The 232,291-nt window shown below is 44.5% G+C and overlaps 9 protein-coding genes, 3 non-coding genes and 2 pseudogenes across 27 annotated transcripts; 6 read left to right on the forward strand and 8 right to left on the reverse strand.

Annotated features, from left to right (window-relative positions):
* Positions 1-1,255: 1,255 nt before the first annotated feature.
* On the forward strand, positions 1,256-2,901 carry MUSTN1 (musculoskeletal, embryonic nuclear protein 1). The gene is made up of 3 exons (XM_028124302.2): positions 1,256-1,310; positions 2,470-2,619; positions 2,795-2,901. The coding sequence occupies exons 1-3, from the start codon at positions 1,256-1,258 to the stop codon at positions 2,899-2,901; spliced, it is 312 nt and encodes a 103-aa protein (XP_027980103.2).
* A 2,505-nt stretch (positions 2,902-5,406) lies between these two features.
* On the forward strand, positions 5,407-19,927 carry ITIH4 (inter-alpha-trypsin inhibitor heavy chain 4). Its single transcript, XM_088023324.1, has 22 exons — positions 5,407-5,496; positions 6,582-6,742; positions 9,119-9,223; positions 9,369-9,531; positions 9,680-9,790; positions 10,249-10,374; positions 11,026-11,142; positions 11,399-11,567; positions 11,671-11,796; positions 11,987-12,168; positions 12,253-12,438; positions 13,426-13,565; positions 13,823-13,977; positions 14,275-14,301; positions 14,699-14,752; positions 15,005-15,124; positions 15,659-15,805; positions 15,927-16,163; positions 17,229-17,403; positions 19,037-19,191; positions 19,307-19,403; positions 19,858-19,927. Exons 1-22 carry the CDS (start codon positions 5,407-5,409, stop codon positions 19,925-19,927), a joined length of 2,913 nt encoding a protein of 970 aa, XP_087879450.1.
* Positions 19,928-23,807: 3,880 nt separating this feature from the next.
* On the reverse strand, positions 23,808-37,089 carry ITIH3 (inter-alpha-trypsin inhibitor heavy chain 3). Of its 10 annotated transcripts, XM_088022030.1 has the most exons (23): positions 36,997-37,089; positions 36,356-36,376; positions 34,869-35,035; positions 34,675-34,779; positions 34,262-34,424; positions 33,724-33,837; positions 32,866-32,991; positions 32,461-32,577; positions 32,042-32,210; positions 31,103-31,228; positions 30,646-30,827; positions 29,643-29,828; positions 29,339-29,478; positions 28,422-28,589; positions 27,362-27,366; positions 26,656-26,679; positions 26,332-26,367; positions 26,073-26,186; positions 25,441-25,645; positions 24,881-24,895; positions 24,599-24,780; positions 24,278-24,389; positions 23,808-23,937 (listed from the first exon to the last, which is right to left on the reverse strand). In XM_088022030.1, exons 1-23 carry the CDS (start codon positions 37,087-37,089, stop codon positions 23,808-23,810), a joined length of 2,700 nt encoding a protein of 899 aa, XP_087878156.1. The 10 variants fall into 10 exon arrangements, with proteins under 10 accessions (XP_087878156.1, XP_027980259.1, XP_027980260.1 ...); XM_028124458.2 differs by lacking the exons at positions 24,881-24,895; positions 27,362-27,366 and adding an exon at positions 27,740-27,757 and having other exon boundaries at positions 24,599-24,771; positions 28,435-28,589; XM_028124459.2 differs by lacking the exon at positions 24,881-24,895 and having other exon boundaries at positions 24,599-24,771.
* Positions 37,090-40,251: 3,162 nt separating this feature from the next.
* Positions 40,252-53,587, reverse strand: ITIH1 (inter-alpha-trypsin inhibitor heavy chain 1). Of its 2 annotated transcripts, XM_028124442.2 has the most exons (22): positions 53,474-53,587; positions 53,191-53,211; positions 52,709-52,875; positions 52,139-52,243; positions 51,583-51,745; positions 50,931-51,044; positions 49,433-49,558; positions 49,230-49,346; positions 48,437-48,605; positions 48,223-48,348; positions 47,092-47,273; positions 46,625-46,810; positions 45,423-45,562; positions 44,678-44,832; positions 44,564-44,578; positions 44,202-44,222; positions 43,736-43,816; positions 43,518-43,631; positions 42,309-42,510; positions 41,252-41,424; positions 40,534-40,645; positions 40,252-40,381 (listed from the first exon to the last, which is right to left on the reverse strand). In XM_028124442.2, exons 1-22 carry the CDS (start codon positions 53,585-53,587, stop codon positions 40,252-40,254), a joined length of 2,733 nt encoding a protein of 910 aa, XP_027980243.1. The 2 variants fall into 2 exon arrangements, with proteins under 2 accessions (XP_027980243.1, XP_027980244.1); XM_028124443.2 differs by lacking the exon at positions 53,191-53,211 and having other exon boundaries at positions 45,423-45,559.
* A 4,956-nt stretch (positions 53,588-58,543) lies between these two features.
* NEK4 (NIMA related kinase 4) lies at positions 58,544-96,144 on the forward strand. Of its 3 annotated transcripts, XM_028124400.2 has the most exons (16): positions 58,544-58,810; positions 60,675-60,941; positions 61,884-62,081; positions 62,515-62,622; positions 64,435-64,589; positions 66,464-66,605; positions 68,847-69,251; positions 73,871-74,020; positions 74,563-74,715; positions 75,333-75,399; positions 76,140-76,249; positions 77,357-77,445; positions 78,665-78,870; positions 79,334-79,467; positions 93,788-93,861; positions 94,526-96,143. In XM_028124400.2, exons 1-16 carry the CDS (start codon positions 58,718-58,720, stop codon positions 94,572-94,574), a joined length of 2,400 nt encoding a protein of 799 aa, XP_027980201.1. In that variant the 5' UTR covers positions 58,544-58,717; the 3' UTR covers positions 94,575-96,143. The 3 variants fall into 3 exon arrangements, with proteins under 3 accessions (XP_027980201.1, XP_087884250.1, XP_027980202.1); XM_088028124.1 differs by lacking the exon at positions 68,847-69,251 and having other exon boundaries at positions 94,526-96,144; XM_028124401.2 differs by lacking the exon at positions 93,788-93,861 and having other exon boundaries at positions 94,526-96,142.
* On the reverse strand, positions 82,184-82,477 carry LOC148165119 (ATP synthase F(0) complex subunit g, mitochondrial pseudogene; annotated as a pseudogene).
* A 2,333-nt stretch (positions 96,145-98,477) lies between the features above and the next one.
* Positions 98,478-100,411, reverse strand: SPCS1 (signal peptidase complex subunit 1). The gene is made up of 4 exons (XM_028124409.2): positions 100,048-100,411; positions 99,647-99,706; positions 99,468-99,554; positions 98,478-98,978 (listed from the first exon to the last, which is right to left on the reverse strand). Exons 1-4 carry the CDS (start codon positions 100,261-100,263, stop codon positions 98,853-98,855), a joined length of 489 nt encoding a protein of 162 aa, XP_027980210.1. The 5' UTR covers positions 100,264-100,411; the 3' UTR covers positions 98,478-98,852.
* A 218-nt stretch (positions 100,412-100,629) lies between these two features.
* Positions 100,630-110,912, forward strand: GLT8D1 (glycosyltransferase 8 domain containing 1). Its single transcript, XM_028124407.2, has 10 exons — positions 100,630-100,746; positions 104,599-104,652; positions 104,736-104,834; positions 106,843-107,056; positions 108,409-108,526; positions 109,058-109,142; positions 109,314-109,426; positions 109,805-109,971; positions 110,088-110,200; positions 110,371-110,912. The coding sequence occupies exons 2-10, from the start codon at positions 104,637-104,639 to the stop codon at positions 110,553-110,555; spliced, it is 1,110 nt and encodes a 369-aa protein (XP_027980208.1). The 5' UTR covers positions 100,630-100,746; positions 104,599-104,636; the 3' UTR covers positions 110,556-110,912.
* On the reverse strand, positions 103,167-118,482 carry GNL3 (G protein nucleolar 3). 2 transcript variants are annotated; one of them, XR_015769301.1, is made up of 17 exons: positions 118,131-118,482; positions 117,068-117,126; positions 116,567-116,704; positions 116,337-116,450; positions 116,033-116,116; positions 115,099-115,231; positions 114,211-114,320; positions 113,844-113,967; positions 113,353-113,440; positions 112,456-112,630; positions 112,173-112,315; positions 111,955-112,091; positions 111,683-111,864; positions 111,338-111,404; positions 111,140-111,239; positions 106,766-106,899; positions 103,167-103,372 (listed from the first exon to the last, which is right to left on the reverse strand). XR_015769301.1 is itself a non-coding variant. In XM_028124405.2 (16 exons), the coding sequence occupies exons 1-15, from the start codon at positions 118,141-118,143 to the stop codon at positions 111,157-111,159; spliced, it is 1,650 nt and encodes a 549-aa protein (XP_027980206.1). In that variant the 5' UTR covers positions 118,144-118,482; the 3' UTR covers positions 103,743-106,899; positions 111,140-111,156. The 2 variants fall into 2 exon arrangements, 1 of the variants encoding a protein (XP_027980206.1); XM_028124405.2 differs by lacking the exon at positions 103,167-103,372 and having other exon boundaries at positions 103,743-106,899.
* LOC114225132 (small nucleolar RNA SNORD69) lies at positions 112,689-112,765 on the reverse strand. The gene has a single exon (XR_003612506.1). It is a non-coding gene; the product is annotated as a small nucleolar RNA SNORD69 (small nucleolar RNA).
* Positions 114,083-114,164, reverse strand: LOC114225133 (small nucleolar RNA SNORD19B). The gene has a single exon (XR_003612507.1). It is a non-coding gene; the product is annotated as a small nucleolar RNA SNORD19B (small nucleolar RNA).
* On the reverse strand, positions 114,982-115,058 carry LOC114225138 (small nucleolar RNA SNORD19). The gene has a single exon (XR_003612511.1). It is a non-coding gene; the product is annotated as a small nucleolar RNA SNORD19 (small nucleolar RNA).
* On the forward strand, positions 118,325-231,563 carry PBRM1 (polybromo 1). Of its 3 annotated transcripts, none has more exons than XM_028124395.2 (32): positions 118,325-118,508; positions 123,065-123,217; positions 126,115-126,212; positions 136,390-136,537; positions 142,220-142,363; positions 145,739-145,855; positions 150,512-150,580; positions 153,602-153,700; positions 156,007-156,092; positions 157,454-157,549; positions 158,161-158,252; positions 163,663-163,876; positions 168,113-168,254; positions 169,386-169,483; positions 171,598-171,642; positions 177,360-177,636; positions 179,432-179,537; positions 183,167-183,809; positions 188,163-188,374; positions 194,110-194,295; positions 195,212-195,369; positions 196,003-196,266; positions 199,554-199,699; positions 202,529-202,686; positions 213,997-214,180; positions 214,965-215,175; positions 215,800-216,001; positions 219,403-219,567; positions 222,932-223,087; positions 226,285-226,355; positions 226,469-226,685; positions 228,701-231,563. In XM_028124395.2, the coding sequence occupies exons 2-32, from the start codon at positions 123,080-123,082 to the stop codon at positions 228,871-228,873; spliced, it is 5,115 nt and encodes a 1,704-aa protein (XP_027980196.1). In that variant the 5' UTR covers positions 118,325-118,508; positions 123,065-123,079; the 3' UTR covers positions 228,874-231,563. The 3 variants fall into 3 exon arrangements, with proteins under 3 accessions (XP_027980196.1, XP_027980197.1, XP_027980198.1); XM_028124396.2 differs by having other exon boundaries at positions 123,068-123,217; XM_028124397.2 differs by lacking the exon at positions 118,325-118,508 and adding an exon at positions 118,773-118,861.
* Positions 188,721-189,741, forward strand: LOC114225039 (protein CREG1 pseudogene; annotated as a pseudogene).
* Positions 231,564-232,291: the final 728 nt, after the last annotated feature.

A 232,291-nucleotide genomic window follows, 5' to 3' on the forward strand; every position in this document is an offset into this window, starting at 1 on the left:
AAGGAAAAAACCAAGCATACTCTTGCCTTTTCCACTTCCCTGCCTACGCCAGTGAGAGGTGCTCCACCTCCCCCTGAGGAGCAAGTGGTGCTGGGGGGAGGAGGTGTGAGCAGTGAGCAGCCCACATCCTTGTCCCTGAGGCCACGGGGCTGGAAGGCAGGTGCCTCCGGGGCAGAGCCAGCTGTGGGGACAGTGCCGAAGCGCCCCTCCCAGCCGGGCTTGCGCTCCATGCCCCGTGGCCCTGGCCGGTGGAAGGCATTCCTCATGTCAGCGCTTGTTCCAGATGGAGCCTGGCAGCCCTCACATCGGCCTGCTGGGGCTTGGGGTGGGATTGGAGATATGACATCAGTGGAGTGGCATTCGGGATAACCAAATGTCAGTGCCTGGTGGGGTTCCGTCTGCTTGGAGCCTCCAAAGATAAAAATAATCTCCATCACAAACTGACAAGGAGCTCGGGGGTGGCTGACACCCCCGGCCCCATCCACTACACACTCACCCCAAGTGGAGAGTCCTGCCATGCGCCGCGAGGGTCTCCCCTGAGCCCCACAGCTCAGTGCCTGAAACGGGCTCGGATGTCACCCACCCACTTTCAGCAGCCTAAATGCCCTCAGGCCAGGCACCTTTGGGTGACCTCATCCAGTCAGAGGCTCTGTGCCCTTCCCTGCCTGCACTCACCAGTGCCCTTACCAGAAAACGGGTTTCTTCCTGGTCCTTCCTGGGCACTTTTACCCCCTGCCTCTTTGTCCCTTTGCTGAACTTGCCCCGGGAGCCAGACAGAGGACAGGGGTAACAGCAAAGAGACGGAGTGGCTCCCCGGGCTTCCCTCGGCCACAGCTGCTCCCCTGTGAACCGTGGGGGGCTGCGCCACGAGCACATGCTCCCTAGTGTCAGACACGGGAAGCTTCTGCCCTGCTGGGCAGGGATGGAAAGTCTCTTGCCTCTGGAATCCAGGGAGGGGTGGAAGAGAAGGAAAAACAAACTCAGAAGGGCCCGGCCTGGCGCCCCCCCCCCAGCCGCCGGGGACCCACTGCGTGGGGATGGACCGTCCCGGGGGGCGGCTCAGGCTGCCACACACATGCATCCACACTCCGTTGCTCGCCGCCAGGCCCAGCCCCCCCTGCTGGCCTAGAGCAGCTGTTGCTGGGGGCACCGGGCCTCCCCCGTCACCGGCTTTCACCAGGCCACAGCCCCCCAGGCAGCAGTGCTCAGCCAGCCCCTCTCATCTCTAAGAATAAACTCTGAAGCCAGAGACCGAATGGACCTGAATCATCCGGTCGCCCGACGAGGAGGGGAGTGGCTTGCCGGGACAGGCAAGGGGACTATATAAGCCCCAGAGGGCTGGCGCAGCCCTGATCTCTTCCACCGGTTCGTACGTCTGCCAGAAGAGCGGGGAACCCACCATGTCCCAGGTAGGAGGACCCGGTGCCGGCTGTGTGGGGGCGGGGGCGGGAACCTGGACACTGTCCTCTCTGACGGTCCTGTCTTGAGCTGAACTCCAGGTGTAAACAGGAGTCTCTGCAGCCCCTGAACGGCCAGGGCCCAGGGAGGGCATCCCCCGGCCCGAGCTTGCCGACAAACCCCTATTTATCTTGGGTTCGGTGGTATTCCCTGGTTTGCCCGGAGGGTAGAGATGACATGTAGGATACTTCGAGTCTCTGCGTATGCTTTTGTGCGCAAGGAAGCTGACTGTATGACTGTGTGTGTGTGTGTGTGTGTGTGTGTGTGTGTGTGTGTGTGTACTTACATACTCCTGAGGCTGGACCTGTAGGTACACGGTTCTGCCTGGGCATCGCCCCAGCAGGACAGATCTCTGTGCAAGGGCTGCAGCCTGTTGCCCCAGGAACCCAGCCCAGGCTCGGGGACCAGGGAGTCCCTGCACCTGTCCCCAGGGCTTAGGAAGGAGTGAGGCCTCAGACTCGTGGGCGCTTGGGGCTGCCAGGATAAGCAGGGAGTCTGAATATCCCTAGTACTGGAGGAACAGACAGAGGAGCAGGCTAAGTGGAGACCTCTCCTTGCTGCCTGCTCTGTGGGTGGGTGCTCAACCTCAGACTGACTTCATGGGTATCTGCTTCTACTACCCTATTCCCACCCCCAAAACACACAAGGTAAATGCAGGCAGTTGGGGAGAGAGAAAGGCAGGCTCTAAGGGACCTGTTGCCACCCAGTGAGCAGGTCGTGGAATTCACCCCTTGAAATCCACCTCAAAACCAGTCCCTTTCCCCTTTGCCCTTTGTGCCCAGGCCTGACCTGGCCAGGCAGACAGTATGAGGCCAGTCCCCGAGCTCCCAGGCTGTGGGAGAAGGACAGAGAGACTTGGGGGTGGGTGGTGGAGTACAGCTGTGAAGGCTTCCTGGAGGAGGAGTGGCGCCTTCAATTGGCTTGAGCTCAGTGACCAGTGAAGAGGGATCTCAGGGCCGAGGCACAGAGGTGGGAAGGGGCTTTCGGCCTCAAGGCCTGGGGTTTTAAGAGGCTCTGGGCTCTTCAAGGCTGGTGCTCAGGAGGCGCCCATCAAGAAGAAGCGCCCCCCAGTGAAGGAGGAAGATCTGAAGGGGGCCCGTGGAAACCTAGCCAAGAACCAGGAGATCAAGTCCAAGACCTATCAGGTCATGCGGGAGTGTGGTGAGTATCTTCCCGGGCAGTGGGGGTGGAGGGCGTGGATGGCTGTCAATGTGGGGGGGTGGGGGTGGGACGGGGTGAGGGGTCCCAGGGTCATTTCCTGAGAGTCCAGAGCTCTTGAGCTCAGGGGGACTCCCCCCATGAATGCCCCTCCGCCACCTCCCCATCTTCCCCACAGAACGAGCCGGCTCCACCGCCCCGTCCGTGTTCAGCGGCAACCGGACCGGCACTGAGACCGTCTTCGAGAAGCCCAAAGCCGGACCTGCCAAGAGCATCTTTGGCTGAGACGTGCACCCCATTCCCCTTGCCGCTGCCAACTCCCAGACGCAGGAGCCTTCCCCCAAAACTTTTTTATGCCAGAATGCACCCTCTCACCTGCTGCCCGTGGGACAGCCACCCGCCCCTCACAGCCCTGGCCCCTCGGCTCAGGGACTCTGCACCAGCACCCGGGGAACACCAATAAAGAGCATGCCCGCGCGGCCCCAGCATGTGGAGCCTGTTAGTTGGTCACCGGCCATGGCCACTAAGTGTAGGGGAGGGGCAGGCAGGTTAGGGTGTGAGGCATGTTCCTCACCCTTCGTGGGCTTTTGGGAGGTCCCAGAGGGTAAGGCAGGTGCTATTATGGCTACTGCCACGTGCGAGAAAGAGCCTTGGACGTGGAGACGTGGTGCTGAGCTCCTGTGTGACTTCAAACCAGTCTCTCCCTTTCTGAGCCTCGGTTTCCCCTCCTGTCTGACAAGGGCCACAGGAACACGGCTCAGGGTGAAGCAGGTGGGGACCCGAGGCTCACCCCTCTGCCTGCCTTCGGCAGAAGCCATCAAGATGCTTCCAAGGACTCCAAGGCCCTGCCAGACCAGGGACCTCCAAGCCCCTTCCCCCCGCACCCCTGTTTGCACTACCTCCTTGCCAGCTCATACCCCTCAAAGACAAAGCCAGATCGAGGCCCCTCTCTGGCCAGTGGTAGGCCGCCTCCTGAGCTGTTGTCCCACAGCCAGGGTGAGCCTCCCCCTTGCCACTCCCACAGCTCTGCCTGCATCATGGGAACTCCAGGCCCTTGGCTCACAAGGCCTCAGTGTCCCCTGTGTGCATGGAGCTGTCAGATCTGGGCCTGCGGAGGCCCATCCCCCTCTGACGGCAAAACCACGGGCAGAGTCCCAGGCTGGACCAGCAGGGCTGGGCCTTGCGGCACCCGACTCAGGGCTGCCGTTGGCAGGGAAGCTGGCCGGTCCCCTGGGCAGGTGGGGCTGGCTGCTTCGAGCCTTTCCCACGTTCTCAGCCAGCCCGACCTCCTTATATAGCTGCTTCTAGGCTGGGCCTGTGCTCTGTGCCCCCAAGGAGCAGACCTCCGGTGGGACGGGGCCTGGGCCTGCCCACTGTGCTCCCCGAGGAGGCTCTTTGCAGATTGCCGAAGGGGTGTGAAGCCCCATGTGATCCCAACCTTATTCAGAGCCAAAGGGCAAGCAGTATAGACGTGCATAGAGATGCTCCCGGCTGCAGGTGTGCTAAGGCAGGGGAACATTTACTCGCAGCCAGAGACACAGCACCCGAGTCTCTGCTGCCCTTTCCCCCGGGCTGGATGCTGCTGGCCTTGATGGAGGAGACCCCCGGCGGCCAGTCACTGCCTCAGATCCTTGTGTGGGCCCCCAACATGGCTGCTCCCCACCCCAACCAGTGTCACCAAGCCATCCTCCTTCCTCGACCAAGGGTTTGGCACCTGGCCACACTGCTGAAGCAACTCGACCTTATCCGTGGCCAGACCCAGGAGCTGGGCTTTCCCAGAACCGCCAGGGACACAAGCACCAGTTTCATCCAGATCCCTCAGTATTTATTCACTTCGTTGCTGTTTGTTACAAAGGCATTTCAAGTTTATTAAAGGATAATTGAGAACTCAAGTTACCGGTAATCCTAGCCCAGGCCGTCCGGTGCACTCCCCCTGGTCTGGCTCCGGACAGTGGCACTGCCTTGGCATGCTGCTGCCTCCACATTCTCACGCTGGCCGTGACTCACGGGCTCCCTCGGCATGACTGACCCCTGTGGGCCGCCGAGTGCACACACCACCACACCGTTCGTTCCATGCTTTCCTCTCAATAAATTCCCTGGAGGGAGACCTCTGGGCCTCAAGGTGTGGGCATCTTTATGGCTCTCGGTTGGAATTGCCAAAGTGCGGGTCTCGTTCTGGGGGACTTGCTGGAGCTGAACCAAGAGCCCTAGCTAGATTGATGGGGCCCGACAGCAGCCTGGGACCCAAAGGCAGAGGACTCCTGGGCCCAGTCCCTGTCACCCCAGAAACAAGGGTTCTCCATCCTGCCCCGACCCCAGCAGATCTTGCCCCAGTCAGACACCCCAGTGGCTGCTCAGTTCAGGCTCCCACTGCCCCCTCCCGGAAGCCACTCCCTAGCCCCCTTGGTCTGGGCTATCCCTGTTTCTCCCAGGCTGGGCTTAACGGAGAGCAGGCTGGTTCACTGTTGTGTCTCCCAGACCTAGGGAGCCCGCCAGTGGAAGGGCTGGTGCGAGGGGTTGGTAGCGGCCTGGGATGATTCTGGACTTTTCAGAGGGAGTGCCATACTCACTTCCCACCTGAGCCCGCCTCTCCTCACTACGTGTTCCTATCCCCAGCCAAGGTCCACGGGACAGTCACGGTTTGCTTAGCTGAGGCTACTGCAGTTTTTGGCTTGGAGATCCCAACTTCCCAGAAGCCGCCCCCAGAGGGGCGGGACCGCAAGCATGTTACTAATTCATTCCGCACATCCTCCCAAGTTCAGAAGCAACCTGCCAGGCACTGGAGCCCAAATGAAGGCTTCGGCCCCTGGCTGCCCCTGTGGCCTCGCGCCGGTGCTCTTCTTGCTGCTGGCTGCGCCCCCGACAGCGGCCACCCAGAAGGTAAGGGGTGTCCGCAGGTGCCCGAGCGGGGGTGGCGCGAGCCGATTGACAAGGAGAGCGTGTGTGTGTGCGAGCACGTGCGGCCGGACGAGCGTGGCCCAGTGCGTGCGCGAAGACGGGGTGCCAACTGGCAGCCAGGCACTAGCCTGGGCGCTGTCTGGATGCTCTCCCATTTAACAGAAGGGAGACCCCGCTCCCGCTTTACGGGGAGGCGATGCGGCCCGGCGAGCTGCCGCTAGGGGCCAGCAGGGGGTGGGCTGGGCAAGAATGGGCTTCAGGAGCCCGCCTCTCCCTCTCCCTGGCTGAGTGGCTGCGCAAGAGTTATTTACGCTTTTCGTGTCTGTTTCCTCATCTGTAAAACGGCAAAAAGAAATGCTATTCAGAGCTTTGTCGTGAAGATCAAACCTGTAAAGATCTAGAAAGAACTTCGTCCAATGTCTGCCACCGAGCAGACACTCCATGAGCCACCCGGCCTCAGTGCTAAGCCGCGCGTGCACCTGAACATGCCATGTGCCGAGAGCAGGTGTGCAAGGCTGCAGGCGTGCACACGTCCTTCCTGGGGAACCGCAGACCTGGAGGAGAAGAGCATTTACCTGGGGAGGGTCCAGGGCTGCAGGGTCAAGGGGGGCAAAGAGGAAGGCTCCCAGTAATTAGAGACTGGGCCCCCCATCTCCTCCACGTTCTCCCAGCTCCCGTAAGCACCTGGTGGGAGAGAGGCAAGAGCTGCTTTTCCCAGTCTCCATGGAGGCTGAGGGCACCAGAAATCGCAGAACTTGTTCACTACCCTTTCACCAGGCAGAGCTAGGATCAAATGTGAAGCGGCCTGACCCCGCTAGGGCCCCCCGCCAGAGGAGAAAGTGACAGTCACCTCCCGGAACACACTGAAGGGTGGGGGACGAAGCACGCAGCTCCCTCTGCTGTGAGACCAGTGTTCACATGTGAAATGCCTCATGGGGTTCGGCCGGGGGCTTGGTCAGTGGTTCGGTCGGTGTCGGGGACCAAGGGCAGGGCCCCCTCTTAAAGAGTGCTGTCTCAAGCTGGGGTGGCATTCAAACAGTCCCACCCCTCCCCCTTCACTGGTCCAGAATGGCATCAACATCTACAGCCTCACCGTGGACTCCAAGGTCTCGTCCAGATTTGCCCACACAGTCGTCACCAGCAGGGTGGTCAACAGGGCCAATATTATGCAGGAGGCTACCTTCCAGGTGGAGCTGCCCAAGAGAGCCTTCATCACCAACTTCTCCATGTAGGTGCCTTCCTGCCCTCTTCCCCGACCTTCCTCAACCCGGCACCATGACACCATCTGCCCTGGTGACACCCTGTCGGGAAGAGCGACCCTCTTCCTGATGTGAGGTGAGCCAGGATGGATGCCTTAGGCGTGTGTGCTCTGCCTGTAGGCAATATAAGGAACCAGAGGCTTTACCCATGAACTTCATGCGTTCTCAGAGACGTTCCATCCCTCCAGCCTCCACCCATCCATCCCTCCTGCCGGCCATCCCTACCTCCCTTCCTCTCTCCCTTCATCCTTACCTCCATCTCTCCCTCCCTCCCTCCCTCCACCCACCCTTCCATTCATCCCTCCCGCCATCCACCATCCACCAACCCGCCCCGTTCACAGATGGAGAACCACAGCATCTTGGTGTCTGTTCCTCCGAAGAGTAGAGTTGGGGCATCCTGAGGCCAGGCCCAGGCAGGAGGGAGTCACAAAAGGCAGAGTCCAGCTCGGAATACAGATGACTTCCTAACTCCTGGGCTGCCCCACAGTGGAGCAATGCCTGGAGGAGGGCGATCTCTGTCACAGGAAGTTCTAAGCCAGCTCGTCCCCTCCCTCCCACTTGGGACACAGCAGAGGGCCTTTCTGCTCTGGGCCCGAGGCCGCACGGGGAGGCCCCTGGGATTTCTGTGGACTCTGTGGCTCCAGGCTGCTCCTCACCTTGTCCTCTGCTGTCCTCCCCCACCCTTCCCAACTCTTTTGCAATGTTTGCTAAATGCCTGAGAACCCTCCCCGTCTGCACCTGGCCCCACGAGAGAGGCAGTGATTCAGGGCAGGCCAGAGAGACGCTGATCCCAGCAACTGAGGGAGGGCAATGGATGGGGCCCAGAGCAAGCTTCTCTCGGCCGGGGTCCCCAAACTACCCTGAGACCTCTGAAATAACTGCGGTGGGGCCTGGGTCCCCGTGGTCGGCTTCTTCCTCGCTCCCTGCCACCCCCGTCAGCAGCCCCCTGCTTCTCCTAATCCTGGAGCCAGGCCTGTGCTGCCCAACTTGCAGTCTGAGCGCTGCAGGGTACCCCCAGCCTCCGACAGGGGGCCAAGCCCAGAAGGCGGCCAGCTTCTGGACACATGGCATGTGCTGAGAGCACAGGGCCTGCACTCCTCTCTGGGTCCAGATGGTGTTGCTGCAGGAGATGGGGAAGCAGGGGGCAGGGTGCCCTGCTCTCTGGCCTGACGGGGAGCCTCAGCTGGGCATCTGGGAGGACGAGCCCTATGGCCCACTCAGCAGCTGCATCCCTCGCCCAGAGTTAAATGGTGACCGGGAAGGTCAGGAAGGTGGGACACTGGGTCCTAATGCCCTAGCTACACCCTCCCCGCCCACCCCTGCCCACTCTCACCCTTTCAGGCCCCCCAGGTGGACCAAGCGTAGGTTCGCTGACACGTCCCTGCTCACCTCACAAGGAGGGTCTGGAGCAGGTCTTCTCCTTCCAGAGGAAAAGCCCTGGCAGTTCCTTCTAGTCCCAAAGAATAGCCATTAGGATTGTGGCCACACCCCTGGGGCTCCCGTGCACCAGTTGTCCAAAACCTACTTCCCCAGAGGCCCCCCTCTGTGCAGAGGGCCCTGCCGTGTGCTGGCAGGAAGAGGGGACAGCTGCAGGGAGAGGGGTCAGAGCCTCTCAGACCTGCGTTTCCCACTGGCCTGGGAGCCCAGCGCCCCGCTCCTCCTCCGGCTGCCCACACACCTGCACACAAGGGTGGGCACACGTGCGCCCCGGAAAGTGCTTGCTGGTGACTGACCAGTTCCTCTGGGAGCAGGCTGTGAGGTAGACCGGGCAAGCCGGGATGCGGGGCCAGACTGCAAGGGTGGAGGCCAGGCTTTACCTCAGGCCTGCCTCCCCCGCGACCTTCCTCCCCGGGCTGTTCAGTAAATGCATGTTTACCAACACTGTGCGTGCCGCAGGGTAGACAGAAGCCTAGCATAGCTCGCAGAGGCCCACCACCCTCATCCGGGGCCCTGCCCAGAGCCTTGTACACAGTAAGTACATAATAAGTGAGTAGGCTGGGCGCCTGGGTGGCTCAGTCGGTTAAGTGTCTGCCTTCGGCTCAGGTCATGATCCCAGGGTCCTGGAATCGAGCCCCGCGTCGGGCTCCCTGCTCAGCAGGGCGTTTGCTTCTACCTCCGCCTGCCGTTCCCCCTGCTTCTGCTCTCTTTCTCTCTCTGACAATTAAATAAATAAAATCTTTAAAAAATAATAAGAAGAAAGAAAGAAAGAAATGGGCGGGCTCAGGCAAAGACAGGAGTCGATCTGTGAAGAGGCACACCAAGTTCAGGGAGGCTCCCTGGAGGAGGTGGGACTGGAGTGGGCAGCTCCTCTCAGGCCCTCCACAACACCTGCCGTCCTGCCCCAGGGTCATCGGAGGTGTGACCTACCCAGGGAACATCAAGGAGAAGGCTGCAGCCCAGGAACAGTACAGCGCAGCTGTGGCCAGGGGCGAGAGCGCTGGCCTCGTCAAGTGAGCCAAAGAGGGTGGTGGGAGGGACCCCGGGGGGTGGGGGGGTGGAGGCTGCCCCTGCCTTCAGCCCTGCAGACCCCTCCAGCCTCCAGTGGCCATACCCTGCCTGGCCTGGAGGGGCAGACCTGCTGCTCTCCTCCCCCAGGGCCAGCGGAAGAAAGACGGAGCAGTTCCAGGTGTCGGTCAGTGTGGCTCCCGCTGCCAAGGTCACCTTCGAGCTGGTGTATGAGGAGCTGCTCAAGCGGCATCTGGGAGCATATGAGCTGCTCCTTAAAGTCCAGCCCCAGCAGCTGGTCAAGCACCTGCAGGTACCGGCACTGCCTGCTCCCCGGTGTGGGTGGGGGGTGCTCCAGGGAGACCCCTGCTCTGCTGAGGGCAGCCCCTCCTTCCCGCTCTGCCTCTTGTGAGGCCCAGCCCCAACTCTGGGCGACCGAGTGACCCACTCCTTGCCTCCAGATGGACATTCACATCTTCGAGCCTCAGGGCATCAACTTTCTGGAGACAGAGAGCACCTTCATGACCAACGAACTGGCAGACGCCCTCACCGTCTCGCAGAACAAGACCAAGGTGGGCCTGCCTCGGTCGGCGGGCAAGCGTCCCCAGGGGCCTGTTGTCAGGCCAGCCGTATGAGTCTATCCAGAGAGTGGGACAAATGGGCAGACTCTCTGAGCTGGAGGGACTTCGGAGGTCTGTGTTCATGCTGCCGCTTGGCTGAGGTGGAGGGCAAGGCCTAGAGAAGTCTGCTGGGTGCTGGTGTGAAGCCTGAGATGGGGAGAAGGCCATGGGGAGGAGCTGGGGTGAGGGACCCACAGCGGGGAGGGGTCACCAGCTGGATCCTGCGCAAACTGAGCCCAGCCTCTGCTCACACAGCTCCCACTCCCCTGTATGGAGGCAGTCTCTCCAACAGCTTGGCCTCAGAGAATGTTCCCTGGACTGTGGCCCAAGGCTGCATCCTGGAATTCTTGCTTCAGAGGGGGTGGGGGTGGCCACGGGGCTCCTCCCAACTCCAGCCTGTCCTTCCCCAGGCTCACATCCAATTCAAGCCCACGCTCTCCCAGCAAAAGTCACCAGGGCAGGAGGACACAGTCCTGGATGGCAACTTCATCGTCCGCTACGATGTGCACCGGACCGTCCCCGGGGGCTCCATTCAGGTGTGTGGGCTCTCAGGCGAGAGTAGGGCAACCAGAAAAGGGCCCGAGCTTGTATGTTCTAGAAGGAAATGCAAAATAACTGCCCCTACTTATCAGGGTGAACCAGTGGCAGCACAGACCGAAAACAAATAATTTTGTTATGTTGTCCCTGAAACAATTTTCTCTTGGAGGCACAGAAGTTTCACCTCTGCTAAAGAGATGCCCTGTAGGATTTCCTTTATTGCCTTGGCTGCCAGGAGGCTCACAGTTCAGTTTTATGCTCAATGGCAGTAGCTTCTTTCACACAAGTTCCTGGCATCATTGTGCTTTCCCTTTTGACCTCTGATGGACCTTGTTTTTAAAGTCTTTAGTCTTTTGATGGATTTCAGGCTTAGAATGTCTGAACTTTTTGTGATAAGTTGCCTCAAATACTAAAACAAATAGGAGATAAAGTGGGGGTAGAGTTCTAGTGGACCATGTGTGAGCAGGGAAGGCAAGAGAGGGGCTGGACTGAGCCGTCAAAGACGGTGAAGATTTGGGAGGTCAGCAGTGGAACAGAGACAGAGGGGGCTGTGTGAAGAGAGGAACCCAAGGATTAGGGTGAGAAGGCTGGTCGGGGGCAGGGCAGGGCTGCAGCTCTTATTACCTGGGTTTGTTTCACTCTGATCACAGATCGAGAGTGGCTACTTTGTGCACTACTTTGCCCCTGAAGGCCTGCCCGCTATACCCAAGAATGTGATCTTTGTCATTGACAAAAGCGGCTCCATGAGAGGCAGGAAGATCCAGCAGGTGGGTCCCTCTGGCTAAGGGCACAGCCCTGGAATCTCACACATGCCTAACGCCATTGGCCCTGGTCTAGGAGGCATTCTCCCCCCTCCATCTTCCTGGGTAAGGGGTACCCAGGTGTTGAGATTGGCCAGAGTGTGGGCAGTGCCTGCCCCGAGAGCATTGACCATGGGAGCCTGCAGATGCCAGCCCAAGTACACATGAGCCCCAGGGAGGCCCCACTCAGACACCCGCCTGAGTCTCCCACCCTCCTGCCCAGACCCGGGAAGCCTTAATCAAGATCCTGGATGACCTCAGCCCCAACGACCAGTTCAATCTTGTCAGCTTCAGCGGGGAGGCGGCCCAGTGGAAGCCCTTGCTGGTGCCGGCCTCAGCCGAGAACGTGAACCAGGCCAGGAGCTATGCTGCCAGCATCCAGACCCAAGGAGGTGAGCGCCTCTGGGGCCCTGCAGCGTGGGGGCTTCTGGTGCAGCGAGCCCAGCCTGGGCAGCCGGGCTGGAAGCCACAGCCCTGAGAGTACGTGCCCCCCAGGGACCAACATCAACGACGCGATGCTGATGGCCGTGCAGCTGCTGGACAGTGCCAACCAGAAGGAGCTGCTTCCAGAGGGGAGCGTCTCCCTCATTATCCTGCTCACCGACGGCGACCCCACCATGGGTGAGGGCACCGCCAGCCACTCCGGGACATGCTGCCCTGGAGGGGGCGCAGCTGGGGTTCTCCCTGGCTTGCCGTGGGACCCGAGGCTGGGGTGGGGGGCGTATCTGAGGCCCCTCTGGCTCTGAGATTCCAGAGGTATCTTTGAACAAATCACTTTCTCCACTCCCCCTTCCCACACCGCTGGGTCCAGGGGAGACCAACCCTGCAAGGATCCAGAAGAACGTGAAGGAAGCTATAGATGGCCAGTACAGCCTCTTCTGCCTGGGCTTTGGCTTCGACGTCAGCTTTGCCTTCCTAGAGAAGCTAGCGCTAGACAACGGCGGCCTGACTCGGCGCATCTATGAGGACTCGGACTCCACCCTGCAGCTGCAGGTGCCAGAGGGTCCCGGGTGGGTCTCCTGGATGAGGTGGGCGGGGCCCGGCCCGGCCCTTGTAACACCCCCCCCCACCTTGCAGGACTTCTACCAGGAAGTGGCCAACCCACTGCTGACAGCAGTGACCTTTGAGTACCCCAGCAACGCGGTGGAGAAGGTCTCACGGGACAACTTCCGGCTGCTCTTCAAAGGCTCTGAGATCGTCGTGGCTGGGAAGCTCCGGGACCAGAGCCCCGATGTGCTCTCAGCCAAAGTCAGGGGGCAGCTGGTGAGTGTGGCCAGCCCCTCTGCAGGGGAGGGGCAGCCGGGGCGGGCAGTCAGGAGGGGCTGGGTTCAAATGCCAACCTGGCAGGGCTCCAGCGACTGACCTTGTGCAAGTCACACCGTGCCCTCTGCCACTTAGAGATGACACTTAGCAGTCCGTCTGTGCTGCTGCTGGTCCTGAGAGCACCAGGTACTTGGCATGCCCTCCTGGCCTCACACCGGCCCTCGGAGGCAGTGGTCGGCCAGGGGGACTGCTCCCCTTTCGCAGATGGGCAGGCTGAGGTCCAGGCAGGGCAGGCAACTTGGCTCGGGCCCCAAAGCAGCCAGGTCAAGAGCCCGGCTCCCCTCGTGGCGCCCTGTCGCTGCCTCTGTGCCACGGGAGGCCCTCTCACTCCACAGACAGAAACAGCACTTGCTCTGCTGTAGATCCTTCTCTAGGCCCTGGGGATACTGTCCTCTCGGGAGAGACAATGCGGGTAAATCATCACACAACCAGGGAGCTGCAGGCTGTGTTCGAACCAAAGTCCTACCTTGGCCTCTCCCCAGAAGGCCTGGAGAAGGAAGCAGCAGTCCACCCAGAGCTTAGTACCCACCTTACTGCCACCATCCCACTGCACCCAGCCCCAGCAGAGGGCATCAGCTTGGGCAGGGGACTGCTGGTTGGGGCAGATGGGGCCCCAAGCCCTATCAGGGCCATGACACCTGAGTTCTCTTCTCAGCTCTGCCACTGACTTCTGGAGAAGGCTCTTCCCTCTTTGTTCCCAGAGTCTCCATCTTTGGGATGAGTGTGGAATGCCTCTGGGGCCCCTTTCTGCCCCTACACTGCACTTGCCCTTCCTTCCCGCTGCTGTTTCTACCCTGGCCAGGGGTTCGGATCCCATTCCCTTTCTCTGGAAGGGTCGGTCTGACCTGAGTTCCCGGCTCTGTGCCTGCCATGTTGGCCTTGGAGGGGCCCTCACTGCCCCTGCCCGGGCTGGGCCCCTCTTTCCAGCACATGCAGAGCATCACCTTCCAAACGGAGTCCAGCGTGGCGGAGCAGGAGAAGGAGTTCCAGAGCCCCAAGTACATCTTCCACAGCTTCATGGAGAGACTCTGGGCATACTTAACCATCCAGCAACTGCTGGAGCAAATGTGGGTGGCCCACACCCTCGAGGGCCCACTGGGGCAGCCACACACAGCCCAAGCACCTTCCCAAGCTTTCCCCGGGGCGGGGGGCAGGTGCAGCTGGCCCGGGGTATCTCCCGGGCATAGAGAGAGAGGCTAGTGCAATCGTGGGTGAGCTCCAGACTCTCCCTGTGGGAACCTCCCAGAAGCGTCTGGAAGGGAGGGAGAATCTGACTAAGCATCTGGGGAGGACCCGCTGGGCCTCTGATATCCCCCACCTGCAGGGTTTCGGCATCCGATGCTGAGAAGCAGGCCCTCGAGACCCGAGCTCTGAACTTGTCGCTCCAGTATTGCTTTGTCACTCCCCTCACGTCCATGGTGGTCACCAAACCTGAAGGCAAAGAATGGTCTGAAGTTGCTGAGAAGCCTGTGGAAACCAGTAGGTGTGAGAGTAGGACCCCAGCCTCCTTGGCAGCACGGTTTTGACCTAGCGTCCTCCAGAGCCTTTCCCGTGTCCCCACCAAGTCCCCGACCCAGCCATCCCTAGTTTCCCAGGATCCCCCGGACACTCATCCCATCTCATTGATGAGGAAGCTGAGGCCAGGTCTCCTGACCCCAGAGTTCACCGCACTTAGTCAGTGCTGGGGTTGGGAAGCAAGGTTAAACAGAAGCCCTTTGAACTTGTGGAAACCACTCTAACAGTGTATTTCCTTTTCTCTCTTTTTGTTTTATCCAGAAAACAAACACAGGAACTTCTACTTAGGTAAGGGCCTAACTCCTTCAAAGGCTGGGCCAGGGGACGGTTGGCTGACACAGGGCTTAAGGCCCCAGCCCTGCGAGGTTGCTGCTACTCAGACCCCGTCCTGGGCACTTAGGGACACAATCCCTGGTCAGCTGGGGACCCCAAAAAAGTATATCCCAGAAGCTAATCCAGGTCCCTCTGATTTCCAGGTGGTCCACTGTCTAGATTTCGTACCGCTGGAGACAGAAGGTCCAGAATAACAGGTGGCAAAGGAGGGAGGGGGAGGGGTGGGGGAGAGTGACAGGACCTTCACCCCAGACACAGACTAGGCTCTGCCCTGGTTGTTGCGGGAATGACTTGCCCGGCTCACCTGGCTGGTTGGCAGGGCGGGGACTCAGGTCCAGTTATATCTGATTAGGAGGCATCTATACAGACTCTGTCCTCACCCAAAGACGAGGCTGTAGAGGACAAGGTAGTCTGAGTCAGGGGCAGGGGCGGGGGGGCTCATATCCCAGGGACGGGGCTGAGGGGCTCAAGAAGGGTCCATCGCTCCCACGCTGAACTTCTCCTGGCCATGGAGGGACAGGCTCCCAGAGTGATGCGCGTAGGGAGGGGAGCCATCTGCCCTCTCCACATCCCTCTCCTGACCTGGGTCCCAGAGCCTTGGCCATGGGGCGCCATGACGCTGCTTGAGAGAAGGCTGCATGTGTCAACTTTTCCAAAGCTGGACCTTCTGGGAAGACACCTAGTGACTTATGGAGAGCCGGACCACAAGGACCTCTTAATTCTCCTCATCCTTACCCACTTATGGCTGGAAAATCACTGCTACCGGACATGTTGTTAGGTAAGCCACTTTCTGACCCTCTGAGGGTCTAATTTTCTCAAGATGATCATTAAACATGGCCCTAGAGTTAGTGAGGTAAAGCACAAAGCACAGGGCTGGGCACAAACCAGGGAGAGTTGCTGTGGGGCATGACATGATGTAATGTGTCCTTTATTTTCACTGAATTGGATTCATTACACTCTGGAGGCTGGCTCAGGATGGAACCTTCTAGAAAGGGATGTCTTCCTCCATTTCCAAAGCTAGCAGTGCACCCTTGAGCTGTTTCTGATCTCCAGGTCTGGACTCAGAAACAGCACAGAGCCAGGCTAGACCCTGTGTCCTCTCCATTTTCCCTACTAGCACGCTCTCCTGTTTGGAAATCTCATGACAAAGGCTCTCCTAAGTTGGGTGTGGGTGTGGCCGGGGTTTCGGGGCTGGGTGGGGGGACGGGGGGCGCTGATGATAGCTGGAGGGCGTGCTGATTGCTCTCAGTCCTGACTGCCCTCTTCCTTTCTGTTTCTGGCCCTGCACCAATGCCTGCTTCGGCACCATCAGCCCCCTCCATTCCTGACGAAGTGTTTCGTGGTGTGGATTTAAGAGCCAAAGATGCCCCCCAGGCCAGAGTCCCTGCAGTAGCTTCAGACCCTATAACAGGGAGAATCTGGGAGAGGAAAGCCTCGGGGAGCTCTACAGACTTGTCACGTGGGTTTCCCATTGAGGTCTAGAGGGAGCCCTAACCACACATCCATGTCTCTGTCTCTCACCGGCCCCCACCCCGCTCCTTGGGAAGGGGCTCCTAAACCCGGACTTTTTCTTCTTTCAGAATCAGCCAAGACAGCCTTACCCCCAGGTCTGTTGCCAGCCTCCCTTAGGCCTGGTCCCCGCCTTGTCCTTGTCTCCCAGCCTGCTCTACCTACCCTAGGAACCACAGCTGCTGTCCCAGCCCCCATCCAGGCACCTGCCGTCATCCTGATGCTGCCCGGACAGAGCGTGGACCGCCTCTGTGTGGACATCAAGCACTCTCAGGGGCCGATGAACCTGCTCTCAGACCCTGACCAAGGTGAGAGGTGCACATCCAGTCATCCACCCAGAGAGACCCAGACACCACTGACTCCCGACTTACTACCCCAGAGACAATGATGAGACACCTGCCCATGGAGACACACCTTGCCCCACGCAGGCGCATCCCAGATCCCGGCATGGCCATGTCCCTGAGCACCACATACGCAGGTTGGGGTGGCCTGGGCACTCCAGGGTGACCAGACATGGACTTGCTCCCAGGCACTGCCATACTCCCGGGGTGGGGAGACAGACTTGGGCACAGACAAGCTCAGTGGCCTATAGTCAGTGCCCAGAGTGACATGGAAGCAAACCCAGAGGAGGAGACAAGAGCTGTCCGGGGAGCAGGGGTGGCTGCGCAGGGTCATAGAGGAGTGACGAGGCCTTGGCAGACAAGTAGGGGTCCACTGGGCGGAGGAAGGGGCAGGCAGAAGCAGAGCCCTGGAAGGTGCTGGTGGGACTGTGGAGGGTGTGGAGGCGGTGAATGGTGGGAGGAGGTAGGTGTGTGCTGGCCAGGCCTGCACCCCCAACCCCCAGAACGGTCTTACTGGTTGAACTGAGTGTCGGGTCAGATGCAAGGAGGCGCAGCACTCAGGGATGCTCACGCTCGCCTGCAGAGCTGGCCAGAGTCAATGAGAATGTACAGCTCCCTCGTTCCTCCCAGGTCCACGCAGTCTGCCACTCATCCCGCCAGGCCTGTGGTCTGTTTGCTCACAGAGGAGGGGGGGCACCACCCCTCTTCCATCTTGCCCTTGGCCATGGGACCTCATCGGGCCAGGCACGCCACAGGAGCTTTATGAACGTTTGTCGATTTCCAACACGATCTCCCTTCTCAGGGGGCTCGTCTGAAGGTGGCCATCACTGAGGATTCGGGGGTCATTCCACAGACATCTGAAACCAGGGGATGAGGGGAGAGACCGTAGGAACCAGCCCCCAGTGTGAGGGAGTGTTTGGTAAAGGGAGCCGGGGAGGTCAGCTGGTGAGAAGGGGTCTGGGTGGACCTCCCGTTCAGGCCAGCGCCCAGCTGGGGCCATGGTCTTGACCCCTCTGCCCCCGACCCTCTCAGGGGTTGAGGTGACTGCCCAGTACGAGACAGAGAAGGCCCAGTTCTCGTGGATCGAGGTGACCTTCAAGAACCCCCAGCTGCAGGTCCGTGCCATCCCTGAGCACGTGGTAGTGACGCGGAACCGAAGAAACTCTGGCTACAAGTGGAAGGAGACGCTGTTCTCGGTGATACCTGGGTATGCCCCGGCCTGGGTCCCGTTGGGTTCCCCCCCCCACAGTCTGGGTACCTCTCTGGCCCCATCACTTAGCTGGGGACAAGTGCCAACAGGTGACCTGAGCCCACGGGCCTGCGGACGGGGTGGCTGGGCATGAGTCTTCTGCAGTGGGCTGCTCCCGCAGGAGGAGCAGAGACGCAGAGAGCCCTGCACCACCCCCCTGCTCTGGAGGGCACCGAACAGTTAGGCTGGGGCTGGCTGCCCTCATTCCTAACCCGGGTCACTGTCCCAGGTGGGGCACGGTGTGGTTTGGAGCTAGCTCTGCTGCTACTCCTGTGTGACCCTAAGCAGGCTGCTCACCCCCTCTGAGCCTGTTTCCTCACTCATCACCAGAGATAATCCCCCGGCCCTGAGTCTCAGAGGGCAGGGCGGAAGATCCAGTAAGAGGATGTGGTCCGGGAGCACTTTGCCCATTAGAGAGTGCGGTGCCCACGGGGTGCCGTGGGGGGCAACGCTGTCAGTGTGGCCAGGTGATGACAGCAATGAGCTGGAGAGCACTGTCCCCCAGGGCACTTTAGGCATGTCATCCTTAGCATGCTCCCGAAGCTCTGACGGGGGTCGACAAGTCCACCCGGCATCAAACACTGGGCAGCTGGTGGGTGATGCAAGTGGACAGCATCCTCTTCTGGGTGAGGCTGCCCCACCACAGAGCCTTCCAGAGGCAGCTCTCCAGCTCTGGAGGTCACGGGGGCCTGGGAGTGGGGCCGAGGACCCTGACCCTCTTTGAGCCGTGCCCTGCAACCCCCCAGCCTGTACCGGGTACAGAGAGCCTTGCCCTCTGCCCTCTCCCTGCCCCCACAGCAGAGACTGGTTTCCACTTGACAAATGAGTGCATGCCTAGAAAATCCAAGGGCTTCACCTGAAAACTGCCTGATTTCATAAGAGAGCTTAAAGTTTCCGATTATCTGATAAATGCACAGAGAATGACAGGATTTCTATGCCTTGGACTTGCATGCTAGAGGGTAGAATAAAGAATTCTTATCGCCTGCAGTAAGAAAAAGTCCGAATACTTTCATGAGCTACGGAAGATACACATAAGGGAAAACAGACTGTGTCTTGTACAATGACTGGAACAGTGTCAGTTTAGGGCATTTCCATTTAAATGACCTCAGAGTAACAGCAGGGTTCTATTCAACATGCTTAAAAGAGCCTAACATTCCTAAGAAAACAAAAAAGGTAAGAATTTCAAAGATTATCTTAAGTAAAAAAAAAACCAAAAGGACCGGACAGAAGGGAAAGGGACTTGCTCTTCTTAGACCTAAATAACGCTAATCCTCAGAAGGAAGCGCCACTGGCTGTAACAATGAAAGGGACAGAGGAAATGTACCAAGACTGGCCGAAATCGGATCCAACTGATTCACGAGAAGCCAAATCCAAAAGAACCAGGGAGGGAAAAGAGCCGTTGTTTTATTTGAGAAAGAAAACAACGGCTGTATCTAAGTTACCGTCGGTCCCAGTTTACCATGAGGAGACGGAAGCCCAGAAGGGACTGAAGGGACTCAGCACCCGAGGCCACAGTAGGAATTCCCGGGGACAAGCGGGCAGCCCCGCCGGCTCCCAGCCCGACTGCTCAGGACCCTGGCTCTCCCTGCAGCGTCAAGCTGACCATGGACAAGGCGGGGCTCCTGCTGTTAAGCAGCCCGGACAGGGTGACCATCGGCCTGCTACCCTGGGACGGCCCCGGGGAGGGGCTCCGGCTCCTTCTGCGGGACACCGACCGCTTCTCCAGCCGCGTCGGCGGGACCCTCGGTAGGCGTCCTCCCAAGCCACCGCTACCGTGAACAGGCAGCGGGCTTCCCCTCTGTGCGTCTCCCAGCCTCCCTCTCTGTCTTTATGCCTTGCTGACCCGCCCTTTGTGTCCCAGGCCAGTTTTACCAGGACGTGCTCTGGGGGCCTCCGGCAGCGGCAGATGACAGCAAGCGAATGCTGAGGGTTCAGGACCTTGAGTACTCTGCCACCAGGTGACTCTGTGCAAGCAGGCCACTGAGCCCGGCCAAGGGCGGGGGCCGGGAGGCTGGGAGCTGGGCCCCTACCCCTCTGTCCTTGCCCGGCAAATAGAGAGAGTCAGGGCAAAGGCTGATGCTTTAGATATGTCTGACCCAGGTCTTAGCGACCCCACAAAGTACAGTCAGCTCAGACCCACAGAAACCACCCCAGCCCAGAGATCACTCGGGTGGGGGTGGGGGGCAGGGGGAAACTCCTCCTGAAGTCTCAGAGCCCCGGACCCTGAGGACCGCACACAGCTGGGTGTCCACTTGGGTGACGGGGCCTTGTTAGCCGGTGCCGGAGGAAGTTCTCAGGGCCCCGAGACTCTCTGCCCTCCCCGTTCCTAACCCCAGCCATCTCCGTCTCTTCGCACCACACCTGAGATTTGCGGACCACCTATCTTTCTGTCTGTCCACCTTTCCATCCCAGGTTGCTCAAGCTGGATTACCAAGAGGGGTCTCCAGGAACAGAGATTTCCTGCTGGTCCGTGGAGCTGTAGTTATGAGGGAGTGGTGAAGCCCCCCCCCCCCGCACATGCCGCACAAAGGTGTGCAGAGGACTGCCACCCTGTGACCGGAGGGCCACCCATGGGGCCTGGGCTGCGATGGGGAGGATATTTTGACTCATTACAATAAAAACAGTTGCTGTAAGCCCAGGCAATGGGCATCTCTGCTGGCATCTGGCTAAATCCCACATTAGAATCAGAATCTTCGAATCTTCTACCGTGAGCCCTTCAAAGGCCTGTGGCCAGTAAGCCCCATGGCGAAATTTCAGTCCAGTCTCTTCATTTTACAAGCGGAGAAACTACGATTTGGAGAGATTAAACCACCTATTTAAAATGTTGTTCCACACTGGGTGTTATACCCAACCAATGAATCATTGAACACGACATCAAAAACTAATGAGGTACCATATGTTGGCTAGTTGAATTTAAATAAGTATAAATAAGAGAAAATTAAATTAAATTAAATTAAACATTGCTCCAGCCTGCAGCTGGGGGTCTAGGACTGGAGAACATACTCTGGCAGCAAACGTTTAGTCTGCTTTATGGTCACTCAGTCAGTGGAAACCAGTTTTGACTAAAAAAAGACCCATGAACTGGGTTAGAAACAAATGTCCCCGGGTGGGCACAAACTGGGCAGAAGTTCTTTATAGGCCAAGTCCCTGAGGTTCTCAGCAAGCTCTGGGACCCCTTGGTGATGGGGTTTGCATGACACAGTCCGATTTCCACACCTGTTCTCAGGCTCAGGCCTGTCTGCTCACTGCCTTGTCGAGAGGCTAGTCCTGGCAGAGAGGATACAGAGGTGAGGCTCCGGTCCCAGGAAGGAAGCCCGGGTCTGTCCCCAGGAGCCTCCAGTCTCACGGGGGTGCTCCCGGATCCTGGGCTGCCAGGGCCCTGCTCTGCCGTCCATGCTCTGGGGTTAGGCACCCCAGAGAAGGCACCCAATCCCTGCATAGGCAAAGCATACTTAAGAAACCATTTACAATTACTCTACCTACTTCTTTAAAAATGACACACGTCTTTGGCTTACAAATAAAAAGCATCAAGAGAACAAAACAAAAACCAGGAGGATGAGATCAAAGAGAAGAGGCAAGCAGGGGAGAGAGCTGGATCAGAGGCGCCAGGGCCGGGCAGGGAACCACGGCACCGAGGGTGTGCTCCGGCCATCCTGGCGGCCAGGATAAAGCAGGAAATGAGCTCGTCGGCTTGCTGGGAGGGAGCAAACTAGATCACCGGGGAAACATTCTTTTCTTAGCTCTAGGGCTTTACAGAATGTTTGCAGAGTAACTCTTTCTAGAAGGGTCAGAGGAGAGGCCAGTGGGAAGGGTCTCCAGCAGCAGGGGACACTCCGTCGCCCTGATGCCTCCCCATCCAGCGTGGTCGGCGGGCGGGGGTCACGGGCTGAGTCGCCTTGTGGGGGCCGCTCAGAAGGGCTCAGACCAGAGCTCCTTGAGACAAGGGAGCAGCCTCAGGGGCTCTGCCGGACTTGCTGGGGGGCTAGTGCTACCAACCGGCGACAAGATGCTGCCCACCCCAAACCACCCCCCCGGGACCCCACCACCTGGGCTGGGCTGTGGAACTGGCACCCCAGCAGAGGGGTCATGGGTGACTTTCTGGCCCAGAGCACTTACAGAGCAAGTGTTCTCTGAGAACAGTTGAAAGGAGCTCCGTGCCCTTCACTGTTTTGTTCCCTGAGTGCTTTCCAGCTACTCACTTAGGCCAGGCTCTGGGCCGGGTGCTGGGTACACTGGGTACCACGGGAGACATGGTGCCTACTGTGACCGCTGCCACCCAGAGAACAAAGAGCAGGGGGAGACATTTTGTCCAACCTGGGGAATATCAGGGAAGGCTTCCTGGAAGTGGCATGGTTGGGGCTGCATTTTGAAGAATAAAGAGAAGTTAGGCCAGTGGAAATGGAGGGCAAGGACACCAGGCCTAGAGCCAGAACGCTGTGCACTGAATTCAGGGAAAGTGGAGGAAGGCGGTGCCACGGGGTGAGGCGGAAGTGGACGCTGGAGAGGTGGAAAAGCCGGCCGAGGCCAGCCCCGGCTGTGTGCACCTTGCCAGGGAGTGTGGCTTCTCTCCGGAAAGCTGGGGGAGGCTTCAGAGGCCGGAAGCAGGGGCAGGCATAGTCAAGATGACACCGGGACTGGGGAGAGGACGCAGTCCGCCAGGTTTTTGCCAGTGTGGAGGGCCTCCCTGACTGTGTGTTGGGGGGAAGGGGCAGAATCTTGCCTGGGGACCTGCTGCCTTTCTCCCAACTCACTGGGCTCGGGGGCTACCTGGGGGCACAGGACAAAGACAGGCACCTCAGGAGGATCAGAAACCATAATGCTGATGATGTCTTCACACCCTCCGGCAAGATCTTTCTCCCCATTTTACGGATGTGAAAACTGACTGGTTTAAAGTTCCTTGGTTCCTCAGTCAACCCGGGACCGAAAGGGTGGCGGGGCCTTCTGTGTTCTCCTGGACCAGCCTCCCCAGTGCCCTCCTCCAGGCGCCCAGGTCCTGGGGAAACCCTGTTCTGGCTCAGGCAGACGGGCCCCTGGACTGGGAGGTAGGGGAATCTCCTGGTGACCCGTCGCCAGATTCCACCCTCCGCTGGCACTCGCTGCCATTCTCCATCCAACCCCAGCCTCTTCCAGGAGGTTGTGGTCCTGCTCTGTCATCAAACAAAGCTGCCCACAGCTTCCTTCGGCGGGTGCCGTCTGCACAGCCTGCCCAGAGCCCCGCAGGCAGAGGCAACAGCAGAGCCAAAGGATCTGGGGCGGGAGGGGTTAGGTTTGCAGAACTGGGAGCAGTCCGTGTGTCTGGAACCCTAAAGGTGAGGGGAAACACCTGGTGTGTGGGGTTGGTGAAGCAAGAGAGGCCCTAGGTAGGACTTTGGCCTTTAATCCAAGATCAGTGGGTGGGAGGTGTTATTTAGAGGGTTTTTAGGCAGGGACTGACGGTCAGTTCTGCTCTACAGAATCCCTCTGTGGAAGCAGGGAGACCCAGGAAGGGGTGTTGCAGTTGTCCTGATGGGAGAGGGTTGTCCAGGCTGAGAGCCCTCAGAGCCCCTCCTCCGGGAATCTCTGTCTGACCCCCGACCCCATGCAGGATTTACTGTGGGGGTGGAGCTGGTGGTCACCATGAGCTGTGATTGAAGGATCAAAAGCTGCTGGCAAACTTGGGGCACCCACGCAAAGAGGAACCAGGTTACTAAGCTGTGTGCCCCCAGATTCTGGCCCAGAATCAGAATGTTCGGTTTATCTGCGGGATGGCTGGATGGCTAATGGATGGGGGGTGGCTAGTGGGTGGGGGGGGCTGGCTGGCTAGGGGATGGGTGAGGGGGGTGGCTGGCTAGCTAAGGGGAAGATGGAGGGATGAATGACATCCGTAATGAGCTGCAGGCTAGGTCTGCTCCAGAGCACTCTCTGCTTCTGCATCATAGAAAGATCTTCAGGCCTGTGGGGCCTGATAGGAGCACTGAGCCAAGACCCCTGACTTTTCTTACTACCCCCCTGGACTCTGGAATGCATTCAACCCTTCTCGACTTCTCAGAACCCCTTCGCACCAGAGTCAATTCTTGGCTTTTTCCTTCCCAAACCATCATACATTTTGCTCCCCAAAGTGTCACCCCAACCAACCCTGTCTTTCACCGACATCAGTGCGGAAGCCCAGAGAGTTACTTTCCTAGCAGCCAACCCCTCTTTGGAGCTACCTCGGGGCCCAACGGCCCGTCCCCTGGAGCAGGGGCTCATAGAGGCATGCAGAGGCTGGTGGCAGTGTCCCCTTGGGCTTTATTGTCACAGCCCTCCCTCAGGCCCTGCTCTGGGCCCGTTCCAGATGCCAGGCGAGCTGGGCCAGCCATCTCGGCAGGAGTGGGCGTGTCTACTCAGAACAGCTCGGGGATGATGTAGTCACTGTGGACACCATCAATCAACCCTTCCCCGTTGTTGTGGACGAACCAGCAGGCGACCTTGGTGCCGAAGCTGACATCCTTCCTGTAGTCTTTCTGGGAGCCCCTGGGAAAAAGGAAAGAGACACTATGACACACAGCGTGGACCAGACAGCTGCTAGGCTCGTGGACTTAAGGCAGGGAAAGGGTGTGAAGTTGCTAATTCTAAGAGTCCAGAACCTCTTTGGACAAGGAAGAGATCAAATGATTAACTCCTTCGAGGGGGCCGAGTTTGGCCTTTTCCTGATTAGGAGGGGCCTAGAGGGGGCCCAGGACCCCGGAGGGAAACAAGGGTAGGTACCCCACAGGAGACAAGAGCCTGCCGGGCCAATGTGTGTGGACGGAGAGGGCTCTCTCCTCCTGTCTTGTTACTGGGCAGGGGGAGGATGCCAGTGGAGTCCCCTCACCTGGTGACCGTCAGTCGATGGTTCTTCACCACCATGGTGGCATCTGGCTTTGTGGGGTCAGAGCCTTGGCGGATGTCAGACACTTCAAAGTCAAAGGGATGGAAGAATTGTCCTGGGAACAAAAACCATTCATGCTGTCAGCCCCTGCATGCTATGAGCCCCGGCCATCACCAGAGGCCCCACGGCCACTGGCCTTCCGGGGTTGATGCAAAGGCTGACTGGGTGTTGCGCACTGGGTCTGCAGTGACTGGGACAATCTTTCATGTGGCTTCCCCCCTCTGCCATGAGTCCTGCACAATGTGAAGCTCAAACATTCCATACCCAGCAGCCCATGTGTCTGTGCCGACATCCGGTGACTGTCCACCACATAGAAGCCCAGGAAATCCTGGTGGACAGGATGCTTCTTCCACACCTGGTGCAGGACGACCACAAAAGTAACTCCATCTCCGAAGGAGACCACCATGTTCTTCTTCCTATTGATTGTCACAGACAGCCTAGGGGAGAAGAGGACGTCAGCAGGGGGGACCCGGTGGCATTGTGGGAGGGCCTTCTCCGTACATGGCACCTAAGAGCACACGGACTCTGGAAACTATCTCAGAGGTGTTGGAGAGAATATGCCTCATGTGTGTTGACTATGCGCTCTACTGGGTGGATCCTTGTTCCCCCGTAAGCAGAAACAGGGCTGTCCTGGGAGTCTGGAGACCTAGGATCGAGCCTCAGCTCAGCCCCTGGCTTCTTGTGTGACCTGGGGTAGGCTCCGCCCTTCTCAGAGCTTCCTCAGGAGTGACTGCCCCTGTCCTACCACTAGGCTCCAGGCGACTTGAGGACACAGGAGAGCCTGAGCCGTTTGAGAAGTTTCAAGTTAACAGGCTCAGCCAGAGAAGGGGAAAATGGGGATTAGTGTGTTATCAGATTGTAGGTCCAACATAATGCTTATGTCCAGGCACCCCTTCCCCCAAGATCAGTCCTGGGAACCGGCCAGCGGGCAATGCTGGCTGGGGCCACGTGGTCACCCTTCCCTGGGCAGGGGCTGAACTCTGAGGCCTACCGGTCTCTCCCGTGACCCCTGTGGATCTTCTGTCCTGGAATGTGTCCACATCCCTCAAAGGCTCCTCAGGCCTTTGGCCTGAAGTGCTCCTCAGAGACCCGGTAGCAGGCCTTACCCATCCTGCGTGATTGTGACAGTGTCCAGCCAGCTGAGGGTGCTCTGTGCGGCTCCGTTCCCCAGGATGATCTTCTCTGGTGTCACCTCTATCCGGAAGTCCATGTGAGCATTGGCGATGCCCAGTTTGCCAAAGTAAGTCTTTCTGGTCTTGGAGTCAGAGTTGCCTCCCTTCTCACCGATGATCTGCCCGTTAACTGTGAGGCCTGCCAGAGGGATGGGGCAGCGAGGGGCCAGCGAGACCTTCTGAGTCCAGGTTGGTCTTTAAGATGTGCCTTCTCCTCCCGCCAGCCTTGCTGAGCAGGAGCAGCGTGGGGTCCCCAAAGCAAGACCAGGACTTCAGAGCCAACCCTTTCTGCTCCTAGACACTCCTGGGTCACGCTGGTGGCTGAGGGCCCATGCTGCAGGCCTGCCCCTTGTCTGGACCAGGGAGTGGTGTTCAGAGAAAAACTATGTCCCAGACATAGGCTGCACCCGGGCCACCCTCAACCCTAACCATCTCTCCAACACCACTGGGGTCCTTGGTGAGCCTGTGGCTCTAGACAGCCCCCTCAGGGTGTGAGCTACACATGAAGATGATGCATTCTGGGCACAGTGAGGAGCTGGCCCCAGCCCCAGCCCACAGCCCCCAACCTGTGACGGGGTCCTGAATGAGGCGCAGCACCGTGCCTGGTTCTTCATCGATGTTGAAGCAGATGTCATCATCTTTCTGCGGGACTTGGATGATGAAGTGGGGGTCCCCATCCACTGAAGGCACATCAGAGAAAGGGCTGGCCCACCGTTCCAGGGGGAGCCTCCCCCCGCTTCTTGGCCCCAGTGGGAAGACTCCTAACAGGACATGCTGGGCCCTGGGGCCTGGGTCTAACCCCAGGAGGAGTGGCGGGGCACTCACCGTAGTAGTAGGGTTTCTGAGGAGGCTGGTAGCTGGCTGTGGACGCAGAGAGAGAGAGAGCGAGAGAGAGAGAGAGAGAGAGAGAGAGGCTGAGCTAAACAAGCAGGCCAGGGGAGGCACCAGGACCCCCAGCGAGAGTTGGGTTTGTGCCCCTCCCCTTCCTGCTTCCCCAGGCTCTCAAACCACCCCCATCTCCTCAGGACCCCAACCATCTATCTGTTCCAGAGAGAGACTCAGGGAGACTCCAGAAAGGAACTTGGCACAGGACCAGTCTCCGGGCAGTGCCTTCCGGGCGGGGGGCTGTGGCCACGGGCCTGTACTCACTCAGGTAAGCCATGGAGCGCGCGGCTGAGAAAAGAAGCCAAGGGCAGTCGTGAGCGGGGTCAGAGGGTTCTCTCTCCCCCAGCCCCATGCCTTCTGCCTGTCCTGGGGTCCACCAGTCTCTAGTGGAGCCCCAGTCCTGACAGATGGAGGCTTGGGATGGGACTCCTAAGTTAGGCTTTAGAAATGGGAGCACGCCCAGGGAACTCCTTTCGAGAATGGGTGGTAATATGACTGTAATTTCTTTGCCGGGGGCAGGGCATTGTGACTAAAATTGTGGCTAAAATGCAAGCCACGAGACTTGTCTGCTTCTCTGTCATGAATAATGTTCACAGCGACACCATCCCACACCCCTGAACTCCCTCTCCCCAGAAGCTCACAGCTATCTGTTGTCCTTGGTAGTGAACCCCCCACACACACACACTCATTCACACAAGTGTGCACACTGGTGACTGCATCTGACAGCCCTGTGCTGAGGGGAGAGCAGGGGGCCAGGCCAGATGCGCTGCTCGGATTGCACCGTCTGTTGATGGAGGCCGAGGGGGCAGGTGGGGGCTGGGAGGCCCTGCCTGGTGGGGGAGGGGGGCTTCATTGGGGACAAGGACACGATTTGATAACGAGAGAGGGGCAAAGTGCTATGAATCCCAGGGAGGGGCCTGGTCTGAAGTCCCAGCTTGGCCGCCTGCTGACAGTCGTCCAAGAAAGAGACTTGGGCTCTCCGTGCCTCTTTCCTCGCTATAAAATGGGAATCATGAGAGGACTCCTTTAGAGGGTCGCTGTGGAATTAATTAATGGAGTGTCAGTGCCTGACGAGAGAATTTGCTAATTTTTGCAGGTCACAGAAGGCTCTCATACTGATTGTCCCTCCTTATTCAGGGGAAGCCACCTCCAAACAACTGACAAGGACCTGATGAGGCTCAGAGAGGGCAGAGCCCAGACCAAGGTGGCTCATGAGTTGGCAGGGGTGCTGGGACCTGAGGGCAGGTGTCCTAAGGGCCCCTCCCGGGGCTGGGCTCTTGGAAAGGCCTCCTTGGTTCTCTCTTGTCCCCCTCCTGGGACACCCGTCCCACTGCTGGCCGAAGCTCACCTTCTGTATCCACAGGCCCTGCGAGGGAAGAGGAGGAGAAATGTGTTAGGATCCACAGACTCCCGGTGTCGGTACCACTCCTACCAGCTTGCTGCCTGTCCACCCGGCCCCAGGCTGTGGGCCTCCCAGCAGACAACTCCTCCTGACCCCCAATGGTATAACCCCTGGAGCCAGGAGCTCCTAGAGGCCAGGGGTCTGGCCTGGACCAGCTCTTTGCCTCCTGGGCCCTCCCCTGCCAACCCCGCATCCCCACACCCAGGTACAGGGACACTTAGGAGTCCCCTCTTGGAGTCTGGTTGAGCAGGCTTGTCAAGCCTCCAGCACTGGAGGCCTTTTCTCTCACAGTCCCCAGGCACATGCTCTGAGCCTAACTTTCAAGCTAGAAGTGCCTCTTCCCGTCTAACTAAACATTTCCATGCTGCAGCCAAAGTCCCTTTCCTTGAAATGACCCCGGGCAAGAAGTCCCTTGACTCATATCCCTTGAGCGATCCAGAGGCTCCTATTCACCCCCCACCCCACTGTCCATGCTGATGGCTTCACTCCCTCCACATCCCCCTCCCCAACCCTCGGCCAGATTTCCTTCTGTGCCTCATGGACCTGCCCCACTTCAGCAAGTCTGGGTCTCGCCAGCCTGGCTCGTTCCTCTTCTGGGCCCCCAAGGGGTTCGAGTTCTGGCCTCCACTCTCCATGCTCACCTTCTCCAGGCTTGTCAGCGATTGCTGTCTGGTCCTCATTGTCCTCAGGCTTGGTCACCACCATGGAGGTCAGCGGAGTCACAAAGTGGTACTTGAGGGACAGGTCCAGGGCCTGGGCTGTGAGGTTCTCCTTCTCCTCGCCGTGGGCGTTCTTGCTGTGGGGAGGGGCAGCACTGTCAGCCGGAGAACAGTTCCCTGCCTGACCTCTGCTCTGACTCCCAGAACCAGGCCAAGAGCCCCAGAGGCAGCCCGGGACTGCCTTTTCCCAGGGTAGAACCCACTAGTGCTCAGAAAAGACTGGTTCACCGGCTCCCTGGGACGGATGGACAGGCTGCGTCTGAGGCTGGGTCTCAGTTTCCCCACTATAAGATATAAGAGGCTTGAAATGGTGTCACAGCAATCACTCACGCCGGTGTCCATGTGCTGAGCACTCAGCGTGTGCCAGCCCCCACTCCAGGGGCCTTATTGGCTTGTCCCACTGAAAGGAAGGCTGACACGGGGCTCTCAAATGGGCCCGAGCTCTGCCTTCTGGGGGCTGAGGGCAAGGGTCCCAGCCTGCAGTCGTGTTCAGCCTCACCATCCCTGTGGGCCCATGCTGGGTATGGGCTACAAGGCGCTGAGGCCCGCCCCTGCCCTCACGGCGCTCCCAGGCTCCTGCTTGAGCCCCACGTATATCAGGCTGGGCTCTGCCCCCGGAAAACCATTCCGTGGGGGCCGGGCTGAGAAGAGCGGAAGGCAGCTGGGAGCACATGTGGAGGGGCACAGCCCGGGGTGTGGCTGAGTCTCCTTCCTCTGGGGCTCCCCCCAGAGCATGGTCGGCACAGGGGCAAGCACAGGTAGGTGGTGGGGCGGTGTCAGGGGCGCAGGCGTGGGGCCTGGTTCTGGGAGGGGTGGCCAGCATCACCGTTTCTCCAGCAGCTGCTCAATGGTTAGGTAGGCCCAGAGCCGCTCGATGTAGTTCCCAAAAATGTAGTCCTGCTCCTCCAGAGCCTTTTCCATTTCCTTCACGTCCACCTCCTCTGTGAAGATCAGATCATTGGCGGCCTGAGGTGGGGGCGAGAAGAGGCCAGCGGCTTGGGGGCTGGAGGCCTGGACTAGGTAGGCCCCGTCCGAGGGCCACCACTGCTGGACCGTCAGCCAGGAGGCCGGAGCCCCATTGGTGCCGATTCCCCATCCACAGCACACATCCCAGCCCTGGTCCAGCTCACCCCGTGGCCCTTTACATCCGCCTTAAAGTTGTTCATGTCCTCATGCAGCAGGCGTCCAGCCACCACGATCTCAGAGCCATCGTAGAAGTGCTGGTAAGCGTTCTGAGTGAGGTCCTGGATGGCGTTCTCAGGGTACTCCAGTTCCACGCTTGTCAGCAGCGGTTTGGCCACCTCCTCGTAGAAGCCCTGGAGTCCAGAAGGGGGACCTGGCCATCTCAGGTCACAGGGCAGACATGGAGGGCACGGGGTGGGCAGGTGCCCCCTGCTGCCTCCCCCAGACGTCGAGGCCCCCAGCCTGGGCCAGTCCTGGCTCCTGGGCCCCACTTCCTTGCGGCTCTGACCATGCCCTTCAGTTTGCGGACCCCCAAATGTGACCTCTTGGGGGATTAGGGTGGTTACAGAGGTGATCAAGTTAAAATGAGGCCTTTGGGGTGGGTCCCAATCACTATATCTGCTGTCCTGCTGAAAAGGGAGCAGTCTGGACTCAGAGACAGGTGCACATGCAGGGCAGATGATGCGGAGAGACAGGGAGAAGGTGGCCATCTATGAGCCAGGGAGAGACGCCTGGAACAGACCCTGCTCGCACAGCCCTCGGAGGGGAGCAGCCCTGCCCACACCTGGACCTCGGATTGATGGCTTCCAGAATGGCGAGGCAGTCCGTTTCTGTGTTGGGAGCCCCCCCCGGCCGGTGGTACCTTATTACGGCAGCCGAGCAAACGAACACAGCACCGCCAGGCCACACTGAGGACATGACTTACACTAAAGAATTGTTCCCTGCTTATCAGAAATTCACATTCGACCCTGTATTCGGTCTGGCAATCCTGCAGAGGAAGCAGGTCTGTTCTGTGGAGCCCACGGACAGATCAACCACCGCTGATGGCTAAGAGGTAGCTAGAGGCCCATGTGAGCCCAAGAGGAGGCTCTTTCTAACAGGTGAATGTGTCACTTGGTGGAACAGCTGCCTGAGCTCCCCGTTCCCGGAGGTGTGCAAGATGAGGCATACCTGCAACTGCAGGTTGGCATCGGAGTCCTCATAAATGCGCCGGGCCAGCCCGTGGTTCTCCAGAGCCATGCTCTCCAGGAAGTTATAATTCAGATTGTTGCCAAAGCCCAGGTTATACAAGGGGAACTTGCCCGCAATGGCATTGCGTACATTCTCTTGGATTTTTTCGGGTCTGCTTTCCCCTGCAGGAGAAAGGGTTTGTTCACACTCCAGCCACAGCCCAGCAACGAGCTGGATCAGCTCTGTCTGGAGGTATCAGACTCCTACACACGCAGAGCTGGTGGAGTCATGGCCCTGAGCCCGTGTGGGGGCAGGGGGTAGTCCTTGGCATGGGGAGGCAGGGCCCTGCCCTTGAGTGCCCTTCACAGGCCACTGGAAGAGCCACCCACGATCTCGCAGCACGCCCGCTCTGGGGGCCTGAAAGACAGGAGAGGAGAGCCACCCCGGCCTGCCTCACCAACGTTGGCGTCCCCGTCGGTCAGCATGATGACGATGGAGGTGCTCCTCTCTGGGACTCTGTGTTCCTCCCGGGCCTTGTTCAGCATGCTGATGGCCCTCATCAGCCCATCGTTGATGTTGGTCACTGGCACGCAGACAGACAGCACCGTGAGAGGGTGTCCTCAGGGTACCAGGGTGGAGGACGTCGGGACAGCAGGCCCTGCTCTTGGGCCCAAGGACCCTGTTGGCCGATGCATGGTGGCGCTCAGTAGATACTGACGGAGCGACTCAGTGAGTGATGGACGAGTGACTTTACTCTTTCAATGGGAACAAAAGGATGAGACTCGTGGGGCTGCCAGAAGGTGGCTGTGAAAGCAGTTTGGAAAACTGTCAGACGGACTGGCAGGCCCGCTCCCTGGGAGGAGAGGGGCACCGGAGTGACGTCACTTGTCACCCTCTCTAAGAAACAGCCCAGGATGAGGGCTCTCTGGGGCATTATCCTGCTGGGCCTAGCGGGATGCCAGCATCATGGGTTAGAGAAAGGAACAGTCGGGGCGCCTGGGTGGCTCGGATGGTCAAGCGGCTGCCTTCAGCTCGGGTCGTGATCCCGGGGTCCTGGGATCGAGCCCCGCGTCGGGCTCCCTGCTCGGCGGGGAGCCTGCTTCTCCCTCTGCCTCTCTCTCTCTCTCTCTCTCTCTTTCTCTGTCTCTCATGAATAAATAAATAAAATCTTTAAAAAAAGAGAGAGAGAGAGAGAAAGGAAGAGTGGGTTCCCCAAGCCCACAAGGAAGACACCCCAATATCAAGCCTGAGACCCGCTCCCCCAATCCCGCCACTACCCCCAGCTAGGGTCTGCAGGGCTTAGACCAGCAGCGTCTCTGCCCCAAGGCACGAAGAAGGCACACCGCTCAGGCCAAGGGGAGCGGTAAGCTGTGTCTGCTCTTCCCTCCATTCTTACTTCCTTGATCATGAATATTCTTCACAAATATCCTGGCCTCCTGGATGTTCTCAGGAGTGGCTTGAACTAAGTCGTCTTTCCAGGTGGTCACATCCCCACTGAACAGAATGAAATTCAGGTAGTCCAACTCTTTCATATCATCCAGGATCTTGAGGAGGGCATCCTTCGTCTGGGAAAGAGACAGACCAGCAGACGAGGGGCTGGGAGGGCACAGCAGAGAGCCAGCCGTCTGTCCTCCAGCCTGGCTGGCGCTGGGGCCTGTCCTTTCTGCAACAAAAGGGGGCAGATGCTCTGCACCCTTTTTTAAATCCTGTCTCCTTCTTCCTCTTGCACTGGAAATGTCAGCTTTGTCCACTTACGAATAAATCTGTCTCCCTCCCCCCCCCGCTCCCCCCCCCACCCCGCAGTGAGGAGAGTACCTGCTCCATTTTCCGACCATGCATGGAGCCACTGACGTCGATCACGAAGACCACGCTCTTAGGCACCACTGGAAGGCCTTGGGGTGCAAAGAAGTGCACAAAGTAGCCATTGACTATCTGGGAAGGGGAGAGAGAAGCTGGAGGCAACATGCCTTTGGTGACTCTTGCACGTAGAATCCAGACATTCACCAGCTCCTGAAAACAACTGTTCTTTCCCACCCACCATGGGGTGCCACACGAGGGCTCTGGATGGTCAGTCATCCCCAGGCCGTGCAGGAAACTCGGCCTTGGGCTGAGGACCAAGGGTCTGGACACGCGATGCTAAGGCAGTCCCTTCTGTACCAGCCCCCACCACATCAGGGCGCCAGGAGATCGACCAGACCAGCAGAGCTCCTGGGCAGCTACCTGTACGTTGGCCGGGGACTCCCTGTTCACGTCATAGGTGATGATAAAATCCCCGTTGAGGAGGGAGTCTGTGCAGGTTGGGCACGAGCGCTGTTGGTCCATGCTGGGCTTGAAGGACACGCGGCCCTGGGGGAGATGACGGAGGGCCTCGTTCAGCTTGGCCAAGGTCTGTCGACTGTGCTCTGCCCTGGGGAGGGAGGCAAAGCCCCCACAGGAGGAGCCCGCGGGCGGGCGCCTGAGCAGTGCAGCTGCCACCTGGCAGGCCCTGGCCTTCCTGAGCACCTCAGGGAGAGGACGTGGGGCCCAGCGCAAACACACTGCCCTGCAGAAGCCACCAGCCCTCTGAGCGGGTGCTCCTCGGGCTTTGACCGGGAATTCCTGAACGACTACGGTTTGCTATTCATGTAACGTTTATTCATTCACTGCCCAGGACGAACAAGGCCCCTGGAATGGCTGGAGGCCTTGGGAACCAGAGCCAACCATCAGCACCGAGAGATTCCCTTTCACCGTCACCCCTCAGGGTGGAGTCGGCAGATCTAAAGGACTCCCTCTGGCCTCAGTGTAGTGTCCTTATCTGTAAAATGGACAATAACCTGCCCTGCCCACTTCCCAAGGTAGAATGAGACCAGGCCTTATAAATGGTTCCCCTGTCCTCCCGCCCAGGGCAGCTGGGACCCTAGATCATCGCCAGCACTAGCCCTGGCCTCCACCACCCTCGCTCCCAAGCTGGGTGGCCAGGGAGAAAGGATGGCTGTGGATATTTCCCCCTCCCCTTCTCAACCAAGCCCTGGGGTTCACACTTGTCCCTTTAGTGTCCGGGTTCCTGCCCCTGCCCCCCCCAAGGCCTGAGAACACCACCTTTTTCCCTGAGAAGGACTTGGTGAGGGCGCTGCCCAGGAGGTCATTGGTGATGAATGAGGCCTCGGCGTCCAGCGTGCTGATGCCCTGGGGCTCGTAGATGTCTGCCTCGATCTGGAATGGGCAAGGGTAGGGAGGGGTCACTCGGCAACAATGCAGAGGCCAGCCTCCAGGACAAGGCCAAGGGGATGGAGAGGGGTCAGCGAGAGTGCAGGGACAGCCTCCCGATAACTCCTGATGGCTAAGCCTCCTGTATGCCACCAAGAAAATGACCTCAAAGGCTTGTAGACAGGTCGGTGACCCAGACTCTCCCACCACCTGGCATCCACTGCCTTACGTTCCACCACTAACGCGTTTCCTTTGGCTTTCAAGCTCGGATGCTCCTCAGCCACGGTGGGGCTGGACCTCTGCATTCTTGACCCTGCTTGGGGCTCTGGCCCCGGGCCCTTCCCTGCAACAACTGCCCCCCGCCCCGCACTCGCACCCTTGCACGTTCACCCCTGCACTTTCAGCAGGGGTTGCAGGGGTGGTTGATTACCTCAAAGTGCTTGACCAGTTGCTTGGGCTGGACCTTAAGGTACATCTCGTATTTGCCCTTGTGCCTCTTCAGCAGCTCCTCGTAGGTTAGCTCGAAGGTGACCTTGCTGCCCGCAGCCACGTTGACGGAGACGGTGAATTTCTCCAGCTTCCTCCCGGAGGCCCTGAATGGGGTGCCAGACCATCCTGCAGACTGCACCAGCCCGCCCTCCCTGGGCCCTCAGCTCACGTCCAGCCCCGTGGGAGAGACCCTCCCCTCTATAAAGCCGTAAGCATTACAGGCACATTTTGCTATCATCATGGAATAATAACAGTACTGATAACATTGTCTATTGTCTGCGTCTCTGAGAGCTCTTGCAGCCCACACGTTCTTCCCAAGGCCAGGCAGTGGGGCGGGGGCGGGGGGGCGCTTACTTGACCAAGCCGGCTGTCTTGCCCTGGGACACCGCCTTTTCATACTGCTTCTTGGCAACTTCCTTCTCCTTGACATTCCCGGGGTAGGTAACACCGTCGATGGTCCTGCAAGGAAAGAGGGTTGGGGGCTCATGCTGAGCCAGAACCCCACCGCCACCCCTCGGCCTGGAGCCGGCAGCCATGATGACACCCACAAGGTGAAGTTGGTGATGAAGGCCGTCTTGGGCAGCTCCACGTCAAAGGACACCTCCTTGGCGGTGTCAGCGTGGTTGACAGCTCTGGTGGTGACGACATTGTGAGCAAAGCGGGAGGTCACCTTGCAGCTGATCTTGGTACTGTAGACCTTGATGCCGTTGGCAACCTGTGGGAGGGCACATTGATCGGCCTCTGGGAAACCAACCTTCAGCCTGACTGCTCCTTCCAGGCTCCCCCTGCAGAGCCCAGAGCCCCTGCCTGATAAGTGGCCCCTCCAGTTTCCTAGTCACTGTGTCTGAAGCCTGGGCGGCATCCTCCATCTTCACATTCAGTTGGCCGCCCTGATTCTGGAATGCTCTGGCCTTTCTGAACCCCTCTCTCCCCCTCAGAGACCAAGCGCTCCTTGGCCAGCAGGTCTGACTCCACCTTTGTCGCTCCCTGTTCCCTGGCCCCACAATCTCCTTAGCTCAGCCTGCCTTGGAGCTCAGCACCAGGAAGCCCCTCAGGGAGGGAGGGGTTTTGCACCATGAGAAGGAACCCCACGCTGGGTGGTATTGCATGTACTGGTGCCAAGAACAAGAGGAGAGGGGAGGAGGAGGGGGAGGGGGAAGAGGAGAGGGGGAGGGAGAGTCAAGTCTGACCCTGTCCCTGTCGGTCACCCACTTAAACGGAGGAGGGGGAGGAGGGGGAAGGGGGACAGGGAGAGGGAGGGCACTTGCTCTGCCCCCTTAATTCTGGATCTGTGTACATGGGGCTAGCTGTAGCCGGGAGAAGTCTTATAAAAATCCAAGTCTGACCCTGCCTTTCTCCCACTAAAACCCTCTTGTGCTCCCCATCACCCTCAGGACAGTCATCCCCATGGCTCTGAGATCCTCCAGGCAGGTCCTGCCTCTCTCGTCATCTGTGCTCCAGCCACAATGTGTCTCTGGCCCCAGAGCACCTGCCCGAGCTCTTCCGGCTCACCTCCACTCGGAAAGAAATCACATTCACACACACCCCGGCCTTCCTCCTCTCCTTTGGCAATTGCTTGATTCTGTCCCCAAACAGGCACTTTTTTCCCGTCCCAAGGGGACTGTGTGGGGAGGGCCTTCATGTCCCCAACACCTTCTCTCCAGTGGGGGTGGTGGACTAAGGGAAGGTCTAGGGAGAGAGCTGGGTCGAGCAGGATATAAAGATGCTTCATGAGGATGTGTGTTCCCAGCCCTGCGCACAGGGGCTGGCACCAGCAAGTGCTGGATAAGTGTCTATGGGAAGCAGGGCTGGTGGAAGAGCGGTCCTGTGCTGCTTCCAGAGAGGTCCGAGAGCATGCTTCTGTGGCACTCTTTCCCAGGAGTCTTGAGTCGCATGGTCTCTGCCAGGGCAGGGGGCTGGGAGCTGTTTGCCCACTGGGAGGGACCTTTCATTATGGCCCACCCCTTCTGCTATTGGGCAACCAGCTCCATTCTGCCCTGCCACACCCCACCCCATGCCTGGTGAAAGTTCTCACCCCTTCCGGGAGGCTCCGTTTCTGTAAGAACAAAGACAAACACAGGAATCAGGCCAAGGCCACTATGGCCTGGGAACAGGCTCTGGGCTGAGGCCAGGGTTCAGCAGGCATCCCCCGCACACATACCCCTGGAGGGGCCTCTGGACATAGGACCCTCCCAGAGCCACTTCAGAATAGGAAGGGCTCTGAGTAGATGGGGAAACTGAGGCCCAGGTAGGGCAGGTCTCCAGGTTTCCCAGGGGAGCAGGGTTGGGAGAACCAAACCAGCTCTCTCCCTGCCCCACATACCCTGACTCACCCTGCCTTTTCCTGGACCCCAAGCCCCTGAGGCCTCCCCTGAGAGCACCCACACCACTGCAGCACCCCACAAGGCTCAGCTCAGCCCTTCCTGGAGTCCTCTGCGCTTGTCTCAGGTGTGGACCTGCACAGCCCCTCGGTGAGGTGAGCACTTTCTGGTGCTTGCCCATTTGACAGGTGGGGAAATGGAGACCAAGGGAGATTTAAGAGCCCAGCACCTAGCCCTGTCCCCTACAGCTCACTGCCTAGCCTCCTGCCTCGTCCCCTCCCCACTTAGAGGATGGCCCATCCTGTTGCTTCTGCCCATGTGACAGGCTCAGATGGCAAAGAGGGGACAGACTTACCCCCAGTGGCCGGGAGGGGCTTCTCGGGAAGCCAGAGGCCGCCAAGCTAGAGAGCAGGGCCAAGATGAGGCAGGGCCACCACGCAGATGCCATCGCTGAGCACACAGGCCTGGCCTGCGCTCCTTATATGGTGAGCCTGGTGTTTTCTAAGTGGGGTCATTGACCTGCAGTGTAGGACGGGAAAAGCAGGAGGTGGGGGGCTCCCCGGGAAGCTGGGGTGTGGGTGGAGTAACAGGCCCTGGATCTGCCTGTACCAAGGGGGCCCATGAGGATTGTCAACTGTCAACAGTGTTGGGACGTGGAGGCTCCCAGGGAAAGCAGATGCTGTGTGTTGGCACACGGGCCCGGGGCTCCCTAGGTGTGGGCTCACGGGGTGTATAGTCACACTGAAAGCCAATGGCATCTTGGCACTGTTGCCTGTTACCTGCACCACTGACAAGGCCTCGGGGCTGGCCTCCTGGACAGAAGCCCCCAGGCTCCTCCAGGCAGCCAGGGCGCAAATCCAGCCCGTCACCCTGAGCCTCCGAACTCCATGGCTGCACCCCTTGCTCATTGTTCTCCTTCTTGGGTTCTCACACCCCAGGGACAGGACAAAGCCCAGGTCCTACACTCCAGCCCTCTCTGTGATCTGGCTCCAACTTGCTTTTCCAAACTTACTCTTTTCTCACTGGCATGCCCTCCCCTTCTCGGCATCTCACACCTCTCTTCCTGCCAGCCCTCTGTCCTGCCTCCAGAAGCCTTCCTGTTTTGTCCCCTAGCTGACCCCAGACAGCCCTGCTCCAGGCTCCCAGTCTCCGAGGGCCTGCTCCATCATTACCTTTTGTGGAGGCTTGCACGGTTGGGTCTGATCGTCCGTCTGGACTCTGAGCTCCTGGAGGGCCAGGCCCTGTCACATATTCATCCCTGTGGTCCAAGGGCCTGGCCAGGGACTCAGCTGCCCTCACCTCCTGCAGAGTCATTCCCTTAAGAGTCTCCAGGGAGGCTGGAGCTCTGGCTTCTGGGACAGTGGGAGCTTCGGAGGCAGAGCCAGGCCTCTCCTGGGCCACCCCAGGACGCTGCCAGCCCCCAGACCTTCCAGAGTGGCGGCCTTGTGCCTGCCATGCACATGCGCTTCTGAGCAAAATGACCCTCCCATGGGGCCACCACTGAATGGTGTTGAAGAGGCTGCCTGAGCACATGGCAGCTAATTTATGGTGTCCTATGGCCGTGGCTAAAAGCTCCGCACCTGCCTATGAATTGTACAGAGAGAGTTGACTACTGGGATCAGAGAGGGAGCAATAAGGCTGAAAGAAGCCTCCATGAGGCAGCAGAAACTCTGAGGAAGAAGTAGCTGGAAGTGGCAGGAGCCACAGAAGCAATGACGGAGAGTTGCTAAGTCGAAAAGACGACGTTGGACTGAATGAAGCAACCACCGAGGGGCCACCACCCATGTGGCAGGCCGGCTGGGGTGCCCATGCTCCCCAGGCCTCCGGATTCCTTACCCTTGCTGTCGGCTGGCGCCAAGCTCAAGGCCGACTGGGACCCGCCCCCGGTGTTGACTCCTGGGAGCAGAGAGAAGACCCCTCCCAGAGCGGCGCCAGCCAGCCCTGCAGCCTGGCCACCAGGTTCCTGGCTCCCAGGACATCTCGATCGTGTGGTCCTTTTCAGTGCCCATGGTCGCTGACCACTGGGTGACCGGGGGCTGGGGCAGAAGTGCTGTCCAACCAGTGTTGTCCAGTGGCTCCTCGGGGCCCTGCGGAGCTTCCCCAGCCCTTTCCTCTAGGTGCCTCCTCATGCCCAACTACTTGGAGTTTGGTGGGAGGGACAACTAGACTTGGGACTTCTGAGGCTGCTCAACAGGCACGGGAGGGACAGCTGGGCACTCGGAGGGACCCAGAGTCACACGCAGAGTTGAGAATTGGATGGAATCTAAGAGGTCTTCGGGCTCACCGCTTTTCCACTCTTCAGGAAGGCTTTGCTCAGGGCGGGCGACCAGCTGTCGGTCAGCTTCACCTTGAGAAGCCCAGGAGGCTCCAGATGGCACCTGGTCTCTGAAATGTCCTTGGCCACCCCCTGCCCGCCACCAAGGGCTCTGCGTTCGCTGGGCCTGGGGCAGCCCTGGAGCTCAGCATTTGTGTGATTGATCTGGGTCCTCGTGGGCCTCCACTGCAGTGGGAACTGGATGGAAAGCCAGCAGAGAGAAAGTAGAAAACTCTGGAAAGGAGAGGCCCATCAACCTTCACCCGAGGGCCAGCGGCTCCCCAAGGTACGGACGGGTTCACCTCCCTGCACCCTGGGACACTGCACTTTAACTGGGCCCCAAGGGCAAGCCCAGGGAAGGAGCCCTGAAGGGATCATTCCAGACCTCAGCATGAGGAGCCGGTGGGCCACCGTTGCTAGTTCCCTGAAATCAACGCTTCTGGGGAGTGGCCGTCTCTGCCTTTGGGAAATACCCCGGCTCCCACAGCTGGAATGCCAAACCCACTGCTGGAAAGTGGAGCTGAGGGAGAAGGCCCTGGAACTACCTCCGGAAACCCCGTGCCCAGTGGCTGTAGCCTCCAGCAGGACTTCTCCGGGACCCCAGATCCCTGTCGATTTCATATGCTCCTTTCATATGCTCATTTTAAGGGATGCTTTGGAATATCTAGACCCAAATCCCAAAAGGCTGTGATCTGCTGCCCAGCCTGACAGGAGGATCCACACGGGGAGGTAAGCACACAGACGCTGACACTGCTGACACCAGACAGCATGGGTTCAAATCCCAGCTCTGGCACTTAGGAGTGATTTTGGACAAGTCATCAAACCTCTGTTTCCTCGGCTGTAAATGGACGTGACACAAGTATCCCTTAGGGCTGGTGGGAGCATGCATTTAATTAACTCAATGAAGACACTTAGAACAGGGCCTGTAGAAGCTGCCAGTGTCCCGTGAGGGGAGCTGTGTGCAGGGGGCACTCCAGGCGCTCAGCGAGCAGGGGGTCGGGCAGCTGCAGTGAACGGGGTGGGGTGGGGGCAGAGTTGCCGTAGGCCTCCTCGCGGCCTCCAGGTCTGCCATGACCCCAGAGCCCTCTGAGCGGCAGTATCTTGGGTTGCCTCCCGGCCACCCTCCCTCCCAAAAAGCAGCCAGCCTGGGTTGGATATAGCCTCTCTTTAATGAAAGTCATGGGGACTTTGACACAGTGGATCAGCTTGACCAGGGAAGTGTGACACGGGAAGCAGGTCAGATGCTGTCCTCCGTTGCCATGGTCCCAAGAAAGGACAGGTGTGCTGGCTGGGGGCTCAGAAGATGTCAGGGACGATATAGTCAGTGTAAACACCATCGATCAGCCCTGCCCCATTGTTGTGGACGAACCAACATGTCACCTCAGCCCCGTGCCGGGGGTCCTTGCTGTAGTCTTTTTGCAAGCCCCTGGGGAGATACAAAAAGCTGGGGTTACCTTTTGGACCCAGCAGGGCTGCACCCCCGCCCCCCAGAAGCCCACTCCACCTATGTGACACCTGGAGCCCTGACCAATGACGGGAAGGCCAAGGGCAGAGATACTGGGAGAACAGCCCACCTACCTGGTGACTGTCAGCTGGTGGCTCTTCACGACCATTGTGGCATCTGTCTTTGTGGGGTCAGAGCCTGGGTGGGGGTCAGACACTTTATAATCAAAGGGGTGGAAGAATTGTCCTGGAAAGGCACATTGGAAGCAGCAGTTACCACGGGGGGGCCCTCATACTCAGCAGGTGCTCACCAGAGGGTTAGAGAGCTGCCTGAGTGCTTTTTCTGAAGGGCGTGACCATGTCTATTATGTTTTGGCATCAAAAGCCACCCTGCCTTCAACTGCTATAGAGAAGCAGGTATACTGGCAGGTGGTTGTACCTCCTACCTTTTTGGACCAATTCCAAAAGAATCTGGCTGGGGAGAGAGGTCTGAGGGGTAGGTGCCCACAGACAGCAGAGTCTGTAGGAAGCCACAAGGAGAAGCCGTGTGGCCAATGACTCACCCCTTCCAGGAGGTCTCGGGGACCTGGTCTGTTGGGCCCTTTCTGCTATTCGGATCTCTCTCCCTGTTCGGCCCCCAGGCCCACATAAGCTTTAGTTTCACCTTGTGTTTGATCATAGGCTTTCTGAGGGACAAGACCCTCGCCAGGACAAGCCCTCTTTGGAGCTCTGAGCCTCGATGGCCAAGTTGGAGGAGGGGCCTCCCTGGTGACCAACTGCCAATCTGACCCATGGCGAGCCCACTGGCTGCCACCGCACACTCCCCCAGCTCTGCCTGCCGGGCAGGTCATACCCAGCAGCCCGTGTGTCCGTGCCGACATCCGGTGACTATCCAGCACATAGAAGCCCAGGAAGTCCTGGTGGACGGAACTCCCCTTCCACACCCGGTGCAGGACGACCTCAAAAGTGCCCCCATCCTCCACAGACACCACCAGGTTCCTCCTCCTGTTGATGGTCACTACCACCCTGCAGGGCCGGGTGGCCATGAGGGCGGGTGCAGCTACATGGCACCCTTCTTCATTCAGCTGCCCTCATCCTCCTGAATCCAGTTCTCATGAGCTCCCCTACCCCCTCACTCCCAGATGGAAGGGTATTACCTGCTACAAGTTGCAGGGGGGAGGCCTTACAGTGTGTTAGGCCCTGTGCCAAGCCCTCCATACAAGCGGCATCATTCATTTCTCACTCGTATCCTATGAGGCTCAGAGAGGGTAAGGAACTTGCCCAGGATCACACAACTGGTAAGCAGTAAAGCCAGGACTTGGACTCCAGCCTGTCTAATATCAAAGTCTGTGTTCTTTGACTGCCACTCATCATCTGTGTCCTCCACACTGGACTCTGCCCACTTCTTCCTATAGCTCTGCCGCCGAGCATCAGCTCTGGTACTTGGCAGAGTTTGGTGAATGAATGAGTGGAGGAAGGAGTAAGCACAACACGAGGCATGCTCAGACAGGTGCCAAAAGAGAAGCCCAGAGAACTCTGGAGTTCAGCAGAGAAGAGACGAGGTGGGTTTCAGGGAACAGGTGGTCTTTGTGCTGGGCCCAGGAGGTGAGTTGGCTTTGTTTGGTGGTGATGGGGAATGGACTGTGGGGCAAGAGCACCGTGGAAGCCCAGGCATGCAGGCAGCTGGGCAGCAGCATGGGTCGGGAACAGAGGGAAATGGGTGGGTCCACAGGGCCTCACATGTCTCCCCAGCCCACACGGAGGTCACAGGGATGTCATTCACTGACATGGCTCAGGGGACAAGGGCCCGGCAAGCTCAGGCAGCTCAGCTGGCTCTGGGGCTTCATGCCTCATCCCTCCCCACCCCGGCCCTGGCCTCCGCACCCAGGCCCTGGCCCCATCCTGGTTACTTGTGCTGCCGGAGTGAAGCCTGGTCCCTCCAGGAGAACACAGGTCCACCCGAGCCAGGGTTCAGCGTAATGTTCTGAGGAGTCACTTCCAGCTGAAAGCCCGTTGCAGGGTTCGCGATCCCCAGCCGGCCGAAGTACGTGCCCTCTTGCTGCCCAGGGCTGCTGGCCTTGTTGCCAATGAGCTGCCCATTCACTGAGAAGCCTGCAGTAGGGTGAGAGGCCATCCGGGTCAGGGAGGGCCTAGCTCTTGCTAGATGCCTGCCAGCCTGCCTTTGCTCATGCCGTGCCTCCCTCCTGGGAGACACCCACACTCCACCCATGCCACACTGGCTTTGAGGGTCTCACCTCCCAAGGGGTGGCTTTCAGGATTATCGGAGGCCACACAGCACCTCTCCCTGGCCCTCTCCTCCCACCACACTAACTACCTGCTACTTAGCCCTTGCTTCTGGGCCATTGCCACCCCAAGGATAGGACTTGGGTCTGCTCCTTCTCTGTGGCCCTAATCCCTGACACAGGAGCAGGTAACAGAGGCCTCCTATGACCTGAGCAGTCCCAAAGCCCCCTCCTTGTCCTCACTACCCCAACACAGCCTGTCTCATGCTCTGAAATTGTCATCTGAGAATTTGTTCGCCTGTCTGTCTCCCTTCACTAAACTCCACAAAAACAGGGACTTTGACTCAGTCCCTACTGCACCCGTAGGCCATAGGAGGTGCTTAGCAAACCCTTGCAGATGGCCTGACCAGACTGGGAGGGAGGGAGAGAGAGTGGCCCACAGACGGACAGGGAGTCATTCCCACCGCCTGAGCACTGCTGGGGGATGGACTCAGAGGCTCGCTCCATCAGGGAGGTGGGGCAGGATCACTAGGTAACTTGCAGAACGTCGTACAAAATGAAAGTGAGGGGCCCCTTGTTCAAAAAAATGTTAAGAATTTCAAGACAACTAGAGCAGAGTATTAAACTGAGCATGGGCCCTTCCAAGCATAGGGTCCTGTGTGCTTGCATGGGTCACACGTCCATGAAGCAGGTGCCATCTAAGGCCCAGGCAGGTAGATGGGAGAGAAGGAGGCAGGTTGAGCCCAGCCCGGTGACTGGGGCACACAGGCTGTGGGAAGTGGAGGCCATGGCCACTGTCCTGTCCGCGGCTGCACGCTGAGGGCAGAGGAGTGCAGGTCCCACCCTGTCTGGCAGAGGGCGTGATGTCACCCGTACCTGTGTCCGGGTCCTGCACCAGGCTGAGGACCACGCCGGGCTCCTCATTGATATTGAAGCACAGAGTATCCTCCTTCTGGGGCACGTGGATGAGGAAGTGGGGATCAGTGTCCACTGGGGGCATAGCATGGAGTCCGTTAGATTGGGCATCAGGCAGGCAGGCTGGGGCCGGCCAGGAGCAAGGCAGGGGTGTCCTTCAGACCCTCCCCAGGACTCACCTCCAGTCACTTGGTTTGGCAACTGCTGGATGTTGGAACTGGATCGAGTCGGGGAAGGCTGCAAAGCCGACAGCATGAACACTGGCGGGGAGTGAATGGCATTTAGGAGAACGGTACCCTGCTTCCCTGCGGCGGCTGGCTCCTCTTCCCAGGCCCGTCCACCCAGGCGGCAGGCCTGAAGCCACAGAGCAGGAGTGGCTGCCCCTGAGGCCTCCGGGTGTGCTGACCCCCAGTCTGTCTCCTTCCATGGGGACCTGGTGGAGCTGGTGGCACAAGGGGTCGCCAGGCCCGGTCAGGGGGCTGTTCTGAGGGTCCCAGTGACAGGCAGTGAGGAAGCCTCAGGCTGTCTGTCATTTCCTCCTCAGGCAAGTAGGGGCTTTGCTCAGGACTGAACGCACAGCCTGAGGGACAGCAACGTGGGGAGGAGAGAGGTAGAGATGTATGTCGGCGGGATGTGGCCACTTACTCTTTCTGTTTCCCAGCATCTCTGTAGAGGACAATGACAGAGGACAGCATCACCCTCACCACCCCACCTGAGAGGCACACACCTCATTCCCCAAAGGCACTCCGGGCCCAGAGGCCACTCAGGCCTCTCCTGGGCACTCCGCCTCCCCTCCCACCCCGGCCGCCCGGTAGACACAGGCTCACACAGAGGCCCGGAGGGAGGCTGCACAGGGGCTCCCCAGGCACACAGCGGGCAGCAGCTAGCTTGTGGTGAAGGGACGGAGGATGTGGAGCAGGGAGCCCCGTGCCTGGGGGCTGGAGCACGAGCTGCTTGCCCAGCCACTGGATGCCCCTCCTGAAAACCAACTTGATTTAGAAACTCACCCAAGGGCAGAGAATCTGGAAGGGAGAGAAGGGGAAGAGAGTTAAAGCCCAGGAGGTTTTTGGCCCTCAGAATCTTCCCTAGACCCACAGCCCGCCCCTTTCCAGAGTGCATACCCTCAGGGGGCTTGTCGATGACGGGCTCCAAGCCGTCCTCATCTGCCATGCCCCTGATGGTCATGGAGGTCAGCGGGGTCACGAACTGGTAGGCCAGCGACATCTGCAGGGCCTTGGCCGTCACCTCGGCCTTCTCCTTCCCCTGTAACTTCATCCTGAGAGACACAGCACCTGCTCCAAGCCCCGCAGCCTGGACAACAGCAGACTCGCACTCCCTGGCCATTTTTTGCTCATTTGTTCACTCACTCACTCATTCAGCAAACATGTGTGGGGCACCTGCAGTGCCCCTGTCCCGTGGTTGCCTTCCAGGACCTCATGATCTAAAGCCCTCGAATGGGGAAACCCTGGAGATGTAGCAGGGCTGAGGGATGTGCCTCAGAAAGACACAGAGGATTAAACCGCTGTGAGATTCTGGGCAAGTGGTCTAGCTTCTCTGCGCCTCAGCGTGCTCATCTTTGAAATGGGGATACCGAGGGAACGGCCCTGTGGGTTGTGGGGATGAACCGAGGGTGTCTGGACACAGCGGTCCCACGGAAAGGGCAGCCTCCCCCTGCCCGGCTGCTCGGCAGGGGCAAACCGTGGCCCACCCACACTGTTGACTAACTGGTTGATATTAACCCAGTGAGCAAAGCCGAAGGCCATGAATCTGACCTGCTCCCAACCTCGAAGGCCCAGATGCACCCCTTCTCTGTTCACCTCCTTGGTCCAGAGGCCCCGGTGTCCACCCCCGCTGCACGGGTCCTACCGCTTGGCCAGCAGCTCCTGGATGGTGAGGTAGGCCCAGAGGCGTTCCACGTGGTTCTCCAGCATGTGGCCCCGCTCCTGGAGCAGTTTCTTCATCTCCTCCTCATCCACCAGGCAGGTTGCCTTGAATTCTTGGCCCTCCTGGGGGTCGCGATAGGGAGAGGGGCCGAGCACCATGAGGAGCACAACCACCGGCCAGCACTCCAGGCTCCCAGGGGCCCCACAGTGCCCGGTCTCTGGGTTCTGTCCACCGCACCGCCCTTCCCCGAGCCTGCTCTCTTCACCCTCACTCAGCCCTTCATCCCACAAACGCTTGCTGAGCACTCTCAGTGGGACAAACTGGCCTCGGCTCTGGGGGTCCCAGGGGTGGGAAGAGCAGGCCCTGCCCCGCTGAAGTTACTCTCTCCGGGGGCTGCCATCAAGCAGCCAGCTGTTTCCACCATGTTCCACTCCTCCAAAGGCCCACCACGTCCCTGCACACAAATGCTGCTCTCTCCCAAGCCTCGGGAGCTGGGACTCGCCCGCTGAGGGTGTCCCATGCACCGGGCACTGCGCAACATAGTGCAGAGAGTCTTTCATTCGCTCTGCACAACTCCCCAGTGCAATACTACCCTGTGCTACAGAGAGGGAAACTGAGGCCCGGAGAGCTGGACCTATTAGTTCAAGGTCACCCAGCTGGTCAGGGTGGAGCCAGGGTCCAGCTCAGCTTTCTTTACTCAAAGTCCCGGTTTTGAACCCTTGACCACACAGCGAGGTGTGACTCCACACCCTGTGGTCAGGGTCCGGGTCTCACATGCCTGTGACCCCAGCGGTGTGCACACGCACATACACGCTGCACGGGGCACAAAGCTGGGTGCACATGAAGTGTTCAGGAAAAGGTTGTCAGGTGACAAAGAAGAGGCTGGTCTCTTACTCTCTCATGCCTTGGGGGGGAATGATGTAAGGAGTAGCAGGTGATCCATTTTTGGTCAAGGGACTACAACTAATCAAGGCCACCTTGGTCCCATTCCAGCCCATCGCCGGGATGCCTGCATGCGGGAATGTTCAGGCCTGGGGGGGAGGGGGTGGCACGGTGCACGGGTGGGGGACACTTCCCTGACAAAAGAGAGGCCTGGGGCAAGGGGAACGGGGTGGAGAACAGGTGTGGTTTCGGAGCCTCTGGGTGCTGCCTGAACTTTCCCGCCTCCGCAGCCCACTGTTTACCCCACGGGCCAACACATCAGCCTTGAAACTGCCCAGTTTGTGGTCCGCGATGCGCCCCGCCACCATGATCTCCGAGCCTTCGTAGTACTGTTTATGGCGGTGCTGGGTCAGGGCTGAGACGGTGTCCTGGGGGTAGAGCAGCTCCACGTCCACCAGGAGGGGGCTGGCTACCTGGTCATAGAAACCCTGTAGGCGGAGTCGGAGCACAACCTCAGAGCTGATGGGTCCCCCTGGGCACCCACTGGGGAGACCTGCTCACAAAGTGGGGTGTTGGGATCCCCACTCTGCAGATAGAATTGCAGGCTCATAGGCGTTAAGGAACTGGTTTGAGATCACACAGCTGATTCAAACCGCACTCAAGAGCTTTATCTGCTCCTCTGGGTGGATGGGCAAAAGGCTGCCAAGGCCGGGCTCCCTACAGCCTGCCATTGGCAGTGCGTTGTGGGGCAAAGGGGGTGGGGGGAGACCTGCAGCTGCTGGGTGGCGTCATGGTCCTCATAAATTCTCTGGGCCCGTCCGTTGTTCTCCATGGACATGATCTCCAGGAAGTTCAAGTCCACGTTGTGGCCAAAGCCCAAGTTGTAGAGCGGGAACCTGCCCCGGATGGCGTTGTGGACGTTCTTGAGGATTTGGGCACGGTCTGTCACCCCTGCAGCCACACACCCAGGCAGGGCCAGGATACCGAATCACAGGCATGTAGGACACAAGGGGCCTTTGGGGCACACTCCCTGGGGGCCAGGCCTCCTGTCTCAGACCCCCGCCTATCTCCTGTCCCCACCAGCATCTTGAGGCAACATCTCCTGCTGGCTCAGTGGGCGACTACAAAAGCTCTTAACGGCCCCTCGAAAACTTGCCCATCTATATGGATCCATCATGAGCAGATGGGATTCTGCTCTAAACCCTCCCATAGGTCATTGCCATGGGGCCTGCGAGGTCCTGCCAACCTTCCCACCCTCGTTCTACCTCGTCTGCACAGGCCTGCTGTTTTCAGGCAGGCCCTGCCATTGTACACACCTTTTTTTTTTTTTTTTTTTGCTCAAGCTACTCCTGCTGCCAGACATCACTTCCTGCTTTCCTTTTCCTCCTTCCAGCCTGAGCTCATGGGTCACCCCCTCCAGGAGGCCTCCTGGGACCCTGCCTGGGCCAAATGACCCTGATCCTATAGCCTCCTGGCACCCTGTTCTTTCAGGGCCCTCAACAGAGGGACTGTTCCTGGGTCTGCCGCCCCAGTGGACCCGGTTCTCCTTAAGGACAGAGGCGAATCTTGTTCTCTTGGTATCTCTTCTTGGTCCCTAGTCCTATGCTTGGCACACAGTCGGTGCTGAATACCTAGTTCATTAAACTCAACCTGGGAATCCTGCCTATTGTCCTGGGATCTTTGTAACCCTGTGTCATACAGATACTTCCCCAATTGCCCAGCTCAGCATAGAAGTATGCCTTGTAACTCCTGAATTCTTTAGATCAGACAGGCTTGACTTTGCCCTGAGCCTTTCTGCACCCCCTATAGCATCTCCAGTGGCTGGATTTCCAAGCACAGCTCGAACGCCTTCCGTAACAAAAAGATCACCAGCTCCCAGCCCAGGCCTTGAGGTGCTTACCTTCTGTGGGCTCGCCGTCTGTCAGCATGATGAGAACGGAGGCATGGTTGCTGAGTTCGGGGAGGCTCCCGTGAGCTTGGTTCAAGATCTCGATTCCCCGGAGCAAACCTCCATTCAGGTTTGTGGCTGCAAAGGAAGGAAAGTAGGCCAGTGTATGCCCTCATTCCAAGAGGGCAGAGGCGATGCCAGAGTGACTCGAGACCCCTGCCCTTACCCCCAGCCAGGAAGAAACGCCGCACGAAGTCTTGAGCTGCTCGAAGATTGGCGGGGGTTGCCTTCACCAGCGAGTCCCTCCATGATTGCACTTCAGACCCAAAGAGGACCAGGTCAAAATAGTCCCCTGGCCGCATGTCCCCCAGGATTTTAAGGAGCGCCTCCTTGGTCTGTAATGACAGGGCAGTCGGTGGAGGGACATGGTCCCAGGAGAGTGTCTCCTGTCGGCTCCGGATACGCATTTGAGAGATCCACAGGGCAGAGGCACACAGTGGACAAGCAGGAGGGCATGGACAAGACAGACAGGTGGTGGCAGGAAAGGAGTGTCCTGTGGAGCCCTGGGGGTGGAGGGGGGAACAGAGAAGGCAAGGGGAGCCCGCGGGGGGAGAAGAAATGACCAGGAGCCCAAGCAGGGCAGAATCAAGAAAGACTGTCTAAAACTCTGCTGGTGGAGACGTGGCTCTCAGAGCATCGTGGGCAGTGGGCTGTTCCCGCTGCCAGACGCCCCCCCGGGGACCGCCATGATTGCCCTGGCGCGTTCCATGTACCCCCCCTCCATTGCTAGACCCACAACCCCGTGAGCATCCCACTGTGCTACTGAGGACAAGGGGATCCACCTGCCGCGGTGGTACTGTGAGAACGGGGCTGATGCCAGAGCCCCCGACTGCTGGGATTTCCTGCCTCTGACCGGGAGCAGAAATCCCAAACCCAGACTCTGGCGACAGCACCAGCATGGGGTGGGGCTGGGGATGGAGAAGCTCCTTCTGGGGGACCTGTTTAAAGCAGCAGTTTACCTGTTTCACTTTCTGGCCTTCCATGGAGGTGCTAATGTCAATCACAAACACCACGTTCTTATTCAGGTTCGTCAGGTTTTGGGGAGCAAAGAAGTGGGCAAAGTGGTTATTGGCAACCTGAAACACAAGGGAACAAGTGAGGCCCTTGTCACAAGCACCCCTGCCTGGGCCTCTGAGTCTGGGGCTGGAAGCTTCGGGCTCACCAGGAGTTCACAGAGTTGGTCTCGATTGACATCATAGGTCACCTTGAAGTCCCCATTCAGCAAGGAGGTGGAGCACGTGGGGCAGGATTGCTGCTGACCCACAGTAGGGCGGAAGAGCACGCGACCCTGGAAAGGGGGAGGGTGTGAGGCGTTACTGGCTTGTGTGGCTGCGTTCGGGGTGCTTACAAAGACAACAGAAGGGGTGTGTGTGTGTGTGTGTGTGTGTGTGTGTGTGTGTGTGTGTGTGTGTTGTAAGGGCATGGGAATGAGTCAGGCAGGCCCTTCACCCCGCTGCTGAGAGCACACACCTATAAGGTGGTAGGAGAGAAGACCTGTTTCTTCGCGTATATGCTTCTGAAACATTGGGCTTTTCTACAACAAGTGTTGCCACTTTGGGTACAAAATAATAGTGGTATGAGAACAAGAGACATCGGTCAACTCAAACTGGAGTAAAGAAGCAAGGCTACAACACTGTGCTGGAAAACAGAACCCCCCCCCCTTCGCCCCCCGCCACTGGTAGACAAAGAACAGAGGCTGGGAGGAAGGACCCAGGGTGGAAGCTGGAAGCTAAGTTCTGGTTCGACTTGGCGTTGGTGCTCAGGGAATTAGGGATGGGTTTTACTCAATACTTTTCTAGACTTGTTACTTTCTGCTTTTTCCTTAAATACTTTTTAATTTTTACTTTTCACTTATTTGTTTATTATAAAAGTAAGATATACTCATCAAAACCCCCTCCAAAACTTGGAAAGGATGGTTAGGAAGACACAGACCCACCCCTTGGTCCCCTACTAAAAGCAAGCATGTTTGCTAATACTCTGGGTATCCTACTTTGTTTAAAAAAGAACCCCTCCAAAACTGTAAGAAACATTTCCTTTACGTGAATTATGATGGAGTCACTACCAAAGGGAAGTGGGAACTAAAGCGTTTGTTCCTGGCTCCAGTTGAGAGCAAACTAGGAAGCAGGGCACTGGCTGGGTATTACCCACTCATATGCCACACTCCACCAGGACCAGGGGAAGGGGCAAGCAGGGGACTTCAGGAGTTCCTGCAAGTGGGAGGTGCGTGGCAAGTGGTAAGTGGCGAGGTAGACCAAAGCCTTCCCAAACTGAGGTCTGTTTCCTAGAGCCCCGGAGCTTGTGATCCTAACTGCAACAACATCTGAGATTTCTTCATGTGCCCTTTATTTCCCTGAATGCTTTCCCATGGGTGTGACACAGCGAAGAGGAAACTGAGGCTCACGCAAGTCAGCAGCTCACCCCAAACCCTGCAAACCAGCGTGGGCACTTCCCCAGCCTCGGCATGCCAGCTTTTGCTAAGTTGTTCTGAGAACCAGGGGTACCGAGTTCCCTGGGATACCTACCACAAAATGCCTACATCCCTCACTAGGGCAGCCTGCAGCCCTTGCCTGGTTCCCAGGCCAAACCTGAACACTCCATGAGGGGTTGAGCCAGGCTGAGAAGTCCCAAAGGCCTGCCACCACTCCAGCCATCCCACACACCTGTTTCCCTGAGAAGGACTTCTTGATGAGTTGGCTTTCCAGTTCCTTGGGGAGGAAGGAGGCCTGGGCATCCAGCTTGCTGATCCCCTGAGGCTCAAAGATGTCCACGTCGATCTGCATCATTGAAGCCCCCAGGCTCCCATTGAGGCCACCATCAAGACTCAGCCAAGAGCCAACTTATGTCCTGGCCACCCACTGTGTGCAGTACCCACCCAGCCATCAGCACAGGGCCTGGCATGTTGTAGGCACTCCAAAAACATAGGCCAAATGAAGGTGTGCAAGCCTGGGCCCCTCAATTTGGCCACCATTGGAGTGCCATTGACAATCACAGCCCCTTAGGCTGCCCAGGCTTTCTGGTCTACCAACTACCAGGGCATTCAATATCTCTTGTGATCCTTGTGGCAGCTCTGGGACATGCAAGCAGCCCCATTTAACAGATGAGCAAGCCAAGGCTCAGAGAGGAAGGGGGAGGCTGGTAGCTCCCTGCCCACAAAAAGCCCACTAGAGCCCAAGGAGTCCGTCCCCTTCCCGTGTGCTCAGGCCTGGGACGCCACCTGGTGTGCCCGGAGCCAGGGCTCAGAGCCACAGTGAGAGCGAGGCAGGAGCCCTGCTCCCAAGATGGCTCCCCTGCAAACAGTCACCTGCAATCTACCTCGAAATGATGCACCAGCTGCTTGGGCTTAACTTTGATGACAATGTCGTACTGCTTGAGTTTTCGCTTCAGCACCTCCTCGTAGGTCAGTCGGAACGTGGCCTTGCTCCGGGGCCCGATGGTGAGGTGGATGGTGAATTGCTCCATTGTTCTCCCCGAGGCCCTGGACATACCACCATTGGCCACAACAGAACAGACAAATGGTGAGTGACATGTGGGTCCTTGTCACCTAAAGCATGGCCCTCAGAATCAATTTCTCTTACATTCATGCTACTCCCGGGTTTCCTGGCCCTTCACCCTTGTCTTAATTGGCTGGTCAGGGTCAAGTTCAGGGCCCAAGGACAGGGGACCCTTCTCCCAGAGGCTGGTCTGAGAGGTAGGCAGGTCAGCACCAGCCCTGTCCAGTGCACCTGTACTAGCATTTGGGTTCAGGCAGCTTTCTCACTTCCCATCAGCCTGGGGCTGTTCCCCAGCCAAGGCTACCTTGCCGCCCTCAGGTCTGTCCTGGCTGGGGATGGCAGCACCAGAGACGGGGGCGGCAGGGCCCAGAACTCACCTGACAAGGCCGGCATTCTCTCCAGAGATGGCAGCTTTCCGGTACTGCTTCCACGCGGACACTTTGTCCTTTATGTCCCCGATGAATGCGTTTCCATCTGCTGTGCTACAGGGAGGAAGAAGCCCTCAGTGGAAGTGCCCGGGCCCCTGACCACTAAGGTCCTTCATACCGGAGGTCCTCCCAGCCCAGACCCGGAGAAGGCCTGGTCCTGGTGAATGCTCATGGGTGGCACCTCCTTCCACCTCCCACTGCCCACAGAGTTGTTCAGGGTTCCCACGGCAGTGAGGGGGGCAGCCACGGCCACAGAATCCAACAAGAGATCTCAGGTGCGGGCCTTTGCTCCTTGGGCCCTCTGCTGAAAACATACTGTCAGAGGCCCCACTTCGCTCTCCAAGATGGGAGCCCAGAAGAGACCCAAGCGGCTTGACCATCCCCCCCGAGCTGGTGCTGGCCTATGGCCCTTTTGGAAAGAAGGAGATGGTCTGCACTGTCCAGCCACCCGGAGCCATGGCTTGGGGCTGGGTCTGATGAATGGACAGCTCTGGGTGTGGGAGTCAGGCAGGCACGCACATGGCAAAGTCACTGATGAAGGCCGTCTTGGGGATTTCCACATCGAAGGCCACTTCCTTGGCTTCATTGGCACTGTTGACCACTTGGCTGGTGATGACATAGTGGGCAAAGCGAGAGGTGACTTTGCAGTTGACTTTCAAACTCCGGATGGTCACACCGTCGACGGCCTAGAGTGAGATGTGAGGGGGCTATGGTTGGGAGGGGGGCGGGGGGCCTCTGAACCAGTGAGAGACCCCTGTGTTGTGTTGGGGCTCAGCACCCAGCTCAGAGGCCAGGTGCCCAAAGAACAGACCAGCCCTTCTGGGAAGACCCACTCTAGCCTTTCTGTTGGAGACAGCGCCGTGGGGTGTGCAAACCCCCATTTCTGGGAAACGGAGTCCCTCTGCCTAGGGCACTGATAGAAGGACACCCCCTGAAGCATGGGGGAAAACAGGCTGTAATGTTGCCCCACCACAGACCCCTTTGCAGAGACTCTCACTCACTGTGTCCACAGTCTGTCGCTTCTGTAAAACAAAATAGGGACAAGTGTGAGTGGGAATGTGCAGGGGACCATAGCTTATCTGCTAAGCAGTGGGAGTGGGACACAGTCTGTGTCCTCTACCCCTCAGCCTCACCTCCCCCTCGCTGCTTGGACATCACCTCTCCAGTCAGTGGTGGTCAAGGTGGGTGGGGGTGGCCCCGGGCTCTGGGGTGAGGGTCTTGTGTCCCTCCTGGGCCCATTCTGGCCCAGCTGCCTGTTTCTGGCCTGAGGGTTTACCCACATACCTTGCTGACTTTGGGCCTGCCTGTGGGTGAACCCTGAGTGGGCATGGCCTGCAGGACGAGGAGGGAGGCCAGGTACACGCACAGTAGCGCCCGCAGCCCCATGGTGCCGTCCATGGTCTCAAGGCTCCGGCTGCCTCGTCACTTTGCTCAGACCGTTAATCAATAAAGTGCTAGATAAACATGGATTAAACATTAGACAAGGTGAAGGCAAATATTACAATTGGGGGGATCAAAATTTAGCAGTGAAATCTTTCTCCTTGGGGGGATTCCCAGCTGTGTAAACTCCTGACCAGACTCGGACAGAGCCCCTTTGTGCGGAGCCGCACTCAGCTGACATGAAGGGTGAAGACCGCAATGGCTCATCTAATCCTGGGTCTGGCACAGGCAACACCAGGAATATGGTGTCATGCGTCAAGAAGCCAAGTGGACTTCTGAAGTTCGTTAGATGTTACTTTCAAAATTCTTTAAGTATCAGCAAACTTTTCACAGTTACGGTCTGGCTGGGGTGGCAGATAGAACAGCTTACCCAGTGTCTGCCCATGCCCATGTCTCTAGCCGCGCCAACCCTAGTGGTGGTTCTGCCAGGGGCCGTCTGGCCAGTCCTGGGGATGCATAATGGGCGACCTGTGCTTCAGGACAGTTGCTTCATCCCTCTGGACCTTCGCATCCAGATTTGGAAAGAACAGAAGTAAGCCTTATCGCTCCTCCACCTGGGCAGGGATACTTGGCAGGTAAAGAGGAGGCAAAGATGAATACTCTGTTTTCATAATGGAGGGCTGAGTGCGTACCACGCATCGATCTAAGCCCTTTGGTGTCTCCTATTATCCTCATGGTGTCCCTGGGACATTGGTCCCACAGCAGACAACAGGTCTTCAAACCCAGATCTTTCAGACGCCAAAGCCCAAGCCTATCAGGTACTGAAAGAAATGCCCTTTGCATTGTTAGGAAGAAAGGAGACGCAGAGTTCAAAACCCCAGGGACCACTTTTGGACCTTCAATTTCTTAATTTTTCTGCCCAAACTCTCCCTGTCTCCCACAAGTCACAGCACACAGGGCAGACATGGCCCTGGTCAATCCATGCCGTGGCCCTGGGTGGGATGTGCTGGCTGCTGTGACACTGATGGGGTGAGGGGGCCCAGAGGCCACTTTGATCTCTGTTTGCTTGTCTCGGACTTTGTCTCTCAGAACAGCTTCTTGGAAAAAGTTTATCATATCCAGGCCAGAATGACCTTCTGGTCTGTTTTCTGGCCTTTGTGGAAAATGAGATGGGTCAACATGAAATTGCATTTGAGGTTCTGTTGATTTCCTGCACGAGTATCAACCTAGCCCTTGGTGGATTAGGCATGGTGCCAGGCTCCAGGACACAATGATGACCTCAAGTACCTTGCTGTGTTCAGTGAGCTGATGCATTGGGAAAAAGAGCCAGAGGACTCAAAAGAAGCCCAGTGAGTGTCAGGAGTGTCAGAAGCTAAAGAGGAGCACGAAGGAGCTATAGTAATCTGAGAGAGGCAGAGTTCACTCCCATAGGGCTTAGGGGAAGCCCCCTGGAGGAGGTGCCTGGGAAACAGAGCAGCCCTTGGGCTGGGGGAGGAGGAAGGACAGGGAGAGAAAGTTGGTGGGTAGGTGTGAAGCATGCTTGGGGAAGGTGCAATTGTCTGCGTCATGGAAGCAGGACCTGATGAAGAGGGTGGTGAAGGAGGCTCGGAAGTAGTTTGAGACCAGCCTGGCACAGAGGTCTGAAAGGGTCCCATCTTTTAGGTGGAAAACACTAAAGATCTTTTGAACAGGGATGTGGTAAGATTGAGACTGGAGTATTGGGAGATGGCCAGCACCAAGCTTGGTCCATAGAAGTTTCGAGAACTACATTTGTCTGGCTTGTGGGGAGGCGAGAGGGTATGGGGAGAGCGAATAGTGACTAGTGCCTGGCCGTCTTCTTAACATCTTCTGTGTCCTACCTCATATACTGCTCACAGCTAACCGCCAAGAGATGGGTACTGTTACTGCTCCCATGTTACAGATGAAGAGGAGAGGTGACTCGCCCAGTCACCACTGAGCCCAAGCCACCCTCATCTCTCACCTCACATGGCTGCTCCCCTCACTTCCACTCTACTCCTTCAGTGTACTCTCTGGCAGTAGCCAGAGCCATCATTTAAAAATGTTGATCTGCTTGAGACCTTTCCCTATCTTACACATTTCCAGGTCCTGAGTGGTCTGCCCCTGCTGACCCCTCCATCTCACCCAGCCATGCAACCCCCCCCCGAGTCTCTCAGCTTCAACCATACAGACTTTTTTTCCAATCTGTGTAGGCAGATGCTTTTTCACTCATCCATTCATCAGCCCCACTTCATCCTCCATTCACACCTGCTGTGTGCCACCAGCCCCACGTCAACTCCTGGGGTTGGGGTCTTGAAGTAGACAGGGCTGGCCCAGTGCTGAGTTCACAGACAGAACTGCGGAGGTGAAGTCACAAAATAAGTCCATTGAGCCTTAGCATATGGTGCTCCCTTTGCCTGAAAAAATTTTCCTTCAAACTTCAGTTCAAGGAATGATTGCTTAGGACAACTTCTCCTGGATGCCCAGGCTGGGCCTGGTGACCTTTCAGCATGACACTGACCTTAGGTGGCAATGATAACATATTAGCACGCTTCATTGATTAATGATCACTTCTCTCTTCAACTGTAAGCCCTACAGGGGCAGGACTTTATCTGTCTTATTCACTTTGCTCCTCCAGGGCAGGGCACTAGCCTTGCATCATGCATGCCCATACTAAATGTCTGCAGAGTGAATGATAGTTTTGAAGAAGAGAAAGTTGGAGGGGGTAAAAAGCGGAGAGCAGATTCCCTCAAACCTGAGGGAATCATGAGAAGTCAAAAGAACAGGAGTGCACAGGAGGAGCAGGAGAACCAGAAAAGTTCTGGAAACCAAGAAAGGAGAGGACTCACCAGAGGGGCAGAGGCTACTGAGGGTAAAGGGGATGGATGAAGACTAAGAAAGGCATCTAGGGAATCTGAGTCATTTTCCAGGAAGCTTTCTTGAGGGCATGTGGGGCCAAGTAAATACAGGGGTTTTAGGAGTGAGCGAGCCATAAGCCTTCTAGAATGTTGTTTTGAGTGTTGACCAATGAAAGACAAAATTGCAAGCTGCAAAATAAAATATGTGCGTTTATTTGGGTTCTTAGGGATTGCAATCCGGGAGACACAGATTCCACCAAAATTAAAAAACAAAAAACAAAAAACAACCCAACTCTGGAGAGGCAAATTTCAGAGTTTTTAAAGAAGAAAGAGGGCACTTACACAAGTTGTTTTGAACAAAATGTGGTTGTTCCTGGTATAGCGTTAGTTACACTAATCTATATGTGATTGATTGCCAGGGCTAGTGTTAGGCAGAAAGTCCATTTATGTCTGTTTTACCATGTAGCAGATGCCTTGGCTTTTAACTGAATTCAGCAAAAATTCTGAGAATTTGAGACAGAAGACACACATAAACTCCATTTCCTCAACGTCCTCAATGTCCTCCTGGCTCCATTTTAAAGAACCCTGTTGGCAATGCTGACTCCAATTTACTCTCTCTGTTAGCATGAGTTTTTTAACTTCCCAGAGATTCAATTTCCTTAACTGTAAAATGAGGATGGTAATAGTACCAGCTTCACAGGGTTGATGTAAGTACTAAAGATGCTAATGTACTTGTCTCTAAGAGGGGAATGGGGATTAACCAGAAAAAGCATGAATTAACTTTCTGGGGGCAATAGTATTAAAAAAAGAAACAACAAGCCCTAGATGGAGTCACCAACCCCCAGTAGAAAACCAAGACTTAATTATAGTTTCAACCAAACCCAAGAATGTGACCTTCTAACAGTCAATCTGAAATTTCCTGATCGGCACTAGTGAGACATCTGTACAATTAAAAACGCTGCCATTCTCTTCCCCACAAAAAAGAAGATACGTTGGCCTGAAACTTTCAGTAATAGCTGAAAGTTATTTCCTCTCTTTTTTTTTTCCCAGTAATAATTTCCTTGCCTTGCCTTTCTTCCAGTAAAAACTTTCCATTTTGAACAACTCCTTAGACTATCCCTCTACTTGCTAGACAGGATGCTGCCTGATTCATGAATCACTTAATAAAGTCAATTAGATCTTCAAATTTACTTGGTTGAATTTCTGTTAACATTTCCCATTCTCAACAGGGGTGATATTGCCCCCAACTGGGCAAAAACTGGTTCTTGGATGTAGACAAATCTTACATTTCAAAGGGATGGATTTCAGGTCCTTGAGAAAGGCGCTCCTGGATCTTAGGAGATACACACATATCTAATAGAGACACAGGAAGGATTTACAATTGTGAGGTCTTTTAGGTAAATGCTCTAGGAAAGGGAAAGGAAATGTCGGTGGGATCAAATAATAAACTCTTTGGCAGCTTTGAGCTTTCACACACGGATCTTTTAAGGAGGGGCCTCCTACGGACACTACCTTAAGCTGTTAAAAACCATGCTAGAATTTGGTCAAGTCACAGTGCTAGGGGTTTGGATAGTTATGAGAGTACTTTGCATTTCTTAATGCACAAGCTGAAGCTTCTAGGGGTGAAGTGTACTGATATCTTCCGTTGCTTTTGAAATGCATAAAAAATAAGATGGATTGCTAGATGCATACATTAACCATTGTGTGATTAAGCAAATACAACAAATGTTACTTGTAGAATCTTGTCTGTAATCCCTCGATTAGAATGGGAGCCTCAGGAAGAGAGGAACTCTGTCAGTCTGGCACATGGTAAGCGGTTAATAAAATTATTTGTAAAACGAACGGCGAATATTTTCCCAAAGCGCTTAAATCAAGTACATGCTCAATACGTGGGAGCTTCTATTAGTTTATTGTTCTCGGCAACCCGGAAGTTCTCGGCGGTGGAACTGAAGCCGAAAGCGCGCGCGCCAGGACCAGCGGAGTCCCTCTGGCCGCCCTGAGCCTGGGCTCTATGGCGGGTCCTCCTGGATGGCGGAACCGCTCTGGCCGCCTGGCGCTTCGGCTCTGTGGTGGGTGCTTCCGGGCCGCGGGAGCATGCGCGGGGCTACGTTGGCCGGGATCGCTATGGCAGCGGCGTCGCTGTGGGCCCAGCCTCCGAGCTCGCGTAGGGGCCCGACAGTCTCAGCAGCCGCCAGCACCGCGGCCTCTTGGGCATGAGCGGGGTCTCCTGTCGCGGCCCGCGACCCTGGCCGCCGCTGCCGCCGCATCGCAGCTTTGGGCCGGCGCCGGGAACATGCCCCTGGCCGCCTACTGCTACCTGCGGGTCGTGGGCAGGGGCAGCTACGGGGAGGTGACGCTCGTGAGGCACCGTCGGGACGGCAGGCAGGTCGGCGGGGTTGGGGCCCGGCAGGGGGTGGAGGGCAGGCAGCTGTATGCCGAGGCCGCAGTCCAAAGGCTAGGCTCCGGGTGGTCTGAAGGGGACTCACCTCGGATGTCACTTCTTCAGGGAAACCGTCCCATACCACCAAGAGTAGGCCAGGCCTTACTGTAAGATGCGCCCCACACTCCCTGTAGTTCTCCTTGATAGTATTAATTGTTGTGCTTGATCTACACACCTTCTCCACTCTTGACAATTCCGTGAGATCATTCATTCCCACAGTCTAACACAGCGCCTGGCAGGTATTACTCTTTGAATGAGGGGTCCCATACATCTGACCTGGAGACTGTTGGACTCACTTAAAATTCATCACCTTCCCGCCAAACCTTTCATGGTCCCCATTTCAGTGAGTAGGACCACACACCATCCACTTGCCCCAGCTGGACATATCCAGGTGCATTCTTGATACACACCACTGCCCCCATTCATTTGTCCACTGAGCCAGCAGGCCTCTTCTCTATCTCTACTGGTACCGCCCCAATCCAGGACATCATAATCTTTAGCTGAGCTGTGGCCATGGCTTCCACTGATCCTCGCTCTTCAATCCATCACTTTCATTGCCATCTCAGTGATCCTTCTAAAACTTACAGCTAATGTTGTCACTCCTTTCTTTAGAGCACTTTATCCCATGACCCTCAGGATGATGAGCCAGTTCTCTAAGATGGTTTATAAGTAGGGTGACCATATAACGTATCATACAAACTGGGACAATTTCGAGACTGGAAGGAGGCGCTATTAATAATTACACCAAGACAGTGGCAGTGCCCCAGACAAGCTGAAAAGTCCTTCCCAAGTATAAGGCTCTCTAGCCTATTCTGCTTGGTGTCAAGTGCTGGTAGCTCTGCCTGGAACACAAACTCAGGTATAAGAGATTTATTCAGTAGCAGTAGGGGGAATGGGGTGGGTGTGTCATTGGATTTTTTGAGTGGAGAATGGGGTATTGATGGGAATAATAGCCCCTCACATTTGAGCAGTAGTTTACACTTTACAAAGCACATTTATATATATCGTTTTTGATTAATGAACTGTATGGACTGATAATTGGTTGTGGGCAATGTATCAGGGCAAGGTGTTGGGGGATATTGACTTTCTTTTTAGGGGGGAGTAATTTTTAATGTTGAGAATCAGTGATTTTTAACTTTATTAGGCCATGGATCCCTTTGAGTATCCAATGTGATCTATGAATCCGTTCTGTCTGCAGATGTATTTTCTTTTTTTTTTTTTTTTAAGATTTTATTTATTTATTTGACAGAGAGAGTGAGAGACTGCGAGAGAGGGAACACAAGCAGGGGGAGTGGGAGAGGGAGAAGGAGGGTTCCTGCTGAGCAGGGAGCCCGATGCAGGGCTCGATCCCAGGACCTTGGGATCATGACCTGAGCTTAAGGCAGATGCTTAACGACTGAGCCACCCAGGCGCCCATGCAGATGTATTTTCAAGCCTTATATTATATACCTTTGTAAGGGAAACTTAGAGGTTAAGGAATCTTTACTACAGGCTTTATGGTTGATCCAGTTGTATGTTAACATGGACTCATTTTTTAGCCATTAATGAAATTGTAAAATGCAAATGGAAAGTATAATAAATTTTTTGTGACTCTCCAGCCTGTTATAAGTCTAACCTGTTGAAAATATCAGTAAATTAGAGCAAATCTTTTCCCTAGTTTTGTGCTTTGCGAATAACAAAATTAATAGGTTGTCTGACAGGCTCCTGGAGGTTGGTTTTGAGGACCATTTCAGGAGAACCCTTAAATATTCTGAGCCTATAAAACTGTATGCTTATTTGCACATTGTAAAATCACGTGTTTTCTCCATAGTATGTCATCAAAAAGCTGAACCTCCGAAATGCCTCCAGCCGAGAGCGGCGAGCCGCTGAACAGGAAGCTCAGCTCTTGTCTCAGTTGAAGCACCCTAATATTGTCACCTATAAGGAGTCATGGGAGGGAGGCGATGGTCTGCTGTACATTGTCATGGGCTTCTGCGAAGGAGGTGATCTGTACCGAAAGCTCAAAGAACAGAAGGGGCAGCTTCTGCCTGAGAGTCAGGTGGTGGAATGGTTTGTTCAGATTGCCATGGCTCTGCAGGTACTGTCCAGACACAGCATTCCACTTGCTCCAAGGTGACAGGGGGATAGCAGGTGGATTTTAGGAAAATGCTTCCCCAGATGCTTACATGAAAAAAAAAATGTATTTAAAAAAATCCATTTATGAAATAGACTTAGTCCCTTTCACTATAGCATTAGAGTGTTTCTGAATGAACAATGTCTATATTGAAGTAGACATGGATTTCAGTTTGCAGGGGATGCCAGTTCTCTGTTCATTTAATATTCATAGCAAAGTCAATTTTAAGGGCCCTGAGTTGACAAAGCAAAAAATGACCATGTCTGTTATCAGCTGGTCAGCTATGTCATATTGAAAGGTGGTTGGGCTAATTAATATGCTTAAACTGTGGGGATATGGGCTTTAACCCTGCTGTGGCAGAGTGAGTGGAAATACAAAACATGTCTGTGTTTGAATATACACATATTCAAATGTGAGACTGTCTATGAAATACCACTCTGGATCTGGACAGATATGTCCAGAATGGATTGACCTTGTGTAAATTTTAGACACTCTGTCTAAATAAAAGTGATCTTGTTATATTTGAAAATATTATTAAGCTGAAGATTTCATGAGTCTGAGGGGAATGTGCATCTGACCCTGTACAAGTTGTCTGTCCCTTCAGGGGGAGTTTGTAAGCGTATTTTTAACTGGATCCATTTATTGCTAGATGGTAAAATTGTCAAGGTACCAGGGAATAGTTGTGAAGGATAGATACTGGGCAAATTAATGCATGGAACTTAATTTCTTGCTTTGGAAAGTTAGAAATCAGACTTTTTATTTAGAGATGATTAAAACAGTAGTGTTTTGTTATTTAGGTGACTGAAACTCTTTCACTCATGCAATCGTTGATGGTATGTAAGAAGTCAGGAATATGTAAGTAGGTAAGTGTTTTTATATTTAATGAAGTTTTATTTCTCTCCTCAGTATTTACATGAAAAACACATCCTTCACCGAGATCTGAAAACTCAAAATGTTTTCCTAACAAGAACAAACATCATCAAAGTGGGTGACCTAGGAATTGCTCGAGTGTTAGAGAACCACTGTGACATGGCTAGCACCCTCATTGGCACACCCTACTACATGAGCCCTGAATTGTTTTCAAACAAACCTTACAACTATAAGGTAGGATTGAGCTGTGTATGCCAGCTCACCCTGTCCCTAGGAGAGTATTCATAACTTCAGAACCCATCAAATAGAAAGTCAGAGGAATGTTCTGAGAATTGGCTTGAGGAAAATGTTTTTTGTTTTTTATTTTTTCTTTAGATTTATTTATTTATTTGTTTGAGAGAGAGAGAGCGCGAGAGCACGAGAGCGAGCACCAGCAGAGGGGAGAGGGAGAAGCAGGCTCCTGCTGAGCAGAGAGCTCAGTGTGGGGCTGGATCCCAGGACTCTGGGATCACGACCTGAGCTGAAGGCAGATGTTACCTGCCTGAGCCACCCAGGTGCCCCGAAAACGTTTTTTTTTTGCTTTGTTTTGTTCTGTTTTGTTATTCTCAGAGGAAAAATGTCAGTGAGGCATTCTGACATTTGATTATTTACTATTTTTCTTTTCTAGTCTGATGTTTGGGCTCTGGGATGCTGTGTTTATGAAATGGCCACCCTGAAGCATGCTTTCAATGCAAAAGACATGAATTCTTTAGTTTATCGGATTATTGAAGGAAAGGTAAAGACTATTCTGAAACTAATTGTTTTTAGTATTTGAAGCAAGGTTAATTTAATGCAGCTTTGTAAGTAGCTATTGGCAAAAGTGAGTCATCGTTGATGTCAGGGGAATAGATAAGAAGAGTAGGCCCCTTCTGTGGAGAAGGTTGAACTAGAAAGAGAAGGCATTGATCGTTTTTTAATACTAATTTATAAAGGTGGCTTAATGGTTCTGAAGAGTTGGCTTTTTGAAAACCACTGCCTTGTAACCACAGGATATTCAGGTGCCCTGAGATGATATTGGTAGCTTCTCCTGAGCAGCCGTGGTCAAATGAGCCCCATCTAAAATGAGTCCACTCTGGGCAAAGTACCCGTTCCATTCCCAGCTTGCTCAGTACTTGGTGATTAGAAGACACTTGGCAACAATGTAAAATAATAATGATAATAATAAATAAAAATCAGTCTACTCTTTGAAGGTGTTGCTCCTTTGGTAATCATCACAATTATAAGTAGCCAACTAAGAACTGCAGAAAGCAATGTGTATGATACACCAGAGTGACCACGCTTATATGTTACTTCGCATGAGGCTAGTTGTCCTCTGCAGTGTTAGGCATCCACACACCATTAAGTTTTATTTATTTATTTATTTATTTTTAAAGATTTTATTTATTTATTTGACAGAGAGAGACAGCGAGAGGGGGAACACAAGCGGGGGGAGTGGGAGAGGGAGAGAAGCAGGCTTCCCGCTGAGCAGGGAGCCTGATGCGGGGCTCAATCCCAGGACTCTGGGATCATGACGTGAGCTGAAAGCAGATGCTTAACGACTGAGCCACCCAGGAGCCCCACACACCATTAACTTTTTTCTTGTTTTTTTTTTTTTTTAAGATTTTATTTATTTATTTCGGAGAGAAAGAGAATGAGAGATAGAAAGCACGAGAGGGAAGAGGGTCAGAGGGAGAAGCAGACTCCCTGCTGAGCAGGAAGCCCAATGTGGGACTCGATCCCGGGACTCCAGGATCATGACCTGAGCCGAAGGCAGTCGCTTAACCAACTGAGCCACCCAGGCGCCCACACCATTAAGTTTTGAAGCTGTAAACCACCTACTGATTTTAATATTATGCCAAGACTCACTTTCTTAATTTCAAAATATTGAAAAACACACAGTAAAACATACCTGTAATTGCACTACTTAAGACTCAAAACAAGAAAGGAGTGAAATTCCCCTGTTTTTATTATTTTCTATCCACTGGAGATCACCATTGCTAGGAATTTTGTGCGTAGCCTTCCTAGCGTTTTCCTGTCTGCATATATCTCAGTTGGGGTGTATATATGCACATAAACACACAAACACTTTTAAAGAGTAACTGAGATGGAATCAGCTAGTACATATTGGTATACAACTTGCTTTTTTGTCTTAGTATACGAGGGACATCTTTCCAGTTCGGTACCTGTCATATTTTTTAAGAAGCTGCCTAACATTTTATTAGAAGGATGTACCATAAGCTATGCAGTGGATAGACATTTAAGTTGTTTCCAGTTGTTTACTACTGCAAGAACAATGTTGCAGTGAATTTCCTGGTATGTAAGTCTTTAGGAACTCATGCTTTTATTTCTGAAGGAGAGTCCTCAGATGGGACTGCTTGGTTTGAAAGATAAATTTTATAGTCTCACAACTTGCTGCTATGACCAGGACACTAGTAAACTTCCTGTATGCTGGCTCTTTTCTGCTTCTGTGGATAATGACTTTAAAGAAATATTGGGAAACATCTACTCTTTCCTTATACTTTGCTTCACAAGACCAGAGTCATAATTATGATATCATTTCTCTTTGTAGCTGCCACCAATGCCAAAAGATTATAGCCCAGAGCTGGCAGAACTGATAAGAACAATGCTGAGCAAAAGGCCTGAAGAAAGACCCTCTGTGAGGAGCATCCTGAGGCAGCCTTACATAAAGCGCCAAATCTCTCTGTTTTTGGAGGCCACAAAGGCGTAAGATATTCCCTTGCAAATAGGTGGCTAAATAGATGAATAAAAGAAGGTAGCTTCTATAATTCTCATATGTAGAATTTATGGTGAAGTTTTATTTATTTTGAGAGAGAAGGGAGGAGGGGCAGAGGGAGAGGGAGAGAGAATCTTAAGCAGGCTCCACACCCAGTGCAGAGCCCAACGTGGGCTCGATCTCACAACCCTGAGATCATGACCTGAGCTGAAATCAAGAGTCAAATGCTTAACCGACTGAGCCACCCAGGTGCCCCTGTGGTGAGCTTTTTTAAACATGAAGGAAGGGGTGCCTGGGTGGCTCAGTTGGTTAAATGACTGCCTTAGGCTCAGGTCATGCCGGATCGAGTCCCGCATCGGGCTCCCTGCTCAGCGGGGAGTCTGCTCCTCCCTCTGACCCTACCCCCTCTTGTGCTATCTCTCTCACTCTCTCAAATAAATAAAATAAAATCTTTTAAAAAAAAAGAAGGGAAATTGCATGATTAGGACATGTGTTGAGATTTACTTAATTGCTAAAATCAGAAATCTAGAAAACCATTTAGAGAATCACTTTAACATTCCTCAAAGAGTTCCAAGACATATCAAGTACGATTCTTTCAAAAGGATATATGTTTTAGAAACCATATGAAAATGAAATTATCTAAGAAGCCTGTTATATGTACTATGTGAGTCACATTTAAAAATTAAGCACTCAAATTTCTGAGAGTTTCCATAAATTTCCCTCTTCACTCATAATTTCTCAGGAGAAAAATTTCTTTCTTTGACTTACCAGGGGTTACCTTCACTAAATAGCTGTTCCAAGATCTAAGAGCTGCACGATCTCTGCCTTGTGACATGTTAGATTTAAGAGTAATACTAGAGAGGCCCCAGGAGATAAAGAAAACCCATCTTTTTATTTACACCGTCTATAATTTGCACCAAGCAGACCTTTGGCCTTCCGAAGCACTGTCTCATGGTCCTGTTGAAGTCTCCAGAGGATTAGTTAGCTCAGTTGTAGAAATGTCACACTAAAGGGGATAATCCTGTACACTTTTATTCTGCAAGTCCAGGCTGAGCACACCAATCATTCTTAACTCTCAAACTTGGCAAAGCAGTTGTGGTATAATTACAAACATGCGAAACTTGACGATTATGCTGGTTCTTCTGTACATGAGGTAATTTCTCATTGATTTTTTTTTTTAAAGATTTTATTTATTTATTTGACAGAGAGAGACACAGCGAGAGAGGGAACACAAGCAGGGGGAGTAGGAGAGGGAGAAGCAGGCTTCCCGCTGAGCAGGGAGCCTGATGTGGGGCTCGATCCCAGGACCCCGGGATCATGACCTGAGCCGAAGGCAGACGCTTAACGACTGAGCCACCCAGGCGCCCCATTTCTCATTGATTTTTTATGGTGGAATAATCTTGTATTTACAGACAAGTTGCAGAGATCGTACAGAGAGTTTCTGTACACCCCTCCCCCAGCTTCTCCTATCATAAACCTCTTACATTACCATGGTACATTTGTCAGAACTAAGAAAACAACATCAGTACCTGACTGTTGACTAAATTCCAGACTTTTTTTGGCCCTCACCAGTATTTCTACTAATGTCCTTTTTCTCTTCCAGGATCCAATCCAGGATACCATATTACATTTAGTCCTCCTGTCTCCTTAGTCAACCAAGTTTCTCACTTTCTTGGTTTTTCATGACCTTGATTGATTTTGAGGAGTACTAGTCAGGTGTTTTGCAGAATGCCTCCTGGTTTTTAGAAAACTATTTTCTCTAAATGGAGCAGTTTTTATAATACATGTACACATTTCCCAGATATGTAAAAACCTTTCATTTTCACCATGCTGATAATAATTTTTTCTTTTCTTCCTCATAAAGAAAAACCTCCAGAAGTAATATTAAAAATGGCAACTCTAAATCGAAGCCTGTTGCTGCAGTGGTCTCTGGAAATGCTGAATCGAATCATAAAGTAGTTCCCCTCCAGTCACGCTCTTCTGAGGGCTCCAAGACATATGTAGTGGTATGTATTTTAGAAACTATTAAAACGTGGGGCGCTTGGGTGGCTCAGTCGTTAAGCATCTGCCTTTGGCTCAGGTCATGATCCCAGGGTCCTGGGATCGAGCCCCGCATCGGGCTCCCTGCTCAGTGGGAAGCCTCCTCCCTCTCCCACTCCCCCTGCTTGTGTTCCGTCTCTTGCTGTCTCTCTCTGTCAAGTAAATAAATAAAATCTTAAAAAAAAAGTATTAAAACGATAGGTTATTTAAGCAGGTTATATAACATGATAACCATTTTATAGTGAACCATTAATTGCATTTAGTGCATTCACAGCGTTGTGCAACCACCACCTCTATCTAGTTCCAAAACATTCCACGTCACTGCAAAAGGAAACTGCAAACCCATTAAGTAATCATCCTCATGCTCTCCTCCACCCGGCCCCTCGAACCCACCAATGTGTATTCTGTCTCTGTGGATTTGCCTATTCCGAGTATTTCACATAAATGGAATCATAATATGTGACCTTTTGTGTCTGGCTTCTTTCACTGAGCATGATGTTTTTGAGGTAGCATGTATCAGTACTCCATCTATTTTTATGTCTGAGTAATATTCCACTGTACATACGCACCACAGTTAGCTTATCCATTCATTCGTTGGTGGATATTGAGTTGTTTTCACCTTTTGGCTGTTGGTGTGAAAATTTGGGTACAAGTCTTTGGGTTCCTGTTTTGGGATATATACCTAGGAGTGGAATTGCTGGGTCATGTGGTAGTTCTATATTTACTTTCTGAGGAACCAACACACTGCTTTCCAGAGTGGTTGCATTTTACTTTCCTACCAGCCAGTGCACAAGAGCTCTGGTTTCTCCACAACCTCACTGACTCTTGTGATTTTCTACTTTTCTGATTCTAGCCATCCTAATGGATGTGAAGCGATATCTCAGTGTGGTTTTGACTTGCGTTTCCCTAATGACTAATGACATAGCATCTTCCCACAAGTTTCTTGGCCATTTGTATTCCTTCTCTAGAGAAATGTCTGTTAAGCGCTTTGCCCAATTTTTAGTTGGGTTTTTTGTATTTTTGTTGTTGAGTTCTAAGAGTTCTTTCTATAGTCTGGACAGTAGATCCTTATACATGATTTACGAGTATTTCTTCTCGTGCTATAGGTTGGCTTGTCACTTTCTTGATAATGTCCCTTTATGCACAAAAGCTTTTAATTTTGATGAAGCCCAGTTTATCTGTTTTTTTCTTATGTTGCTTGTGCTTTTGATGTCATATCTAAGAATTCCTTGCCAAATCCAAGTCCATGATGATGTTTGCCTGTGTTTTTTCCTAGAAGTTTTATAATTTCAGCTCTTATATTTAGGTTGTTGATTCATTTTAAAAGTTTTAAATTTTCTGTTTATTGTGGTGAAATGGATACGACATAGAATTTGCCATTCTTAAAAAATATTTATTTATTTTAGAGAGAGCACGAGCAGGAGGGGCAGAGGGAGAGAGAATCTCAAGCCGACTCCACGATGAGTGCAGAGCCCAATGCGGGGCTCGATCCCACAACCCTGAGATCACAACCTGAGCTGAAACCATGAGTCAGATGCTTAACCAACTGTGCCACCCAGGCACCCCAGAACTTGCCATTTTGAGCCACCTCTAAGCCTACAATTTAGTGGCCTTAACTACACTCACAATATTATGCAGCCATCACCATTATCTTCCAAAACGCTTTCATCACTCTAAGTAAACTTTGTACTCGTTAAGCAATAGTTCCCAATTCCTCCTGTTCCCAGGCCCTGGTAACCTCTAATCTACTTTCTGTCTCTATGAGTTTGCCTGTTCTAGATCAGTGGAATCATACATTATGTCCTTTTGTGTCTGGTTTATTCCATTTAGCATGTTTTTAAGGTTCATCCATGTTGTAGCATGTATTAGTACTTCATTCCTTTTTATGGCTGAGTAATATTCCATTGTTATGTGTATATCATATTTTGTTTATCCCTTCATCTGCTAATGGACATTTAGGTTGTTTTCACCTTTTGGCTAGTGTGAATAGTGCTGCTAGGGGTTATTTAACCCCTGTAAACATTGGTGAGTAAGTATCTGTTTGAGTCCTACTTTCAGTTCTTTGGCATATTTACCTAGGAGTGAGATTGCCAGGTCATATGGTGATTTTATGTTTAACTTTCTGAGGAACCTGCTGTACCTTTTTTGAGTTAATTTTAAGTGGTATGAGGAGTGCTGTAATAAGTTGGAAGCATATTTTCACTCAGGCTGAAGACAAATGTTTATCCCAGGAGAAACCCATAGTCATTGGCCCCTTGAAGACACCAGCAAGTTTGAAAGGCTACACCTGCAAACCGGACATGAGCAATACCTCAGAATCGTTAGCAACCATCAGTAAAGTGAATATTGACATCTTACCTGCAGAAAGAAGGAATTCACTGAGCGATGACTTAGTTCGGGAGAATCAGCCAAGACACTTAGATGCCTCTAATGAGCTAGAAAGTAAATGCAGTATTTCTCAAGTGAAGGAGAAGCTGCAGGATGGCACTAAGCCCAGCCCTCAACCCAGAAACCTAATTCCCGCATGGTCCTCTGATGATGTCACTGGGGAAAGGAATGATCCAGTGAGACCTCTGCAGCCCCTCAACAAAGACCAAAAGCTGAAAGACCAGGTGAGTGAGATGCATGAGGTGCTGGTCTCAGAGAGAAAACTGGAAAGTGCGGTTACAAAGATGTGAGTTGTGTTGTTTATTGTGTTCTAGTTGGCATTTTAGGAAAACCAGTTATTCTGTGTGCCAGTTTAAACATTACAGAAACCAAAGGATAGGACCCGCAGGATTCTTAGATGCCTTGTGCCCCACTGTAGGGTATTTGGTAGAAGCATGCTATCTGTATGTTTTCTCCCATTTCTTTGTCACTCTTCCTTAGGCCTCCACATGGATGGGTAGTTCTGCCAAGTAGGTAACATCACATTTTTTCTTGCGCTCGGAAAGTTAGTGATTGGTCTTATTTCTTAAGGAATAAAAAAAAGTATTTTATGTGTTGGAACCAAAGGGGAAGGAAGAGAAGAAGAAAAGGAAAGGAGCAAAAGGATTTTGATACTAAGAGACTCTTCTGAGTAAATTGAAAGGTTAACTTCTACTTGAACTTGGAAAGAAGTGTAAGTTAGATAAAACATGGCTATAGCTGAGGATTGGAGAGAAAGAACATTTGGTTACCTTTTCATTTTTATATGTAAAATAATCTAAAAATATATTTAAGATGTATTTTAACCATTTTTATAATCTGCTAAAATATTTAAATTTGATCTATTAAATATATTTTTATATTTCATATCTTTAAGATATATAAAAACTATTTTATACATTTATATTCAAATGTTTCATTTTTATTTTTTTTTAAGAACTTATTTATTTGAGAGAGAGGGAGAGAGAGCGCGTGTGGGCATGCACAAGCAGGGGGAGAGGCAGGCAGAGAGAGGAGGAGAAGCAGGCTCCCCGCCGAGCAGGGAGCTGGACGTGGGGCTCGATCCCAGGACCCTGGGATCATGATCTGAGCCGAAGGCAGACGCTTAACTGACTGAGCCACCCAGGCACCCCTATATTCAAATGTTTTAAATAAATTTTTGTTTTTGTGGAAAAGTCCAAGTATAATGCTCTTGTCATTTAAAGTCATTAAAGTCTTAAACTTTCTTTGGACACTGGAATTCTTAGTACTTTGTGGATAAAACTCTGTGTCCTGCTCGTTCTGCTTGGCTCTCAAATTATATTCAGGTTCACTTCTTTCATTTTTTTCTGTTTAGTTTTCTAATTCTTAAAGTACCAATTCAATGGTTTTTAGTATATTTGTAGAGTTGTGCAGTCATCACTGTCTAATTCCAGAACATTTCCATAACCTTAAAAAGAAACCCCATACCCACTAATAATAGTTGCAATAATAATTGCTCCTTGGCCCCAGCCCCTGGCAACCATGTCTGTAAGGATTTGCCTATTCTGAGCATTTCACGTACAGGTATATCACCTCATTGCAGGTTCAATTCCAGATCACCACAATAGAGCGGGTATTGCAATAAAGGGGTGTAAATTTTGGTTTCCCAGTGCATATAAAAGTTACATTTACACTACAGTCTAACCATCCTTCTGAATTTTCAGCAAGTTATAATCTGTTTGCTGGTGGAGGGTCTTGCCTTGAGGTTGATGGCAGGTGGTGGTTGCTGAAGGTTGGGGTGAGTGTGGCAGTTTCTTTCTATAAGACGACAGTGAAGTTTGCCACATCTATTGACTCTTCCTTTTACTTAAACACTTAGAAGCCATTGTAGGGTTATTAATTGGCCTAATTTTAGTATTGTTGTGTCTCAGGGAATAAGAAGGCCTGAGGAGAAGTGGAGAAATGGGGAATGGCCAGTCGGTAGAACAGTCGGAACACACATATTTGTCAATTAAGTTCTCCATCTCTTATGGACACAGTTTGTGGTGCCCCCAAACAATTACAATAGTAACATCAGAAATCACTGATTATAGATCACCATAACAAATACAGTACCATTGAAAATGTTTGAAATATTGTGAGAATTACTAAAATGTGACACAGAGACGTAAAGCCAATAGACTTGCTCATTGCAGGGTTGCCACAAACTTTCCATTCGTAAAAAAACCACAGTTATCTGTGAAGCATAATAAAGTGGAGCACAGTAAAATGAGGTATGCCTATAAATAGAATCATACAATTTATGGCCTTTTGTGACAGCTTCTTTTACTTAACATGATGTTTTTAAGGTTTATTCATGTTGTAGCATCTACCAGTATTGCATTCCTTTTTTTTTTTTACTTTTTTTAAGGAATTTTATTTTACTTTTTTAAAGATTTTATTTGTTTATTTGAGAGAGAGAGAGAGGAGAGAGAGAACCATGAGCAGGGGAGAGGGGTAGAGGGAGGTGCAGACTCCCCGCTGAACAGGGAGCCCGATGTGGGACTTGATCCCAGGACCGTGGGATCATGATCTAAGCCGAAGGCAGACATGTAACCAACTGAGCCACCCAGGCATCCTTGCATTCCTTTTTAAAATGCCAAATAAATTCACTGTATGTATACACCATATTTTATTTGTCCATTCATCAGTTCATGAGCATTTGGGTTCTTTTCACTTTTTGGTTACTATGGATAATGCTGTTATGAACATTCTTTTTTTTTTTTGTTAGTGTTATGAACATTCTTTTTATTTATTTATTTATTTATTTATTTATTTATTTGAGAGAGAGAGAGAATGAGAGAGAGAGAGCACATGAGAGGGGGAAGGGTCAGAGGGAGAAGCAGGCTCCCTGGGACTCGATCCTGAGACTCCAGGATCATGACCTGAGCTGAAAGCAGTCGCTTAACCAACTGAGCCACCCAGGCGCCCAGTGTTATGAACATTCTTATACAAGTTTATGTATGGACATATGTTTTCAGTTCTCTTGGGTATATACCTATGATTGGAATTACTGGGTCATATGGTAACTCTATGTTTAACTTTTTGAGGAACTCTAAGACTTTTCCAAAGCAACTACATCATTTTACTTCCCAACAATATATGAGAGTTGCAATTTCTCCACATCCTCACCAATACTTGCTATTTTCTGGTTTTTTATCTAGTTATCCTAGTGAGTGAAATGGTATCTTACTGTAGTTTTGATTTGCATTTCCCTAATGACTAATGATGTTCAGCATCTATTCCTGTGCTTATTGGCCATTTGTATACCTACTTTGGAGAAATATCTATTCAGGTCCTTTTTTCCCCCCTAAGATTTTATGTGTGTATGTATTTGAAAGAGCGTGCAAGCTGGGAGCAGAGGAAGAGGGAGAGAGAATCTCAAGCTGACTCCATGTAGAGCATGGGACTCGATCTCATAACCTTGAGATCATAACCTGAGCCAAAATCAAGAGTCAGCTGCTTGGCCAGCTGAGCTACCCAGGCACCCCAGAAAAGAACGTTTTTTAAAAAAATGTAAATCAGGGGCACCTGGGTGGCTCAGTCGTTAAGCGTCTGCCTTTGGCTCAGGTCATGATCCCAGGGTCGTGGGATCAAGCCCGGCCTCGGGCTCCCTGCTCGGTGGGAAGCCTGCTTCTCCCTCTCCCACTCCCCCTGCTTGTGTTCCCTCTCTCACTGTCTCTCTGTCAAATAAATAAATAAAATCTTTAAAAAAAAAATGTAAATTGGGAGGGTATGTGCTATGGTGAGTGCTGTGAATTGTGTAAGACTGTTGAATCACAGACCTGTACCTCTGAAACAAATAATACATTATATGTTTAAAAAAAAAAAGAAGAAGAAGAAAATAGCAGGAGGGGAAGAATGAAGGGGGGGAAATCGGAGGGGGAGACAAACCATGAGAGACTATGGACTCTGAAAAACAAACTGAGGGTTCTGGGGGGGGATGGGTTAGCCTGGTGATGGGTATTAAAGAGGGCACGTTCTGCATGGACCACTGGGTGTTATGCGCAATGAATCCTGGAACACAACATCAAAAACTAATGATGTAATGTATGGTGATTAACATAATAATAAAAAAATGTAAATCGAAAACATCCGTAGTTTCGGGTTAATAACAATCTGAGTAATTAAAATAATTATTTATTTTGAGGGTGCCTCCTGGGTGGCCGCTCAGATGGTTAGGCATCTGCCTTCAGCTCAGGTCATGATCTCTGGGTCCTGGGGTCAGGCTCCCTGCTCAGTGGGGAGCCTGCTTCTCCCTCTCCCTCTGCCTCTCCCCCTGCTCATGCTGTCTCTGTCTCTCTGTCGCAAATGAATAAAGATCTTTATTTAATCTTTATTAAATATCTTTATTAAATTTTTTAAAACATATATATATAATTATTTATTTTGGGGCACCTGTGTGGGACAGTTGATTAAGTGTCCAACTCTTGGTTTCGGCTCAGGTTGAGATCTTGGTTGTGAGATGGAGCCCCGCCTCAGGCTCTGCACTGAGCATGGAGCCTGCTTGGGATTCTCTGTCCCTCCCATTCATGGTCTCTCTCTCATTCTCTCTCTCTCTCAAATAAATAAATAAATATTTTTTAAAAAGTAAGTACTTATTTTTCTTTGGGAAAAGAGAAAAAAAAGCCAGGATATGTGGGTAACTGATGTCAGCACTTTGTCTTTGCCTCTCAGCACTGCAAATGAGCATGCATCTTGAGAAAGACACTCCTCCTTCTCATTTCCAGTTATAATTTTACAATAGTTTGGCCATTTGGAAGTTCAAAAGACTATTTCATTATTCTGTTTTCTTTTTTGTTTGTTTCATTTTATTATTTTTAAGGATCAAGTTGCTGGTGAATGTGTTATGGAAAAACCAGATAGAACCCACCCAGGTTTACAGTCACAGAGTTCCGGCTCTGAGTCTTTCCTCTCTCGACAGCGACGACAGAAGAAAAGAGAACTGCCTGAGCACAGTGGGGAAGAGAGACAGGTAGGCCAGCAGAGAGCTCTGTGGAGTAAGTCATTATTCTGCTGCTTGGGAAATAGACTTCATTTAGAATGATTAGCAGTTTCCAAAAAGGCACATAAGAAATACAGGGAACATATGGAGAGGGGTGGCAATGGGGAGATGCTAACTATTAGTTTTCAAATCTCAGTGAGTTAGAAATAGAGTAAAGATTTTATCTTCCCCAGCAAAAATGAACAGGTCATCTTGAGAGTTAAGGGAACAAGCTAACAAAGAATAAATCTCTTATCCCTGCCTGTGTTATACTGATGAATAGTTTCTCTCTTCTGCACAAAATCATGTTGACACCTCATTTCTTGAAGTGACTTTCATAAGCACACTCTCTGTAAGCTTCTTAGATGGTCATTCACTTTTGGCAGAGTTTCTTTCCAATAAAGTGCAATGTTTTGAAGTTTTTGAGAGCAAATCATTAACAAATACAAAGGAGACTTACTGGTGGGGGAACTTTGGAGGTGGCTCTATAGGAAATTGATAATTTCCCACCCCTCCCTTTTTAATTATTTAAGTTCCAGGAGGCTGCTCCTCGACTTTTGCCTTCTCTTCCCACTGTTGGAAAAACGGATGTCACATTAACACAAAAAGATGCTGAAAACCAAAATAGAGTGGCCATTGGGTCTGCTGTGAGCTGTTCAAGGAGCAGGGAGGTGTCATCATCAAAGGTTTGTGGGAGTGTATATTGGATTTTTTTCAACCTTCTTATAAAACTTTTTGGTTGTAAAAATCCTGCATATGTTGTGAGGTTTTGTATTAAAACATCTTACCTGGGGCGGGCTGGGTGGCTCATTCGGTTGAGCCCGATGAGGGGCTCGACCCAAGGACCCTGGGATCATGGCCTGAGCCGAAGGCAGATGCTTAACAACTGAGCCACCCAAGCACCCTAAATAAATAAAATCTTAAAAACAAAACATCTTAGCCCTGCCTTTTGCCAAACAGCAGAGGGACAAAAATTGTTATTCTCAGCAGAAGCTTTTATTGAAGTGGATGGAATATAGTTCCAGGGATGGTCACTTCCACTTAATTAAGGACACTAAGTAGATTCTGAATGTAAGAAATGCAAAATTTTTCATTTGCCCTTCCAAAAATGAGTACTTCCCAGAAATGAGGGTTGTGATCATTCCTAGCTAATAGTTGTAACCGTGATGTGGACTGGTTTCAAACAGATACTCCTTTAAAGACCTGTGCAGGGCCTTTCCTATAGTGCTGGATGATACGTCAAACTTTGCAGTTGTTAGAAAAATAGCGAGTAGGGGTGAAAGTAATTAACTCTCTTTAAAAGGATCGACCATTATCAGCAAGAGAGAGGAGGCGACTAAAGCAATCACAGGAAGAAGTGTTCCCCTCAGGTAAAGTTTTCTCTTTCCTTCATCTATTGGAGGTTGTTGGTTTGGCTTATGGATATAGCCTTGGTTCTGATTGTGAGGTGTGAAGAATTTTCAGCATCAGTGATCCATTTAGGAAACAGATTTGGAAGAATTTTTGAAATTTCTTAGGCCTTTAAAAAAAATCAGCATAGGCTGTTGGGTCTGGAACTTGTATTATCAGGGGAAGAGGATATTAAAAAGAGAGCAAGAGGACTTTGAGTGGCATTAACTCCTGGAAGATTTCAGACAGGAAATGGAGTGAACGTTTAATTTGTTTCCATGTTCAGATTCTGCTGGTCAGGAAGCGCTATCTTCTCAGAAACAGAGAGACGAAGCTGGGAGAATGGTGCTGCCCTGGGCTGATCATCCTTATTTCTATAATCTAAAGACAGCACTAGCAGTTTCTATTTATTGAATGATGTCTCAAGCATTATGGGAAGCATTTTAAGAGCGTTATCTCATCTCCTGTTGACGGTAACTGTCAAAGGAAGGCAGCATTATCTGCATTTTGCAGCTGAGGACACAGAAGCTTGGAGAGGTTACATAACTTGACCAGGGTCACAGAGCTGGTGGACCTAGAACTGAGGTTTAAACTGAGGTGTCAGACACCAAGAGTGATGATGAATATGCTGAGTTACTTCTAGGCTGGCACTTGCTGTAAAGCCCTCTTCTGTTGAGGCCAGCCCACCACAAACAGTTGCTGGGGGTGCTCACTTTTTCAGGCCCTTCAGTGAGGAGAGCTTCTCGGAGTGCATCAGGGCCAGGGAAACCACAAGAAGAAGGCCAGCCCGCCCCTGCCCGATGGTTGTCTTCCGACTGCACTGTTGCTCAGGTACATTACACAGTCCTATGGAAGAGGGGGACAGGTCTGTATCAGGCAAGCCTAATACAGTAAACCTCATAAATGCCAGCTCCATTGATTTCTGGGACAGCATTGCCTTAAGTTATATTTTTTCACCTTGATAAGGAAAAGAACTGGTGAATAATAACTAAAAAGATTATTTTTCCTCCATTAAAGGAAGGAGTGTTTTAGGTGCTCTTATAAGCAGTTGGCAGCTTAGTTACTATCTTTTTTAGGTAGTCTTTAAAACAGGACTTCCAAAAGGCTTCCACTAGGCAACATTTTGCTTATTCTGCTGTGTAACCAATATACCTGCCTACCTGGCCAAATTTTAGTCTCATTTGCTTATCTTTGCTCAGGTTTCCTGTTTGTGTCAGAGTTCCTTAGCTTCTCGCCTAGGGACGATGCAGGGGCAGCATCTAGTGGCTAAATGGGAAGTTGCAGGTTTTCCAACCCATGTTCATTTTCTGTGTAATGATACCTGGGGAATAATTACCATTTTTCTGTATTGGACTTTCTGACATTATTTCTAGGAGCATATAATTATTTTAAAAAATAGAAACTTCCTGTTCTTGAAAGTAAGGAAGATTTGTTGCTTTAACAATATTCTATGAATAAGTTGTTTCACTAATCAAGATATTCCTCTCCATTTTCTAAAGTTGTAAGGTTTGCATATAATTAAATCAAGTAATCCTTTAAGGTATTTTAACGAAGAGTCTCAGATATAAGCAAACTGAGGTTGCTTTTATTTAGGTGGCATTTTATCTAGCTTAAAATTCCTTAGGTTACCAGCCCTCTGCTTAGGAGTTGGAGTACCAGAACTATTTGTGTACTTCTGGAAAGGAAATTTCTTCATAGCTGAGACTTTCCAGGGCCTTGTAAAACTTTACCTTAATGTTCTTCAGGGTTCACTTGTGAACTTTATGGGTGAACTGGGATATCATTTGGGTAAAGTAACTTCAACTTTTAGATCATTAGCTTCTCCTGTCAAATTGGACCCAAATGCACACTGTATCTAGACATTGCATCTAAGAGTGTTGCGTGTGTTATGTTCTGGTTGTGTTGTCCTGTGGAATTTTGTTTTTCCAAACATTAAAGGAAAGGAAACTCATCCACTGTCTGTCTGAGGATGAATTAAGTTCTTCTACAAGTTCAACTGATAAATCAGATGGGGATTCCAAGGAACGGTAAGGTTCTTATTTTTCTGTCTCCTTTCATAAACAGTTTCTATTTTGTTTAGTCCTAAATGTTTATTCAGACCTGTAGTGCTGCCATTGGTAACATTATAAATGGGTTTTGGTACATGTTAGAGCTAAAACTATCTCTTCTAATGAACACGTCTGATTTCATTCAGAATTCTTATAGAATGTCTTCTTAGATCTATGGTTTATAGTTTTCATCAGATTTGCAAAAATTTTGACCATTACTTTTTCATAATTTTTTTGGACTCTTGCCTTCTTGAGGATTTTAATTATGTCTATATTAGATTGTTTAAAGTTGTCTGATAGCTCACTGATGGTGTCTGTGTTTTTTATACTTTTTTTCTGTTTCATTTTCATAGATTCTACTGCCATGTATTTGGGTTCACTAATGTTTCCTTCTGCAGCATCTAGTCTGCTCATCCTATCTCATGTTTTCATAACAGTGTATTTTTTAATTTCCAGGAGTTCTATTTGGGTCTTTTTATAACTTCTGTGCCTCTCCTTAATATATTAATGCATTCCTCTACCTTGGACATGTGGAATATATTTATAATAACCACTTTAATGTCCTTATCTACAAATTTTATCACTAGTGTCACTTTGGGGTCTGTTTCTATTAACTGATTTTTTGTCTTCATAAATGTGTGTTATTTTCCTGCTTCTTTGCATGTCTGGTATTTTTGACTGGATGCCAGACATTGTCAGTTTTATCTCATTGGGGGCTGGTATTTTTTGTATTGCTTTAAATATTCTTGAACTTTGTACGTGGATGTAATTTACTTAAAAATAGTTGGGCAGAATTTATACATAGAACCTGGGGCTTCTTTCTGGTCTCTCTTTTCTAAGATTTCACTCTCACTTTCTAGTGGCTGTGGTTGTCTTGAACTCTGTCCTTTGGTTTTGCAGGCCAGAAAGACTGTGGGTTTTCTGTTGTACTTTAGTGGCCTATAGCCTGCCCTTAGGCTAAAAGTTGTTGACGCTCCTCCAGAACCTGCCTCCAGGTTTTGTACATTCTCCATTGTCTTCACATACTGGATTTTTGTATTTTGTTGAGTTTATACTTATTTATGGAAGGGTCTGTCTGTAAGAGCTTACTTAGCTATTTAGAAGCAGAACTTCCTAAATGTTGTTTTGTATCTAATTTTTTAATGAAAAATTCTCATAAAGCCAATGAAATCACAGGGGAATTTTTTTTTTCCCCCAGAAAGTGTCATACAAATGAAATGAGTGACTTGGTGCACTTGATGACTCAGACCCTAAAATTGGAGTCTAAAGAGAGCTATGAAGATCTCCTGGTTCCAGAGCCAGTGTCAGAATTTAAACTTCATCGGAAGTACCAGGATACACTGATACTTCATGGGAAAGTTGCAGAAGAAGCTGAGGACCTCCATTTTAAAGAGCTACCTTCTGGTGATCAGTTTATTTTTTTACAGCAAACTGGAGAGCATGCTTATTGGAGAAATGTGTCACACCAAGAAGATAATGCTGCCAAAATTTTTTTGCTTTTTTATTATTTTGTTTGGATAGCTCCATAAAAGACATATCTTGTTTTATGCGGCAAGTTGTGTTCCTGGAAAGTTGCATGAAAGTTGTTTTCTTTAAATAAATATAAATGCATGTTTGGATTTTTCATGTGGCTTTTCTTGAAATTAGACAGTTGTGGATTTTAGGTTTAGGAGGTGGTAATGAGATATGAAGTGTAAGTTCATATATACATTTGTCGTCACTTTAAAAATATATGAAGTTATTAAACCCAACTCTTGTCAAAGTGAAAAGAATCTTAATATGACAAGATTTTTTTAAAAAAACATGTTCTTCACGTTGCTGTGGTGAAAGTATTTATTTTTCCCTATCTTTGTGAATTGCTTTTTAGCTGTTATGCCAGGTTCTGAAAAGATCAGAAGAATAGTTGAAGTTTTGAGAGCTGATGTAATCCAGGGCCTGGGGATTCAGCTTTTAGAACAGGTGTATGATCTTTTGGAAGAAGAGGATGAATTGGAGAGAGAGGTGAGTGTCCCATCAGCTGTGTCAGCTGCTTATGCTATACAATTCTTTTTAACAGACTTTTGAAATATAATTAACATACTGTACATTTCACCCATTTAAAGTGTACCATTCGGTGGTTTTTAGTATGTTCACAGAGTTATATAGCCATTACCACAACCAATGTTAGAACATTTAATACCCCCAGAAGAGACTCTACTCATCACTCTCCATTGTCCCCCAAGCCCTCCACCCTTAAGCAACCACTGATATTTCTATGTCCATAGATTTGCCTCTTCTGGACATTTCATTTAAATGGACTCATACAAAACATGTGGTCTTTTGTGATTGGCTTCTTTCAGTTAGCATAATGTTTTCAAGATTCATCCATGTTGTAGCATATATCACATTCTTCGTTGTTTTATATGGTCCGATAATTTTCCATTATGGCTATACCACATTTTGTTTATCTGTTCATCAGCTGATGGACACTTAGGTGGTTTCCACTTTTTAACTATTATGAATACTGCTGCTCTGCACATTTGTTTTTGTGTGGACATGTTTTCATTTGTCTTGGGTATGTACCTAGGAGTGGAAATTGCTAAATCATATAGAAAGTCTATGTTTAACATTTTGAAGAACTGCCAGACTGTTTTCCAAAGTAGCTGTACCATTTTCCATTCCCATCAGTAATGTATGACGGTTCTAATTTCTCCACATTCTTGTCAACACTTGTTATTGCCATCATTTTGATTATAGCCATCCTAGTAGGTGGGAAGTGATACCTCATTATCGTTTTGATTTGCTTTTTCCTAATGGGTAATGATGTTTGCATCTTTCATGCACCTATTGGTCATCTGTAGATGTTTTTTAGAGATGCATCTATTCTGACCTTTTACATATCTTAAAATTATTTATTTTTTTATTGTTGAATCGTAAGAGTTGTTTATATATTCTAGATACAAGTCCTTTATCAGATACGTGATTTACAAAAAGTTTTCCTTATTCTCTAGTGGTGTTTTCACTTCCTTCATGGCATTGTTTGTAGCACAAAAGATTTTAATTTTGTTGAGGTCTAACTTATTTTTTGTCATTTGTAGTTTTTGGTGTCATATCTAAGAAGGCTTTGCCTAACCTAGGGTCTTGAAGATTTATTCCTATCATTTCTTCTAATAGTTTTATCATACAAGTTCTTACAAATAGGTCTATAATCCACTTGAGTTAATTGTACAAGGAAGGGCTTCATCTTTATTCTTCTGCATGTGGATATCCAGTTGTCCCGGCAGACTGTTCTTTTCCTACTGAATTGTCTTGACACCCTTGTTGAAAATCAGTTGACCATTATGTAAGGGTTTATTTCTAGACTCTCAATTATGTTCCAATCATTTATGTCTCTATTTATGTCTATGCTACACTGTCTTCATTACTGTAGCATTGTAGTAAGTTTTGAAATCAGGAAGTGTTAGTCTTCTAACTTTACTCTTTTTTTTCAAACTCTTTTGGCCATTATTTGCATTTCCATGTGAGCTTCAGGATCAACTTATTAATTTTTGTAAAAATGTCAGCTCAGATTTTGATTAGGATGCTATAGAATCATTTTCTAAATAAATTTTAGTTTGACTCACCTGACTTTTCTGCTTAAGGTTACTGTTATTATACTTAAATCTTACTTCTTTTTGAGAAATTCATTATATATGCTCACCTATTTGAAAGTGAACAGTAAGGCATACTTATATTTATAGAACACAAACAACTCTATACCGATTTTTAAAAATTACTGCTTTTTCTTGTCTGATAAAAAGGTAGTAATAAATACATGGTTGTTGTAGAACATTTAGAACACACAGATTTAAAAATAAAAATCAGTGTAACTTAGCCCTCTGTGATTCCAGATTTTGTTGTCTATCATTCCATAAATCGTAGTAACATTTACTACTACTAACACGGTTTTCTAAGCACTTTACATATATGAAGTCATTTAAATCTCCAACAGTCCACTGAAGTTGATACAAGTGACCCATTTTACAGAGGAAGACTGAAGCACAGAGAGATTAAATGAGTTGCCTGAAGTCACACTGCTAACAGTTGGCTGAACAATTGGCCTTCAGTGCAGACAATCTGATTCCAGAGCCCGTGTTCTCAACCACTGTTCTATACTGCCTTTTATTCTCTTATACATATGTCTGTGGTTTGCTGTGTGTGTACACATCCATCACATCCATATGTGTATCATAGCCTTTTTTTAAGCCCAAACAGGATTAGCCTGTACACAGTTTATAGTGTGTATTTTTCATATAATGCTACAACTGAGCTTAGAAGCACAGCCAGGTCCTTGTAGTAACAACCACTCTTGATCGTTCCTGTGCTTCTGAGGCCACTGTTCTTTTCCTGTTCTCCCTGGGCGAGTTCCTGAGTTCCAATCAGTTCCTGATTGGGTCATGCAGATTATTCTCCAGTGAGTCAATTGCATTGCATCACACCTGCATTATGGAAACTTTCAGAGTAGTGCCTGAACAAACATTTTTTGACTAGTTATACTTTAAAAATATTTATATTTCTAGTTTTTTGGTGGTAATAATAGCAACAACAGTAAAGCCTTAAATTCCTAGAAATACAGTTGCTTCTCCACCAGCTTATTTTTGTCTTTGATACATTATCTTATTTTATTCAAATACCAGTCTGAACACACATGGTCCAAGAACACTCAAACCAAATATAAACAGATGTTAAAGATTGGTCTTTAAACATCATAGCCAGTGATGTCACACTTGCCTATGAACTCACCAACATAAAACTACATCCACACCTCAGTGGCCACCAAACCATTCAGCAGAGCTTCCTTAACTGTGAGTTGTTGAAAGCTGATAGTTTGAACACTCTTGATAATTTTTTTCGAGCTCTGAATAGCTGTAGGAATCTCAGCAGAGATTGGTTGGAAGAACCAGCTCAGCCTAGCCAAAATGTGGCCAGAGCTTTGAGTAAGTCACAGCAGCGCTGGGGCCTTCTCTGCAAGGTTATGGACAAACTGGGCCATGTTCCAGGATGGAAAGTCTGTTATCCTGGATGGCCACTACTGAATGTCACTTCTCCAGCAATTTAATAATAAATGATATTTAAGTGTTGTTTTAATTTTTTATTTTAAAATAATTTTAGACTAACTGAAAGTTGCAAAAAAGAATATAAAGAATTCCTGAATACTCCTCATCTATATTCCCTAATATTACTATTCTGCCACTTTTGCTTCATTAGTCTCATTCTCCATATGTATAATTATTTTTCTATCCAATTGTGAGAATGTCTTTCCACCTCTAAATTCTTCAGTGTATTTCCTAAAAACAAGAATATGTCCTTATAGGGGTGCCTGGGTGGCTCAGTTGGTTGGGTGTCTTGATTTTGGCTCAGGTCATGATCTCGGGGTTTTGGGATCAAGCCCTGCATCAGGCTCCACACTGAGTGTAGAGCCTGCTTGGGATTCTCTCTCTCTCTCTCTGGAAATAAATAAACAAATACAAAGAATATGTCCTTATATAACCATAGCTCAGTGATCAAATTCAGAAAATTAACATTAATACAATACCATTATCTAATTTACAGACCTTACTTAAATTTCACTAATTGTTATGCTGATACCCTTTATAGCGAAAGAAAAAAATCTTTCTGTTCTAGGATTCAGTAGATTCAACTCAATCAGGTTGAATTAAATTAAGGATTACCTTTTCTAATAGATTTAAGATATAATTCACATACCATGTGATTCACCCATTTTAAGTGTACAGTTCAGTGGTTTTTTAATATATTCACAAATACATATTTGTTGTCACCACAATTTTAAATATTATTGTCTCCTTAAAAAGCAACCTTGTACTTCTAGCTATTGGCCCTCTATCTTCTCCTTTCAGTTCTAAGGAACCAGTAATCTGCCTTTTCTATATAAATTTACCTATTCTGGACATTTCATTTAATAGAATCATATAAAATAGGTAGTCTTTTGTGACTGGCTTCTTTCACTTAGCATGCTGTCTTCAAGGTTCATCCGTATAGGAGCATGTATCAGTACTTCATTCCTTTTTATGGCTGAACAGTATTCTGTTGTGTGGATATGCCACACAATATTTTGTTGAATCTTTTCATCAGTTGATGGACATTTGGGTTGTTTCCACCTTTTGCCTGTTGTGACTAAGTTTGGTATAAACATTGGTGTGCGCGCTCCTGTGTGGATTCAGTTCCCTTGGGTGTATAACTAGGAGTGGAATTGCTGGGTCGTATGGTAATTCTACATTTAAATGTTTGAGGAACTTCCAGATGGCTTTCCAAAGCAACTGCACCATTTTACATTTCTACCAGCAGCATAAGAGGGTTCTGATTTCTCCACATTCTAGTCAACACTTGTTATTATTTGACTTTTTGTTTATAGCCTTCTTAGCAGGTATGAAGTGGTATTCATTGTGTTTCCCAGATGACTGATGATGTTGAGCTTCTTTTCATGTACTACTTTCCATTTGTATATTTTCTTTGGCGGTATGTCTACTCAAGTTCTTTGCTGATTTTTAAATTGAATTATTTATATTTTAATTAATGAGTTGTGGAATTATATATTCTAGATAGAAGTCTTATTATCAAATATATGATTTGTAAATATTTTTACCATTCTGTGGGAGTGGTAGAATGTCTTTTTACTCCCCCCCCCCCCTTTTTTTTAACGGTGTGAAATCCTTACCTTCATTTCAATGGGCGGCAGTGGTCGGGGCAAATCCTATTGGTCTGGGGGCAGCTCCAGGTCCTCCCTGTGGGTGCTGAGGTGCTTGGGGCCAGCCTCTCCTTTGTAGGCCCCCACCTTTGGGGTGCAATGGGTTTGGGCAGGGTCCTGCCCCCTGAATTTCTCCAGCTCCACCTTCAGCCCATCATTCACCTTGGGTGGCAAGTGCAGCTGCTGCTCCACCTCCTCTTCTTTTTACTTCCTTGATAGTGTTCTTTAAAGCACAAAAATTTTCAGTTTTGAGGAAGTCCAATTTATTTTTCTTTTGCTACTTGTGTTTTTGGTGTCATCAAAGAACCCATTGCCAAGTCCAAGATCGTATAGGTTTACCTTTAGGTTTTTCTCTAAAAGGTTTATAGTTTTAGTCTGTACATTTAGGTCTTTGATGTATTTTGAGTTAAGTTTTGTATATGGCTTGGAGTAAAGGTCCATCTTCATTCTTATATATGTGGCTATCCTGTTGTCTGTCATTTGTTGGAAAAACTATTCTGTCATCTGGTAAAAAAAAAAAAAAAGACCATATACACATGGATTTATCTTTAGACTCTCAATACTATTCCTTTAATCTGTGTTTGTCCTTATGCCAGTACTATACTGTCTTGTTAACTGTTGCTTTGTAGTGAATTTTGAAATCAAGATAGATGAGTCCTCCAACTTGGTTATTTTTCAAAATTGTTTTGGCTATTCTGGGTCCCTTACAATTCTATGAATTTTAGAATTTGCTTGTCAATTTCTTCAAAGAAGCCAGCTGGGATTCTTATAGGGACTGAATTGAATCTGCAGATTAATTTGTGGAGTATTACCATCTTAATAAATGACTTTTGATTCATGAACATGAGGTGATTTTCCATTTATTTAGATCTTAAGTTTCCTTAAACAATGTTTTACAGTTTTCAGAGTGTAAGTTTGGTATCTCTCTTGTCAAATTTATTCCTGCGTGTTTTCTTCTTTTTGATGCTTTGGAATTTTATATATTCATTTGGGATTGTTTATTGCAAATGCATAGTAATGAATTTGATTTTGAAAATCTTGACCTTGGGTCCTACAACCTTGCTGAGCTTGTTTACTGGGTTTAATATACTTTTTTTTTTTTTGGTGGTGGTGGACTCCTTGGAATTTTCTATATATAATATCATGTCATCTGTGAATAGAGTTAGTTTTACTTTCTAGTCTTCTTTTCTTGCCTGTTGCCCTGGCTAGAACCTCCAGTACAGTGTTGAGTGGAAGTGGTGCAAGTGGACATCCTTGACTTGCTTCTGATCTAACAGGGAAAGCATCCAGTCTTTCACCATTAGGTGACTGTGGGTTTTTATAGATACCCTTTATCAGGTTGAAGAAGGTTCCTTCTTTTCCTGGTTTGTTGAGTGTTTTTTTGTTTTGTTTATCAAAGAAGGTGTTGGGTTTGTCAGATGCTTTCTATTTTGATGATTATATGGCTTTTGTATTTAATGCTATTGACTATGTTATATTAATTGATTTTGGGATGTTAAACCATCCATGCATTCCTGTGATAAACCTCACTTGGTCATGTTATATACTACTACTTACATGATTTTGGAGTCATGTTTCTTGTATTTTGTTGAAGATTCTTTTGTCTATATTCTTACAAGATATTGGTCTTTCGTTTTCTGTGATGTTTTTGGTTGTGTTATTAGGGTAATAATGGCTTCATAGAATGTGTTGGGGAATGTTCCCTAATCTTCTATTTTTTTGGAAGAGTTAGTGAGTAATTGGTATTCTTTGAATGTTTGATAGAATTCACCAATGAAGGCATCTGGGCCTGGGCTTCTCTTTGTGGATAGTTTCTTGATAATGAATTTAGTGTCTTGTTATACTCAGATTGTCTGTTCTTCTGTTTCTAATTTTGTGTCTTACTAGGAATTTGTCCATTTCATCCAAGTTAACTAATTAGCATGTAATTATTAATAGCAATCCTTTTAAATATTTTTTATTTCTGTAAGGTTGGTTATTTAGGAGTGTGTTGTTTAATTTCCATATATTTTTAAGTTTCCCCAATTTCTTTCTGTTACTTATTTCTAATTGCATTTTATTGTGACTGTAGAACATATTATTTTTATCTTTTTAAATTTATTGAGCTTTGTTTTATGGTCTAGCATATGGTCTAACCTGGAAATTTTCCATGTGCACTGGAGAAGAATATTTATATTAGCTCTCGTGGGGAGTATTTTTTAGATGTCTGTTAGTTGTAGTTTGTTTATAGTGTTGACCGAATAGCTTATTTCCTTGTTGATCTTCTTCTTTTTCTTCTTTTATTTTCCTTGTTGATCTTCTGCCTGGTTGTTTTGCCCATTACTGAAAGTGGAGTGTTATGTCTCCATCGATGTCATTGATGTCTCCAGCTGTTGTTGAATTTCTTCTTACCCTCCTATCAATTTTGCTTCATGTATTTTGGTGCTTTGATTCGGTGCATGTATGTGTATAATTGTTAGATCTTTCTGATGGATGGACTCTTTTATCATAAAATGTTCCTCTTTATCTCTAGTAACATGTCTGTTTCGAAGTCTGTTTTAGCTGGTATTAGTATAGCCACTTGAGCTTTCTTATGGTTGCTGTTCCGTGGTGTGTCTTTTTTCTGTCCTTTTACTTCCAGTCTGTTTGCACCTTTGATCTGTTATGTGCTTCCTGTCGGTACTGGATACGGCTGGGTCTTGTACTCTTCCCACCCTAACATTCTGCCTTTTGATTGGATTGTTTAATCCATTCATGTTAAATGTTAGTACTGATACAGTTGGACTCAGGTCTGCATTTTATTTGTTGTTTTGTATATGTCTCATGTTTTTTTGTTCTGTATTTCTCCTTTACTGCTTTCTTTTGCATTAAGTGAATATTTTCTAATGTAGCATTTTAATTTCCTTAATTTTTTTCCTGTATATTTTCCATTTCTTTCCTTAGTGGGTGCACTAAAGCTTATCATATACATCTTAAATTATCAGAATCAACTTCAGCTTTATACTCACTTAATTCCAGTGAGATGTGGCAATGTTACTCCTGTTCTCTTTTTCCCTTTATGGTGATATCATTTTACATATCATACATGTCATATAAATGTTACAAAACCAATGTTACCTTGTTATAATTCTTTCTTTATATGGCTTTATGTCTCTTGAAGTTGAAAGAGAGGAGAGAAAGTATATGTTTGTAGCTTTTTCTATAGTAACCTTGTTATTTATTTATTTCTGGTTCTCTTCATTTATTCCTGTAGATTCAGGTTACTATCTGGAGTCATTTCCTTAGCCTAATACACCTTTGCTGCTACCACCTCCTTTGTGGTGCTATTGGCAAATAGATTACATTTCTGTATGTTAAAGACTCAACAATATATGATATAATGTTTTTAAAAATTGTTTTAAAAATTAATTTTAAAACACATTAAGTTGTTAAATTTGTGTTATTATACATATGTTGCTTATTTAATTGTAGTAAAATACACATAATTTCAAATTTACCCTTTTAACCATTTTTAAGTGTTTGGTTCAGTGACATTAAGTATGTTCCTGTTGTACCAACATCACCACCATCTGTCTCTAATCTGAATTTATACCAGCTTACATTCAATAACATAAACTCTGCTGCTTTAAAGCTCTGTACCCACCCTTTTCAGTTACTGATGACACAAAATTACATCTTTATATATTGTGAGTCCAAAAATATAAACTAGTAATTGGCATTTTTAATGTATTAGTCTCTTAAATTTTGTAGAAACTAAACAAAGTTACAATAGTACTAACTTTTAGACTAATAATTTTTTGAATGTATCTCTTAATTCATGTAGAAGACAAAAAGTGGAAGTAAACTGTTGTTACATAATACTAGCTTTGATAATTGCCCACATATCCCTTTACTGAGATCTTTGTTTCTTCACACAGCTTTGAGTTACTGTCTGGTGTCCTTTCATTTCAACTTTTTTTGTTTGTTTTAAAAGATTTTATTTATTTGACAGAGAGAGGGCGAGAACAAGCAGGGGGAGCAGCAGACAGAGGGAGAGGGAGAAGCAGGCTCCCTGCTCAGCAGGACCCTGGGATCATGACCTGAGCTGAAGGCAGACACTTAACTGACTGAGCCACCCAGGCGCCCGCTTTCATTTCAACTTAACAGGACTCCCTGTAGTATTTTTGCAGGCTGGGTCTGGTGGTAACAACTTCTTCATCTTTTGTTTATCTGGTAATATCTTAGGTTCTCCCTTACTTTTTCCTCTCAGTTTTATTGAGACATAATTGATATGTAACTTTGCGTTTAGGGTGTACAACATAATGATTTCTGTATATATTGCAAAATGATTACCACAGTAAGTTTGGTTAACATCCATTACCTCTCATAATTATAACAATTTTGTTCTTGTGATGAGAACTTTAAGATCTACTCTTAGCAACTTTCAAATGTATAATACGGTATCATTAACTGTAGTCACCATGCTGTACAGTTACATCCCCAGAATTCATTTACCTTATAAAGTTTGTACCTTTTGACCACCTTCACCCATTTCCCTAACCACCCCCACCCCTACCTCTGGCAACCACCAATCTGTTCTCTATTCAGTTTTTTAAGATTCTGCATAAGTGAGATCATGCAGTATTTATTTGCCTTTCTGTTTGACTTATTTCACTTAGAATAATGCCTTCAAGATACATCAATGTTGTTGCAAATGGCAGTATTTCTTTTTCTTCCTCACTTTTGAAGGACATTTTTGCCAGATAAATTTAGATTCTTGGTTGACAGGTTTTCTTTCTTTTTTTCCTTTTTTCTTTCTTTCTTTGTTTTCTTTTCTTTCTTTCCTTCCTTCCTTTTCTTTCATTTTGAAAATACTGCCCAGTTGCCTTCTGGCCTCCAAAATTTCTGATCAGAAATCTGCTGATAATCATATTGGAGATCCCTTGCATGTGAGGAGTTGCCTCTTTCTTGCTGCTTTCAAGATTCTCCCTTTCTCTTCAGCTTTCAACAGTTTGATTATAATGTGTCTGGGTAGGAACTGTTTGTTTCAGCCTACTTAAGAGTTCATTGAGCTTCTTGGATGTTTATGTCTTTCTTCACACTTGGTACATTTTGGCTATTTCCTCAAATAATCTCTCTTCCTCTTTCTTCCCCTTTGGGACTCCCACTATGCATATATATTGGTCTCTTTAAATCCCCTGTAAGTTGCTTCAGCTGGAGGGGGTTTGTAACAGGGTTAGTGAGGGCTGCAACAATGGTCGCCTGCTTCTGTGTGTACACCTCTGATCAGAAGCAGCAGTCATCTCTCAGTACACAGATCCCCAGTACTTGGAGGACACGGTTCGTATTGCCTTCCCTGGCTCCACAAGCTGTGTGCAGGCTGCTCCAGAACATCTGCACAGCTGGGGGAGGGGGCCAGAGCTAGAAACTGAAATTGACTGAAATTAACCACAGTTTACCCTCCAAGCCTTCCCGGGAAGTTGCAAGCCTTCAATAGACTGCAGAGTCCTGAAATAGTTACATCAGGCATTCAGCAGCACAGTTTTTGTCCATGTGAGGAGATGTAGTTCTGGTCCTTTCTGTCATCTTTCATACATACTGTATTGTGTATTTACTTTTTTTTTTAAGATTTTATTTTTTTTATTTGAGAGAGAGAGAGAGACTGAGAGAGAGAACACAAGCAGGGGGAGTGGGAGAGGGAGAAGCGGGCTCCCGAAGCAGGCTTCCCGCTGAGCAGGGAGCCCGATGTGGGGCTCGATCCCAGGACCCTGGGATCATGACCTGAGCCGAAGGCAGACACTTAATGACTGAGCCACCCAGGCACCCCATTTACTTTTAAAATCAGAGAAGGGGCACCTGGCTGGCTGAGTCAGAAGAGTATGTGACTCTTGATCTCAGTGTCAGGAGTTCGAGCCCCCCGTTGAGTATAGAGATTACTTAAATTTTTTTTTTTTTGAAGGAGAAACTATGCATTTATGTTAGGTTTTATTTGCATGAATTACTCTCAGGTGTAATCTGAAACTGGCGCCTGTAGGAACAGGAGGGCAGGGAGAGAGGGAAGGAAGAGTCAAGCACTCCAGATTGGTAGGTGGTAGTTTTATTTTATTTTATTTATTTATTTTTAAATATATTTTTTTATTTATTTATTCATGAGAGACAGAGGGAGATAGAGAGAGAGAGAGAGGGAGAAGCAGGCTCCCAAGGAGCAGGGAGCCCGATGCGGGACTCGATCCCAGGACCCCGGGACCATGACCTGAGCCGAAGGCAGACGCTCAACCATCTGAGCCACCCAGGCGCCCAGGCAGTAGGTGGTAGTTTTAATAAGCAAGGGAACTTACATATGAGGCCTGTCATAGGCAGCCACAAGATGAGTAGATCTCCACACCCACCTGCCAAATCTCAAAAGTTCATGTTATATATATATATATAGTATGTATTATATTAATTGGGTTCAATCACATGTACTGTCCAGACGGTCTCAACACCACATCATAATCTGAAGGTTTTGTCCTTAGGGCATCCTTTGGGAGTGGGGAAGGCAAATGGAATGCAATTCCAAGGACAGGAGGGGATAGGGAACCTCCAGTTGCTAGGGTCAGGCTCACAGGTGAACCAGAGCTAACGTCCTCTCCATAACCGCGCCCCCCCCCCCAAAGCAGTGCTTTTTGTGTTTCCATGTAAATTTTAATTGTTGCCTGGGGTTTCTTACTTTCAGCTTGATGAACTTCCTTTAGTAGTTCTTATAAAGTGGTCTGCTAGGCACAGATTCTGTTTTTGTTTATCTGGGAATGTCTTTACTTCACCTTTATTTTTGGAAGGTAGTTTTACTAGCAATGGGATTCTTGTTTGACAGTTTTTTTCCTCAAGTACTCTGAATATATTATCCCATGGCCTCCTTTGTTTACGTTAGCTGTTGATGTTATTACTGTTCCCTTGTAAGCGGTGTCATTTTTCTCTTGCTGCTTTCATGACTGTCTCTGCCTTTGGCTTTCAGCACTTACTTTCATGTATCTGTGTGTGCATTTCTTTGAGTTGATCCTGCTTGGAGTTCATTGAGATTCCTGGATGTGTAGATTAATGTTTTTCAATACATTTGGAAGTTGTCAGCTATTATTTCTTTAAATAGTTTTTCTGCTCCTTCTCCTTCTGATGGTCCCTTTACATTTGTAGTTGGTGTGTGTAATGATGTCCCACATTTTTTTTTAAGCTTTTATTTTAGAGAGAGCACATGAGCTGGTGTAGGAGCAGAGGGAGAGGGAGAGAGAGAGAGAGAAGCAGACTCCCCACTGAGCAGGGAGCCTGACATAGGGCTCAGTCTCACAACCCAGAGATCACGACCTGAGTCAAAATCAAGAGTCAGACGCCTAACTGACTGAGCCACCAGGTGCCCTAATGATGTCCCACATTTCTGAGGCTGTGTTCACTTTTCTTCATTTTCTTTTCTGTTTCTTGGATTACATAATCTTTATTGATCTCTCCCCAGCCCACTTACTTTTCTTTCTGCCAGTTCAGGTATACTGCTGAGCCCCTCTGGTGAATTTTTCATTTGTTATTGTACTTTTCCACTCCACAATTTCCATTTAGTTTTTCTTATAATTTCTTTATATCAGTATTCTCAGTTTGATGTGACATTGACATCATACCTTCCTTTACTTCTTAATGATGATTTTCTTTAGTTCTGTGAATGGGTTTATAGTGATGTCTTTGCCTGTTAACTCCAGCATCTCGTTACCCTCACAGGTAGTACCTCTCTTGCCTGCCTTTTTTCCCCAGTGTATGTGTCATACTCTCCTGTTTCTTTGTGTATCTCATAGCTATTGATTGAAAACTGGACATTTCAGAAAGAAAATATATTGTTACAAGTCTGGGTACTGGCCTCCCCAGGGAGGGGGGTTGCTATTGTTATTTGCTTCTTTAGTGATTGGCTGGATTTTTTAGTGATGTCTCTTTTATCCCTTCTTCCTGTCCCCACAATGTAAGTCTGATGTTGCCTCTTAGCTGGCGAGGCCTTGGTTGTGTCCATAGCCACCTTGGAATGACTGGCTTTGGCAGAACTCTTTTGACTCTCCCTTGCCCAAGTAGTTGTTAAGGTTTTTTAGTTGCCAGTTGATGGCTCTCGTTTCCAACAATGTCTTGGGGCATACATTGCTCCACAGACTGATCCAATAAAATTACGGCTCCTTTGAACGGATGGGTCCCAGGGTCAGTGTTTGGAATCTGTTTTGACCCCGGGGGCTCATCCCAACTTCTTAGTTGTCTCCATCAAAGTAGGTGGCCCATAGTTTAGCCTGTATATCCAGTGAATTTATCAGTCTCCTCCTAGTTGCCATTCACCACTACTTCCCGTTTTTGAGAGCACTTGTAGGCTTGAATTTCTCCACTCTGTTCTTTTTTTTAAGATTTTATTTATTGATTTGACAGAGACACAGAGAGAGAGCACAGATAGGCAGAGCAGGAGGCAGAGGGAGAGGGAGAAGCAGGCCTTCTGCTGAGCAGGGAGCCTGATGTGGGGCTTGATCCCAGGACCCTGGGATCATGACCTGAGCCGAAGGCAGACGCTTAATGACTGAGCCACCAGGTGCCCCTCTCCACTCTGTTCTAAACGAGGTCAGTTCATTAAGGAAAAGATTTGGTGCTGTTTTATGTCTTGCTTCTTGCCCAAGGCAAAATCTCTGAGCACAGCTGGGAGTGAAGACAATAGTATACTTGTCTGGGTGATAGCCCTACTTTAGAAGCTCTGTGCAGGTGAAGGGCCTCTCATCTTCTTGGCATACTTCACCCAGCATGGAATCTTCACATTATGGTCTGGGGCAAAGGTGACTGGGGCCCCAGTATTTTCACTGGCCCGGCTCCCAAGGTACAGCCTCCATCTTATAAGTCCAACCTGGTGTAAAAAGGAAGTTCCCACCTCTTGGATGTACTCTCTCAAAACTTATCCTTAACAACAGATATTGGGGGCAGGATGAGATATGCTGATATTCTGCCCTTCCCAGGAAGATTGCCTTTCGACTAGGAGCTGGTGGAAAGGGAGCCCTGTGTTGTCGGCTTCAGTCTGGTATAGACTTTTCGTCTCACTGAGCTGGGTCTAGGGAGGGAGGCAGTTGGTCTTAGTTAAAATACCACCCACTCTCACTGTTCTTAGTGGGTTTTAGATTTTCTTTGGGGGAACAAAGTGTCTTCATTTGATACTGTACGCTCTCGGGACCACTTCCCCAGAGACTTTAAATGGTAAGTTTTAAAAATGATTTTCACCTGGGGTGCCTGGGTAGCTCAGTCAATTGGGCGTCTGACTCTTGGTTTCAGCTCAGGTCATGATCTCAGGGTCATGAGATTGAGCCCCGTGTTAAACTCGCACACAGCGGGGAGTCTGCTTGAGATTCTCTCTCCTTCTCCCCCCACCCCGACTTGCACTCTCTCTCAAAAAATAAATAAATAAATAAAAATTTTCACCAGTTTCACTGAGGAGGGATCTTCAGAGCTCCTCAAGCTATCATTGGTAGATGTAGAACTAATTGGGATTACATATTATGTTTATGTCTCATTTAACCTGGGACAGTTAGGACATTTTTGAAGACTATAGGCATGTGTTTTATAAAATGACCCTCGGTTTGGATTTGTTTGATGTTTCCTCATGAACAGATTCAGATTATGCATTTACAGCAGGAATACCACAAAAGTGATACTGTGTCCTTCTCTGTGCAGTGGATCAGGAGGTGCGTGATATCTGTTTAACACATTATTAGGTGTTATTTTAATTCCAGGCATATATTGAGTATTACATGGTATATTTTTTGATTATTAAATTGAAATTTTTATGTTATTTGCATTTTTGTAAATGCCTTTGCTGAATTATCTATGGGACTGATTTTATCAATTCTAATATTCTAATATTGTTGTGTTTTACTAAGAGCTCTTTGTATTAATGATATTAATTCTTGGGCATGTATGTTGCAAATTTTCCCCAGTGTAGTATTTGTTCTTAATTTCTTAGGACTTTAGTTTTTGGTAACTTGAAACTTAAAATTTTTAAAAAATGATAGTATTTTCCCATATGACTTCTACCTCTGGTGTCATGCTTAGAAAAGCCCATCTTTTTTTTTGAAAAAAAAAAATTTTTTTTTTTTAAGATTTTATTTATTTAACAGAGAGACACAGCGAGAGAGGGAACACAAGCAGGGGGAGTGGGAGAGAAGCAGGCTTCCCGCTGAGCAGAGAGCCCGATGTGGGGCTCGATCCCAGGACCCTGGGGTCATGACCTGAGCCAAAGGCAGACGCTTAACGACTGAGCCACCCAGGCGCCCCAGAAAAGTTCTTCTAAGATTACAGAAATGTTTTCTTCTACTACAAACTGATTTTCTTTTTGTATTTCCCAAATAGGTACGTTTGCAGGAGCACATGGGTGAAAAATACACAACTTACAGTGTGAAAGCTCGCCAGTTGAAATTTTTTGAAGAAAATGTGAATTTTTGAGAATTTAATCTGCCAGTACTAGAGACCTATTTTTAAAGGTTTTTGGCTTAAACAAATAACTCCATAATAATGATTGGAGGCCATCACCATCCTTCTCTTTTTTTTTTTTTTTAACTGGGAGAAAAGTGGGCTCGAACAGAGTAACATGAAGCAATGTCACAAAAGAAAGAAAAAACCTTTGGCTAGCTTACTCTCTTGATGAAGAAAAGCTATTAGAAGATGTCTGGTTACTGTTTACTGAGCCTTAAACCACCAGTTTTATATTTAGAACTTTATTTTTAAGATACTAATTAGCTTGATTACAGGGCCATAAAATTAGATTGGAAGTTTTATATTGTACTATAGTGATAAATGCATAGGAGAAGTAAATAACATGTCATAGTGATACTAGTTGTCATTGTTAATAACTTTAGGTAGTAGTTGATAAATTATTTTTTTAAAAAGTCAATTCATGATTCTGGGAGTAGATTTGAATATGAAGTTGTATCTACTATTTGAGCAACTGAATTCCTTTTTTATATATTGATGGATGTTTAGCCTTTTATTTTCATTTAATATGAACCTCATTTACGGTATATAAGAATTGAAACAGAAATATTTTGCCTTTGTCAATCAACGTTTTTGTATACTGGTCTTTTTTTAAGAGTAATATTTTCATTGGCAAAAACATTTCCTAAAACACTAATTCCCTTTCCAATTAAGCAATTTGTAAGTGAAGTCCAGCTCCTTTTAGTTATGTTGGACATATTTATCTCCTGAATATGTACATCAAATTATTGGTTGTCTTTAAATGTATGACTATGTATCACATATTTTATTAGTTGTTTAGTAAGGGGGTAATTCCCATGTGGGAAATAAATTGTTTTTAAAGAAGTCTTGATAGGTAAATTTTCACTTCTATATTCAAGGGACTTTATTTAAAAATGAATACTGCTCCAGAAATGTTTTCATTTTTCTAATTAAAAATGTTACCTGACCTTCTTTGAAAATTACACATAAAATATTCTAACAAAATGTTCCCTTTCCAGTCACTTAACAGACTTTTAGTTTTTACTGTGTGCCAGGTGCTGTAGGTCAGGAGCTGCAGATATAGTGAGTAAAACACAATACTCCTTGCTCTTACAGTGCTCATAGTCTGGTTTCTGAGACCTCTTAGTTTTACTTTGAAGGGTTTGTTAGAACTCAGCAGGAAAACCACCTAGTCTCAGTCCCATTTGGGGGCAAATCTTTGGCAAACTGGGTTTTCCTCAACTATTCACCATTTCTTGCATGTTTTACGAATCTACATCTTTCTGGAGAGACATCAGTTTTACTTAAGTTTCTTACTAATTGCCATATGTACATATTATTTTCTTAGAATTTAAAAATTCTCCCCCATACGTTATTCCCATTCTGCATATTTTTATTTTGCTTAAACATTCATTCAGTTTTCATCCCAGTATCTTTTGGTCATTCTGTGGTTTTTCTTTCCTGACGGCTTTATCATTTTTAATCTTTCTTATGTAATTATAAAACACCTTTAACAGGATGAATTTTCTTCTCAGTATACCTTTGGCCACATTTCAGATTTTGATATTATTTTGACATTAAATCTTAAATAGTCAATAATTCTGGTTTTGGTTTTCTCTTTAAGCAGTGTTCCTTAGGGACACCTGAGTCGCTCAGTTAACCATCTGCCTTTGGCTCAGGTCATGATCCCAGGGTCCTGGGATTGAGCCCCACATCGGACTCCTTGCTCAGTGGGAGCCTGCTTCTCCCCCTGCCTGCTGCTCCCCATTCTTGTGCGTGCTAACAAATAAATCTTTAAAAAAAAAAAAGGTAGTGTTCCTTAATTTCCATATACAAGGTTCCCTTGCTATCCGAAAGTAGAGCATTCCTATGAAACCTTTGGTAAGCTGAAATGGTGAAAAGCAAAGAGTATCCCCCACTTTCTGAAAGTTCGTGACACGCCACTTCGCTTTTATGAAAGACCTACAGTAGTACCTGTTTTTGCTAACTCAAAAAAATCTAAAGAGGATTTTCGCTTTTATGAAAAAAGCCATTACTGTAGAAATGTAAGCCTTTTGTAAAAGCAAAGTGACATGAAATGAACTTTTGGAAAGCGGGATACCTGTATTTCAAAAGCCAAGAAAATTGTATCTTCTTGCTCCAGCTACATTGCAGTGTTGTTACTGAATATGACCTGCCCAACTTTTATTTCTTGGAATTGTTTTCCCTGTGGCTCAGTAGATGATCCATTATTGAAATGACCCTATGGGCATTTAATAAGATGAATTCTGTTATGCACAGACAGAATCACTTCCCTTTATTTATTATTCAAACCTATGTATAAGACCTGATCAACAGAGTATTGTGATGATGGAAATGTTCAGATACATGCAATGTGTTAAGGCAGCCACTGGTCATATATGGCTTTTGAGCTCTCAAAATGTGCCTAGTTTGAGGAACTCAATCTTTTAGTTTTAATTTTTTATAAAGTTTTTTAAAAGATTTTATTTGACAGAGACATAGAGAGGGAACACAAGCAGGGGGAGTGGGAGAGGCAGAAGCAGGCTTCCCACCCAGCAGGGACCCTGACGTGGGGCTCGATCCCAGGACCCTGGGACCATGACCTGAGCCAAAGGCAGTCACTTAATTGAGCCACCCAGGCGCCCCTAGTTTTAATTTAAATAGACACATGTGACTAATGGCACCATATTGGATAGTGCAGCTCTGAATTATTCACTATTTATTGAGCACCTACAAAGTGTCACAAACTTACAGGTACTACACAAACAGCAAAGAGCTCAACAAGATCCCTGTTCCCAGGAAGCTTACATTCTGGGTGGGGCCAAGGAAAAAAGATATAATGTGGGATATATTAGTGCATATAAAATAATGAGGCATACCACTTTACTTTGATAGGTCAGGAGATGCTTCTTTATAGTCACATCTGAGTAGAGACCTGAGTGAAAGGAAAGAACAAGTCATGTATATCTGAGAGATGTTTCAAGTACAGAGAACAAGTGCCAAAGTCTTCCTTTTGATCACCTGTCCACTTGATCTACCAAAATCTGAAAGGCGGTGTTAGTCTCCTACCAAGAATGTAGCTTTGCCCAACTCTTATGTAACAATCTCTATACATTTCATGTCATATTTAATACATAATTATTAACAGTGACATCTTAGCAGCTATGAAATGTTTTCTCCATTTAATGCTTTCTGATTAAGTATCTGACTTTCTCACTATTACCCCTCCTTTCTGCCTGCATCTGCCTAATACCTTGTTCCTATTTTCACCTTGGGTGTCGTCGTGAAAATATGAGGTAACTTGATGTTTAACACTTTTTGGGAGTTCCTTTTTAATCACATTTATTACTCTTGATATGATCGGTCTTGTTTCTGCTGTCTTAATTTTTTTTTTTAAACCTTTCTGATTTTTGCCATATTAAGGTCTTTGCTCTCATTTTTAAACTTATATTTTATTAAGTCCTATATACTGGTACTGAGAAACAGAATATTATCTATGATAACCCTCCCACTCTCATCCCACACACCAAACCTTTAGAACATTTTTCTCTTCAGCCCTCTGGACAATTTAAAAAGAATAGGTTTCTGCTTTGGTCCACCTCAAGTAAAGCATGGATTGCATTTTTTCTGCTTAACAAAAGCCTTATTTTAGTGGTACCAAAATATTATCTTCCCACAAATTTACATTAGTAAATTTTTTCATAGGTGCTTACTGTTGTCAAGAAAGACATCTTTTAGGAACTCGCAGCTACAGAAAATAGAGATGATGCTTTCAGAACCACAGACTTCTAACTTTGGCTTTTACTCGTAGGTTCGCTTGCAGAACAATGAACAAAAGACTCTTTAGACATAGACTTGCATTGAGTTTTAATCGAAAACATTAAAACAATTTAACCACTGATAGTGAATTATAAAACTTTGACAGTTAAATTGTACTTTCATTTATGAGGCATTTATTCATTATTTTGGTAGACCTGAAAGAAACTTTGCATACTTGTGTTTTCTGTTCTCATTTCAAAGGAAGGTTATGAAGAGACGGTCTAAAATATTTATAAATCAAAATCCAGCTGAATTAGAAGTGAAATATAAAGAACAAAATCTACACGCAGCTGTGCTGAAAGAGCAGCAGTGGGTTTTAGCTCATGTTTTGGGTATGAAAACAATTGAGCTCCTCACACAAAACAAAAGCAGGTGCAACAGTAAAGCTAAATCATGAAAACCCTAATTAGTTATTTTTAGCATGCCTCTTAATTTTTCTTTCCCCTGGTTTCTTGTCTTCTGAGCCTGAGTCTTGAACAGGTAACCACTTGAGGGGGTGCCGGCGATAAATGGGCCATGGAGGAAGGGTCAACTGAGCCAGAACAGAGAAAAGCCATCAATATTAAACATGAGAAGTCTGAAAGAGCATTACATATAATTTCTGGTTCCCAAATACCTCCTATGCTAAGGGTAAAAACAGCAGCAGCAAAACTGACGTTCCAATGAAAACTATATACCTCTACCCAGACAACATAATTTTAAGAATTGGGTACAAGCCTCACCATTTACACATAAGGCTTTAAGAGCTAAAAGGTGAGGAGGAAGCATTATGAAGACCATAGCAAATTCCTGCTAGCTTTGACTTTACTGCTTGGAGCAGCTGCCAAAAGAAATGAGCTGTGTCCCTTTTATGCAGCTTACTTATCTGACACTTGTTTGGCATTCTATTTTTCCAATGATAGCCAGGTGAGACACTAATGGCAAAAGGAGGTTTCGAAAAGTTGGTCTGGTCCTCACAGCTAGGTCCAACCCAATTCAGAAAACTTAACAGCCACTAACATACAAACACCCACAAACTTACCAAACACGAAAAAGCAAATCCGGCCATTACTATATAGACAGTCCACCCGAACTGTTCAGCCACGTACCCGTAGATAAATCCAACTATCTGGAAACAAACGAAGTGTATTAAATAAATACAGTCAAGCTGGTTGGGGGAGGGGGAGAAGAAAGCGAATACTATGCAAAACCAATACTTACTGCAGAAGAAAGAATAATTCCCTGAAACATCTGTTCAGCTAGCTTCTGGCCCTTGTAATCCTAGAGGTGAAGAAGAGCAAAGCAGAAATTGGTTCCACCACGGGAAGAGGCACAGTTCCTTCCCTGGCCTCACAGCTTTGGCACCGGGCAACCCCAACGTCAGGGGCCCAAAACTGTGCGAAAAATGAAATTCTGGGTTTCCTGAGGAAACTGAAGCATCCTAACAGAGCACAGGCAGGGGGATCCTCCCGGAGGAAGAGAGATGGGGACCTGGGAAGCACAATTCAGGAAAGCGACTGACTGCAAGGCAGCCATCCGAGCCAGGAACCGCGCAGCACAGGGTCGGTGCTCCGATAAGGGCGGCGGAGCTGCGTGCGGGGGTCTTGGGGCCGAGCCCTCACCATTTGCGTGGGCAGTGAGCTCAGATGCTGCAACATGACTGGCTGAGAAGGCTGGCAGCCGGGCGAGAGCAGCAGCGACTCGGAGACCGTAGGCGCCGGGGTCCGATACCACGGGTAGCTCGGTGGGCCCGCTGAGCGGGGTAATGCGATGGCCGCGGCCCCGGAAGCGGATGTTTCCCACAGACCCGAACGGCCCGAGGCCCCGCCCCGCGCCATCGCTCTGCGACCTGAGCTTTCGGAGCCGGCTGTAGCCCGGCGCACTACCCGCGAGGGATGAGGTGGTGACGGCCGAGAGGAGGCATCGCGCGCCCGTGAAGGGTTCGCCGTCGGTGTTGTCGGGTGCCGGGAGCCGCGGGGCCCGGCCCAACAAACTGCCCTCCACAGCACCACCGCGGCCTAACCGTTGCCGGCGCGCACCGCGTCTCCATGGCGACAGGCTTTTCTCGGCGAGGACCCCAGCGGCGGGGCTGCCCGGCGGCGCCTGTTCGGCGCCACGCTCCCGCAGTCCGAGCGGTGGGCAGACTTCGGGTTGCCGGAGTGTGCGACGACCGCGGAGCTAGCGGGCGGGTGGGCTCGGTCCCGAGTGCAGGGGAGGCGGACGGCCCGGCGGCGAGCTGGGCCCCCGGGCCTGCGGCGCGGACGCTGAGCTGGCGGGGCGGGCCGGGGCTCGGGCCGTGGCTCCTCCTCCTCCGGCTGCAGGTAAGGGCTGCCGCGGGGAGCGTCCTAGGGGAACGGCTTGGCTGGACCCTAACGAAGGGCGGGTGGGGGTTGTCTCTGGGCCTTGGGGGAGGTTCCGGAGCGTCCCACCGACCCCCGTCGCCCCTAAGCGTAAGGGGGCCCTATTGTCTCCTAGAATTTAGAGGGGACTACTCCAGGCCACATCCTCGAGAGAAAGGGCATCCCCTCGAAAAGGGGACCCGCCCTCGGTCCCCCTGCACCGGTATGGAGAGATACCCCCAGCCGGAGAATCTCCAAGTTGGCCGTGCGGCATGCTCGCCGGCTGCACCGGGCCCTCCCAATAGAGACCCACCAAGGGTTCGCTCTGCCTCTCTCTCAAGGGTGTGTCTACCTCAAAAACTTAGGCCCTCCCTTGTTACTCTGAGCGAGGTGCGGTGCCCATGTGTCGGAGAGAAACCGTCCTGGGGAATCCAGACCTCTAGCCTCTATGCTGTGTTTCGTGTCGGGGTCACAGACGGTGGGATTCTCAGCACTCCCGGGACAGGCGGCCGCCCTCATTCATATATTCACGGTACCTCTTCTATGCCATGCAGTGGGCCTAGGATACTGCTGTGACCAACACCAGGCTCTTTCCTTCCTAGAGCCCAGAGCGTGTCAAGGGAGACAATGGCATAACCCCAGAAATAAATGACAGCCAAATTTATTCTGGGATAGGGAGGCCTGAGAGATGTGGGAGCTAAGGGCAGGTGCAGCTGAATATGGGGTTTGGGAGTCTGCCACGAGTCCTGAGAGCCAAGTAGCTATAGCCAGATGAAGAGGGAGGAGAAAGTGGATGTATATCCTTAGTACCTTTCCACCTTTCAGCCTGGCAGAGACCTAATAGTCTTTCTGTTGTATATAGAAATAGACCTGCCCCTCTTTGTTACTACCCCCCCACCCCCGCGCCGCCTTTTCAAGTTTTATTTATTTAAACAATGTCTACACCCAACATGGGCCTTGAACTCACAACCACGAGATCAAGAATCGCTAGCTTCTGAGACTGAGCCAGCCAGGCACCCCTGTGTTATCCCTTTTTAAATGCACTTCATTGTGTGGCAGTTGCTGTAGAGGCTTTATGGTATCTGAGCTATAAGATATGAGAAAAGGAAATGGCCTGTCTGGTTCCATTTGAGAGAGCTCTTTGTTGGAATCCGTGTCGGCCCTTATGTTGAAATGTATTTCATTATAAATGGTGTTCCCTTTCCGAGCTGAGAACACCCTTGCTCCTGTTTACAAGACCATTCAACAAATAACACATGCCTAATATCAGTCGTGGTTTTTAGATGGTGAGGATGCATCAGTAAACACTTTCAATGGGGTCTCTGTTCTCAGAGAGCTTACATTCTAGTCTGGGAAGACAGAAAACAAATGAGAGAATTTCATAATTAAGGAGGGGGTATGGTGAACTTTCCTGATGGCCTCTAAGGGGAATGGATAAGGGGACAGAAAGATGACCTTGGTCTTTGGTGACCTCAAGAAGATCAGTTTGAATGGAACAGTAGGGACGGAAGTCTGGTTGGAGAGGAGGAGAGGGAGTGGAGCTAGAGATGCAATTTTTTCAAGCTTTTAGAATGAGGGGAGCAGAGAAATGGGTCTGTGGATCAACTTGCGTGTGGGTAATGGTGTCTCTCTCTCTCTCTCTTTTTTAATTAACTGGAAGATAGAAGAGCATGATAATATGCTGATGGGTGTGATCCAGCAGAGAGGGAAAGTGTTTGCTGAAGCTGCACCAAGGAAACAATTAGAGGTTAGGTTACAGAGTGTCAGTGGAATGGCCTTTCATGGGACTACATATTAACAAGAGGGAAGGTGGAAAGGTAGGCACAGCTGCTAAGAATGTGGGGACTAATGCAGGTAGCTAGCAAGTTAAAAAAAGTGATGTTCTTTCTCCCTAAGATTTCTTCACCCATATTTCTGGATATGCCCCCCTTGGTTGTATGCATGTGTGCATGTTTTGTGAGTGATTTGGGAATGTGAAGGTTTTATTTATAATTTCTAAACAAAAAATGAATTTCCATAGTGAAAAACAGTATGGCTGATCACATTGTTCACAGCTGTGTACTCTTAGAAAAATACAGCCACTATTACACATCCCAGGGTCTATGTAAAGTTTTGAGAAATCTTTCTAACCACATCAGTGAATTTCACTACAAGGAATAGCACCAGGAAAGGAAATGCGGAGCAGACCTATTCATAATAATTGGCATTTTGCATATACGTGTAACTGTGGAAGAATTTTAGAGGCAAGTGGTTTCTGCCCTGCTGAAACATCAAGTACCTGCTAGGATTGTGGTTTTTTGTGTCTAGGTAACTGGAATAGCACAAATACATACACCTCTCAACCCACTATCTGTAAGTAACTGTTAGTGGACATTGTCTCTTGTACCATTAAGTAAATGAGATTTATTCGAGGGTGATCGTTCTTTCCAGTCTTGTTAGAAATTGGCTCTAAGCAGCAAATGCTATGGTTTTGTCTAGCAGCTCCTGGTTAGCCGGTTTCTGTAGGTAAGGCTCAGCTCACCATGTGATAGAGGCACACTGCTGAGGCATACTGATGTGTGTTCTTTAGGGAAGTAGCTCACTGGTATGATGTACTTTATATGTACTGCTGTAGAAAGAAATGAGAGGGGGAAACTGTATTTTAGATTATTCTTTAGGAGTCTTAAATTATTTTCTCCCAAATTTGTAGTGTGACTGATAATCCCCCGTTTTTAAAACAATCCTTCAATATCTTTCTCTCTTTTTCAAACATCTTAAGAAATCAGGTGTCTGATAGGGACACACTTCTACGATTAAATTAATTCAGACTTTGATTTTAGAAATATGCTATAATTCAAAGTGCTTTGTGAAGTTAATGGCCTTGTGTAAATGTTAGGTACTCCTATGGGGGAGGACGAAGTAGAAAAGGTAAAGGTCTCAGAGGTAAGATCATAATATCCTGGATGCATAAAATCTTTTAAGGAAACATTATCCAGACATGTTATAGAAATCTGATCGTTTAATTTAGTTACACACACATTCTCATTTGATTGTGATTATTTTAGATTTTTATTTTTTATTTTTTAAGTAATCTCTATACCCACTGTGGGGCTCAAACTCACAACCCCTAGATCAAGAGTTACATGCTCTACTGACTGAGACAGCCAGGTGCCATTATTATTATTATTATCTTAAGATTTTATTTATTTATTTGACAGAGCATAAGCAGGGGGAGCAGCAGAGGGAGAGGGAGAAGCAGGCTCTCTGCCAAGCAGGGAGCCCGATGCAGGACTCCATCCCAGGACCCTGGGATCATGACCTGAGCCAAAGGCAGATGCTTAACTGACTGAGCCACCCAGGCGCCCCTCTCTGCTATAGTTTTGAATGAATTTGATAAATGTTTTTCTCTTTAATTCCAATTAAAGCCGAATGGGATAAAACTCAGAACAGGGATGTTTTGTACCAATGAGGCCGACCTCAGGTTATCTGATCATAGATAACTGAGTCCATGTCTAATTTAACTAGGAATTTTGAGTAGAAATTCATTCAGAAAACATTTCCATAGTGGAAATGTATTCTACCAAGTATTCCTCTTGGTAGAATTTATTTTGCTTTTCATCTGGTGACATTTAATGTACAAAGCTATCTATTTCTCCCACATTATTTGCAAGTATTTTATTATCATGACTACTATATAAAATTCAGATCTCAGTTTGGGTTCTTGGAAACTATTAATTCAAAATGAGTTTCTGGCAGAAAATACTGTTATGTTTCTACCTGAATAAAAGTGTTGAGGCATTTTGATGGTAATTCTCATGTACCTGCTGACTTTGGGGGCTTGTTTTTGTCTTGTAGGGTTAAAAACTAGTATTTATATAAGACAGAAGAGAAAGATGTCATTCCGTAAAGGTATGCTCTTTCTACAAATTACATTGTTTTTATAGCTGCTCAGAAGGTAAAGAGATGTAATGCAGGCTTTTCCTGTGTTTCAGTAAACATCATCGTCCTGGTCCTGGCTGTTGTTCTCTTCTTACTGGTTTTGCACCATAACTTCCTCGGCCTGAGCAGTTTGCTAAGGAATGAGGTTTCAGGTATGGGAGCCCTTACTAATGGCTTGGCACCTGTTGAGGACCCGGAGTTCCCTGTACCCCAACATTCTAAGTTACATTACTAGGCTAAAGGAAAAGGAAGTTTTCTTCTTGTCCTTACAAAAGCTGTTAGACTCTGGGAAAGGGAGTGGTGGTACTCAGGCTCTTGCAGCCCCACCCCCCACCCCTTCTCCTGTTATGTGGAGATTTGTTAAGGGTTTGATCTGACAGCAGATCCCTTTTCACCCCATCAGAGGCCTTAGGGGAGCCTCTGTGGGCTGCTGTCTGCTCACACTGCAGCAGAGCAGGGCTTCAGAAGGTGGGGACAGATGAGTGACGCTTCTCTTTGATGCCTGCCCTATTTACTAGTGTCAGTGTGGTTACTTTCCTTTAACCTGTGGAAGAGTATCACTAGGACTCTAGTAGAAACACAAAACCATCAAGCCTAGCAACTGATTAAAAAAATCACTTTACTGTATAATTCCATTGTCAGTTCTTTTAAATTAGCTGTTCATATTGCTCCTGCTTTGGTATTGAGGGATGTTTGAGGCCTTACGATGTTTGTCAAAAATCATTTTGGGTTTGCCACCTACCATAGTTGACCACAGCAAGAAAAGACTAATAGCCTTCCCCTGACCTTTACTGAGTGCTCTGATAGCATATTTTACAAGTGTGTATTCACATATATACATATTCTATGTACATAAAGGAATGTATGTTCTAGTGGGAACATTTATAAAAATGAAAAGAGCATTTAGGCTCCATGAGAGTAATTTGTTCACTCCTTTATCTCCCATGCATATAAATGATGGCCAGTACACAGGAGGTGCTCAATAAATTTTCATTGAATACATGATTTCATTACTTAGAGATAACTATCATTAAAATTCTGGCATAGTACCTTCCTGGGTTTCTCTTCCTGTGTATAGTTTTTCTATTATGAGATTATGCACTTTATAAACTGCACATGACAGGTTTTCCATGTGATTGTATCTGAAGCAAGTCACCATGATGGTACTCCTCATACATAATTTTAATGCCCCATAGCTTGTTTCCACAGGAAATAGTCTTGGTACAATGACTCAAGACTTTTTTTTTGATGAAGAAACATGTTACATATAGCACACAAGTATACATGTGTACTTGCTTATTGTCTATCCTTCATGATGGCAGAGATTTTCTCCGTTTTATTTATGGCTACAACCCCAGTGCCTAGATACTGCCTTCCACATATTAGGTGCTCAGTGTTCAATGAATGTAAATGAATGAATATATATTTTAAAAGGCAGAAAAGAACCCTTATGAAACAGTACTTAGAGTTGCTGTGTCTGATGCAGTCTGATACTTTTCTAATTCTATTCCAATTCAGGAACCGTTTTCCTACTCAAATTCTGATTGTGACCCACTGAATTGATTTCATGCCTATTATGGGACATAATTCATAGAGTGAAAAACAACTGTTTAGTCTCTTTCTAGGTTTTCACAATTATAAACAAACTTGTGACTTCTGATTAACTTCTCAGATCTGTCCTTAAGAGAGGACAAGGGTAACTTCTCAGATTTGTCCTTAAAAGAGGACAAGGGGAATTACTGGCTCAGAGGCCGATATACCTGTTTAAGGTTCATTTATTTAAGTAATCTCAACCCCTGATGTGGAGCTTGAACTCACAACCCTGAGATCAAGAGTCGCAGTTCCCCTGACTGAGCCAGCCATGTACCCCGCATTTAAGGCTCTTGACACAAATTGCTAAAATACATTCTTGAAAGATTGTTGTATTCCCACCAGTAGTGTATCAGAATTCACTCCACCATTTTTTTTTTTTTAATGCTTCTGCTTTTCCAAAAGCCTTGTTAAATATAGGAGAAGAGTTTCTGAGCTATATGCCTCACATTATAATGAGGGGAGAATGAGGTAAGTATAATCCCCACCTTACCTCTTTTCATGTCTTGGGCTCTCTGTCAAAAGCTCATGAGATTGTATCACAATGCCTTTCTTGTGTGTTCTTTGCAGATTCAGGAATTGTGGGGTTTCAGCCCATAGACTTTGTCCCAAATGTTCCCCAGCAAGCTGTAGACGGGAGACAAGAGGAGATTCCTGTGGTCATTGCTGCATCTGAAGACAGGCTCGGGGGGGCCATTGCAGCTATAAACAGCATTCAGCACAACACTCGCTCCAATGTGGTGTTCTACATTGTTACACTCAATGGTACAGCAGACCATCTCCGGTGAGCTCTGCTTGCCTGATGATTCTGCTTCTGGAGGATGCTCTAGAACAGGCCAGCTGCCAATCCAGGAAATGTTTTTTTCTATATGTCTATATGTCTATACTTTTTCTATACAGTTGGAATTATACCACATAAAAACTGCACATTTGACATATTTTTCCATGTGATTATATCATAAACACGTCCCTATTGTAGAAGAAACAATACAAGGAATTTGTGCCAAGATGTAAATCACTGTGCCATATACACATTGTTAACTCAAGCGGATACTGTTTTGGTAATGAGCTTCTCAGTGAAAGCAGCAGTATGTTGATTTATATCCTGTTACAAGTTCCTTATCTCATGGACATACCCTGATTAGGTCCAGAGTGGGATGGGATGGGGAAGCAATGGCAAGGTGGTGTGGCGAAGTGAGCAGACACTGAATCCAGATCCTGGCCCAGAGTGACTGGGTAACATTACTTAACCCCTTGGAGCCCATTTCCAGATCTCTAAGTATGGGGTGAAAATATCCAACTTAGAGGATTATTGTGTTGCAAATGAGAAAATATATAAAAAACACTAAGAACATAATCATTGAGTAAATGTTCCTTACTACAATTGTTGTAACTAATAATAGAATCCTAAGCTGATGAACAAGAGTTCACCCAGGTCTTAAAAATGCTCTGAATTCAGATTTATGAAATTTAGTCAAACGTCTTGTCTAACAGGTTGACAGTTGTCAAAGTTCTAAAACATTTCTGTCCTTGTGCCTTTCTACATGGTTCATGTTTAGTTTGTGAAAATTGTGACTTATTTTTCCCATTTTATCCAAAACCATCTAAAATAATGTAAAAACAAATACTGCATTAGAATAGCTACAGAAAAAATGTGCAATACTTTAGAGAACATGGAATTTTTCTTAGAATACCTTAGACTCGGGTGGAAGAATTAGTCATTACAGTGAATTAATGAGTCTGTAATAGCGTGATTACCACTTTGTCGATAATTAGCTTTCACTACCATCGAAGTCTGACTTCTTTACCATGTATTTGGGACAAGAGTTGGACCACATGTGGTGATGGAATGTTCTCAACTCCAGAGTTTTTCCACAGCAGTGATCCCAAGTGTGAGCCTGGTGGGAGCACTATCCATCACCACAGAATTGTGGTTCAGGCAGGGACTTGGATGGGCACACCCTCACTGCAGATGAGGAATCCAGGATTTGCAGAGGGGGAGGGGTGAACGGGCTTTAAGACACCTATCTGGTCGCCAGGGTTTCTCTTACATTATGCCCTTGGAAGGCACAAAGAGAAGGCTGCAGTCTTGGGGACATGGTTATATAAAACTGAAATTTGGTATATTTTCATCAGGTCCTGGCTCAGCGGCAGTACCTTGAAAACCATCAGGTACAAAATTGTGAATTTTGACACTAAACTTTTGGAAGGGAAAGTAAAGGAGGATCCTGACCAGGGGGAATCCATAAAACCAGTGAGTTCTGTGCATCCTTGTTTGTACTTGGGAATATAGTTGACTCTAGAACAACACAGGTTTGAACTGCAAGGGTCCACTTATATGCAGATTTTTTCAATAGATTTTTTTTTTGATATAGTACTGTAAATGTTTTTTCCTTGATTTTAACATTCTATTATTGTGATGCAGTATATAATTCATGTTAACACAAAATACGTTGACTGTTTATATTCTAGGTAAGGCTTCTAGTCCACAGTAGGTTATCAAGTTTTGGGGGAGTCAAAAGTTGTATGTTGATTTTTGACTGTCCAGGAGGCTGTTATCCCTAAACCCTGCATTGTCCCAAGGGTCAGCTGTATTAGGAAATGACTGGAATACCTGGGTAACTGGGTGCACTGCAAGTAGCTCCCTGGGGGCCAAGGTGGGGCAGTTCTTAAGAGACCTTCAGTGGTCTTCTGCATGGGTACAAAAAGCATTCTGGGAGTTTCTAATGAAGGCTTAGCCACTGACGAATCCTATGCCAATGCCTCTTTCCTTTTCCTTTCCCAGTTAACCTTTGCACGGTTCTACTTGCCAATTCTGGTTCCCAGTGCAAAGAAGGCCATATATATGGATGATGATGTAATTGTGCAAGGTACCAAAGACTGTTATTACCATTGGTGCTGTTCTCTGTCCAGAGTTTGGGAGGTTGTAGTTGTTTTATTTATGGTATCCTATAAAAGGTCATCCTAATTGGGAGGAATGGGCATCTTGAGGCAACTCAAAGTATAAATCTTTTGTAAATCTTATACTTTGTCTATTTCAGGGGATATTCTTGCCCTTTATAATACACCATTGAAGCCAGGACATGCAGCTGCATTTTCAGAAGATTGTGACTCAGCCTCTACCAAAGTTGTCATCCGTGGAGCAGGGAACCAAGTGAGTTATTTATTCGTTACCTTGTACAGACACTCCACGCTCTGTAATGCAGGGTAATGGAGGGAAGGCAACAAAATCAGGGAGCTCTTTCTTTTTTGCTGCGTTTTACATTCCTCACTTCATCCCAGAACTCAAGGTTGCTTTCCTATGGATTGGTCGGTGAACTTGACAACCTAATTCTCCTTGAACATCTAGCTTAGTGTGTTTATTCTAGGTTTCTACTCTTAACTTCGAATCCGAGATTTCACTTACGTGGAACCCTCTGCTGATAATCCAAGTAGTTTAATAAGCAGGTTTTTTCTTTATTATATTCTTTATTAGTTACAGATCTATTCTGTTTGAGGCAGTGAACATCTCTATTTCCCCTTTGTGTTTTAGTACAATTACATCGGCTATCTTGACTATAAAAAGGAAAGAATTCGCAAACTTTCCATGAAAGCCAGCACCTGCTCATTTAATCCTGGAGTTTTTGTTGCAAACTTGACAGAATGGAAAAAACAAAATATAACTAACCAGCTGGAAAAATGGATGAAACTCAATGTAGAGTAAGTATATAGCTGACCACACTGTGAAGACCCTAATTTCAACCCTGGGGGTCTTATCTTAAGACTAATTTGTCAGGATTTTCCACTAATACCTTACATTTGTCATCTCTCCCAAGAGAGGGGCTGTATAGCAGAACACTGGCTGGCAGCACCACCACACCTCCTCTGCTGATTGTATTTTATCAACAGCACTCTACAATCGACCCCATGTGGAATGTCCGCCACCTTGGTAAGTCAAAAAAATTCACCAAAATGCCTAAGCTAATAAGGAATTAGTTGAAGGACTATCCTCAGGGACGGGCTGTATCTAGTTTCCTTTAAGTTTTCTACAGTTTGATGTAGCATTATTTCTGACTAGTAACTAGTACAATCATTTGGCTCTTTTTCTCTCAATGTAAGGTTCCAGTGCTGGAAAACGATATTCACCCCAGTTTGTAAAGGCTGCCAAGTTACTCCATTGGAATGGTCACTTTAAGCCATGGGGAAGAACTGCTTCCTATTCTGATGTCTGGGAAAAATGGTATATTCCAGACCCAACAGGCAAATTCAGCCTGATCCGAAGACATATGGAGATCTCAATATAAAACAAAACGTAATTTATACTAGAAGCATTTCTCAGGAAATCCTGGAAGACAGTATGTGTGGGAAGTAACAGTTGCAAGGCTTCAAAGAAGCCTATCTGCGGCAGCCCACGGAAAAAGGGACATTTCAGCTGGGTCAGGAGGACAAACTGCCCCAGCTAGCAGTCAGCTAGCTCCCCAGAGAGACTATACGTGTTCCCATCTGCCTTACCAAGTGTTTGCTTACTACCGTGCTGAATGACCGGAGGTAAAAGGACTGACAGGGGTGGTACAGCTAGTTCAACACTGCTGCTTGGTTTTAATTTTGTGACCTTAACCTGTGGTCTGATCTGTTAATAAAGTGAAACCTACATTTTTCAATAGGTATGATTTTTTGCTTCCAGATAATTAACTATACTTCCATTCACTCATTGTGTTGAGAGAGGAGTTGTCTTCTTATAGAACTTAGACACTTTCTACACTGCCTTATTTTTTAAAACGAATGTATGATAGTTACAAAATTTACAGTTTACATCATACTGTAACAAACTGGTACAGCACACACAACAGCTTAGCAGTCTGTTCAAAATGTTAAGAAGCCACCTTACAAAAGGACAAGGTTCTGTTATACATAGTCTGTGCTGAAGTCATAAGCATCATCTTCCTCTTCAGTCATTTTATCTGAGATGTAAGAATGTGCGAACTCATCTATATTGGAGGAAAAAAAAAAAAAGAGGTTTCAAAAAAAAGGGCAATTCCATACCATGCTGCTTTGTTAGTAAATCCCTCCACCCAAGTTGCCCCACCTGCTTGAGACTCCTCAGGCAGTGCCTCCCAGGCCTCTTCTGCCCCAGACATGTCTAAGCTCTTTTCCTGTGGGACGAAGAGAAATAGTACAAGATTAGTAGCCCTTGTCTGTTCATTGATCCAAGGAATTGCGTATCTGGAAAAAGACTCTGAAGTTACACATAAATGGACACACAAAATTAAGACTAATGATTACAACCCTTAAATATTTAAATTTTAAGGGAGTTTTTTTTTGTAATCTGTCATGAACCGTTTAATTTTTCCCTTCAGCCCCTTCCCATTTGTTAGACATTATAATGCTAGAAAACTTACTTCAGCTTAAGCAACTCGTGTAACATACTTACACCAGCTGCTGCTTCAACACTTTCCTGGTCACTGTCAAGGTCACTGTAGTTCTCCCCCTCCTCCTGCTGCTTCTCCTTCTGTTTTGGCAGTTCTTCAGGTACGTCCTTTTCCTCAATTATTCCATTTGTCAGACCCGAAGACTGGAAAAGGATGCTGCTGGCTAAACGAGGGCCCCTGATAGCTAGGGAAGGAACACAGCGCTCATGTAAACAGAGGAGACCTTTTATTTGCCTATCAGCTAATGAAGACCGCAAACACAAGACTTGCTTACTACGTATGCTGTGTGCATTGTTCTTTTCCAGTTCTTCCAGATTAAGGTCCTGTTTCACGTTTGTCAAAATGCCCTCATTAAAATGTGGAGAAGGAGTCCAGGATGTAGGGGGATGGCAATAGTAACCTAAGGAAGCACTGGTATTAAAAACAAGATTTGTCAAAAATCAGTTCCTTCATTCCATGTGATCCTCAAAATGCCAACAGAAAGGGTCTTACCCTGTCCACTCCGACCACATCAGTTTGGCAGCACCTTCTAAATTTGGACTTCCACCTTTTCGGTGCAGTCCTCTTCTCTGAGCAAGCGATGTAAGAAACTCCACAGGATTCTTAAAGTCTGGAACAGTAAATTTCAGTACTACCTTAAAAAAAAGAAAAACCGAAAAGGTCATTCATCTGATCAGTGTAAAAAAAACAAAACAAAAAAAACCTTGAAAATCTTCTACTTAAAATGCTTACGATGAAAGAGAAGACAGAACTCAAGGGAAGGGGGTTCTTCTACCTGTCGAGCATCAGCCTGGGCCAAGATGGCACTAGCAGCCTCCACTGGTTTCACCACCTCAATACTTGCTGGACTTCTCAGAGCAAGTGCGCTGGCAGAGTTAAGTGGAGACACAATGAGACTTGGACTGTCTAGGACTGTGATTTGTTTGTCCAGGGGGACAACGTGCATGCACCTGGAACAAGAGGGATGGTAACTGATGGGAGCACTGGTTTACCTGAAGGACGAGAGACAACACGAAGCTCAGGGTTGGATTGAACAAACTCAGCACAGTCTGTCAGATCCAGTTTATCATCATTTGCTTCATGTTCATCTGAAACTCTTAACAGTGTTCCTCCCCTACTAAAGAGAAACACTACATGTTAGAGCTTATCTGTTGACCTAAACACATGCCATTTCCTCTGCCATGAAAATTTCCCCTCCACCTGGCTGACTTTTTTTTTTTTTAAGATTTATTTATTTATTTATTTGACAGCAAGAGAGGGAACACAAGCTGGGGGAGTGGCAGAGGGAGGGGGAGAAGCAGGCTTCCCACGGAGCGGGGAGCCCGATGCAGGGCTCGATCCCAGGACCCTGGGATCATGACCTGAGCCTAAGGCAGACGCTTAACCATCTGAGCCACCGAGGCGCCCCCACCTGGCTGGCTTCAATTCAGAATTGAGTTCAAGCATCCCTTCTGAGGCAGCTTCCTCTTCTCTCAAATCTATTTGCTTGTCTTTCAAACTAGATGTGAGCTATTCCACTCTAATCAATTCTTCCCTAAGTCTAGCACTGACTTAACCCCGTTCCTTTCACTGACACCTCTAAAATAAAAATAGTAAATGGTCTTCCTTAAGCTATCCAAAACAATTACTCAACTATAATGAAATATCACAATTATGGAAAAACTCACTTTACCTTGTAAGCCCCATGGATATACCAACATTACATATCCGTTCTTGTTTTAAATTATTGATGATGCTGCTTTTCCCCACATTTGGGAAACCTACAAATGGGAAATCCACAGAAAAGGCATTACGTATTGGTAATTACAAAATTTCCACTGCCTTAGGTTTGCCTGATGTTTGCAGCAAGAGTTGGATCTGAGTGTCTGGTCTTTCACTTCAACACTAAGACCAATCCTAGCATCTTCATTTCTTGCACAAGTAATCAAAGAGCAGGAAAAGATGATTAATTCAAATAAACCAGGAGCTTTCAGAAGCCAACTTCCTACAGTGCACAGCACTGAAACAGGCAGCAATTAAAATTTTTGTGATGATGAAGTGGGCAAGAAGCTAATGTTCGAACAAGCCCTTTATTGAGTACCAACCCAAGACACTGTTAACATGAATAAAACCCTGGCACTTAAGAGATAAGACATAAATAAAGTGTGTTGAACTGAAACTCACCAATTACTCCAACCTGAATGGCTTTGCCACAAGCCTCCTGAAAACCTCTGAGAAGCTTCCAAAGGCTGTCTTTCCCAACACAGACTTCGCTTTTGAATGGAGCTCTCTTCCTTACCTTCAAATGCTAAAATTCCATATAATTAGTTTAACTACTTCTGATAACCCACCAGATAAAACCCAAGCAATCTGACTCCAGAGCCCAGCTATTAAAATCACCACACTATTATCTTTCAGATTATCTCTGGATGAAATCAGAGTTGGATCTTTTGAGTTCTCATTTTTTAATCAAGATTTTATACACTCATCATATTTCAGCCATCCAAAATCTGAAAGAACCACACTTCCCACCACTGACTGAAAAGAGTACCTTGATTATCTTGCCCTTGTCTTTATTTGTTGAGGCTCTGAACACCACTGTTGGTAATTCCTTCTTCAAATAATTTAGCCAGTTCTCCAAATTCTCCTTTGGTACCAAATCTAATAGGGATTAGGAATAAGACACATGCTACAATTTGGTCACTTTGTTGACATGAATATGCACTATCTGATAAACTGGATTTTACTCTGGTTTGTTTCTTCAGTTTTTTCAAAAGGATTTAAGTGGAAGATGGGAAGAGGGTAAGCTCCCTACCATGCCGCCCTTATCTTAACAGAGTTCAGCATCTACACCTCAGTATTTCTTCAGTCCCCCTCTGCCCGGCTCACCCTTTCAGAATTAAGTCAACCTGTAGATTATGACCCTACTAGCTTAACTCTACAGCTATGTTTCCAGAATCAGCCATGTTACCTAAGAGTTACCAACAGTAACTGAATGCCATTCTTACTTTCTGCTTCACAAGTCTCTCTCTATTCTGGGTTTTCCTGGCCCTGATGTTCAAACCAATGCTTCCTAAGTGCATTTCATATAAATACTGTCATGTATAGACTTTATGCAGATGTGGGGAATATGGCAAACTACCATCACTTCCTATGTGCAATATATTGCACAGTAAGCTGAGTAGAGAAGCTTACACTCTTAAATAAGACAAGATGATAAATACTGAATGGCAAAAGAACAGTAGAAACCTGTTAATCACTTACAGAAAATACCTCCATCCCATTGCCCAGCACTGTCTTTGGCAACAAGACCATATGCACTGGCTTTACTGAGGTCAGAGTTGGATCTTATCAGTCTTCAGTGAAAATCAGACTGCTCACATATTTTCCTCATACCTCACTAGTGCATATGGAACATAAAAGGCATCCCTTTGCTCACCTGATTTATTTAATACAAGTACCAGCTTCTTCTGTCCATCCTGGATAATGGCCTCTTCTACCTGGGGACACCTGCAACCAAGTGGATCTCTGGCATCGAGCACCTCCAGCACAACATCTGAGGCTTCAATCACCTGTCAAGGCAGAAACTATCAGAGGAGCATCCCTTGCTCTGGCAACACCCTCCATACAAGTATACTGACATTTTCCACTTTGCAGCAGGGTGAGCTCAGAGTTGGATCTTACATCTTCACCTGGGCATGAAGAATGTTCACATGTTCATCATTTCTCACAGGAAAGTAAAATATAGGTTTGCTTGGCAGCCTCTAGTCTCCCATCAAAATGGATTTCAAAAGTGGAAATACCTCCACTGTCCGAATCTATAACCCTCCAATGGTGAATTACATAGTGTGACGCCACCCCCCCTCCCCCCGGCCCTGCAAGAGCTGCTGAGCAGCAGTCATGTTCTATTCAGAGGGGAGTGAGCCTGGGAAAACGGATATTGGGGATGGAGTTCTGGGGAGCAACTATGCCAAGACACTCCCTTGACTTCCTTCACTTACGTTTCAACAGAGTATTGTTTCCACACTACTTGCTCTAATGTATTTTCCTCTATTTTAAAAAACCACTATCAACATGTTACTTTAACACAAAGCAACCATTTTTGTAAATGAAGCTTATAGGGAACTGTTCCTGTGCAAAAATTTTAAATCTTAAGAATATTTCAGTTAAATAGAAAAGGCCCTAAGTAGAATAAACCACAATAAATAAATAAATAAAAATAAAAACTAAAAAACGGGGTAAGTCAACTTGCTAAAGGATTCATCTAGCTCAAGTGAACTCCACTTCCACATTTACAGGGCTGGTGTCAGAAAAAGAACTCTAGCCTTTTCAACCTCATTACCATTTTTAGACACTGACCTAGACTAAAATACCTTTTTAAGTTCCTGACAATACAACTTCTTCGGATTCTGTTTGCCTGACTTGGGTTTGTCCTTAGCTCTGCCATGCCCAAATTCCTGCAAGATAAAGATAAGGGGAAAAGGACACAAAATTAGCACTTTAGGTGCAACCTGATTCTCCATTTTCCATGGCTAACTACGGGCACTGCAGGTGATATTTCTGTTAGTAAAAGAGAGTTGGAACTCTCTCTGTCCAAGAGGCACAGCAGCCCCTGCCCCGGGTATGTGTTTTTACGTCTACGTCAGAACCCTCATTCACAAAGATACTTAATCCTACCTCCTTCACAGGTTCCAAGTTAGATGGCTTAACACCAGGGTTAATTTCAAGTTTTCTTTTCTTTTCCTGTTCCTTCTGCCTGTCAAGTTTCTGCTGCTGTTTTAGTTCTTCAAGCTGTGTCCAAGCCGTAAGAGAAATGGGTGAGCCAAAGCAACCTGGTGTTATTTTACTTTGAAAAGCTACACATACCCACACATCACTTGTTCAAAGTTTGAATTAACATATCTTACCCGCTGTTTCCTTAGCTCAGCTTCCCGAAGAAGAGCTTCTTTAAAGGGAGCACTGTTTGGAACTCCTGGGTCTTTTCTAGGCTTTTTGCGACCCCGTTTTTTAGCCTCCTTCCTCAATTTTCGATGGTGCTCTCGAACCTATTATAATAAAAATTCTTGTGAGTACCTGGCTAAAGTTGGTTATACCTATAAAATAACCTGGAAAAGTTAACTTATAACCGTATAGAAAACATACATATTTATGTATAAAACAGGAAAAAAATGTTATCAGGAGACTCTTTGCAGACATTAACATGTTAATCAGAGTTTACAGACTTATCACCAAATTACTGCCCTTTCCCAGAGCTACACTCCTGATGTCTAAGAACTTGTGCCCACAGTCTATTTAACCCCAGTTTCATGAGGTGAAATCCTATTAATCCAAACCTCCCGGTGGAGGAGAGGTGGGGCAGAAATCAGTTTTGCATTATTTTAATATAGCTCTTCAAACACAGCACTTACCTTTTTTTGGATTTTATAACGCTTATGGCAGGTCATGCGTTTACTTGCTTTCTTTAACTCTACAAAAAAACCCATCGCAAAACAATTAGACACAAGAGATCCATTTGTTTAGTTTTTAGTGACTGCTCGGGGGTTACGTCCCTTTTCCCATTTAGCAATTAGCTCTCAAACCTAATTTAAGAATCATATATGGTGGATAATAAACTTAGGCCATTCTAAAATCTCCGGACAATTTGACACAGTATATCCGGAGCAGAGCCCAGCTTCCTTACGCCCCCTCTTCCCATAGTAGACTGAAATCGCACACAGGAGCATGAGACCCAAAACGGCAGGCACTTCTTGTCACACACGGTGAATCACAAGTTAGGACCTAACAGTGGATTTCGGAGGTGGCACTCAGACCTCTCTAGGGCCAGACTGAACGTGGGCCAAGGGAGGAAAATGCTGGGCCTGCAACCTGGCTCAGACACTGTTTACGCAAGAGGCCCAGGCTTCATCTTCCCTTTTTTTTTTCTTTGAAGATTTTATTTATGTAGGCGCCTGGGTGGCTCAGTTGGTTAAGCGTCTGCCTTTGGCTCAGGTCATGATCCCAGGGTGCTGGGATCGAGTCCCGCATGGGGCTCCTTGCTCAGCGGGAAACCTGCTTCTCCCTCTCCCTGCTTGTACTCTGTCTCTGTCAAAGACTCCCTCCGTCTCTCTCTCTCTTTTTTTTTTAAGATTTTGACACAGAACAAGAGCAAGGAGAAGGGCAGAGGGAGAAGCAGACTCCCCGCTGAGCAAGGAGTCCACGCAGGGCTAAATACCAGGACCCCGGGATCATGACCTGAGCCGAAGGCCGCCGCTTTACCGACTGAACCACCCAAGTGCTCCGGTGAAATTCACTTTTGTCTTCCTTTCGTAAAACAAACCGGCGGTCAGCGTGGGGCCTTCCAACCCTCGCTTCTACTGGGGACCAGCGCGACGGCCTACCCGCAGGCTCCTCCATTCCCACATAAGAGCGCCCCGGTGGTTCGTCAACCATTGGAGAAAGGCCCCTCCACACCCGCTCCCTGACCCCACTCACTCGGTCGCTTCATACTGGTAGTGGCAAGGGCAGTGCCGGCAGCGACTGTAGCGGCAGCAACAACCACGCGCCTCCAACACAGCCACGTGTAAATTGCGGCCAAGCTCGAGCGTCACGCACTGACGCTACCGCCGTAAAGAGCGCCGCTGCCCGCTCGCGTGCGCGCGCACGCAGTGTCGTGCGGGGCCGGGTTCGCTTGGCGGCCGCGGGACTGGTTTTGCGGCGGCACCGGGAGGGGTGAGGGCGGTGAGGGCGGCGGGTGCTGGAGAGACGGCAGCGGCCGCAGCCGGAGAAGCAATAGCAGCAGCCGTGGCGGCCACGGGGCGGGGCGCGGCGGTCGGCGACCGCGGCCGGGGCTGCAGGCGGCGGAGCGGCTGGGTAAGGCCGGGCTCGGGGCGGGCGGGGCCGCTCCTTCTCGGCCGGCTGCCGGGCCTTTGTGTGGGCCCGGGCGGGCGGGAGCAGCGGCGGAGGCCCCGCCCCGGCCGTGGGGACGCGCCGGTCGGGCCGGGCGCGCGGGGCGGGGCACGGCGGCGGGCGTCGGGACGGCCAGGGAGCCTTGCCGCACCTGCCGGCCGGGACAAAGGCGCGCCACGGCCCGGAAACTCCTCGCTCCCTCTTTCCCGCCCCTGCTGCTGGCCGAGCACTCGTCGCGGGCAGCTTCAAAGCTGTCAACGTTTCACTTAGTCCCCGTACGAGTGACAGGTCCGGAAAGTCTTTCATTTCTTCCGCAGGTCAGGGCCTCCTTTTTTTGTTGTTTCTTGACGGTTCGGACGCAAACTCAACTAGTGAAAAAAATTTTTTTAATTTTTTTTTTTTTACATTCTCTAGATGACTGTGTTCAGACCGAATGTTTTTATCAATGGGACTTGTATTTATAGTAAAGGCTAGATTTTTAAGTATCTCATGTTCCTGCAGCACCACGAAAAAAAAATCGAGGTTTTAAAACTCTACGTTTCCTGGTTTTTAATAATTTTCCACCTCTTAAGATTTTTTACTGAAAGAAATGTAGTTTTGTTGTGATAGAGCAGGTATTGGTGATTTAAATAAGATTGGCAAAATGTAGAAGAAATACTGAAAACCAAATGGCAAATACACAGTATAGCAGATATAGAAATTATTACTGTGGTTATAGAACATATGTTGGAATAAAACATTCTTATTAACTTATATTCCAAAAAACTAGGGCTCCTCAAAAGTGGTTTTGAAGTGATGTTTCTCCATTAAGAGTAGTATGATTTTGCTTTAATATTTGTTAACAGATGTCGGTATTTTAAGATTCAAAGGAAGTTAGGAAAGTATCTTTTGAAGAACTATTTCCAACTTAAAACAGTAACAAATGTGTGGATAAATTGAAGGGCCTTGATCGCTTTCTTTGGCTTTGGGTGTACCTCAAATATTAATATTCTATCCAAAACCCCAAGATTAGTAAATTGTGGTATATATATATATGATAGGCTATTATCAAGCCATCAAACATCATGTGGAAGAATGTTGACTTGGAATAATCCTGAGTTAAAATACAAGGTGCAAAATAATACATGTTTTAACACTTTTGTTTAAAAAAATAGGCAACTAAGGCATAGAATAAATACAAAAAGCTGTGAATGCCAATGTTAAGGGTGTTTTTTTCCCTAGGAAGAAAGATTATGGTTTTTTTCTCCTTCAAATCCTGTTTTCCAAGATTCTTGTTCTAACCATGTATTATACAGTATTGAGTATCATGAGAAATAGAGTACGAAAAGTTTATAAACTGTCAACATATACCATGTGGGTATAATGAGTCAGTATTTTCCCAGTTGCACATTTTAAAAGTTATTCGTTAGTGTCCACTGTAATTTATTGGTTATCAGACTTTTGGACATGTGACTGTAATCAGTGCCATTTTAAAAACCTGTATTTTATTAGCTCCAGAATCGATTTTCTCTTCATGGCAAAAGAATTGCTAAAGGGATGCTCACAGTCCTTTTAAACCACACAGACTTTTTTTAACGTCCCACTTATGTGTACTTTTAATGTGTTTATTAAAAAGTTGATCACTCATACTATACCAGAACTATTCTATAAGCTAGAGCTACAAAAATGAATAAAGTGCTATTCCTGTTCCCAGGGAGCATTTAATCCTAGAGTCGAAACTTCCTTGTCCTGTTTTGAAGGTTCAAAGTGATTTCATGAACATTTCACAGTCCCAATAATCTAAGGCAGATATACACACCTGACTGTTCTCATTTTAGAAGTGAAGAAACAGCTCTGAGAGGTTGTGACTCAAGCAACATCAAACATAATTCAAAGTGGAAGACTTGGGACTCACATTCTGGTCGTCTGAGCTCAAGCCCTGTTGCTTTTCCCACCTGTCTGGCCACATTGCCTTTATTGCCAAACTTCCAAAATACATTTAAAAACGTGTCCTTTGGATAAGAAAATAATTGAAAATTACCCTTAAGTTACATCTTTTTCTTGTTTTAGCAGAGAAAGTTAATGATTTAAGGAGTTTTGGTTATTGTGTGGTCTAAACTGGTATATACACACCAACGATTTACAGTTTGTCATTTGCTTTTCAGTGGATTATTTCTAAAGGTAATTTTGATCGCCTGCCAAAATGATCGAAGGCTTTGTTTTTAATTTTTTAAAATTTGTGTGTGGTGTCTTTCCAATGCTGATAGGACTTTTGGAAAGAAATGTCTTTCTCTGAATTTTTTTTTTGGGGGGGAGGAGTTTTCCAGACTCTGTTCACATGAGCCATTCTTGGTTTGTTCCAGCTTGCCAACACTTGGTGTCACATGTGAGCCTTCCACATGTGTTCACTCTCCATTCCAGCTCTGTGATTGAACTCTGCTCTTATTGACTAGGGGGCATTTGGGCAGGCATGCTTCATTCCTGGAATTGACAGTCATTCCATGTGAGTAAAGGGGAATCCCAGTGAGCCATCTTTAAGCATATGAAAAGCATTTGGTTTTAAAATGGAAAGAAATGTCAGGTACTGTTAGTGCCTGAGCCTTTGCAGCAGTTTGGCACAAGAGAACTGATACGGCTATTTTCTCCAGTTCTCTTATCTTTCTTTAGCAGTTCTACTTGAATGTTTTCTATCTATTCGTACTCATTTTTACTTTTTCTGACCTTTCTTTTTTATTTCCCCTTTCTCTGCCTTGTTCTTCTCTTTCAGTTTTGAATATATTAACACTGAATCAGCACTTCTAAAGCCCTGCCTTCTCCCACTGGCTTCACTTGGCCTTCAGACATAATGAGGAGACTGGCTTTTCGAGGCGCTGGTTGTGCTCTGGTAAAGCTGGTAAATTACTGATCATCTACACCTTTTCTCTTTTCTGTCCTTCCTTGCCTCTTCCCTTCCACTTTTTTTTTATTTTGTTAATCCTTCCCATAAAGATTCCCTTGTCATGTTCATCAAATTCACTTGTGTCCTTGTCATAGCTTGTTTACTGAGGTTTGGTCCTTAGTTTCTTCCTCTTAATGAATTGAGTGAGGCCAGTTTATCAGCCTTTCAATGAAACAAAAAAAAATCAGCAACACTTGGCTGTCCTTGGCCTAAGCCCTTTGAACCTGTTAGCCATTTGTAGCCAATTGCAAACTAATATACTGTATAACAAACCAAAGCCTAGAGGAAGGAATATCATGGTAGGCTGTTTTTAAATACCATGTGGACCATAGTTCAGAGGAAGAGATAGGAGATTCCTTGTTTCTTAGTTGGTTACCAGAATGTTCTGTTTGTTGGTTTGTTTTGCTCCTTTCTGTTCCCTGGAGATCCCCAATTTTTCTCTCTATACCTACTGGCAACCCGTTCTTTCAGCTGCTGGCGTCTTAGTTTACTGACGTTGAATGTTGATGAGTGAAACTGGGATCAGTTTTTTCTTTCAGCTTTGGAGAGAGACCTGTGAAGTCACAGTATACTATTTGATACTGTTGTTAAATTGTAAAAGCATTATAGGACCTTCTCAGGTATATACCCTTTCCCTCTAGCTGTAGCAGATCATTTCAATGGTTGCATTTTTTGTGTTACAGTCAAATGTGTATATTTGTAAATTTGTGTTAATATTAGCTACTAGACAGCCTACCTGACAGCAAATATTTATGTGTTTCTGAAAGGCCAACTAGTATCTGAAGGTTCCCCTTTGAGATACTATTCCAAGTCACCTGCTGAAACTTAAAGCTATGATTTCAAAATTCATGGGGATAGAATACCTCGTATAACTGAAAAGGAGGTCAGTCTGATTGACAGAAAAGTTTCAAAATAGTTTTACTACTTTGACATAGGTATGGTAAGTCACATTAAGTGTTTTCCAGGGATATGTTTTGTGGCCTTCTTTAATGAATGGAGAAAATTCATTTTCAGTGTGTTAATTTTAGAGTTCATCTAAAATGCTAGAAGGTTAATTGTCCTCTGTCCCCTACACTTTGGCACTACTCATTTGCCTCAGGCACTGATTTCTATTTTTTTCCACATCATGGCCCACCTGGAAAATGATCAGAATTGTTAGACATACTGGGGAAAACAGATGAAGCTGCTGATGCCAGAGGTGACTGCCTTGGGGCTTCTGTCCCTGAGGCCTGCCTCGCTGCCTCAGGGGCTGAGGGATCAATACCTCCACAATGGTGTACCCCTACATGTAGGTTTTCAAAGTCCATTAAGGAGTAAATTTGGGACCAGACGTGATTGAGTCATTCAAACTTGGTGACATATAAATGGGTAAATTTTTGTTGAATTTGCCCTATCCGAGTTGAAAGTGTAGCATTCTGGTAAGTGAAGGGGCTGAAGCAACAAGGTCCAGAAGTTCCACTGAAAAAACTGACAGTTAAGTTTCTTTACAATGGTTAAAAGATCCTCCTAAGTGAACCAGAATCTGGGTAGCAAGTGCCTAGCTGAGGGCTTGGTGGCAGTGTCTAAACTTAAGTATAAGAACATGGCTGATTATTTCTTATAGAAGAAGTTGGATTCCATGGGTTCCAAGAGAAGAAGAGCTACCTCGCCATCCAGTAGCGTCAGTGGGGACTTTGATGACGGGCACCATTCTGTATCTACACCTGGCCCAAGCAGGAAAAGGAGGAGACTTTCCAATCTTCCAACTGTAGATCCTGTGAGTAACTTGCATCACACGGTTTCTGCCTGCTTTTCCTACTCTTCCTTTAATGATAAGCAGTTAAGATACACTTCTTTTTCCTCTGGCTTAATATTCTTAATCTTTCTTTTATGGAAAGCATGTATTTAACCAACAGTCTTAACAGTTATAATTTAAGAAATAATGGTGGGTGGAGGGTGGGTGAAATAGGTGAAGGGGATTAAGAGGTACAAACTTCCAGTTATAAAATAAATAAGTCACAGAGATGAAAAGTACAGCATAAGGATTATAGTCAACAATGTTGTAATAACATTATATGGTGACAGATAGGGATTACACCTACTGTGGTGGGCATTGAACAATGTATAGAATTGTTGAAATCACTACGTTGTACATCTGAAACTTATATATTGTATGTCAGTTATACTTTCATAATACTTTTTTTTTTTTATTTCATTTATTTATTTTAGAGAGAGCGGGGAATCGGGGGAGGGAGAGGGAAAAGCAGGCTCCACACTGAGCACGCAGGTTCTGACTTGGGGCTCAATCCCACAACCATGGATCATGAATTGAGCCAAAACCAAGAGTCAGACACCCAACCAACTGAGCCACCCAGGTGTCTCTGAGTAATACATTTTAAAAATAAAATAAGTATTTAAGAACTCTCAAAAAAAGTAATTACTCTGAATACGTTTAGAATAAGAAATTTGCATAAAGCTATTTCTGTTTTGATGAAAAGGTGTTTTTATAAAAGTGTAATCTGCCAAAGCACTTAATTCTAATTAAAAATAACCAAATGGGAGGGCGCCTGGGTGGCTCAGTTGGTTAAGCGACTGCCTTCGGCTCAGGTCATGATCCTGGAGTCCCGGGATCGAGTCCCGCATCGGGCTCCCTGCTCAGCAGGGAGTCTGCTTCTACCTCTGACCCTCTTCCCTCTCGTGCTCTCTCTCTCTCATCCTCTCTCTCTCAAAATAAATAAATAAAATCTTAAAAAAAAAAAAAAAATAACCAAATGGGAAAAAAAAAACAAAACCAAATGGGCTTATGAATTCTACAGATCAGAGAGTGGCAGACAGTGTAATAGAAATATGCACAAAATTTTTTTTCTAGTTTTATTGAGATGTAATTGACATATAAAACTATATAAGTTTGAGGTGTACCCTATAATGATTTGACCTATATATATTATGAAACGAAGCCACGATTAGTTTAATATCCATCATTTCCTATAGATGACCAAAAAAAACGTTGTTTTCCTTATAATGATAACTTTTAGGATCTACTCTTTTTTTTTTTTTTTTTTTGAGAGAGAATGAGAGAGAGCACGAGAGGGAAGAGGGTCAGAGGGAGAAGCAGACTCCCTGCTGAGCAGGGAGCCCCATGTGGGACTTGATCTGGGGACTCCAGGATCATGACCTGAGCCGAAGGCAGTCGCTTAACCAACTGAGCCACCCAGGCGCCCTTTAGGATCTACTCTTAGGACCACTTTAAAATATACAGTAGCAGTGTTAAGTATAGTTATGTTGTATGTTACATCCCCAGCACTTATTTATAATAACTGGAAGTTTGTACCTTTTGACCAAAAAAAAAAAAAAGAAAAGAAAATATTAGTATGTTGCATTATATATCCATTCAAATAACTGTACTTGTCATGTGCCAAGCACTCGCTGTTCTGATGGTTGGGATATAGCCATGTGTAAGACAAGCCAATTTTTCACATGGAGCTTGGATTCTAGTGTGGCAGAAGGAGAATGTAAACAGATGAACAAATAGGTAATAAAGTACCCTCAGCTAATGATAAATGCTAAGAAAAAAAGTTTGGGTGATTTGGCTGCTTGCGCCCAAACCTTGAGGGATTTCTCTGTGATGGGAAGGCACTGGCCCTACAGAGTACTGGAAAAGGGTGTTCCAGGCAGAGGGATCCGATGCAGAGGAGCTAGGTCGGGAATGCGTTTGTTGTGTTGTGATTATAGAAAGATGGTCAAGGGGAGAAGGAGACTGGCAAAGTCTGCCCAACCACAGTATATAATTACCCTACATACTCCATGGTCAATGTTAGGGGTTTAGATTTTATTCTCTCAGTAATAAGCTCCTCTTTTGAATGATTTTAACCAAGAGAGTGATATGAACTGATTTAGCTTAAGAGAAAAGAACAATCACGAGTAGCATAAATCTGATGAAAGATACCAAGATGTTTAATCGGTTAAATTTTTTTTTTTTTTTTTACCCAGTGTGGGGCTTGAACTCATGACCCTGAGATCGAGAGTTGGATGGTCTTCTGACTGAGCCAGCCAGGTGCCCCTCAGCAGTTAAAATTATTATTATTATTTTTTAAGATTTTATTTATTTATTTGACAGAGAGAGACACAGCAAGAGAGGGAACACAAGCAGGGGGAGTGGGAGAGGGAGAAGCAGGCCCTCCGCTGAGCAGGGAGCCCGATGTGGGGCTCGATCCCAGGACCCTAGGATCATGACCTGAGCCAAAGGCCAGACGCTTAACAGCTGAGCCACCTAGGCGCCCCTAAAATTATTTAAAAAAATTTTTTTTTTATTTTTATTATTTATTTGAGAGAGAGAGAATGAGAGAGAGAGAGAGCACGAGAGGGAAGAGGGTCAGAGGGAGAAGCAGACTCCCTGCCGAGCAGGGAGCCCGATGTGGGACTCGATCCCGGGACTCCAGGATCATGACCTGAGCCGAAGGCAGTCGCTTAACCAACTGAGCCACCCAGGCGCCCCTAAAATTATTTTAAATAAGGAAATATTGTCAAGTATATTTCAGACTTGGGGGAACTTGCGGATTTGTCCATTTTCTTCTCTACTTTTTATGAGTATGTTTTTATTAAGGATAACATTATACCTACACTGGCCTTCTATTCACGTTTCTGGTGATTTTTTTCGCCTTTTCCTATGTATAGATTGCTGTATGCCATGAATTGTACAATACCATTCGAGACTATAAGGATGAGCAAGGCAGGCTCCTCTGTGAGCTCTTCATTAGGGCACCGAAACGAAGGTGAGTTGGAAGGTGAGTGGGAGGGATTTGGTCCTGAGTCCACATGTACAGCATTTGGTAATAGAGTTTTCCTCTGGAAGGAATGGCTTAAAGGATACTGGGGTCCAGATTTTAGTTTTAATTGTCAAGATGTAGTGAAGCATATTTTAAAAAGTTTTTTTTTATTGTAAAGTGTAGCATAAAATTTATACATTTTATATTAAGTATACAGTTCATTAAGGGTTTATTCATATTGTTATACAACAGATTTCCAAAACTTTTTCATATTGCAAAATTGAAATTCTGTACCCATTACAAAACTCCTTATTCCTTTCCTCCTGCCCCCAGGCCCTGGCAGCCACCATTACACTTTCTGTTTCTCTAAATTTGACTATGTTCCGGGTCTTATATAAGTGGAATCATACAGTGTCTTTTGTGACGGTTTTTTTTCACTTAGCATAATGGTTTCAGTGGTCATCCATGTTGTAGCATATGACAGGATTTCCTTCCTTTTTAAGGCTGAATAATATTCCATCATATGGATATACCATTTTTTGTTTATTTATTCATCCATTGATAAACACTTGAATTGCTTTTACCTCTTGGCTTTTGTGAGTAATGCTGCAGTGAACGTGGGTGCGTAAATACCTCTGATGCTGCTTTCAGTTCTTTTGGATATATACCCAGAAGTGGCATTGCTGGATCTTTTTTTTTTTTTTTAAAGATTTTATTTGTTTATTTGTCAGAGAGGGAGAGAGAACAAGCAGGAGGAGTGGCAGGGAGAGGGAGAAGCAGGCTCCCTGCTGAGCAGGGAGCCCAATGCAGTACTCCATCCCAGGACCCTGAGATCATGACCTGAGCTGAAGGCAGATGCTTGACTGACTGAGCCACCCAGGTGTCCCGGCATTGCTGGATCTTATAGTAATTCTGTTTTTAATTTTTTGAGTAATAACCATACTGTTTTCATATCACTATGCCATTTTACAGTCCCACCAACAGTGTACAGGGTTTCCAATTTCTCCATATCCTTGCCACACTTGTAGTTTTGTAGTAAGTTTTTTTTTTTTTAAAGATTTTATTTATTCATTTGAGAGAGAGAGAGAGAGAGAGCACACAAGCAGGGGGAGAGGCAGAGGGAGAAGCAGGCTCTCCGCTGAGCCAGCCAGGAGCCCAATGTGGGTCTTGATCCCAGGACCCGGAGATCATGACCTGAGCTGAAGGCAAGAAGCCCAACCGTCTGAGCCACCCAGGTGCCCCTGTAGTAAGTTTTGAAATCAGAAAGTATGAGTCCTTGTGATGGTTAATTTTATATGTCAACTGGGCTAAGGGGATGGCTAGATATCTGTGTCTATAAGGATGTCTCTGGAAGAGATTAGTATCTGAATAGGAGACTGAGTAAAGAAGATGACCTTAACCAGTGAGTTGGGTATCATCCAATCCCCTGAGGCCTTGAGTAGAACAGAAGTGGGAAGGAAGGATGAATTAGTGCTCTGAGAGCTGAGACATCCATCTGTTCCTGCCTTCTGATCTCAGAACTCCTAGTTCTTGGGCCTTCAAACTCATACTGAACTATACCACTGGCTTTTCTGGTTCTTTGGCAGATGACAGATCCTGGACTTCTTGGCTTCCATAATCACATGAGCCAATTCCTGTAATCTTATCTATGCGTCTGTGTGTGTGTATATATGTATATGTGTGGGTATATATCTCTTTCCTATTGGTTAAGTTTCTCTGAGGAACTCTAGTACGGTCTTCCAACTTTGTTCTTTTTCAGGATTGGTTGGCTATTTGGGGTTCTTTGAAATTCCATACGAATTTCAGGGTAGATTTTTCTGTTTCTGCAAAAAATGCTATTGGGATTTTGATAGGTATTGCATTGAATCTGTAGATAGCTTTGGAAGTATTGGTGTTTTAAAAATATGTAAGTTTTCTAATCCATGAACATGGGCTAACTTCCCATTTATTTGTGTCTTTAACTTCTTACAAAAGTGTGTAGTTTGTAGTGTACAAGTTTTTCACCTTTTTGTTTAGATTTATTTGTAAGTTTAATTCTTTCTGATGCTATTGTAAATTGAATTGTTTTCTTTTTGGTTTATTCACTGTTAGTGTATTGAAATGCAACTGATTTTTGCATGTGTTAATTCTGTATACTGCAACTTTGCTGAATTCACTTACTCTACCATTTTTTTTCATCTTTAGAGTTTTCTGCATATGAGATCATGTCATCTGTGAACAAAGACAATTTTACTTATTCCTTTTCAATTAGGAGGCCTTTTCTTTTTGTTGCCTAATTGTTCTGGCTATGACGTATGTTGAAAAGAAGTGGTAAGAGCAAGCATCCTTGTTTTGTTTCTGAACTTAGAGGAAAAGCTTTCGGTCTTTCACCATTTTGAGTATGATGGTAGCTGTGGGCTTTTCACATATGGTCTTTATTATGTTGAGGTACTTTCCATCTATACCTAATTTCTTGACAGTTTTATCATGAAAGTGTATTGAATTTTGTCAGATTCTTTTTTTGCAACAGTTGAGATGGTCACTCAGTTATTTTCCTTCATTCGTTAGTGTGATGTATTACTTTGTCAATTTTCATAGGTTGAATCATCCTTGAATTCCAGGAATAAATCCCTCTTGTTTATGGTGTATAATCCTTTTAATATGCTGCTGAATTCATATTGCTAGTATTTTGTTGAGGATTTTTATATCATCGATCATAAGGGATGTTGGTCTGTAGTTTTTTTTGTAGTGTCTTTGCTGGCTTTGGTATCAGGCAGGGTATTGGTGGCTTCACAGAATGAATAAGTTTTTCCTCCAGTTTTTCAGGAAAAGTTTGAGAAGGATTAATGTTAGCTCTTTGTTTGGTAGAATTCACCAGTGAAGCTATTATTAGATCTAGGACTTTTCTTTGCTGGGAGATTTTCTTTTTTAATTAAAATTTTACATTCCAGTATTGTTAACATACAGTGTTAAATTAGTTTTAGGTGTACAATGTAGCAATTCAACAGTTCTGTACATGACTCTGTGCTCATCACAATAAGTATACTCTTTAGTCCCTGTCACCTTTTTCATCCATCCCCTTACCCATCTCCACTCTGGTAACCATCAGTTCTTTCTTTATAGTTAAGAGTCTCTTTCTTGGTTTGTCTCTCTCTTTTTTTCCCCTTGCTCATTTGCTGTTTTTTAAATTCCACATATGAGTGAAATCATACAGTATTTGTCTTTCTATAGCTTATTTCACTTAGCATTATACTCTCTGGCTTCATCCACGTTGTTGCAAATGGCAAGATTTTCTTCTTTTTAGGGATGAGTAATACTCCATTGCATATGGTATATATATACCACATCTTCTTTATCCATTCATACATTGATGGATACTTGGGCTGCTTCCATAACTGGCTATTGTAAATAATGCTGCAATAAACTTGGGAGTGTATGTATCCGTTTGATTTTTTTTGTATTTTTTTGAGTAAATACCCAGTAGTTTTGCTGGAAGATTTTTGATTACTGGTTTAGTCTCCATACTAGTTATAGGTCTATTTGGGTTTTCTCTTTCTTCATACTCAGTTTTGGTAGGTTGTATGTTTCTAGGAATTTATCCATTTCTTCAAGGTTATCCACTTAATTGGCATATAGCTGTTCATAGTATTTTTTTATAATCCTTTTTATTTCTGTGGCATTGGTTCTAATGTTCCATCTTTCATTTCTGGTTTTGAGTCTTTTTTTTTTTTTTTTTTTTTTTTAGTTCATCCAGACAAGGGGTTTGTCAATTATGTTGATCTTTTCAAAAAACCAACTCTTAGCTTTATTGATTTTTTTTTCTGTTTTCTGTTTTGTTTTTTTTAATCTCTGCTTTGTGTATTATTCCTCCTGCTTGTTTGGGGTTTATTATGTTGTTCAGTTCCTTAAGAATGAAGCATATTTTTAAAAATTACTTACAGTCTTTAAGATAACAGTGAACTTGTAGCTATCATCGTTAAAAGGAATCAATTTTTGAAATATACAGAGGCCACAATCATTATTTTCATTTTGCTTTTTTTCTTTGTCCCCGTACTTTTGGGTTTGACTTCTGTTGTCCAATGGAGCAAAACAAATTACTGGCCCAATATGCACATTGCACACACCTCCCTGTAGAGGCTGTGTTCTCCCTGACTAGATCTTCTTTACTCTCTTGCTATCAAAATAACATCAATGTTCCCATCTGACTCTGGCCGTTGAAGTTATTCTGAAAACATACATAAGTGTGGTAGACAGAATAACGGCCCCCAAATATGTCCATGTTTCAACCCCTAGAATCTATGAATATGTTGGGTTACATGCCAGAGAAAAATTAAATTTCTTACTTAACTAACTTTGACTTGGAGAGATTATCCTGGATTATCCAGATGGGCTCAGTGTAATCACAAGGATCCTTAAATAGGGAGGAGGGAGGCAGAAGAGTCAGAGTCAGAGAGGGACTTGAAGATGCTACACTATCCTGAATTTGAAGATGGGAGGAAGGGGGCTACGAGCAAATGAATGCAGGCACCCTCTAGAAACTGGAAAAGGTGAGGAAATGGCTTCTTCCCTAAAACCTCCAGAAGGGATACCAACACCTTGCTTTTTAGCCCAGCGAGACTTGTGTAAGATAATAAATTTGTGTTGTTTTAAGCCATTTGGGACTTGTGTAAGATAATAAATTTGTGTTGTTTTAAGCCATTAAGTCTGTGGCTGTTTGTTACGGCAGCTTTAGGAAACCAAGACAGTGAGTTAAAGATTTAGATTAATTTGTGATTGTTGATGCCACAATGGGTAATGAACAACCTGAAGGTTGAGCTGAAGTCAGACTTTCCACCTCACAGAGCAGAGCCATTAAGAATGCAGTGTCAGCATCCTGAATTAAAGGATGTAAATTAGTCATGGCCAGAAAAGAAGGGCTCTCTTTAAAATGAGCTATCTCCAGATTTCAGTTGGTTTATCATAACAGTCTTTTAAAAGTTGTCATTTAATTAGCGTATGATAATAAAATATTTATTGTTTACCACATGCTAGACACAGTGTCAAGCACTTCCTTATATTGTTTAAACTTGAGAAGCATTATTGTGGTTATAGATGAAAACTTGCACAAGTTCTCAGAACTACTAAAGGATAACCAGGGTACAGACTCAAATCTTTCTGATTCTAGAGCCTGTGCTCTTAACTGGTATGCTTAGAGAGGAGCAGCATCACACTGGAGTACACAAACCTTTCATAGAAAAGGACTGCCCTCTGCTGCCTGCTTCCCACCAGCAGGCTAGTCCTGAGGGGTGGAGGATACAGGCCTTGGGGTGCTAGAACACTGTCTTATAGCCTCCAAGTTGTGGTACCCTATGAGCACTGATTGCCTTCCCCCAGTGCTGAGCCTGAGGGCTTCTCTACCCCTCTGTGGAATGTATATGTTTTCTTAAGAGTTTGTGGGAAGCTCTAATGCTCAGAGCTACACAATTGTGAATCTCTTTTTGAGACTTTGTTTTGATTAGTATATTAAGCTACTTGTGCTAAGACATCCAAATTAACAATGGTTGAAACAAAAATTATTTTTTCTCATATAAAAATTCTGTTCTATAAAGTCCTCAGGGCCTAGGTACTCTCTCTTTCCTCTGCTGTCCTTGGGGTATCACTCCTGTCTGCATGGTCTGAGATGGCTCACCCCCATAGCTGTCTTCCAGCCCACAGGATAAAAAGAAGGCATGTTAAGGATGTGACCTGGATATGGTACACTTCAGCTCTTGTATTGGCCAGAACTTAGCTGCAGCAAGGCTGGAGAAGATGCTCTTTAGTAGTCACACAGCAGCTCAGAATGCTGCCATCCTGGGGATAAGGGAAAATGAGTTTGGGGGTAGCCAGCAGGCTCCACATATCAGGCCCACTGTTTCTCACTTTTCTGGTTAGAAGTGTCAGTTGTGGTTTGGCTGTTCTGCGGCCATATCATGGCAGGGCGCCCTCAGCTGCTGTTGAAAGAGAAAAGCTGTTATGCAAGAACGTGCACCACATAGTCCTGTTTGTATACATATGTGTGAAAGTCTGAAAGAATACTAATAGTGCTTTTATCTCAGGATGAGTAGGGACAGCTTTTATTATCTTACACTTTTCTGCATGTTGATTTAAGTGGGAGAAATTAGTAGAACTCTTTCACTTTGAAAAGGGGAGGCCCTTGTTTTGACCTAATCACATAGAGTAGAATGTTGAGATCCTGATCTCCCTTTTGTCTGTGTGGTGAGTCTGAAAATGTTTGTGAGGATCCCTCTCACAGAGCTTCTGGGAGAGAGTGTTCTTCCTAGGCACACGTCCTCATTGGGTTCTCAATTGTCTACAGATAATCCCCCAAGCCTGAGAGGCTGCTGAGGTCCAGCCTCAGCAAGGAGCAGTGGACTGTGGCCCACCAGGCCCCGGTGGAGAGAGCCATTGTGGATATCAGGTTAACAGAGCCCTAACACTCACCCTGGGAAAGTCCCTTGGCACCACTGACAGCATCGACATTAGGCCTGGATGGTCCTTTGTTATTACTCACTAACACCTTTATGTTCCTGTACTTTCTCCAAATAGCAAAGTGATTACTTGTTTTATCTCCTCATACTTAATTTCATAATTCACTAAAATCATAAATAGTTGATAAGAGCTTTAAAAAACTCAGTTTATTTTTCCTCTTCTTTTCCCTTCCTGAAGAATTTAATCCAAAGCCATTAGTGAGACTGAGCAAACTTGGCATCTGCCGGGAAGACAGGTGGTGGGATGTTGGGGAGAGAGTTGTGGATAGTAGCAATATCACATCACAGAGTGTCAGAGCCTGGGCATGGTAAATGGGGTTTATGTTGAAGGACTTCCTGGCACAGCGTGTTGAGGCCTAATTAGGTGGAGGGAGGATGACGTCCATGTTGGGGGTTTAGTGGTGGCAGCGGCCTGTCGTGGGTGGGGTAAGGATGGCATCCACATGGGGTGTGGCCTAGCCCAGGGCAAGGGGTCATAGCCCTAGTGAGGGGAAGGGAAGCCTTATGGGGTGGAGGTAGACAGTAGCAAGAGGAGAATGGTTATATACAGGAGACCAATCATGTAAGTAAATACATTGTGAATAATAGGATTCAGGCTTCTCATTATCTGAGAAAGGGAGTACAAATAGAGAAAGGAAACTAGATTGAACCCTGTGGTATATGATTAGAATTGGAAATGTTTGTGTGAATTCATGGTTCCCAACATCTGTAGATAATAGAAATGTAGATATAAGTGAGTATATGTCTATCTCCATCTTTGTCCAGTGAGACAGCCTGGGAGCAGTAACACACCAGTATACCTGAACGCATCCACCACCTTGGACTTTGTTTTTATTTTATTTATTTATTTATTTATTTTTAAAGATTTTATTTGTTTATTTGTCAGAGAGAGAGACAGCACAAGCAGGGGGGGAGTGACAGGGAGAGGGAGAAGCAGGCTTCCCACTGAGCAGGAAGCCCGACGTGGGGCTCGATCCCAGGACCCTGGGATCATGACCTGAGCCAAAGGCAGATGCTTAACTGACTGAGCCACCCAGGTGCCCCTGGACTTCGTTTTTAAATACCATTTACCATTGCAAGGAACTAGAATTCTTTGGGGGAAATGGCTGATTTTAAGGGCAAGGAGGAACCTGTAACATCTTAGGCTGCCAGAAAGTAAGCAGATGTTCAAAGGGTGATGGGAACATGTCAAAAGTACATAGAGAATACAGACCATCTTGAAAGGACTCCTCCTGGCCCAACTTTGAGCAGCTTGAGCATCAGAATAATTAACATAATGGGTTTTAATGACTTCCAAATAGGAATCCAGGGATCCATATTGATATAAATAAATGACTGAATTGATTAGGAATGGACTTTTACATAGTCTGGAGGTACCACTCTGTAAAGTATAGGGAGAAAAACAATGACTTGCTCAGTTGAGAAGCTTGGCAGATACCACTATAATCAAGTGATCAAAATGAGCCTTGCCTAAGTACTGGGACAAGTTGAAATCATGTGCCTAACCTGATAGGATACAGTGTGACAAACGCAGCATCATTTCTGTCATAGTCCTGCTGAAGCATAGCCTGCATTTATTCATCAGGAAACAGAAAAACTCTGTTTTATAGGGACACCCTATAAAATAATTGGCTCATAAGTTATTCAAAAGTATCAAGATCCTGAAAGTTGAGGAAAGACTGAGGACCTGCTTCAGAATGAAAGAAACTAAAGAAGTATAACTAAATGCAACACGTGATTCTGGACTTGATCCTTTGGGTATAAAGGACAATTTTGGAATACTTATAGAATATGAGGACTAAATGGTGGTACTGTATCAGTCAGTTTCCTGATTCTAATGGTTGAGCTGTGGTCCTTGTTTATAGGAAATACTAAATTATTCAGGGGTGATTGGGGATGCCTGGGTGGCTCAGTCGGTTAAGCGGCTGCCTTTGGCCCGGGTCATGATCCCGGGGTCCTGGGATCGAGTCCCACATCAGGCTCCCTGCTTAGAAGGGAGCCTGCTTCTCCCTCTCTCTCCTGCTTGTGCTCTCTCTGTCAAATAAATAAAATCTTTAAAAAATAAAAATAAATAAATTATTCAGGGGTGATAGAACCTCATGTCAGCAGCTTACTTTCAAATGGTTCGGAAAATAATACTTTATATTATTCTTGCAATTTTTATGTCAGAATAAAAAGGTTTTAAAAATTAAATATATCTTCCATATATGGCTATAACATGTCAGCCAAGGTCCCAAGAGAGATTAAAGCCTTAATGACATGACATTTTTTGTATGTAATAATTTATTTCTTATACCTCTACAATGGAGTTAACTTGGGGCAGAACTGAGAGAAATGGTCACTGAAATAATTTTTCAGGAGGTTTACTTGTCTCATGAAATTCCATTTGAAAAAAGCCAGAGGTGATGATGGGCATTAAGGAGGGCAAGTAATGTAATGAGCACTGAGTGTTACCTACAACTGATGAATCACTGAGCTCTATCTACCTCTGAAACTAATAATACATTAAATGTTAATTAATTGAATTTAAATAATTAAAAAAAAAGCCAGAGGGAATCATAATAAACATCCATTAACCCAAAACCCAACTGAAGAAATTATCATTTAGGGGCGCCTGGGTGGCTCAGTTGTTAAGTGACTGCCTTCGGCTCAGGTCATGGTCCCAGGGTCCTGGGATCAAGCCCCACATCAGGCTCCTTGCTCAGCAGGAAGCCTGCTTCTCTCTCTCCCAGTCTCCTGCTTGTGTTCCCTCTCTCACTCGCTTGCTCTCTGTCAAATAAGTAAATAAAATCTTTAAAAAAATTATCATTTATAACCACATTTGAAGTTTCCTGTGTGACCCTCACTATCCCTCCCCTCCAAGAGATAATCACTATCCTGGATTTTTTATTTATCATACCTATGTGTTTGGGGTTTTTTGTTTTTGTTTTTTTTTTAAATAGTTTAGTCATGTTTGTTTATGTTTTACACCCTTTTATCTTTGGTAAGCTCCTTGTGCCAACGACCTCATCTTTCTCCTCTGTAAGTTTAGTAATTGATATTAGAGCAGTGTATATATATATATATTTAAAGATTTTATTTATTTGAGAGAGAGAGAGAATGAGAGATAGCACGAGAGGGAAGAGGGTCAGAGGAAGAAGCAGACTCCCTGCTGAGCAGGGAGCCTGATGCGGGACTCGATCCCATGACTCCAGGATCATGACCTGAGCCAAAGGCAGTCGCTTAACCAACTGAGCCACCCAGGCGCCCAAGAGCAGTATATATAATAGGCACTTGATTATACTTGGTAGAGAAAGTTCTGTGGTCGCTAAGTGAAGAGACAGTCCATTTTGTAAGTTTGTAAAGAGCTCTGAAACATGAATCTATTTTCAGCCACTATTGAACACCACAAAAGGTAAGATATTTTCATTTGCAGAAGATGCCAGTGACATTGTTTTAGTGCTGGTGCCGTAAATCTTAAATATTTAGCATATAAATGACCATCACAGATGTTAAGTTAGGTTTTTATGTTGCTAATATATACTTAGAAAAGGGCTTGCATATGCCCCTTGCTTTTGTTACTCTCTTTTAGTTCTAATAATGGGAGTAAGTCTAGTATGTTTTATCACTTGGAATGTTGGATATTACCACAAGTAGTTTTGAAATATAACTTTATATGGGCTTTGGACTAACATCTTTTTTAAAAAATATTATAACAGAAATCAACCAGACTATTACGAAGTGGTTTCTCAGCCCATTGATTTGATGAAAATCCAACAAAAGCTAAAAATGGAAGAGTATGATGATGTTAATCTGCTGACTGCCGACTTCCAGCTGCTTTTTAACAATGCAAAGGCCTATTACAAGGTAAGAAAGCATTACATTTGGAAGGTATCCAATTTGATAATAGTTTGGCTTTTTAATTTTTATCAGTTTAGTAGTGTAAGTAGTGCGGTTTGAGTTTGTTACCTTTTTTTTTTTGAAGATTTTATTTATTCATTTGAGACAGAGCAGGAGCAGGGAGAGAGGCAGAGGGAGAAGGAGAAACAGGCTCCCCACGGAGCCAGGAGCCCGATGTGGGGCTCGATCCCAGGACCCTGAGTTCATGATCCGAGCTGAAGGCAGATGCTTAACCATCTGAGCCACCCAGGCGCCCCTGAGTTTGTTTCTTTTAAGAAAAACTGAAGATTCGTATAGCATGTACCATTTTTGTTTCTTTTGTGTCTGTTAAGATCTTTTGTCCATTTTTCTCTCGAGTTGTTTGTCATTTTCATATTTATTTCTAGAAGTTTTTTTAATATATTCTAGATACTAATCCTCCTTGGTTATATTTGTTACAAGTATCTTCTCCCACTATGAGGCTGTTTTCATTCTTTATGGTGTCTTAATGAAACAGAAGAGTATTTTAACATAATCCAATTTCTTACTCTTTAACTTTGTGGTTTGTCATTTGTGTCTTGTTTTCAGAAATCCCTCTTATCCAGAGATTATAAAGACACTCCTATATTTTCTTCTAAAAGTTTAATAGTTTTGTCTTTCACATACAGGCCTTTACGGCAGCTCAGGTTGGTTTTTGTGTCTTCTGTGAGATAGGGTTCAATTTTGTTTCCTAAAAGGGATAAGTGGCACCTTGAAGTGGCCACATCCTCTTCACAGTCATGTGCACCAGCAGTGCTCACAGTGCTTCCATGTCCTCATGGTCCCTTTCCAGCCTTTAGTCTGTTCCTTTTGTTTTGCCCAGTTTAGCTATTACTCGGCTCTTTTATTCTTGCCTTAATTATTATGGCTTTATAATTCTTTATCAGGTAAGGAAAGCACTGGTTATTGATCATTCTTGGCCCTTTTCTTAATATGTTATGTTAAGTCAAGCATGAAAAAAATTGTTGGAGATTTTATTGGAATTGCATGGACTCTGTGGATCAGTCCTATTTTGGAGAATTAATGTAATTGTGATATTGATTATTCCAGTCTTTGAATTTGATGTGTCATCGTTTTTTTAAGGCTTCTTTAAGTTATTTTAGCAAAGCTTTAGATGTTTTTTTATTGAGTCTGCAAAATGCAAAGTGTTATTAGGTTTGTTCTTAATACTGTGTAATATGTGTGTATATATATATTTTTTCTTTGATTGAGAATAAGTTTTCTTTAATTGAGAATAAATTCGTCAATTATTTTTTTGGCGGATGCTAATTCTTTTTTTTTTTTATGTTCAGTTAGCCAGCATATAGTACATAATAAGTTTTTGATGTAGTGTTCAATGATTCATTGCAGTTGTGTATAACACCCAGTGCTCATCACCACACATGCCCTCCTTAACACCCATCACCTGGTTACCCCATTCCCCCAGCCCCTTCCCTTCTGTCACACAGTCTTTTAAAGTGTAGATTCAGGGGTGCCTGGGTGGCTCAGTTGGTAAAGCGTCCAACTCTTGACATCATCTCCAGTCTCGATGTCAGGGTTGTGAATTGAAGCCTGTGTTGGGCTCCACACGGGGCATGGAGCCTACTTTAAAAAAATAATAATAATAAAAAAGAAAGTATAGAATTCAGGGGTTTTTGGCATATTCACAAAGTTGTGCAACCATCACTAATATCTAATACCTAACTCCAGAATATTTTCATTACCCCAAAAATAAAACCATACCCATTAACAGGTGCTCTCCATTTCCCCTCCTCCCTGCCTCTGACAATCACTAATCTATTTTCTTGTGGATTTGTCGTTCAGCACATTGCATATAAATGGAATCAAATACTACATGGCCTTAGGTGACTGGCTTCTTTCACTGAGCAGGTCTTCGAGGTTCATCCATTTTGTAGCATGTATTAGTACTTCATTCCTTTCTATGATTGGATAATGTGCTATTATATGGCTGTACCACACTTTGTTTATCCATTTCCCAGTTGATGGGCATTTGGGTTGTTTCTAGTTTTAGCTATAAAGGTGCTATAAATTTTGTGACTATGACAAGGGTGCTATTCATTGGATACAAGATTCTGCGTGTGTCCATCAGACCTAGCTTGTTAATTATGTTGCTAAAATCATTTATATCCTTACTGAATTATCTGTACAAACTGTTTACCAACTGAGGTGTTTTAAAATCTCTCACTCAGATGATGGATTTGTCTGTTTCTTCTTAATAACTCTGTTGATCTTTTGCTTTATGTATTTTAAAACTGCAACTGGGAGCATACAAGTTTAAAATTGTTACATTGTCCTGGTAAATTGAATTTTTTTTTGCATTATGTAGTATCATTAGTAATGTCTTTTGTTTGAAGTCTGTTTTATCTGATATTAATATAGTTCTATCAGCTTTTATATTTGTGTTTATCTAGTTTATTTTTTCCCATTCTTTTCCTGCAACCCTTTCATGCTAACGCACCCCTTGCAAACAGCATATGCATGAATTTCTATTAATATACGGGTGATAATCTTTTTACCTGGAATTTCATCTCTTTACAGTTTTTTTTTTTTTTTCATCTCTTTACAGTTTTAGTAATAACATTATATTCGGATGTATTTCTGTCATCTACATTTCCACTTTATCTCATTTTGTAATCTTTTCTCTTGTTTTTCTTTTCTGCCTTCTTTTGGTTTCATTTTGTTATTCCCTCTTCTCTACAATTTGGGGGTTGTAAAATCTATTGATACCTCTTGGTTCTTATTCAAGAAGCTTTAATGTGCATAATTAACTTACTAAAGTCAAAAGTTAATCAGCATCTTAAACCTCCTTCTAAACAATACAGAGACCTTAGAATAATTCAACTCTGATCTGATGTTTTGTATTTTAGTTCTGTCATGGCAGATTTTTTTTTTTAATTTATTTTTGGGGTGCCTGGGTGGTACAGTCGGTTGAGCATCCGACTCTTGATTTTGGCTTGGATTGTGATCTCAGGATCCCTGGATCAAGCCCTGCAAGGGCTCTGTGCTCAGTGGGGAGTCTGCTTGAGGATTCCGTTTCCCTTTCTCCCTCTGCCCCTCCCCCTGCTTGCATTCTCTCTCTTAAATAAATGAATCTTTAAAAAAAAAAAGATTTTATTTTTAAGTAATCTTTGCACCCAGCATGGGACTGGAACTCACAACCCCAAGATGAAGAGTCATACACTCCACTGACTGAGCCAGCCAGGCACACCTGTTGTGGCAGATTTTTAATCCCATAAAATAATGTTACTGTTTTTTTTTTTATTTTTTTAATGTTACTGTTTTATAGATAGTATTTGTTTTTACTCACATTCTTTTTTTTTTTTTTAGTTTATTTATTTAAAGTAATCTTTACACACAGCATGGGGCTCAAACTCATGGCCCTGAGATCAAAAGTCGCATGTCGTTTTGACTGAGCCAGCCAGGTATCCCCATTCTTTTTTCTTTTATTGCCATCAAGAAGTCCTCTGTCAATATAATTTTAGTTCCTTTAAAGGTTAGCTCTGTTTTCTTTCTGGCTGTCTTTGGTGTCTTGTTGTCTCTTGTGTTCTATGGTTTCACGGTGATGTGTCTAGATATGAATATCTTTTTATTAGTATAGTTTGGGAATTATAGGGCTTTCTAAATCTTTGATGTTTTTCATCAGCTCTGAGAAGTTTGCAGCTGTTCTGTCTTTACATGCTGCCCCTGCCGTGCTCTCTCTCCTGCTAGAACTCTGGGTGTTCTATTAGAGCCCTCTCACATCTCTGTCTCTCCTAACCTTTCATATTCCCCTTTTTAGTGCCTGTGTTGCTTTTTAAGTAATTTCTTTAGTTCTTCCAGTTTTCTTTGAAATCTGCTCTTAAACCATGCTATTGAGTTCTTACATTTTAATATTTATATTTTTCTTGTTTTGGAAGTAGTTTCTTTTTCAGGGTTTCCTGCAATTTGCTTATATTTTTCAATCCCATTGTTTCTTTAAAAATGTTCAACGTACTTATTTTTCATTCTATGGCAGACAATTCCAATATCTGAAATACTTGCATGTCTGATTTTGCGGTTATTTCTGCTGGCTTTCTTGTGTGTTTCATGAATTTTAACCTTGAGCTCATATTTCTTGGAACTTGATCTCTAGAGATTGAGGCTTAGATTGAAGTTGGGTTCATTCATTTTAGTGTGTTGCTTATCCCAGGCACCTGGCCTATCTTTGTTAGGGCTAGCGTATGATGAAGAGTTCTCGGAGGAGATTCATCCCATGCCTCTCCTCCCTGCAGTGCTATGGTTTGAGATAAGCACAAGTTGAGCTGGGTGGAGGTTGAGGTGGGTAGTGTTGTTCCCGGGCATCACAGAAACTGAATTGTTTTGAATTCCCACTTACGTTGCAACGGTGGCCTTTGGGTCCCAGCTTCTGGTGGGCCCTGCCCTTTAGATCCTGTCCTGGCAGCCTCAGAGAGAGCCTTGAAAACTAAAGCGTAGGTTTATCTTGTCTTACTCGAGTGAATGTCAGCTTCAGTGTTCTGCATGCTCATCTGGGTTCCTGCTTTTACTCTTTTCTTGCTCTTTTGAGCATTGCTTTGTCCTTACTGGCAGCACCTGGATGCATTTTGAAAGTTTTGTTTTTATTTATTTATTTATTTTAACATTGCGTCCAGTATTGCTTTTACTGGAAAGTTTCAGTTAGAGGTTATCCCTGTTATACTTTAGGAAAAGAAATCTTTAAATAAAGTAGTAAATAGCTTAAAAATAGAAGTAATATTAGAACAATCATTAGCTTCTTTTTTTTTTAAAGATTTTTTTAATTTATTTATTTGAGAGGGAATGAGAGATAAGAGCACATGAGAGGGAAGAGGGTCAGAGGGAGAAGCAGACTCCCTGCCGAGCAGGGAGCCCGATGTGGGACTCGATCCCGGGACTCCAGGATCATGACCTGAGCCGAAGGCAGTCGCTTAACCAACTGAGCCACCCAAGCGCCCCAACAATCATTAGCTTCTATCCTTTACACTTACAGCCCTTAAACTGGGTCTTATCTTTTAAATTGCGTGTCTTCATGTATGAGTAATTAGTGTTAATTTTTTTAATTTAATTTTTTTTAAGATTTTATTTGTCAGAGAGAGAGCACAAGCAGGGGGAGTGGCAGGTAGAGGGAGAACCAGGCTCCCCGCTGAGCAAGGAGCCCGATGGGGGACTCAATCCCAGGACCTTAGGATCATGATCTGAGCCGAAGGCAGACGCTTAACTGACTGAGCCACCAGGTGTCCCTATTAGTGTTAATTTAACAAATCATTTATCTTTTGCCTCAAATCTTAATGTAATGAGATAGGGCATAAATAAATAAAGTAATATGATTTCAGAATGCCTTTAAAACATATGCTTAGTTCTTCAGAAGAGGAATTGAGGCCCATGTATCTTTTAGTCATAAAGATTTCTAAATTTGGGGTCCCCTGGGTGGCTCAGTTGTTAAGCATCTCCCCCTGCTTGTTTCCTCTCTCGCTGTGTCTCACTCTGTCAGATAAATAAAATCTTAAAAAAAAAAGAGATTTCTAAATTTGTAGTAGGGGGTTCAACATTAATGTTTTAGAATGTTTTAAAAGTCATTGATTTACAATAAAATACTAAAGTGAAATTTTTTTCTCTTGTCTTTGTTAATTTGTACAGCCAGATTCTCCTGAGTATAAAGCTGCTTGCAAACTGTGGGATTTGTACCTTCGAACAAGAAATGAGTTTGTTCAAAAAGGAGAAGCAGATGATGAAGATGATGATGAAGATGGGCAAGACAATCAAGGCACAGTGACCGAAGGAGTGAGTGTGTAGCTGGGATGAGTAAGATGGACCATTGGGAGGTGGACAGGGCCCTCCTGCCTGTGATTTCTTCTGTGCTGTTATGGGAAGCTGGGCTTCCTGTGGAGTTGTGTTGGTAACTAGGGGAGGGTAAGGGGGCATATGAACAGAGAGCCCCACTCCCAATTACAGGGGATCCTAGGACATCCTGGACAATGTTGCCATGAGTTGCTCTTACATTGATGCATATTTCCTTAGTTTTAAGGAGGACCTTCATATTATCAAGGACTATTCCAGTATTGCTGGATTGAGATATCTTATAAGAGTAGTCAGTGTTATGATTAAATGTTGGAGAGTCATTGGAATCACTTTAGGAATATTTTTTTGTAGATTATGCTGCTGCTGTTCCTAGAACATGCCAAATGAGCTCCTGCCTCTAGAATTTTGCAGTTGCTCTTCTTCTTAGGACGTGTTTCCTTTGGCTCTTCCTGTGACTGGCTCTTTTTCATGATTCTGATATCACTTAAAATAATGACAGCTAGGAGTGGACTTTCCTGACCACCTATCTAAATTGTTTGCCCTGTAACCCCTCCTTTCCCATCATCACATCACTGTTCTATGGTCCTCAGTTTTTTGTTACTATATGTGAAATAACTTGTTTGTTTACATGTTTATTTTCTTTATTCTTCCAAAGAGAATGATAGCTCCACAAAAAATACCACCTTATGCAGCTATTCCTGGGCATCTAAAACTGCCTGGTATGTAGGTACTGATAAATACTTGATGAATGAACACACATGTTAAAAAAGGAAAAAGGATAATAAAAGTAAGGACATCTCTCTTCTGTAGCTAAATAGTGAGATACCCAAAGCAGAGCATTCCTTTGCTTCCCTGGGTTAACCTAAATAGACCTTCTCCTGAAACTTCAACACAGAAAAAAGTGGTCGATGAATTTCTCAAAAATGTAAATATTTCGGGGCGCCTGGGTGGCTCAGTCGGTTAAGCATCTGACTCTTAGATTTGGCTCAGGTCGTGATAATGGAGCCCCGCATTGGGCTCTGTGCTCAGCGTGGAGTCTGCTTAAGATTTTCGCTCTCCCTCTGCCTCCCCGCCACTCACACACCCACGTGCTCTCACTTTCTCTCTTGCTCTTAAAAAAAAAAAAAGTAACTACTTCTTGGAGTCTCAAATGTAGTTCTTAGGTACCTTGTCAATTTCTTTCTAGCAGTTAAATGATTAGAATTAGGTAGAAGGCAATTAACCAGGGAGTCCCTAGAATTTTATTCTCTGGTATTAATATAGGGACAGCAGTTAACCCCATGCTTTCTTGAGCAGAACATTACCTACAGAGGGCTCAGTCTTCTTATAGGCCTCCAGGGTTCTAGTCAAAAATGAAACCGCCTGCATTTAGGACTTGCCTGTGTTTCTTTGGTAAGAAATTGGGAGGATCTTGCGCCTTCATATTTATACCTCCCAGGGCTGCTTCTTGGCCCTAAGTTCTTGTGAAGGGAGAGGGAATTTTCAAGCTTCTCGTTTTTAAATTCAGAATGATTTCCTTGGAGTTTTCCCAGTTGTGGAAATACGTTGTATGAATGCATTCACACACCGTGCTCTAGGTCATCTACAACACATGTTTCCAAGATAGCTGGTTGGGTTGGGAGGAGAGGAATCTTGGCTGCAGAATATACTCTCCTCTTTTTGAAGCTTACTCTGTGGTACTGTGTTTTAGCCAGGAAGTAAATGACTGAAGCATGGGTATTTTAGTCTGCTTTCATCAGTGTTTTGTTGGTTCTCTAAGCTTATGTGGTTGGGGACTCTCAGCTAATCACATGGTTTATCTGTTAAGTATTTGTTATGTGTCTGTTACTGCCAGGTACTGTGCTAGGCTAAGAGATGTTCATGCTTTCTGTGGAGTTAATGTTGGACCTTAAAATTGAGACTGTACCAAATAAAAAAGATCTGTTAGATGAGGACACAAATACCAGTGCTTTTATGATTCGAGTGAGAAATACCATTAACCTTTCTTTTCTTTTATATGTACAAAACATGGTTTGGACATGAAGTACATTTTCTAGAACTCTTTTAAGATTTATTTATTTTAGAGAGAGTGAACATGGCGGGGAGGGGCAGAGGGAGAGAATCTCAAGCAGACTCCCTGCTGAGCGTGGAGTCCAACACGGGTCTTGATCTCACAACCCCAAGATCATGACCAGAGTCAAAAGAGTTGGGTGTTTAAACAGTTGAGCCACCAGGTGCACCCATTTTCTATAACTCTTAACTCAAACATGCCAATGCTCACTGTAGAAACCAGCTTCAGACTCAGACCATTCCTGACCAAGTACTGTTTGGGGCATATACTTTCCCATGTTGAAATAGTGACTAAGGTAGGAGCAAGTCAGCCAGTCTGCAGGGCAGAAGTAATGTGCGTCATTTGATTTAATCTCCATTCATTTTTTTTTAATTTTTTATTGTTATGTTAATCACCATATATTACATCATTTGTTTTAGTGTAGTGTTCCATGATTCATTGTTTGTTCATAACACCCAGTGCTCCACGCAGAATGTGCCCTCTGTAATACCCATCACCAGGCTGACCCATCCCCCTACCCTCCTCCCCTCTAGAACCCTCAGTTTGTTTTTCAGAGTCCATCATCTCTCCTGGTTCGTCTCCCCCTCTGACTTACTCCCTTTCATTCTTCCTCTCCTGCTATCTTCTTCTTTTTCTTTTTTCTTAAAATATGTTGCGTTATTTGTTTCAGAAGTACAGATCTGTGATTCAACAGTCTTGCACAATTCACAGCGCTCACCGTAGCATATACCCTCCCCAGTGTCTATCACCCAGCCACCCCATCCCTCCCAACCCCGTCTCCATTCATTTTTGAGATAGCTTGAATTCTGTCGTTAGATCTGACGGAGTACCCCATGGGTAGAAGTATATATTTCCAGCTTTACATACATCCTTGTTCTACCAGAATATTAGGACTTCAGTAGATAGGAACAACGATGTAGAGAGAGTCAGGTATCATGGGACATGTTTTCTCTGTCTCAGTTGCTCAGACCCTAAAAAGGTTTGCATTTCCATCATTTCATATATATGGCACTTGAATTTCACTGTTACAGTGTTTACTGTGGAGTAGAGTTCAGTAAAAAGACCTGATCCAAGGGATTTAGTTACTGAAGTAACATAATGAGCCTCCTTAGTTTCACATATGCCATTCTGGGGATACAAGCCCCATGTCCAACATCAGAGTATTTCTGTTCTGTGGTATTCTTGAAACTTACTAAATAAGCACTGTTTACAAGTTGCTTTTTTGAATTAACTTTAACATTTTAGCATTGATTTTTGGATTTCTCTCACAGTCCTTCTCTCTCCCTTCTCTCCTTCCTGCTAACCAGTCTTCTCCAAGTTACTTGAAGGAGATCCTGGAGCAGCTTCTTGAAGCCATAGTTGTAGCCACAAATCCATCAGGACGTCTCATTAGTGAACTTTTTCAGAAACTGCCTTCTAAAGTGGTAAGTGATGCAATTAAAAATAGGTGAGTTAAAGTGTGTTTTTGCTTAGCTTGGTTTTCGTTTTTCAGTACTTCAGAAAATTTATTAGTTTTTAGTAAATAAGGTAAAGTTAGTGAAAGGCATTGGAGGCTGCCAAGTGATCCTCCTTGAGGCCACAGCAGCAAGCCTAAAGTTGTGAGTTTAAAACAAAATTGTTTTTGATTGGTTATTCTTACTGTTTATCTGTTTTTCTTTTTCTATTGTAAAATATATGTAAGATTTACCAATTAACCATTTTAAGTGTACAGTTCAGTTGAGGTGTAAGTACATTCATGTTGTATGTCCATCTCCTTAATTAAAACTCTGTATCCAGGGGCGCCTGGGTGGCTCCGTTGTTAAGTGTCTGCCTTCGGCTCAGGTTATGATCCCAGAGTCCTGGGATCAAGCCCCGCATCAGGCACCCTGCTCAGCCGGGAGCCTGCTTCTCCCTCTCCCACTCCCCCTGCTTGTGTTCCCTCTCCTGCTGTCTCTCTCTGTCAAATAAATAAATAAAATCTTAAAAAAAAAACCTCTGTATCCATTAAACAATAACTCCCCATAAAATAAAATACAAACAAACAAAAAAACCAATTAACTCTCCACTCCCTCTCAGCCCCCAGCTTCTGGCAGCTACCATTCTGTGTTCTCTCTCTATGAATTTGACTATGCTAAGTACCTGATCATAAGAGGACTCATACAATATTTATCCTTTTATATCTGGTTTATTTCATTTAGTATCATGTATTCAGGGTTCATCCAGGTTGTAGCATGTGTCAGAATTACTTTCTTTTTTTAAAGCTAAATAATACTCCCATTGTGTGCATATACCACATATTATTTGTCCATTCATCTGTCAATGGACACTGGGTTGTTTCCAAGATTGGTAATTCTTAAATAACAAAATAAGTACCTAAACTAAGCCTTTTATTTAATGAAAGAGAAGAAACATTCTCTTTGCTCAGGAGACAGAATGAGAAGAAGATAAATGAGTTCTTCCTCTTTTAGTTCTGATATGGTGATGGAGAAGAGAGAGATCTAATAGCACTCATCTACCCCAAAGAGGAAGAGGTTTTCTAGACAAGTGAGATCCTTTGAAAGTGGTAGGGCCTCTCATGGCTTCATAACTGAAAGGCAGTGAACATAGCTAAAGTTCCACGGTAGCACATGGAACTACAAAAATTTCCATGGCCTCAGCGTTCTTGTATTTCTAGACAAGGATATACTTTTAGAAGTACTTCACTGTAGCACTTAATTCCATTGTGATCATTTACTTTTTATCTGCCTCCCTCCCATGTCCCTGAATTTAAGAACAAAGATTATGTCCGATTTTCTTTTGTGTCCCTGCCATGTGGTCAGAATCCAGCATGTCACTGGTGTGCAAGAAATGCTTATTGACTGATGAGTGGCTTGCAGCTTTCCCCATCAGTCATGGGCAAGACTGGTTATTTAGAGATGTGTCTTGACTAGTTGTAGGACAGTTATCACATTAGAAGTAAAGCATAAGGGCACCTGGCTGGCTAAGTCGTTAGAACATGCAACTCTTGATTTTGGTGTCATGAGTTCAAGCCCCATGTTGGGTGTAGACTTTACTTTAAAAAGTTAAAAAAAAAAAAAAACAAGCATATATGACCACTACTATTCTAAGTGTGGATCTGATTAGAGAAATACAGAGATTATATTGGTCATATGTTTTAAATTTTAAGAAACTTCAAAAATTAAATATAGAATTACCATATGATCCAGCAATTCCACTTTGGGTATATACCAAAGGAATTGGAAGCAGGATCTCAAAGAGTGTACACCCATGTTCACAGCAGTATTACTCAAAATAGCTAAAACATGGGAGCAACCCAGATGTCCCTCAACAGATGACTAGATAAATGAAATGTGGTATACACATACAATGGAGTGTTATTCAGCCTTTAAAAAAAGAATGAGGGGTGCCTGGGTGGCTCAGTCGGTTAAAGCGTCTGCCTTCGGCTCAGGTCACGATCCCATAGTCCTGGGATCAAGCCCCGCGTCCCGCTCCCTGCTCAGCAGGAAGCCTGCTTCTCCCTTTCCCCCTGTCCCTATTTGTTCTCTCGTTCTCTGTCTCAAATAAGTAAATGAAATATTTACAATAAATAAAGAATGAAATTCCGACACATGCTACAATGAACCCGGAACACATTATGGTAAGTGAAATAAGCCTGTCACAGAAGGACCAGTATTACATGTTTCCTCTTGTAGAAGGTACTCAGAATATTCAAATTCATAGAGAAAGTAGAATTGTGGTTTCCAGGGACAGGCAGGAAGGGAGAGGGGGCAGTTACTGTTCAGTGGGTCTGGAGATTTAGTTTGGGAAGATGAAAAGTTTGGAAGACGGATGATGACAATGGTTGCACAATAATGTGAATGTACTTAATGCCACTGAACCACACACTTTTAATGATTAAATGGTAAACCTTTTGTGTATTTAACCACAATAAAAAAACTGTAAGAAAGGAGTATAGTCTTTATTCAAGAACTCTTACTCTGCAGGAGACCATCACCATTGGTCAAGCCACTAAGGGTAACTTGAAGCAATAAAACATTAATATCCTGGGGCACCTGAATGGCTCAGTCAGTTAAGCGTCCTGACTCTTGATCTCAGCTCAGGTCTTTCTCTCAAGGTCATGAGTTCAAGCCCCACATTGGGCTCCATGCTGGGTGTGGAACCTACTTTTAAAACAAAACAGAACCAAAAAACCACACTAATATCCTGTTCCCCCATTCCAGGAGGGCTTTCGGGAACACCATGTAGCAAAAGTTGGTTGGAAAAAGCAGGTTCCCATCGGTCCTTCAGGGTGTGACAGTTTTGAAAGTCGACTGGGACTGGGAGGGGAGGGCAGTTTTTACCTTTCCTTTATGAGCCCTTCCCAAGCTGGACTGGCTGCGTGGGAGAGGGGGATTGTGAATATATAGACCCAACAGCTGGGATTACGCTCCACCCCAGCCTGGGTGACCTTGTTATAATTTGTCTTCTGAACTGTTTCTCAGAAGTAGAATTGGTAAAGAAAGGGGCTAGAAAAGGGGTTCGATCCAAGCAAAGAAAAGAGCAGTGTTAAGAAAGTAGGGTAAGCTGAGGAATCAGATGAGAGGAAGCATCCCTGAGATCATGCCTTCAGCCCAGTAACTGAGTGAAGGCTGTAGCCTCCTGCTTTTTGTTATTGTTTGGGCTTCAAGGACTTGAACAGGTTGGAAGAGCTTGGAGAACCCACACCTCTCCCCCTTGAGTAGACCAGCTTTTGATTTTTGGTCGGCTTCAGTTGTTTCCTTATAAGGAACCAAACCTGTAGAAAAGACTTGGGGCAGTGAATGCACTGTGGGCTTTGTTTTTTTGTTTTGTTTTGTTTTTAAAGATTTTATTTATTTGAAAGAGGGCATGCATTCAGGCGAGGGGCAAGGGTGAGGGAGAATCTCAAGCAGACTCCCCGCTGAGTACGGAGCCTGATACAGGGCGCCATCTCATGATCCTGAGATCATGACCTGAGCTGAACTCAAGAGTCAGACACTTAACCAGCTGAGCCACCCAGACGTCCCTGCACTGTGGGCTTTGTGAAACTCTTCAAGAACATACCTCTAACATACTTAACTTCTGTTCTTGTGATGAGATAATATTTGATAAGAAATCAGAAAGTGCTTATAATTTTATTTTTTTTTAAGATTTTATTTATTTTACAGAGAGAATGAGAGACAGAAACAGAGTATGAACAGGGAGGAGGAGGCAGAGGGAAAGGGAGCAGCAGACTCCCCACCAAGCAGGAAGTCCAATGTGGGGCTTGACCTGAGCCAAAGGCAGACGCTTAACTGACTGAGCCATCCAGGAGCCCCTTTTACTTTGTTTCTTTAATGTAGTTCACTTGAACGTGTTTAGTTTGAAAAAAATTAATTTGACCAAAATAAGTAGAAGCATTAAGTTAAACATGAAGCTAACAAACTTGCAACCTGATGTAGTGTAGATCCTTAAGAATTTTATATGAGGGGTGGCTGGGTGGCATAGTCAGTTAACCATCTGACTCTTAGTTTTGGCTCAGGTCATGATCTGAGGGTGGTGAGATTCAGCCCTGTGTCAGGCTCCACGGTCAGCATGGAGTTTGTCTGAGATTCTTTCCCCCTTCCCCTTCCTCTTCCCCCGCCCCCGTCCATTCGTGGGCACGTGTGCTCTCTCTTTAAAATAAATAAAATCTTAAATAATAATTTTATATGAAATAGAATAATATTGTGTGATTTAGATTGCAAAATTAAAAGAGCTTATAAGAGCATTCAAAAACATTCATCTCTTTCATTTCCAGGCATAAATATGTTAAATTTAAAATTTGTGATTCTGTGAATTTAGAGTATTTCAAACATTAAATTATGGTGTATTAGTTGAATAATGGCAATTACCAAATACTACCTGTAAACTTGTACAGCGTGCTCTTGTGTATTTCATGAAGCTTGTTAAAATTAAATTCTTTCTGCTTCAGCTATAACAAACAATATACTGTACAGCTGTGACTGTAGCCCTGCATCTGACAGAGCTGTTCAGTTGATGAGCAGGTTGTCAGCGTGCTTTCTTGTTTTCTCATTACCTGGATATTTTCTCTTATTTAGCATGCCTGGGTTTTTGTCTTCCAGCAATATCCAGACTATTATGCAATAATTAAGGAGCCTATAGATCTCAAGACCATTGCCCAGAGGATACAGGTATGAAGATGACCATATTGTAACCATATATGGTTTAGGGCAGATCAGCCTGAAGTCTTTTTTAGGGGCTTTTAGAAAACAGAAGCAGATGTCTTTGTAAGGGGTTCTTAGCAATATAATAAACAGTTTGGAGTGGTATAACTGATTATCGCTTTGGAGGAGGTAGCATAGTGTCCCTTTTGCATTTTATCTGTAGGGGGGAAAGCAGAATTTTCATTGGCATAGTAAATCTTGCTCTTAGGACAAAAATTAAAAGCACTGGGCGTAGACATTTCTGGTTGTGAAAGGCCCATTAGCAGTAAAGCTTTGTTGTTTATTCTTACCTGCTTCCAAATAGTTTGATGTCTCAGAATAAATTACCTTCAGTATATGTTAGAGTGTAAGGTCAGTGGAAACAGAGACTTTGTTCTTCCCGGTATCTCCAGCAATAGCAGCAGCCAATGCTCACTTGGCATTGCTAGGTGCCTGCTCTGTTCTAAGTGCTTTATATGTATTAGCTAATTCTGATAGCCACTCCGTGAGGTAGATACTATTATTATTCCTGTTTTACAGGTGAGACAACTGAAGCACAGAGATGGTAAGTCACTGGCTCAAGTCATCAGCTAGTAAGGAGAAGAGTTGGGATTTGAAGCTAGACATTCTGACTCCAGAGTCTGTGCTCTTAACCTCTGCACTGTTACTGCCTCTCCACAGAGTAGGTGCTCAGTAGATGTTTATTGAGTGAATGAATGATGAAATTTAAAACCTGATGATTAGAAGTTAAAGAAGGTGTAGGGAAGAAAGAGCCAAATCTTACCAGAAATCCAGTTTTTAGAGTTGTACCGACATGGGTTACTTTCCTAGCTCTGCTCCTTACTAGCTATATCACTTCAGTCAGGTGACTTCCTCTGCTCTATGCTGAGTGTAGTGTTACCAGTTTGCAGACTTGGAGGGGGCAGTGATAATGGATGTGAAGCATCTCACAGAGCACCTGTGGGCTGTGGCCTTGGTCAGTGTGAGTTTGTGATCCTCCCAGAGTAAGGAGGGTTTGGGGCTCCCAATAGATAAAATGAAAAGGAAAATTTAATGTGTCACATGGTCTCATTGAGAAATGAGACTGAAGGCACATGGTTTGCCAGGAGGGAGAAACTTCCTTGGCTTTAAAATTCTAGGAGAGTAGTAAAGAGTAACAGTGTAGTGATTACTGGTACCATAATACACTTCACAGAATGTTAAAATACAGATTCTCTAATGTATCACCTGATTTTTAAGGCAGATCCCTAGCCACTACTGGTAATGACTTAGTCTCCTAAAACTCCTGGGGTTCATAACATCTACCTTGGGGGAAGATGTTTTTGTAATACTGAAATTCACATCAGATCTTTAGACATCCCTACCCCAGCCCCAGCCTTCTCTCTGAGACCTCTCTCCTTGTCTGTTCTTCCTTCCAAAAGCCCCATAGAAGCACCTCCTTTTGTCATCACCCTAAGCAAGATCTTGTCCTCTTATGTCCAAGTTACTGTAATAGTCCTTACTGCTTCTCTGATGAAAGGCTCTCTGGTCCTTTCTGCATGTTGCTTCCTGACCCTAGTTTTCTTCCTATTTTATTCTTCCTCTCTATTGCACAGCCCAGAGCCTTGTCACTTGTTTCTAGTGCCTCCACTAGCAAATCACAGTTTTGTAGCTGTGCAATGGAAACCAACTCTGAATAACTCCAGTAGAAGGGGAATCCATGAAAAGAGTACCAGATAGCTCATGGAATTGTTGGGAAGGCAAGCTGGAGAACTAGCCTTAGGGAAGTAGGCAGAACTCAGGGATATCATGACACAGCTGAGGTCATGTAGTCTCTTTGTGGTGCCATTGCTGTTCCCAGTGTCATCTGCCACTGTGGGTCCTGGACGCCCACTGCTCCCCTCTGCTTTATTGCCCTTTGCGGGAGGTAGGAACGCATTTTTTCTATTCCCTTGCCCTCACTTTAGTCTCTCAAGGCTCAAGCATGAATTATCTCCCCTTGCCCTGGCTGCCAGGCTGCTAGCAGTGCTATTATCCACTTTTACCCTCTATTGTGGAAAGTAGGTTCCTCCCTAGCACCTGTACTAGGATTTTTTCCAAATAAAGAGGGTGCTCAGGGGTGCCCTGGCTGGCTCGGTCAGTGGAACATGCGACTCTTGATCTTGGGGTTGTGAGTTCAAGCCCCATGTTGGGTGTAGAGATTACTTAAAAATAAAATCTTTAAGAAAAAAGGAAGGTAAACAGAGAGTGCTCAGATGTTGGGTATCCTCACTTGGCAGATCACCAGCTACTCTCCTTTGCCTGGCTGCCTGGATTTTGCCTCATTTGTCCTTACCTATACAGCCTCTGCTTATGGTTCTACCTTCCCTAATCCTCCACTCCACTTAATTTGGTTTTCTCAGTCTCTCTAGAATGTGTCTGTTCGTTTCTGTGTTCTTCTCATTAATCATGTGTACCTTTTGCTTAGAGTGTCTTCCTCTTTCCTTTTCTTTGAAAATTGAAGGCAGTTCTAAGTCTCCCTGGATTATTTGGGATTGAGTGAGCCTTAAGATGTGACAGCTCTAACATGGAGCCTAGTACATAGTAGGTACTCAAAAAGTGCAACCTCTGTGCTAGACTATTTTATCTGAAGTGGGCTTTAAAACTAGAGGAGTTTTACTTCACACCCTTAAGTCCACCTTAATGGATTAGTATTCATGAAGTACTTAGAATAGTGCTTGGCACATAGTAAGCACTGTGTGTTTGCTGAATTAAACAACTTTTACATTATTTGATCTTTTAAAAATTATAAATTTTTGTGAAACTAACATAGCTCTGGTTGTTACCTATTCTCAAAAACTTGTGTGTAAATGGACAATTTTAATAGTTTATAAAAGAGAAAATGACTTTATATATTGTTCACATGTGTATTTTCCAATAAAGTCTTTGAATATGGTGAGAATTTAAAAATATATGGAGTTCTTTTTTTTAAAGGTCATGCTGATTAACTTTCAATTAAGAGGAACTGCTATATTTTGTTGTTTACTCTAGAATGGAAGCTACAAGAGTATTCATGCAATGGCCAAAGATATAGATCTCCTAGCAAAAAATGCCAAAACTTATAATGAGCCTGGTTCTCAAGTATTCAAGGTTAGTTTTTCGCTGTTGTTTTCGTTGGTTAGAGTAGATACCTTAATTTAGAGCCAGCAATTTTTATATAACAACTTTATTGATATGAAATTCACATCATACCATACATTTAATTCAAAGTGTACAATTTAATGGTTTTTAGTCTATTCACAGAAGTTGTGCAGCCATGACCACAGTCAGTTAGCAGTCACTCCATTTGCTCCCTGTCTCCCCATTTTAGGAACACTGGCCTACTTTCTGTCTCTGTGAATTTGCTTATTCTTGGCATTTCATTTAAATGGAATCGTACAAATGTGGTCCTTTGTGACTGGCTTCTTGCACTGAGCATGATGCTTTTAAGGCACTCATGCTGCAGCATGTATCACTTCTTCATTCTTTTCATTGCTAAGTAATACTCCATTGCATTTATATACCATGTTTTATTTACCCACTTATCAATTGCTAGACATTTGGATTGATTCCACTTTACGGCTATTATAAATAATGCTGCTGTGAACATTCATGTGTAAGTTTTTACGTGGACATAGTATTTTCATTTTTCTTGGCAATATACCTAGGAATGGTGTTGCTGGTCTACATGTAACTATATATTTAGCTTTTTGAGGAACCACCAAATTGTTTTCCAAAGGAGCTGTACTATTTCACATTTGCATTAGAAATGTGCAAGTGTAATTTCTCCACATTCTAACACTTGTTTTCCACTTTTGTTTTTATGATAGCCATCCTCATGGGTGTGAAGTAGTATCTCATTGTGTTCAAATATCATTTCCCTGATGATTAGTGATGTTGAACATCTTTTTGTGTGTATTTGAGCCATTCATATATCTTTGAAAAACTTTTTATTCAGATCCTTACCCCATTTTTTTATTGGGTTACCTGTTTTTTAATTGTTGAATTGTTAGATTTCTTTATATAGTCTGGACATTAGAGTAGATACATGATTTACAAATATTTCTCCCATTCTGTGGATTGTTTCTACTTTCATGGTAGTGTCCTTTGACACAAAGTTTTTAATTCGTTAAGTCCAGTTTGTCTGCTTTTTCTTTGGTTGCTTGTATTTCTAGTGTCTTGTATAAGAAAGCATTAATCCCACGCCACAAAGATTTACACCTATGTTTTTATCTAAGAATTTTATAGTTTCAGCCCTTAAACCTAAATGTATCCATTTTGAATTTATTTTTGTATACTTGAGGTAGATGTGAGGTAGGGATCTACATTCATTCTTCCACACGGGATATTCATTTTTCCCAGCACCTTCTATTCAAAAGACTGTTCTTTCCCCCACTGAATTGCGTTGGCACCCTTGTTGAAAATCAGTTGACTATAGGTGTATGGGTTTATTTCTGGAATCTCAGTTCGATTCCATTCATTTATATATCTATGTTTATGCCAGATGTAAGGTTTGTTTTTGATCTACTTTTTAGTTAAATATTGATTTAGTCTCTCCTTTAAACTTCATAAATATAAAAAGCAATTTCTGTAGTGCAAGACACAATGTGAAATGACCATTTCATTGCTTTGCAATTCTCTCCTAGAAATTTTGTACTCCTATAACACAGTTGCTTCTAGACATTTCTTGAATTAATAATATGTCACTGGGAATTTAGCAGAGGACTCTCAGAAAACCTTTTGGGAGTAAAATTATTTTAAACTTTCAGAATGCTGCCTCAAATATAGTTGCTTTTGGTAGTTAACCTACCTTTCACCTTTTAATAAACTTTCATCTTTTAAGAACCTTCGAGTGAAAATCGGAAACGAGCTATGAAATTCCTGTATTCTTAGTCCTTGATAGGACAGTAATAGTAGAGTACCAATAATTTGTAGGACAGTAATAGTAGAGTACCAATAATTTGTTGATGCAGTTAGGTTGTACTTTTTGGTCTATTTTATCTAAAATAAATTTTAGAAGGGAAACTAGATTTGATATATTAATATGCTATTGATTTAAGCAAGTACATTCATCCTAAATTTGTATGCATAGTCTTTAATCTTAGAAGTGTATCTTTGTATCAATTTTTAGGTCAGTGGACACAGAGTTGATTGTATTTTCACCCATTTTTCCTTGTTCACTGTTAGATCTTTGTGCATTACTTGACTAATTGTGAAAGAGCTAGGAGGCTTTTTAACTTATGTATAATTGTGATGATGTTTTCAAAGATTGTGGAAAGGTTAGAGGATACAGCTTTATGGATAGTAAATGGAAGCCTACTCCAAATGGAACAGTGCCATAGAAAGTGTCCAGTGCATGACTGAGGGCATTTTAAACTGTCCTTTTTTTCCTAAACCAAGTAATTTTATCTTGACAGGATGCAAATTCTATAAAAAAAATATTTTATATGAAAAAGGCAGAAATTGAACATCATGAAATGGCTAAGTCAAGCCTTCGAATGAGGTATGTTTTTAAAATGTCTATAATCGGGGCTCCTGGGTGGTTCAGTCAGTTAAACATCTGCCTTTGGCTTGGGTTATGATCCCGGGGTCCTGGGATCGAGTGCCACATCAGGCCCGCTGCTCAACAGGGAGCCTGCTTCTCCCTCTGCCCTTCTCCCTGCTCGTGCTCTCTCTCTCTCTCAAATAAATAAAATCATAAAAAATAATAAAATGTCTAAAATCCTTGTGCCTTTATTATTTACCAAATTTTCTAGCTGGTGGAATCAGTGCAGTGGAAAACAGGATGTATGTTGCATTTGAAAATTATATTTACAGTTGATAACGTGATTCTGAGGAGAATAGATATAACTCTTACTCGGCCCTTCATTGCAGCCGGAAGGCTTTATTTAAAAACAAATGATTTTGGGTATGCCTAGGTGGCTCAGTTAAGCGTCTGCCTTCAGCTCAGGTCATGATCCCAGGGTCCAGGGATCGAGTCCCATGTCGGGCTCCCTGCTCAGCGGGGAACCTGCTTCTCCTTCTCCCTCCTGCTTCCCATGCTTGTACTCACTTGCTCTCTCTCTGTCAAATAAATAAAATCTTAAAAAAAAAAATTTAATAACAATTTTTGAGGCTAAACACTATTATCTGCTCTTATTGCTATATACATGTTTATATGTAACATGTATTACATATAAGTGTATATAACATAAGCATATACAGGGGCGCCTGGATGGCTCAGTCGTTAAGTGTCTGCCTTTGGCTCAGGTCATGGTCCCAGGGTCCTGGGATCGAGCCCCGCCTCAGGCTCCCTGCTCCTCAGGAAGCCTGCTTCTCCCTCTCCCACTTCCCCTGCTTGTGTTCTCTCTCTCGCTGTGTCTCTCTCTGTCAAATAAATAAAAATTTAAAAAAAACATATACATAATATTATATTTGTGTGTAAAATATGATAGTATATATTTATATCGGCAGCGAGAGCGTTTAGCCAGATGTCAGGAGATCTAAAGTCTCATCCTGGCTCTTTCTTGTGCAAGGACTAGGACTTTGAACAAGTCTGACTTCTGGGATTCCATTTCCTCCTTCGAGAAATGGAAGCTGGAGTGACTGCTTTCAAAGCCTCTGACCCTGACATTTCCTTCATTACCAGATCCTTGGTCACTGCAGGGACCATAAGCTCTCCAGGACCAGCCCTTGCCCATTCTCTTCAGCAGAGTCCTCAGGTTTTGGAGCAAAGCCTGCTGTATAGTAATGGCTCAGAAATATATGAGCGTTTCTACTTAGAAAAAAACAACAGCAAAAGATGGTTGCTTCCTTTTTGTTTACCCACCATTCTGATTTCAGCTGTCAATTTTCTGAGTTTCTTTTTATCTTATTTCTGGATAGGACTCCATCAAATGTGGCTACAGCCAGGCTGACAGGTCCTTCACACAGTAAAGGCAGCCTTGGTGAAGAGAGAAATCCCACTAGCAAGTATTACCGGTGAGAGAGTGAGTGTGTTTAGTCTGAGAACTGACCTTGTTTATGACACTAGGCTTACTAGTGTTTCCCAGATGGCTATCATGAAGTAATTCTTTGGGATATGATTGGGTTATTATGTTAAAAGGTTGAGGTGCTATAGTAGGCCTGACCTGACTTCTGGAAAATGCTGAAGCAGAAGTTACTTGTCAGGTAGTGTTTAATATTTCCAGTAAAATAAATTGTGATCAAATACTAAAAGATTTTTGTATTCAAAATAGAATTTGTGTTCGTTGTAGAATATGAACACCTTAGAAGAGGATTAACCAGTAATGATGAATGAATCTTTATTTTTTATAAAATAAGGAGTAGTGTTGCATTTAAGTAACACACAATTGAAAGTAGCCTATTTTAGGCTTTCTACACCATTCCCTCTTTTTTGAGAGAAAAAAAAATTGGTCTTGGCTAAGATTGATTATGGGGAATATAAAATGTACAAAGATAAATTGATCACACAGTTGAATAGAAATTCTTTTTCTTTGATGTGAATGCTTTAACAGTTCCTGTTTCGTGTAAAGTAACCAGATGATTATAACATCTTTCCTTGTCTTCTGATTGTTTGTTTTTCTTTGTAGTAATAAAAGAACAGTCCAAGGGGGTCGTTTGTCAGCAATTACCATGGCACTTCAGTATGGCTCAGAAAGTGAAGAGGATGCTGCCTTAGCTGGTAGGCATTAGGTTGTGACTAGTTAATGCCTTCTCAGTGGATCTTCCAGTGAAGGAAGATTAAAGTAACTTTGGTCTGGCTGGGAGTTCGTCCATTTTTGGAGTACATGCTGTTTTGTTTGCACTCTTTAGTTGGCAGACTTATCAAAACCTTATTTTATGTTACAGCTTGTATCTAAGTAAATAAATACTTCTATAAAAACAATTGGTTTGCTAGCCTTAGCAGATCCTGTTTTCAAGCGTATAATGATAAATAGTGAGTGAGTACTAGTGATGCCATTGGGAAACCCAATGGAGACATTCATACCATCTTAGATTTCCAGGCCACTGGCTTATATTTTCAGTAGGCTATAATTTCTTCTTGGCCAGAGCTTCTGATTTAAAGATAGATGTTAAAAAAAAAAATAGATGTAAATTACAATCAGCGCAGCATAGTCAGTTGTCATTTAAACAAGTCCAGCAAAGGGCATTGGGCAATAAAATCCACGTAAAAGTATACTATCTGTTAAATAGCGAAGAACATACCTGTAGAGGTATGTTTGATTTCATTGTCTTTCTCTGCAGTGTGATATAATGTTCTTTATTTTACTACAGATAATGTTTATATGTACAGATAAAATTTGTTTCATGAAATTACTCTGGCATATTGTCTGATTTCATAATCAAGTAGGAGGACAGATTTTTCTACCTGTGTCTTATTTTCTGTTAAATCTATAGAAGTTTCATAATTACTGTAGACTACTTACTAAGAGTATAAATTTAATTTTTTTGACACTCATCTACAAAACTTTTTTTTTTAACTTAAATCAGGTCTGGTGTTATCAAAAATTGAAGGAAAATTTGTTTTTATTAGCTTTGTTTTTTGCTTGTTATAAAAGTGACACACGTTTAGGTTTCCTTCTAACATTTGGTTACTTTATTAACCTTATAAGTAGCATAACAAATTGAAGGAAAACCCACCTAAAAAGTATTTATTGCTTTTTTTTTTCCCCTAACAAATAGTACCTTTGTCACACGAGGGTTCTTATTTAGTGACCTTAGCTATTAAAACAAAGTAAATGCCAATCAACTTTGTATGTAGTAGATCATTCAGGCTGTTCTGTCTGCATAGCTGTTTATCCTTGATTTAGGCAAGATTCTAATCTGTTTGGTTTCTACTTCCTGCTGCTGGAAACAACTTAGGGGATAGGGTACAGTGAAAATAGCAAAGAAAGGATAACTGATGATCTTGGAGCAACAAGAAAAAGCCCATGGAAAGAAGGCATAAGAATCCAGAAAGTGTGGCCTGTCTTCTTGAGGTGATTTGTTTTAGAGACAAACCATACTGTGCAGCCTAGGGCAGGTAGAGAAGAGCACCCACTTGCAGTAACTCTAAGAACAGAAATGGGGTGGGGAATAGAATCAGAAAAACAGATCAACCTTTCAGTCCTCCCCCACAAAAATAAAATAAGATAGGAAGGCAAAAAGAAACAGAAAAAGAGACAAATGGAAAGCATAAAGATGAGAGAAACAACTCCAAAAATTATATCAGAAATCACATCAGTGTTGATGACCCAAATTTGCCAACTGTAACAGTTTTAGATTAGATTTTTTTAAAAAATCAGGTTGTATGCTGATTACAAGAGACACATTTAAAATGTAGAAATAGAGGAAAGTTTAATGTAAAAGGATAGAAAAAGATACACGGGGCAAATAATAACCAAACGGTAGTTACGTTGACTTCTGGTAAAATGGACTTTCAAACAAAAAGCATTACCAAGGATAAAAAGGATTCACCTCATAATGATAAAAGGTTTATTTCATCAGGAAGATAAATTATTTAAAAAGCTCAAAATATATAAAACAAGCAAATAGAAGGTGGCAGAGAAAGTGAAAACATTGCCCTAGAGTGGGAGTTCACTGCTTTCCATTGCTAGATAGGCAGCCAGAAAACCAGTGAAGACAGAGATGATTTGAGTACACAATGTTTATTTCTCACAAGTGTATTTGTTTCCTATTGCTGCAAAAACAAATTACCATAAACTTAGTGGCTTAAAACAACACAGATGTATTCTCTTTGATTCTGGAGGTCAGAAGTCGAAAAGCAAGTTGTTGGCAGGCCAGTGTTCCTCTGGAGGCTCTAGGGGATAAAATGTTTCCTCTCCTTTTCTAATTTCTAGAAGCTACCTGTATGCCTTGGCTCACGGCTCCTTCCTCTCTAGTCAGAATGCAGCACTCACAATCTCTGTATCTGTCATCTCATCTCCTTTTCTCCTTTGACCTTGCCTGCCTCTTATAAGGACCCTTGCAATTACATTTAGTGCTTAGAGTTTAATCCAGGATAATCTCCCAAGTTCAGGATCCTTAACTTAATCATATCTGCAAAGTCTCTTTTGCCCTATAAGGTAATAAATATTCATAGGTTCTGTGGATTAGGACTTGGATATATTAAGGGGGGCTATTCAGCTAACACAACAAGATGGATATAATTAGGCAAGTATTCTGCAGCTAGAAAATACATGTTCTTCTCTGATTCTTGTGGAACAATCACAAAAATTGATCATGTACTTAGCCATGAAACAAATTTCAACCGGTTTGAAAGTTGGGTATTTTATAGACATTTTTCTGACCATAATGCAGCCATGATAAGCACCTAATCTTGAAAAGGTGAAAGTTAAAAACCCAAACACTCAGGAAATGCAAAAGTCTTCAAATGTTTGGGTTTCTCTTTTTAAAAAGGAAAAATTATAATGGAAATTCAATTACCTGAGATTGAACAATAGCAATAATGAAAATAATATATATCAAAACAGTGGGGACGAAGCTAAAGCTGTATTTTGGAGGAAAAGTAACAGGTCTGAATGTGTCTATTTAGAAAAGCAGCTGAAAGGGGTGCCTGGGTGGCTCAGTCATTAAGCGTCTGCCTTTGCCTCAGGTGATGATCCCAGGATCCTGGAATTGAGCCCCGCATTGGGCTCCCTGCTCAGCAGGAAGCCTTCTCCCTCTTCCACTCCCCCTGCTCGTGTTCCCTCTCTCGCTCTTTCTCTCTCTGTCAAAATAAATAAATAAAATCTTTAAGGAAAAAAAAGCAGCTGAAAATCAATGAACTAGGGGCGCCTGGGTGGCTCAGTTGGTTAAGCATCTGCCTTCAGTTCAGGTCATGATCTCAGGATCCTGGGATCAAGCCCCGCGTCAGGCTCTCTGCTCAGCAGCGAGCAGTCTCCCTCTCCCTCTGTGATCTCTCTCATTCTCATTCTCTCAAATGAATTAAAAAAAAAAAAAAAGTAATGAACTAATAAGCATCCAAAATAAGTAAATAATAAGAGAATAAAAGCAGAGACATAAGCAGAAAAGGTAAGAAAAAAGCTAAGAGCACAAATGAATTTGTTAGAAAGGAAACCTATGGTAGAAAAGATCAATAAAGTTTTTCTGTTAAAACTATTAATAGGCAAATCTGTGGTGAGATTATCAGGAAAGAAACAAGGCACAAATAAAACATACTAGGGGAAACAGGGAGCATACAGATTTAAAATAATGTATGAACAGCTTTATGCTAACAAATCTGAACATTTAGATGAAATGGGCAAATTCCTAGAAAGTGACAAATGCCTAAAATTGATTCAAGAATAAAAAGATTGGGGGCGCCTGGGTGGCTCAGTCGGTTAAATGTCTGCCTTCAGCTCAGGTCATGATCTCAGGGTCCTGGGATCAAGCCCCACATCAGGCTCCCTGCTCAGTGGGAAGCCTGCTTCTCCCTCTCCCACTCCGCCTGCTTGTGTTCCCTCTCTCGCTGTCAAATAAATAAAATCTTTAAAAAATAAATAAATAAAAAGACTGATTAGTCTTACCACCATTAAAGAAATTATTAGTTACAAATCTTTCCCCATAGAAAACACCAGGCCAAACATTCAAGGAACAGAAGTATATACAAACTACTGCAGAGAATAGAAAAAGAGCTCCTTAGTTCATTCTATCAAAATGATAGAACCTAGATACCCAGACTCAACAAAAATAAGCACACTGCATCTAGCAGCATATATAAACGATAATGCATGATAACACAGTTGGGTTACTCCAGGAATACTAGGTCACTTCAGCATTAGAAAAAGTTAAAGTATCATTCACTATATTAATGCTTGCAAAGAGTAAAGCTGTAGTATTGGCTCAGCAGATGCATTTGATAAATGCTTCAATTCCCATTCATGATGAAAACTTAACAAATTAGGAATAGAAGGGGATCTTTCCTAACTTGTTTTTAGTGGAGAAATACTTGTAGCATTCCCTTTACCATAAGTTAAAATGTTGTTACCTCTTTTGGTCAAAATACTAGCCAGCTGACAGTGACAACAAGGAAGGAGTAAGAATCAGAAAAGAAGATTTATAAGGATTGCAGTTGAAAGATTGTTTTTTGAGTTTTTTACTCAAAAGACTGTACAGGTAAATTATTGGAATTAATAATAATAATAAGATGCTAAATATAAGATCATTATACAAAAATCTGTTTCATTTCTGAAATCAGCCACAAAAAGAAAATACAATTTTTTTTAAAAGATACAGTTTACAGTATCAACAAAACATATCTAGGTATAAATCCAACTAAGTATGTGCAAGCTCTTTATGGAGAAGATCAGCAGTAGTAGGGTCAGAGAAAACTAGTTTCAGATCCTCTCTACTTTTGGCTCCATGACTAGATCCAAATCCTCTCACAACTCTCCTGAGTTGTGCCTGTCCGTCTCTTAACACTATAAGTACTTACTAAATGATTGTCATTCTTACCCATGAGCAGTAGTGATTTTGATTATACAGATTCATCAAGAAAAACTTAAATTATGGTCATTATACATTGTTGAAGAATTTAGGGAAGTGAATATATTTTGTTTTTCTATAAAAATGATTACATTTTGTTTTGGTGTTTTTATGATTAGCTTCTACCTAAAAATTCTCTCAAGGGAATAAATCATTCTTAAGGGATGCTGTAGATCAGTGGGGCAAAATCACACAGACTCAAAGCAAAACCACATCTCCCAGTATCAACCTGGTATCAGTATACATTTATAATACCCTGAACTACATGCTGCTGCTTTAGTTCTGAGATCTGTGTATGGCTACTTTATCCTTTTCCTGGCCAAACACATACAGCAGAGTCTCTAAAGGCACATTTAAAAAGAGAAACTATTAAAAAACAGCTTAAAAAACTATTAAAAAACTTTTAAAAAACAGCATAGTGTTTTCTATGTAACCCTTTGTTTCTATGTAACATTTCTCTAAGTAAATATACAATTATATTAAGCACTAACAGCGTCTTTAATGAGGGATGGAAACTCTTAAAATAAGTATTTTCAAACATACGAAGCTTACTTTGGAAGTTGTTAAAAGAGCTTTAAAGTATGGTTCGTTCTTCCCCTTCTAATACCTTTTTTGTCTTTTTTTAGCAGCACGTTATGAAGAAGGAGAGTCGGAAGCAGAGAGCATTACTTCATTTATGGATGTTTCAAATCCTTTTTATCAGCTTTATGACACAGTTAGGAGTTGTCGGAATAACCAAGGGCAGCTAATAGCTGAACCTTTTTTCCATTTGCCTTCAAAGAAAAAATACCCTGATTATTATCAGCAAATTAAAATGCCCATATCCCTACAACAGATCAGGTAAGCTGCCTTATACATTACTCAATAGAAATCCATTTTCTTGTGGTTGATCCTGCACATATATCTCCTTGCTAAAATGGATAAGGATATTAAAGGTAAAAATGTTTTCACATGTCTAGAGTATGTCTTGCATATCACTCCTATGTGAAAAGTGAGAAATAAATTTGATTAAATGCAAATGATATTATTTGTACTGTAATAGAGTCAAGGCAAATAAAAGGTATTCCTGCTAGGCATTTGTGTGTCAGATTATAGACTATAAAGAGTCATGCAGCTCAAAACTTAACTGTTCATTTTCTTACAGCTGAACAAAGCACAGAAATCTTTCTGCTTATAATTCCTATTGATATTTTAATTACAACAGTTTAATTCTATTTAAATTTTGTATCTAAAGTTGAGTCCCCAGAATAAGCATAGGCAGCTCTTAGAGAATTCATTAGCTGAAACAGTACTTAAAAGATGGTTCATCTTGGTTTCCCCATCCTGTTTAAAACAATCATTGGGGGTTGCCTGCTCAGTCGGTAGAGCAATGCGACTCTTGATCTCAGGGTCGTGAGTTCAAGCCCCACATTGAGCATGGAGCCTACTTTAAGTACATACATACATACATACATACATACATAAACAAAAACAAATAAACATTGGGAATTCAGACAATACTGAAACCACTGCATCGTCATTAAAAATAATAGGAAATAGGGGTGCCTGGATGGCTCAGTCATTAAACGTATGCCTTCGGCTCAGGTCATGATCCCAGGGTCCTGGGATCGAGGCCCACATTGGGCTCCCTGCTCAGTGGGAAGCCTGTTTCTCCCTCTCCCACTCCCCCTGCTTGTGTTCCCTCTCTCGCTGTCTCTCTCTCTCTCAAATAAATAAATAAAATCTTTAAAAATAATAATAATAATAATAGGAAATAAGTAATAACGTAACTCTCATGGTGCAGGTTAGGTTCTACCGTATAGCCAAATAGAGGCAACAAGGTAAAAATATATCTTAACTGGGCAAAATCAGAATAAGCTGGTATTTATCAGGACAGATAACTAACCTTTCAAATAGTAGGAATTAAAATTCTTATACTTGCTGGATTCTAGAAAATAAGGTTGTTAACAACATATGTTTCATGGTTTTGCATTTATAACTTCTGTTTTCATTATTTGATCAGTAAAATTTATGGTGTTTTTACTTAATGCAAATTTTGGAGGTTTTGTACCCAAATAGGATATAGAAAGTCAGTTTATTTGATCCTCTTAAAGTAACATGGAAATTAAAGCTGCCACTCATTAAGAAAATAGCCTAGAAATTTGTCTTTTATACTCTTTGTCTTGAAAAAGATAGCGACAGTCTTATAGATGTCGAGAGGTTCCCTATTAACTCAATTTTTTTTTTTTTAAAGATTTTATTTATTTGACAGACAGCGAGAGAGGCAACGTAAGCAGGGGGAGTGGGAGAAGGAGAAGCAGGCCTTCCGCAGAGCATGGAGCCCGATGCGGGGCTGGATCCCAGGACCTGGAATCATGACCTGAGCTGAAGGCAGATGCCTAATGACTGAGCCACCCAGGCACCCCATTCACTCAACAATTTTTGTCCTTAGTTTCTTTTCTTCCTCAGTCTTTTTTTTTTTTTTTTTTTTAGTCAAAATAATGAGTTTAGTGTAAAGGAAGACATATTCTCAGCCAACCCAATCACCTGCCTACAACCTTCTTCTAAGTTAGAATTTCCTAATAGAAACCTTGCTTGGTTAAGTCAGGAATTCTGTACCTTTCCCCCTTTTTAAATTTACTTCTTGACAGTTGTCTGGCACATAGGTAGGAGAGTGTGAGGAATAGAGAAATGGCTGAGGCCTAGCTGGTAGCACACTAGAGTTCTGAAGGGTCAGCTCTTAGCATGGCTAATCTACCTCCTTTCCAAGGACACATGGCCAGTGGTGCCTGACAGGAGCTGGACTACCGTCCATTGTTTCTACATCAGAACAACACGGAAATCTACAGCAGTGCTGACCAAATAGAACTTTCTATGATGATGGAAATGTTGTTTTCTCTGCCCCGTCCAGTATTGTAGCCACTAGTCACATGTGACTATTGAGCTCTTGAAATGTGGCTGGTGCGACTAAGGAACTAGATTTTAAATTTTATTTCAATTTAAATAGCCACATGTGGCTAGTGGCTAATGTATTATATAGCACAGTCCTAGGGAGATTTGTTGGCAGAAGGATGATAGTTGAGTGTCATCAAAAGCAACAAAAATAGGGGTGCCTGGGTGGCACAGTCAGTTAAGCATCCGATTCTTGGTTTCAGCTCAGGTCATGATCTCATACTCCTGGGATCAAGCCCCACCTCAGGCTCCACGCTCAGCGAGGAGTCTGGTTAGGACTCTCTGTCTCTCTGCCCCTCCATTCCACGCACACATGCTCTCTCTTGCTTTCTATAAAATAAATCATTAAAAAAAGGCGGGGCACCTGGGTGGGTCAGCCATTAAGCGTCTGCCTTCAGCTCAGGTCATGATTCCGGGGTCCTGGGATCGAGCCCCGTGTCAGGCTCCCTGCTCGGCGGGAAGCCTGCTTCTCCCTCTCCCACTCCCCCTGCTTGTGTTCCCTCTCTCGCTGTCTCTCTCTGTCAAATAAATAAATAAAATCTTTAAAAAAAAAAACAACAAAAATGAAGGAGTGGGCAGGAGCTAGACAGCGTGGCTCCATATGTCACCTTCCACTGTGCTGGGGCTTATCATCCCCATCTTTTATTTCCCATTGTGCCTATCCTGCCCCCCTCTAATTTTGATGAACATCAGTCTCATAAATACCTGCAGATTGATTATAGATTGTCATTTACAAGTTCGAGTTCCACATCTATTCTTTGTGGGTATTGAGAATACTCAGCACATTACTCTTAGAGTTGGCAGGGATAAGTCTGAGTCTATAATTTTAAATTCTAGGTGCTAGCCACGTAGGCTGGTACTGAGAGCTGTTTGTGCATAGTTGTATGCTTCACTCCCGAGATGTTCTCCAAATGTTCGTATCTTTTTAAGCAGTACGTGGAATCTGCATATAGTGTGCAAGTGCTTCAGTCAAAAGATTTAAAAGTCTATCCTATGTGCATACAGAGTTAGGGCCCACGGTGACTTTTCACTTTGTGTAAAATGTAAAAGGGACATGGGGTACCTGAGTGGCTTGGTTGGTTAGGCATCCGACTCTTGATTTCAGCTCAGGTCATGATCTCAGGGTTGTGGGATCAAGCCCTGCGTCGGGCTTCCCCACTCAGCTGGGAGTCTGCGTGAGTGTCTCTCTCTCCCTCTGCCCTTCTCCCCATGCATGCACTCTCTCTCTCTCTCAAATAAATAAATATTTTTTAAAAAATATAGGGATGCCTGGGTGGCACAGTTGGTTAAGCATCTGACTTTTGGTTTTGGCTCAGGTTGTGATCTCAGGGTCTTGGGATTGAGCTCCACGTTGGGCTCTACACTCAGTGCAGAGTCTGCTTGAGATTCTCTCTCACTCTGCCCCTCCTGCTCATGCTCTCTCTCTTTCTCTCTCTTTAAAATAATAAATAAATAAATCTTTAAAGTAAAATATATAAGGGACTTTATGAGAGTTGGTATTAGCAATAGCCATAGTGTCTAAAAGATACCAGAATTCTTAAGACTTTTAAGCAAAATAAGTAATATCAATTTTAAGCCATCATAATTAGTTACAAATGTTTGTATTAGAAGAAAAGTAGTGAATGGACTCTGACATATCTGCCTCTCATTTACCATCTTAAGACCTCTTCGTTATACATATATATATATCCCCTTTCATGGTATTGTGAGTACATTCTCTTTTCATTAACCTTCATGAAGAGGCTAGATCACCATGGTTCTTCATTAAGGTATCTTAAAACCTCCCTGATTTTTTTTTTTTCCTCTTTCTGGGGTTTGCATGTTAACCTAACTAACAGAGGTTTTCCATTAGGGTTGTTGCTAATATATTTGCTTTGTAATTGACCACCTTGGCACCCTAGGTCCTCTTATTACTTCTTATAGTGTTTTGTTCTTCTGGATTTTCAGGTAGACTGTCATACTGCCTAAATACAGTGGTGCTTTTGCCTCCTTTCTATCTTGAAGGTGCCCCTTCTGGGCTTCTCATCAGTATCACAAGTAAAGAGGTCAGCTAGTGCTTGTTAGGATTTTTGTACTGGACTTTCAGTAAGGGTGTTTCATCATTTTCGTAAAGGTAAATTGTAGTCATGTGTTTGTCTTTCACAGAACAAAGCTAAAGAACCAAGAATATGAAACTTTGGATCATTTGGAGTGTGATCTGAATTTAATGTTTGAAAATGCCAAACGCTATAATGTTCCCAATTCAGCCATCTACAAGCGAGTTCTGAAATTGCAGCAGGTCATGCAGGTATGATTCCTGGGATTTGCTTAGCTGTGGTATGTATAATTGAAATAATTTTACAGACTTTGAGTGTGTACTTCTAAGATGTGTGACTTCTCCCAGCGATATCACATCATTTATTTCAACCACAAGTACTGCTGAGTATTTTTTTTAGAGTTGTCAGGCCCATGTAGAGTAGAAATAATAATTTAGACTGGGTTAGCTTTGTGAGTGGAGGAGCAGGGATTTGTGCCTGGGGAGTCATTTTAGGGTCCTCAGGAAGTTTCCCTCCAGTCACAGATGGTACTCCATCATTTAGATTTTATTTCTTCGGTTCTAGACTTGTGTCTGTTAGGGTAGCATTGGTCCTAGGAGAAAGAACATCTTAAAGCTAATTAATCATTGTACAGTGTTCAAGAATTTATCAGATCCTTTCTGAGAGCACGTCCTAGTGGGCAACAGGGAGTCATGGGTGATCTAGGGGTTTTGAAGAAAGGCATAGATATGAAATACAAATTGTGTCTGTCAGTTTTGGGTAGAATCTTTCTGGAAAGAGAATCGCAGAGCAAGGAAGCAACAGAAGCAATTTTAAATAACCCTGGAGAATCTTCACTCTGTGTAGTCGATCCTGACATCGGTGCTGCACATTTCTCGTATTGCCTTTCAGCGCTGTGCATGCGTTCCCTAAGTCCGTAATGGTTGGACTTTCAGCTGTTTGGCAGAAGGTCTTTAAAAATGCATGTGTTGAAAGTAGATCTTCTTTTCACCTCTCTCATTAAACTTTCTTCTTCGCCACACCATCGCTGAAGAAGGCAAGGGTACCAAAGACTGTCTTTAGTTGGCTTCACCTAAAAATGGCAGGACACCCCTACAACTTGCCTCAGCGCTTTCAACAAGCTGGTGCCGTTGTAGTCTTGCAGTTGAGCTAGTGTGGATTCCTCAACTCTCTGGATCCAGTTTTTAACCTACTTTTCTGTAGGTCATGCAAGCTTTTGTTAAACTGGGTTATTGAAAATGTTTACTGACTCTTTAATTTTGTGCATCTTACATGTGGTTGTATTTTTCTAAGAGAATCTGATATGTCTGGCTCTTTAATATTCATATATTCTAGGAGCATTCAGCAGGATGAGCTTAACTCCACGGTATGCTCTGTTTCAGGCAAAGAAGAAGGAGCTTGCCAGGAGGGATGACATTGAGGATGGAGACAGCATGATTTCTTCAGCCACCTCTGATGCTGGTAGCGCCAAAAGAAAAAGGTACGTATTCTTCTCCTAGATGGAGACAGCGCTATTATTTTGTTTTTGATAAGTGCAGGAAAAATGTGTTTTTAAGCTGTCAGGTATGAATTCTCTTATAAGCTCTAATTATTTGCTAACAGATCTTCTGTTAGAATTTATTTGTGAGTGGTATGATCAGCACTGCTGTTGGTGCAAGTGCCGTAATGGCTGTAGACCACATGGATGAAAGTGACAGCTACTTATGGGGCTCGGCAAAGCATCTTACTCTGTTGGCCGTCTGGGCCGTTTTGCTTTCATGTGGCATTTCAGGAGTGCCACTTAAATCTAATTTCGGTAATTTCTATGTGGTGAATTGCAAAACATTTCAGTACTATCACTGCAGTGAAGTCAGTTGCTGATACTCCTGTGTCTTTGTTTTTCCTTATTAATCTGATCTTTATTTGCCATTTTAAGGATGTCAGATTGCAGACAACCACGTCATAGCTTCTTGTAGTTCATAAAATGCTAAGCTAGATGTTTGGTTTTTCTCTCTTTCTAATCTTTCTCCGAACTTCACTCACCCTTCCTTTCTCTCATGGGTTCTGTGGAAGGGCACCTCACTGTAAGACTCTGAAGCTGGACTCCTATAAAGAATCCTGCAAGAACATCTCTTTTGTCTACTCCTCCCACACAGAGTTTCTCTGGCTCGATCTTTGTGGAACACCATATTCTCCCTCAGCCTTAACTGTCTCACCATCTTTGTAGCATTGGTTGCTCCAGGGAGAATGCCTTAAACAAGAAATAAGCTAATCACTAGTAGCGGGTGCAGATCCAGAGTTGAATGAAGGAGTCACTAGTAACTGTTGACACTGTTTTGTTCATGCATTAATAGATCCACTAAGATCAGAGGATTTAAAAAAGTGGTTTACAAAAGAGAAACTGCCCTATCTTTTCCTCTTATAAATAGCATTTGGGAAAAATTTTTTAGTTTTGAGAGTAACTGCTGTGCTATGCCATGGTAACTAAATTGATTGGTATACCCTGAGATGTGAGTCTCCTCCATTACTGGCCTATGAATTTCATCCTTCCAAGTTCTTAATTCCTTGTTATACCAGGGACAACGAAGAAAAATGTGAAACCAGATCAGAGACATCAAATCAAGGACATCTTTGAGTGTAATTATATAACTCTACTACAGCATCACCTGTGTTTTCCAGATCAGTCACCCATCAAAGATAAAAACTTCTAAGACAAAAGAAGGTAATGGAGGCAAAAGTGATGGTACAGTTAGTGCCAACACTGAATGGAAAGAGAGATCTGAAACTAGTTGAGCCTTATAACAGTTCTGAGGAAGCATTAACCCAGGCCAGATCCTTAATGACCACTCTGTCTCTGTGGCTTTTAGTTGGTGGGGCAACCCAAGTAAATCACAGGAAAGTTATTACTCTAAAATCTCCCGCAAAAAGAAAACTAAGTATTGTTGAAATCATAAAATCCTACTTCAGATAAAACGTCTCTGTGAACAGGTTTCCTAGGAAGTGTTTTGAATAATAAAGTGAAAAACACAAATAAGAGAAGAACAAATTTAAATCCTAGCTAAAGCAATAAAAGAACATACCTGGTTTTGAAATACAGGCATAAGTGGACATTAAGAGGTTCAGAGAAGCAGGTCCTATCTATGCTTTGAACTGTGTGGCAAAGAAAGAAACATTAACGAGCCTTTTAGAAGGTAGCTCGTTATGTTAGGTTTTGCTAGCGAGAAATAGACTTTTCCGGAATTCAGGCAAATACAGCTGCCTGGTAGGTTAAATTCAGCTTGCCCAGTGAAGTCAGGGCCAGGTTTTTCAAGTACCACTTAACTCCTAAATATTGTGTATGATTCTATCTTTGCCTTATTTTTTTAATATCAAAGAGTGTGAAAAATATTAATGTATGTTATCTTCATTCCGGGAGTGCATTCTTCTCCCCCACCCCTTTGCCCAAAAGTCTACCTGCTGTCATCCATGTTAAAATGTTCCAAGTATTCTTAATATCTTTTATCTTTTGGATTGAATAATCCTCTTTTTTCTCAACCGTATTTGGTTTGTACATGACCCTCCAATGTTGCTTGTTTTGTTTCTCTTCACATGTAATGTTTGTTTCTGCTTTCCCAGGAACACTCTTGACAGTGAGATGTTGGGTCTCAGGAGGCTCTCCAGGTGTGCAGTCCTTTTTTATGCATAAACATATTTTTAAAAGTATAATTTCTGTGGCATGGTCAGTACTGATTAGGTGAAAAGTGAAGTCTTCAGCATGTGAAATAAGTTTTCATTTGGGTGCCAGTTGTTTTTATGAATAAAGAAAGCAGTATAGTTTAGAAGTATAGCTGGTAGAATAAATTTAGAATTAGTTCGCCTTGATATGTTCTGAAGCCTTAATTTGTTGCTAGCTTTGCCAGTGGCCACAAGCCCTCTCACTGGTCACTGTGGTTGTGCTTGTGCAACAGAAGGTAGAGGCTGAGAATATGATGGCATCAGCAGCGCCCAGAGGCTGGCAGACACTGGTGCCCTTTCAAGGATGTCTTTTACACACTTGGGGGTGGTGGAGGGATCAAAACCAATGTTGAAGTCAGGTGATATCAGCCTGAGTTGGCACCTGTGCATTGGGTTAGCACTTCTCGAGCATGAATACATTTTGTCAGTCTCTGATCTTGCCCATGTTTTATTTCTTTGAAAGCATCCATTCTTTTGCATGTCACTTATGATTTTTAAAAGAGCCTATGAGTTGCCATGTTATAGTCCTAGTCATCGTTGTGTGGTGCTTTTATTTTCACCTTAGCCTTCTGGCGTTCATGGAGTGTCAATTGCTTGCGGAACACCAGACTCCACTCTTACAGGCCATAAAGGAAAATGTTTAGGCATCACCTCCACGTGCCAGGAACTTACTGGCCAGGAAGAAAGGCAGGTTGAAAACAAATGAAATTATGTGGGAGCAGGGTCATAGAATAATTGCACAAGGTACACAGTTGTGTAGTTTTATGGAACTACATACATGACTGCCCAAAGAGCTCCAGGAAATGTGATTTCCCTATCATGCTTTTCTTTGCAAGTTAGATGTTAATAAAGTTATCTGCATGTTTCTCCCATATGTAGTCCACTCTGTTAACTCTGTGTTATCAGTTACCTTCTTCCTAATATTTTCCTTAAGAAAAATTTTCTTAGATCACGAACTTAAGAAAAGACCATGGGTTATATTTCGCTTACATCTTTCATAGTGTGTATGGTACTAACTCTCAGTAATAGTAGAAATAGAAATGTGGGGCATCTGGAGTAATATTATAACCCCAGGCTCTTAGAACCTAACTGCCCAAGTTCAAATCCTAGTTATTCTAATTAGCTCTGTGATTTGAGCCTCACCTCAATTTCCTCATCTGAAAAAAGAGTTGATAACTATACCTACGTAAGATCATCGTGAGGACCTGGGTGGTTGATGTGTTTAAAGCCCTTAGAACTGGGCCTAGGTACAGTTAGTACTCAAAATCCAACTCTGATTATTTTCTGGAAGTAGTTCCTGTTGACATCAAGGCTCGGTAGATTTCATTTTGGTTTTAGTCCTCTGTTGCTAGTCTGGGAAACTCTTTAGAAAAGGTTTATTATTTATTAAAAGGTTTTATTCCTTGAAGAGTTGAAGATGCAGTGAATGTAGCCAGCCTGGTAAAGGAGAGAACCTTTGGGTTTACTTAGCTTAACAGCAGACACCACTGAAACTCTAGAATCAGGGAGTTAAATGCTGGGAGACCTGGGAGCCTATGAACAGGGTAGAGAGGCCCACGGTAAGTGCTGACTTTTGGGAAAGGGAGGGACATCATAAAAGCAGCCTGGTGATTATCAGCTGATGCAAGTCTTAGTTCTGATTGCTCACTTTATGACCTTAAGTATTTGCTTGACCCTTGTAATCCTCCAGTTTTCCAACTGCAAAGTTGGGATAGTAAGTGTACCTGGTTCTTAGAGCTTGAGGATTAAATGACGTCACACATATAGTGCTTTACTAGTACAGCCCCTGGCACATGGTAGAAGTGTTAGCTATAACCATAAATGGGAATTTTGTGTGTATATATGCAAACGTGAATACATATAATAATAAATAATAGCTTCAGAGGAAGTATAATGTTAAGGACATTTGAGAATATAGTCAGCCACAAAGTATGAGGGTGAGGACTAACACTGTGGCATGAAAAATTGAAAGGAAAGATCAGATCCAGAAGGGCTTTGAAGGTTCCTCTAAAACTTGGTGATAAACTAAGAGAAGCAAAAAGTGAGTGATTGCAGTGTTTCAAGCTGGGTTGGGAGTCAGGAGGATGGTGGTAGTGCTGGCCCTGGAAAATCAGATTCAGAACAGAGCCTCTTGTAGCTTCTCATCTTTGTGCAAGTTAGAAAAAGCACCCATTTCTCAAGACACTTTGATTTGTTGGAAAATTGCTGTAATGATTTTGTTAGCACAGAACCCTTCATGGCCCATCTCCTGTAAAATTCTAGAGCTGCATATTTATTATAACAATGTCTGTTATCTAAATTGGTGTCCCCTTAAGTGTGGCACCCATAAGTGCACAAAGTTAAACAGCCCTGGTTTTGAACTCCTTTAACATATTTTACTTCAGTATGTTTAAAGGAGCTGATTAAAAAAAGAAGAGTGAGTATGCCAGTTACAAGGTGTGAGATTAATGTCCTTTTTCCAAAATGGGTAGGAGTAAACGAACTATGTACGGTTAGTGGTGTGGGAGAGGAGGACAGGTAAGATACATAGAGGGGTTCTAAGAAGAATCTGAAAAGCAAAGTGACATTGAAAACAGTAAACGGAAAGTACCAGTTAGGGAAATATGGTTTCTGTCTTTTTGTAATTCTTCCCTCATTTCAGAAAGTATATGAAGTTGCTTTCAAAAGTCACATGTAATAAAGTTCGGCATCCATATTGGACAAAGAGCAAAAACACCAACCACCCAAGCTAATATAGTTGTTATGGAAGAGTCTGAAATTTAACTCAGTTTTTTCTGATAGCCAGATTAAAACTAATGGGCCAGTAGTTCTCAGTGTCAAAGGCAATATAGGGATCAGGAAAGATGTCAACAAAATAACAAAACTGGGTTTACCCAGTTCAGAGAAGGTTGTACGTGACCCTAACAACACAAGTTTTACTTGCCTTTGAGGATGGAAACCAGTTACACATCACTCTTAAAGAGTGAACGAATGATACAAATGGGGAGAGGATACTATTGGTTATAAAAGTCCTAAAACAATACATTTCAGTTATTAGAGCAGCCTCTTAAATAAATTCAGATTTCACATTTTTTAAAAATTTTATTTATTGGAGAGAGAGAGAGAGAAATCACAAGCATGGGGAGGGGCAGAGGGAGAAGCAGACTCCGCTGAGGAGGGAGCCCAGTGCAGGGCTCAATCTCTGGAGCTCGGGATCATGACCTGAGCCGAAGGCAGATACTTGACCAACTGAGCCACCCAGGAGCCCCCAGATTTCACATTTTGGATATGTCCCATTCAAAGCTGCTTGGTGTCAGAGCTATCCCACTTTCCATTCTTTTACTTTGTTGGCATTTTCCCTAAAATTCAGTAAAAAAAACTTTCCCTCCTCTTTAAAAAAACTCCTAAAAATCTGCCCTAGACCCACTCTCAGATTTGTAGAGTATTTGTAGCTTCATACAGAAAAGGCCAGTGATGATTGGGGGTGATATACTGGAACTAGGAAGGGAGGAGAGCTTACCTGGACCAAGAAAGAAACCTTGAATTGTTCTGTGTGATATTCCTGGATTTTGAGTTGATTATTGGAGAGACTTTTTTAAGCTCACAGGTTCACAATGGGATTTCTGAGTTTTCCTTTTGTAGTTTGACCCCCACAAGTGAGATCTAAAGAAACTATAACTATCTTTAGTAGTTTTAAGCATAGATTTCTGTGATGTCAAATTCAGATTTGGAAATTTTTCTTTAGAGGCTTCCTGAAGGTTAATGTCATCTGTGTTCTAATCTCTGCCTGCATGTGGAGCTCTGTGGTTTGGAGCTCTGTTCCAAGTTCCCCTTCCATTATCCACCTACTGAGTCCTGGACTGAGAGGACTCTTGCTGTCACACCAGTGCAACCAGATACCTCTTTGGGGAAATTGTTCCCACTGAATGAAACTTCTCCTAACATATCTAACAATTACTTACTTGACATAGAGACACAAAAATACTAAGAGGAGAAAATGGCAGAAATGATCCTGGAGCCACTCAAGATTACCCAAGGGAAATGAGCAGTCTGAGTGAAGGCACAGGAAACGGAGGTCCTTTTTCCCTCCTAACTGACCACTTTCAGGCTGTCTTAGCTCCATCATGCTTGGAAGATAGGCATTTCTGACACATTTTAAAAGCTTGACTTAAAGATAGAAATTTCTTTTCTTGTCTGTTAATTCTTTATTGGGGTTTTGTTTCTTTTTTTAAAAAAGCATATTTTGAACTTTGGAGAGAAAATATCTGGCCTTTGGCCTCTTTATGATCCAGCAGTAGAGTGAGTCTCCTGGACTAGGAGACCCATTTTGAGGAGACCCATTCAGCCACATTGCTTCAGAAATGAACTTCCTTCCATTTGTAAGACAGGAAACAGATAAAAAATATTTATCTCGGGCGCCTGGGTGGCTCAGTTGGTTAAGCGACTGCCTTCGGCTCGGGTCATGATCCTGGAGTTCCGGGATCAAGTCCCACATCGGGCTCCCTGCTCAGCAGGGAGTCTGCTTCTCCCTGTGACCCTCTTCCCTCTCGTGCTCTCTGTCTCTCATTCTCTCTCTCTCAAATAAATAAATAAATAAAATCTTTAAAAAAAAATATTTATCTCTAAATAGTACATTATATGACATTATCAGTGTTTATTGAATAGAAATTAAGTCATAAATTATTTCTTATTACCTACCTGAGTGTTCATCTGGAGACTGCTGGCTTGAGTCTTGTTAGAATTTATCATTGTCCTGAAAACATACAAATAGTGGGCCAGAAATCATGCTGGAAGGTCATCTCTTCTAATAATTCACTGGACAACTCACCTTGGCAAGTCATTTATCCTTTCTGAGCCAGTTTCCTCAACAAATAGGAGACAGCCTATCTGTTCTCTTGGGCTCCCTTTTAACTTGGGCTCTGATCTGTGGTCCCTTGACTTTGTTCCACACCACGCACATCTGTTGCTTAGTGTCACATCTCACTGGGAGAATTTGGAGAACAAGACAGGGACTCACATTCAAGGATGAAAATTATTTAAGAGCTCAGGTGAACCACAGAGCATTTACTCCTGAAGCTAGGTTGGGATGTTGGAATAATGCCCATGGAGCTGGAGGAAGCGGGGACTGACCTAGACAAGATAAATGTAGGAGAGACTTATACCCACTATAGAGACTAGTCTTGCAGATAGCCTCCTGTTGTTTCCTGGTAACCAGGATATGCAGGTGTTCAGAGTGATTGTCTTAAGAGATGGCACATTCTCTTTGTGTGTGTTTGGTTTTAGTTTTTTGAAGTGAGGACTGTTAGTAACAGGGAATTAGTAATTTTATTCCATTTTTGCTGTGTTCTTAAAAACAAACATTTCAACTGATAACAGAATTTCATTTTCTTTGGGTGTTAGAGAAGTTTTTTTTCAAGCATTGCATTTCGTAAAAATTCTAAACAGGTTTGTCTGGTGTTCGTTGGCTGCTCCTGCCAGAGTCACTATGTTTTAACTATTTGGAAATTCTCCTATATTTGCTTATAGCTGCCAGCATGTTTACTGTGTTTGTGGCATATGTAATCAATAAATTATCATTATGAAGCACCTTCCCACATGATTAATTTTTCATTTCATGTTCATCCCTGTATGAAGAAAACTGAACCTCTTCTCATTTCTCCCCTTTTCTACCCCCCCGCCAACAGTAAAAAGAACATAAGAAAGCAGCGAATGAAAATCTTATTCAATGTTGTTCTTGAAGCTCGTGAGCCAGGTTCAGGCAGAAGACTTTGTGATCTCTTTATGGTTAAACCATCCAAAAAGGACTATCCTGACTATTATAAAATCATATTGGAGCCAATGGATTTGAAAATAATTGAACATAACATCCGCAATGACAAGTATGCAGGGGAAGAGGGAATGATAGAAGACATGAAGCTGATGTTCCGGAACGCCAGGCACTACAACGAGGAGGGCTCCCAGGTAAGGATGTGTGGGAATCCTGGGGTGGGCATGTTTTCTTTTGGGTGCTGGTAGCATAATGCATTTTGAGAGACTGGATCTAGAGGCCCTCCCTTAGGTTGCTCTTCTCAACGATTAGCTTTGTCTTTTCTTAATTGTTAACATGGCAATCCATTGCAAAGGTTAGAAGTTCAAACTCTGTATAAGCTGACATCCTGTATTTGAATCTTGCTCTGCCAGTCCCCCTGTGAGTGACTTACCTTCTTCTGAGCCTCATTCTCCCTATCTGTGCCCTTGAGATATTGATAGGGCCATTGTAGGATTTAAACAAGAGAGCATACACAGAGCACATAGTGCCCAAATGAAAGCCAGTGACAGTAAAATCTTTGCTCATTGTTACTACCCGCAATAGCCATACTTCTCCAGGGATAGTCCACAAAATGGTATGATTATATAAGAATCAGGATGTTCTCAGAAAGGCACCTCTAAGTAATTGATTTTGTTATGAAGTATCTTGATTTTCAGTTCCTTATCAGTGTAGCTATAATACATTCTTCCTTCTTTGATATTTTTTGTTTCATATTCTGTATCTTTTTATTGAAGTATAATTGACATGTAACATTAGTTTCAAGTGTACAAAATAATGATTTGATATTTATACATACTGCACTTGATCACAATGTCTAGTTAACATCTGTCATCATGCATAGTTATAAAATTCTTTTTCTTGTGATGAAACTTTTAAAATCTGTCTCAGCAACTTTCAGATATGCAGTGCAGTGTTAATAACTATAGTCACGATGCTGTACACTGTGTCCTCGTGACTGATGATCGTATAACTAGAAGTTTGCAGTTTTGGACCGCCTTCATCCATTTCACCCATTCCCTACCCTCTGCATCCGGCAACCACCAATTTGTTCTCTATCTGTGAGCTTGGGTTTTTTGGTTTTGGTTTTGGTTTTTCAGAATATACATATGCGTGAGATGATATAGTATGTCTTTCTCTGACTTATTTCAACTAACATAATGCCCTCATGGTCCATCTGTATTGTTGCTTCCGTATCTTGTTTATGGTAAGTAATGCAGTGAACATGGATAAGGGTGCATATACCTTTTCGAGTTTCCTTTATCTACTTTAAATCTTCCAGACATAAAATAATATCATGTATTTCCTTTCTTCTTGCTATTACAAAATAAAGTAGGCACTGAGGGTACTTGTGATCAAACCCACTGTCATAGGGGGATGTAGCTGTACGGGCCATTAGGTGAGTAACCTTGTTCTTGGCTATGTATTACCACCCTTGGCTCCGTCTTCAGAGAAAGATCCTAAGCAGGGATTGTTGCTTTTCACAGATCAGAGGCCAGATTGTGAATTCAGACTGATATTAAATCCCATTTAACAATATTTGAGGTATTGCTGTCCAACTATCATATACTTTTTAATTTTTATTTCCCATTGAGCTAAGTCTGCTACCTTGAGGGTCCAGTGGAAGAGAGATTTATGAAGAAAGCAACACATATAATTATGTTTTAGAACTTCTGTAAAAACTTGCAGTGATTCTGCTGCAGTAGTTCTCAGACTTTAGCATGCATGTCTGCACATTAGAATCACCTGGAAAGCTTAAACAACAAACCATTTGAGGCTGAGGCCCACCCTGCAGAGATGCGATTTGCTTGCTCTCTAGTGATCTCAAGCTTTATGTCTTTAGTTCCCAACTATGCTAATGTGTGTTTTTAAAACTTCTTTATAGATGCATATTCTACTTCAATAGAACGTTTTTTAGAAAATAATTTTAAATATATTTATGGAATATAGGTGTACAACGACGCACACATCCTGGAGAAGTTACTCAAGGATAAAAGGAAAGAGCTGGGCCCGCTGCCTGATGATGACGATGTGGCTTCTCCCAAACTCAAGCTGAGTAAGGCAGCCTCAACGCTTGTTACTCAGTTTAGTCTGTCAAGGATAGAGTACTGATTCACTGAAATAATGTCTAATTAAGTGGTGAATATGTTTGAACTCACACTCCAGCAGGGAGTTTCTTTCCTTCTCTCAAGCACTCTGTATTTTAAGTAGTTAAACTGTGGAAAGCATGTGGGGAATAGATTAAAAAGTCAGAGGTTTTGTTTACTCTCTAAATGCTGTGGACATTTTGTAAATATTAAGTAGTAAGAATAGATATTTTTTTCTATATATTATGCCTGTAAGAGTGTAGTGGCAGATTCGGTTTTTTGTATGTTTGTTTGCTGAGTACTAGCATTAAAAGTGAATCCCAACAGCAGATCCTAGACAGAATTTGAGAAGTTAGAGATGCTCAGCCACTGTACTGTAAGTTAACTCCCTTGTCTTTTGAGTGTGGTCTGTGGATGGTGATTTTATTAGAACTATGAGGATAGGAAAGACAACAAAAGCATTTGATAGTATTGAACTAAATAAGAGGATTCTGCCTTATTTAAAATATATAAATAAAATAAATACCAAGCAAATTACAATGGTATTTTCATATATTCTTTGGAACTATATTTGCTGAAAGGGGGAAAACAAACAGACCCTGCCTTTTTTTAAAATATGAATTGACTATAAACTGAATATTATAATAGTTTGGGGTATGATTTATTGCTAAGTGATGATTCCTTCTTATTAAGGCGTTTATCCTTTCTTGGAATTGTAAAAGCATGCAGAAGGTTTGCAGAAATGTTAATCTTTTATTCTACTTTTTAGGGACACAGTGCCTTTTAAAAATAGAATTAATTCCAGGGGGTGCCTGACTGGCTCAGTCAATGGAGCATGCAACTCCTGATCTCGGGGTTGTGAGTTCAAGCCTCACATGGGGTGCAGAGATTACTTTGAAAAAATAAATTTATGGGCCACCTGGGTGGTTCAGTAGGTTGAGCATCTGACTCTTGGTTGCAGCTCAGGTCATGATCTTAGGGTCCTGGGATCATGCTTCATTGGGCTCTGTGCTCAGCGGGGGACGGGGTGGGTGTCTGCTTGAGATTCTCTCCCTCTGTCCCTCCTCCCACTTGCCTATGCTCTCTCTAAAATAAATATATCTTTTTAAAAAATTGAAAATAAATTTAAAAAGATTTTAAAAAACAAGTGATTTTGTAAATTGAGTTAGGAAATAGATAATTAACAGTAACTATGTATAAATACACATATATTTTTTAAAGTTTAGGGAAAGGAAATTTTAATGTGTAATGTTGATTTTCTTTTCATTTCTCTATATTATGAAAGATTTCAAACATATATGAAGAATGGTACAACAAAGCCCTGTATGTACCAGTTACTCAGCATTTCTCAAGATTGTGCCATACTTACTTCCCACATCCACTTTTCTCTCTCTCTCTCTTTTTGTTCTAAATTATTTTAAAGGAAATTCAGTCATGTCATTTCATTTCTACATAGTTCAGTGTGCATCTCTAAATATGCAGATATTTTCTTAAATAACCATGGAATCATTATTACACCTAACAAAATTAACAGTTTCTTAGTTTCATCTAATACCTGATAAATTTTCAAATTTTACTGCTTATCTCACAAATGTAGTTTTACAGTTGGTTTCTTCAAATCAGGACCTAATTAAATTCTGTATATTTGATTGTTACGCCCTCTGTTCACAGTCTAGAGCAGGCCCCTCCTTTTTTAATCCTCATGCCATTGATTCTTCAGAAACCAGATCACTTTCTTGTACAGTTTCAAATTTTGGATTAATCAGTTCACTTTCTTGTGATATCAGCTAACTTTTCCCTTTATTCTTCTCATTTCTTAAAAAAATGGAAATTTACTCCAGAGGCTTGATTAGATTCATTATCAGCCCGGCAAAGATGCTTGCTTCATAACATAATAGGTTTTCTACACTTACATTGCATCACATCTTGGAGCAATGTCTGGTTGAGGTAGAATCTAAATAAGGTCCATATACCGCACTTGATTGATACTTCTTTTAATCTATAAATCCCCCTCTCATCTTTCTTTTTTTCCTGTGCAGTTTATTTGTTGAAGAAATTGGGGCTGTCCTGTAGCTTCCCACAGTCTGGGCTTTGCCAGTTGCATCCCTTTGCTATAGTTTACATGTTCTAATGTCCTTGATATTTCCTCTAAATTGGTAGTTGGAGCAACAGGCTTGATCACATTTAAATTAGCTTTGATCCTCATCCTCTCCTTTTGGCACAAAAACCAACTTCGGAGGTGATGAATGGTCTTCCATCGCGTGGCCCTGTAGCAGCTGTCGTTTCTCTCACGTGTTAACAGCTATTGATGCGGACTCCATTAATTCATTAAAGATGTATAAAATAACGATAGTCTGATTTTTATCATTCCTTGCTCATTTACCAACTGGAATACTTCTGTATAGAGAAACTTTGCCTCATCCAGTATCTGGTTACCCAGTAGTACAATTTTTGCTTGTTTGTCTTGTTTTGGGTTTTTTGAAAGCATAAAAGATTCTTACCCCCCTTGGTTTACCAGTTTTCAAAGCAATGCATTGGTTTACCAGTATCCTCCAACGTTTACCCAGTTCGTTTGTTCATTTTTATATATCATTAAGAACTACTAAATTTAGATGTGTTGCTGAGTTTTAACTCATTGCAGTTGTTGTCCTTATTGATGCTCCTGTTGTCCCAGACTGGCCGCTATGCTCTACTGACATAACCACAGTAAGAAGGCGGTGACAGATTCTTTACTGTCTTGTGTTTCAAGATACATGAGGCTCATCTTGTGCCAACTGCAAGTCAGCCATTTGCTAAGGAGCTACTGGTGTTAGTATTTGAAATCTGTATTTCAGAATTATGGTCAATACAGTCAAACTATGTGGGGTTATACTGCTACTGTATTGGTCATTGTTTCCAGGATTTTCAGTGGACAGAGCTAGGAAATTGTGTGTTTATGTTATATTTAAAGATAAAATATGTCTTAAGTTCATACTGATGCTCTTAACTGAGATTTGCAACTACAAGATTTTTATTCAGTGTTCTGTTTTAACATCTGGATCTCTTTTTCTCCTGTGATAAAAATCTCAGTTCTTGGGGCGCCTGGGTGGCTCAGTCGGTTAAACGTCTGCCTTCGGCTCAGGTCATGCATGATACCAGGGTCCTGGGATTGAGCCCCTCATCAGCCTCCCGGTTCATCGGGGAGTATCCTTCTCCCTCTCCCTCTGCCCCTCCCTCCACTCGTGCTCACTCTCTCACTCTCGGATCAATAAATAAAATCTTTTTAAAAAAATCTCAGTTCTCAAGGATGTTACAGGTGATGGAATTAGAATGTCACATTACTATTCATTTGTTTTATTCTACTCTTCACAACTATCTCAACATGATAACACTTATTACTCCCTCACTAAAAATATGATTACTGAAAACAGTTTAAATTTGTTTCCAGTTTTTTCTTTGTCCATAAACTAGATATACTTCACTTAGAGAAGTGCTAATTAAACTGTTTTACAAATCACTTGGAGTACTCCCTTTCTTATGATTATGCTTTACTGGCTGTATACAAATTTGGGTTCATTTATTTCATTTTATTCATTTAACATTAAATCTCTTCTTTTAGGTAGGAAGAGTGGAATTTCTCCTAAAAAATCAAAATACATGACTCCAATGCAGCAGAAACTAAATGAAGTCTATGAAGCTGTAAAGAACTATACTGATAAGAGGGGTCGCCGCCTCAGTGCCATATTTCTGAGGCTTCCGTCTAGATCCGAGCTGCCTGACTACTATCTGACCATTAAAAAGCCCATGGACATGGAAAAAATTCGAAGTCACATGATGGCCAACAAATACCAAGATATAGACTCCATGGTTGAGGACTTTGTCATGATGTTTAACAATGCCTGTACATACAATGAGCCTGAGTCTTTGATTTACAAAGATGCCCTTGTCCTACACAAGGTCCTGCTTGAAACTCGGAGAGACCTGGAGGGAGATGAGGACTCTCATGTCCCAAATGTGACCCTGCTGATTCAAGAACTTATTCACAATCTTTTTGTGTCAGTCATGAGTCATCAGGATGATGAAGGAAGATGCTACAGTGATTCCTTAGCAGAAATTCCTGCTGTGGATCCCAACTTCCCAAACAAACCTCCTCTTACATTTGACATAATTAGAAAGAATGTTGAAAATAATCGCTACCGGCGGCTCGATTTATTTCAAGAGCATATGTTTGAAGTCTTGGAAAGGGCAAGAAGGATGAATCGGTAGGTTTTCAAAGCTATTTCTTTTTGAGGAGGTGTGATATTTAATGCAAAACAGAAGAAAAATCTGCTTTGATATACTGTTTCAGCTTAGGTACGTGGTTACAGTTGGTGCAGTGCTGTTTTGAGTTTTTACTTGCCACAACATCTAGAGAGCAAGCATATGCTGTGGGGGAGAGCAGACACACTAGTGCATCATCTAGATCAGGGCCATTGAGAAGGAATACAGGACAAATTTGAAGATCTGTTGAAAAGCATAAACTCTTACAGTATTTTACAGAACATGTTTTTTTAAAGGATGAAATGCTTATGTTTAGAAATAGTAGTGTGATTTTTTTAAAACTTTGAGTTCAATCCAAGCATGCTTTGAATAAATTAAAATAGCTCTTAAGTTATTGATCTGAAGTTAGCCAATTTAATTCTGGTCACCATTTCCAGTTCCTAAAAAGGCTTCTTCTTTTTTTTTTAATCTCAGATTTCTCACTTTTAAGTGCCTTTTGCAGATAGTAAATATACTAAAAGAAGCAATCAAATTTAAATTTCCATCAAACTTGAATTCCCTTTTAATTCTGATCTGTGTTATATCTTCGCCACACAAGAATGATATAATTGACTTAAAACAATTTCAGTTTAGCAGTTACAGTGTGTCTTCTGTGTGCTCTTAGAGTCACTTGGGGGAATATAAAAAGGTAAAGATACAGACCCTACCTTCCTGGAGCTTATAGTCTACCATGCTGAAAGGAGACTTTTAAGCAGTGGGTGTAGAGTAATTCCAGCTGGGGAATCTGGTGAAGCCTGCATTTGCTCTGGATCTTGAAAGAAAAATTAGTAGTAACGTTTGCTGTTCCTGTTTAGCACCTGCTCTTTGTAAAGCACCATGCGAAACACTTTATCTAGATAATCTCTCTTATAATAGCCATTCTAGGTGATAATCTTCCCACTTTGCATTTGAAGAAGTACGCAGACAGAAGTTATCTACAGTCACACAACTAGTAAGTGGGGCTGCTCATCTTGTTCCCTCACTGTAGAGCCAGGTACCAAGACACTAGTCACGGAGCCTAGCCATAGATGATCAGGCTTGTGCTCTGTGATCTAAGAGCTCCAAGTCCGACAGCTGGGTTAGGACCTGTGCTTAGGGAAAAATAATTCCAGGCATGAGACAATATATAACAACTTGATATGTAGTAAAGATGGTGGAGTAGGAACTCTGTGCTAGAGTTCTGAAAAGACCTGAGGCATCAGGGGAGAATGGGAGAATGGGTGGGATGTAGAATAAGGCAAGTCCTTTGAGTGAAGGCACGGGGTCAGGAAATGAATGTGGTGTGTTCAAGAGATGGTGGAGTTGGGGTCAGATTGGAGAGGCACTTGAGTGACACATTAGGAAATGGCCTTAATGTTCAACTGCAGAGCTAGAAATGAAGAAAAAAATGGGGAGACATCTTGCAGTCAAAATTTGCGTTATTTTCACTTATTCAACAAATGTTCATTGAGTGGCTACCAGTTATAAGCATGTTCTAGATACTTGGGATACACCAGTGGACAGGACATACAAATCCTCTTTCATGGAGCTTAGACTTCATTTTTGTTCTCAGTTTTTCTTAAATAGTTCTTAAGTCTAAAGTCACTCCTCTCCTCCACCTCTGCCCCGCCCCCGTTACATCTTGAGGTTAGTTCTGTGAGTCTTCCAAAAGTGCATTTGTCTCTGAGATCATTAGCAACTTTGTCTATCTTATATAGATGGTGTGTCTATTTTAGGAAATAAGCAGATTGTATCTCTAGGAAATGAGCTCTTTTCATTCTCCCATTGTTGACATGATTTGCTTTTGAGGCCCAGAAGGTAGAGTCTTGGATGCATTTATTTACATGAGGCAGTGATGAGTTTCAGTCTTGTGCCCAGAGCCTTGTAAAACTAAGGGAAGCCATTTGAATGAAGGTCATATTATGACTGCTTACGGTACTTAAGCATAACCCCATGCTGCTGAGGTGGAGATGCATCAGTTTAGTGAATGATAAACCATCGTTTTATCTGTTTTGTCAGTAATGAGGATAGATATCTCAAAAATACTAAGTTGATGAATTTAATGAAGTCCATAGGCACTAGATTTCTATTTTGATAGTTAACAGTGTTCATGCCTCTTCACACTCACCCCTATCCACCACTGCCACTCAACATCACCTAGGACCTCACACCCTGAATAGAGGGAGTCTGAAAAGTGAGGCATAGAAAAGTTCATTCAGGGGACGGTGGTTTGTCCATCAGCAGTATTCAGTAACAGCACGGCACTGACTCATGCCAGTTAGCCACTGGCTTTCCTAATGTGCTGGCAGCATTCCTGAATTCAGTTCTCGGACTGCCTTACAGGAAGGGGGACCCTCAGGAAGACAAGGAAGGACAAGGGAAGCACTAAGAGCTTCCTGTACTCTTAATTATGTCGGTCTACTGGATGTCTGCCTTGTAAAGATCACCCGCCAGCTAAGGGGGATTCAGAGTTGTTTTCTTTCTCCATCTTGGGTTTTTGTTCTTATGCGTGCAGGCAACACTGAGCCTCACAGATTAATTAATAAATTCTTCATATTACTTTGTTTAAATAAAACAGGGAAGTCAGATGGTTAATGGCTGTGTACAGAACTTCCATTACTAAACAACATGACCTGATGGAATTATGAATCTGCCCTTTCGTTGTAACAGGGATTACCAAGAGTGTGTCTTCACTTTTAATTTTATATTTAAAATTGTAAGCTATTATAAAATGAATTTTAATGTCAAGTGAACAGTCTTAAGACCTCTCTGTTCAGAAAACAGGTATCAGAATAATATCATAGGAGTTTCTTCCCTTGACCAGTTTTATTTTTATTGCTTTCGTATTAGCATTTATGTAACCTGAAAAGATTTTTAAAACCTTTCCAGAAACATTGATTTAGGTTGTTATTGGCAGTGTTTTTAGACTGTTTGCCAGTTCACTTTGGCTGATGGGGAGAAGCATTCTGGAGGTTTCACTAAAATTTGATGCTCTAGTGGTGGTTATCAGCAGGCAGCTGACTAGGCTTGCTATGCCTGCCACGCCCCCCTGACCAGAATGTCCCTAACTGCTGCTAAGACTTTGTGGTTACTTTGTGAATCATTTTTCAGACCCTGGTATTCCTAGTTAATGGAATTATGTTTAAGCCATCCTCAGACCACAGTGGATTAGAGATAGTAAGAGAACTTCTTCCAGTCTGAATTCTGAAGCTGATCTTGCCCAGTCCTGTCTTCTCATTCTGTAAATGAGGAAAGAGCCTTTAAAAAGCTTTCAGTGGGGATCACTCGGGCGCCTGGGTGGCTCAGTTGGTTAAGCGGCTGCCTTCGGCCCGGGTCATGATCCCAGGGTCCTGGGATCGAGTCCTGCATCGGGCTCCCTGCTCAGCGGGCAGCCTGCTTCTCCCTCCCCTCTCCTTCTGTTTGTGCTCTCTCTGTCAAATAAATAAAATCTTCAAAAAAAAAAAAAAAAAGCTTTCAGTGGGGCGCCTGGTTAAGCGACTGCCTTCGGCTCAGGTCATGATCCTGGAGTCCCGGGATCGAGTCCCGCCATCGGGCTTCCCTGCTCAGCAGGGGGTCTGCTTCTCCCTCTGACCCTCCCCCCTCTCATGTGCTCTCTCTTTCTCTCTCAAATAAATAAAATTTTTTTAAAAAAATAAATAAATAAAAATAAAAAGCTTTCAGTGTGGCAGATAATTTTTTCCCCATCTTTCACTATGTTGCCTCTGCTGGTTCCCCAGCATTATGTAGTCATTTCTGGGAAACTAACATGAACACTGACTTTGAGGCCCGTAACTGTTATAGGATGCTCATGACTTTGTAGTTTAGGGTCAGATATTTGCTGGGGCCTACCAGCCTAGGCAAGCATGATGGAGATTCAAAAAGAAGAAAGTGGACATTGCCTAAATCTTTTGTCAATAGTTTGTATAGTGTGTTGGTCCCTTGGTTAAGAGAAAGTAAAAATCCAAGGATTAGATACAAGTAGGTGTCGTGGTGTGGAGCCTCAGTGTAGTCCTTGATTTTGACAGTCCCCCGCCAAATGCCAAAATCAACGGATGCTTGAGCCTTGTTTCTCCCCAGAAAACTGTATGAGGCCTTTTCTTTTACATGAGCTGTACAAGGAGTGAGCCTTAAGGAAGAGGAAACTGGTGGGCATGAGGCTCACCGAGGTAACAGCACTTCAGATTCTGTTCTAAAACTTTCAAGGAGACACCCTGCTGTACAGAAGTACCATTACATCCATTAATGTGTTATGGAAGCATGGGTAGAGTTAAACATATAACTGAGGTGTGTGAAAGAAGCAACTTGTATGTCAATGGGTGCTCTTGATGCCCTTATAGGACAGATTCCGAAATCTACGAGGACGCGGTAGAACTGCAGCAGTTTTTTATTAAAATTCGTGATGAACTCTGCAAAAATGGAGAGATCCTGCTTTCACCAGCACTCAGCTATACCACAAAACATTTGCATAATGATGTGGAGAAAGAGAAAAAGGAAAAATTGCCAAAAGAACTAGAGGAAGATAAACTAAAACGAGAAGAAGAAAAAAGAGGTTGGTTTCTTTTCATTTTATTAAACATGAACACATGTTACACTCTGTTCTAGTTCTCGCTCTCCTAGCTAGCTGTGGGGATGAATCCTGTCTGTAAATGTTGCCTCTTTCAGAATGGCCATGTTGCGATAGAGATGCTTTTATCATCATCGGTTTGGTCATCAGACTGTTAAAAATTGGAAGTGCTGTGTGACACAGCTGTTGCCCTAGTATTTCAGGAACGGTCAGTTAGCTCACAAGTGTGGGAGCTCACCAGGTCGAAATACTATTGGCAGATAAACCTGCGGGGCTTGTCTGGACCCGGGGAGCATTCGCAGCAGTGAATGCATCAGGGTTCTGCCCTGTCATGTTGCCGGATGGCTTTCCTCCTGCAAACTCGGTCCAGAGTAGGTGATATTGAACCACAATACTAGGAGGAAATTTTTATTTTCATTTTATCAATGCAAAAATGTTACTTTGAGTCCCTTGCCAGAACTTAGAAATATTTTGACAGTGGGAACTTTTATTAGAAATTTGGTCATTTTAGGGACACCTGGGTGGCTCAGCTGGTTAAGCGTCTGCCTTCAGCTCGGGTCGTGATCCCAGGGTCCTGGGATCGAGTCCCACATCAGGCTCCCTGCTCAGTGGGGAGCCTGCTTCTCCCCCTCCCTCGGCTTGCTGCTCCCTCTGCTTGTGCTCTCTCTGTCAAATAAATAAAATCTTTTAAAAAAAGAAATAAATAAACTCGATCATTTCTGGACCCGCTGGAGTCACCGTCATGGCCGGCCTGTTAGCGCTGGCACCAGTGGCGCTGCTGGTGGCACCGGCATGGGGCTGGGGCAGCCAGGATCACCAGGACTGGGACACCACTGCACCACTGCCCCACGAAGGCGCCGAGCACGTGGTCCACTTCGTGACTTAAGTCTGTGACTGGGGCACACTGGCCACACTCTCCAGAGAGGAGGCAGTGCACAGCTAGGCCTTTGTCGATGTCTTCTCGCTTGGCGATGGGCCCCCGGGCATGGGCAGCAGCATGCCCTACTTCTGCCTGAGCCCACTGCAGCAGTTGGTAGGCAACCCTCAGGAGAATCCACATGCTATGCTGACCATGTCTTTGGCATAGACTAACTTCTGCAGGAAGCATGTATTTGATCCCCAAGTCCCCTCTCTGCTCACATAATACTGTCAGGAACTGTTACTAATGTGAATGAAATGGAAATGGACTTTGCCAGGCATTCACTGTTCATCCAGCACCCTGAGTTGAAAACCTGGCCTTCCAGCCATAATTGGTTCTTTGCTAAGTTAAGTTTAACCAACATCTGGATCCTGGACCACTTTGGTGGACCAAAAGTAGTGACACCTGAAAATACTATAATGTCACATTTTAGTGAAGTAGAATGCAGCAAATTTAACAGCACCAATGAGCTTACTTAGGATGGTTCATACAGACTTTAAGGGCTTAATGTTTCTCTGTGGAACACTTCCCAGATTAACCAGTTTTCTTTCACATGCTGGTTTGTTTGCTTGCTTGCTTATTTGTTTACAAAGTAGAATTGGACTGTTCCTGGATTTCTTGGAAGATGTGGTTTTTAGACTTTTTTTTTCATAGTTTGAAGCCATTTTCATAGAGGTGTGTCTTTCATTGTAAGTATTTTTACTTCTAGTTTTCCGGCGGTGCTCCTTTGAAGAGGAGCCAGTGCCAGATTTAGATTGCCCGTTGGCATTTGACGGTACTCAGAGATGTGTCCTTAATTCCTGGAAGCCACTGTGCTAGAGAGGGGGCCTCACTCACCCACGGCTGCACCTGCGCGCCTGCATGTGTGTGGCTGAGACAGACCGTGGTGAGAGACAAATAGAACTTCCTCCTCGTGGTCCATCTGTGTCTGACAGGCCTAGGTATTGTTGATCCAACATAGGGCAAAACCATTTCGTATAAAGAATTTCTCTTTTCACTTTTCACATCTAGAGTAATAATTACCTAGAACAAAAGAAGCTCATAAAATGTTTCCTGAATTTGATTTCCCCACATAAATGGACATGGTATAATCAGTGTCCTCCACTCAAAGCACACACATACGCACATGTACACATTATTTTATTTTATTTTCTATTTTGCCCCCAAATGGGCTTGCAGTAGAAAAAAGAAGGATGCAGGGAATTTTGTGTAAGTCAGTCATTTCCAGTGTTCTTTTGTAAGTAAAGTTTACCAGACATGGACCAGCTTAAGCCAGGCCGCAAACTCCCTGCTCCCAAGTGCACTCAGTAGCTTTTTAAGCAGTGCTGCTCTCAGCAGTGGCCTAAGGCTTCCTCAACTGCTGTAAATCTTTAAAATAGCTCCCGTGCTGTTACTACCTAAATGAGGTCATCAAGGAGAAGATAACATGACTTAAAAAAAAAAAAATCACATTTCTTCAGAAAAGTGCCCATTAACTAATGAATAAATAAAATGTAGTCTATGCACCCAGTGGAGTGTTATTCACCCATTAAAAGTAATGAAGTTGTGATGCATGCTACAACACGGATAAACCTTGAAAACACGCTAACTGAAATAGCCAGGAAAGGACAAATACTGTATGGTTCCACTTATATGAGGGACCCAGAGTAGCAAATTCAGAGACAGAAAGTAGAATAGAGGTTACTAGGGCCTGGTGGGGAGGAGAGATGAGTTAGTACTTAACAGGTACAGAGCTTCTGTTTGAAATAAAGAAAAAGTTTTGTAAATAGATAGTGGTTATGATTGCACAATATTATGAGTGTAATTAATGCCACTGAATTATCTCCTTAAAAATCATCCAAAAATGGCAAATTTTATGTAGTGTATTACCATTTTTAAAAAATTAATAACATACCAAGAAACTGAATTGTACACTTTAAATAGGGGAATTATATGGTGTGGGAATCATATCTCAATGAAACTGTTTAAAAACAATGATAGCAGAGGGGGGTGGGAGCAAAAAGAAGACGGTGTTTAACGGCACAAACTTGTAAGGAGTAGTAAATAGCCATGGAGTGCTAAAGCACACTAGAATGAAGATAGACCACAGTATCTTACATGAGTAAGTGCTGTGATAAATATCACTCCAGTGGGGCGCCTGGGTGGCTCAGATGGTTAAGCCTCTGCCTTCAGCTCAGGTCATGATCCCAGGGTCCTGGGATCGAGTCCCGCATCCGGCTCCCTGCTCAGTGGAGAGCCTGCTTCTCCCTCTCCTCTGCAACTCCCCCTGCTCATGCTCTCTCTCTCTGTATCTCTCTGTCTCAAATGATTAAATATAAAAAAAAGACTATGTGTTTAAAAAAAATTTATCACTACAGTGGCAACAAATACAAATGTATCAAAGTAACTGTATAACCTAAGTTGACCCATTGTTTTATGTCAAATTGATTCAGTTTAAAAAAATTTTTAATGATGGCAGAAAGGAAACATTTAGAGAAGGATTAGAAGATGAAGAAGAAATCTCCAAGGCAGGGCGCCTGGGTGGCTCAGTTGGTTAGGCGACTGCCTTCGTGGAGTCCCAGGATCGAGTCCTGCATCGGACTCCCTGCTCAGCAGGGAGTCTGCTTCTCCCTCTGACCCTCCCCCCTCTCATGCTCTATCTCATTCTCTCAAATAAATAAATAAAATCTTTAAAAAAAAAAAAAAACTCCAAGGCAGTAGAACAACAAACAAAGAAGTAGAAAGATAACCAGGAGATCATCCCAAGAGGCCCAGAATCCAAGTGATTGCAGGGTACAGTTCTGCCAAGCTTTCTGCCACTATATAATGAGGATCTCCTTTCCAGTAACACATTCTTCATTTCCACCTGTGCCTTCTGCTGCCAAGTCCTTAATGTCCGTTTCTCTGCCATAGTCTGTTCAAAGCAATGGAGGCTTTTTCTCTTAAAATTCTTAGAAAGTTTGTTGTTTCCAAAGGAAAAAAAAATTCTTCCAGTCTCTGTTCTTGCCCAATTCCAAAGTCACTTCCCTATTTTTTAGGGTGTTGCAGTAACACCCCTCTACCAGGTATCAAAATCTCATCTAAATATATCAGCTTTATGAGCTCAAAAGTCTTAAATCTTATTATATAAATCATTTAGATAGGTGTATATGGGTGGGGCTCTGGGTATGATCCCTCCTGGGACATAATTCCTCTCCATCTGTGGACCTGTAAAACTAAAAAACAAGTTCTTTGCTCCTACAATATAGTGAAAACACATGAGTGGGATGAGAGAGATTCTCATTCAGAAAGGGAGAAATGGAGAGGAAAGGGTCATTTGAGTTCAAAGCAATCTTGAAATCCAGCTGGGCAGAGTCATTAGGTTCCAAGTCCAAGAAATAGTCCTCTGTGGCTCAGCACTCTGCCCTCTACATCACCCTTTTTCATGAAAGGTAGCACATGTTTGCAGCTGAGTAGTTTTAGCAGCCTGTTTCCTGTCTAGAATTTTGGGGGTTTAGCTAACACTCTGATTTTGTACTTTCTCTGTCTCTTTCCATTGAGTTGACAGTGTTCCTGCTGGTGTATGACCTCAAGAACCTTGTGAATCTCTTGATATCTTACAGGGATTTATTTGGCTAATCAAATACTAGATGACATTTTCCACCAAACTTGGCAAAACTTAAAAAATGATGTGGGGCCCGTAGGTGGCTCAGTCAGTAACGTCTGTCTGTGACTCAGGTCATGATCCTGGGATCCTGGGATTGAGCCCCACGTCAAGCTCCCTGCTCAGCGGAAAGCCTGCTTCTCGCTCTCCCTCTGCTCCTCCCCCCTGCTTGGTGCTCTCTCTCGCTCTCTCTCTAGCTCTATCTCGCTCAAAAAAATCTTTTTTAAAAAAGCATTTAAAATGCTTATTTCTAGCTGTTGCATTTATAGAAAGTTATCATAAGGAAATAATTGGAAATGTGGGCAAATCTTTATCCTCAAAAACACAAAACCCTGGGGCACCTGGCCAGCTCAGTTGGTGGAATGTGCAACTCTTGATCTCGGGGTTGTGAGTCCAAGCCCCATGTTTAGTGGAGAGATTACTCAAAAATAAAATCTAAAAAAAATCCTATGGTATTTGCAAAAGATGGCTTGCATAGTAGCCATCAAAATGTATTGTTTAGCAAAAATAAGTCTTGTTGAAAAAGCATTAATCTCAGGAACTGTTCAGTGTATATTATTATTATTATTATTTACTTATTTATTTTAAATAATCTCTATCCCCGACCTGGGGCTCGAACTCCCAACCCCAAGATCAAGAGTTGTATGCTCTTCTGACTGAGCCAGCCAGGCACCCCTGTTCAGTGTATCTTCAGTGTAGACATATATAGTTTACATTATATTGTTTGATACGCATACTCCATATTTTTTCATTTCTAAGATTCCATTTGACATACCCATATAATAACTGTTGGGAAAAAAATTTCAGAGGCATTAAGATGGAAGGGAAGTACATATGAGATCATTTCCAGGATTGCATGATTTACAGGTGACCTGTTTTCTCTTTACCTTTCTTTATCATCCAGAACGACTACATTGAGCATATATTATTAAGATGGTTATTTTTACTGTGTAGATCCTTTGTCTGTTTATACATTTACTTAAATTAAGGGCAGTTGGTTGTAACTCAAAAAAAGGCAAGTTTGAGTAGAGGCTCTTGGGAATACAGGTATCATACTGTTTGTCCTGAATCCTGCCCTTGAAGGTCTAGGAAAGAATGAGATGTATTAGTATGTTTTGTTTGAATCCTACATCTGATTCCCACATCCTATTAATGGGAACCTTTTTGTCTTCACCAAAGAAGCTGAAAAGAGCGAAGACTCCTCAGGCGCCGCAGGCCTCTCTGGCTTACACCGCACATACAGCCAGGACTGCAGCTTTAAGAACAGCATGTACCATGTCGGAGACTACGTCTATGTGGAGCCCGCAGAGGCCAGCCTGCAGCCACACATCGTCTGCATTGAAAGACTGTGGGAAGATTCTGCTGGTAAGTGTGTTTTAAATCAAAGGGCAGATGGTGAGCTGGGACTATTTTACTCCTCCTTGGTCCTCAGGGAAGAAAATTGTAACTGAGACATGTTATGCCTTGCAACAATAGTTGTTCTGCAGTGTTCGGTAAATAGAATTAAGCACCCACTATATGAAAAACATAGGATCTAGTACTCTTGGGCCCCTGAGTGGCACAGTTGAGTCAAAGGAAACGCAACTTCCTGAAGTGAGGCTGAGATTCATTCACTCAACTGCTGTTTCTTTAAAACACACAGTAAGCCAAACTGGAGGATGGCAGAGCCTCACAAGAACTAAAGGCTCGTGTTTTGCCCCTGGCAAAACCAGTCTGGTACAAACCACAAATAAAAAGGAAATTATTATAGTGTGACATGTGCCTTGGCTTAGACTTGGATTTCAAAAAGGCGCCCTAGAACAGTTGCCTTTCACTTAAGACATGGAGAACAAATAGGAGTTCATTAAGCCAGAAGCAGACAGAAATGTGATCCAGACAGTCCAGTTCCCTCAGCTGCTCCTCATGAAGTACCTTTGTATCCCTTCCCCTAAGTGCTAAATGCGTCCTTGATATGCTTTAGATGCTCTGTCCTTAGCATAAGCACACAGTCTTGAGTGTGTCCTGGGCCCAGCAGACTAGGGCAGGTCTCATCACCTTCTTCATCCTGTATTTTATACATTTTTAACATGCGGGGGAAAGTAGCATTTTTTAGGCCTCATTATACTTCATTACTTTAAAGTATCATTTCTTCTAAGGTAACTATTTTAAGAAACTGTGGCCTAAAAAGCACATTGTTAGGTTCAGGCCATGGCAGAGTGGATGGAGAATTTGCTCATTTTGCAAAGAATGTGTGATTTCTGTTAATGGCAATTTCCCCTCTCTCTCCCTTTTTGTTTTTGAGGTGAAAAATGGTTGTATGGCTGTTGGTTTTATCGGCCAAATGAAACATTCCATCTGGCTACACGGAAATTTCTAGAAAAAGAAGTGTTTAAGAGTGACTATTACAATAAAGTTCCCGTTAGTAAAATTCTAGGAAAATGTGTGGTCATGTTTGTCAAGGTAAGAAACTCATTAGGCTCCAAAGTACAAATCATTCCATGAAAATAAAATTTACAAACACAAAAAATTCGTATTTATAAATTAGGCACTCTGTTTTAAACCTTGATTTTTTTTTTTTTTTTTAAGCTGTGTCTATATGGCATTCGATAAAAGATTTGGGAGGAAATTAATCTGATCATGATGATGAAAGACCACCATTTGCTGCCAACACTATATAGCTATATGCAGTTAGCTTAAATTTTTTTATATTGCCAGGCTAATTTTGAGGATGACGTTTTCTGAAAGATCATTAAAAATTGTCAGTGTGCTTTTTAGGTATAATAAAGTATACTTTTTATGTATCTATGTGATATAGGTACATTGAGCCCTGCCCAAAGCTTTTAGGAACATTATAGCTGTATGAAATGCTAATATATTTTCAAAAGGGCAGTTGGTAAGCTAAGTATTTATATTTAATAAGGCCCTTCTGTAGCAGGGAGATGCTTTTACGTTGCTAACCATTTACTATTTGTTAACTGTCAGAAAGTCTTAACAGGTTAACATTTGTTTGCTTGACGGACGTGTAGCTTTGGTTTTTTTGGTTGACTGGTTTTCAGAAAATTCACCTAATAATCTTATTCTTATGTCTCCCAGGAATACTTTAAATTATGCCCAGAAAACTTTCGAGATGAGGATGTTTTTGTCTGCGAATCACGGTATTCTGCCAAAACCAAATCTTTTAAGAAAATTAAACTGTGGACCATGCCCATCAGCTCAGTGAGGTTTGTCCCTCGGGATGTGCCCTTGCCTGTGGTCCGAGTGGCCTCTGTATTCGCAAATGCAGATAAAGGGGATGATGAGAAGAACACAGACAACTCAGAGGACAGTCGAACAGAAGACAGTTTTAACTTGGAAAAGGTATGTAGCTAAAAGCCACACAGAAAAGAATTTTACATTTCAAAATACCTATTCCAGAAAATAAATGAATAAAGTATCAAATTCAGAATGAAAAAGAGAGGGGCGCCTGCGTGGCTCAGTCGTTGAGCGTCTGCCTTCGGCTCAGGTCATGGTCCCAGGGTCCTGGGATTGAGCCCCGCATCAGGCTCCCTGCTCAGCGGGAAGCCTGCTTCTCCCTCTGCCACTCCCCCTGCTTGTGTTCCCTCTCTCGCTGTGTCTCTCTCTGTCAAATAAATAAATAAAATCTTTAAAAAAAAAAAAGTGAAAAAGAGCAACAACATAAAACCTTAGCCAAACAGAAAGAAGGGGACTATAGAAGGACAGAAATTAATATTTAGAACACCAGTAGAACTGAAAAATAGAATTTAAAAGTAAATCCAAGTGCTAATTCTTCAACAAGTCCAGCGAGATAAACTACCAACTATCCTAATAAAAAAGGAAGGCAGTTAAGCTCAGACATACAAATGTGGAAGAAATTTAAAGACTTGTACATTTCTGTTAATAAAGTTGAAAGCCTGAGTAAAATAAATAATTTTCTAGGACACTATAAATTACCGAAGAATCAAGAAGAGATGTAACACGTAAGTGGACAACAACAAGAAGGAATTCTTAAAAAATGTTCTGAGAGCTAATCACAGAGTACTCAGGTCAGATAATTCCATGGGTGAATTCTTTTAGCCCTTTAAGAGACCTATAATTGTAATACTGTTTAAATTATTTCAAAGCATGGAGAACAAAGAAAACTTCCCAGTTTATTTTACAAAATGAGAATAATCTTAATTCCAAAGCCTGACAAAATTAAAACAGAAAAGCTATAGTTCAGTCTAACTGATGAATATTGATGCAGAAAATACTTAGAGAAAATGTATTTTTTAAGTGAAATCAAATTAGTTATTTAAGAACAATATGACCAGGGCACCTGGGTGGCTCAGTCGTTAAGGGTCTGCTTTTGGCTCAGGTCATGATCCCAGGGTCCTGGGATTGAGCCCCGCATCAGGCTCCCTGCTCAGCAGGAAGCCTGCTTCTCCCTCTCCCACTCCCCCTGCTAGGCAGGGAGCCTACTACTCCCTCTGCCTCTGCCTCTCTCTCTGATTCTCATGAATAAATAAATAAAACATTTAAAAACAAAAACTGTATGTTTACATACACGACTGTAAAAGCAGTGTGGAGAACTGCTGTGTGCTGAACCAGGTGTTTATCTCTGGGGTTGGATCACAGAAGATTGCCTTTAAGTTTTACATGCTCTAATGTTTGAATTGTTGCCCACAGATATAGTTCTTTTACCTAGTCAAAAAAGATAAAGCTTTTAAATTGTTAATATAAAAACTGGAAAAAATCGACTTCTTCGTGTCTTAGGAAAGAAATACATTTTAGTGTCCTAATAGTGTTACAAGAGAAAGGGAGCTTGGGAAAAAACATGATATTTTTTACATTTCACCAGTATGCCTGGGAATCATAGAGAAATTAATCTTGAAAGAATAAGAAATACCAATGGAAGCGAACATGAGAATTAACGCAGATTTATTAGAATTCATAAGTCTCCAGGGTCCTCTCTGTGCACACGTTTTGTTTTGTTTTGTTTTTGTCTCTTTATTTTAATACTGCCTGGCTGAAACAAGTCGTTCCTGGAACTTTTTAAAAGAATACCTTCAGCAGGTAGCGCATGCAGCTCTCATTCTCAAGGCAGAGAGATTACTTTAAAAAAAAAAAAGAACTTCAGAACAGAATCCATTCCTAAAAGAAAAAGTTACTCTTTTTTTTTTAAGATTTTATTATTTGACACAGAGAGAGAGAGTGTGCACGCACACAAGCTGGGGGAGCAGAGGGAGAGGGAGAAGCAGATGCCCCGCTGAGCAGGGAGCCCAATGTGAGGCTCAGTCCCAGGACCCCGGGATCATGACCTGAGCCAAAGGCAGATGCTTAAACAACTGAGCCACCCAGGCACCCAGAAAAAGTTATTCTTAATTTCAGGGGCTACTTTATAGCTCCCATTCCTACAGTTTCCCCTCACCCATTATATGTGTGACCTCGCTCATTCTTAAGGATTTTCCAGGAGACCATTTATATATCACATTTGAAGTCAGAAAGATCAAAACAAATTGTTTGGACCTTCTGAAGGAGATTTTTCTTTTTTTCGGTTTGAAGTTTCAGATATTCTCAGGGAGATGCAGTAGAAAATATTGGGTTCTGGAGTTGCCTCAGCTTTTATGTGTTTTGGAGTTAATATGTTTAAAACACCTCATGCTGTGCCCACTTTCTGCATCAGATCAGAACTGTCTTTTTTTCTTTTTTTTTTTAAGATTTTATTCATTTATTTGAGAGCACTCGGAAGAGCAGGGGGAGGGACAGGCTGAGGGAGAAGCAGACTCCCCGATGAGCACAGAATCCAACACGAAGCTCCATCTCAGGACCCTGAGATCATGACCTAAGCCGAAGGCAGACCCTTAGCTGACTAAGCCACCCAGGCACCCCTTTTTCTTTTACTTTCTTTCTTTCTTTTTTTTTTTTTTTTGCCAAAACTATAAAACAACAATAACGAATGGGTGTTCAAGTGCTTTTCATAAGTCAGGCATTGTTCTGTACATTTAACTGGAGTGTGTCATTGGAGCTTCTTCCTAAAGCGCCATCTGATGGGTGCACTGCCTTCATTTTACAGATTACCTAAGATGTCAGGTAATTTGCCCAGTGTCACAGCAGCCAGGAGGTGACAGACCTTGTAATTTATTCAGAAACAGAGTGTATGTGTTTATGTCACAGAGGCTGTACTATTCCTTTCCATTCCAGAATAAATCAAAATGATAACAATTTTATTTTTTTTAATTATCATTTAAAACCATCAGTTGTTAATGTTAAGAAATTGAGAGATCAGTAAATGTAATGAAGAGGAAGCTTGCGCAGAATTTGCTCCTTATCCTCCATAGCCGTGTGTGAGTGAGGCTGCTCCTGAATGCTGATGTATCCTCTGCAGTGCTTCTCTCCCCCACCTCCCCCGAAGGCTGCGGGAATGGGGTGTGTGTTGGGGGTAACAGTTTATGAAACTTAAGTATAAATTTAAAATAAGAACAATATTTAATAAGACTTAGTTTGGTTTCAGTACCCCAATCTTGTCTCTGATCTTCATCAAAACTTCTGTTTATGGTGATTTTTTATTTTAAGTTAATATGAAGGAAAGTCAGCTTTTTCTTAACCTCCTCTGTCTACTCCTTGATTGTCAGCTGCCTATCTTCAACCAGTTTCCTTTACCACAGGAGAAAGAAGATGTCCCTGTGGAAATGTCAAATGGTGAACCAGGTTGCCACTACTTTGAGCAGCTCCGTTATAATGACATGTGGCTAAAGGTTGGCGATTGTGTCTTCATCAAGTCCCATGGCCTGGTGCGCCCTCGCGTGGGCAGGTGGGTGTACTGAAGCAGGGAGGATGCAGTTGGGTCTGAGAGATTTGGAGCGGGTAGAAATTCATCACTCTTTAGGATGAAGTCAAAAGTCGTCATCATCCCCCCCCCCCCACAATCCTGTAACTTCCCCAGCTTCCTCACACATACTTGCCCTGCTTTGGTCTCTAGCCACACTTCCTTCTTTAAATCCTTCCTGTGAACTTTTCTTTTCTTCTCCTACCATTTACTGAATTCTCAACCCAGAAATCTCCCTGCCTACCTCACATGATGAACTCCTCTAGCTTAAATTTGAGATAGCACTTCCTTAAGGAAGCCTTTCCTGTCCCCTGCAGACTGGATTAGGTCTCTTCATTACTCTCAGAGCACATATCAGGTTATTTTACTGTTGGGTTTCCAGACTGGACTGCAAATGCCCTGAGAGTAGGGACCCTGTCCTTTTGCTTACTTTTGTATTCCCTGCTCCAAGCACGATGCATGAAACATGGTAAGGGCTCAGATATTTGTTGAACGAGTACATGAATGAAAGTATGGTTGCATGGCGTAAAACGGCAGTGAAGGAGTCAGGTGTGGGACTGGGCAGTAGAGGATGGTGATTAAGAGTTGTGGGTCTTGGTGTGAGTTCCAGCCCTGCTAGCTGCATGTCCTTAGGCAAATGATTGACTTTTCTGAGCTCCAGTTTCCTCATTCCATTTTTTCTTCATTCAGTAATCATTTATTACAAACTTAGTATTTGCCAGGCAGTGAGGATACATTAGTGAATAAAACAGACAAATATCCTTAGTCCCATGGATCTTTGTTGCAGTGGGAAGACAAACAATAAACATTGTGAATAAGTAAAGGGTACAGAACATTAGGTCATGATATGTGCTGTGAAAAAAAAGAGTATGGGGAATCAGGAGTGCACAAAGTGAGGAGGTGCAGAAGTTTAAATAGGGTGGTGTATATAGGCCTCACTGAGAGCTGATAGTTGAGCTAACACTTGAAGAAACTGAGGGAGTGAGGATTGTGAATATTCAGAGAGAAAGCTTTCCAGGAAGCGAGAACAGCCAGTATGAAGACCTGAGAGAGAAGTGTGCCTGGCCTGTCCAGATTTGGATGGTTTGTTGCCGGGGGAGTGAGCAGTGCATTGAGTTAGACAGGTCATGAGGGCCACAGCACACAGTGCCACTCTGGTGGACCTCAGGGACCGTTGTCAGCGTGTGGGCTTTTACTGAATTAAAGGGAGTACTACTGGATTCTTTATTTATTTTAAAGATTTTATTTTTGTATTTGAGAGAGAGAGCACAAGCAGGGGGAGAGGCAGGCAGAGGGAGAAGCAGACTCCCTGCTGAGCAGGGAGCCCAGTGGGGGACTCGATCCCAGGACCCTGGGATCAGGACCTGAGCCAAAGGCAGACGCTTAACCGACTGAGCCACCCAGGTGCCCCCATTGGATTCTTTCAGACATAGATGTGACATCTGAATTAGTTCTTAGCCCGATGGCTCTGCCTTCTGATTGCTGAGAATAGACTAAAGGGTCGGGGCGCTTGGGTGGCTCAGTCAGTTAAGCATTTGCCTTCAGCTCAGGTCATGATCCCAGGGTCCTGGGATCCAGTCCCGCATCAGGCTCCTTGCTCAGCGGGGAGCCTGCTTCTCTCTCTCCCTCTGCCACTCCCCCTGCTTGTGCTCTCTCTCTCTCCCTCTGCCACTCCCCCTGCTTGTGCTCTCTCTCTCTCTCTCTCTGACAAATAAATAAAATCTTTAAAAAAAGAAAAATAAGAGGGGCGCCTGGGTGGCTCAGTCATTAAGCGTCTGCCTTTGGCTCAGGTCATGATCCCAGGGTCCTGGGATCGAGCCCCACATCGGGCTCCCTGCTCGGCAGGAGGCCTGCTTCTCCCTCTCTCACTCCCCCTGCTTGTGTTCCCTCTCTCTCGCTGTGTCTCTCTCTGTCAAATAAATCAAAAAAATCTTTAAAAAAAAAAGAAAAGGGTCAAAGAGAAGCAAGGAGATCTGCTAGGAGGCTATTGCAATAATCCAGGCAACAGTGATTGCTGGCTCAGGCCAGCAGTCAGATCCTGTTGTGAAAGGTTGAATTAATAGGATTCCTGATAAATGGGATGTGGGGTCCGAGGGGGGGGGGGTAGTCAAGGGTGGCTTGTGTGTGTTGGCCTAAGGAACTGAAAGGGTGGAGTTACCATGAACTGAGATGAGGATGTTGCTTCATGTCAGGAACCACAAGACAATGGGGACATTAATAATCCCAACTTGCTGGGGGTGGTTATGAAGAATTGTGTAATACCTGACACAGAGCAGTCAGATATGCATTTTTATTTTTGTCTAGGGAGATAGTATCTGGCTCTCATCAGATTCTCAATGGGTGAAGGGCTATTTATTATATCTTGACACTCAAAAAAAGTCATGAACCATTGCCTTAAAGGAGTATCTGTGACTCATGTGAGCTGACCCCAAATATGGATGGTTTGTCTGTTTATTCGGCTGAGTCCGATGACAGATGCTTAGTTTTGTTTTTTGTTTTCATCATGAGCATTTCAGGAAAAAAAAAAAAAACCTGGAGGTTAGCTGAAACTTTTAAGTCATATGCCTTGGTATTGTGTGTTTTTTCCCTCAGATGAATAGCCAGTGTCTGTCTCCCTTTCCAAATGTCTTCTCCTGTGCTCAAAGGGGGGAAAAGTCAGGGAAATGGTCTTATTGTCAAAATAGTCAACGAAACTCCTCTAAGTAGTAAATATCATAAAGGTTTTGGTTAACAGAATTTCTGATAGATTAATCCTTCAAGAATGAAACTGATCAGAATTCTATTTTAATGGAATTTCTCCATTTTTCCCCCAAGAATTGAAAAGGTATGGGTCCGAGATGGAGCTGCATATTTTTATGGCCCCATCTTCATTCACCCAGAAGAGACGGAACATGAGCCCACAAAAATGTTCTACAAAAAAGAAGTGTTTCTGAGTAATCTGGAAGAAACCTGCCCCATGACATGTATTCTGGGTATGTATTTATGCCTTTTCATTTAATCACATCCATTCTACAACAATTGATTGAATACTCCCTGTGTTAGGCACTGTTCTAGGTGCTAGGTATACAGCAATCAACAGACCACAATGTCTGCTGTCTTAGAGACTTAACAACGGGCCAGAGGTTGGGGAGTCAGTAAATAAAGTCTGTAGGACACCAGGTAGTAATTAGAGCTATGAATAAGAGTAAGGCAGAGAAAGAGGACAGAGGGTAATGTTGAGGGGAGGTCTTGTTTTAGGTAATGTGGTCACCAAAAGCCTTTCCGATAGGTTACGTTAGCCCTGAAGGCAGTGAGGAGGAAAACCATCCGAATACAGGCATGCCCCGTTTTCTTGCTTTATTGCACTTCACAGATGCTGTTTTTTACAAATTGAAGGTTTGGCAGTCCTGTGTCAAGCAAGTCTGTTGGTGCCATTTTTCCAGCAGCATTTGCTCACTCATGTCTCTGTCACATTTTGGGTAATTCTCACAGTATTTCAGACTTTATTACTACTATATTTGAGATGCTGCAATCTCACGATAAAACTTTAATAGCTGAGGAATTGCTTTTTATGGGTGAGCAAAGACAGTGGTTTCTTGGTAAGGAATCTACTCATGGTAAAATTGCTATGAAGGTTGTTAAAATGACAACAAAGATTTCAAGTATCACGTAAATTAGTTGTTAAAGCACCAGCAGGATTTGAGAGGATTGACTCCCAAGTTTGAAAGAAGTTCAACTATGGGTAAAATGCCATCCAAACAGCATCACATAACTACAGAGAAACCATTTGTGAAAGGAAGAGTCAATCGATGTTGCAAACTTCACTGCTGTCTTATTTTAAGAAATTGCCACAGCCACCCCAACCTTTAGCAACCACCATCCTCATCAGTCAGCAGCCATCATCATCCAGACAAGACCCTCCACCAGCAAAAAGATGGGGACACCTGGCTGGCTCAGTCAGTAGAACATATGACTCTTGATCTCAGGGTTTTGAGTTCAGGCCCTAGTTGGATGTAGTGTTCACTTAAAAAAAAAAAAAAAAAAATTACAACTTACTGGAAGCTCAGATGATGGTTAGCATTTTTTAGCAATAAAAAGTTTTTTAACTGTAGTATGTACATTGTTTTTTAGACATAATGCTATTGCACACTTAATGGACTACAGTATAGTGTAAACATAACTTTTATATATAGTGGGAAACCAAACAATCATTTGACTTACTTTGTTATGATACTCACTTAATTGAGGTGATCAGGAACTGAACCCACAGTATCTCCAAAGTATACCCGGATCTGAGATTTTACTCCTTTTACACACAGCAAATGTGAAATGCAAAGCCCTTAAGGCATAGTATCTGGGCATGTTTGAGACACAGGAAGAGAGCTGGTGGCTGGGCAAACAGTCACAGTAGGTCTGCTAGACTGTGCTGAGATTGAGTTTGGAGCAGATAGGAAGCCCTGGTTGTGAGTAGAGAGGTGGTGTGAGCCAGCATATGTACTGGAGGAATCACTGTGGCTGGAGTATGGAGGATATGTGAGAATAAGGTAGGAAGCAGGGGGAGGAGTTAAAAGACTTCTACAGTTTCCTTTGTACTCTTAACCCTAGTAATGTTATTGTCCCTGATCCAGAAATGTGCAGGGCTCGTGTTATGGTTTCTGTTCAGTCATCCTCCTGAGTGTTCACATGCACTCTGCTTCTCAAATGTAGTTATATGCATCACAGACTGTCATTGCTTTCAGCTGTTGTGTTTCTTCTTGCCCTGAATTAGTGCTACAACTTACTTGCAAACCAGCTATTCTTCCCATCTTTTGGAATAGTTTTCCAAAATGTTACTAGGTACAAGCTTTATAATGATTACACGTGGTTATAAAGAAGCAGCCACCATGCTTATGGCTAAGAGGAAATAAGTATTTTACACTTAGACTTTATTTAATCACTAAGTTGACCTACATTGTTCTGGTGCTTTGAATTTTTTCAGAATTAGATATGGTAAATGTGTTCCCTCTCTCGTTGTGTCTCTCTCTGAATGGCTGATAGTTCAACACGTTTTCCTCTTTGTAACGTGGTGCACCCTGGGGAGAGGGAGCAAAGGCTCGTGAGGTTAAGTCCTTCTTGAGTTTCTGCAGCAGAGACTATCTTCCTTTTAACTCATGATCCAGACTAAAGAAGTGCCCTAAAGCCTTAATCCCTAGGGTAAACCCAGCCACAAGACTCAAAGGGAGCATAGCAAAGGTGAGACTGAAGTCTCCTTTGTTAGGGTGACCATATCATTTATTGCTTTTTTTTTTCTTAATGGTTACCCTGGGAATTTCATCTTAAATTTGTGGCAGTCTAGTTTGAATCAATACTGCCTTAGCTGCTGCTTTTTTTTTTTAAGATTTTATTTATTTATTTGAGGGAGAGCATGAGACGGGGGAGGGTAGAGGGAGAAGCAGACTCCCTGCTGAGGAGGGAGCCCAATGAGGGATTTGATCCTGGGACTCCAGGATCATAACCTGAGTCAAAGGCAATCACTCAACCAACTGAGCCACCCAGGCGCCCTGCCTTAGCTTATATTGTATATTAAACTCTTTCTCTAGAGCACCATCCCTCCCCCTTTGTGTTATTGTCAGAAATCATATCTTTATACTGTGTGTGCCCTCACTGACATGAATTTCTAATTATCACTTTATGCATTTGTCTTTAAAATCATATAGGAGGGAAAAAAGGAGAATTAGAAACTGGAAATACAATATTGGCTTTTATATTTACATATGTGGTTACCTTTATTGGTGTTTTTTGATTTTTTTGTATGGCTTCACATCATTATCTGATGTCCTTTCATTTCAGCCTGAAAGACTCCCTTTAGTATTTCTTGTAGAACAGATCAACTAACAACAGACTCTCTTGTCTTTTGTTTATCTAGAAGTGTCTTGATTCCTCTATATTTGAAGGGTAATTTTGCTATTTTGCTATATAGAATGCTCCATTGACAGTTTTTTCTGTCATGCCTTCCATCAAATTTAGGGAGTTTTTTGTCTTCACGTATTCTTTCTTCTCCTTTCTCTCCTCCATCTGAGAGTCCCGTTAGGCCTGTGTTGGTGTGCGTAATGGTGTGTCACAGGTTTCGCAGACTGCTCGTGTTTATTCTTTCTTCTTTCTGTTCCTCAGACTGATCATTTCAGTTGGCTTGTCTGCGAGTTCACAGGTTCTTCTGCCTGTTCAAATCTTCTAATGAAGATTTTCATTTTAGCTGTTATACTTTTCAGCTTCAGCATTTTTTTTCTTTTTTTTTTTAAGATTTTATTCATCTGAGAGAGAGTGCACACAAACATGGGGGGAGGGGCAGAGGGAGAGATAGAAGCAGACTCCCCACTGAACAGAGAGCCTGATGGTGGCTCAACCCCAGGTCTCTGGGATCATGACCTGAGCCGAAGGCAGACGCTTAACCTACTGAGCCACCCAGGCGCCCTTCAGCTCCAGCATTTCTATTTAGGCTTTCCAGTTCTTGTCTCATTCTTGATAATCTCTATTTGGTGAGTCAGCATTCTGATTTCCTTTAGTTGTTTGTCCGTGGTTTGCTTTAGCTCTCTGAGCATATTTAAGACAGTTGATGTAAAGTGTTTGGGCTTTTCCTGGGATGGTTTCTGTTCATTTCTTTTTATCCTGTGAGTGGGCCATACTTTCCTGTTTCTTTGCATGGCCTCATAATTTCTTATGAAAACTGGGTATTTTGAATATCATAATGTGATACCTCTGGAAATTGGATTCTCCCCTTTCCTCAGGTTTTATTGTTATAGCTTATTGGGAGGTCATAGTTGCTCACTTAATGACTTTTCTAAACTAGTTTTTTAAACTGTGTTTGCTGAGGCACCTGGGTGGCTCAGTCGTTAAGCATCTGCCTTTGGCTCAGGTCATGGTCCCAGGGTCCTGGGATCGAGCCCCGCATCAGGCTCCCTGCTCAGCGGAGGGCCTGCTTCTCCCTCCCCCACTCCCCCTGTTTGTGTTCCCTCTCTCACTGTGTCTCTCTCTGTCAAATAAATAAATAAATAAAATTAAAAAAATAAACTGTGTTTGCTGTTGTGTGTGGTCACTGAAGTCTCTGATCTGTTAGCTTTGTGGTCAGCTACTGATTTAATAGAGATTTTCTTAAATGCTTGGATAAAAAAAAAAAATTTCCCGGTCTCTGCAGCTCGAGGCTGTGTCTGTGTTGGAACACACTTTCATCACTCAGCCTGAAGTTTACAACTCTGCCTTTTCCTTTGCTTCCTGTTTGCACAGGGCTTGACAGTCAGCCAGAGGTGAGAGTTTAGGGCTTTCAGGTCTTTTCTGAGCATGCGTCCTGCCCATGGCATGTGCATGGCTTTCTAGATTCCCCGGGATATGTGGAAGCTTTCCAAAACTCTTATTCCCCAAAGTATCTCACTGCCCAGCTTTTTCTGCCAGGCTTTTCCACATTTATACTGTTTGCCCCAACTGATAACCTTTGTTCCAGCTGGCACCATCTGGTTCATTTGCCTTCAGGTGTTTTCAGCAGAAGTATCATAGCCACTTTCCTGCCATCATGAGACTGCAAGTTAGGTGGAATAAAGGCAAACCCTTCGCGTTCGTCCCTGAGGAAGCCAGCCGTGTTGGTCAAAACAGGCAACCAAATTCTTTGAGAACAAGGACTGCTCTGCTCCCTCCGGCACCAGAAACTCCCACCAGGAGTGCGGGCTGTCATCTTCCTGACTGCTGCTGAGCCAGAGGGGGGTGAGGGGGTGGGGCAAGGGTAAGTTAAAATGCCACAAAGCTCACCTGCCCACTTGGCAGTCACTTTTTTTCTTGATTAAGCATTCACGTAGTTGTTTGGCTGTTTTCCAGAGTTCCAGTAATGTTGATTCTGACAGTTTCTGCTGGCTTTTCTCATTGTTTCTGTGAGAGCATGGCTCTTGGCTCTCCCTACTTCACCGTTTTCACCGACATCATTTGGAGTAATTCCTTTTTATAGATACCTATGAGAATGTGTTGCACTCTGTAGTTTATAAACTACATATCCAGGATCTCGTTTATTTTTCACCATGACCCTGGACAACAGATGCTGTCATTCTCAGAAAAGTGAAGTTAATGACTAATACATTGAACCAAAACTAAAACCTAGGTCTTCTCGCTTCTGCTTCTGTACTGGCGTTTGGATTTTTGGTTTACAGCCAGCTGGAACACTTTTGAGAGTGAAAAGAGGTGCCAGTATTATTAAGCAGGACACCAGCCATACAGTGAGATGCATGGTTACTTCATCTTGAGATAAACCCCAAAAGGAAATGCCTCTGGTGGTCACAAAATGGAATTTCAGCCCAGCTTGTGCATTTCAGTATCCACCCATTAAGGAAGAAAAAGTGTTTTTGTTATGTTTTATATTGACTTTAAAATGCAGGGAGGCAGATTTTTTTTTTAATTAATTTGTTTCTGTAGAGAGTAATAATTTGAAGTGTTTAAGCTTTAGAAGATTTATAATTTTATTGTGTTAACTATACACAGTGTTGAATGTAAATCTCATCTTTGTCTCCCTGAAACAAAAGTTTTAAAGGTAATTAGCTGTGGTAAAACATTTTCCTCTTCTGTAATATAGACCTGATGGGGGCATACTTCACTTAGGAGACAGTCCTGTTTTGCTATAACAGCAAAATGCTTTTTGTTCATTGCCTTCAGTAACCTATATGGTAATCAAACAGCCACAGAAAAGTTGCTTTTGGGAATGAACAGGGCCACATATGACAGAAACTGCCTCCATCCTTAGGCACTTGGATCATAAAATTCCCAGAAACCTGAGTTCCTGAAACATGCCAATTCCCAATTTATTTGCTGGTTCTGTTTTCTTCATAATAGTTTTTTTTAATGCTACATTAATTGAAAAACTCTTCTTAGTAAGGGAAGAATAAAAGGCTTTTATTTATTTTTTTTAAAGATTTATTTATTTTAGGGGCGCCTGGGTGGCTCAGACGGTTGGTTAAGGGTCTGCCTTTGGCTCAGGTAATGATCCCAAGACCCTGGGATCAAGCCCCACGTCAGGCTCTCTGCCCAGTGGAGAGTTTGCTTCTCACTCTCCCTCTGCCCCTCCCCCTGCTCGTTCTCTCTCTCTCTCTCTCTTTCAAATAAATAAAGTCTTTTTTTTAAAAAATAAGGATTGGGACGCCTGGGTGGCTCAGTCGGTTAAGCTGCTGCCTTCGGCCCAGGTCATGATCCCAGAGTCCTGGGATCGAGTCCCACATGGGGCTCCTTGCTCAGCAGGGAACCTGCTTCTCCCTCTCTCTCCCTCTGCTTGTGCTCTCTCTGTCAAATAAATAAAAATCTTAAAAAAAAAAAAACTAACGACGTAATGTATAAAAAAAGATTTATTTATTAGAGAGTGCATGGGGCAGGGGGAGGAGACAGAAGAAGATGGAAAGAGAAAATCTCCAGCAGACTCCCCACTGAGCAAGGAGCCCATGACCCCGAGACCATGACCCGAGCAGAAATCAAGAGTCCAATGCTCAACCGACTGAGCCACCCAGGTCCTCCAGAATAAAAGGCTTTTATTTTTTTTTTTTTAAGATTTTATTTATTTATTTTAGAGCAAGCATGAGCAGGGGAAGGGGGAGAGGGAGAGAGAGAATCTCAAGCAGACTCCCCACTGAGCATGGAGCCCGACACAGGACTCCATCCCAGGACCCCAAGATCATGACCTGAGCCAAGATCAAGAGTCAGCCGTTCAACTGAGTGAGCCCCCCAGCCGCCCCTCCAGAATAAAAGGCTTTTAAAGATTAGAAAGGAAAAATAAAATCAGGTTTTTCAAAGACATTATTAGGTACATATAAAATCCAAAAGGTATTTGGATAAACTATTAGAATTAATAAATGGAAATATCAAGATTATATGTTTATTTATCATCAAAGAGCAATTAGAAAGTTGAATTTTAAAAACATGCCATTTACAATAAATACCTAGGAATAAATCTTTTAAAAAATGTAAGACTCCTACACACACACATACACACCAAAAAACCGTGTGAGTTGGGGCGCCTGAATGGCTCAGTCGGTTAAGCGTCTGACTCTTGATCTCAGCTCAGATCTTGATCTCAGAGTCATGAGTTCAAGTCCCACATTGGGCTCCACACTGGGCATGGCGCCTACTTAGGGAAAAAAAAAAAAAAAACCCTATGAGAAAATGATTGAAAGTCATTAAAGAAGACCTAAATAAATGAAGTGATGCATTATGTTTATAGCTGGAAGACTCGGTATTTTTAAAGGAGTCACTTTTCTCCCTATTTGATATATCAGTTCATTATAGTTCCAGTCAGAGTCCAGCAGGTTTTTATTAATTTTGTATGCTTTATTAAATAAAAGCTTCCTGAGCTTTTACCTTTTCCATGTCTTGTGCGGGCCTGGTAGGAGCCCCAGGTCAGGACCCAGAGAGGCCACAACCAGGCCAGGGCTACTGAGTCAGTTTTACTCTTTAGCTGTGAGCGTAATTCTTACCCTTTCCAAATCTCTATTTTTCCTTCTGTGAATTATGGAAAATGGTAACTATGCCTTCTCTGAATTGAAAAGCCTTTGGATTGTGTAAGTCAAGTGCTTGTGTGTAAATCTAAGGCAGTGGTAGTAATTACAGCTTTTTCAAGCTTCTGAAATGTTTCTGACCTGTTTTTACATGGTTTAGGTGTTTTGCATGTAAATGTTTAATAAATTATCAGCTATGAACACTCCTGTTAAGGAGTGCAAAATAAGGGGTGTCCATATCACTCTTATTTAACCATGTTGTGGAAGTACTAGTGAGCATAGTTAGAAATAAGTACTAGTCAGCATAGTTAGAGATAAGAAACAAAATCTACACTGAGGAAATTAAGGATGTGATAATTCAGGAGGATCAACTAGGAATTACTTCACACAATAAGAGAAGTAAGATGGTTGAGTACAACATGGATAACAAAGCAACTGCCATAAGAGAGTCATTAATAGGAGCACCTGGCTGGCTCAGTCAGTAGAATATCCGACTCTTGATCTTGGGGTCGTGAGTTTGACCCCCGTTGGGTGTAGAGATCACTTAAATAAATAGCACTTTAAAAAATTCAATAATAATAAAAAGATAAAATACCTTGGGATAAATTTAAGAAGATATGTGCCCCATCTATATAAATAAAGTTTTTAAATGCTGCTCTAATGCATTTGTGTTTTTTTTTTTAAGATTTTTATTTATTTGTCAGAGGGAAAGAGCACAAGCAGAGGGAGGGTCAGGCAGAGGGAGAGGGAAAAGCAGGCTCCCCGCCGAGCAAGGACCCCAATGTGGGACTCGATTCCAGGACCTTGGGATCGTGACACAAGCCGAAGGCAAACGCCTAACGGACTGAGCTACCTAGGTATCCCACTCTTAATGCATTTAAAAAGGAATGCTTGAACAAATTGAAAAACATACTGTGTACTTGAATAATAAGTCTCAACATCATAAGAGTTTTCATTCTCCCTAAGTTAATCTTTAATGTGATCCTACGAGATGTACCAATGGGAATTTTCTTGTGAGGAAGTTGGGACTTAAACTGATTTTTTAAATAACGTCAAAGAGAAACAAAAATCAGGAAAATTCTGAAAAGCATAGTGAGGGGTGAGGGCCTGTCCTTACCAGATATTAAAACATTGTAACTTCATAATAATTAAAATTATTTGGGGTGCCTGGCCGGCTCAGTCAGTAGAATATGGGACTCTTGATCTCAGGGTCATGAGTTCAAGCCCCACATTGGGCATGGAGCCTACTTTAAATTATTTTTAAAAATAATTAAAATTATTTATATATATATATCAGTAAACAGATTATTTGACTAGAATAGAAAGTTTAGCAGTTGACCCAAGTATAAACTAATTTATGATAAAGGTAGCATCCCAGATAAGTGGGAAAAGATGGATTTTTCTCTAAGAGGTATTTGGAAACAGCATAGACATTTGGAAAAAAAATTGTAGTCATCCCTCACATCAACTTCAGAATAAATTCCCAGATAAATTACAGATTTAAATGAATATAAAATGAAACCGCAAAGATACGAAAAGAAATGATGGGAAAGAAGTTTTGATAAATTTTGACATAAAACCTAGAACTCATACGGAAAAAGATACATTGGACTGTATAAAAGTTGAAAATGTTTGCATAACCAAAACTGGCAGAAACAAAGATATATGACAACTTTGGGGAAATATTTGCAATGTATATCATAGATCACATTTCCTTCGTATATGAAGAGCTTATATAAAGCAATTAGAAAAGATGGATATCAAACAGAAAAATAGGCCACGGGTAAGCAGATAGAAGTCACTAGTGGTTCTTAAATGAAAATATGCCTGACTTTAGCCATTAAAGAGATACAAGTTAAAAGTACCCAGATGTTCTTTTTCTTTTTTTAAATTACCTACCAAATTGTCAAGATTCCAATGTTACTGGTTGACAAGAACATAGGGAAGTGGCATTTACCTACTTTGTGGTGGATTCATGAATGAACACGACCTCTGTGGAAGATAATTTGTTTATACCTATAATAAAAATTAAAGTGTACATTCCCTTAACCCAGCTTTTATACTTCTAGAAATTTATACCTCAAATAGACTCACACGTATGCAAATTGATAGATGTCTTAAATTGCTTATATCAGCATTGTTTTGTTTCAGTGGGAGAGCAAAAAATTGGAAACAACCTAAATATCCATCAGTAGGGAACTAGTTTCAGTAAATACAGTATGTTAATACCAGCAGTGATCCTCTCAAGATACATTATTTTACAACAAAATTTAGGTGTAAAGCAGTGTAAATGATATGCTACCATGTTTTAGTGTTAAATACATAATATAAAATGCAGCATTTTAACCATTTGTAAGTGTACAATTCAGTGACGCTAAGTCTCTTGACAATGTTGTGCAACCATCACCACTGCTCATTTCTAGAATTTTTTATCTTCCAAATAGAAACTCTGTGCCCAACAAGCAGTAACTACCCATTTCTCCCCTGGTAATATCTGTCCTGCTTTCTGTCTCTATGAATTTTGCCTATTGTAGGTAACTCATATAAGTGAAATCATGTGATATTTGTCCTTTTGTGTCTAGCTTATTTAACTTTAGCATAATCTTCTCAAGGTTCATCCAGGGTGTAGCATGTATCAGAATTTTACTCCCTTTTAAAGCTGAGTAATATTCCATTATATGTATATATAACATTTTGTTTGTTCAGTCATCTGTTGATGGCCATTTGGGTGGTTTCTGCCTTTTGACTGTTGTGAATAATGCTGCTATGAACATTGGTGTACAAGTGTCTAATTGAGTTCCTATTTTCAGTTCTTTTGGTTATTTTACCTAGAGGTGGAATTGCTGGATTATATAGCAACCTGTTTAACTTTTTGAGAAACTGCCAAGCTGTTTTCCATAGCAGTTACAGTATTTTACATTCCCACCAGCAATGTATAAAGGTTCCAATTTCTCCACATCCTTGTCCACACTTGTTATTTTCTGGTTTATTTTTTTAATACGATAGCCATCCTAATGGGTGTGAACTGGTATCTCATTGTGGTTTCAATTTGCATTTCCCTAACAGTTAATGATGTTTAGCATTTTTTCATGTGCTGCTTGTCCCTTTGTATGTCTTCTTTGGGGAAATGTCTATTCAGATCCTTTGCTTGTTTTATAATTGGGTTGTCTGGTTATTGTTGAGCTATTGGAGTTCTTTGTATGTTCTGGATACCAGACTTTTACCACAGATATGATTTACACATATTTCTTCTATGGGTTGCTGATTCACTTTCTTGAGAGTGGGCTTTAGAGCACAAAAGTTTTTCATTTTGGTGAAGTCCAGTTTATTTTATTTGATTGCTTGTGATTTTGATGTCACGTCTATGAAACCATTGCTCAATAGAAGGTCATAAAGATTTACACCTATGTTTTCTTCTAAGGGTTTTATAGTTAACAGCTCTTACGTTTGGGTCTTTGATCCATTTTGAGTTGCATTTTGTATACGGTGTGAGGTAGGATTCCAACTCCATTCTTTTGCATGTGGAAATTCACTTGTCCCAGCACTATCTGTTAGAGACTCTTTTTCCCCCATCAAATTGTCTTGACACCCTTGTCAAAAATCCATTGCTTGTAAAAACCCAATTTTGTGGATTCTTATCTAGACTTTTAATTGTTGATTTGCACACCTTATCCTTATGCTTGTGTATACCTTTTAAATCTGACTTTTGAATCATGTGAATGTATTCATTCAAAAATAATAAAAATTTAAAATAATTGTTAGCTATGGCCACAATTTACTCCTTTAATTTCCCTCCAATTTGTCTTTCAGGAAAGTGCGCTGTGTTGTCATTCAAGGACTTCCTCTCCTGCAGACCAACTGAGATACCAGAAAATGACATTCTGCTTTGTGAGAGCCGCTACAACGAGAGTGACAAACAGATGAAGAAATTCAAGGGACTGAAGAGGTTTTCACTCTCTGCTAAAGTGGTAGATGATGAGATTTATTACTTCAGGTAAAATTTGAAAAACAGAGGAGGAAAGAGCACTTCAGCTCTTAAAAGGAAAACTGATATCAAAAAAGTGTAGACCATGGTGGTTTTTTGTTTTTATTAAGTCTTAAACTAGAGCAGTATACATTTCAAAGAGAAAATATTAATTCAGCTAAAAATTAAAGGAAAATCTTCATAACTGCTGAGATGTGGTAACTGCCCTTGACGTAGACTCCAGTAATTGTAATATGGAGGCAAAATTCCTTAGTTCTGGATTATAGCCTGTCTATTAAAAGATTGCCTAGTTTTCCACAGTACGAAAATTCTTTTCACTGTATTATATGGGCAACTAGATCCCAACTTTGGACCCAGTACTTTTGTGGGTATTCAGCACCCCCCTTTAAAAACAAACATCCATAAGTACGTGTAACTTTTAAGTTACGTGTAACATTTAAATTCTTTCCTTTGCTGATTTAGAGTATACATTGCAGATTGCAGGAAGTCTTTATTTTTTTTTTTTTATTTACCTATTTGAGAGAGAATGAGGGGAGGAGCAGAAGGAGAGGGACAAGCAGACGGTGTACTGAGCTCAAAGCCCAACACAGGGCTCAATCCCATGACCCCAAGATCATAACCTGAGCCAAAACCAAGAGTTGGACGCTTAACCTACTGGGCCACGCAGGTGGGCCAGGAAGTCTTTTCTAAATATTAAGGCAGAGCATTGCTTTCTGATCAATCCTGGAGTGGTGTTTGGTGATTTTATTTATTTATTTACTTATTTACTCATTCATTCACTCACTTCTTTCAGAAAACCAATCGTTCCTCAGAAAGAGCCCTCACCTTTGTTGGAAAAGAAGATCCAGTTGCTAGAAGCAAAATTTGCTGAGTTAGAAGGTGGAGATGATGATATTGAAGAGATGGGAGAAGAGGATAGTGAGGTCATTGAGCCTCCTCCTCTACCTCAACTTCAGACCCCGCTGGCCAGTGAGCTGGATCTCATGCCCTACACACCCCCACAGGTGACAGTGACAAGTTCCTGGTACTTGTCTTACTCTCAGCTTTGGTTCATAGCCCACTCAAGCGAAGGGAAGGAGACATCCAGCCCCCACATATGTGAGCTTCAGCCTGGAATTCTGCAGAAAGAAGCAGATTTTTTCTTCTTTCTTGATGCCACTAAGCATTTTAAATTTCATATCTTTTTAAAATGTGCATAGATAACTTTTTAATGGCACATTTGGTTAGAAAGCTCTCCCTGCCTTATGTTAAAGGAGAGCAATGAGGAGTGGCATCACCCTGTTACTGTAGCTTTTATGGTCCATATCTTTCCCGTCTCTCCTCCTGTAAACCCTCATCTCGGTGGAGGTGATCTCTGTTGGTATTTTTTTCTCATTCAGAATTTTCCCAAGACATAATTGTGAGGTCACCATTACAGATTATAGTCATGGAATTCAGTGAAATTTTCATTTATTTCTTATATGGTAAGCAGCAAGGAAGAACTCTTTTGACCAAGGAGATGGCCAGCTATAAATTAAACGTGTCTGCAAAACAGTAACTATTGAATCACATGTTCCTGGCTTCCAGAAACCTTGAGGAGTTAACCAGATGCAATGTCTGATGCGCTATAAGAGCTTTCTGTCTTACAGTCTACCCCAAAGTCAGCCAAAGGCAGTGCAAAGAAGGAAGGCTCCAAACGGAAAATCAACATGAGTGGCTACATCCTGTTCAGCAGTGAGATGAGAGCTGTGATTAAGGCCCAGCATCCAGACTACTCTTTTGGGGAGCTCAGCCGACTGGTGGGGACAGAATGGAGAAACCTTGAGACAGCCAAGAAAGCAGAATATGAAGGTAAATAGAGACTAGGCGCAACTGTCTCAGCTTTCTAAGCAAGGGGGTGTTTTCAGGAATGCACGTGCGTAGACAGGTTTTACTCTCTTGTTCTTACCACTTGCACATGAACTTTGTGTTGGGGACTGTCTCAGATGCTCCCATCTAGCAGTTTAAATGCCAGCCTTGTCCTGACTGAGCAAGCAGTGCCCCTGACTTGGCCTTTGATCCTGGTGGGGTTGTTTTGTTTTGTTTTTTCTTTTTCCCGAAAAATTTCTCCAAAATTTTGCTATTAAAAATTGCATGGTTTCTTCTTTCATTGAGTCCTGTAAGCACACATGTGTTGAGCTGGGGAATGATTGTACGAGGATGTTAAATTAGAATTTTGGTTAAAATTCATCTGAAAGGGGGCTTTCAAAATCAGGATCGATTGTGGCTCTTGATAAGCCACATGTTTAAGCTCCAGGCTGAGGCTTGGCTGAAAGCGCTTCTTTTCCTAGGCCAGTCCTGGCCTGTGCTATGTCTGCATTCATAGCTACTTTTAAGGCACTTGAAGTCTCTCATAAAGCTCAATTGCCTTCATTTTCCTTTTACTCTATAATTAAATCATTTTGGGCCATGAGCTATCATTTAAAGATTTGGTGGTTCTTAGCCTTTAGGGACAAGTACTTGAGAGAGATTTTGGGTTTTTTTGTTTTGTTTTGTTTTTAATGTCAGGCATACCTGTAATAAAGAAATGAATAATGAACATTCGCTTAGGCAGGACTCTTGCCTTTGGAGCTCTATTTTTCCATTTGGAATTGTATATAATAGTTCATTTTGCCAGTTTAGAACTGTCTCTCAGTGGTTCACCACTGTGGTCAACCATTACTCATCTTGGCCAGGTCTAAATCCATTATTTTCCAGTAAACATAAAGAAATTCATTATTAAGGCCTGCCTCCTTTATTGAAGTTTATGGTGTTTCCAAAGAAATTTTTAAAAAAAAGATTTTACTCCTTTCATTTATACCAGTTGATTGATAATTATAAAATTAACTGATAGACTTCCCCAAAGATTTTCTGCAGAATCCTAATCCTACAAAATGTTCAGCCAGAAAAACCTGTGTGGCAAAACCAGTTTGAGAAGTACTCTAGACACTTTGACTCTTGGAAACTTACAGTGCATATTCCCATATTAAAGTCTTTAAGACCTACAGTAAACACCTGTTTTTTTTTCAACTGGCATTTTCTGGAACTTGACCAAGTATTCATATAATACCTTTTAATATTGTAAAGAACAAATAATTTGCAGAACACTCTTTAAGAAACTCTAGTCAGTTCCATAAGAACCTCAAACTTTGGGGGAAAAAAAAAAACACCTCGAAATTTGTAGGGCTTTGATATTTCTGACCTTAATGAAAGTTAAGACCAAATATATCCCTCCATTGGAGGAGGATTGGAAATAAAGCTCACGTGGATGTAAAGCCCAGTCTAGAGCAAATGAAGCCCAGACTATGGCTGGTTTTTTAGACTTGAACAAGAAAGACAAATGTATCTGGATGTAGTATAAAAGTAAAAACCCTGAAGCAGGGCTGAAGAGAGGGAGAAATGATGGCTTCTAGGGAAGTCTCCCAAATTCCAAGGAAAGTGTGAAATTCAGGGAAAATTGAGTGAGATGAGTTGTGTATGACTCAGCAGTGTCTGCCTTTTGTTGTTTTGACCAAAACCCAATTTGGGTTTGAATTCAAAACCCAAAGTTTGGAATTTGGCTGGCTTCATTTAACAATTCTCTATTCCAGCACAGCCCGTTGGGCTCTTCCCAGAAAGAGCCAACACATAGCCAGTCCAATATCTGAAGCACAGATCTGAATTTTTCTTTTTTCAACTTTTTTTTTTTTTGCTCTCCCATTTTACTGTCATTTGTGTAATGAAAATACTAGAATTTAATGTGGGGGTCTAGGTCATTCAATGTTTTTTTTTTACTGCTAGCAAAAGGAAATGGGTTGTTCAAATGGCCTTTGTCCCTCACACTCATTGTACAGAGGATCTGTAAACTGGGACAGTGTTAGTGAGTGATGACTAGCCTATCTAGGCAACTCTGTCGCAGCCTAGGAAGCTTTGACTTGCTTGACTTTCACATTCTTACACACTAACGGAGGACTGGAGCTGTTGCTTCTTGATTCTCTTTAAAGCCATGGGATCTCGAGCTATTTTCCACTCCTTAGATCAGCCAACAGTAGTCTTTTGAATTCCATGTTGGAGGGTTAATGTGTGGCAGTGGAATGTGCTGTCATGAGTCAGGGCCACATGTTGCTGGTTCTCTCTGTAGCCTTGGACAAGTCACTGCCTGTCTCCCAGCCTCAGTTTGCCCCTGTGAGGAGTGAGGAGGCTTTCCTATTTATGAATGGTGAAGCAAAATAAGCCCTGTATTGTGGGTGTTTGGGGAATACACATTTCTAGAGTTTTCTAGTAAGGGTCCAGGCTGCTAGCTCCCAAAAAGACTGGGAATGTGATCGTTGGGGACTACTGGCTATGGAGGTGCAGGACAGGGCAGCTCAGCGGAGTAAGGGCTGTAGCAAGGCGTGTTCCACAGCCCAGAACTGGCACAAGCAAATGCTCCTCTTGCATTTTGGATGAAATAAGAGTGAATCCTTGGAACTTTTGCTGATTTAGGATGATATATGGTCAGTATTGAACTGCTCAGCTTCAGGAAACCTGGTTCTCTCAGTACATATCCATTGCTTCATATGTGTATACATATTCCCTGCTTTGAATGACTGTAGCCTAGAGTATCATACATTTTTTTTCCATTGGGGTTTATTAAACATGACCTCTTGGCTTCATTAGGGTATAGGAAGTAGTGTTTATTTTCCCTAAAACCTTGTGGAGGAAGCAGTAAGCTACTTTTCCCTTACAGAGTTAATTTTCTTCAGCTGCTAAACCCCATGACACTTATGACAGGAGTCCTCAAATCATAGTAAAATTGGGTGCAAGAAATCAGGAAAGTAGTGTAAGTAACAATTGTGCCAAAAATTATAATGGGCCATGGAATCGCTTCATGTTGAAATTATAAATAATTTGTAATGCTATTAATACTAGAATAATGGTAGCGCTTCTCATCTTCAGGGTGCCTTGTGAGATTAACCACGTTGGTTACGCTGGTGACGTGTTTAAATAAAACCTGTGCTTTCTGAATGTGTGTTGCAGTCTTAACATTCTTGAAATCTTTGCAGACCAGTTCTCAAGATGGGATAGGAAAGCTGGACTCTAGGTTACCGAGTGAAATCGGCCCGACTCCTCCTGTGTTGAGACTAGTCATCTACCGTTCCTTCCGTTGAGACAGAACTGTTGCCTGTGTTTTTACTAGTCCTGTTGAATGCAATGGATGGTATTTTGAATTCCTGGGTTAAAAACAGAATTGAAAATCTGAAATGCCTTTACAGAGCGGGCAGCTAAAGTTGCTGAGCAGCAGGAGAGAGAGCGCGCAGCACAGCAACAGCAGCCGAGTGCTTCTCCCCGAGCAGGCACCCCTGTGGGGGCTCTCATGGGGGTGGTGCCACCACCAACACCAATGGGGATGCTCAATCAGCAGTTGACACCTGTTGCAGGTAAAAACAGGAGCTAAGACCATTTTTTTCCACTTTAAGAAATTCCTTCATTTTTTTTTTTCTCCAATGAGGAGTAGGCCACAGTCTCTAGGCTTTTCTCATGGCAGAGTCAAAGTTTGAAGTCGTCCATGTCGTCCTTATATCGCCTCTCCCATATGGGCAATGCCTCCCCTCTGCCCCAGAAATGGGCCCTGGGCCCAACCCTGGGAATTGGTAGGGAGCAGCTCTAGCCTGGCTGTGGACATGGTCTGGCGATATTCTCCACCCCAGACTGCTCTTGATGTAGAGCGCTATAGCAGAACACATAAACAGACCCTGAATTCTGTTCTGGAGGGACTCCCGAGAGAAAACACAAAACTAGCGTTCAGGTGATGTCGATTCTCCCGTCTCATTCCAGTATTCAGTTTGCCTTGTTCTGCTGCAGCCATCCTTAAAAGACTGACCATTTAAAAGGATTTTTGACAATGAATTGTAAATCCTTTCTTGGTCACTAGTGTGCATGACTGCTAAGTGGAATACAAAGTCCTTATTCAATTCATTGTGCCCACTCTGTAATGCTTTTCTATTTAATTACATTAAACTGCATTTTCTGTTAGTATCCCAGTCACATATTTTTAAAAAAAGACAAGAAAATGATGAATGTGGTTTGCTTGTGTGTGTTGTCTCTGGTTCTGGTGGCCATAGCAAATTTGGCTATTCTTGGATTGAATATCCTCGTCTGACCTGTCTCCAGTGAGGAGCCCGAAGACCACTTCTCGGGTCCCTCCCTCGTGATCCCCCTAGGCCTGGGGAGGTCCATACAAACCACCCGAGTGTCTTCTTAAGCAAGTGGTCTGACCTCTTTTGGCAGGGAGTCCAAGACAGTGTTGTTCAAGGCAGGCTCATTGGGATGCTGTTTTTGTATTTGCTTTTGAAGGAAGAGTAGCATAGGGTAACTTCTCCATTGTCGCTCCTTCCTTTTGTGATGGCAGGTTCTCAGATGCACTGTCGCTGAGCTCAGCACTTGCACTCGCCAGAGCACATCTGAATCATGGCTTTTCAGTACTTTCAGTGTAACTGACGTTGATCTAACAAATCTCATAATCGCCTGCTCTATTCCATGGCCCATTTTGGTTAACGGGGTTCCAGAGGGTTTTAGAAATCAGGCCTTGAACATGGGGACTTTGAAAGTTAGAATTCCCTCGTTGACGTCCTGTTTTGTTCTGTTTGATATGTGATATTGTAGCACTGTGCCCTAGACTAAAAAGCCCGGGGACACATTAACAAAATGAATTCAAACAGCTAAAAATATTAAAACACAGCAGCTGCAGCATTTTAGCTCCCTGTTGGGGAATAACATCACAGCGCTCTCATGGGTGAGGAGGTGGGACCCCTTCTAGAAAGACCCTGCTCCATTATTAAGCATATGCTGCCCAGATTCCGAAGGGCCATGGGAGTGAAGGGCAAGCAAGTGTTCTCTACAGGCACCAGTCTTTGGTCCACAGTGGGAACTTTGCAGCTGAGAGGGTGATTTTTCATGGGTTTACAGATTGCTTAGGGCCTAAGTCTTAGCCTTGTTGCTGTCTGAGACCAGCTTTGCTTACAAGCATTAAAGCTCATTTGAACACATGTGACTGGGATAATAAGTGCCAAAGTACAGTTTAATGAAGACAAGTGTCATGTCTTTCAGTTCTTAATAATTTCTTCAACCACAGCCCATGAAGGCTGCGTTCAGATGGGCTTTTGTAATTGAAAGCAAAGCCTCCTAACTTTCTTAAACTCCCACCTACTTATCCCTAAAGCTGTATCTGATGGTGTGGTTAAAAGGCAGTTTGGTAGCTTTGGATCTCCTATGTTTAAGATGACAGTGTCTGTACAAAAGTAGTTTTTACTCTCTGAACTCTCATTTTTGAAAAATGAAACTCAATCCTGTTTCATGTATAGAGGTATTATTTAAAATTCGCTTTACTGGTTTGTGTAATTGTAAGTTTTTCAGTCAGCTTAGATATGACTAACGAAGCAGGCTGAATCAATCTCACAATTTTCAGTAATTTTATAGCTTCAAAAGACTAAATCTTTATAAACAAGTACCTTTCAAATAATCCTTGAGGGAAAGTCAAAGAGTAAAATCCTTAGAATCTGGAGTTTCCACTGTTTCCCAGGGTCCCTCTACAAAGAGTATTTTATAAAAATGAGCTTTGGCACCAATCCCTCAAGCCTCCCTTTGTGCAAGAAGCTGTGACCAAAGATGATTGCATTTTTGGGGGGAGTCTTAGGTTCTGTTTATTGTGATAATTTCAAATCCCAGAAGAGTCAAGTTGTTTTTCTTGCTTAAAAAAAATGTCGTGTGGCTTTAAAGGTCTTTTATAGGTGAGTTTTTGACATTTTGAAATTATTTTCTTCCTTTCACTCCTTTTGCCAAAAGTACTTGTTTCTTGAAACTCTTCCCTAGCCAGCAGAAAATATTTTGTGTTGTGAAAATGCACTTTGAAAATAAAGGAATAAAAGCCTCTGTTCACAGAAATTCTGTACCTCATTTAAAATGTTCCCTATTAACCGAAGGTCTATGTGAGGGCTTTTGTGAACTCGGAGACAGAAGTGACAATTGCATTTTCTCATGCCAGCAGAGCCTGATTCTCCAGCCATTCCTTCTGAGGTCTGCGTGCCCACTACCAAGTGACCTGGGCTTAGTTTGGCTTGGGAGGGTTTAGGTTTTATCTTTATTTTACATGTTTTCTGAGATCTAAAGATGAAACATCATCCATTGTGATGGCTCTTCTCTGTTCCCCAGCTCAAGCCCGAGCATGATCCATTTATACCAGTAGTGGTGGGGCTAGAAGGGAGGAGGAAGCCTTGAAAAACTCTCGACCCCCCTTGCCCCACCCCCAGCTGGAGAACCATGCTTTGTGATCAGGGCTGTGCGCCTCATTTCCCTCCATTCCAATTTCCCCTCATGTGTACCCATGATAGGCATATGAGTGTGGGCAGAGTGGAGTGATGGGGTTTCTACTGATCAATTAGAACCGCAGTCGCAGAACTGGTCACTCTGTTTGAACAGCTTGCAATAATCATGACCTTGGGAAGGCTGTTACTGGAACTCCTCTTTATTATTATTTCACTGAAAACATGCAGCGTATTTATCCCAGGGAAAATAACTACAAATAATAATATACTAAGTACTAATTCATCCACAGATGTTGGATTGCATATTTGTAACTTTTTATTTTGTTCATTATTGCAACAAAATAATTACACTAATTGCCGTTATTATCATGCAGTACTAAGGGCGCTTTATTCATTGGTAGTGCATGTGGGGGGATTTGTTATTACTTAGCTCATGTTGCATGTTAATGATGCATGTCTGAAATTTGTTGTGTCCTTCAAGGCATGATGGGTGGCTATCCGCCAGGCCTTCCACCTTTGCAGGGCCCAGTTGATGGCCTTGTTAGCATGGGCAGCATGCAGCCACTTCACCCTGGGGGGCCTCCACCCCACCATCTTCCGCCAGGTGTGCCCGGCCTCCCGGGCATCCCACCACCGGGTAAGAACTTCATCCTCGTTCACTCATTAATCTCACCTTCATATTCTCTTTTTTCCTCCCTCAGCCAGTTGTTCCAGGAGGTACCTGCTGCCCACTATGGGCAGGCCTGTCCTCACTGAGAATCCCAGGGCTGTCAGCAGCAGGCCCTGTCCTGTGTATTGAGCAGGCAGCTCAGCACCCGTGTCCCTGGGCACCTGACTGCCTAGTGGCAGCACAGGACACATGGCAGAGACCAGACTCAGCAGACCACGGGGTAGAAGGCCTACTCGCACACCACTCAGACAATTTGACATGTGCTCAGAAAGCCAAATACAGCCTAGAAGGCCATGCCCTCTTTTATCAGTGAATGAGGTTTCCCAAATTGCTAGTTCTGAGTCACATATAAAAGCACCTTTGGTCCTGAGTGCACTTCTTCCTCTGGTTCAGTTCTCATTGAAAGATTGTCTTCTTATAGAATCCTTGCTTCATCTCCTGCTTCTCAAACAGCCCTTCTAAGGGGATTGCAGAGTCACTGATGATGATGAAGAAATCCTTCAGTCAGTCATTCTAGGAACAAAAAGGAGGGAGGGAACAAATTTGCAATGAACACACTTTCTGTATGTGAGTCCCCTAAGAAGTATGACATAACATTTTAAAGAGCAGCATAGCCCCACCCTACTGACTGTGGACACTGATTTCTCTCTCAACAGAAGCTCAGAATTTATTTCATGTGGAAACACATAAATGGAGTTCAGGAAGCGCTAGAGGTTTACTTTATAATTAGTAGTTGAAATATTGTGAAAGGAAAATCACAGGCTCCCGTATTAATTGCCATCATATGCAAAAGAACTGGGCTTTAGCTATAATCTGGTTGGAGGGAATGTGACCTGAAGATAACTTAGAATAGCATTTGGTCATTATCCAGAATATCAGCTAAGGGCCTGGCCCAGATGACAAAATGTAGAGATGTTAGATTTGCTTACACCAGTAGTGGGTTATATGGAGTTCCCCCAGTGGTCCCTCAGAGGTACACCCAGTCCAGCAGTGTGCAGGGTAAGTGAGCCTGGGGCTTGGTCTAGAGCCTCCAGCCACACTCCTGTAAGTATTGCTTAGAGAATGGCCAGAACTCCATGCACACATGTTTGATCCAGATGTACCCAGAGGAGGAAATGTTTATGGGAGTGGGTGCTTCATTATGGAAACAATGGACTGTGTGTGAGTTGCAGTGCCAGTCAGTCATAAAATGGGTGTGCCCGTGTGGCAGGTAGAATTGGCCTTCATTCTCTGCCCTCTCACCCTGGCATAGGGTATCTGACTGACTCAGACCAGGTTGGAGTTGACTTTTAGGTGTATGTTGTACTCACTGGGAGCCACGTCTAAGGCCAGTACCCTTTAAGTAGCAGATACCTTTTGGTGGGTATCGGGCATACCGTGTCCCTTTCCCCATCTTCGGGTTCTAAATTGCAATTGAAGGACGGACACACACACACACACACACACACTTGATTTTAGGGAGACAAGGAGGAACCCCTCTTAGTGCCCACACGTGTACGCATGTGGGTGTGCACACACACACACACACACAAACAGGCATCCGTCGGTTTAGGCTTTGAGGAGAGGACTCAGGGAACTCTGGTGACTCAGTCCACATTCTCACTGACTTCCCCCTTGCATGGCATCTGTAAACAGGAAGCAGGGACGGGCGCTCACACAAGCACAAACATGCACACGCACGCACACACACATCTGCTCAGGCTTTGAGGAGAGGAGGACTCGGGGATCTCCTCTGGTGACCAGCCCACATTCTCACTGGCTGCCCCCTTGCATGGTACTTGTAGACAGGAAGCAGAGGGAATTGCTGAGTTGTTTGTGCCCTGCAAAATTTGAGAAAGGCAGTTCAGGGAGGCCCCCTGTGTTGTGGGGTCTGAGGAGGGGGAGTGTCCTGGAGAGGGGGGGTTCACAGGGGTTGTTAATATGTTGCTGGAGCAGCAGCTTACCCACCACAACCTCTTAAACCAGTCACGAGTAATCGTGAGGATCCTGCTATGGTGATCCAAGTAAACTTCTGGGTACTTAACAAAAATCCCTGCTTTGTAAACAGAAAGCTTATTTTTACTTATTACTTCCTCTCTAACAAATATCTAATACTTCCCAGAAGTGGCCTTTAGCAGTTCTGGATCTTAGAATAGTGGACTGGTTCTGCCTGGCCAAAATAGCAACATTTTGAATCCAGAGAAACTAGTATATGAGGTGAGCTCCTTTTGAGCCTTCTTGGCAGCCAGCAGGACTTGTGTAAAGTTTAAACAGCAGCTCACCAGGGTTTTGACTATAGCTTAGTAGTTTTTAACCAACTGGGACCCTTGTTTATTTCAGCATCTGTTCAGTGAATGGACGGTCCTGAGATTGCAACAGCCCCAGACACTAAATTTAGGACATCTCACCATTATCAGCTAGTACCTATGGGACAGAAATTGCTTGTGAGGAATCGTCAAGGGAAGTTTACAAAATTATTAGCAGGTACAGAGTACAGATACAGTAGGACCATGAAACGTCTTTGTCATTTTTGCACCTGAAGTGATAGCAGCGAGGTTGACCTGCTTCCAGTTGATCCTTTTCACAGTATCACTCTACCAGATGGACGTGCCCTGCCTGCCAGCATTAGTGACTCCCGTTAGAAGCAGAGGTGCTGGGGGCCTGTGAGAGGGCAGCAGGGATGTGCCTCCAGGCTCCACGGGCCTCATTGAACTGTGCCCTTGCACAGCCTCTTCCCTTGTGTCCCTGGTGTCCTCGTTCACTGCCTGCTGCTGAGCCCGACTGCAGTACCATTACTGCCAGAATGAGACCTGGGCTTCAGTGGCAGGAAAATGTGTTGTCAGAAGAAAAATACTTTGAAAATAGAGATGTAGTCCGACTATAGCTGACCTAGGGGAATACTAGAATTTTATGCAGGGTTCAGAGCATTTCTAAGCCATGAATAATTAATGCACATCTGACAGATTATACTGGCATTATACTTAAAATACTAGAAAACAACAGAATGTGAGTTTTCCATGTGAATGCTGCATCCCATTTTGGGTGCGTAGGGTTCCTATCCACAAAAACTCAAGGACAGAGATCCATAGGTTTGCATTATAAATGGCATCGTTTCTTATCAGTAGTTTTTCAGTAGTCCTCTCAACCCAGAGCCTCTAACTGTGCCATTGCATTCTGAATTATAGGTGTGATGAATCAAGGAGTGGCCCCTATGGTGGGGACTCCAGCACAAGGCGGAAGTCCGTACGGACAGCAGGTAAGCCTCTCAGTTGGATTTTCTAGGACTCAACAGAATTCAAGTTACGCTCTTTCTCAGAGCACATGCCAAGTGTTTTTTTTCCCCTCACCATGTGCTCTGTGCTCTTTCAGGTAGGAGTTTTGGGGCCTCCAGGGCAGCAGGCACCACCTCCGTATCCTGGCCCACATCCAGCCGGCCCCCCTGTCATACAGCAGCCAACAACGCCCATGTTTGTGGCTCCCCCACCGAAGACACAACGGCTTCTCCACTCAGAGGCCTACCTGAAATACATTGAAGGACTCAGTGCTGAGTCCAACAGCATTAGCAAGTGGGACCAAACCCTGGCAGGTAAGGAGTCCTTCTCAACAAGCCTTTGTGAAATCTCACTGCTATTGGCATTATATTGTGGGATAGATACCCACTTTTCTCAGAGAGGTAAAATAAATTCTGTATTTAATAGAAGGGTTTGAAGCTTTTTTGTATATTGACATCACACACTGAAAGTGGTGGTGTTTTTGTTGAATTTCTAAGTTTTGTCGTAAACATCACTGCTATCTTTTAAGTATATTCTGAATTTTTTTCAGTTCTTTTTTAGGCATTTGGACATTAATATAGATGCATTTGGGTAAATTAAAAATTCCTTCAGTTCAGGGGCACCTGGGTGGCTTAGCCGGTTAAGCGTCTGCCTTCAGCTCAGGTCATGATCCCAGGGTCCTGGGATAGAGCCCCACATCGGGCTCCCTGCTCAGCGGAGAGTCTGCTTTTCCCTCTCCCTCTGCCTGCCGCGCCCCCTGCTTGTGCTCTCTCTCTCTCTCTCTGTCAAATAAATAAAATCTTAAAAAAAAATTCTTTCAGTTCAACTTTTAAAAAAGAAAAAAATATTGGAAAACCTGTTTCAGTTAACCTGTTGAGTTACTTATTTAGTTCAGTGGTCTTAATGTGTTTTCAGTACATACTAAAATAACTTGGCTGGGGGCTCTGGGTGGCTCAGTTGGTTAAGTGTCTGACTCTTAATTTCAGCTCAGGTCATGATCTCCAGGTCGTGAGATCGAACCCCGAGTCAGGCTTCACGCTGGGTGATGCACCTAGCACTTTAAGATTCTTTCTCCCTCTGCCCCTCCTCCCTATAAAATAAAATTAAATTAAATTAAAATAAAATAACTTGGCTGCTTTCTGGAAAGAAAGGTACAAGTTCCTACTCATCATTCTTCATTTCTTCTTCTTTTTTATTTTTTTTTCTTTTAGATTTTATTATTTATTTATTTAAAGAGTGCCAGAGTGCAGGAGCAGGGGGAGGGGCAGAGGGAGAGGGAGAAAATCTCAAGCAGACTCTGAGTGCAGGGCCCCATGTGGGGCTCGATCTCACAACCCTGAGATCATCACCCATGAGATCATGACCTGAGCTAAAAATCAAGTGTTGGATGCTTAACCAACTGAGCCATCCAGGTGCCTCTCATTCTTCATTTCTAAACCAAATTTGATCATTTGATTTCTTTCAGAATAATAGGTATGTTTTCCCTTTCCTCACATTTTCCTTTTTAGCAACCTTTGTTAACACTGAAGAAATTAGTAATTTTCTTTAAAGATTTATTTATTTATTTGAGAGAGAGCAGTGGGGAGGGGCAGAGGGGAGAGCGAGAGTCTTAAGCAGACTCCACACTGAGCTTGGAGCCCAGTGTGGGGCTGGATTCCGTGATCCTGCGACCATGACTTGAGTCGAAACCAAGAGTTGGATGATTAAACCGACTGCACCACCCGGGCGCCCCTGAAGAAATTATTAATCATCAGGACTGCCTGCAACACAGTATTAGTGATCAGATCTTTAGGTGTTTGTGCAACTCTTATGTTCCCATTCATAGAGAATTATGTTATATTGTGCAGCTCTTTTGTTAAGTCATTATTATAAATTAGAAAATTTCTGGGGCACCTGGGTGGCTCAGTCGTTAAGCATCTGCCTTCGACTCAGGTCATGATCCCAGGGTCCTGAGATCGAGCCCCACATCAGGCTCCCTGCTCAGCAGGAAGCCTGCTTCTCCCACTCCCACTCCCCCTGCTTGTGTTCCCTCTCTCACTGTGTCTCTGTCAAATAAATAAAATCTTAAAAAAAAAAAAGTTTCTAAAATACAAAGCATAAAACAAGACATCCTTAGCTAGGTAGCCTCATACCTAAGTGCATAGTTTTTTAAAAACAAAGATGCCTAATAAAATAAAAGACATTTGCTTGGAAATACTCTGCAGAGTTAAAATTCATAATACTTAATAAATAATAAATGTTATATGCTAGTCAGACCTTAGGTCTGAGGGGGAAATTGTTACCTTAAAATTCCTACTTTTATTTCTCGTGTGTGCATTTTAATTTTCAGCTCGAAGACGCGATGTCCATTTGTCAAAGGAACAGGAGAGCCGCCTCCCCTCTCACTGGCTGAAAAGTAAAGGGGCCCACACCACCATGGCAGATGCCCTCTGGCGCCTTCGGGATTTGATGCTCCGAGACACCCTCAACATTCGCCAAGCATACAATCTAGAAAACCTTTAATCACATCAATTACGTTTCTTTTATAGAAGCATAAAGAGTTTTGTGGAACAGTAGCCATTTTAGTTACTGGGGGCGGGGGGAGGAACAAAGGATGGTAATTTTTATTGCATTTTACTGTACATCACAAGGCCATTTTTATATAAGGACACTTTTAATAAGCTATTTCAATTTGTTTTTGTTATATTAAGTTGACTTTATCAAATACACAGAGATTTTTTTGCATATGTTTCCTTCGTTTAAAACCAGTTTCATAATTGGTTGTATATGTAGACTTGGAGTTTTATCTTTTTACTTGTTGCCATGGAACTGAAACCATCAAAGGTTTTGTCTTGGCTTGGGATTTTGGTTTTTGGTTTTTGGTTTTGTTTTTTTATAAAAGAACAAACAAAATGAAAAAAATATACACACACGCGCGTGCGCACGAGAGTTTACAGATTAGTTTAAGTTGACAATTAAATGTGAAGTTGGTCCTAGTTTACATCTTACAGAGGGGAGTGCACTGGTGTCTGCTTCATGTACCTGAGTATCTTGAGCCACTTCAGCAAAAGCTGTTTTGTATAGGTGAAGTGAAAGGTTGTTATTTCAGGTTACAGGTGTTTGGCAGACCTGGCACATTTGCTCTGTTAACTCAAGAGACTTGCTCCAGAAATCTGAAGTCAGTGCTGTGCATCCTTCTGAAGCTGGTGCGTCTCTCAGACACCTGGACGGGGAGAGCACAGTTTCTTGTGCTGTTAGTCATCTATGGTGTCAGGTATTTTTGCAGAACATGTGCACAACCCTGAATTACCTTTAGTCTTGGCAGGTAAGTTTAAGGGTACTTTTGATCTATTTATATTGAATTCACAATTTATGCCTATACTTGTTGGATGATTTAAAATTTTAAATCTCTTACATGGAAAAAGATTGAAGTTCACCTTGAAGAAAGCATTGAGGTGTGTGCATGGAGGTGATTTATTTTTTAAACCTAACACCTAACCTAACATAGGGAAGGGAGTGCATAGCCAGATATGAGCTGTGTCAGAAGCATAATTGTAAAAAAGGGTAGATTGTCTACATATGCAAGTATGTTTTCGTATCTGTTTCCTCACCAGATGTGGCATTTTTTTCCTTCTCTAAGTTTCAGCGTTGTAATTCTCAACCAGAAATTTGAGGCTTTCTAAAATGTTTTTTAAATTTAATTTGTGCTTTTGAATTTCAGGAGAAAGTAATTATAATCTAAGAAAATACTCACTTAAAAAGACCATTATGGATCCCAAACACTTGGGGTTGGCCCTTTCTCTTTCATATGAGCCTCGAATGAACACCTGGAGGCAGCGTATGATGCGCAGACAGGTAGAAAAGCACCACACCTGGATTCCACTCGGTTTTTGAAACCCGTTTTTTTGTAACAAGATTGTTGCCATTTTGGTGGAGCTTCCCTTGCTGTTGTTAAATTGAGAGAGTGACTTTCACGGGATACTTTTTTCTTTTAATCTGGTATGAATCAATACCTGGATATTTAATTGCCATTCTTTCTAAATCATGGGGACAAAAGTGTGTAAAATGGAAACAAGTCTCTTGTATTCTAGATACTTTAAATACAGGAGGCCCTTGTAACTTAATTGCCTATAGTCAACCACTGGATCTCAGTTTGCATCAAGTATTTTAAATGATTCTGAATTTTAAAAAATGTATTGCAGTAGTATGTCAGTACCTTATTGTTAAACTGAATCAGATAAAGAAATCTTCAGTTCCTAGTTATTTGGGCCATTGAATCATCATGGACTGTATAATACAATCAGATTATTTTATTTCTAGACATTCTTGAATTACACCAAAGAACCTGAAATCTAATTTTGGTTAAGTTATTTATTTATTTCATGCACCCATTTTATTTCCCTTTTTAAGGTCTGGATGAGACTTCTTTGGGAAGCTTCTAAAAACTCTTCACTGTGGGCTAGGTGGGGCATTAGAACCCAGGGCACTCCTCCTCCAGGCTCCTTCCCAGTGTCTAGAGGTGCTGTAGAAACCATAGATCCAGCCAGGGGCTTCCCTAAGGCAGTGCAGAGCCGGGCCAGGGGGCCAGTAGGCAGGCCCTAATTATGTTTAAAAAAAAAAAAAAAATCTATGTATTTATTTTAGAATCATGTCTTTCTGTATATTAACTTGGAGAATGTCAGTTAATATTTAGGATATAAGATTTGAGGTCAGCCATTTTCCAAAAAAGATAAGCCAAAAAAAATTTTTTCTAATGTCCTGACTTAAGAAAGTACAAGTGAACTATATACGTCTTTTTTTTTTTCCCCATGAGTTTTAGGAACTAGTGATACGGCTTAGAAAGTTTAATGGCCTAAATGTTTTCAAAATGTAAGTTCATGTGGAAAAGAACTTTATTTGGGGGAAAACCTATAGGTTTAAAATAGTATGTCAGCCAACTGATTTAAAAGGCCTTTGAACTGCTTTGTTTTTGAACCCACCCTTGTCTTCCTATGAGGAAGAACTGAAAGAGGGGACACTTCTTTGTGTGAAATCTCAAACTGGTGTTGTTGGCTTCTGAGCTTGAACATTTTCAGACCTAATTAAAACTTGGTTTATTCTAATTTCTGTATCAAAGGAGGTTTAAGTGGTAACTAGTCTTATAACATGTATGTATCATATGTTTGTTCATTTAAAGCTTTTTAATCCAAATAAAAATGGAGTTTGCAAAGTGATTTGGATTAACCAGGTTTGGTTGTTCTGTTTAAGCTTGTGTCAGATGTTAGGTTCAAGCAGAGTTAATTCCTGCAAGCCTTGATTCTATGCTGACAGGGATATATAGCTGCCAATTTAAGGGAACAAAGCTCCTTGGGTGGAGGCAAAAGTCAGTGAGCAGACCCTGGTTCAGGGCTCAGGCTACATTAGTACCGGCTGAATGCAGTCACACTGCAGCTGGACATGCGCCACGAGGAGCCTCTCAGGCAGGCATTCAGGGAATTCCTAACATGTCCTCATCGTGGGTGGAAATACGGTTGAAATTAAAATTGTAGAGTTACTGATGGTGGAAGGTAAGGAAAGCATGTCTTGTATCATAAAGCTGTGTAAGCCCTTTCAAACAGCTGTCTGTGGCCAGAGGAGACCAGTGACCCAGGTATGTCTTTAACATGCTTATAAGCTCTTAAAGACATGACCACACTTTTAATAGAAGTGTTGGTAAAATCAACCAACTGTTTTCCTCTAATATCACTTTGCAAATCCCTGTGGCTCTGTACTCCTAAGTGTTTAGGGCTGTACTGCCATCTGTGCTCACGAGCATATTTGGAATAATCATTGATGAATAGTTAAACATTCCCACTGAACACTGTGAGCAAACAAATACTGCTGAGTGTTACTCTGTTCCTTTTTAGTGTGGAAGTGTGCTAGATCAGCTGAGTGAAAGTTCAGAACTGAACAAATTAATAGA

This window comes from Eumetopias jubatus, unplaced genomic scaffold, assembly GCF_037043125.1.
Source record: "Eumetopias jubatus isolate StellerSeaLion01/CBP00866 unplaced genomic scaffold, mEumJub1_p1.0 scaffold_1, whole genome shotgun sequence".
In the NCBI taxonomy this organism is placed as follows: Eukaryota; Metazoa; Chordata; class Mammalia; order Carnivora; family Otariidae; genus Eumetopias; species Eumetopias jubatus.

Bases quoted from the DNA above. Each gene is read 5' to 3' on its own strand.
- MUSTN1 (XM_028124302.2), top strand. From the start codon at position 1,256: ATGGACCTGAATCATCCGGTCGCCCGACGAGGAGGGGAGTGGCTTGCC. The intron at 1,311-2,469 runs GCAAGGGGACTA...GGGTTTTAAGAG, and splicing joins GGAGTGGCTTGCCGGGACAG to GCTCTGGGCTCTTCAAGGCT. The intron at 2,620-2,794 runs GTGAGTATCTTC...TCTTCCCCACAG, and splicing joins TCAGGTCATGCGGGAGTGTG to AACGAGCCGGCTCCACCGCC.
- ITIH4 (XM_088023324.1), top strand. From the start codon at position 5,407: ATGAAGGCTTCGGCCCCTGGCTGCCCCTGTGGCCTCGCGCCGGTGCTC. The intron at 11,797-11,986 runs GTGAGGGCACCG...CGCTGGGTCCAG, and splicing joins CGACGGCGACCCCACCATGG to GGGAGACCAACCCTGCAAGG. The intron at 14,302-14,698 runs GTAAGGGCCTAA...ATATCTGATTAG, and splicing joins ACACAGGAACTTCTACTTAG to GAGGCATCTATACAGACTCT.
- ITIH3 (XM_088022030.1), bottom strand. From the start codon at position 37,089: ATGGCATCTGCGTGGTGGCCCTGCCTCATCTTGGCCCTGCTCTCTAGC. The intron at 36,377-36,996 runs GTAAGTCTGTCC...TTGTTCTTACAG, and splicing joins GCCCCTCCCGGCCACTGGGG to AAACGGAGCCTCCCGGAAGG. The intron at 33,838-34,261 runs GTAATCAACCAC...TGCCCATTCCAG, and splicing joins AACTGGTCAAGCACTTTGAG to ATCGAGGCAGACATCTACGA.
- ITIH1 (XM_028124442.2), bottom strand. From the start codon at position 53,587: ATGGACGGCACCATGGGGCTGCGGGCGCTACTGTGCGTGTACCTGGCC. The intron at 52,876-53,190 runs GTGAGTGAGAGT...ATCTCACTCTAG, and splicing joins AGCGACAGACTGTGGACACA to GCCGTCGACGGTGTGACCAT. The intron at 46,811-47,091 runs GTCTCCCCCCAC...CTCCGCCTACAG, and splicing joins ACGCCACCCAGCAGCTGCAG to GGTTTCTATGACCAGGTAGC.
- NEK4 (XM_028124400.2), top strand. From the start codon at position 58,718: ATGCCCCTGGCCGCCTACTGCTACCTGCGGGTCGTGGGCAGGGGCAGC. The intron at 58,811-60,674 runs GTCGGCGGGGTT...TTTTCTCCATAG, and splicing joins ACCGTCGGGACGGCAGGCAG to TATGTCATCAAAAAGCTGAA. The intron at 62,623-64,434 runs GTAAAGACTATT...TTCTCTTTGTAG, and splicing joins ATCGGATTATTGAAGGAAAG to CTGCCACCAATGCCAAAAGA.
- SPCS1 (XM_028124409.2), bottom strand. From the start codon at position 100,263: ATGGCGCGGGGCGGGGCCTCGGGCCGTTCGGGTCTGTGGGAAACATCC. The intron at 99,555-99,646 runs GTAAGTATTGGT...GTTTGTTTCCAG, and splicing joins GAATTATTCTTTCTTCTGCA to ATAGTTGGATTTATCTACGG. The intron at 98,979-99,467 runs GTAAGTTTGTGG...GTTCTGGCTCAG, and splicing joins GATTTGCTTTTTCGTGTTTG to TTGACCCTTCCTCCATGGCC.
- GLT8D1 (XM_028124407.2), top strand. The intron at 104,835-106,842 runs GTATGGGAGCCC...TGTTCTTTGCAG, and splicing joins GCTAAGGAATGAGGTTTCAG to ATTCAGGAATTGTGGGGTTT. The intron at 109,427-109,804 runs GTGAGTTATTTA...TTTGTGTTTTAG, and splicing joins TCCGTGGAGCAGGGAACCAA to TACAATTACATCGGCTATCT.
- GNL3 (XM_028124405.2), bottom strand. The intron at 114,321-115,098 runs GTGAGCAAAGGG...AATCCCTATTAG, and splicing joins ACTTGTATTAAATAAATCAG to ATTTGGTACCAAAGGAGAAT. The intron at 113,441-113,843 runs GTGAGTTTCAGT...TCCCATTTGTAG, and splicing joins CATTCAGGTTGGAGTAATTG to GTTTCCCAAATGTGGGGAAA.
- PBRM1 (XM_028124395.2), top strand. From the start codon at position 123,080: ATGGGTTCCAAGAGAAGAAGAGCTACCTCGCCATCCAGTAGCGTCAGT. The intron at 126,213-136,389 runs GTGAGTTGGAAG...ATATTATAACAG, and splicing joins ATTAGGGCACCGAAACGAAG to AAATCAACCAGACTATTACG. The intron at 226,686-228,700 runs GTAAGGAGTCCT...TTTAATTTTCAG, and splicing joins GTGGGACCAAACCCTGGCAG to CTCGAAGACGCGATGTCCAT.